The sequence below is a fragment of the Carassius carassius genome, chromosome 2, assembly GCF_963082965.1.
Source record: "Carassius carassius chromosome 2, fCarCar2.1, whole genome shotgun sequence".
NCBI classification, from domain to species: Eukaryota; Metazoa; Chordata; class Actinopteri; order Cypriniformes; family Cyprinidae; genus Carassius; species Carassius carassius.
The window spans coordinates 4,512,517-4,786,674 of NC_081756.1; the positions used below are offsets into that span (position 1 = coordinate 4,512,517).

The window sequence follows — 274,158 nt, forward strand, 5'->3', positions numbered from 1 at the left end:
TTTCTGTTTACAGTATAACGCTCAGACGACTGTAACTTTACACTGCCTTTATACCACTCATATCTCCAGTCTCTGTGATCAGACTCAATCACACACTTCAGAATCACTCTCTCTCCAGTGAATACAGCAGTGTCTGGAGTCACAGTCAGAGTAGATCTGGGTAAATCTGTGAACAGAAGAAAAAAGGGACTGAAACAAAACTAACAGTAACAAAATTGTAAATGGTTTACACAATTATACAGTTCAATTATTATGTCATATTTGATAACATCAGTCATGTTCTGGTTTGTTGTGGTCAGTTTTGTGCTCTCAGTGTTTTCTGGAGGCTCTGGCTCCGTCTCGTCCTCAGACAAACACCTCTGACTCGTCATAGAAAGCAGAATGAAGCTCCTGCTGAAGGAGAGCTGAACACCTCCAACTACAACCTCATATGAGGAGACACTGAATCTCAATCAACTTCAGCAGACGATCTGAAGACTTCAGCAACTCATTTAACATCATCATCTGGAAGTCACTTCACTCTCTCTGACTTCAGGACTAAACTCATCTCTATTGAACTCTGTGACTAAAGTAATCATTAGGTGTGTAACGATACACTCATGTCACCATTCACTTCAACACATGACACTGATCTCACTATATACTCGAAACAAGACTGAAACAGAGTTAAAATATCAAGTTTTATATTTAATTATTGTATCTAAGGCATAGAAAAAGTTAACAAAAATAAATGTTTATTAAAATGCTAAATTTGGTGTTATATCAGGAATGGAGTTGAAAAGGCTTTGGTTTGGTGCTTCTCTCTCATGAAGAGCACAAAAGAGACACCAGAATAGAAATTTACATTTACATTTATTCATTTAGCTGACGCTTTTATCCAAAGCGACTTACAATTGCTATATATGATGTCAGAGGTCGCACGCCTCTGGAGCAACTAGGGGTTAAGTGTCTTGCTCAGGGACACACTGGCGTTTCACAGTGAATTCGAACCTGGGTCTCTCACATCACAGGCATGCGTCTTTTCCACTGCGCTAACACCAACCCCGGAAAGAAATATTGCAGAAATATTGATGATTCTGCAAATAATACAGTTTTATATTATAAACATCTGATTTTACTCTGACTACATATGGTAGAGGTTTTAAATATTGCTTTTTATTGAATAAAATATTTGTATTTAATTGATTAATAATAAATTAATAAACATGGAAGCTCAAGTGTGTGTCCTTCTGGGTTCATTATATTTTGTGTATCATATTTGATGCTAAATTAAATATATTTAAATATCTGGTTAATCTATAAATGATTCACTGTTTCTATCCATGATACTGACATGACAATGCTCTCGTGTTTCTGTTTTGTGTTTAAGGACTTTTATTTTGAAGTTTTTCTCATTCTTTCTGTGTTCACTTCCTGTTTCCCTTCTTGCTTTGCCTACCTTGTTTGTTTCCATGGTTACCCTCCTCTGTTCCCATGGCTACTCATTGTCTACACCTGTCTCTTCTTGTCTCTATGATCCAGTGTTTCTCTTCTTTGTTGTCTGGTATGGATGTGTGCTGCACATTTGTTTCAGTTCCTGTATTTGGTTTCTCTTGTTCATTGCTGGATTTACTGTTGTCTTGTTTAAATCAGCATTAAACTGCACTTGGATCCAAAATGATGTTTTACTGAAACAGCCACGTTACAGAAACAGCAGACCATTGATAGATCTAGTCGTATTAATTCAGCTTCAGCAAGAAACTCATTCACTCGAGGACCATCGAAGACTTTCTGGACATTTCTGATCTAACTGAGCGGCCTGACTTTCCTCTCATTGATTTCTTCTGCCATGAATCAACAAGCGTTACAATCTACACTGATCTGTGATGATCCTCGAGGATCTCTGAGTCAGTTTCTAGAATGACACTCTTTGTGTGACACTGATGTTAAAGAGGAGAGATGTGGAGAGGAGACTGATGTCTCTCCTCGTCTGATTCACTGCAGGTTTAATCTGATTCTCAAACAATCATGACACTTACTGTCAACAAGTGTGTTATTGTCTGCTCTCTTTAATTTAACAGTGTTTTATATTTGATGCTGAGAACTTAAGGAGCTTCTAGATTCATTGTCACAACTGAATCTTATTCTCTGTAGTAGAGAGAGTTTATGAAGATGATGATATTAAACTCACCCTTCACTGAGAGATAAACAGAGCTTGATTGTGATGAGACTGATCTTCCATCTATGTGTCCTCTACACTTGTACTGACCCTCATCAGATGATTCAGATCGTTCAATAGTGAGAGTGTTTTCTTTTACAATGTAATGCTGAGACACTTGAATGTTTGAGTTTCCTTTCCACCACTCATATGTCCAATTATTGTAATAAGGTGTTATTACACACGTCAGAATCACTCTCTCTCCAGTGAATACTGTATTGTCTGGAGTCACAGTCAGAGTAGATCTGGGTGAATCTGTGAACAGAAGAAAATAAACTCTGAATATCTGACTTCATGTAGTTGATAGTGATGCAATTGTGATTAAAATTTACTATATTATGATTAAAGTTGTTATAAAATATTATTACCCATTTGTTTGTTTTTTCAATTCAACTGGATTTTGAAATGAGAAAGTTATTAAAACATTATTGAATTATTGAAACATTATTATTTACGTTCAGTGTACATTGATTTGATAAGGTCATATGTTTTACTTCATATACCATTTTCAATAAGTTTGTAGAATGGTCTTTGGTGCCAAATTGAGTCAAAAGTTGTTTTTTTAAGTCAAAACATGCATATATTTTACCTTTATCTTGGTTAACATATTTTTCAATAAAAAAAAAATAAAGTTCACTCTCTCTCTCAAAATTTTGATTTGTCATTTCAGTCATTCTAACAGCTTGTCAATGTCAAAATGACTGAAATGACAAATCAAAATTTTGAGAGAGAGAGTGAACTTTATTTTTTTTTTATTCACTCTATATTTTTATTCACTCTATAGGCTTTGATCTGAACTTAGCACATACTATGTGCAGGCGCGCAGATGGCGGGACGGGGGGGACATGACCCCCCCCAGGTTCAGAGTAACCAGATCTGTCCCCCTCACGGTCTTTTTTAGCAGCCAAGGACTACTACTATAGACCACGGTTCAAAGTAACCTACCCAACAACTGATCAGTAAAAAACAATAGTGTTCTATTGTGAAAAAATGGACTCCCAAGAAGCAATAGTTTATAAATAGGGGTCCATTCCACCACCAGCACCACTCACCCACCTGGCAAGGATTATGTATGCCAGGGCAACCATTCTTCAAACTGTGGGTATTTAGAGTACAGTTACCTTAAGCAGACAAAAATTGACAGTTCCGATACCTTTGTACCTCAATTTGAAATGATCCTTGTACAAAGGGAAAGGGGTTTAACTCTCAGCCGCAAATCCCTCAGGTTTATATCTCTCCAGTAGATGTTGCTTTAGTTTCTTTTTAAATATAAATAATGAAGCAGATTGTTTTAAATTAGTATCCAGCTCATTCCATAATTGTGGACCACTGTAACAAACACTAAACCTAGCACTTGTACCTCAGACAGTCACAGTACCTTTGTACCTCAATTTGATGAGGAGTAGAGGGTATTTAAAAAATCAGTTCCCTTTATATCTTCTTAATAAATGTCAATATTAAAGTCACCCATAATAATACTGTTTTTTTCATCTGGTTTATACTGAAAAGGAGATTATCAAAGTGGTTTCTAAATGTTTCATAGTCAGAGTTTGGTGGTCAATATATTACTCCAGTGATGATACATGCACCACTCGACATTTTAACTTGTAGGAATAATGAATCAGTGTGGTCATCATCAACTGTCAAATCATTAAACTCCTTCTCAGAATAATGAGAGTTTACATACAACGTTTGCAAACACCTCCTCCCATTCTACCCTGCCTATTAACACAATACAATGAGTATCCATCTATCTAAAAGGGTTTGCTCACTCATCCATGTTTCACTACAACCGATGATATCAAAACTTTTTCCTGTGCTAGCAAGAAGTGCAACAAGATCGTCATGATGCTTTTTAAGACTTCTAATATTTAGATGCATTACAGAAAAGGAAAGTCATAGTTTTGTTTCAGATCTTCAGGTTTGTAATAATCACAGCTTGTATTAGTAGAGGTACAGAGGTAATGTTCAAATTTCTCATATACAGTACTACAATTTATGTCTATCACACCCATTGTTTTATACTAAAATTATATTTCGGTTGCATAAATATATTCCATACAGAAAACCTAGGACCATACTCTTCTTTTTTATTGAGGCACCCGGTGTATAAAAAAAATAAAATAAATAAAATAAAAACAGTTGGACATCCATCCAATCATTCACAATGTCCAGTTACCAACTCTCCATTTAGGATGTAACTTACACTCACCTAAAGGATTATTAGGAACACCATACTAATACTTTGTTTGACCCCCTTTCGCCTTCAGAACTGCCTTAATTCTATGTGGCATTGATTCAACAAGGTGCTGAAAGCATTCTTTATAAATGTTGGCCCATATTGATAGGATAGCATCTTGCAGTTGATGGAGATTTGTGGGATGCACATCCAGGGAACGAAGCTCCCGTTCCACCACATCCCAAAGATGCTCTATTGGGTTGAGATCTGGTGACTGTGGGGGCCATTTTAGTACAGTGAACTCATTGTCATGTTCAAGAAACCAATCTGAAATGATTCGAGCTTTGTGACATGGTGCATTATGCTGCTGGAAGTAGCCATCAGAGGATGGGTAAATGGTGGTCATAAAGGGATGGACATGGTCAGAAACAATGCTCAGGTAGGCCGTGGCATTTAAACGATGCCCAATTGGCACTAGGGGGCCTAAAGTGTGCCAAGAAAACATCCCCCACACCATTACACCACCACCAGCAGCCTGCACAGTGGTAACAAGGCATGATGGATCCATGTTCTCATTCTGTTTACGCAAAATTCTGACTCTACCATCTGAATGTCTCAACAGAAATCGAGACTCATCAGACCAGGCAAAATTTTTCCAGTCTTCAACTCTCCAATTTTGGTGAGCTCGTGCAAATTGTAGCCTCTTTTTCATATTTGTAGTGGAGATGAGTGGTACCTGGTGGGGTCCTCTGCTGTTGTAGCCCATCCGCCTCAAGGTTGTGCTTGTTGTGGCTTAACAAATGCTTTGCTGCATACCTAAGTTGTAACGAGTGGTTATTTCAGTCAACGTTGCTCTTCTATCAGCTTGAATCAGTCGGCCCATTCTCCTCTGACCTCGAGCATCAACAAGGCATTTTCGCCCACAGGACTGCCGCATACTGGATGTTTTTCCCTTTTCACACCGTTCTTTGTAAACCCTAGAAATAATTGTGCGTGAAAATCCCAGTAACTGAGCAGATTGTGAAATACTCAGACCGGCCCGTCTGGCACCAACAACCATGCCATGCTCAAAATTGCTTAAATCAAACTGAATGTCAGAATGGGAAAGAAAGGTGGAGTTCAGGAGATTGTCTTGACCAGGACCACACCCCTAAATGCATTGAAGCAACTGCCATGTGATTGGTTGATTAGATAATTGCATTAATGAGTAATTGAACCAGTGTTCCTTTTTTTTTTGAAAAATTGCTTTTATTAAGCAGACATTTCAGTACAATACAAAATTTTAGATACCAATCCAGACTGCGGCCATACCCCCCACCCACCCACCAAACCACCAGGCAGACACACACTGTGCCGAGAGAAGCAAGACACTGCAGTGGCAAAAAGTTCAAAGTGCAATACTCAATCACACTAAGAAGAAAAATAAATAAATAAATCAAAATATACACAAATTCAAAATAAATTATACATAAAAAAGTAGATACAAAAGATTTAACAATGTCAAAGATAGCACTCCAGGTTTTCAAAGTTTTTGTCGTTGCTCCATGAATACGAGCTGTAGATAGTTCCATAGAAACAATGTCAAGCAAAGATAAGCCCCATACACTTCTGGTCATTGAATGAGGAGTAACACAGCGACTAACTAACATTTTTTTTGCAGCATTAAGAGCAGCTAAAAGTAAGTTTCTCTGTTGTGGAGACAGCGACAATGTTGAAAAATTATTTAAAAAGAAAAGATCTGGAGTCAAAACCACATCCTTTTCTAATAGAAATGCTATATCATGAGCAAGCTGAGACCAGAAAGAAGAAAGTGCAGAGCGTTCCCCCCGAAAAAATGTAAATATGTACCAAGAACCCCTTGTGGACATAAATTGCAATTTGGGGGAGGTGACATGCATATAGAAGCGTTTTATAGGGGACAGATAGAGTCTGTGTAATAATTTCCAATGGATCATCTGATGATTTGGATTTTTTGAGGATGATATGATTGTCTCCCAAATTTGATCGGAAAATAAAGTTTGTAAGTCACCACTGATGTCCTTAGACTAGATAGTTGTTATGGATAATGGTTTGTATGTGTGACAGAGTGACCTGTCCCTGTTGGTTAGCGCAGCACACACAAATACACACACACACACACACACACACACACACACACACACACACACACACACACACACACACACACACTCTTACCTCATCCTCCGTTCCCTGTTGGGGCGTTGTGGGTACACACGCACGCCATTAGCACGCTGGTCATCATACACGTAAACATAGCCACTCCATTTCCATCCCCGTTAGAATCCCTTCTGCACATAACAACATGCATACATACCTGAGTTGTGTTTGTTTCTGTTTCCATGTTTTCTGTTTCGTCATGTTATATAAATACATACCTGTGTTCGGTGTTTGTCAGCGTCTGGGTTGCCGGTCTTTCGTGTTGCTTCTCCACCATCGATCGACCGAACCCGAGTGTCACCCAGCGGCCTGGATAAATAGTGCCAGGACCGCTGTGTGTGGCCGCATCGACGCGAAGAAACCGGAAGTCGGCTCGTCCATTGTCTTGGTTCGTTAGGGGGGGATAATGGAAATTTGTTATTATTAATATTATGCTAATTTTTATGTGTCTACATTTTGTATTTGTTATTTTTGATCATTGGAGGAGTTTGCGTATATATATATATATATATATATATATATATATATATATATATATATATAATTTTATTTTTTGGTTTTCTTTTCCTTTTGTATAGTGGTTATTGTTTCAGTTTTTTTTTTCTTCTTTGTTACTTTTGTATATAGCTTTTGGTCGTTTGTGTACTGGGACTGTTTCACCTCTTGAACACCGTAAATAAACATCACTTTACACCTTACATCTCTGCGAGTATTGCCATATCTTTTTTTTTTCTTTTTTTGGCAAACACAGTTTCGCCTGACAGCGGGCCTGTGAAGACTCGTTGTCCCACAGTATGTTTGTTGAAGGAGAAAAGAGTAAATAACTGAAGCAGAAATAATAGAATTATCTGTGGGGAGAATAACTTTTCGCACGGGATGTAAAGGCAATTGTGACAAAATATATGCAACTCTCTGGATGCAATTTGATTGAAAGGCAAGGTTGAATAACACCTAGGAAGCTGCATCAATGACAGATCATGGAACACATTTTCCCCAAGCATTCCAGGCCTGTTGAATAGGATCTGGCATAAGGGTATCATCCCAGCCCTGGACTTCATCCAGCATTGTTGTATGATGACTTTAGCTCGCGTTGTAAAGGGGGAGATGTAACGCAAGGGGTCATAGTGACTGGCGATGACTTTATATATATTGCACAGGGTTGTTGCTTTATACTCCACAGCTCGGGATCGATACCCCAATGAATCAGAGGGACCGTGCCAACTCAGACCCAGAGCTCCTTCTTTAGGATCCAAATGGTCTTGATTGATCCACAGTTCAGCACTTTCAGATGTGGCTTCAGGAGGAAGGTGTCGGACATCAGGCTGGTTACTTGCCCACTGTCTGATTTCAAATCCTCCACTCCTCAGTAGAGAACGAATTTGGTCTAGGAAGTTTTTTGCTGGGGAAACTCTCTAAACAGTTGTCCACATAGAATGACTGAAGTATAGAATCCACTATATCTTCATATCCTTCTTGGTGATCATGGACATGCCTTTGTAAAACATATATTGCGCAACATGGACTACATACTGTTCCAAAGGGCAAAACTTGCCATTCGTAGATGTGAGGTGGGTTTGACCTCTGCATGTTGTGCCACAGGATGCATAGAAGAGAACGGTCTTCTGGTAGTAGCCTAACGCGGAGGAACATAGATTTGATGTCCCCACTAATTGCCACTGGGAATTGACGAAACCGTAGTAAGACACCAAGTAAGGAAGGGCCAAATTGTGGACCAGCAAGAAGTTGACTATTAAGTGAAACACCTTTATATTGATAGGAGCAATTGAAAACTATTCTTTTCTTTCCATTATGTTCCACGATATGATGAGGAATATACCATGAATCATTTGATTAGTCATGAGAAAGTTCCACTTTGGAAACATACCCAGATTTCTCCAACTTCGCAATTTCTTGGTCATACACAGCAGGAGTTGTGGGATCTCTCTGGAGGCGACGCTCAATACATCTAAGAGAAGACATGACTGCATTTGGTGAGGCTCGTAACTTTATGGCGGAAGCAGCACGCAATAACGTGGCATACCTTTTCATACTATCCACATCAACTATTTTAGACTTGGAGGCCAACAAGTCCATAGCTCCTTGGTCCTGCTTGGACCAAATAATGACCTTTTCATTCTGGAAAGGAAGGATGTATACCTTCCATAGTTTCTCCACATCGTGGCGAAGTTCTTCTAATGGATTAGAGATGGTAAAAAGACACTGCATCTCATCGTTGTTAGGAATCGGTATTGGGCCTTGAAGTACACAGCCTAACCTAGTCTGGATTGCTTCTGGAGATTTAGGAGGCCCAAAATACACCTGAACGATTGGGTTTATCAGGTGTGGATAGTCTGCACCAATAAGAATAAGTTGTTGGACATTATTGAAAGCTGGAAGGGGTAAGTCCTGAAGATGTCTGAAACACTTCTGCAAGATCTCAACAGGATAAGTCTGTTCTGCCAGTCCCAATCTGGTGGCAGAAAAGGCATTGGAAATTGAATACTTCTTCTCTGGATTGACCATGGAGGATATCTCAAAGGTTACAGAAGAGCCTTCAAGAGCGAGAGTCTCTTGACGTACAGTTCTGACAATTAGGGACTTGGTTACCCCATTGAGGCCCAAATACTCAGATTCTTGAGGTAGCAACATGGTGCATTCTGATCCATCATCCAGGATGGCATAGGTTTGCAAGGATCTGCCTTTGTAATGGAGAAGTACTTCAACAACTTTAAGCAGTACCTTCCCAGAACCTCCAAGGCGACTAAGATAAAATGTACCATTATCTTGGTCGCGAAAATTAACTCCATGAAGAATACCAAGATGTCTGCCTTTGCACTGTGGACAAGGCTTTTGTAAGTCACAGTTGACGGCTAGATGTTTAAGCCCGCATCTCCAACATCTTTTGTTCTCTCTAAGCCATGCATCCTTCCTGCTGTCATCTAAAGATTTAAAAGAAGTGCACAGGCCAATGAAATGGTCTCCACTGGAACAATATGCGCATGAATACTTTGAATTCCATTCTCCCTCTCTCATATTCTGGGGTTGCTTAGCTGTGGATCTTGGCTCAACAGAATTACCGTTGACTCTGTACAAGACTGTTCGTGTGTTAACATACAGTAGGTCTTTGGACACTCAGCCTCTTCTTGGAGCAAGGCGGAAAAGGTAATACGTTTGTAGCTTTGGCCCTTTAGGATTGTACGGGCATAATGGGCAAAGTTTGTCACATGCTCTGTGGGCAGTTTACCGAGTAGTTGCTGTACATGAGAAGCGCAGGATAATTCAGATTTAACTTGTTCTTGGCCAAAAGATTGGATCATGCCAACCAAAGCTCGAACCTTCAGTGCGAAGCTACTAAATGCTCTGCTGTGGAGAGCTAGGATGGCTTTGATTTCTCTCAAAACTAGTTGGTGAGGTTGCCCATATTTCTGCTGTAGTGCAAAAAGAGCCATGCGGTAAGGCCTAGGATCATTAGCATAAGCTAAAGCTAGATCACGAGCTTGCAAAAAATTAAAATGATCCAGTCATGGGGGCAACAGTCTAAGCAGAGACGCCCATACTTCCCTCTCCTTAGCCACTTCTTCCAGCTCTTCCGGGGGGACCCCGAGGCGTACCCAGGCCAGTCGGGAGACATAGTCCCTCCAGCATGTCCTAGGTCTTCCCCGGTGCCTCCTCCTGGTGAGACGTGCCTGGAACACCTCCCTGGGAAGGCGTCCAGGAGGCATCCGAAATAGATGCCCAAGCCACCTCAGCTGGCTCCTCTCAATGTGGAGGATCAACGGCTCTACTCTGAGCTCCTCCCGAGGGACCGAGCTTCTCACCCTATCTCTAAGGGAGCGCCCAGCCACCCGACGGAGAAAGCTCATTTCGGCCGCCTGTATCCGGGATCTTGTCCTTTCGGTCATGACCCACAGCTCATGACCATAGGTGAGAGTAGGAACGTAGATTGACCGGTAAATCGAGAGCTTTGCCTTACAGCTCAGCTCCTTCTTCACCACGACAGACTGGTACAGCGACCACATTACTGCAGAAGCTGCACCGATCCGTCTGTCAATCTCACGTTACATCCTTCCCTCACTCGTGAACAAGACCCCAAGATACCTGAACTCCTCCACTTGAGGCAGGAACTCTCCACCAACCTGAAGTGGGCAATCCACCCTTTTCCGACTGAGAACCATGGCCTCAGACTTGGAGGTGCTGATTCTCATCCCAGCCGCTTCACACTCGGCTGCAAACCGTCCCAGTGCACGCTGAAGGTCCTGGTCTGAGGAGGCCAACACGACAACATCATCCGCAAAAAGCAGCAACGAAATCGTATTGTGACAAGTGGGGCGGGGCCGAGGGACATGGGAGCGAGGCCGGGGGAGTGATTGGAGATGAACTACACCTGTTCGACCCACCGGTCTCCAGGGAGCGGAGGAGTCGGCGCCGTTCGCCAGGTGGCCGGAGCCTGCTGCCTCCGCCGGAACGGGGAGGAGCAGGGAACGGGGGACTCCTGCCGGCTGCCCAAAACCGGAGGAGCCGTCGCCGTCCACCGGGCGGCGGAGGAGTGTCGTGCCGTCCGCCGAGGGCCGTCCAGTGCCACCGCCAGGCACCGCGGAGGAGATCACCCAGCTGGTGGAGGGCCGAGCAGCGGTGCGTCTGGGAACCGGAATTTTTTTTTTTTTTTTCCTCTCTCCCCTCTCTCGTCTCTGTCGCTCCTCCTTCCATCTCCTTTTCTCTCGCCTCGTCTGTCCTACCCCCAGGTTCCCGCAGGTCCCCGTGAGCGGCCCCCCCGGAGGGAGGGGGGGGGGGGAGTAGAGCGCAGTCTCGGGAGTACCCCCCGGCCTGCGAGGGGCGATGGGGGTATGTGACGAGTGGGGCGGGGCCGAGGGACATGGGAGTGAGGCCGGGGGAGTGATTGGAGATGAACTACACCTGTTCGACCCACCGGTCTCGAGGCCCATGGAGGAGATGGAAGGATATAAAACTGGAGCGACGACAGTGAAGGACGAGAGAGGACCAGGCCTGGGCTTTTAGTTGTGTTTTGGTTTTTATTTTATGCGCACCAGTCGTCCGTGAGGGGCTGGTGCGCTGTTTTGTGTTTATTTTGTAATTAAAGTTTCATTTTGATTGTTCGCCGGTTCCCGCCTCCTTCTTCCCGACGATTAGGAAGGTTATATCATTACACGTATGTTCCCCAAACCGGACACTCTCCGGCCCTTGGCTGCACCTAGAAACTCTGTCCATGAAAATTATGAACAGTACCGGTGACAAAGGGCAGTCCTGCCGGAGTCCAACATGCACCGGGAACAGGTCTGACTTACTGCCGGCAATGCGAACCAAGCTCTTGCTCCTTTCGTACAGGGACCGAACAGCCCTAAGCAGGGGGCCGCCGACCCCATACTCCCAGAGCACTCTCCACAGGATGCCGCGAGGAACACGGTCGAATGCCTTCTCCAAATCCACAAAACACATGTGGACTGGTTGGGCAAACTCCCATGAACCCTCCAGCACCCTGGAAAGGGTATAGAGCTGGTCCAGTGTTCCACGACCGGAACGAAAACCACTCTGTTCCTCCTGAATCCGAGGTTCCACTATCGGCCGAATTCTCCTCTCCAGTACCCTGGGATAAACTTTCCCGGGGAGGCTGAGAAGTGTGATCCCCCTATAGTTGGAACACACTCTACGGTCCCCCTTCTTGAAAAGAGGGACCACCACCCCGGTCTGCCAGTCCAGAGGTACTGTCCCCAACCGCCATGCAATGTTGCAGAGGCGTGTCAGCCAAGACAGCCCCACAACATCCAGAGACTTGAGGTACTCAGGGCGGATCTCATCCACCCCCGGTGCCTTGCCACCGAGGAGCTTTTTAACTACCTCGATGACTTCAGCCCAGGTGATGGACGAGTCCTCCTCCGAGTCCCCAGCCACTGCTTCCTCAACGGAACACAAGTTGGTGGGATTGAGGAGATCCTCGAAGTATTCCTTCCACCGCCCGACGATATCCCCAGTTGAGGTCAACATGTGCCAATCTCCACTGTAAACAGTGTTGGTAGGGCACTGCTTCCCCCTCCTGAGGCTTCGAACAGTTTGCCAGAATCTCTTTGAGCCCAACTGATAGTCTTTCTCCATGGCCTTACCGAACTCCTCCCAGGCCCAATTTTTTGCCTCCACGACTACCCGGGCTGCCGTCCGCTTGGCTTGCTGGTACCTGTCAGCTGCCTCCGGAGTCCCACAAGCCATCCAGGCCCGGTGTCCACCACCGGGTTCGGGGATTGCCGCCTCGACAGGCACGGAGACCTTATGGCCACAGCTCCTAGCAGCCGCAGTGACAATGGAGGTGGAGAACATGGTCCACTCGGACTCAATATCTCCAGACTCCCTCGGGATCCGGTCGAAGCTCTGCCGGAGGTGGGAGTTGAAGATCTCTCTGACAGGGGGCTCGGCCAAACGTTCCCAACAGACCCTCACAGTACGTTTGGGTCTGCCGAGTCTGTCCAGCTTCCTCCCCCGCCATCGGATCCAACTCACCACCAGGTGGTGATCAGTTGACAGCTCCGCCCCTCTCTTCACCCGAGCGTCCAAGACATATGGCAGAAGGTCTGATGACACGACCACAAAGTCGATCATCGACCTCCGGCCTAGGGTGTCCTGGTGCTACGTGCACTGATGGACACCCTTATCCATTGATGACATTCAAGAGGTGACATTCCAAGTCCCTAAAGCCAGATTCTGTGTCCAGAGATCGGGTCGTTGGGGGTCTCGCCTTTGACTGTTGCCCGATCCACTATGCACCGGCCCCTTACGCTCCCTCCTGCGGGTGGTGAGCCCACAGGAGGGCTGGATACGGATGAAGGAATGGAATTGTGTTCATCTGGGTAGTGGGAGCAATTGGTTGAATATAGGAAGCAGGATTGTGTATAACCAGATTCCCTTCCTGATCTACAGACTGTGGTTGAATTTGAGGACTTACATTAGCGGAGGATACATGAGGAATCGCCAAGCTAGAAGATGGTCCTAACGGCTGTGAATACTGCGAAATAGCATACAGTGGCTGAGGAGGTAACTGTGCTGATGTTACTTGTGAGGATAACTGAGTATGAGCCGTCGAAGGGAAAAAAAGACTACATGATATACCTGGCTCTGGTGAACCAATTGTATCAACACTGGCGATGTTTGCACTTGAAGGGAATGACATTTAAGAGGCTCAGGAATCAATGGAACAATAGAAGGTTGTAACATTACTTGATTGTAATTGTGAAGTTCTATCATCTGTGCGCATATGTTGGGGTGGATTATGTAACAATGAGGAAGGAGGAAGAGTCAGAGAACTAGGCCTACTCAATGGAGGCGGTGAAGGAACAGTTGAGGAATTGCATTTCTCACATGTACGTTTCTGTTCAGCATTCTTAATACATGCAGGCAATTCCTGAACAATAGATTTAGTAGCAAATGCATTATCATCATCAGAAGCATCATCAAAAGACTCAGAAAATTCAGAACGTTTAGAGGAAACGTACTCGGTTACTAAACGTAACCTCGGTTCTCTCTAGAAGAGCTCTCTCGTACTGCGTCTTAGCTAAGACGCTACGGGAAAAGTCTCTTTTCACGAAATACTGAAGCAAAAATTATCATTAATTTTGTATTTTTGTAAAGCACATTTGCAGCAGTACACAGCCATAGGCGAGACGGCTTGTTCGCTCATTGGCTTGTTCTGCGGCAACTGCACAGCCTATCGAGCGCAGGCTGATGCAACATCAGACCAATAAGGGCGCTTGGCGCCCTTCTTGCCACTTCCCGCTGAAACGGGTGTGGCCCAACCTATAAAAGGAGCTCGAAAAGTTTGACTCACCTGATTTCTTTCATCGCCGAAGCGAACCCGAGTGAATCGTGCGCACGGCAGAGAACGCAGTACTCGTTCGCTCTTCTAGAGAGAACTGAAGTTATGTTTAGTAACCGAGTACATTCTCTTATGAGAGCTCGCTCATACTGTGTCTTAGCTAAGACGCTACGGGAACCCAATGCAAAACGCCGTGCGCGCAGGGATCACACACCAATAAACCTGAAGCAACGCCCAGGATTTACAGTGCACAGTCACCTGAGGGACTCACAGAGAGTCCAGGACAGAAAAGGGGGAAAGCCCTCCGTCCCATATCTAGCAGCATCCGTAGATGCGGCAATATGACATCACACAGCTGCGGCAAAGCCTGACCAATGTGGCAATGCGGGTCTTACGCAATACTGCCCATATAACAGTCGGCAGCGCATAGCGCTCATGAACTCAGAATTCCCCTCAGGGCCCTGATTCGACTATACTGACAGCAGCCTTGCTTGCAAGGCGGGAACCTCCAGGTTATAGAACCTGATAAATGTAGACGGCGAGGCCCAACCTGCTGCCATACATATATCCTGCAAGGAGATCCCAGTAGACCACGCCCACGACGAGGCGACGCCTCTTGTGGAGTGTGCTCTGATGCCCAACGGGCACTGAAGGCCCCTGGAAGCGTAAGCTAACGCTATGGCGTCAACTATCGATCTGGATAGAGTCTGTCTCGAAACAGCCATTCCCTTGGAACGTCCACCGAACGAGACAAACAGCTGCTCCGTTTGCCGAAAGGCAGCAGAGCGAGACACATAAGCTCTTAAAACCCTGACAGGGCAAAGAAGACTCGAGTCTCTATCCTCTCCTGACACCGGCAGGGCAGACATGGCAATAACCTGAACCCGAAACGGCGTGTTGAGGGATTTCGGCACATAACCGTGCCTAGATTTGAGTATGACCCTTGAGTCATTAGGCCCAAGCACATGCAAATCACCCACACGCTTCACCGAAGCGAGAGCCAACAAGAATAATGTCTTGAACTACAGATGCTGAAGGCTAACCGATTGGATAGGCTCAAAAGGGGACCCTTCATGGCCTCCAAAACCGCCGCGAGGTCCCACATAGGGACTGACGGAGGTCTGGGAGGATTCAGCCTCCTAGCTCCTCTGAGGAACCGGATGACCAAATCATTCCTTCCTATTGACTGACCGAGCACTGTTTCAGAAACGCTGCGATGGCTGCCACATAAACTTTGAGCGTGGATGGGGCTCTGTCCCTATCCAACAGCTCCTGTAGGAAGGAGAGAACCTCCGTCACCTCACAACTAAGGGGTGAATATCCTCGAGCTGTGCACCAGCTGGAGAACACCGACCACTTTGAGGCATACAGACGTCGTGTCGACGGAGCTCTAGCCTGAGTGATGGTATTCAGCACTCCCACTGCGAGATCAGTGGGTAACCGTTGAGCGCACACACCAGGAGACCAGGACAACTAGAGCCCCAGATACAGATCCCCTGTAAAGACCTTGTCTCAGAGGAGCACCAGGACAAGACCACAGGAAACAGATGATTCTTCTGCACAATCTGACTTTGCTGCAGCCTGGAATTGAACTACTGGTTTCGTCTGGTCAGAGGAGAACTGCCCCCCCAACTGAGCCTGGTTTCTCCCAAGGTTTTTTTCTCCATTCTGTCACCGATGGAGTTTCGGTTCCTTGCCGCTGTCGCCTCTGGCTTGCTTAGTTGGGGACACTTCATCTACAGCGATATCGTTGACTTGATTGCAAATAAATGCACAGACACTATTTAACTGAACAGAGATGACATAACTGAATCCAATGATGAACTGCCTTTAACTATCATTTTTGCATTATTGACACTGTTTTCCTAATGAATGTTGTTCAGTTGCTTTGACGCCATGTATTTTGTTTAAAGCGCTATATAAATAAAGGTGACATTGACATTGACATAGGTTGGGCCACACCCGTTTCGGCGGGAAGTGGCAAGAAGGGCGCCAAGCGCCCTTGTTGGTCTGATGTTGCATCAGCCTGCGCTCGATAGGCTGTGCAGTTGCCGCAGAACAAGCCAATGAGCGAACGAGCCGTCTCGCCTATGGCTGTGTACTGCTGCAAATGCGCTTTACAAAAATACAAAATTAAGGATAATTGTTTGCTTCAGTATTTCGTGAAAAGAGACTTTTCCCGTAGCGTCTTAGCTAAGAAGCAGTACGAGAGAGCTCTCGTAAGAGAACTACTAACTGTGACATTTTAGACATCATCTCACCAAGCATACCCTTAAGTCCAAGTATTTCTTGTTTAACATCCTTATCGATTAAATCATGTTGAGACGGTTGGTAAGCAGATAAACATGGGCCAGGTCTTGAAGATGGATTTCCATACTGGGTTTGGTGATGATCACTTACAACTAGTGTTGGTGAGGAAGGAGGAGGGGGAGTACATTCTCTCACCATACAGTCAGCAAAATGGGCAGGAGGTCTTCTCCTTCTTAGGATGCGCCGGATTGCAGGTCTTGAGTGGTAATCCATTCCACCAAATTTCTACGTTCCAGCTCGAAGGACCATTATTAGGATTTCAGATGTTAATATATCCAAAGTTCATCGGAGTTTTTTTAAACTTGATGGTGTGTCTGATTAAAACACAGGACAGATACCAGTCCTTTGCTCTCCTTTATTTTTAAGTTCAAGATGATTATTCATAAACAATTCCCATGGCATGGAGATGGACATATGTTAATGGATGGACAGGATGAACTGGATGGGCAATATGTACAAAATGTACAAGATGTACAATATGGTCTTAAGTCACTACAAACAGTACAATAAAATAAATCAACTCAATTAATCAACAAACATTTCAACAACACATACATATATATACTCAATCCAGACAATAAATTGGCAAACAAACTTACTTAAAGCATCCTAAGGAAAGGACTCAAAGGACATGGTTGGGTGTCCATTCAAACACCCACACCTCACCAAAGGAAGAAAAACAATGGAAGGAAGTGAGGTATACTTATAGACCTTGACCAGGAAGTGTATGGGTAATGTAGTGCACTTGCATGGGTATTGTAGTCTGCTTGGAATTGTGGGATATGTAGTACAAATATATATATATATATATATATATATATATATATATATATATATGGGAAAGAAAAATAAAAATTAAAGATAAGGGTCAAATTTACAACAATGAAAGCACAGACTTTGAGATGACAAATAACTGACGTTACAGTGGTGTAGTCTACTACGTGATACCCACTTTTAAAAAGCAAAAAGCGTGAGGATAAGTAACAACTTTGTTTTGTGTCAGAATTTTCAGACTTTCATTCATAAATTCACCCGTTTGTGTTTGCAAAGCGACAGGGATTGAATCGCGGAATTCAGTCACAAATAGAACTTGCTGTATAAAGCAGAACGTCACGGAATTCGGCCATTTTTGAATGAATAAATCAAAAGTAGAGCTGTACATTTAATCAATATGGATATGGACTATTGTCTGTGAATAATAAAGGTGTTCAAATATCAGTTGATCAGGTGTTCAAAGGGAGTCTTAAATTTAGGGGCCATCTCTAAAGTTACATGCGATATTGGTATACACTTTTCTAATGTCAGTGGCATTTGAGGAGAATGACTTACATTCATAAAAACAGCTGTAATTATTCATCTAGGTGACAGCAATAATGCACAATTGAATTGAATGTTGGATATTTATTAAAATAAACTGTAAATCATATGTAAATTATGCTACTTTTTCACATGGGCTCAAATGCAAATTTGAAGCTCAATAGCATTTGAGGAGAAAGACTTGCAGTCATAAAACAATTGTAATGTGTTCATTTAGGTGTCAGCTACAATGCACACCTTATACATTTTTTATATATATTAAAATAAATTATAAATCATTAAGGGAAAAAATAGGCCGTTTATCACTTTCAGGAACATTCCTGTGAAAGTTTTTTTTATTTTTTTATTTTTTCAGGTTCTCTTATGAAAATTACCCATGGTTTTAACAATAACACCACAAATCAACGTTCTTGTAGCCATGGTAACTGCAAATTAACCATTTGTTACTTCAAATAATAATTTACAAAGTATTAATATACTGTAATTTTTTTTTTATGTTGTTGTTGCTATAAAAACAGACCTAAGCCACCAATAGCCAGGGAAATACAAAATAAGCAATTTATGTACGTTATTACAAATGCCTACAAAGGGAGCCAAATGCCATGTAATTGCTGCTGTTACACTTACAGGACAATCAAATCCTTGTTTAGGCTACTGACCAAACATTTAATTCAAATATTCACTTCATCTTTCATTTTGGCCACCTTTTTGCTATAGATGACACAGCCTTTATAATTTCTTCAACAAAAACATGCATATCACAACCCTTACAAAAATAAACCATGGTTTTATCATAGTAAAACTGCTTAATTTCCTTTTGCATGATTTCTTAATGCTTGAGACTATAAAATAAATTAGAGTCATAATAAAGTTATAGCCATAGTTAAATGACGAGAGCTACAATTGTAATTTGTAAATAATACAATTTATTCATTTACTTTTTTATTTGATTAAAGTTCTTTTTTCACCCCTATAGTAGGTGTTTTTTTTCCATCCATCATCATATTTGAGGAAGGGGGGCAGAACAATACAATCCTGCTTAGGGCACCTGTTTGGCCAGCAGCGGCCCTGAAGGTGTTGTTATACACGTCTCTGGGAATGTGTGCTCTACTACACACACACACACACACACACACACACACACACACACACACACACACACTGAAGCACGCATGGTGTTTTCAGCTCTTCACTATATTGACACATGATGAAGCCTACACATGTGCACAGCACGCTATGAGAGGATTTCACCATTTCATTTGTATTCGTATCGTATACACTGACAGAAATGGCAATGTCTTTACGACAACCTGTCAAAATAAAATTTCGGTATAACTTGAAATTTAAACAGAAATATAGTACTATTGCACAGTAGAGTATGCTATACTTCACAGAAACTCTGTCCACAACCCACCAACATAAACGTTTGGTCTAACTCAAAGAAATGATGTAAGAAATTGCACAGTAAAATATACTTAAAAAAGGAAATACTAAAACGTTATTTTAAAGGAATATCACACAAGTTTTCATAGATAGAGTTTTAATTTAATCTTGCCAAAACAATAACACCACATTTTTCAAAAACAGTTTCTAAAAGGACATTTGTATTTGTGCCTATAATGTTTATTCATTCATTATTATTGTCAGCTAATAAAACCTATGCTTCAGGGACCATATTCATATAACATCTAAGGCTAAATGTAGCTTTTGACTGCTTGAGTTAGATGGTGATTAACACTAAACTGTAGAAAATCAGTTGAGTCTCCCCATCTGTAAATGTCATTGGCTATTAAAGTCTTGTGTTTCTTATAATAAATTGACATACTGATAACACTGAACTTTTATAATGCTCTTAATTACATGTCGATGCATACTGTATGCATTAGTGAGTGTGGTGCTGCTTAATGGGGTATGGTCACTTATTCCTTATATGAACTGTTTCAAATGCAAGACATTGATTGTATGAGATTAAGTTTGTAAATGATAGCCTTTGCCCTTTTGAAGTTTGCACATATACAGTAAGTCAGTTTGCAGTTTTCCCTATTGCTCGTGTGCCAGCGATTATCAATCTGTGTGCCACTGTTGCCGACCCATGCTCTATACAGTCTATGATTAATATACATATTATTTAATTTTGATAGAAACAGCATTACAGTATCATTACCACTGTTATGAACTCAAAATCTCCTTATGAGAAAAAAAACTGCACTAAATTAAATATCAGGTTTGCTCGTTGTTGGTGTTAATTTCCAATTTTTGCTAACAAATGAAACACTGATTTGTATATTCCGTCAACATTTATGTTCTATAATTCACATATAACACAATTTCATAGTGTACCACATTTAAATAATTTAAGAGTATCATACAATTTCAATAACGTCAAATAGGTTTATTTATGTGAACAATGATATTAAACTCACCCTTCACTGAGAGAGAAACAGAGTTTGATTGTGATGAGTCTGAACTTCCTCTTCTCTCTCCTTCACACGTGTACCAACCCGAATAAGATGTTTCAGCTCGTTCAATAGTGAGAGTGTTTTTGTCTACAGTGTGACGCGGAGACACTTCAGTGCTGCCTTTCCACCACTCATATGTCCAGTCACTGTGATTAGACTCGATCACACATGTCAGAGTCACTCTCTCTCCAGTGAATACTGTATTGTCTGGAGTCACAGTCAGAGTAGATCTGGGCGAATCTGTGAACATGTAACAGGTATGGAAAGGTAATGTTCATTTCATATATAAAATTACACAAAAACTGTTCAAGATGTATACCTGAATATGTCTGTCTGTGTGTGCACTTTCCCCTTTAAATTTCTGACGGAAGTATTGGTCTTAATTTCCTGTCTTTCGTCTCCTCTTCCCTTTCTGCGCTGTCTGTGGATGGGAAAGGTGGGTTTCTAATTGGCTCTGATCAATCCAATTTCATATTTGCTTTAAAAATCACTTTTATAATTTTATACTCTATTTAAATCATATTTTACATGCATATTTGATTATTTCTGTATTTTCACTTAGTTGAATCATTTTTCTGTGGATCGATGCACTTGAAGCATGTGCTAATTGTATTGCACTTGACTTTCATTTAACAGAAAAGACAGGGGCGAAAACACACTGTTATGTTTTATCAGGTATGTTGTTTTGTCACTTGTTTAATTTTGTATGAAAATTTTATACAATTTTCTCTTCCCTTTCTGCGCTGTCTGTGCATGGGAGAGAAAAGGCAGGGGCGAAAACACACTGTAAAAGACTGTGTTATGTTTTATCAGTAAATGAAGAACCGTCAACTGATGTCAGTCTGGTTACTAAAGAAAAACAACAACACAGATGACACCGGTCACAAACAGAAGAAAATAAACTGAATATCTGACTTCATGTAGTTGATAGTGATCCAATTGTGATTAAAATTGACTATGTTATGATAAAAGTTGTAATAAAATGTTTTATTCATTTGTTTGTTTTGTCAATTCAGCTGTATTTTGAAATGAGAAAGTTATTAAAACATTATTGAACAGTTCTTGTTCTGGTTGGTAGGTGAAGCTGTTTTCAGTCAGAGGTTTCAATAAAGCATTTATTTTAGAGATCATTATGATTATAATCTTCAGAGAAAATGGTAAAGTTCATCTATCCTCTAGGTTCTGTTGTCAGACTCCTTTAACTAACACTGTATTGAATGAACATCATCAAGCACAACTTTAAGAACAGATGATTCTTCTGCACAATCTGACTTTGCTGCAGCCTGGAATTGAACTACTGGTTTCGTCTGGTCAGAGGAGAACTGGCCCCCCAACTGAGCCTGGTTTCTCCCAAGGTTTTTTTCTCCATTCTGTCACCGATGGAGTTTCGGTTCCTTGCCGCTGTCGCCTCTGGCTTGCTTAGTTGGGGACACTTCATCTACAGCGATATTGTTGACTTGATTGCAAATAAATGCACAGACACTATTTAACTGAACATAGATGACATCACTGAATTCAATGATGAACAGCCTTTAACTATCATTTTTGCATTATTGACACTGTTTTCCTAATGAATGTTGTTCAGTTGCTTTGACGCAATGTATTTTGTTTAAAGCGCTATATAAAAAAAGGTGACTTGACTTGACTTGACATTAAGTATAGTTAGTACACGAGATCTGAACCCTGATGTGCTGGTGGCTTAGGACAGGGGTCCTCGAACCTTTTGGGGCCACTTTGAGAACCCTTGATTTAGTTTGAACACTCAGATCACATGATCAAATACTGTTTCTCCTCTTCTCTTCTGTAATATCAATCACTTTATCAATGATTTTACTCTACAAATGGTTTACAAAGTATATATGAATTAATTCGATTTTAACTAATATTTGTATTTTTTTTTAAATAACTTTTTGTGTAAATTCTGTCTTTCAGTCATGGAGATAACATGCTCAGTGTGTTATTGTTTAGTGGGAGATTGAGGTCCTTAAATAATGACATAAAATAACCTGAAATCACATCTACATCCTCTAGATGTCTGCAGTGATCACTCAGTGTTTCGTCAGATTGATGTGAAGACACTCAAACATCATTATAACAAGAAAACAATGAACCTTTTGTATAGTGTAACTTTTTGTACTAAAGTAATATTTTGCAGTTATATTACAATATTCTGACAAATTATGTAACAGGATTTATTTATTTATTTATATTTGTTTACACATTTATGTTGTAATATACATGTCATTATGAACATTTATGAACATTATTCATCCAGATCAGCAGTTACACATTGTGGATGTTTTATAGTTTCCGCTTCTACAACGTCTTTTTTTGTTTTGTTTTCTGCTTTGTGGCTGATGTAGTGACTGCATTTGACAAAATTGATGAAAAAAATAAATAAATAAAAAATTAGGTTTTGTGAACCATTCATGTCCATTGTGAGTTTTGTGGAGAGCCTGTTTTTATTGTAGAGCAGTTTCTACAAAATCATGAATTCCATGCCATTTATATGAGAGGAACATATATGTTGTAATTTGGCATCTGAAATAAATCTGAACATCACAAAAGAGTTAATGGCTCACAGTCATTCTTGCACTAGGCTACAATAAAATTTTTAATTATTTTAACTTTCATCATAAACTGCAAAAATAGTGATGGACATGTGACCGAGTATGATGACACACACTTTGAATTAGTGCTTTGCATTTATCCCATCCAAAGTAAACACACACACACACACAGACACACACACAGACACAGCAGTGAACACACAAACACACACACACACACACACACAGCAGTGAACACACACACACACGCACAGCAGTGAACACACACACACACACACACACGCACAGCAGTGAACACACACACACACACACACACACAGCAGTGAACACACACACACACACGCACAGCAGTGAACACACACACACACACACACACACACGCACAGCAGTGAACACACACACACACACACACACACAGCAGTGAACACACACACACACAGCAGTGAACACACACACACACACACACACACACAGCAGTGAACACACACACACGCACACACACAGCAGTGAACAAACACACACACACACACACACACAGCAGTGAACACACACACACACACACACACACACGCACAGCAGTGAACACAAACACACACAGCAGTGAACACACACACACACACACACACACACACACACACACACACACACAGCAGTGAACAAACACACAAACACACAGCAGCAGTGAACACAAACACAAACACACACACACACACACACACAGGAGTGAACAAACACACACACATAGCAGTGAACACACACACACAGCAGTGAACACACACACACACACACACACACAGTTGGGGATTCGTGTGTTACTCAAGGGCTCCTCAGTCGTGGTATTGAAGGAGAGAGAGAGCTCTGTACATTCACTCCCTCCACCTACAATCACTGTCAGTATAAGACTCGAACAAACAACCTTTGGGTTACGAGGCTGACTCTCTAACCATTAAGCTACAACTTCCCCCACAGCAGTGTTTTAGCAGCAAGAGGAGCTACACATATAAATGATGCTGAGTGAAGATGAACAACAGCAAAATATGGACATGAATTATCAGCAAAGAGACAAATGTGTGATCCTTATGTGATCCATGTAGACAAATAAACTACTACAACACTATTCATATTTAATAAATCAAATGTAAATCAGTAGAGCACAATACCTTGAGTGAGTCCAGAGTGGATGAAGGACATCAGCACTAAACACAGAAGAAACAGATATGAATCATTTCCATTGGTTCAACACAATGCAGATCACAGAAACATGTCTAGAGTTTCAGCTGAAAGTGTTTCTCTGTTTTGATGCTCCATGAGAACCGATGGAGGATATTCTCCATCATTTAACACACACAATGTCATCACAGCATGAGTCTAGAATACACTGAACCTGTCCCTCGACTCCACATACTTTTATTAAAATCTACATTTGTCTCACACATGTTTTCAGTCAAGTGTGTTCAGGTCGAGGTTTTCAAGAGACTGAAAAAGTCTAGATTTAAATTCAAAGTGACAAAATAGTTTATGAATGACCCGGCGTCTTAATTGAAAGTGAAAAAAGTGACGTGACATACAGCCCAGTATGGTGACCCATACTCGGAATTTGTGCTCTGCTTTTAACCCATCCAAAGTGCACACACACAGAGCAGTAATAACACACAAACTGTGAACACACACCCGGAGCAGTGGGCAGCCATTTATGCTGCGGCGCCCGGGAACAGTTGGGGGTTCAGTGCCTTGCTCAAGGGCACCTAAGTCGTGATATTGTAGGTGGAGAGAGAACTGTACATGCACTCCCCCCACCTACAATTCCTGCCGGCCCGAGACTCGAACTAACAACCTTTCGATTTTGAGTCTGACTCTCTAACCATTAGGCCACGACTTCCAGAAATGAGCCGTGGTGACATTACTGAGCACTAATCACTCTCATGCAGTTTATATTTAATTCATACTGGAAGCTGGAGTGTGTTCTCAGTAATTAATTGTTGTTCAGAAGACAGAAATAACACAATATTGATGTGTGATGTTTCCCTTCTAACAAACCATCAGCTATCAAAGCTAAACTGAAAAAAAAACAGAAACGTTTAGACTGATGAAACATGAAGACAACAAATATATGATTGAATAATTATATAATAATAATAATAATAATAATAATAATAATAATATGGTTTATGTGTGTGTCATCTTCAGGTAGGCTAAAAAAATTAAACTATGGCCCCATCCACACGGAGACGTGATTCTGTGAATACGTTCAAATCTTTTATCGGATAGGCATTTCGTCCACATGGATCTGGTGTTTTGAAAGAGTGGAACTGATATTTTTTTTAAACCAGGTCCCAGAGCGGATAAATTTGAAAACGCCGCCTTTGCGTTCTCATGTCGATGGCGAATCTGTGTATTTTATATTTTCTGAAACGATGACGTCATTAGCCCACGTCTCGTCCCTAGTCACACATAATCCATGTCTTCTTCTCCATTTTAAGTGTATCTCTGTGGCAGAATTACAGCGCCACATGCTGGTCTGGCATGTATACTACAGCGTTTGAGATCGTTGAGACGTGGAAAAAAAAAGTTAGGATTTGGGTAAACTCCGTTCCTGTGTAGATGGGGCCTCTGTGAAAAATGCAGTGCTAATTGATTTATTATTGTATTGAAATAATAAAATATATTATCTGCCCTATTCTGTGATCAAAATAAGAAAATGTGTATGAGCCACTTGTAAGTATATAAATCACTCATAATCACTCATAGAACACAAATGATTGATTATTGTCCAGCAGTTTATTTGATTAAAAAACAATTAAAAAAGATAAGAAAAAATTTAATATAATAACCTGTCCAGTAGACAAAAAAGTACAATATCACACACACACACACACACACACATATATACACTTGCACACTTGTAAACACACATTACAAGCAAATATGAACATTAATGTGATGATTGTTTCTCGTTACTGACTGTGATAACAAGCCGAGCAGTCACAAGGAGGATATTTTACATATATATATATATATATATATATATATATATATATATATATATATATATTCATATGTTAATGATGAACTACAGCTGTGGTTTTTCTGCTGAAACTGACTTCACACATAAAAATGATGTTGAAACAAACTGATTAAAAATAATTGAAAAAGTGTCTCAGAAAACAGAAGTTAGTTAGTATGGACAATTAATTTTCAATAAGAGCGGCAGAAATAATTAAAAGTGATGAAAACTTGTGTTAGGTCACTGTTCTCAAACTTCTGAACCTCTGATGGAGAGTCTATTACAAGATAAAATGAACTACCTGAAATATGAAGAACGTGTATTATAACAAAACCAAACAAAAGCACACGTCCACAGAGCCTCCATCTTTCACAAGCAGCACAGATAAATACATGTTCTCTGAACTCTGGATCTGATCCACATGTAACATATCATCACATTAATCTGAACAATAAAGAATATGATAAACAGCAAGACGGTGGATTCATAGACCCTCCTACACACAGCACAAGCATTAATCTTCAGCTGAATACTGTATTAAAAACAGAAGATAGTGTAGAATGTAATGAAATACTCACAGAGTGTGAGAGACAGTGCACTGGAGCCCATACTGACACATTAACAGACTGTTTTAACTAAATCAGACACTTCCTGCTTTTCACACTTCAAGAAGAGATGAGGGAGGAGACAAACTCTACACACAAATACATGAAGAAATAGGAAGAAAAACAGACCCATTCTAAGATATTTACTCTTTTAGTGCATTAAAGTTGTTAAAGCTGCTTTTCTCCTTGAAAAGAGAAGTCTTCAGTAATGGTTCTCACACTGCTTTGTTTTGTTCGTTCACAGCCAAAGCCTCACAGATTATGGACAGATCAGAGAATAGCAAGTAAATCATGAGCTGACTTCTAATGTAGTTCTGTTCATGTAAGGCCCGCTCTTATCTGAGTTATTCTCTCATCAACAATTACAGCGGCTCGATTAATGACAACTAAACTGCTTTTACACAATGATCGATAATGATTGAATATTTATAAATATGTACTTAAGAAACACTTTCAAGAAGATCAGACATGATTCTGCAGCCAGATGAGCCCAAAAGGGTCGACTGGATGTTGTTCGACCAGCCTTAATTTGGGTGAGCCTTACCTCTGTTTACTGTAATATTACTCCAGGTGTGAAACCATGGTATGATTAAACCAAAACCATTATCAGAGAAAATAATGTTGGTCATCTTTTATCTATAATAGTGTTCATGACCTCGGACCACAGATAATGTTACTTTCTTCAAGTGTATACAGATCTATAGTAACTAAAATTGGTCAAATAAATAAATACAAATTAAATAAAACCATACTGCCTTATTTGTGGCAATAGGGAAAAAGATTGGTGTGTCCCTCGCCGTTCTGAAGAAAGCGATCGATGTGGAGAAGAACAACTCTCACATCAAGATCACCTTTAAGAGTGTGGGGCCAGATTCAACTAAAAACTATTTTCCTTCCTATTTTTGAACTTAAAGAAAAAAAGTTCAGAATATTTTGTATTCCCAAAAATTATTTTTAAAAATATAACATTTCTTAAGATTGTTTGTAAGACAAAACTTAAGAATCTTCTTAAAAATCATCATAAATAACTTTTTTAAATTCAGGACAGCCCCAGACATGTCTTAAATCCCAAAGAGAAGTTATTCAATTAATTTATTGGGTTATTTTACATTAACTGTTATATTTAAGAAATAAAACTACACTAGCAACATATACATACACAGTAGGACTATTAATAGGGATGTGCACAAGTTTTCTGAAGTAACAGATGACTGATAATGTAAACAATAATCGGTCATGATTGGCCTATGTATGTGTGATGCTACTTTTTGCTGACTTAAAAACTAAGTAGCATCTCTACAAAAACGAATCAGATAGGGAGCTTTAATTGGACACTTTTAATTTTAGCCTATAAATATTCTTTGTCAGTATTCAGCGCATGAACGTACCGATACACAGGACGCATTTGCTGTAGCTTTGCAGAAACACATACTGAAAGCGTTAACTCGAATGAAAACACAAAAACATGCCACCAAAATGATTCAAACAGATCCCTGCAGCTTGAGAGAGGCTATTTTAAAAGTAACTGTTCAAAAACATGCCCATTAACACGCTCATTTTCCAACTCCCCTAGAGTTAAACAGTTGAGTTTTATCATTTTCAAACCCATTCAGCTAATCTCCGGTCTGGCGGTAACACTTTTAGCTTAGCTTAGCATAGATCATTGAATCCAATTACACCATTAGCATCTCGCTCAAAAATGGCCAAAGAGTTTTGATATTTTTTCTATTTAAAACTTGACTCTTATGTAGTTACATCGTCTACTAAGACCAGTCAGAAAATGACAGGTTACGATTTTCTAGGCCGATATGGCTAGGAACTATATAAACTCATCACTTTTAAAAAACTACAATTAATAAACAACTTGTTTGGACTACAATGCATATTTTCCAGGATTTATGATACCACAAATATAGACAAATGGGACGAGACCTGGTTGAGCTGCACTAAAGAAGGCAGGAGTGTTATTACTATGTCGGAGACACGCTAGCTTTCCCAAAGTAGACTAACTTAAAATGGTTACAATCAAACACATTTAAATAACGCTCAAAAACGTATTTGATTATGACGCAAAATTCACACTGAAGCTACCAGTAAGGAGCTATGGAAAGAGGTTTCACATTTCCCGAGCACTGTCCTAGCTCACCGATCACAGCACAAACTGGCCCAGATCACCAATCACAACACACTGGCCAAGCTCTCCGATCACAGCACACACTGGCCCAGCTCACTGATCACATCACACTGGCCCAGCTCACTGATCACAACACACACTGGCCCAGCTCACCGATCACAACACACTGGCCCAGCTCACCAATCACAGCACACACTGGCCCAGCTCACCGATAACAGCACACACTGGCCCAGCTCACCGAACAAAACACACATTGGCCGAGCTAACCAATCCCAACACACTTTCACAACACACACTGGCCCAGCTCACCGATGACAGCACACACTGGCCCAGCTCACCAAAAACAACACACACTGGCCCAGCTCACCGATCACAACACACGATCAAATCACACACTGTCCCAGCTCAACGATCACAACACACACTGGCCCAGCTCACTGATCACAACACACGATCACAGCGCACACTGGCCAAGCTCACCGATCACAACACATGATCACAGCACACACTGGCCCAGCTCACCGATCACAACACACAATGGCCCAGCTCACTGAAAACAAAACACACTGGCCCAGCTCACTGATCACAACACACGATCACAGCAAACACTGGCCCAGCTCACCGATCACAACACACAATGGCCCAGCTCATCAAACACAACACACGATCACAGCACACACTGGCCAAGCTCACCGATAACAACACACAATGGCCCAGCTCACCGAACACAAAACACACTGGCCCAGCTCACCGATCACAACACACAATCACAGCACACACTGGCCCAGCTCACCGATCACAACACACAATGGCCCAGCTCCCCGAACACAACACACTCTGGCCCAGCTCACCGATCACAACACACGATCACAGCACACACTGGCTAAGCTCACCGATCACAAAACACGATCGCAGCACACACTGGCCAAGCTCAACGATCACTACACATACTGGCCCAGCCCACCTGAACACAACACACACTGGCCCAGCTCACCGATCACAACACACGATCACAGCACACACTGGCCCAGCTCACCGATCAGTACACACACTGGCCCGGCTCACCAATCACAAAAAATGATCACAACACACACTAGCCAAGCTCAACAATCACTACACACACTGGCCCAGCTCACCAAACAGAACACACACTGGCCCAGCTCACTGATCACAGCACACGGTGGCCCAGCTCACCGATCCCCGCAAACACTGGCCCAGCTCTCCGGTCACACCACACTTGGGCCCAGCTCACCAAACACAACACACACTCACCCAGCTCACCGATCACCGCACACACTGGCCCAGCTCACCGAAAGCAGCACACACTGGCCCAGCTCACCGATCACAACACACACTGGCCCAACTCACCAAACAAAACACACACTGGCCCAGCTCTGCGATCGCAACACACACCGGCCCTGATAACTGATCACAACACGCACTGGCCCAGCTCACTGAACACAACACACACTGGCACAGCTCACCGATAACAGCACAAACTGGCCCAGCTAACTGATCAGAACACACACTGGCCAAGCTCACCAAACACAACACACACTCGCCCAGCTCACCGAAAACAACACACACTGGCCCAGCTCAACAATCACTACACACACTGGCCATGCTCAGCAAACACAACAAACACTGGCACAGCTCACCGATGACAGCACACACTGGCCCAGCTAACTGATCAGAACACTCACTGGCCAAGCTCACCAAACACAACACACACTCGCCCAGCTCACCGATCGCCGCACACACTAGCCCAGCTCACCGAAAGCAGCACACACTGGCCCAGCTCACCGAACACAACACACAGTGACCCAGCTCACCGATCACAACACACACTGGCCCAGCTCACCGAAAACAACACACACTGGCCCAGCTCACCGAACACAACACACACTGGCCCAGCTCACAGTTCACAAAACCAATGGCCCAGCTCACCAAACACAACACACACTGGCCCAGCTCACCGAACACAACACACGATCACAGCACACACACTGGCCCAGCTCACAGTTCACAAAACACACTGGCCCAGCTCACAGTTCACAAAACACACTGGCCCAGCTCACCGAACACACACTGGCCCAGCTAACAGAACACAACACACACCGGCCAAGCTCACCGATCACAACACACGATCACAGCACACACTGGCCCAGCTCACCGATCACAACACACACTGGCCTAGCTCACCGATCACAACACACGATCACAGCACACACTGGCCCAGCTCAACGATCACAACACACACTGGCCTAGCTCACCGATCACAACACACGATCACTACACATACTGGCCCAGCTCACCTGAACACAACAAACACTGGCCAAGCTCACCGAACACAACACACACTGGCCCAGCTCACCGATCACAACAAACGATCAAACACTGGCCCAGCTCACCGATCAGTACACACACTGGCCCGGCTCACCGATCACAACAAATGATCACAACACACACTGGCCCAGCTCGCCGATCACAACACACACTGGCCCAGCTCACCAAACAGAACACACACTGGCCCACCTCACCGATCACAGACCAGCTGCAAACACTGGCCCAGCTCTCCGATCACAGCACACTGGCCAAGCTCACTGATCACAACACATACTGGCCCAGCTCACCGATCACAACACACACTGGCCAAGATCACCAATCACAACACACACTGGCACAGCTCACCGATACCAACACATACTTGCACAGCTCAAAAATCACAACATGCACTGGCCCAGCTCATTGAACACAACACACACTGGCCCAGCTCACCGATGACAGCACACACTGGCCCAGCTAACCGATCAGAACACATGATCACAACACACACTGGCCTACAGTAGCTAAACGATCACAACACACGATCACAGCACACACTGGCCCAGCTCACCGAACACAACACACGATCACAGCACACACACTGGCCCAGCTCACAGTTCACAAAACACACTGGCCCAGCTCACAGTTCACAAAACACACTGGCCCAGCTCACCGACCACACACTGGCCCAGCTAACAGAACACAACACACACCGGCCAAGCTCACCGATCACAACACACGATCACAGCACACACTGGCCCAGCTCACCGATCACAACACACACTGGCCTAGCTCACCGATCACAACACACGATCACAGCACACACTGGCCCAGCTCAACGATCACTACACATACTGGCCCAGCTCACCTGAACACAACACACACTGGCCAAGCTCACCGAACACAACACACACTGGCCCAGCTCACCAAACAGAAAACACACTGGCCCAGCTCACTGATCACAGCACACAGTGGCCCAGCTCACCGATCCCTGCAAACACTGTCCCTATGGATTGGCCTATGTATGTGTGATGCTACTTTTTGCTGACTTAAAAACTAAGTAGCATCTCTACAAAAACGAATCAGATAGGGAGCTTTAATTGGACACTTTTAATTTTAGCCTATAAATATTCTTTGTCAGTATTCAGCGCATGAACGTACCGATACACAGGACGCATTTGCTGTAGCTTTGCAGAAACACATACTGAAAGCGTTAACTCGAATGAAAACACAAAAACATGCCACCAAAATGATTCAAACAGATCCCTGCAGCTTGAGAGAGGCTATTTTAAAAGTAACTGTTCAAAATCATGCCCATTAACACGCTCATTTTCCAACTCCCCTAGAGTTAAACAGTTGAGTTTTATCATTTTCAAACCCATTCAGCTAATCTCCGGTCTGGCGGTAACACTTTTAGCTTAGCTTAGCATAGATCATTGAATCCAATTACACCATTAGCATCTCGCTCAAAAATGGCCAAAGAGTTTTGATATTTTTTCTATTTAAAACTTGACTCTTATGTAGTTACATCGTCTACTAAGACCAGTCAGAAAATGACAGGTTACGATTTTCTAGGCCGATATGGCTAGGAACTATATAAACTCATCACTTTTAAAAAACTACAATTAATAAACAACTTGTTTGGACTACAATGCATATTTTCCAGGATTTATGATACCACAAATATAGACAAATGGGACGAGACCTGGTTGAGCTGCACTAAAGAAGGCAGGAGTGTTATTACTATGTCGGAGACACGCTAGCTTTCCCAAAGTAGACTAACTTAAAATGGTTACAATCAAACACATTTAAATAACGCTCAAAAACGTATTTGATTATGACGCAAAATTCACACTGAAGCTACCAGTAAGGAGCTATGGAAAGAGGTTTCACATTTCCCGAGCACTGTCCTAGCTCACCGATCACAGCACAAACTGGCCCAGATCACCAATCACAACACACTGGCCAAGCTCTCCGATCACAGCACACACTGGCCCAGCTCACTGATCACATCACACTGGCCCAGCTCACTGATCACAACACACACTGGCCCAGCTCACCGATCACAACACACTGGCCCAGCTCACCAATCACAGCACACACTGGCCCAGCTCACCGATAACAGCACACACTGGCCCAGCTCACCGAACAAAACACACATTGGCCGAGCTAACCAATCACAACACACTTTCACAACACACACTGGCCCAGCTCACCGATGACAGCACACACTGGCCCAGCTCACCAAAAACAACACACACTGGCCCAGCTCACCGATCACAACACACGATCAAATCACACACTGTCCCAGCTCAACGATCACAACACACACTGGCCCAGCTCACTGATCACAACACACGATCACAGCGCACACTGGCCAAGCTCACCGATCACAACACATGATCACAGCACACACTGGCCCAGCTCACCGATCACAACACACAATGGCCCAGCTCACTGAAAACAAAACACACTGGCCCAGCTCACTGATCACAACACACGATCACAGCAAACACTGGCCCAGCTCACCGATCACAACACACAATGGCCCAGCTCATCAAACACAACACACGATCACAGCACACACTGGCCAAGCTCACCGATAACAACACACAATGGCCCAGCTCACCGAACACAAAACACACTGGCCCAGCTCACCGATCACAACACACAATCACAGCACACACTGGCCCAGCTCACCGATCACAACACACAATGGCCCAGCTCCCCGAACACAACACACTCTGGCCCAGCTCACCGATCACAACACACGATCACAGCACACACTGGCTAAGCTCACCGATCACAAAACACGATCGCAGCACACACTGGCCAAGCTCAACGATCACTACACATACTGGCCCAGCCCACCTGAACACAACACACACTGGCCCAGCTCACCGATCACAACACACGATCACAGCACACACTGGCCCAGCTCACCGATCAGTACACACACTGGCCCGGCTCACCAATCACAAAAAATGATCACAACACACACTAGCCAAGCTCAACAATCACTACACACACTGGCCCAGCTCACCAAACAGAACACACACTGGCCCAGCTCACTGATCACAGCACACGGTGGCCCAGCTCACCGATCCCCGCAAACACTGGCCCAGCTCTCCGGTCACACCACACTTGGGCCCAGCTCACCAAACACAACACACACTCGCCCAGCTCACCGATCACCGCACACACTGGCCCAGCTCACCGAAAGCAGCACACACTGGCCCAGCTCACCGATCACAACACACACTGGCCCAACTCACCAAACAAAACACACACTGGCCCAGCTCTGCGATCGCAACACACACCGGCCCTGATAACTGATCACAACACGCACTGGCCCAGCTCACTGAACACAACACACACTGGCACAGCTCACCGATGACAGCACAAACTGGCCCAGCTAACTGATCAGAACACACACTGGCCAAGCTCACCAAACACAACACACACTCGCCCAGCTCACCGAAAACAACACACACTGGCCCAGCTCAACAATCACTACACACACTGGCCATGCTCAGCAAACACAACAAACACTGGCACAGCTCACCGATGACAGCACACACTGGCCCAGCTAACTGATCAGAACACTCACTGGCCAAGCTCACCAAACACAACACACACTCGCCCAGCTCACCGATCGCCGCACACACTAGCCCAGCTCACCGAAAGCAGCACACACTGGCCCAGCTCACCGAACACAACACACAGTGACCCAGCTCACCGATCACAACACACACTGGCCCAGCTCACTGAAAACAACACACACTGGCCCAGCTCACCGAACACAACACACACTGGCCCAGCTCACAGTTCACAAAACCAATGGCCCAGCTCACCAAACACAACACACACTGGCCCAGCTCACCGAACACAACACACGATCACAGCACACACACTGGCCCAGCTCACAGTTCACAAAACACACTGGCCCAGCTCACAGTTCACAAAACACACTGGCCCAGCTCACCGAACACACACTGGCCCAGCTAACAGAACACAACACACACCGGCCAAGCTCACCGATCACAACACACGATCACAGCACACACTGGCCCAGCTCACCGATCACAACACACACTGGCCTAGCTCACCGATCACAACACACGATCACAGCACACACTGGCCCAGCTCAACGATCACTACACATACTGGCCCAGCTCACCTGAACACAACACACACTGGCCAAGCTCACCGAACACAACACACACTGGCCCAGCTCACCGATCACAACAAACGATCAAACACTGGCCCAGCTCACCGATCAGTACACACACTGGCCCGGCTCACCGATCACAACAAATGATCACAACACACACTGGCCCAGCTCGCCGATCACAACACACACTGGCCCAGCTCACCAAACAGAACACACACTGGCCCACCTCACCGATCACAGACCAGCTGCAAACACTGGCCCAGCTCTCCGATCACAGCACACTGGCCAAGCTCACTGATCACAACACATACTGGCCCAGCTCACCGATCACAACACACACTGGCCCAGCTCACCGAAAGCAGCACACACTGGCCCAGCTCACCGATCACAACACACACTGGCCCAACTCACCAAACAAAACACACACTGGCCCAGCTCTGCGATCGCAACACACACCGGCCCTGATAACTGATCACAACACGCACTGGCCCAGCTCACTGAACACAACACACACTGGCACAGCTCACCGATGACAGCACAAACTGGCCCAGCTAACTGATCAGAACACACACTGGCCAAGCTCACCAAACACAACACACACTCGCCCAGCTCACCGAAAACAACACACACTGGCCCAGCTCAACAATCACTACACACACTGGCCATGCTCAGCAAACACAACAAACACTGGCACAGCTCACCGATGACAGCACACACTGGCCCAGCTAACTGATCAGAACACTCACTGGCCAAGCTCACCAAACACAACACACACTCGCCCAGCTCACCGATCGCCGCACACACTAGCCCAGCTCACCGAAAGCAGCACACACTGGCCCAGCTCACCGAACACAACACACAGTGACCCAGCTCACCGATCACAACACACACTGGCCCAGCTCACTGAAAACAACACACACTGGCCCAGCTCACCGAACACAACACACACTGGCCCAGCTCACAGTTCACAAAACCAATGGCCCAGCTCACCAAACACAACACACACTGGCCCAGCTCACCGAACACAACACACGATCACAGCACACACACTGGCCCAGCTCACAGTTCACAAAACACACTGGCCCAGCTCACAGTTCACAAAACACACTGGCCCAGCTCACCGAACACACACTGGCCCAGCTAACAGAACACAACACACACCGGCCAAGCTCACCGATCACAACACACGATCACAGCACACACTGGCCCAGCTCACCGATCACAACACACACTGGCCTAGCTCACCGATCACAACACACGATCACAGCACACACTGGCCCAGCTCAACGATCACTACACATACTGGCCCAGCTCACCTGAACACAACACACACTGGCCAAGCTCACCGAACACAACACACACTGGCCCAGCTCACCGATCACAACAAACGATCAAACACTGGCCCAGCTCACCGATCAGTACACACACTGGCCCGGCTCACCGATCACAACAAATGATCACAACACACACTGGCCCAGCTCGCCGATCACAACACACACTGGCCCAGCTCACCAAACAGAACACACACTGGCCCACCTCACCGATCACAGACCAGCTGCAAACACTGGCCCAGCTCTCCGATCACAGCACACTGGCCAAGCTCACTGATCACAACACATACTGGCCCAGCTCACCGATCACAACACACACTGGCCAAGATCAACAATCACAACACACACTGGCACAGCTCACCGATACCAACACATACTTGCACAGCTCAAAAATCACAACATGCACTGGCCCAGCTCATTGAACACAACACACACTGGCCCAGCTCACCGATGACAGCACACACTGGCCCAGCTAACCGATCAGAACACATGATCACAACACACACTGGCCTACAGTAGCTAAACGATCACAACACACGATCACAGCACACACTGGCCCAGCTCACCGAACACAACACACGATCACAGCACACACACTGGCCCAGCTCACAGTTCACAAAACACACTGGCCCAGCTCACAGTTCACAAAACACACTGGCCCAGCTCACCGACCACACACTGGCCCAGCTAACAGAACACAACACACACCGGCCAAGCTCACCGATCACAACACACGATCACAGCACACACTGGCCCAGCTCACCGATCACAACACACACTGGCCTAGCTCACCGATCACAACACACGATCACAGCACACACTGGCCCAGCTCAACGATCACTACACATACTGGCCCAGCTCACCTGAACACAACACACACTGGCCAAGCTCACCGAACACAACACACAATGGCCCAGCTCATCAAACACAACACACGATCACAGCACACACTGGCCAAGCTCACCGATAACAACACACAATGGCCCAGCTCACCGAACACAAAACACACTGGCCCAGCTCACCGATCACAACACACAATCACAGCACACACTGGCCCAGCTCACCGATCACAACACACAATGGCCCAGCTCCCCGAACACAACACACTCTGGCCCAGCTCACCGATCACAACACACGATCACAGCACACACTGGCTAAGCTCACCGATCACAAAACACGATCGCAGCACACACTGGCCAAGCTCAACGATCACTACACATACTGGCCCAGCCCACCTGAACACAACACACACTGGCCCAGCTCACCGATCACAACACACGATCACAGCACACACTGGCCCAGCTCACCGATCAGTACACACACTGGCCCGGCTCACCAATCACAAAAAATGATCACAACACACACTAGCCAAGCTCAACAATCACTACACACACTGGCCCAGTTCACCAAACAGAACACACACTGGCCCAGCTCACTGATCACAGCACACGGTGGCCCAGCTCACCGATCCCCGCAAACACTGGCCCAGCTCTCCGGTCACACCACACTTGGGCCCAGCTCACCAAACACAACACACACTCGCCCAGCTCACCGATCACCGCACACACTGGCCCAGCTCACCGAAAGCAGCACACACTGGCCCAGCTCACCGATCACAACACACACTGGCCCAACTCACCAAACAAAACACACACTGGCCCAGCTCTGCGATCGCAACACACACCGGCCCTGATAACTGATCACAACACGCACTGGCCCAGCTCACTGAACACAACACACACTGGCACAGCTCACCGATGACAGCACAAACTGGCCCAGCTAACTGATCAGAACACACACTGGCCAAGCTCACCAAACACAACACACACTCGCCCAGCTCACCGAAAACAACACACACTGGCCCAGCTCAACAATCACTACACACACTGGCCATGCTCAGCAAACACAACAAACACTGGCACAGCTCACCGATGACAGCACACACTGGCCCAGCTAACTGATCAGAACACTCACTGGCCAAGCTCACCAAACACAACACACACTCGCCCAGCTCACCGATCGCCGCACACACTAGCCCAGCTCACCGAAAGCAGCACACACTGGCCCAGCTCACCGAACACAACACACAGTGACCCAGCTCACCGATCACAACACACACTGGCCCAGCTCACTGAAAACAACACACACTGGCCCAGCTCACCGAACACAACACACACTGGCCCAGCTCACAGTTCACAAAACCAATGGCCCAGCTCACCAAACACAACACACACTGGCCCAGCTCACCGAACACAACACACGATCACAGCACACACACTGGCCCAGCTCACAGTTCACAAAACACACTGGCCCAGCTCACAGTTCACAAAACACACTGGCCCAGCTCACCGAACACACACTGGCCCAGCTAACAGAACACAACACACACCGGCCAAGCTCACCGATCACAACACACGATCACAGCACACACTGGCCCAGCTCACCGATCACAACACACACTGGCCTAGCTCACCGATCACAACACACGATCACAGCACACACTGGCCCAGCTCAACGATCACTACACATACTGGCCCAGCTCACCTGAACACAACACACACTGGCCAAGCTCACCGAACACAACACACACTGGCCCAGCTCACCGATCACAACAAACGATCAAACACTGGCCCAGCTCACCGATCAGTACACACACTGGCCCGGCTCACCGATCACAACAAATGATCACAACACACACTGGCCCAGCTCGCCGATCACAACACACACTGGCCCAGCTCACCAAACAGAACACACACTGGCCCACCTCACCGATCACAGACCAGCTGCAAACACTGGCCCAGCTCTCCGATCACAGCACACTGGCCAAGCTCACTGATCACAACACATACTGGCCCAGCTCACCGATCACAACACACACTGGCCCAGCTCACCGAAAGCAGCACACACTGGCCCAGCTCACCGATCACAACACACACTGGCCCAACTCACCAAACAAAACACACACTGGCCCAGCTCTGCGATCGCAACACACACCGGCCCTGATAACTGATCACAACACGCACTGGCCCAGCTCACTGAACACAACACACACTGGCACAGCTCACCGATGACAGCACAAACTGGCCCAGCTAACTGATCAGAACACACACTGGCCAAGCTCACCAAACACAACACACACTCGCCCAGCTCACCGAAAACAACACACACTGGCCCAGCTCAACAATCACTACACACACTGGCCATGCTCAGCAAACACAACAAACACTGGCACAGCTCACCGATGACAGCACACACTGGCCCAGCTAACTGATCAGAACACTCACTGGCCAAGCTCACCAAACACAACACACACTCGCCCAGCTCACCGATCGCCGCACACACTAGCCCAGCTCACCGAAAGCAGCACACACTGGCCCAGCTCACCGAACACAACACACAGTGACCCAGCTCACCGATCACAACACACACTGGCCCAGCTCACTGAAAACAACACACACTGGCCCAGCTCACCGAACACAACACACACTGGCCCAGCTCACAGTTCACAAAACCAATGGCCCAGCTCACCAAACACAACACACACTGGCCCAGCTCACCGAACACAACACACGATCACAGCACACACACTGGCCCAGCTCACAGTTCACAAAACACACTGGCCCAGCTCACAGTTCACAAAACACACTGGCCCAGCTCACCGAACACACACTGGCCCAGCTAACAGAACACAACACACACCGGCCAAGCTCACCGATCACAACACACGATCACAGCACACACTGGCCCAGCTCACCGATCACAACACACACTGGCCTAGCTCACCGATCACAACACACGATCACAGCACACACTGGCCCAGCTCAACGATCACTACACATACTGGCCCAGCTCACCTGAACACAACACACACTGGCCAAGCTCACCGAACACAACACACACTGGCCCAGCTCACCGATCACAACAAACGATCAAACACTGGCCCAGCTCACCGATCAGTACACACACTGGCCCGGCTCACCGATCACAACAAATGATCACAACACACACTGGCCCAGCTCGCCGATCACAACACACACTGGCCCAGCTCACCAAACAGAACACACACTGGCCCACCTCACCGATCACAGACCAGCTGCAAACACTGGCCCAGCTCTCCGATCACAGCACACTGGCCAAGCTCACTGATCACAACACATACTGGCCCAGCTCACCGATCACAACACACACTGGCCAAGATCAACAATCACAACACACACTGGCACAGCTCACCGATACCAACACATACTTGCACAGCTCAAAAATCACAACATGCACTGGCCCAGCTCATTGAACACAACACACACTGGCCCAGCTCACCGATGACAGCACACACTGGCCCAGCTAACCGATCAGAACACATGATCACAACACACACTGGCCTACAGTAGCTAAACGATCACAACACACGATCACAGCACACACTGGCCCAGCTCACCGAACACAACACACGATCACAGCACACACACTGGCCCAGCTCACAGTTCACAAAACACACTGGCCCAGCTCACAGTTCACAAAACACACTGGCCCAGCTCACCGACCACACACTGGCCCAGCTAACAGAACACAACACACACCGGCCAAGCTCACCGATCACAACACACGATCACAGCACACACTGGCCCAGCTCACCGATCACAACACACACTGGCCTAGCTCACCGATCACAACACACGATCACAGCACACACTGGCCCAGCTCAACGATCACTACACATACTGGCCCAGCTCACCTGAACACAACACACACTGGCCAAGCTCACCGAACACAACACACACTGGCCCAGCTCACCGATCACAACACACGATCAAACACTGGCCCAGCTCACCGATCAGTAAACACACTGGCCCCGCTCACCGATCACAACAAATGATCACAACACACACTGGCCCAGCTCGCCGATCACAACACACACTGGCCCAGCTCACCAAACAGAACACACACTGGCCCACCTCACCGATCACAGACCAGCTGCAAACAATGGCCCAGCTCTCCGATCACAGCACACTGGCCAAGCTCACTGATCACAACACATACTGGCCCAGCTCACCGATCACAACACACACTGGCCAAGCTCACCAATCACAACACACACTGGCACAGCTCACCGATACCAACACATACTTGCACAGCTCAACAATCACAACATGCACTGGCCCAGCTCATTGAACACAACACACACTGGCCCAGCTCACCGATGACAGCACACACTGGCCCAGCTAACCGATCAGAACACATGATCACAACAGACACTGGCCTACATTAGCTCAACGATAAAAACACATGATCACAGCACACACTGGCCCAGCTCACCTGAAGACAACACACACTGGCCCAGCTCACCGATGACAGCACACACTGGCCCAGCTCACCGATCACAACACACGATCACAGCACACACTGGCCCAGCTCAGCGATCATAACACACACTCGCCCAGCTCACCGATCACAACACACGATCACAGCACACACTGGCCCAGCTCACCGATCACAACACACAATGACCCAGCTCAAAAAACACAACACACACTGGCCCAGCTCACCATCACAACACACACTGGCCCAGCTCACCAAACAGAAAACACACTGGCCCAGCTCACTGATCACAGCACACAGTGGCCCAGCTCACCGATCCCTGCAAACACTGTCCCAGCTCTCCGATCACAGCACACACGGGCCCAGCTCACCGATCACAACACACACCGGCCCTGATAACCGATCACAACACACACTGGCCCAGCTCACCAATGACAGCACACATTTACTCAGCTAACCGATCAGAACACATGATCACAACACACACTGGCCAAGCTCACCGATCACAACACCCACTGTCCCAGCTCACCGATCACAACACACACACCGGCCCTGATAACTGATTACAACACACACTGGCACAGCTCACCGATCACAACACACAATGGCCCAGCTCAACAAACACAACACACACTGGCCCAGCTCACCGATCACAACACACACTGGCCCAGCTCACCAAACAGAAAACACACTGGCCCAGCTCACGGATCACAGCCCAGCTCACTGATCACAGCACACAGTGGCCCAGCTCACCGATCTCTGCAATCACTGGCCCAGCTCTCCGATCACAGCACACACGGGCCCTGATAACCGATCACAACACACACTGGCACAGCTCACCGATGACAGCACACATTTACTTAACTACACTGCACTGCAGCTACACTCAAGCACACACTGGCCCAGCTAACCAATCAGAATACATGATTACAACACACACTGGCCAAGCTCACCGATCACAACACACACTGGCCCAGCTCACCGAACACAACACACACTCGCCCAGCTCCCGATCACAACACACGATCACAGCACACACTGGCCCAGCTCACCTGAACACAAAACACACTGGCCCAGCTTACTGAACACAACACACTGGCCAAGCTCACCGATCACAACACAAGATCACAAAAGACACTGGCCTACAGTAGCTCACCGATCACAACACACGATCACAACACACACTGGCCCAGCTCACCGATAACAACACACGATCATCACAACACACTGGCCCAGCTCACCTGAACACAACACACACTGGCCCAGCTCATCGATCACAGCTCACACTGGCCCAGCTCACCTAAACACAACACACACTGGCCCAGCTCACCGATCACAACACACACTGGCCCAGCTCACCTGAACACAACACTTACTGGCCCAGCTCACCAATCACAACACAAACTGGCCCAGCTCACCGAACAGAACCCACAATGGCGCAGCTCAACGATCACAGCCCAGCTCACTGTTCACAGCTCACATTGGCCCAGCTCACCGATCCATGCAAACTTTGACCCAGCTCTCCGATCACAGCACACACTGGCCCAGCTCACCAAACACAACACACACTGGCCCAGCTAAACGATCAGAACACATGATCACAACACACACTGGCCAAGGTCACCGATCACAACACACACTGGCCCAGCTCACCGATCACAGCACACACTGGTCCAGCTCACCGAACACAACACATACTGGCTGAGCTAACCGATCCCAACACGCACTGGCCGAGCTAACCAATCACAACACACGATCACAGCACACACTGGCCCAGCTCACCGTTCACAAAACACACTGGCCCAGCTCACCGATCACAACACACACCGGCCCTGATAACTGATCACAACACACAATCACAGCACACACTGGCCCAGCTCACCGTTCACAAAACACACTGGCCCAGCTCACCGTTCACAAAACACACTGGCCCAGCTCACCGATGACAGCACACACTGACCCAGCTAACCGATCAGAACACATGATCACAACACACACTGTCCAAGCTCACCAATCACAACACACATTGGCCCAGCTGACCGATCACAGTCCAGCCCACCGATCACAACACACACCGGCCCTGATAACTGATCACAACACACACTGGCCCAGCTCACCGATCACAGCCCAGCTCACTGATCACAGCACACAGTAGCCCAGCTCACCGATCCCTGCAAACACTGGCCCAGCTCTCCGATCACAGCACACACGGGCCCAGCTCACCGATCACAACACACACCGGCCCTGATAACTGATCACAACACACACTGGCCCAGCTCACCGATGACAGCACACATTTACCCAGCTAACCAATCAGAACACAAGATCACAACACACACTGGCCAAGCTCACCGATCACAGCCCAGCTCACTGATCACAACACACACACCGGCCCTGATAACTGATTACAACACACACTGGCACCGATCACAACACATACTGGCACAGCTCACCGATCACAACACGCACTGGCCCAGCTCACTGAACACAACACACACTGGCCCAGCTCACCGATGACAGCACACACTGGCCCAGATAACCGATCAGAACACATGATTAAAACACACACTGGCCAAGCTCACCGATCACAACACACACTGGCCCAGCTCACCGATCACAACACACACTGGCCCAGCTCAACGAACACAACACACACTGGCCCAGCTCACCGAACACAACACACACTGGCCCAGCTCACCGATCTCAACACACACTCGCCCAGCTCACCGATCACAACACAAGATCACAGCACTCACTTGCCCAGCTCACCTGAACACAACACACACTGGCCAAGCTCACCGATGACAGCACACACTGGCCCTGATAACTGATTACAACACACACTGGCACAGCTCACTGATCACAACACATACTGGCACAGCTCACCGATCACAACACGCACTGGCCCAGCTCACTGAACACAACACACACTGGCCCAGCTCACCGATGACAGCACACACTGGCCCAGCTAACCGATCAGAACACATGATTAAAACACACACTGGCCAAGCTCACCGATCATAACACACACTGGCCCAGCTCACCGATCACAACACACACTGGCCCAGCTCACCGAACACAACACACACTGGCCCAGCTCACCGAACACAACACACACTGGCCCTGCTCACCGATCTCAACACACACTCGCCCAGCTCACCGATCACAACACAAGATCACAGCACTCACTTGCCCAGCTCACCTGAACACAGCACACACTGGCCAAGCTCACCGATCACAACACATGATCACAAAAGACACTGGCCTACAGTATTTTAACGATCACAACACAGGATCACAGCCCACACTGGCCAAGCTCACCGATCACAACACACACTGGCCCAGCTTACCGAACACAACACACACTGGCCAAGCTCACCGATCACAGCACACACTGGCCCAGCTCACCTGAACACAACACACACTGGCCCAGCTCACATGATTACAACACACACTGGCCCAGCTCACCGATCACAACACACACTGGCCCAGCTCACAGAGCAGAACACAGTGGCCCAGGTCACCGATCCCTGCAATATCTGGCCCAGCTCTCCGATCACAGCACACACGGGCCCAGCTCACCGATCACAACACACTGGCCCAGCTCACCAAACACAACACAACACACACTGGCCCAGCTAACCGATCAGAAAAGATGATCACAACACACACTGGCCCAGCTCACTGATCACAACACACACCGGCCCTGATAACTGATCACAACACACGATCACAGCACACACTGGCCCAGCTCACCGATGACAACACACACTGACCCAGCTCACTGAACACAACACACACTGGCCCAGCTCACCGATCACAGCCCAGCTCACCGATCACAACACACACCGGCTCTGATAACTGATCACAACACACGATCACAGCACACACTGGCCCAGCTCACCGTTCACAAAACACACTGGCCCAGCTCACCGATGACAGCACACACTGACCCAGCTAACCGATCAGAACACACACTGTCCAAGCTCACCGATCACAACACACACTGGCCCAGCTCACCGATCACAGCCCAGCTCACCGAACACAACACACATCGGCCCTGATAACTGATCACAACACACACTGGCACAGCTCACCGATCACAACACACACTGGCCCAGCTCACCGATCACAACACGCACTGGCCCAGCTCACCGATGACAGCACACACTGGCCCAGCTCACCGATGACAGCATACACTGACCCAGGTAACCGATTAGAACACATGATTACCACACACACTGGCCAAGCTCACCAATCACAGCACACACTGGCCCAGCTCACCAAACACAGCACACACTGGCCCAGCTCACCGAACACAGCACACACTGGCCAAGCTCACAGATCACAACACAAGATCACGGAACACACTGGCCCAGCTCAACGATCACAACTCACACTGGCCCAGCTCACCGATCACAGCCAAGCTCACTGAACACAACACACACTGGCCCAGCTCACCGATCACAACACACGATCACAGCACACACTGGCCAAGCTCACCGATCACAACACACGATCACAGAACACACTGGCCCAGCTCACCGATCACAACACACACCGGCCCTGATTACTGATCACAACACACGATCACAGCACACACTGGCCAAGCTCACCGATCACAACACACACTGGCCCAGCACACCGATCACAGCCCAGCTCACCGATCACAACACACACCGGTCCTGATAACTGATCACACGATCACAGCACACACTGGCCAAGCTCACCGAACACAACACACACCGGCCGAGATAACCGATCACAACACACGATCACAGCACACACTGGCCCAGCTCACTGTTCACAAAGCACACGGGCCCAGCTCACCGAACACAACACCCACTGGCCCAGCTCACCAATGACAGCACACACTGACCCAGCTAACCGATCAGAACACATGATTACCACACACACTGGCCAAGCTCACCGATCACAGCACACATTGGCCCAGCTCACCGAACACAGCACACACTGGCCCAGCTCACCGATCACAGCACACACTGGCCCAGCTCACCGATCACAACACACACCGGCCCTGATAACCGAACACAACACACACTGACCCAGCTCACCGAACACAACACACAGGCCCAGCTCACCGAACACAACACACACCGGCCCAGCTCACCGATCACAACACACACTGGCCCAGCTCACCGATCACAGCCCAGCTCACCGATCACAACACACACCGGCCCTGATAAATGATCACAACACACGATCACAGCACACACTGGCCCAGCTCACCGTTCACAAAACACAATGGCCCAGCTCGCCGATGACAGGCACACACTGACCCAGCTAACCGATCAGAACACACACTGTCCAAGCTCACCGATCACAACACACACTTGCCCAGCTGACCGATCACAGCCCAGCTCACCGAACACAACACACACCGGCCCTGATAACTGATCACAACACACACTGGCACTGCTCACCAATCACAACACACACTGGCCCAGCTCACCGATCACAACACGCACTGGCCCAGCTCACCAATGACAGCACACACTGGCCCAGCTAACCGATCAGAACACATGATTACCACACACACTGGCCAAGCTCACCGATCACAGCACACACTGGCCCAGCTCACGGAACACAGCACACACTGGCCCAGCTCACCGATCACAACACACGATCACAGCACACACTGGCCAAGCTCACCGATCACAACACACGATCACAGAACACACTGGCCCAGGTCACCGATCACAACACACACCGGCCCTGATAACTGATCACAACACACGATCACAGCACACACTGGCCAAGCTCACCGATCACAACACACACTGGCCCAGCACACCGATCACAGCCCAGCTCACCGATCACAACACACACCGGTCCTGATAACTGATCACAACACACGATCACAGCACACACTGGCCAAGCTCACCGAACACAACACACACTGGCCGAGCTAACCGATCACAACACACGATCACAGCACACACTGGCCCAGCTCACTGTTCACAAAGCACACGGGCCCAGCTCACCGAACACAACACACACTGGCCCAGCTCACCGAACACAGCACACACTGGCCCAGCTCACCGATGACAACACACACTGACCCAGCTCACTGAACACAACACACACTGGCCCAGCTCACCGATGACAACACACACTGGCCCAGCTCACCGATCACAACACACACCGGCCCTGATAACCGAACACAACACACACTGACCCAGCTCACCGAACACAACACACAGGCCCAGCTCACCGAACACAACACACACCGGCCCAGCTCACCGATCACAACACACACTGGCCCAGCTCACCGATCACAGCCCAGCTCACCGATCACAACACACACCGGCTCTGATAACTGATCACAACACACGATCACAGCACACACTGGCCCAGCTCACCGTTCACAAAACACACTGACCCAGCTAACCGATCAGAACACACACTGTCCAAGCTCACCGATCACAAACACACTGGCCCAGCTGACCGATCACAGCCCAGCTCACCGAACACAACACACACCGGCCCTGATAACTGATCACAACACACGATCACAGCACACACTGGCCCAGCTCAGCGATCATAACACACACTCGCCCAGCTCACCGATCACAACACACGATCACAGCACACACTGGCCCAGCTCACCGATCACAGCACACACTGGCCCAGCTCACCTGAACACAACACACACTGGCCCAGCTCACATGATTACAACACACACTGGCCCAGCTCACCGATCACAACACACACTGGCCCAGCTCACAGAGCAGAACACAGTGGCCCAGGTCACCGATCCCTGCAATATCTGGCCCAGCTCTCCGATCACAGCACACACGGGCCCAGCTCACCGATCACAACACACTGGCCCAGCTCACCAAACACAACACAACACACACTGGCCCAGCTAACCGATCAGAAAAGATGATCACAACACACACTGGCCCAGCTCACTGATCACAACACACACCGGCCCTGATAACTGATCACAACACACGATCACAGCACACACTGGCCCAGCTCACCGATGACAACACACACTGACCCAGCTCACTGAACACAACACACACTGGCCCAGCTCACCGATGACAACACACACTGGCCCAGCTCACCGATCACAACACACACCGGCCCTGATAACCGAACACAACACACACTGACCCAGCTCACCGAACACAACACACAGGCCCAGCTCACCGAACACAACACACACCGGCCCAGCTCACCGATCACAACACACACTGGCCCAGCTCACCGATCACAGCCCAGCTCACCGATCACAACACACACCGGCTCTGATAACTGATCACAACACACGATCACAGCACACACTGGCCCAGCTCACCGTTCACAAAACACACTGGCCCAGCTCACCGATGACAGCACACACTGACCCAGCTAACCGATCAGAACACACACTGTCCAAGCTCACCGATCACAACACACACTGGCCCAGCTCACCGATCACAGCCCAGCTCACCGAACACAACACACATCGGCCCTGATAACTGATCACAACACACACTGGCACAGCTCACCGATCACAACACACACTGGCCCAGCTCACCGATCACAACACGCACTGGCCCAGCTCACCGATGACAGCACACACTGGCCCAGCTCACCGATGACAGCATACACTGACCCAGGTAACCGATTAGAACACATGATTACCACACACACTGGCCAAGCTCACCAATCACAGCACACACTGGCCCAGCTCACCAAACACAGCACACACTGGCCCAGCTCACCGAACACAGCACACACTGGCCAAGCTCACAGATCACAACACAAGATCACGGAACACACTGGCCCAGCTCAACGATCACAACTCACACTGGCCCAGCTCACCGATCACAGCCAAGCTCACTGAACACAACACACACTGGCCCAGCTCACCGATCACAACACACGATCACAGCACACACTGGCCAAGCTCACCGATCACAACACACGATCACAGAACACACTGGCCCAGCTCACCGATCACAACACACACCGGCCCTGATTACTGATCACAACACACGATCACAGCACACACTGGCCAAGCTCACCGATCACAACACACACTGGCCCAGCACACCGATCACAGCCCAGCTCACCGATCACAACACACACCGGTCCTGATAACTGATCACACGATCACAGCACACACTGGCCAAGCTCACCGAACACAACACACACCGGCCGAGATAACCGATCACAACACACGATCACAGCACACACTGGCCCAGCTCACTGTTCACAAAGCACACGGGCCCAGCTCACCGAACACAACACCCACTGGCCCAGCTCACCAATGGCAGCACACACTGACCCAGCTAACCGATCAGAACACATGATTACCACACACACTGGCCAAGCTCACCGATCACAGCACACATTGGCCCAGCTCACCGAACACAGCACACACTGGCCCAGCTCACCGATGACAACACACACTGACCCAGCTCACTGAACACAACACACACTGGCCCAGCTCACCGATCACAACACACACTGGCCCAGCTCACCGATCACAGCACACACTGGCCCAGCTCACCGATCACAACACACACCGGCCCTGATAACCGAACACAACACACACTGACCCAGCTCACCGAACACAACACACAGGCCCAGCTCACCGAACACAACACACACCGGCCCAGCTCACCGATCACAACACACACTGGCCCAGCTCACCGATCACAGCCCAGCTCACCGATCACAACACACACCGGCCCTGATAAATGATCACAACACACGATCACAGCACACACTGGCCCAGCTCACCGTTCACAAAACACAATGGCCCAGCTCGCCGATGACAGGCACACACTGACCCAGCTAACCGATCAGAACACACACTGTCCAAGCTCACCGATCACAACACACACTTGCCCAGCTGACCGATCACAGCCCAGCTCACCGAACACAACACACACCGGCCCTGATAACTGATCACAACACACACTGGCACTGCTCACCAATCACAACACACACTGGCCCAGCTCACCGATCACAACACGCACTGGCCCAGCTCACCGATGACAGCACACACTGGCCCAGCTAACCGATCAGAACACATGATTACCACACACACTGGCCAAGCTCACCGATCACAGCACACACTGGCCCAGCTCACGGAACACAGCACACACTGGCCCAGCTCACCGATCACAACACACGATCACAGCACACACTGGCCAAGCTCACCGATCACAACACACGATCACAGAACACACTGGCCCAGGTCACCGATCACAACACACACCGGCCCTGATAACTGATCACAACACACGATCACAGCACACACTGGCCAAGCTCACCGATCACAACACACACTGGCCCAGCACACCGATCACAGCCCAGCTCACCGATCACAACACACACCGGTCCTGATAACTGATCACAACACACGATCACAGCACACACTGGCCAAGCTCACCGAACACAACACACACTGGCCGAGCTAACCGATCACAACACACGATCACAGCACACACTGGCCCAGCTCACTGTTCACAAAGCAAACGGGCCCAGCTCACCGAACACAACACACACTGGCCCAGCTCACCGAACACAGCACACACTGGCCCAGCTCACCGATGACAACACACACTGACCCAGCTCACTGAACACAACACACACTGGCCCAGCTCACCGATGACAACACACACTGGCCCAGCTCACCGATCACAACACACACCGGCCCTGATAACCGAACACAACACACACTGACCCAGCTCACCGAACACAACACACAGGCCCAGCTCACCGAACACAACACACACCGGCCCAGCTCACCGATCACAACACACACTGGCCCAGCTCACCGATCACAGCCCAGCTCACCGATCACAACACACACCGGCTCTGATAACTGATCACAACACACGATCACAGCACACACTGGCCCAGCTCACCGTTCACAAAACACACTGACCCAGCTAACCGATCAGAACACACACTGTCCAAGCTCACCGATCACAAACACACTGGCCCAGCTGACCGATCACAGCCCAGCTCACCGAACACAACACACACCGGCCCTGATAACTGATCACAACACACACTGGCACTGCTCACCAATCACAACACACACTGGCCCAGCTCACTGATCACAACACGCACTGGCCCAGCTCACCGATGACAGCACACACTGGCCCAGTTCACCGATGACAACACACACTGGCCCAGCTAACCGATCAGAACACATGATTACTACACACACTGGCCAAGCTCACCGATTACAGCACACACTGGCCCAGCTCACGGAACACAGCACACACTGGCCCAGCTCACCGAACACAGCACACACTGGCCAAGCTCACAGATCACAACACACGATCACAGAACACACTGGCCCAGCTCAACGATCACAACTCACACTGGCCCAGCTCACTGATCACAGCCAAGCTCACTGATCACAGCATGCACTGGCCCGGCTCACAGATCACTGCACACACTGGCCCAGCTCACTGAACACAACACACACTGGCCCAGCTCACTGATCACAACACACAATCACAGCACACAATGGCCAAGCTCACCGATCACAACACGATCACAGAACACACTGGCCCAGCTCACTGATCACAACACACAATCACAGCACACAATGGCCAAGCTCACCGATCACAACACGATCACAGAACACACTGGCCCAGCTCACCAATCACAACACACACCGGCCCTGATAACTGATCACAACACACGATCACAGCACACACTGGCCAAGCTCACCGATCACAACACACACTGGCCCAGCTCAACGATCACAGCCCAGCTCACCGATCACAACACACACCGGTCCTGATAACTGACCACAACACACGATCACAGCACACACTGGCCAAGCTCACCGAACACAACACACACTGGCCGAGCTAACCAATCACAACACATGATCACAGCACACACTGGCCCAGCTCACCATTCACAAAGCACACAGGCCCAGCTCATCGAACACAACACCCACTGGCCCAGCTCACCGATGACAGCACACACTGACCCAGCTAACTGATCAGAACAAATGATTACCACACACACTGGCCCAGCTCACCGATCACAACACACACTGGCCCAGCTCACCGATCACAGCACACAGTGGCCCAGCTCACCGAACACAGCACACACTGGCCCAGCTCCCCGATGACAACACACACTGACCCAGCTCACTGAACACAACACACACTGGCCCAGCTCACCGATCACATTATAATTTAAAATATAATGGGTCACCATACTTGGCTGAATGTCACTTTCACTTCACTCACTTCACAGCACACACTGGCCCAGCTCACCGATCACAACACACACCGGCCCTGATAACCGAACACAACACACACTGGCCCAGCTCACCAATCACAACACACACTGGCCCAGCTCAACGATCACAACACATTTGATGCAGGAACTATTTGAGCCGTTCATGCCAGACTGGGGAGAGAGGTGTTGTAATAATGTAAAATATGTAGAAAATAATGTGTTTTTCGAACAACCTTGTATGAGAGCCTGTTTTAGTACACCCTCAAGACACAATAAAGACTTTGTAAGAGAGCATAATAGGATCCCTTTAAAATAACATGATTCAGGACCAGTGCCACAACTTTTCCCACCCCCTCACCCAAGAGTGTGAAACTAGATTTTATTTATGAAATATAATGGTTTAATTAAAAAACTGCTGAAAATGCATAGGATTTCTTGCATTAATATGATGCTACTATAGCAACAATTTAGGACAGTATGTTTCACAAAGTCGCATTTTAATTGTTACATCTCTGACACAATTTTCCTTTTAAGAAGTGCAGCACTACTGAGTAAGATATGATGGAATATATTTTTTATAGACGGCTAGATGATAGTTGGTTAATTATTTTATGTATTGGGTTTGCTGCTGTTCAAGTTGTTCTAATTTAAAATTATGAATCTGTTAACTAAACCTTTAATTTCTGATTAACTCAAGAAGTATGTGTGTGTCGATATGTGTTTGCTTAAAAACTTATTTCAGTATCTTCATCATTTCCTCCAACATGACCAGTCACCTATAAATATTCTGCTACAATTCTCAGTTGGCATATTCGGTGCAAACCTTGCAGTACTTCTATTAATATATATTTTCTAGATTCTGATCGTCCACTCAGTATATGTCACTAATAGCGCCTCTGTGGCCCTTTCTGACCGAACACAGCGGGAACCATCACCCGAATATTAGTTCCGCCCGGACTCTTTTCTCATACGGACCCAGTACTTTTAGGTCTCAGCTGTGGCTTATCATCTCATTAGTTATTGCCTTTAATAGGCGAAGACTTTCTTTGTTCATTGCTAAGTCTTATCGTTCCCTATGGTCGTAATTCTGAGCATTTATCTCTGTGTTGGATTTTCTGTGTATGACTCTGGACTGTGTACCCCGTTGACGATTACTGCTGCCTGCCATTGCGACCATTGCCTATCTATTGAACTGTGTTCCGGATTACCTACGTTGTTCCTGTTTTCTGGTGATTATTCCTGCCTGTTGACGATTCTAAATAAAGCTTTGCGGATGGATTCGAATGTCTCTGACTCCGTGTTAGACCTCAGGATCCAGTGGCTTTAGATAGAGTGGTTACTGAATTGACACGACAAGCCTCCCTGTTGACTGTGCATCACCAACAGTTAGATCGGCTGACCACCATGACCGAGGAATTGGTGCGGTCTATGCGGCCGCTCCCACAGGCTGTGCCACAAGATCTCACTGCAGGCCCCACCGCGCCGCCTTCTGCGGTCTTCACCACGGGAATCCACGCACCCCGCTTGGCACTTCCAGAGAAATATGACGGCTCCCCAGGCAAGTGCAGGGGCTTTCTTATGCAGTGTGCCATCTAAGTGAACTAGCTGCCGCCAGGCTCAGTGACAGAGAATGGCAAGGTTTCCCTCGTCTGCACCCTTCTCACCGGTAAGGCCTTGAGCTGGGCAACGGCTTTGTGGGAGGGCCAGCAGATGGTTTTTCCGTCGTATCAGCACTTTCTCACCAAATTCCGAGAGGTGTTTGACCACGCTGAGGATGGCAAGGAGGCGGAGGAGGAACTATTAAACCTTCGCCAGGGATCTTCCACCGCTGCGGATTACGCTCTCACGTTTCGCACGCTAGCAGCCCAGGCGGGCTGGGAAGGAAAACCCCTTAAGACCATGTTCCGTCGAGGGCTTCGCACGGACCTGCAGGCTGAGCTCGCTTGTCGGGATGAGAGCAAGAATTTGGAGGAGTATATGGAGATGGCGATCAAACTGGACCATCTGCTCCGCTCTCGCAGGAGTCGTCAACCACGATTACCTCTCGCCTCACCCCAGTCTTCGGCTCACGCCCTGGAGGAGCCCATGCAAGTGGGATTTTCCCGCCTCTCTGATGAGGAGCGCGAGAGAAGGCTGAGAAATCGTCTATGCCTCTACTGTGGTCAGTCTGGTCACTTCCGAGCTCAATGTTCCGCTCGTCCTCCTAGAACCACCAGCACTCGGGTAAGCCACAATTCCTTGTCACCCTCTCTCTTGTTGGATGTGTGCTTGATCATCCATGGCCGCCACATCAAGACTAAAGCCTTTATTGACTCAGGGGCGGCCGGTAACTTTATTGACCAAGACTTTGTTAATCGCCATCGCATATCTCTTGTTCCATGTGACCCTCCTATGGCGGTGGCAGCCCTGGATGGAAGACCACTAGGTGCTGGAAAGACCTACCACATCACTGAGGCCATCACACTGATCACCAGCTCCCTGCACACCGAGACCATCCAGCTCCATGTCACTCAATCACCTCACCACGCCATTATTCTTGGCCACCCCTGGCTCACCCTCCACAATCCACAAATTTCCTGGAAGGATCAGGACATCATCCAGTGGTCCCAATCTTGTCTCCAGCGGTGTCTCAAATCCCCACAGAGGAACCATCACGTGGTCCCAGTTCCCCAACCTGAAGGTCAACCCCCGCAGGACCTTCCCGAGGTTTACTGGGATTTCCACTCGGCATTCAGCAAATCCCGGGCCACCCAGATTCCACCTCATCGGGACACGGATTGTGCCATCGAGCTCTTACCTGGAGCCACGCTCCCCAAGGGTCGTGTAAACCCCCTGCCCCAACCCGAGACTCTGAGCATGCAGCAATACATCGACGAAGAACTCGCCAAGGGGTTCATCCGACCCTCCACCTCACCTACCTCGGCGGGCTTCTTCTTCGTAAAGAAAAAAGACGGATCCTTGCGTCCCTGCATCAACTACCGAGCCCTCAACGAAGTAACCAGCAAGTACCGTTATCCCCTACCCTTGGTACCCTCAGCCCTGGAACAACTCCGCACTGCCCGTATCTTTACCAAGCTCGACCTGAGATGCGCCTACAATCTCATTCGCATCCAGGCAGGTGACGAGTGGAAGACGGCCTTCTCCACGACGACTGGCCACTATGAATATCTGGTCATGCCCTTCGGTCTGTCCAACAGTCCCTCCGTCTTTCAGGCCCTTATCAACGATATTTTCCGAGATATGCTCAACAAGTGCGTCATAGTCTACATTGACGACATACTGATCTACTCCAACACCCTGTCTGAACACGTTCAATACGTACGAACTGTGCTCCAAAGATTAATCCAGAATCAGCTGTACGCCAAACTCTCTAAGTGTGCCTTCCACCTCTCCACCGTCTCCTTCTTAGGATACATCATCTCTGCTGAGGGAGTCACGATGGATGACAGCAAGGTTTCCGCCGTGCTACACTGGCCTCGTCCCCAAACCGTCAAGGACCTCCAACGTTTCCTGGGGTTTGCCAACTTCTATCGAAGATTCATCCGGGGTTTCAGTCAAGTAGCAGCTCCTCTAACTTCTCTCACTCGCAGTGGAGGTGGATCCAATAAGCTGGCATGGTTTACGCTCTGCGAGAAAGCGTTCCAAGTCTGAAGACTCGTTTCACCTCGGCTCCCATCTTGAAACACCCAAACCCCCGACGTCAGTTCACTGTGGAGGTGGACGCCTCCAGCACAGGTATCGGAGCAATACTGTCACAACGCCAGGGAACCCCGGAGAAATTGTACCCTTGTGCCAACTAATCTCGCAAACTCAATCCCGCGGAACGTAATTATGACGTCGGGGACAGAGAACTGTTGGCCATGAAAGCGGCCCTGGAGGAATGGAGACACTGGTTGGAGGGCTCGACCATGCCCTTTCTCATTCTAACCGACCACAAAAACTTGGAGTACTTGAGAACCGCCAGACGTCTCAATGCCCGCCAGGCCAGATGGTCGTTATTCTTCTCCAGGTTTCTCTATACTATAACCTATCGGCCCGGGTCCAAGAACGGTAAGGCGGACGCACTCTCCCGCCAATACGACTTGTCCCAATCAGACACCTCTCCGGCTACCATCATTCCCATCTCCCAGATCGTCTCCCCCGTGCAACGGGACATCATGGCCGAGATCACTGAGGCCCTAGAAACAGACCCTGCTCCTCCGGAATGCCCTCCTGGACTGACCTACGTCCCGGCTCCCCTACGGCATCGCGTACTGACACTGATCCACGAGAGTCCCAGCACCGGCCACCCCGGCATCCAGGCGACCAGGGAACTCGTTCTCAATAAGTTCTGGTGGCCTTCCATGACTCAACAGATTCTAACCTTTGTCAAGGAATGTGTCACATGCAACCAAACCAAATCCCTACGCCAGCGCCCTGCCGGTCTGCTCCAGCCTCTCCCTATCCCAGAAAGACCATGGTCCCACCTGGCCGTCGACTTCATGACTGACTTGCCCCCTTCTCACCACAACACCGTGATCCTCACCATCATTGACCGGTTCTCAAAGTCATGCCGCCTCATTCCGCTTCCCAAACTTCCCACTGCATGGGAGACGGCTCAAGCCTTGCTCAACCAGGTCTTTAGATTTTATGGTTTGCCCGGAGACATAATCTCGGATCGGGGACCCCAATTCACGTCCCGTGTGTGGAGGTCCCTCTGGTCTCAGTTAAATGTCAACGTCAGCCTCACGTCAGGGTACCACCCGCAATCCAATGGACAAGTGGAGAGGCTGAATCAGGAACTCTCCCGCTTCCTACGAGCTTACTGTCACCTCCATCAGGAGGACTGGAGTGAATACCTCATGTGGGCCGAATACGCCCAGAATTCCCTAAGGAAGCCCTCCACCCAACTTACCCCATTCCTCTCATTACCACAAACTATCACAGACTTACTGCTGCAAATGTCTGCCTCCGCAGCTTTCTGCCTTCTCCATTTCTGAAGGAATACCTCTCCAGAAACACCACTGGGCTGACTGCCTTTACGTCTTTTCAGCTAAAAATTAAAATAATAACAAACGAGAGGAGAGGGGGACCAGGACGAGGCCACTCCGGCAGAGACTCCTCCCCTAATGGACGCAGAGGAGAACATTTATCAGATCAACCAGATCTTGGACTCTCGGCGCCGAGGCGGGGTTCTCCAGTATCTCGTGGACTGGGAGGGATACGGCCCCAAGGAGCGGTCTTGGGTCAATTCTAAGGACATGCTCGACCCCCAACTTACTGCTATGTTCCACCGGGAACACTCGGAGAAACCCGCTCCTCGTCCTCGTGGTAGACCTCGGCGCCGAGGAGGAGCTCACATCGGGAACCGTTCGCAGGGGAGGGGCTCTGTCACTAATAGCGCCTCTGTGGCCCTTTCTGACCGAACACAGCGGGAACCATCACCCGAATATTAGTTCCGCCCGGACTCTTTTCTCACACGGACCCAGTACTTTTCCGTCTCAGCTGTGGCTTATCATCTCATTAGTTATTGCCTTTAATAGGCGCAGACTTTCTTTGTTCATTGCGAAGTTTTATCGTTCCCTATGGTCGTAATTCCGAGCATTTATCTCTGTGTTGGATTTTCTGTGTATGACTCTGGACTGTGTACCCCGTTGACGATTACTGCTGCCTGCCATTGCGACCATTGCCTATCTATTGAACTGTGTTCCGGATTACCTACGTTGTTCCTGTTTTCTGGTGATTATTCCTGCCTGTTGACGATTCTAAATAAAGCCTTGCGGATGGATTCAAATGTCTCTGACTCTGTGTTACAGAAGACTTGTAAATGCAGAATATAAATCTGAACAGATCACAACTGTTGTTGGTTGGATTTCTTCAACTCACTGTAAAGCTTTCTGAAAAGAAAAGGTTTCTCCCTGCAAAGCTGTCACAGGAGAAGATCTAAAAGATCACAACATATTCAATGGCTTTGTTCTGAATCTCCTCTATCTTAGTAAGTAATGAAGCTGATGCTGAGCCCTATATTATTCTACAATCTACAACAATCAATAAGAGAATGTCTTGTAGCTGGACTCTGATTTGACGTAACGAGTGAAGTTTAGAATAAAATACTTATTGTATCATATTTGGTTAACCAAAACTTATATTTCAACAATACAATATTCTGCATGGAAACATCTACAATATTTCACTTATCTCAAAGGAACAGGATCTGATGGAGATGATAGACGTAAACAAAGACCATGGCAAAAGCGGCTGCAACAGAGGGCAGCTCGTTTAGGACTTCTGTTCCTTCAATGACAATTTTAATGTCTTTGGGTGGATGGAGAGGATCGTCTTTTCCAGTGATAAAGATTGCCATGGTTATCTGCTCCGATTCCTCAACTTCATTTTCCTGCATAAAAAGAAAGAGAAAATAAGTACGTTATAGCACCATTCTCACTCCAAAGGCGTCAAAAACCGAAGCATGGTCAAGCGCCCCTAGCGTCACTTTTATGACGCCAAATGTGCCTCTCGGCATCGAAATATCGACGCACTAAGACCTTCATTGCTTTCAGTGGGAAACTTTTGGCGTCAGAATTTCGAGGCGAGGACAAGAGATGTTTATCCCTATGAAATCACGTTCTAGAAGTCTCATTCAGCACACATCGCGATACTTGCTATCAGTTCCACAGTTTGGGTGAGTAGTCGTAAATACGCTCTTTTAATGCCTTTTATAAAATGTATTCTCTCTTCTTTATTAATCAGATTATCGCCATATGTTTAATCACTGTATTATATCGGTCATCCGCGGCTGTCTTTGAGTTTCATTGTGTTTAAATAAATGAACACAGCTGCTAATTAGTGTGATTAAACTCTATCTGTCACGTGACGTGCCATAGACCTTCGATCCGTTTTATATTAATTTCAGGTTCAATGCTGTAAGTTGTATTTGTAGTAAAATCATGGTAATCACGACACTTACAATAGTAATAAATGAAATGTGAAGTTAAAACACAGTAAACGGGACATTTACCATGTTTTTACCACAGTAACTGTAGTTTTACTTTGGTATATTAATAATCAATACAACAATACAATAATCACCAAACCAGCTATGTTTGTATCACTGTAATGTTAGTGTTTTTATGTGCTTTTATATGACAGATATCACAGTAATCTTATGTTCTGTACCATGCTTTTAATACCTTTTAATGTAAATACAAAAATAAAACATTAAAAATAAATAAATAATAAAAAAATGTATTTTTTCATCTTGCAGCTCATTCATATCAGTATATATCTAAATATTATGCTCACAGATCATTATTAACATTCTGTATATAATTACATTTTATTTTCTCTCCCCTTTTTTATTATTTTAATTTTTAGCTGAAAAGACGTAAAGGCAGTCAGTCCAGTGGTGTTTCTGGAGAGGTATTCCTTCAGAAATGGAGAAGGCAGAAAGCTGCGGAGGCAGACATTTGCAGCAGTAAGTCTGTGATAGTTTGTCCCTTTTATCAAACATTCCTGCTGTTATAATTTGTACAGCATTTGTTGTTTCTTGGAGTCTTCACTGATGATCTGATGAGTTGAATCAGGTGTGTTTGATCAGGTAGACATCTCAAATGTGCAGTGTTGGGGTTCTCCAGGACCAGGATTGGGAGCCACTGCCTTATGGGACACTTATGTGTTTACAGAGATTTTTAATATCTAATTATCAATATTTCACATACTGTACATTGGACAGCTTTCCGTGGCAAAAAGTCTGACGATTTATTCCAAAACATGATGCATGATGGGATACACTAAGCATTGTATAATGCTCCGGAGCAGTATTGGAGAGGTTTAGTGTGTGTTAAGGATGCTGGTTTTGGCATTATTAAGACCGGGGGCAGTCTTGTGCACACACTGTCACATACACACACTCTCAAGTGGCCAAGACTGCAAGTGTGGGTATCTGGACAGGGTCAAAGTCTTAAATAATGTACCCTAAACACAGTCGCACATCACAGTCTTAATAATTCAGTTTAACACTTGTATGATATTGTTTCATCTGACACTATCAGAAGAATTCATATGACTATACCTTGCTATTAATTACTTGCTTTCAATAATGGATGCATTTAACATTTAATTATACAGCATCTTTACAGAGGCTGCTTTTATGGTCTAAACAAAACCCAGTGTAATGTATAAGTTGAATGTAATTTAATAATATTTCCTTCCTTTCTGTCTTACAGGATTGTTTGCAGATAACACTGTAGTTTTTCGTATTGATAAAGCATTGTGTTCTCTTTTTCAAGCTTCATACAGTAAACTTTACTTGGTGTCTTCCTAATGCTTTTATCATTAAAAAAAGCATCAGTTCTCATCAGGAGTTTTAGTAAAGGAGATATTCATACACAGTCATCCCCTAGTTCCAGTCATGAAGTTAATTAATGATGTTATTGTCAAAGGTAGCAGGTGGTTTGTTTTCCTGAACACTTTCTCTGTCTTCCATTGTTCGGCCAATCAGTGTTTATTTGATGCTGTGCTGATAGATCTATATAGATGATATTACACACTTGACGTGCATGTCTTCATGGTGTTATTTTGTGAGTTTGAAACATTTACATTGTGTTGTATAACATTTTGGTCAATTTAATTTTTAAGAAAATTGATCTTTTTCCAGTGTTCTCTAAAAGACATACTGTATTTACTGTTTTTTTTTTTTAATAAAAGCATTTTCATTTGCATACTGAAAATAGTTAACGTTTACAACATAACTGCCTTTTTATTCTTTATAGTGGCTAAAACGAGCTTGGTGACAGAGTAATTTGGGTACGTCTTTAAATGAGTTTGACATATCAATAAATAATGGAAGATCCTTACAAAAATATGCATGTTCATTATGCTTTATGTATTTATGTGTTAATTCATTCATTCATTCATTCTGTTTTTATTCCTAGAGTTCAAATGGTAGAGAATGGTAAATCACAGAAACACAAATGTGAACAATTTTAACTTTTAAACACAATGTAATATACAATGTAAATTTTAGAAGCACATCATTTGATTAGTAATTATATTTGTCTTTGGTCAAAAAAAAATCTTAAAAATGTGTCATATTTAATGAGAGGAATCTATCTGTTGGATACAACTGCGACTGCTGGGGATGTGCACATCACTATTGCCCAATTTTTGTCAAGCTTGACAACGGAGGAAGGTGTAAACGTTAATAAAACAGAATCTTATAAATATAGCAAATTTAATCTATTGAAAAACGAAAGGTCTCCTTTACCTTATTAGAAATGCAAAATTTACTTGGCAGGAGCCAGGCCTTTCTCCAATTTATATTTGTTATAAAGGAACCCCAATAGAATTTCCCTCTTGGAACAATCTTTCTCTTTGTCTGAAATATTTTGCGGATATGTCTGTTATTGCATTTCCGATCTAAAATACCAATACCCCCCAAACGTAAAGACGGATAAACGCTGTTGCCTTTACTTTTAAAGTAAAATTTAAGGTGACTTGAAATTAACTGAGTTAAACCTACTGGGATGGCTCTCATCAAATTATTATATTCCTTTGGTGGGACTGGAAAATTATGAAGATTCATAAATTGTTCGTAAGTTAAAATATTACCAAACTTTTCAAACACAGATAGAATAGAGTTCAAGTTATTATTAAACCATCTAGGGAAAAAAAGTGATTTATTTCTAACCGTTCTATAAGCATTATTCCAAAGGAGAACTTTATGGGGGGAGAAACCATGGACAAAACACAATTTCCAGGAAAGAAGTAAGTCTGATGATAAAATGAAAGATGATGAAAGTTAGATAAGGAAATAGATAACTTGCCAGGCAGAAAATTACATTTCAGTAAGAAAGATAGGCCACCAAGTTGGTCAAATATCTTATTTGGGATAAAAAAAAATGAAAGACATCTGTCATAAATGGATAAGGAAGTGTGACGACCCCGCTGCTCAGCTTTGATGTCATTGGCTGTGAATTTTTAGGAGAGTCTGTGGTTGGACTATCTTTTAACCCATATTAAACAGCGCATCATGTTAAAAAGTATGTTTTGCTGCTATCATCACATTAGTAATATATTAAGTCAACAATGAAGTGTTGCTATCTTGAGAAAAATGATATCTTTAGTGAGATCCTAACCCTAAGCATAACTTCAATGAACTACAAAAAACAGCCCCTAGTTTTGCCTTTCCATAGATAGAACGACGGAGGCTTGTGGGTAATGTAGTTTAAAACTTTTTATTAACTAAACAAAATAAATTATTTATTTTAAGGAAAACTGGATATCTAAATATGTTCAATGTGCAAACCTCTATGATATATTTGAGAGGCAGGCTGAAATGTGGTATTTTACAGTGAGCAATATTTAAAATGCCTTTATAATAGCTTTCCATTTATATCTGAAAAATGAGCTCAACATTATTTTATCAGCATAGCATAAGTAATAATCCTGCCCATTTTTTCTTTGATATGTTAATTGGACTCTGATTTACAGCCATTTGAAATGTACAGTTTTGGGCTCTTCCGGGGGGTGCTACTGGGCCCCTGGGGGTAGAAGGACAGTAAAACCTACATATATGTATTCTCCTCATCATGGACAACAAACTGAGTGGAGTCACATTTATATCTGACAGTTTTCAGAGTCCTCTGTTTTCTATTCTTACATCATTGCTATTATACCTTTTGACAGGACATTGTGAGGCCATCTGATGAAACATGGAAAAATTAGAAAGAAATTATTTAATAATGAAAATAATAAATTATTTCTTTGATTTTTGAAGTAAATGGCAATAAATATAATGGATGAACCTGCAACAACTTGCCTTTATCGATTCCCCACTGTAGCAGTAATCAAGGACGATTTATACACATTGTGATACTTCACTATTACAAAAGGACAAATTCATGCAGTGCTAAGAATATATATATATATATAAACTAATTAGCAAAAATCAGTGTAAAAATGTCCTCCTCACCCCCGTATCTTACTCCTCACGTGCTTGTCATCAGTAATGTGCCTGCTCTTGGTTTGAATACAGTACAAGACCACGTTGATCATTCCTGCTACATTCTCAGTTATCCCTCAAGTGTTTGTAATAATAAAGCCCATGGCACCATCTTGTAATGCAAAATAAATAATCTCGTAACTCCCTTTATTTCACAAAAAATGTGCATATGTGTTACTAAAATATAAAAAATAACTTTCTGGTGTACTGATGTCCCAGATGTTATTAATCCGACCAAAAATGTTTATGTCTTAAGTGAAAAATAATCCCAATAATTAATATGTAGTTTTTCCAAGTCTAAAATAAACACATATGAGCCTACCTAGTAAAATGATGTGTTTACCAAGAATCTTCAGAACACAATATTGACCATTTTCATTTTATTGAAGCATAGACTATAAAGATGATAAAGTAGCATCAAGACAAATAAGATTCAAGGAAAATAATTATCATCAAAAATACATTAACCTCATATATTAATCAGTTCACACAGAGGAGTGATGAAATGTCCTTAAAAGTAAAAAGATTCCATCCAGTCAACTGTGACACGTCATATGATACAGTACATATAAGACATGTGATACTGTTCCAGAAAACAATGATTCCTTATCATCACATCTAAACTGGTTTCATCTCCCCATCATGATCTTCTTCTCGTGTCTGGAAACAGTTTGTGGTTGATATCCAGCACTGATGTGGTGTAGCTTGTTCTCAGCCAGAGGATCTCTCAGTCCTAACATCCCAGACCTGGTCAAAGTGAAAAACAATCCAGATGAAGTTGTTTAATGGACAGAGAGCTCAGCTTATGTTGCTTAGCATTATGTATGCTGTGTGATTGTAGCAGGGTGAGCAACTATGACTCTTGTAGTACTGTACACTTACCATTCTTCAAGCTGTTTTAAGACCTTTTGAGAAGCTTTTTCTCTGAAGACAATTTACCACATCCTCTTCTTTCACTCCTTTCAAGAGCATCACTTGGTCAAAACCCCTCATTTGGCTGATGAGATCATCTGTACAAATGGAAATACTGCAATTAAAATTTCACAAAGTTACAGAGGCAAAGGACTTGCTCATGAGACTGCATTAGCATGTGTAGCTCTCAGAGACTCTATAATTCATCTATTGTTGCAGTAAATGTGTCTTTCTTCCTCTAGAATCTTTCTCCAAAGTTCCTGACTTCTCTAACAAATGTGTTTTAGTCTGTGCAGTGTAAGGCCTGGCTTCAAACTAATCAACTATCATTTCAAAATTCATAACATAACATTTACAAAACAATGAGATAATGTCAATTGGGGTTTATATCAACTAAACCAATTTCATGACACTTGTCTGCTTTTAAAACAGGTGGTGTGTTTTTAAAAATATGAGATTAAAAATGTCCAGTCACATGCTGTAATTGTAATAGTATAAAAAAAATCAAGGCTGACATGAACAGTCCTGTGAGAGATCATCATAAAGTGCTGTAACAAATAACACAGCATTGCTTCAACACACACATACCAGAGGACTTCTGTTTGTTTGAGCACAAGATGGCCGTCTTCATTTCTCATCCTGAGCAAATATTGTCCTTGGTCTTCCTTCTCTTCTGTGAAACAAGATAATCTCTACTTACTCTGTGTGCAATTAATATTGCTCATTAAACATTTGGGCCCAGTTTCCCGTTAAGGACTTAAAATAAACCAGGACTAGGCTAATTCTACTTAAATTAATCCACACTAAACAACTGACTTTCTGAGATGTTGCTTAAATTTGGATAAACTAGTTCTAGACTACAGAGTCTCAGATTAAGGTAATCAAGGACCAGTGAGATCATCTTTTGGAAACCCGATTAGATTAATGGCATGCACATGTGGCTAAGGAGAGGTTGCTATAAAAACCTGGTATGGAATACTTGTAATTCATTATTCTTAAGGAGTGTGTGGAACAGGAGTCACTACACTTAACCAAAAAATGGATAAAGTCCGAAGAAAATGCTCAAAAAACTTCAGTGAATTTGAGAAGACCCTTTTTTAAACAAATTGTATCAAACTATCCTGTAATTGAAAACAAACAGCATGATTCAGGTACAGAAAACAAGAAGAAGGAGGCATGGATTTCCATATTGAATGAATTCAACTCAAATGAAAAAGTAACAGACACTCCAACAAGTTCAGGTAAGATTTATTGTTGCCCCATTCTTACAAATCAGTCAATTATAAATGTTTTCATTAATTAAATGTAAAAAGAAAACAATATTATATAGAACCCCATACTTCAGAGTATATATTATCTTGTAAAGGTCCTGTGGAAAACTTAAAAATAAACCTGAAAAAAGCAACTGCTGCTACGCGTCAAGAGTGTTTCAAGACAGGTGGGGGAATCCCAGTTCCACCAGACACAGAGGAGTTGGGGGACTTGTTGGCTGGGATTATTGAAAGTCAGCCACCCCTGGAAGGTATTCCAGATGATGACCATTTGGACAGTTCAGGTGAGGAATCTTTCAAAGACTCATTTGATAGGACACGTCTCATTTACAGTAACGTGCTATCCCATCCAACATAATTAAATGCAAGTCATGTCTTGTAACAAAAATTATGTAATGACCTTTATTGTTGAAGTCAAATGTAATGCTACATTTTTTTTTTTCTATACAAAGATGACCTGATCTTGACACAGGACTTGGGGGCGCAGGGAACAGTCAAGATGCTCAAATGAATCCAGCAGCAGCCAGCACCAACATGCAGCAGCATCCAGTCTCCTGCAGTAGCATTAGTCAGTATCCAGCAGTCTCTAATCCAGGCAGCAGCATATTCTTCATCTTGAGTTGTCTATGAAAGAGAGAGACATGAAGCAGCAGCAGTGTCAATTGTCTTTGGAACAAAATCTCAATTAAATAATTTCCTTAATTTTGTTTTACCTGTCTATGCCAATCATTTATGTATCACTCATTTATGAGAAGTGCTGCAAAGCAAAAGCATCTCTGTAAGCAAGTCAATTTCTGTCACTGGCTAGCTCAGCGATAGGGACATGTTGGTCATCATCTTCAATATCAGGGTCTGGGCAGCCACACTGTTTAAGAAAATTATGAAGCACTGCTGTTGCAATGCAGCACCTCCTAGGTTCAAACCGCAGTGTATTTCGGAGACACTGGAAACGATTCTTCCATACACCAAATATGTGCTCTATTAGCCCTCTGGTGAGCATGTGAACTTGGTTATAGTACTGTTGCTCTGGTCTGACTGAATGGAGATAAGGGGTGAGCAAGAAGTTTGTCTGTGCATACCCACTGTCACCAAGTAGAATTCCAGAGTGTTGTCTTGTTTCAAACTGACCGTACAAAGAGGAGTTGTGGAAAATCCTTGAGTCATGAGTTGAACCTTTCCAATGTGCAACAATATTGGAGAACTGCATAGTGGGAGTGCACACTCCTTGTACATTTATAGAAAACCAGTTTTTACGATTTCTGAATTCCTCAGCATCTGCTGTAGAGGGACACCTGATGGGTATGTGGCAGCCATCGATACAACCAATGACTCCAGGGAAGTTCCCATATTCATAGAAATCTACCTTGTAGGTGGCCTGTTCAGCAGCATTTGTGAATTTGATGAAATCCTTTTTCAGTTCACATATAGCACTGCTGACTTTGTGTACTATTTTGCAAACTGTTGATTCACCTACATCACACAAATCCCCAGTTTCACGATGGAAGGTTCCACATGCCAAAAAAGCTTAAGGTAATTAATATTTGTAAGGAAGGAGAAATAAGGGTGCCCCTGACTAAGTCACCTGAAAGCTTGTGCTGCAGAAAACCAATTATTTCTGTTGCATTTTCCTTTGACATACGGAAACGGTCAAGAAAATGTAAATCATCAAAATCATTTAGTGGGTTGCTCCTGTCTTTCAGCAACCTTATTTCTGTTCTTGGTGGTGGTCTCTGATTGTCGTTGAAATAGTCAAGGTAATCCATTTTCTGCTACTGTGGACGTGAGCCTTGAGGCAAGAAGTTTTTAATCTGAGGTTAAACCTGCTTCTGACCAGGTTTAATTTAAGACTTCATTTAGATCTGAATTAGGTCTAATCCTACATCTAGAAATCTGATTGTTTAAATCTAGACTAGTGCAAGTCTGAGACTATTGTAATCCATGTGTGAGAAAGCTACTTCAATAAATCCAGGTTTAAAATGACATTTAGTCTACGTCTAGACTTAATCCCCGTACGGGAAACCGGCCCATAATTAAGTTCATTTAAAATAAGATTCAGACCAGAGCATTTGATGAGTAAATGTTGATTTAAAAAAATTCTAAACAAATGTACCTGGGAAGAGCTGATCATGGCAAGATTCGCTGAGACTCAGTAATAGCTCTTTTAGTTTTTAGGAAGGTTTGTGTGGGTTGGCTCTTTAAAGAGCTGTTGAGCTCGATATTGTAGACCTGAAAAAGAAGAACAGCATTATCTGAAAACAATCCTGTAAGACAGAAAGGAAGGAAATATTTTTAATTACGTGCAACTTATACATTACACTGGGTTTTTGTATAGACCATAAAAGCAGCCTCTGTAAAGATGCTGCATAATTAAATGTTAAATGCATCCATTATTGAAAGCAAGTAATTAATAGCAAGCTATAGTCATATGAATTATTTTGATAGTGTCAGATGAGACAGTCCTGGGGCTTGTAAAATATCAAACTGTGATGTGTGACTGTGATGTGTGACTGTGTTTAGGGTTCATTTTTAAGACTTTGACCCTGTCCAGATACCCACACTTGCAGTCTTGGCCACTTGAGAGTGTGTGTACGTGACAGTGTGTGCACAAGACTGTCCCCGGTCTTAATAATGTCAAAGCACAGCATCCTTAACACACACTAAACCTCTCCAATACTGCTCTGGAGCACTATACAACGCTTAGTGTATCCCATCATGCATCATGTTTTGGAATAAATCGTCAGACTTTTTGCCGAGATCTCACAAGAGGTCACGGAAAGCTGTCCAATGTACAGTATATGAAATATTGATAATTAGATATTAAAAATCTCTGTAAACACATAAGTGTGTCCCATAAAGCAGTGGCTCCCAATCCTGGTCCTGGAGAACCCCAACACTGCACATTTGAGATGTCTCCCTCATCAAACACACCTGATTCAACTCATCAGCTCATCAGTGAAGACTCCAAGGCCTTAAAAGTGTGTTTGTCAGATAAGAGAGACACCAAAACCGTGCAGTGCTGGGGTTCTCCAGGATCAGGATTGGGAAACACAGTCATCAGGTCATGAAAAGTTCGACACACACTTATGGTCATCATGCACACTCGAACACTAGGCCAAATACAGGAAAGACGTCAAATAAGTAATCAAGTGGTCAAGTGCAAAGATGGCAAGTGTGGGTATTTGGACAGTGCAACAGTTCAAGAAACAACAAATGCTGTACAAATGATAACAGCAAGAATGTTTGATAAAAGAGACAAACTATCACAGACTTACTGCTGCAAATGTCTGCCTCCGCAACTTTCTGTCTTCTCCATTTCTGAAGGAATACCTCTCCAGAAACACCACTGGGCTGACTGGCCTTAACGTCTTTTCAGCTAAAAATAAACAAAAAAATAATAAAAAAGGGGAGAGAAAATAAAATTGAATTATATACAGAATGTTAATAATGATCTGTGAGCAAAATATTTAGATATAAACTTATGAATGAACTGCAAGATGCAAAAATACATTTTTTTATTATTTATTTATTTTTAATTTGTTTTATTTTTTTTATTTACATTAAAAGGTATTAAAAGCATGGTACAGAACATATGATTACTGTGATATCTGTCATATAAAATCACATAAAAACACTAACATTACAGTGATACAAACATAGCTGGTTTGGTGATTATTGTATTGTTGTATTGATTATTAATATACCATAGTAAAACTACAGTTACTGTGGTAAAAACATGTTAAATGTCCCGTTTACTGTGTTTTAACTTCACATTTAATTTATTACTATTGTAAGTGTCGTGATAACCATGATTTTACTACAAATACAACTTACAGCATTGAACCTGAAATTAATATAAAACGGATTGTAGGTCTATGGCACGTCATGTGACAGATAGAGTTTAATCACACTAATTAGCAGCTGTGTTCATTTATTTAAACACAATGAAACTCAAAGACATCCGCGGATGACCGATATAATACAGCGATTAAACATATGGCGCTAATCTGATTAATAAAGAAGACAGAATACATTTTATAAAAGGCATTAAAAGAGCGTATTTACGACTACTCACCCAAACTGTGGAACTGATAGCAAGTATCGCGATGTGTGCTGAATGAGACTTCTTGAACGTGATTTCATAGCGATAAACATCTCATGTCCTCGCCTCGAAATTCTGACGCCAAAAGTTTCCCACTGAAAGCAATGAAGGTCTTAGTGCGTCGATATTTCGACGCCGAGAGGCACATTTGGCGTCATAAAAGTGATGCTAGGTGCGCTTGACCATGCTTCGGTTTTTGACGCCTTTGGAGTGAGAATGGGTTGGTTATAGTTTCAGAAATCTCCCGGTTTCATGTTAGATCATAATGTGCCAAGCTCTTACACACTCTAAACTTTCAAAACTTGAATAGGCACAAATCAAATTATTCAAATATTCAATTGTGTGACTAGATTAAAGTGATGAGATTTCTTGTCTGGTTAGAAGCCGTCAACAACATACTGTAGTAATATAAATTTAAATTAAATTAAATTTATGCATTTAGCAGACGCTTTTATCCAAAGCGACTTACAGTGCATTCAGGCTATCAATTTTTACATATCATGTGTTCCCGGGGAATCGAACCCCCAACCTTGCGCTTGATAAAGCAGCGCTCTACCAATTGAGCTACAGGAACACTATAAAGAGTAACATAAGTTGTAATACATTTTTAAGGAGTGATAAGTAACTAGTAACCTATTACAATTAATGAGCAACATGCCCAACACTGATGACGTTATTCTCATTATATTCTGACTTCTTTCTGGACATGTCAGAGAACACCGATATGTGGGAGAGATTCTGAATGTGCAGAAATTTTGGAACATGGGCAGAAAGCCTGTTGAAATAGAGGAGCTATTTACGTCTAGGAGTTTATAACTGAATTAAAATGTATGAAATGTTTCGAGGTGAAAAGGTGCCCCAGTCACATTTAAAGAGATTACTTCTCCAAAAGACACAAAGAGGAGGCAAGACTAAATCATGCCTGCTTGTGGGCTGACCCGGCAGGAGTTGATTTAGAAAAGTTGTTATAGTGTTAGGTTTTGAATTGTCATCTTGCCACATGCATTGTGTTTCCCCCTTAAATAAATAAAGACATTTCCACTATAAATTGGTGCAGAAAATTTCACCAGAATGCAGGAGATTAAAGGGTTAGTTCAGCCAAAAAGGAAAATTATGTCATTAATAACTCACCCTCATGTCGTTCCAAACCAGTGAGACCTCCATTCATCTTCGGAACACAGTTTAAGATATTTTAAATTTAGTCCGAGAGCTCTCAGTCCCTCCATTGAAGCGGTGTGTACGGTATACTGTCCATATCCAGAAAAAAAAAACATCATCAAAGTAGTCCATGTGACATCAGAGGGTCAGTTAAAATATTTTGAAGCATTGAAAATACATTTTAATCCAAAAATAGCACAAACTACGACTTTATTCAGCATTATCTTCTCTTCCGTGTCTGTTGTTAGAGAGTTCAAAACAAAGCATTTTGTGATATCCAGTTCACGAACGAATCACTCGATGTAACCGGATCTTCTTGAACCAGTTCACCAAATCGAACTGAATAATTTTAAACGGTTCGCGTCTCCAATAAGCATTAATCCACAAATGACTTAAGCTGTTAACTTTTTTAATGTGGCTGACACTCCCTCTGAGTTAAAACAAACCAATATCCCGGAGTAATTCATGTACTCAAACAGTTCACTGACTGAACTGCTGTGAAGAGAGAACTGAAGATGAACACCGAGCCGAGCCAGATAACAGTGTCGGTTTGCTTCACGCTGAATCACACATCTAACTGACCCTCTGATGTCACATGGACTACTTTGATGATTTTTTTTTTCTGGACATGGACAGTATACCATACACACAGTTTCAATGGAGGGACTGAGAGCTCTCAGACTAAATCTAAAATATCTTAAACTGTGTTTGAAGATGAACGGAGGTCTCACTGGTTTGGAACGACATGAAGGTGAGTCATTAATGACATAATTTTCCGTTTTGGCTGACGGAAACACTTTTTGATGCAAACTCACATTTTTTGCATCATTTGGGCTGATTGTCCAAACTAATCCTGTAAACGGAGTGCCAACAGCACATTATACAATGTAAACAAAAACACATTTTCTTGCGTCTGCCTTTATAAAATGAGCAGTGGTGAAAGTCTAGTCATGTTATGAACGGAAGTGTAAGTGACTGAAGAATGAGCTCTTCTCTGTCTTTGGTTAATTTCTGAAGCAGAAAGAGCACCACATATAGGCCGGGAATATGAAGAAGAATGTGCATATAGGTGTTAAGTCATTTGCAAATAGATTCGTTTGGACACACTTTTTTTTATACTGTTCCAGAGAAGACAGGGGGAAAAAGATTGTTTTGGTACATCTGGACGTGGTCTAAGAGCTTACTGCTCAAAATTCAGCATCAAATGTTTCTTATAAATAGTGTTAAAATCTCGTTTTGTGAGCTTTGTTTCTCATCACACCCCTATTTATTAAATATGGCTAGGAAAACCTAGATTATGACCATGTTAGTCTATAGGTGTTAACTGTGTGAGCAAGTGAGAGAGATGCCCTTACCTGATATTCTTTAATATGGTGCTCAACAGGTTCGCCGATGTAGATCAGAGATTTGAGGATGCTTTCTCTTCTGATGGTGATGTCCACAGTCTAAGTAAGAACAGTTTCTATGAATTAAAATTAAACATTTACAACAACAAAAAACTATTCAGCCATGGATCCCACTGACACACAACTTATTCATAGATACCTCATCTAAAACCTGCAAGGTCCTGGTGGTCTCCCCTTTCACAACTCCTCCCTTGCTCCTGATGACCTCCAACAGTTTGGTGGAGTGCTTGTCCAACTGCACCAGATGAGATGAAAATTCTACACTTTAGGATGTCTAATTATCACAAATGCCCTCATAACATTGTAAATAGAACTTACCACAAGCAATGATCACTGGCAGGAACTTTCTAATAATTTGCACCACAGGAACAATTGATTTGGTTGCTTCCCTGAAGCTAATAGAGAATACATGATTAAGTTTTAGCTGTTAGCCATCAAAGTGTGTTAACTACTAACATCATGCACAAATTAAGAATACCCAACATTTAACATAAATAAATATATAAATTAAAATAATATAAATAATTCTTTTGTGACTTTTGGAAAGCTGGCTAACAATTTGGTTCATTTCTAGCACAAGTAACTGCTGTTTACATCGTAGCAAACTAACATTACCAGACAGAAATAGCTGGGCCTTGTAATATTAAGGCTGATAAATACTGAACACAAGACAATTAGGAGTGTAAATAAAAGATCACATATGATATTATGCTATTGACAGCATAATTAACCTAGTGTATATCTGTCTAACATCTGGGACATTGGATGACCAAGATGGCGGCGCGAACACATTGCGAGGCTCAGCGTCTCTCCAGTTTTAGCAATTTTGAAGTATTATTTCTGCTCATCTCGGGTCTGTTCATACTGAACAGCTTTGCTTTAACATCATACACCCGACAGGAGCTTTTGGATATCGGTGAGGACTTTACCAGCAGTTTTATCACCAATCTTCGACTCATCCCTGAGATCGCTAGAACACCCGAGGCTACGCACTCTACCCGGCCGGGCGGAAGTGCTCGCAGACGGCGTCTAGATCATAAACAAAGGCGGGGGAACCGCGGAGGTCTAAGAGTCAAGCTAAAGCTAACACCGCTCCGGCTCTCTTTACCCAGCATTTTCCTCGCTAATGTGCGGTCACTGGTGAACAAAATGGATGAGTTACGACTCTGCATCACCCACAGTAAGGACTGCAGTGTCATGGTTTTCACAGAAACATGGCAACACAGCAACGTACCCAACAATGCTATTGAGCTAGCCGGATGCTACACGTTCCGGGCAGATAGAACGGCAGATGACTCCGGCAAGACAGAGGTGGTGGATTGTGCATTTATGTCAACAAAGCTTGGTGTACGAACACTGTCATTGTTGGGAGACACTGCTCAGCTAACCTAGAGTTTCCCATGGTTAAATGTAGACCTTTTTATCTGCCACGGGAGTTCACTTCCACCATAATAACCGCAGTCTATATTCCACCAGATGCTAATGCCAAGTTTGCTTTGAACGAACTTCATGCAGCCATTAGTAAACAAGAGACTGCTCACCCGAAGGCTGCTTTTATTGTCGCGGGTGATTTTAATCACTGCAAATTAAAAACAGTACTTCCCAAATTTCACCAGCATGTTTCCTGCCACACCAGAGGAGACAAAACTTTGGATCATGTTTATACAAACATTAATGGAGCTTACATCGCGACCCCCCTCCCCCACCTCGGACAGTCTGATCACATTTCTTTGTTTCTCACCCCTCATCAACCGTGTTAAGCCATCAGTGAGGACCATCAAAGTGTGGCCAACTGGAGCAGACTCTTTACTTCAAGACAGGTTTCAACACACTGACTGGAGTAGGTTTGCTTCTCAGGCTGCCTGTGGCTCTCACACAGACATTGATATCTACACCTCCTCTGTACTGGATCACATCAACTCAACCATTGTCAGTGTAACAACAGAAAAACAGATAACAACATACCCTAATCAGAAGCCATGGATGAACAAGGAGGTGCGACTTCTGCTGAAAGCCCGCAACACTGCCTTTAGGTCAGATGACGCTCAGGCCTACAGTAAATCCAGGGCTAACCTGAAAAGGGGCATCAAAAAGGCCAAGTACTGCTACAAGCTGAAGGTAGAGGAACACTTTTCCAACTCTGACCCCCGACGCATGTAGCAGGGCATACAGATCATCAGTGACTACAAGTCAAGCAACTCCACTCCAACGGTCACGGACGTGTCCTTCCTTAGCGAGCTAAATGACATTTATGCTCGCTTCAACAGCGACAGGAAGGAGACTGCCACCAAAATCTCAGCCTCAGCAGACCACCAACCTCTCAAACTCACCTCCACAGATGTCCACACTGCACTGAGCCGGATCAACGCACGCAAGGCTGCTGGTCCTGATGGCATTCCTGGACGTGTGCTTAGGGCATGTGCAGAGCAGCTTGCAGGGGTCTTCACAGACATTTTCAACCTGTCCCTCACCCAAGCAACTGTGCCAACATGTTTTAAGTCCACATCCATTGTGGCAGTACCGAAACACTCCTCCCCAACGTGCCTCAATGACTATTGCCCTGTAGCACTCACACCCATCATTATGAAGTGCTTCGAGCGACTGGTCCTAGCTCACCTCAAAGAATGCCTCCCACCCACACTGGACCCACACCAATTTGCCTACCGCAGAAATAGGAGCACAGAGGAAGCAGTATGCACAGTGCTGCACTCTGCACTCACACACCTGGACCATAACAACACGTATGTTATGATGTTGTTTGTTGACTTCAGTTCAGCATTTAACACCGTCATTCCCTCCAAGCTGACCACAAAACTTGGAGACCTGGACATTAACACCTCCCTCTGCAACTGGATTATGGACTTTCTGACCAACAGGCCTCAGCATGTTCGGTCAGGCCACACCCACTCCACCTCCATCACACTTAACACTGGTGTACCACAGGGCTGTGTGCTGAGCCCATTCTTTTACTCCCTTTACACCCACGACTACAAGCCTGTGCATGGATCCAACTCCATCATTAAGTTTGCAGACGACACCATGGTGATTGGCCTCATCACAGACAGCGATGAGACTGCCTACAGGGAAGAGGTACAGTACCTGGCCACATGGTGCGCTGACAATAACCTGCTCCTTAACACCAATAAGACCAAGGAGCTCATTGTGGACTTCAGGAAGAAGAAAGGAAGCACTCATGACCCCATCCACATTAACGGGATGGTTGTTGAACGTGTCTCCAGCTTCAAGTTCCTGGGAACCACCATCTCGGAGGAACTGTCCTGGGCCACACACAACTCCAGCCTGGTCAAGAAGGCTCACCAGCGCCTTTTCTTCCTCAGGACACTGAAGAAGAATCAGCTGTCTTCATCCATCCTGGTGAACTTTTACCGGTGTGCCATCGAGAGCATCCTGACCAGTTGCATCACAGTCTGGTATGGGAACTCCTCAGTGGCTTACCGCAAGGCACTGCAGAGGGTGGTGAAAACTGCCCAACGCATCACAGGGACACCACTTCCTGCTCTTGAGGACATCCAGAGGAAACGCTGTCTACGTCGAGCTCGCAGCATTCTCAAGGAGTCCTCTCACCCTGACCGTGGACTGTTTAACCTCCTGCCCTCCCGGAGGCGCTTCAGGAGCCTCCGAAAAAAGACCACAAGATTCAGGAACAGCTTTTTCCCTAAAGCTGTCTCCTTGCAGAACTCTGCCCTCTGACACCCCTCAACACCCCCCCACTCCACACACATAGACTCATCCCCCTCTTCAACAATCTGACTGATTTATTTATTTATTCACAACAAGCAAAAAACAGTAACTTGTTATTACTTGCACTACTGTCTGTTCATCCAGGAACACTGTATAATCCATTTGCACACTGAAATATTTTCGATGCACTTTACGGTCCATTGCAATACTGTAAATTATGTTCATAATTCTGCCTATAGTGTACATACACTTTTACACAATCCATCTGTATAGTATGTTCATAGTACACCTATCTGTATATCATGCTAATAGTATTTAATATCTGTAAATTATGTCCATAATACTTATCTGTATAGTTATTGTACATATTATAGACCTTGTATATTCTGTACTTACTGCTAACTGCATTTCGTTGCCTTGTACCTACATGTGCAGTGACAATAAAGTTGAATCTAATCTAATCTAACAGTTTATTGGTCATTTGTTTCTTCACAGTTTTAAATTCCAGTTATTGTGGGCTTGATGTCGATTCATATTTCTTGTAATGTGTGTGATCTAACAGACACACGGTAGTGAGTCGCTTAAAAACAGCAACAACTCCAACAAAATAGTAATTTTATGCAAATCCACAGCTCTTTACAAATAAAGCATTATAATGTGACTATATATATATATATATATATATATATATATATATATATATATATATATATATATATACTGTATATATCATATTGGACAGTTTAACCGTGCATCCTGCTGGACAAGGCGCGCGCGAGTTTCCGTAAACTTTAATTGAATGATGTAAATATAATTCATTTCTTTAGATTAAGCTATGGTATGGCTTCAGAAGACTTTGTGAAATTATAATCAGATCCTCTCAGACCTGTACGATTCACACAAGTCACCCACACTGACGTGAGAAAAGCGAGAAGTGCCGAAAAGTGTGAGTCCCTGAAGTTTGAAGCTTGAACCTGGGGATTTACTATCGTTTTTTACTATCGTTTTTTACTATAGCTAACGTTACTAGTGATATCTTGTAATTTACATGCTATCAAGCGTGAGTGCTGAAATTACGGCCAGAGTCAAGGCCAGTCAAGTATAACTTTAACTTACTAGGTTTGCTACGGAAATTTTTATAGTTGGGTTTTAGACTTTCTATTTGAGCGTTGCTTTCAGGTTAAAATTGGAGAAGAAATATCAGATCCTTATAACATCCTAAATGGAGCTCTGCAGGGTAGTGCAATCAGCCCGATATTGTTTAATTTAATTATTAAAGGGACAATAAGTAACTTTTTGGGTATTTTATTATCTAAAATTAATATTTTTATTCATAAATATGCCCTCAACGGTGTACAAATACCTATGCCAATGTTTAAACTAATCCTCGTAAATGAATAATTTATTATCTTTATATACATGGGACGGGTAGGTCGACGGAGGCTTCCATGTAGTTCCGCCATCTTGCAAAACTATAATAGCAGAGAGGGACATAAAGTACTAAGCCAACGCGTTTCCACAACGGCAAGTTTAAAAGGCTGGATTGCATTCTTATTATGGACCATACATATGGCGCGCCACAGGAGAAGAAAACATCGTCTCCAAAAAGAAGTGCTATTAGAAGACATCCTGTCAAAGCTTTTTGGTACATATCGCCTACCGTACATGCAACTCGCATTTGAAAAAGCGAGGCGCTGGAGAGCAAAATTAGTTTGAATGCAAAATACAATTTCACCACTAGATGGGAGTAATTCCTACTTACAGTCCCTTTAATGATGTTTTTGATCAAGTAAAAAATAGGAATAGGATCAGCACTTTATGCAGAATATGGAGCATTATGGAAGAGATGACAAGATTAGAAATGTAGTTAAAGGCAAACAGGAGAGTAGTTGTATCATATCCTTTGTGTCAGATTGATTTTTTATGAGTCCTGTCAATGTTGATTGACAGGTTGTCATATGTCAAATGTGTACATGGTCAGATTTATGAGCTGATTTTGTCAGGAGAAAGCAGGCTGGATTCAGATGCGGGTAAACTCAAGGCTTTATTTAAGCAGAGGAGGCAAAGAAGATGAGTCACGTTTCACAGGTTTCACTCGTAGTGAGAGGATGAGAAGCAGATGAGTCAAAGCAGATGAGTAATGTTCCACAGTAGTACGTATAACCGCCGAGACCGTAGGGATGACAGCTGGAAGCTACTAGGAGCTCTGGGCTTGTAAGAACAAGGGCAGAGAAATCAGCTAAAACACACTGGAGCCTGAGGACAAGACACGACAAGGTGAGTACAAAGAGCTGTCAAACCATCCAAACACACACAAATACATACACACACCAAAAAGGCAGGTGATTAGCCCCAAGACCCGACAGTACCCCCCCTCCCAGGAGCGTCACCTGGCGCTCTAGTGAGGGGCCTACCTCGATGCTGCCGGAAGTCCTCAATCAACGAGCGGTCCAGAATGTCCCGAGACGGCACCCAACACCTCTCCTCTGGACCATACCACTCCCAGTCCACAAGATACTGAAACCCCCTGCCGCGGCGCCGCTCATTGAGTAATCTCTTAACCATATAGGTAGGAGATCCATCCACAAGACGAGGGGGTGGGGGGGGTGGGGCGACTACAAGCAGGATTAAGGGGGGAAGAGAACACAGGCTTGACCCTGGAAACATGAAACACCGGGTGAACCCGACCAAGAGTAGGAGGGGGCTTGAGCCTGATCGCCACCGGACTAACCACCTTGGTGATGCAGAATGGCCCAATGAATCTGGGTGTCAGCTTACGAGAAGGCGCCCGGAGAGGCAGATCCTTGGTAGAAAGCCAAACCCGTTGACCACACACATAGGCAGGAGGAGAGGACTGGCGACGATCAGCTGCAGTCTTGGTTCTGCCAGAGGTTTGGATCAAAATCCTCCTGACTTTCTCCCAGGTCCGATGGCAGCGCTGGACGAAAGCCAGGGCGGATGGAACCGCTGCGTCGGGTTCCTGTGATGGGAACAGAGGTGGATTATAACCCACAGCACACTCAAAAGGGGACATACCTGACGCGGCCACAGGAAGGGTGTTATGAGCGTATTCTGCCCAGGAGAGCTGCAGGCACCAGGAACTCAGATTGTTGGATGCTAGACAGCGGAGCATTCTTCCTAGATCCTGGTTGGCCCGCTCACACTGCCCATTGGTCTGGGGATGAAAACCTGAAGACAGACTTGCAGAGGCCCCAATCTGTCTACAAAATTCCCTCCAGAACCGGGAGACGAACTGGGGACCCCTATCAGAAACCACATCCACCGGTAACCAGTGGAGACGGAAGACGTGATCCACCACCAGTTGGGCGGTCTCCCGGGCGGAAGGCAGCTTGGGCAGGGGGATAAAATGAACCGCTTTGGAAAAGCGATCCACCACTGTGAGAACTACAGTGTTACCCTTCGACGGAGGAAGCCCAGAGACGAAGTCAAGGGCAATGTGTGACCAAGGATGGGAAGGGATAGGGAGAGGATTCAGTAGACCATCAGGAGGGTGATTGACAGGCTTACTTTGGGCACATGTGGGGCAGGCCAACACAAACTGTCTAACATCTGCGGCCATAGAAGGCCACCAGAAGCGCTGTCGGATGGCAGACAACGTTCTCTGTACACCTGGATGGCAGACTAACCTGGATGAGTGACCCCACTCAAGGACCTCAGAGCGCAGCGCAGCCGGCACCAGCACCGGCAACCTGCCCGCCGGGCACTCTCCCGGCACCTGCACCCCTCGATTGGCCTCCTCAACTCGCTGCTCAATACCCCACGAAAGAGCCCCGACCACCACCCCATCAGGAAGGATGGCCTCGGCCGCAAACTCCCTCCCCGGAGCACCGAACAGGCGAGAGAGGGCATCGGGCTTGGTGTTCTTAGATCCCGGCCGGTACGAGAGTGTGAAGTTGAATCTGGCAAAGAAGAGCGCCCAGCGGGCCTGACGCGAGCTCAGCCTCTTGGCCGAACGGATGTATTCAAGGTTCTCGTGATCCGTCCAGACCAAGAAGGGCTGCACTGACCCCTCCAACCAGTGACGCCACTCACCCAAGGCCAATCGTACCGCCAACAGTTCTCTATTACCGATGTCATAGTTACGTTCTGCAGGGCTGAGATGACGAGAGAAGAATGCACAAGGATGGAGCTTCCCATCATGGAGGGAACGCTGAGATAGAACTGCGCCAACCCCAACGTCCGAAGCATCAACCTCGACAATGAACTGGGCCTCCGGATCTGGAACAGAACAGGTGCATAGACAAAACGGGACTTTAAAATGTAAAAGGCTACCTGCGCTTCCCGGTTCCATCTGAAGGACACCTTAGTGGAGGTTAAGGCTGTGAGCGATGCGGCGATCTGACCAAAATTCCGGATGTATCGCCGGTAGAAGTTGGCAAAACCCAGGAAATGCTGCAGAGCCTTCCGGGAGTCAGGGACCGGCCACTGGGCGACAGCTTCAATCTTAGCGAGATCAGGCTTGATCCCCTCCCGTAGAAATAATGTGGCCAAGGAACGTAACTGACTCACCGTGGAATTTGCACTTCTCCACCTTGACAAACAACTGGTTTTCTAGCAACCGCTGGAGAACCCGTCTGACATGCTGGGTGTGTAATTGGAGAGAAGAGGAGAAAATCAAGATATCATCCAAATACACAAAGACAAATTGATAAATCATGTCACCCAACACGCTGTTGACGAGTCCCTGGAAAACGGCTGGAGCATTGGTAAGACCAAACGGAAGAACCAAGTACTCGTAGTGTCCCGAAGGGGTGTTAAATGCCGTTTTCCCCTCATCCCCCTCCCGAATGCACACCAAGTGGTAGGCGTTGCGCAGGTCTAACTTGGTGAAGACCCGAGGTCCCTGCAATAATTCAAAAGCACAAGACATTAAAGGTAGGGGGTACCTGTTCTTGATAGTAATGTCATTCAAACCTCTGTAATCAATACAGGGCTCAGGGAGCCGTCCTTCTGCACCAGCGGGAGAGGAGGAATGGTGGATGAGCCCAGCCTGAAGTCACTCACGTATGTACTTGTCCATGGCCTCTCTCTCAAGACCTGAAAGAGAATATAAACGACCCTTAGGCGGAGAAGAGCCCGGGAGGAGATCAATGGCACAGTCGTAGGGGCGATGCGGAGGTAGCGAGGTGGCCCGGGCCTTACTGAAGACCGCCCGAAGATCATGGTACTCCGCCGGAACACCAGTCAGGTCAGAGGGATCCTCCTGAGGAACACAAGACACAGAGACAGGACAAAAAGCAGCACCCAAACACGACACGTGACAAGACTGACTCCAGGCTAAAACAGAATTACTGAGCCAGTCAATGTGTGGATTGTGCTTGTGCAACCATGGGTATCCCAGAATTAAAGGAGCCTTAGGAGAAACAATAATAAACAGTTCAATCAGCTCACAATGGCTGCCAGCAATATGAAGGTTTATCTTGAGTGTGACGTGGGTGATTGTGGTATGGGGACGGCCAGCTAATGACCATGCTGATACAGGACTAACCAAAGGAATAAGCGTTATTCTCCAATGTTGAGCAGAGGCAGCATCAAGGAAGTTCCCCTCAGCCCCTGAGTCCACAAAACACCAGCGAGCATTGGGAGAGAAACGCTTGACAGGCGTTAGGATCGCCATCGTAGACCGGCGGGTTGTTGGCCTGGGGTTCGGACTCGTGGGATATACCGGTGTGAAGAACGGACCCCCGGCTCGTTGCCTCTCGCTGAAGGCCGTCCACCCGTGTGTGGAGTTTGGAGACTCGGGCACTAAGAGCGTCCACATCCTGCGCGGTGGTGTTGAGCTGGATGGCATGCTGCCCTAACAAAACTCCCTGTTGAACGAGAGCCGAGCGAAGTGGTCAGACTGTTCTGTCAGGAGAAAGCAGGCTGGATTCAGATGCGGGTAAACTCAAGGCTTTATTTAAGCAGAGGAGGCAGATAAGATGAGTCACGTTTCATCGTCGAGGGGATTCAGTTTTCGAGAAAGAAGGGAACACAGACACCCCTCAGGGAACAAAACGAGGAAATAAAATATTAACAGTATAACAATATTTCCCATTATGTGGCTGCACTACACAGTAACACTGATATTGATGAGATTTCTTAATCTTCTGGTTGTTTATCATGAATCTCATTTTAATAATTTCAGTTTCAAAGTCTTCTTAAAAGAAACATTGTCTCCTGACCTCTCACTTCTATTCGTCTTTTTATAGGAACTAGATGACGCTGATCATCATCTGTGAGCAATGTGATCCAGATACACTGTCAGTCACTGATCACACTTCAGGAATCTCTCTGTAATCTGCTGAACTGAGACGGACAGCAGACAGCAGTCGATCTCACACACCAACGGACCTTCATGAGCCTCATGTGTGTCTGGATCCTGATTACTCAACATTCAAAGCAAGATGTGTTTCTCACCTGGAATTACCTTTACCTGTGGTTACAATAACCCTTTACCTATGATTAAAATAACCGTCACTGTGAAAACAAATCAGACAAAGGGAAAATACAAATGTTTGTTATTTTGTGTTTATTTAGCAAATATAAATCTGACTTCATTAACTGTAGCAAAGCAAAAAATGAAATAGAGGACAATATATATTAATGTAAAAAGCAGTATTTATGAATATACTATATAAGAGAAATCATGTTAGCCACACAGTGTTGGCACAAACACATGTTATATTTACTATTTAAGTGCTCAAATGGAAAATGATTGAATATATATTACAGATCTGTGTACAGATAATACGATAATATCTGTAAAGTATTTCAGTTAAGCATGTGCATAATCATTTCACTCATTATCATTTCTGAAGCAATGCAAGCATTACTGTGTCTGCTGCTGTGAATCTCTTTTAGTCGTCTGGTGTCTTCTCTGAACTCAGGGACCTTTAAACAGATCAAAGATGATGATTTATACAGGAGATGTGAATAATGAGCTCATTCATTTGACATTTTATACTCATCACAAATAACTGAACCAAATAACTTAAAGTTTAAAATATATAAGAACCAATTCATGCCACGATCTGCAGGAACGAGTGTAAATTATGAGCGTGTTATCAGTTATTGTAAAATCATTGAACGTCTAACAGAATACTTACATGTTTTATTAATCTTCTTGTGACCCTTTTTCCAAAAAGCTAGAGCAGAAGTTGCATCACCAACTCCAGCATCAGCACCTGAAGAACACAAATGATCATTTATAATAAAATAATGGTACAATGTATGATTTTTACATTTATTCAACAAGTCAAGTGACTTTAGGAGTCATTCTGATCTGTAGCAGAAGCGGTGCATGATGGTTATTTTGTAATGTCAGTGGTTTGTCTGTAATCAATCAGATTATTCAGATCATTCTGGAAATACTGTACTTCAGGAAAAACTCAATCTCACCTTTACTTTTGCATTTCTTTCCTCTTTTTCCGACTTCTGAGTACGTCACATTATTTGACTCTGCTTTAGCTGGAAAAATACAAATGATATTGTTTTGAAATAAATATGCACTTTTTTTATTTGTTGAACTAGAAATGAAATAATGTGGTTAAAAACTTATTATATTGTACAGGTGAAGTTAAGAGTGTTTTTGAACCTTTGTCCATTTTTTTCTTAACAGTGACCTCTGAATATGTGACATCTGTCAAGGGCTTTGAATCATCTGAAACAAACAAGTCAAGCCAACGTGACTGAATGATATTTGATGATTTTTTTAATTATACGTGTATAAATAAAGTATAAGACTCAACCTTTGTCTCTCTTATTCACTTCAGTCACATCGTTATAAATGTGATCAGAATCTGCTGGACAGAAAACACACATTTGAGGATAAAAGATAAAAAACAAATATTATATGAAGCTTATAGTGATAGTTCAAATGAATGAAAATATCTTTCTTTGTGTGCTCCACAGATGACAGAAAGTCATACAGACTTGGAAAGACATGAATAATTATTTGTTGTATGTGAACTATCTCTTTTAATAATGAGTTATTGAGGCTGACCAGACTGTAGAGGAAAGTTCTCCAGTTGAGATTGTGCAGATTTATTTGGGACTGATGTCTGGTTAATGTTACGCTGCTGATCTATAACAGAAACAAAGAGCATTATGATCACTCGAGAGGATCTGCAGTGACTCTTTAGTCTGATATTTAGATCTTCTCATGATTCTTTACTCAGAAACTTTATTGCTGCTTTTCAGTTGTATTAATCATGTTCTGAAGTGCTCCACACCTTTGTTCTTCTTGTATCTCCACATCAGCAGCAGTGAGAGGAAGAACAACAGACAAACACTCGATCCCACAACCACACCAGTGACCAGAAGAGAAGATGAAGCTGCTGAGACTGGAGAACATGATCAGATCTGGGGTGCGTTCTCCGATAACGTTGTCTCTTAGCGCGCTACGAATACTCAAAAGGTACACCTTAACTACAGGTATACCTTTGCTACGTGTGTTCTCCGAACTATACCTTAGGATGTTGCTTAAGGTAAACCTTCTTAAGTTCGACCTTAGCAGTTGCTGTCCATGGTGGAGGTGCTGAATAGGTTGATATCGACGCCTCGATGATCGATTGTGCGCTCTTTCCTTCACAGTGGTATAGGTAAAGTATTGAGAAAACAATGTTCTTTATAAAAAAGCGTTTTAGAAATAGTACAAACTGCATTTATCGGGGCTTATTGAAATAAGTACATGCAGAATTAAATATGAGTATGTGTTTATAATTTAGCAAGTGTACAATCCCAAACCCTCACGGCCATAAGTGTGTTAATGTTCTCCACAACGTATGCTGATTATCCACCAGCCGTATCACATTATTGGCGTAAATCGCTCATTTGTGTAATTTGATGATTTCCTCAATAAAAGCGCAAACATGAGAGACATGCCGACATTCACTATGTAGGGGAAAAAAGTCCGCAAAAAGAGATCGCCAAGCCACACTGAGGTCTTACTCAGCAATATATAATTTTAAAGTAAAGTAAAAATGTAATTTTAAAGTAAAGTAAAATATAATAATATTAAATTATTATAATATATTATAATATTATTAAATATTAAAATATAAATATTAAATATAATATTATTATAATATTATTAAATTAATAATATTAATAATATTAAATTAATAATATTAAATTAGTGTATAATTTTAAAGTAAAATAAAGTAATAATATTAAATTAATAATATTAAATTAGTGCATTATACATTATATATATATTATATATAATATAACATTTTCTATGTGTAATTAAACTGCGATGTAAAATCTTTTTGCGTAGTGGTGGCCACTAGCGGTATGAACCGTCAGCAGCGATAAGGTATAGCTAAGAGCGCTCCAGACCAACCTTACGAACGCATGACTTACAGAAGGTATACTTAACTAAGAAGGTTTCGGAAACCACGTATTAACGATAAGGTACTTCTTAAGGTACAACTTAAGAACGACGTAGCGTTAAGGTAGTTTCGGAGAACGCACCCCTGTTCATTAGTGACACACTGTATGATAATATTACAATAACACATGAAATCACTCGTTATTTCAAGACTTCTGACTTTACTCCCTGTGTCTTTGCTGGTTATAACATTCATCAGAAATATAGTGTTTATGTTTATGAATTGAGCACATTCTAATAAATATGGTTTACTTAAAAAGGACGTGTGTTGAAATCAAACAAACAAATAAAACTGATAATTAGTTAATTGTGAATGCATCAGTTCATATATTGTAGTGTCTGGTAATGAGTGTGTATCACAGTATTTACTCACCATTAACAGACAGATTTATTTGTTCACTCTCCTGTGATGAGTTTGGTCTTTTATCTCTCTGTCCTCTACACGTGTACTGACCCTCATCAGATGTAGTTACTGCTCTGATAGTGAGTGTGTCTGTGTTTACAGTGTAACGCTCAGACGACTGTAACTTTACACTGTCTTTATACCACTCATATCTCCAGTCAGGTGTCTGGTAATATCTCTGGTCATGTGTCAGGCCATTTCTCTGTCTCCAGTCTCTGTAAGACTCAATCACACACGTCAGACTGACCGTCTCTCCAGTGAAGACAGGACTCTTTGGATCTACAGTCAGTTCAGTTTTGGGTAAGTCTGTTAAGATAAAAACATAAAGTTTTAAGAAAATAATTATATTTTGTTTTATATTATTATATACTTTTACAATTTGAATATAATACATAGCCTTTGTCATATTTGATCAAATATAATAAGCCAGTTGTGAGGAATTTGGGTGTACTCAGATTTTTTTTTTTTTTAAAGTATAAACGGTACTCAGTGGTGTAATATAACGAAGTTAAAAAACTTTGTTAAAGTACTTAAGTATTTTTTGGGTGTATCTGTACTTTACTTGAGTTTTTATATTTCAGCCAACTTTTACTTTTACTCCGCAACATTTCCTAATTAAAATGTATACTTTTACTCCAATACATTTCCCCGAAGTATATTCGTTACTTACTACAAAATAGTCAGAAGAACACAGACTGCAGGAAAGCAGGTTTGATGAATCAGTGGTCTGGTGTTTGCAAGTTAAGACTCTCTAATTCTCTGATTTGCTGTTTAGACTAGGAGAGACATTGGAATAGAGTTTGACTGTACCAGAGGATTATTTTGAACTGATTTATTGTATTACTCATTGGATATTGGACTGAGGACTTTGTAACGGTGGGTCAGTAGTGAAGAGGAGTGTGTGAGCACCGGCCGACGGCTCGTATAGGTGAAGTCAAATACGCAAAAGTACTGGGAGATGGAAACTTGCTCATTGGGTGTAGCTCTGAAAAGCAGATAGAGAAGGCAAAGAAAATGAGCAGTGTGGGAAAAATTAAAATGGCAAAAGTGGTAAGAGTTGGAGGGGGAAAAACTGAGAGTTGTAAAGGAATAATGGCAGGAGTTCCTCTTCTGGTGAACATGAAGGAGCTAGTGGAGAATTTGAGGATGAGAAATGGATCAGTTAAATCTGATAAAATAATGACAAGAGGAACTGAATAAAAGGAAACACAATCTGTTCTGATTGAATTTGACTGTAAGGACCTCCCTAAAGAGGTATACTTTGGTTATAATAAATATAACATAAGATAATTCATAACAAAGCCTATGAGATGTTATAACTGCCAGGAATTTGGTCATGTGGCAAGGGGATGTAAAAAGCAAAGAAGATGTGCTAGATGTGGAAGAGATCACGATTATGGAAAATGTGGAGAAGGTGTTAAACAAAAGTGCTGCAATTGTGGAGGCAATCATAGTGTTGCCTATTGGAGATGTGAAGTAATGAAACAGGAGATGAAAGTACAACAGATTAAAGTGAAGGAAACATTTCTTATGCTGATGCTGTCAAGAGAAGTGAGGGGAAAAGCAGGATAAAGATGCTAATGATGTTGTAGATGATAAAAGGAAAAATGGAGGTGAGCATAAAGAATGGATGAAGATTTGGGAAGAAAAGAAGAAGTTATTTACTTTTATAGCGGGAGAGAAATAAATGCAACATCTGAGATCAAAGCTAAAACTGAAAGGATTCAAATCATTGTTAAAGCAGCAGTACATCAGTTGGAGTTAGAAGGATTAAAGTGTGAAGAAGTAAGAGATGAGTTTAATGTGCAGTCAAGTCAATATCTAACATGTGTGGGTTGATAATATTAATTATGTCAATCCTTCAATGGAATGAGAGAAGTCTGATTGCAAACGGACAAGATTTTAACCAATTTATAGGCACTAGAGAGGAAAAACCAGAAGTAGTATGTGTTCAAGAAACTTGGCTAAAGCCTAATTTGGATTTTGTTTTAAGTGGATATGTAGCAATTAGACAAGACAGGAGAGAGGGTGGAGGTGGAGGGTGTGTTACATTTGTTAAACAGGGAGTTCCTCACAGAGTTATAAGCTTAGGAAATGAGCGAGAATATGTGGGAATAGAGGTTTGGGGAGGAAAATCAAAATGATCAATCATAAATTACTATAATCCATGTGAATAGATATAGATATAGGGGGACAGGATGAGAACAGTGTTGGATGGTGTGGGGATTTTAATGCAAACAGCACATTGTGGGGATGTGAAAAAACGTACTCGGTTACTAAACGTAACCTCGGTTCTCTCTAGAAGAGCGAACGAGTACTGCGTCTTAGCTAAGACGCTACGGGAAAAGTCTCTTTTCACGAAATACTGAAGCAAAAAATTATCCTTAATTTTGTATTTTTGTAAAGCGCATTTGCAGCAGTACACAGCCATAGGCGAGACGGCTCGTTCGCTCATTTGCGCGCCCTTCTTGCCACTTCCCGCCGAAACAGGTGTGGCCTAACCTATAAAACGAGCTCGAAAAGGCTGACTCACCTGATTTATTTCATCGCCGAAGCGAACCAGAGTGAATCGTGCGCACGGCAGAGAACGCAGTACTCGTTCGCTCTTCTAGAGAGAACCGAGGTTACGATTAGTAACCGAGTACGTTCTCTTACGAGAGCTCTCTCGTACTGCGTCTTAGATAAGATGCTACGGGAACCCAATGTAAGGGAAGCCCTCCGTCCCATATCTAGCAGCATCCATAGATGCGGTAATATGACATCACACAGCCGAGGCAAGGCCTGACCAATGTGGCAATGCGGGTCTTACGCAATACTGCCCATATAACAGTCGGCAGCGCATAGCGCTCATGAACTCAGAATTCCCCTCAGGGCCCTGATTCGACTATACCGACAGCAGCCTCGCTTGCAAGGCGGGAACCTCCAGGTTATAGAACCTGATAAATGTAGACGGCGAGGCCCAACCTGCCGCCATACATATATCCTGCAAGGAGATCCCAGTAGACCACGCCCACGACGAGGCGACGCCTCTTGTGGAGTGTGCTCTGACGCCCAACAGGCACTGAAGGCCCCTGGAAGCGTAAGCTAACGCTATGGCGTCAAAATTTCCATCTGGATAGAGTCTGTCTCGAAACAGCCATTCCCTTGGAACGTCCACCGAAGTCAAAGTCAAAGTCACCTTTATTTATATAGCGCTTTAAACAAAATACATTGCGTCAAAGCAACTGAACAACATTCATTAGGAAAACAGTGTCAATAATGCAAAAATGATAGTTAAAGGCAGTTCATCATTGAATTCAGTGATGTCATCTGTGTTCAATTAAATAGTGTCTGTGCATTTATTTGCAATCAAGTAAACGATATCGCTGTAGATGAAGTGTCCCCAACTAAGCAAGCCAGAGGCGACAGCGGCAAGGAACCGAAACTCCATCGGTGACAGAATGGAGAAAAAAACCTTGGGAGAAACCAGGCTCAGTTGGGGGGCCAGTTCTCCTCTGACCAGACGAAACCAGTAGTTCAATTCCAGGCTGCAGCAAAGTCAGATTGGGCAGAAGAATCATCTGTTTCCTGTGGTCTTGTCCTGGTGCTCCTCTGAGACAAGGTCTTTACAGGGGATCTGTATCTGGGGCTGTAGTTGTCCTGGTCTCCGCTGTCTTTCAGGGATGTAGAGGTCCTTTCTAGGTGCTGATCCAGCATCTGGTCTTGATACGTACTGGATTCGGGTGACTGCAGTGACCCTCTGATCTGGACACAGACTGGATCTGGTGGCCACGGTGACCTCGGAACAAGAGAAAAACAAACAAATATTAGCGTAGATGCCATTCTTCTAATGATGTAGCAAGTACATAGGGTGTTATGGGAAGTGTTTCCGGTTCCAGTTTACCTAATTAATGCAGCCTAAAAATCCTTTAACGGATTTGGATAATAAAAGCATACTAGTATGTTATGTGTATGCCAGGTTAAAGAGATGGGCCTTAAATCTAGATTTAAACTGCAAGAGTGTGTCTGCCTCCCGAACAATGTTAGGTAGGTTATTCCAGAGTTTAGGCGCCAAATAGGAAAAGGATCTGCCGCTCGCAGTTGATTTTGATATTCTAGGTATTATCAAATTGCCTGAGTTTTGAGAACGTAGCGGACGTAGAGGATTATAATGTAAAAGGAGCTCATTCAAATACTGAGGTGCTAAACCATTCAGGGCTTTATAGGTAATAAGCAATATTTTAAAATCTATACGATGCTTGATAGGGAGCCAGTGCAGTGTTGACAGGACCGGGCTAATATGGTCATACTTCCTGGTTCTAGTAAGAACTCTTGCTGCTGCATTTTGAACTAGCTGTAGTGTTTACTAAGCGTGCAGAACAACCACCCAATAAAGCATTACAATAATCTAACCTTGAGGTCATAAAAGCATGGATTAACATTTCTGCATTTGACATTGAGAGCATAGGCCGTAATTTAGATATATTTTTGAGATGGAAAAATGCAGTTTTACAAATGCTAGAAACGTGGCTTTCTAATGAAAGATTGCGATCAAATAGCACACCTAGGTTCCTAACTGATGACGAAGAATTGACAGAGCAACCATCAAGTCTTAGACAGTGTTCTAGGTTATTACAAGCAGAGTTTTTAGGTCCTATAATTAACACCTCTGTTTCTTCAGAATTTAGCAGTAAGAAATTACTTGTCATCCAGTTTTTTATATCGACTATGCAATCCATTAGTTTTTCAAATTGGTGTGTTTCACCGGCCTGCAAAGAAATATAGAGTTGAGTATCATCAGCATAACAGTGAAAGCTAACACCATGTTTCCTGATGATATCTCCCAAGGGTAACATATAAAGCGTGAAGAGTAGCGGCCCTTGTACTGAGCCTTGAGGTACTCCATACTGCACTTGTGATCGATAGGATACATCTTCATTCACTGCTACGAAGTGATAGCGGTCATATAAGTACGATTTAAACCATTCTAATGCACTTCCACTGATGCCAACAAAGTGTTCAAGTCTATGCAAAAGAATGTTGTGGTCAATTGTGTCAAACGCAGCACTAAGATCCAATAAAACTAATAGAGAGATACACCCACGATCAGATGATAAGAGCAGATAATTTGTAACATTAAGGAGAGCAGTCTCAGTACTATGATACGGTCAAAATCCTGACCGGAAATCCTCACATATACCATTTTTCTTTTAAGAAGGAATATAATTGTGAGGATACCACCTTTTCTAGTATCTTGGACAGAAAAGGGAGATTCGAGATTGGTCTATAATTAACTAGTTCTTTGGGGTCAAGCTGTGGTTTTTTGATGAGAGGCTTAATAACAGCCAGTTTGAAGGTTTTGGGGACATATCCTAATGACAATGAGGAATTAATAATAGTCAGAAGAGGTTCTATGACTTCTGGAAGCACCTCTTTTAGGAACTTAGATGGTATAGGGTCTAACATACATGTTGTTGGTTTAGATGATTTAACAAGTTTATACAATTCTTCCTCTCCTATAGTAGAGAATGAGTGGAACTGTTCCTCAGGGGGTCTATAGTGCACTGTCTGATGTGATACTGTATCTGACAGCTGAATGGTTGCAATTTTATCTCTAATAGTATCGATTTTAGAAGTAAAGTAGTTCATAAAGTCATTATTGCTGTGATGTTGGGAAATGTCAACACTTGTTGAGGCTTTATTTTTCGTTAATTTAGCCACTGTATTGAATAAATACCTGGGGTTATGTTTGTTTTCTTCTAAAAGAGAAGAAAAGTAATCGGATATAGCAGTTTTGAATGCTTTTCTGTAGGATATGTTACTTTGCCGCCAAGCAATATGAAATACCTCTAGTTTTGTTTTCCTCCAGCTGCGCTCCATTTTTCGGGCTGCTCTCTTTAGGGTGCGAGTGTGCTCATTATACCATGGTGTCAAACTGTTTTCCTTAACCTTCCTTAAGCGTAAAGGAGCAACTGTATTTAAAGTGCTAGAAAAGAGAGAGTCCATAGTTTCTGTTACATCATCAAGTTCTGAGGTTTTGGATATGCTAAGGAATTTGGTTACATCAGGAAGATAACTTAAAAAGCAGTCTTTTGTGTTAGAAGTGATGGTTCTTCCATACTTGTAACAAGAAGTAGGATTTACAATTTTGGCTATATGAAGTTTGCACAGAACTAAATAATGATCTGAGATATCATCACTTGGCTGAATAATTTCAACACCATCAACATCAATTCCATGTGACAGTATTAAATCTAGAGTATGATTTCGACAATGAGTAGGTCCTGAAATGTGTTGTCTAACACCAATAGAGTTCAGAATGTCTATAAATGCTGATCCCAATGCATCTTTTTCATTATCAACATGGATATTAAAATCACCAACTATTAAGACTTTATCTGCAGCCAGAACTAACTCGGATGTAAAATCACCAAACTCTTTAATAAAGTCTGTATGGTGCCCTGGTGGCCTGTATACAGTAGCCAGTACAAACATAACAGGGGATTTATCATTAACATTTGTTTCTCTGGATAATGTTATATGAAGCACCATTACTTCAAACGAGTTATACTTGAAGCCTGCCCTCTGAGAGATCCTGAAAACGTTGTTATAAATTGAAGCAACACCTCCACCTTTGCCTTTTAGACGCGTCTCATGTTTATAACAGTAATCTTGGGGGTGGACTCATTTAAAATAATGTAATCATCAGGTTTTAGCCAGGTTTCTGTCAAACAGAGTACATCTATATTATGATCAATGATCAAATTATTTACAAAAAGTGTTTTCGTAGAAAGGGATCTGATATTCAATAAGCCAAGCTTTATCATTTGTTTATCCATATTGCTTCTGTTTTTTATTTGTTGAACCTCAATTAAATTGTTAATCTCAACTTGGTTTGGATGTTTTTTGTCGAACGAGACAAACAGCAGTTCTGCCTGCCGAAAGGCAGCAGAGCGAGACACATAAGCTCTTAAAACCCTTACAGGGCAAAGAAGACTCGAGTCTCTATCATCTCTTGTCACCGGTAGGGCAGACAGGCAATAACCTGAGCCCGAAACGGCGTGTTGAGGGATTTCGGCACATAACCGTGCCTAGGTTTGAGTATGACCCTTGAGTCATTAGGCCCAAACTCCAAGCACGGCTGGCTCACCGAGAGTGCGTGCAAATCACCCACACGCTTCACCGAAGCAAGAGCCAACAAGAATATTTTCTTGAACAACAGATGCTGAAGGCTAACCGATTGGATAGGCTCAAGAGGGGGACCCTTCATGGCCTCCTAGCTCCTCTGAGGAACCCGATGACCAAATCATTCCTTCCTATTGACTGACCGAGCGCTGTTTCAGAAAACGCTGCGATGGCCGCCACATAAACTTTGAGCGTGGATGGGGCTCTGCCCTTATCCAACAGCTCCTGTAGGAAGGAGAGAACCTCCGTCACCTCACAACTAAGGGGTGAATATCCTCGAGCTGTGCACCAGCTGGAGAACACCGACCACTTCGAGGCATACAGACGTCGTGTCGACGGAGCTCTAGCCTGAGTGATGGTATTTAGCACTCCCACTGCGAGATCAGCGGGTAACCGTTGAGCGCCCACACATGGAGGGACCACAACTCCGGTTGAGGGTGTCAAATCGAGCCCCTGGCCTGCAAGAGGAGGTCCCTCCTCAACGGTACTGGCCACGGGGAGACATCTGCTAACTGCATCAAATCTGGGAAACATGGTTGGTTCTTCCAAAGAGGTGCTACAAGCAGTATTGAACATCTTGTTTCTCTCACCCGTTCTATCACCTGCGGAAGGAGGGAGACGGGAGGGAAAGCATAAAGCGGGCAGCACGGCCATTCCCGTGACAGCGCGCTTTCGTTCTTGGAAAAGAACGCGGGGCATTGAGCGTTTTCGTGGGACGCGAAGAGGTCCACCTCCGCCCTGCCAAATCTCTCCCACAACAGCCGGACTGTTTGCGGGTGTAGAGACCATTCGCCCGTAGGAACATTGCCTCTGGACAGCCTGTCTGGACCCAGATTCTGTAGCCCAGGCACATGCACTGCCCTCAGCGAACGCGCGTTCTCCACTGCCAGCATTTCCAGACAGTTGATATGATGGAGCTTTTCCCGTTCTGACCATAGGCCAAAGGACGGTCTGCCCTCGAGCAGCGCTCCCCATCCCGAAGTGGAGGCGTCCGTCGACACCATCTTCACATTCGGGGAAGTACCCAGGCTTACACCTGATCGGTACCAGCCGTTCACTGTCCAAGGTGCCAGAGCTGTGACACAGTTCTGATTGACCTTGAGATGCAGCCGGCCAGACGCCCACGCTCTGCGCGGCACCCGCGCCTTCAGCCAGAACTGCAGGGGGCGCATGCGGAGCAGGCCCAGCTGCAGAGCCGGAGATGCTGAGGCCATGAGGCCCAGCATCTTCTGACAGTGTTTGAGCGACACGGTCGCGCCGCAGAGGAAAGAACTCGCTGCGCGCTGAATGCCCATCACGCGCTGTGGTGACAGCCGCGCCGTCATGGAACAAGAGTTCAGAACTATAACCCAAAAACAGAATCGTCTGACTGGGGTTCAGCGAACTCTTCGCCCAATTGACACTGAGGCAGAGCTTCTCGAGGTGATCGAGTAAAACGGCCCTGTGGTCCACGAGCTCAACTAGTGATCGGGCCAGAACCAGCCAGTCGTCCAAATAATTCAGCACTCGCATGCCTCTGAGTCTGAGAGGAGCGAGCGCCGCGTCCATGCACCTCGTAAATGTACGAGGAGCCACGGACAAGCCGAACGGCAGGACTGTAAACTGGTATGCCTGGCCCTCGAAGGCGAATCTCAAATATCGCCTGTGGTTTGACACTATCTGTATTTGAAAATACACGTCCTTCAGATCTATTGACATAAACCAGTCCCCTCTGCGAATCTGGGCGAGGAGCTTCCTGGTCGTAAGCATTTTGAAACTGCGTTTCGTCAATGCCTTGTTCAGCTGTCTTAGATCCAGTATGGGCCTGAGACCCCCGTCTCTCTTGGGCACCAGAAAGTATCTGCTGTACAGCCCCCCCCTCGCTTTGAGCTTGAGACACAGGCTCTACAGCCCCTTTGCTCAACAGTTTTGATATTTCGGCCCGAAGTATGTGTGCTACTTCTGTTTTGACCGTAGTTTTGACGCACGCTGAAAAGCGCGGAGGGCGTCGAAAAAACTGTAGCGAGTAGCCTCTCTTTATAATGCCTAGCACCCAATCCGAAACCCCTGTAAGCGCTGACCATGCATCTGCATAAATGGCTAAGGGCTGGATGCGAAGCACGCACTGTTGACTGGGCAACGGCGGCGCTCCGGTGTGCTGCGCATTTGAGGTGGGGAGCGCGCTGATCACAGTGGGCAGATAGCTCCTCCTCGACCCCGTCTCGGCGCTTAACCGACTGGGGGAAGGCTGAGCAGGTCCCGTGGGACTCGATATGTCTGCGAGTAACTGTGGGCTGCATATGTGCTACTTCTGTTTTGACCGTAGTTTCGACGCGCGCTGAAAAGCGCGGAGGGCGTCGAAAAAACTGTAGCGAGTAGCCTCTCTTTATAATGCCTAGCACCCAATCCGAAACCCCTGTAAGCGCTGACCATGAATCTGCATAAATGGCTAAGGGCTGGATGCGAAGCACGCACTGTTGACTGGGCAACGGCGGCGCTCCGGTGTGCTGCGCATTTGAGGTGGGGAGCGCGCTGATCACAGTGGGCAGATAGCTCCTCCTCGACCCCGTCTCGGCGCTTAACCGACTGGGGGAAGGCTGAGCAGGTCCCGTGGGACTCGATATGTCTGCGAGTAACTGTGGGCTGCATATGTGCACATTTACCATTTTCAACTCGCTGTCTGCCTGTGCAGAGCGTACGTGCACGGGCCTCGTTTTTACAGAAGCCACGAGCCGTATGTGACATAGTGTATGTGGGCAGTGGGGAGTGGGCACGTTTACTATGCGGCGCGCTCGACCGATCTGTGTCGATCTTATGTGTGCGAGCCCTGTGTGCAGGGCTGTGCTTACATGTGGAGATGGGCACTGAGGAGTGGGCATCGTCACTGCATTTAAAGCACCGTCGGCCGTGGCCGGACGAGCGTGCACGGGTTTAGTTTTTACAGAAACCACATGACGTGTGTGACATAGTAATTGTGGGCACTGAGGGGTGGGCACGCTTACTATGCAGTGTGCGCGATTGACTTGAGACGCTTTTATTGTCGCAGGCCCTGTGTGCAGGGCTGTGCTTACATGTGGAGATGGGCACTGAGGAGTGGGCATCGTCACTACATTTATAGCACCATCGGCCGTGGCCGGAACACCAGAAAAAACACTCTTTTCGTGAAACATCTGGGTAGCCGTGATAACGGCTTTTGTGTGCAGGCAAGCGGGCACTCGTGCAGGCTTGCGCATTGCAGAAGACACTGAGGCAGTCACAACTCTTGGAACGGCAACAGCGGCGCGCTTGGGTGAGAGCTCGGCCGCAGCGGAACTCGTACACCGGCGCTTTCCCAGCAGTGCTAGGATGTTTCTTACGGCTTCTTACGGCGCTGCGGCGCAGCGGATGATGCAGGCTTCGAGAAGGACGCCAGGCGAGTCCTCAGAGTCACCATAGGCAGTGGCTCGCAATGAGGGCAGCCACCGTCAGCGAGCGCGAGCGCTGCATGGTCCTCACCCAGACAGGAGACGCAGATGACGTGACAATCTCCTTCGCTGAGCGGGGCTCTGCATGAGCCGCACGAGGGCATCTTTAAAAAGACGCAGCTCTTTTGTGAGTGTGCGTCGCAGGGCGAACACACACAGGATATATAAAGGATACAAAGGATACAAAGGATACAAAGGATATAGGCGCCGGACAGCGCAGCGGGAACGGCAGTGCAAGGCGGCGAGGCCAGCAGCTTCAGAATGGCTCGTCCCGCTGATTCGCTTCTCAGACGGCGCTTGCTTCCTCCGTGATCCAGCGATGTGTGAGCTTCGCTGAAGAGATGAAAAATCAGGTGAGTCAGCCTTTTCGAGCTCCTTTTATAGGTTGGGCCACACCCGTTTCGGCGGGAAGTGGCAAGAAGGGCGCGAAGCCCTTATTGGTCTGATGTTGCATCAGCCTGCGCTCGATAGGCTGTGCAGTTGCCGCAGAGCAAGCCAATGAGCGAACGAGCCGCCTCGCCTATGGCTGTGTACTGCTGCAAATGCGCTTTACAAAAATACAAAATTAAGGATAATTTTTTGCTTCAGTATTTCGTGAAAAGAGACTTTTCCCGTAGCGTCTTAGCTAAGACGCAGTACGAGAGAGCTCTCGTAAGAGAACTGATAATAATGGTTTAGTATTAGAAGAGTTATTGGAAGAAAGAGAATCGGTGTCTAAACAATGGTAATACGACAAGGATTGATATTAGGACAGGAATCAGTACTTGATCTTAATTTGGTATCAAATAATTTGGCACCAATTTGTGATTGGAGAGAATACAAAGATGGGATCACGATCTGGTTATATGTAAAGTCAATATATAGTGGAAAAAATAGATGGAAGAGGAAGAAACTGGGTATTTGGAAAAGCTGATTGGGAAAAGTTTCAAGTAGAAAGTAAAAAATATTTAAGTCAAATTGATAACTATATAGATATAGAGTTATTAAGTAATGAAGTAAAACAAGGAATATTACTAGCAGCAATAGATAATTGTAAAACAGCAGTAAAAAAACAGAAATAAAGTTTTCAAGTTATTGATAGGAACTCATAATTTCCAGCACATGATACAGTATAAACATGCACAGGCGGATGAAAGAAGAACAATTAGGCAAGCAAAGCGGATATATTGAAGGAAGATTTGTAGAAGTACTACTCAGATAGGAGAAGTTTGGAGATGATTAAAAACATGAGTTTTCCAGAAATGTTTTCTTATGTCGGAATGAAAGACAATAAATACCGGAACAGAGTGCTTCTTATTCTTACCCAAAAATACAAAATGGAACGGAACACAATCTTGATACTCAATCTGTGTATGAACATTTTTATATATTTATTTGCTTTTTTAACATTTTGTGTTTACTTGAACTTCTAAGATTTAAAAAATATATATTTTTGTAATTAAGTTCAATAAATATCACATACTTTAAGACTTTAATCAAGAAATATTCTAAACGGTCACTTCATCTTCTACCGAAGTAATTTTCTGGTAAGATATCAGTACTTTTACTTGAGTATCACTTTCAGGTACTTTCTACACCACTGACTGTACTGAGCAACAAATATTGATTTAATGAGCATTCTTTAAATCAAAAGAAACTTCCACTTTCATTGATCTACAGATGATACATACAGCAACTTTCTACAATAATTATTGTTGTATTTGTGTATTGTGATATATTGTGACACAACATATTGTACTTCTAAAAGTCTCTCTGTAATGAAGCGGCTGTTGAAAGGTGCTCTGTGTTTTAAAGATGAATTATCATTTATTCTTTGGCTGCTTATATTTTTTCTTTAATATGTTTCTGTTATCTTGATATTCTTTGTGAGGATAAATCCAGAGGATACAATATAATGCACTGTAAAGTCATAAATCAGGAGAAATGAACACATTTGAGCATCATTAAACTGTCTGTGAATGAATCTAAATCTCACTTCAGCTGCTTCAGTTTCTTTCTGCAGTGGAAACATCAGTTTAGTTGATACTGATTTCATTTGACTTGTAACAGCCCTATAACATCTTCTCAAATTCTTACATTTTATTAATAATTAAGTTAATGTAATATTAAAGATGATGCATACATTAAATAAGGTTCGGGTAAAAAAGCCCTTTATTTAGGCAAAAATTACCTGGAAATTAAAGTAGATTTTACTATGCATTAGTGAACTTGAACTTGAATCATATAAAATGTAATTTCTTAACAAAACTGAGGCCAGTGAAAAGCTGTGTTGTTAGTAATTGTGTAAAACCTCTAGTCACAGAGTCTCTGAGCAGAAACATGAATGTCAAGCTCTGTGTGTAATCATAGAGACAGAGACTACAGTAAAAGTAAAGAGAGAGACTGTCTCTCCTCTGAACACACACTGATCTGATCTGATCTCAGCTTCACTACAGCTTTTGATCTCCATCTATTAATACACTTATGAGGAAATATTGATGGAAACAGTATTACAGTATCATGATCACTGTTATGAACTCAAAATCATTATGAGAAAAATACTGCACTAAATTAAATATCTGGTTTGCTTGTAGTTGGTGTTGATTATTAAAAATGTTTCCAATTTTTGTTAACAACTAAATAAAACACTGATTTGTATATTCAGTCAACATTTATGTTCTTTAATTCACATATTACAGTGTACAATATTTACATAAACTTTCAATATTGTCAAATAGGTTTCTTTATGAGGACAATGATATTAAACTCACCCTTCACTGAGAGAGAAACAGCAGAGCTTGATTGTGATGAGTTTGGTCTTTTATCTCTCTGTCCTCTACACGTGTACTGACCCGCATCAGATGGTTTAGATTGTTTAATAGTGAGTGTGTCTGTGTTTACAGTGTAACGACCAGACGACTGTAACTTTACACTGCCTTTATACCACTCATATCTCCAGTCACTGTGATCAGACTCAATCTCACACGTCAGTCTCACTCTCTCTCCAGTGAATACAGGACTGTCTGGAGTCACAGTCAGAGTAGATCTGGGTGAATCTGTTAACAAAGATAAAAGAAGAAAAAAATATGTAAAAGGGACTAAAAACAAAACTATCAGTAACAATATTGTAAATGGTTTACACAATTATACAGTTCAATTATTATGTCATATTTGATTATGTTTGTCATGTTCTGGTTTGTTGTGGTCAGTTTTGTGCTCTCAGTGTTTTCTGGAGGCTCTGGCTCCGTCTCGTCCTCAGACAAACACCTCTGACTCGTCATAGAAAGCAGAATGAAGCTCCTGCTGAAGGAGAGCTGAACACCTCCAACTACAACCTCATATGAGGAGACACTGAATCTCAATCAACTTCAGCAGATGATCTGAAGACTTCAGCAACTCATTTAACATCATCATCTGGAAGTCACTTCACTCTCTCTGACTTCAGGACTAAACTCATCTCTATTGAACTCTGTGACTAAAGTAATCATTAGGTGTGTAACGGTACACTCATGTCACCATTCACTTCAACACATGACACTGATCTCACTATATACTCGAAACAAGACTGAAACGGCTAAGTTATTTTTAAAGAGACATTGTAAAAGTTAAAATGGCAAGTTCTATATTTATAAATTATATCTAAAGCATATGATAAACAATTAACAAAAATAAATATTTATTAAAATGCTAAATCTGGTGTTATATCAGGAATGGAGTTGAAAAGGCTTTGGTTTGGTGTTTCTCTCTCATGAAGAGCACAATAGAGACACCAGAATAGAAATATTGATGATTCACCAAATAATACAGTTTTATATTATAAACATACTGTACACTTTCACTCTGACTACATACTGTATTATATTATATGTTTTAAATATTTCATTTTATGTATTTTATTTCATTGATTAATAATAAATTAATAAACATGGAAGCTCAAGTTTTTGTCCTTCTGGGTTCATTATATTTTATGCATCATATCTGATGCTAAATTAAATCTATTTAAACGTTTGTTTAATCTATAAACAATACACACTGTTGCTGTTCATGATACTGACATGATGATGCTCTTGTGTTTCTGTTTTTTGTTTAATATAGGAGATCTTGGAAAATGCTAACTTTAGCCTGATAGCACTGAAAGTGAACATCCCACCCTCCCTGACATCATCGTTCAAAGCCACGCCCCCTGAGCACATGAACGCTCACACAGACCAGGGGCCCGTTCTTCGTACGTCGCTTATTACATGAGAGATCAAATGACACATCCAAGATGATATCATCGTGCTAATCATGATCCGGCTAATTGGGTTCTTCGAACACACCTGTTGTGTATGATTAGTATCGCTGGGTTGAGATAATTGCGCGTTCATGTGTTGGCTTAAAAGGGGATATGTATAGATACTCGAAACCATGATCAGCAGTGCAGCGATTGGCTGGTGGCAAGACGGCAATGTAATGATGTCATATAATTTAAAATGACACCCGACAAAAAACTTTACAAATTTCTGGACTTTCATAAGGAAACAGCCAAGCAAACAAAACTACATAAATGTTATAATAGATACATGAAACAGATAATAGATGCATGTTTTTATTTTATTAGAATTTTTTTCATGATTCCCAATTATTTATATTCGCAATTTATAATAGTTGTACAGTCTTTACATTTTTATTTAAATGTAGAAATTATCTATTCATTTCATTTTATATTTGGACAGATTTGTTACGTGGCAGCATTAATGAAAGTTTCTTAAGGGTCAATATCATGTTATCTGCATCTCCTGCGCTCCATCAAGCCACTCTTATAATAGCAGTCATCACTCAAAATAATGCACGACTCTATTATCTGTATAGCATGTGTGTAAGACTCTAATACAGTTATGAGGTAATAATTTTATGACAAATAAATATTTCAGTGAGTAAAACTGGCTGTGTCTATAGTAGGCTGTTATGGACTACACAGCATTTTTATATTATTTTTAAATAATTTTTTAAATGATTATTATTTTAAATTATTGTGCCTGGATCAGTACGATACTCTTGTAATAAAGTAGCGGTGGTAGCAGAGATATTTTGAGTATCAGTTCTGGTTGAAAAGAAGCGATCTAATCCTGTTTACATGAAATAAGCTGCTCCCGAGAAGGTTTAAGCTTACGGACCTGTTGCTATGACAGCAGCTCCGGGATGAGCTTCGAAGAACCAAACGATCCAAGATCACGCCAAATCGTCAACATTCAAATCCAGCTAACTGAGTTAGCGACATACGAAGAACGGGGCCCAGGGGCCTGTTTCACTAAAGAGGTTCAACCAACTCTGAGTTTAAACTTGAACTCTGAGTTGACTTACCCTGAGATGGGGAACTCTGAGTTTTCGGTTACAGAACAGCTGAAATGACTCTAACCCAATCAATCGCGTTACAAGCTAGTTTCCGTGCCCAAAACATTACTGCCTACACCATTGAAGCCGTTATTCATATGTGTCGTATTTAACCTTATGTGTCGATGGAGGGCGGAGCTGTAGTAGATTTGCACTTAGTAATAGACACTCAGAAGTAAGGTCATTTCAAGAGCGATAACTTTAAAGACAACTGTAACTAACAAAGTTTTCATAGTTTTAACTAAGAGAGCAGCGAGTCACACCACAAAAATAAAAATAATCGCTCTGCACACTTTAAGCTTCAAAAACACCCATCAAGAGTCTACGGGTGACGTCACGGACACTACATCCATGTTTTTATACAGTCTATGGTAGAAAGAAAAACTGTATACTCAGTGGTGTGTAATATAACGAAGTAAAAAAAAAAAAAAAAAACTTGTTACAGTAGCCTACTTAAGTATTTTTTAGGATTATCTGTACTTGGAGTTTTTATATTTCAGCCAAATTTTACTCCAATACATTTCCCAGAAGTATATTCGTTACTACAGAATAGTCAGAAGAACACAGACTGCAGGAAAACATGTTTGGTGAATCAGTGGTCTGGCATTATGTCCCTGTTCCTGTTATAGTAATAAATAACGGTCTTATTAAATATCACAAATATCTTATAGAAATATTATAATATTTGTATCAATGCGGTAATATTATGTTTGAGATGTCAACCACTGGTCGATGACCATAATGTTTGTATAAACTGTAGGTAACAACTGGTCAAATGTACACCTAGGTCATAAAAACCATAATGATACCTACACTTAAATATTTTCTTCTCAGCCATGTCATCAGTTGCTCTTGAGCGAAATCTCCTCCCATTCGTTGTCTGATTGGCATTTCGCGAGGATTCCTGGGTAGTTAAAGTATGCGGAGCCTGCATCTATGAAGACCGGTTCAAGGGTACACCCGACCAGAGTATGTGAGGAGCGGTGTGACTCTAACTGGAGCGAGGAGAGGATCTTTTAAAAGTCTGAGCATTGTGGTTCTCACTCGCTCCATCATGAGTACAATCGGATCACTCCGATCAGAAGGTTAGAAGATTTACAGGTTGCTCACGTGACAACTATAGTCATCAAGCTCAGTTTGAGTCTGCGCAGTACGCCCGACCCCCAGGAAGTGCGTGCTTCTAATTGATTTCACTTGACTCCGTTGAATCCAATGGGATCACTGTGTCCATTTCTTTTACTGTCTATGGCGGGAACGGGAGTCATTCTTCCGGGATTGAAACGGGACGGGATTTTCCCCTAGTTTTTTTCGTGGGATTGGGACGGGACAGATTTGAAATACCACTCCCGTGTCATCCTCTAATTCAAATATTAAATAATGTTATGTCATTTGTTTGCTCTTACACTAAATGTTTGCTGCTTCAATCCAGATGAGTAGGTTATAGGGTTGATGTAGTATAGGGCAGGGATCTCCAACCATGCTCCTGGAGAGCTACCATCCTGCAGACTTCAGTTCCAACCCTGCTCCAACACACCTGTCTGTAATTATCAAGTAGCCCTGAACACCTTGATCAGCTGCTTCAGGTGTGTTTAATGGGGTTGGAGCTGAAATCAGTAAGACAGTAGCTCTCCAGGAGCAGGGTTGGAGACCCCTGGTATAGGGTGTGAAAATTGTACAGCTGTGGTATTTGTATAGAAAATTATTGCTTGACTGAAGTAAAGCCATCTCTCTCTTTCTCACCCATGCACACTAACTCACAAACCCATGGCACACACACACACACACACACACAAATGTTAAAGCTGTATTTAAAGTTTTTTTTTTTTTTTGATATTTCACCCTGATAATCTGACTGAAATGTCTTGTTGTGGCTCAAAAAGGGGTTGAACGTTCATGTATGTCGTCTTTAGTCTTTTGGCTCTTTAGGTTTTTTACTGGCACACTTACACATTTTGCACTTACTGTGGAGTGTTGAGACTGTTTACATATTTGTACAAATATATACAAATAACCCAAATTACGAAAAAAGACTAAAACTAACACTAGAACTAATAAAAACTAAACTAAAACTAAGTATTTTCAAAAAATAAAAAACTAAACTAGCAAACCCACTTTAATTAAAAACCCACAACTAATTAAAACTAAACTGAGTTTGAAAACAAAAAGTCAAAACGAAATAAAAAAATAATGGAAAATGCAAAACCATAATAACCTTGCAGCAGAGAGAGTTTATGAGGACAATGATATTAAACTCACCCTTCACTGAGAGAGAAACAGAGCTTGATTGTGATGAGACTGATCTTCCTTTTCTCTCTCCTTCACAGTAGTACAGACCCTCATCAGATGATTCAGATCGTTCAATAGTGAGTGTGTTTCTGTTTACAGTGTGACGCTCAGATGACTGTGATATTACACTGTAGTATTCGGTTCCTTTCCTCCTTTTATACCACACATATCTCCAGTCACTGTAAGACTCAATCACACACTTCAGATTGACCGTCTCTCCAGTGAAGACAGGACTCTCTGGATCTACAGTCAGATCAAGTCTGGGTAAGTCTGTTAAGATAAAAATCATAAAGTGTCTCAAACAACTTTAAGAAAATAATTATATTTAGTTTTTTATTAATATATAGTTTTACAGTACGGATATTACATAGACTTTGTCATGTTCTGGTTTGTTGTGGTCAGTTTTGTGCTCTCAGTGTTTTCTGGAGGCTCTGGCTCCGTCTCGTCCTCAGACAAACACCTCTGACTCGTCATAGAAAGCAGAATGAAGCTCCTGCTGAAGGAGAGCTGAACACCTCCAACTACAACCTCATATGAGGAGACACTGAATCTCAATCAACTTCAGCAGACGATCTGAAGACTTCAGCAACTCATTTAACATCATCATCTGGAAGTCACCTCATTTTTATCAGACATTTAAGATATGTTTGTAGAATAGCCTGAATGAAGCAGTGATTTTAGGAGTCTGTGATTTAACACTTTTTATCTCATTTCCGCTGAGCTTGCATCAGCACTGATACCAAGGGCTCTTTTATGCCACATGGACTTTAAAAATGGTCTTTAGATAAAAATAATAAAGCAAACACACTGAATTATCCAGTCCACCACCTTTACAAAGAGAACAAGAGAGGTGACCATGGAGAAAAGGAGAAGAACATCTGTAAATCAGATAACTGAGAACAATGATCGATTTGAGACTAATTGTATAAAAGTATAAACTGTGAGAGAGTCAGATGTCCGGCAGACATTTTGGCGTTGTTGTCTCCACCAATAAAGTTTAATTTTGTGTCTTCACTGATTTTTCAAAGAGAGAGACACGTTTCCCAAACTGGGGTTCATGAGGGAACTAGCAGGGGTTTGTCAGCTGATGAAAAACGAATAATTAAATCATGAAAATACAAAGTGAAAATAATTAAAAAAAATAAAAGTAATGATGATCTGGTGAAGAAAAAAAAAACTGAATCCAGCAAAGCATTTAAAGTGTCAGATGATTAAACTACAGCACACACTCATATTCAACAGAACATAATTATTCTCTGATGTTATTATTCACTGATACAGATATTTTCTTATTGTTATTTTCTTGATGTGAACAGGTCTTAAAAAGTTATTTGTTTCAGTCCTCTGCAGATGAAAGTTGTGGCTGATACAGAAGAGTATAAGACAAGTGTTGATCCACAAATATAGATTTAAAGATCATTAAACAGAATCTGCAGACTGACCTGATACAGTCAGTGTAAGAGCAGCACTGGTGTGTGATCTCTGTGAGTCTGATCTCTCTCCTCTACATCTGTATTCACCGCTGTCAGACACTTCAGCTGTGAAACTGTACTCTGCTGTTGTTGTTGTTGTTGTGTATGGATAGCGAGTGTCTCCATCTTTAAACCAGCTGTATCTCCACTGAATGTGTCCTCCTCTCTGTATGTCACATGTGAGAGTGACTGTCTCTCCTCTGAACACACGCTGATCTGGAGACACCTTCACTACAGCTTCTGGTCTCTCTGTATTAATACACAGATGAGGAGATATTGAAGAAAAAACATCACTGTATCATGATCAATGTTATAAACGCAAAAGCTCTTCATGAGAGAGAATTTTTTTTTTTTATTAAACTAAACTTAATAAAATTAAGTTTGATTTTAGTTATTAATTGCATCAAACATATTTAAAAAAAATGGTTAAAAAAATTAAACATTAATATCCAATCTACATCTCTTTTTTGTTTCATACAACTGCAGACTTTACAACATTTACATAATGTATCTAATGAACAAAATACTGTGCTGAAACTCTTAAGCAGTGAGATCCATTCTCAAAAAAAAAAAAAAAAAAAAAAGTCTTTCAAAAAAAAGAGAGAGTTTATGAGGATAATCAGAGGCGGATCTACCGGGGTGGCAAATGCCACCCTAAAAGAAAGCCTTGCCACCACAGTTGGCAGCAACAAATTAAAAGTTATGGCCAATTTGAAAATTTACGAGCGCGATTCTCCAATGTCTGAATGCAGTGGATGCAGCAGCACGAGAGGACGACAGAGCGGCAAGCAGTGTTGGGGAGTAACTAGTTACATGTAACGGCGTTATGTAATTTAATTACAAAATTATTGTAACTGTAATTAGTTACAGTTACTACGAAAAAATGAGTAATTAAATTACAGTTACTTATGAAATTTTTAACGATTACAAAGGGGATTACATTTGAATATTTACACACATCCACATACAGATTTAACTGATTTCTTTCCCAAATTGCACTGACTATTCTGAGACATACCGCCCTGATAATTTCCGGGATGTGGAAACACAGTCTGGTTCGTAGAATCCAGTCATAAAAACAGAATGCCTAACGTGGACGGAATATGCCACATTTTGGATGACTAAATCAAAAGTAGGTCAGTACACTTGAATCAAAACATGACATGGACTAGTGTCTGTGAATATTAAGCCCCAAAAATGCAATATATGACTCCTGCACGTTCTGTGTGTCTGTGGAAATCAGGCGCGGACTGGACACCGGGAGAACCGGGACAATTCCCGGTGGCCTGGCAGCCGATTTTACCCCACTATTTAATATCATTATTGTATAATTGCCTGCCGAATGTACTAAAACGATCATTTGCGAATCCGCCATTTGATGATTAAATCTCTAATAAGTCAGGAAGTGTTAGTCATGACTCGCGCCTCTCCGCGCCTCCGCCAAACGGTTTGGATCAGACTCAGAGTAATCAATGCGAGAGAGAGAGAGAGAGAGAGAGAGAGAGAGAGAGAGAGAGAGAGAGAGAGAGAGAGAATAGAGTGGAGTGTGGAAGCACACAGCTGGAGCAGAGAAGCAGAACTACTGTTCAGGGTTTCAGGTCAGTTTCATCTGTAAAGATGCTTTTTTGTCTTTGTTTTTTTATTTATTTAATCAAGCAGCAGCACGTTGCTCATCAGTCATCACTCAACATACTATATAAAGCACATCATTATTATCTCTTGTAATGTTACAGTAGGAATTTAGCTGAAAAAAAATTCAGATTTTTTTTATAGGTTTAGGGGGAGCTACGACAGACAACACAACCCTTACGAAAATTAACATTTTAATATTTAACTATAAATCCAGAGAAAATGGTTACTATTGTTTAACTGTGGTTACCAAAAATGTAAAATTATTTTACAAATGTATTTATTTAAAAATAAATACAAATCCATTTGCAAAAAAAAAACAAGGTTATTTTACTTTTATATAGGCTAATAAAAGCATGGTAATTTTTTGTAAGGGAAATACATGACTCGTGTACAGTATTAGGATTTTTCTATAAAGATATTGTAGTATTGTAGAGTATTGTATTGTAAAGTATAGTTTTGTTCAATCTTGAGTATTAAAGTCATGAGAGAGATGGATAACAGGGCAAAATAAAGAGACTGAAGAGAAAAATAGAAGTGAAGGTGCAGTTCAGGAGAGAACTTTTAATTATTTTGCATGTTCCCAAATTAAAGATTTAAACCTTTTTTTATGTCAGGTCCATACAAAAAATAGTTTTGTCCATGAATTTGTTTGTATGAGTTTGAATTTTCCAGTCTGAATTTTTTTCCCAGTCCGCCCTTCCTGTAAATTAATGGCAAAGACATGGTTTCATTTACTACACATAGGCCTACTGAAGCTTGCAGTGTTTTCAACCTCTGCTGCCTCAATATAGGAGTACACGAGCACATAAACATAATTTCTAGAACTGCTCTGTGTCACTTCATGTGCATTTTACTTATTTTGAGAAAACTATCATCATATACAAAGAGACACCAATGTTTCAGGAGTTTATTACACAGAATATGTCACATGCTTATTAGATAACTGTATTTGAGTTCATGTATATGCTTTTATTTATTATTTTTTAATTTTCACAAATTTAGAAAAGTAATCAAAAAGTACTCAAAAGTAATTAGTTACATTACTTTAATAAAGTAATTGAAAGTTACACTACTATTACATTTTAAACAGGGTAACTTGTAATCTGTAACCTCTTACATTTCCAAAGTAACCTTCCCAACACTGGCGGCAAGAGACTATATTTTACATTTGTTTGGAAAACTTTCTGAGTGTACGTGAAGCGAGGGGATGAGTCGCAAGGAGACACAGGAGGTACAAATGGATTATCTATCTATCAAGAAATTAAGCTATAATCAAAGTACAGTGCTAGCATACTTGTAATGTTGACTTTGAGATGATAAATATCAGGTTGAAATACGTTATTTCGCCAACTAACGTTACAGTGGTTTAGTCTACTACGTGATACGTTACCCACTTTTAAAAAGCGTGAGGATACGTAACAACTTCGTTTTGTGTCAGAACTTTAACACTTTCATTCATAAATTCACCCCGTCTGTGTTTGAAAAGCGACAAGGATTGAATCGCGGAATTCAGTCACAAATGGAACTTGCTGTAGGCTATAAAGCAGAACGTCACGGCCATGTTTGAATGAATAAATCAAAAGTAGAGCTGTACATTTAATCAAATCTCGATATGGACTAGTGTCTGTGAATATATTAAAGGTGTTGTTCCACACATCTCTGGGAATGAGCGCTCAATGTGTGCTCTACACACACACTGAAGCACGCGTGGTGTTTTCAGCTCTTCACTATATTGACACGTGATCAGGGGCAGATCTGGAAAAATATTGATGGGGTGGCGAGAAGGGGGCAGGAATTTTTGAGGGGTGGCAACATATGACAGACTTATATATACTGAATTTAGTCACAGTAATCAAAGTTTGATGATAAAGTATATGTATATGTGCACACTACAAAAGGGCACAGGCCAGGGACGTGCACAGACATTTTGAGGGGCAGGGGCTCAAGTGAAATAAAGGGCACTTCTCATAATTAGGTTTTTTTTTTGTTTTTTTTTTTTACAAAAAAGTGTATATATATATATATATATATATATATATATATATATATATATATATATATATATATATATATATATATACATACACATATTAACGCAACTCTGACTTCCTTTTTAAAAAAAAATAATTAAAAAAGTTAATTAATTTTATCTTCCTCAAACTCACGCAATTGTTTCATTTTCAAAAGATGTCTACAAAATAATCAATTTTAAATTGCTTTAAAAAGCTTTTTTTTTTCAAGCTCGTATTTAAGTTCAGTATTTAACTTAAATGACAATTAATAGGTAATTTTCATTGCCAGTAATGTGAAATAAGTGAACATAAACATACAAGCTTGATAAAAATGATCATTATTGAAGGAAATTTCAGATGGCACTTTTTCATCTGAAATCTTAATATTTAGAATAATCTAAATAACTGCATCAAACAGAGGGGCGTGTTTTACTAATAATTTTTGCACAAGGCACTACATCGTTTTAATTATTTTGGTGTTATCAGAATACATAACACTTTAAAATTAAACTTACCAAAATAATTGAGTAAAAATTCAATAATAGCCAATGTCATGTATGTATTTGTGGTGGTATGGAATACTATTTTATAAAGGTTTCGAGGAAATAAAAAAAGTTAAATTACTTAAATAGTTAATTTATAAATATTGTTATTTTTAAAGTTTAATGTTAACTTATTTCTACTCAGTTTTATTTATTAATGTACCAGATGCATTTTTAGAGTGTATCCTCCATCTGTTTGCATCTGTAGATTTCTTCTAAATTCACCAATTTAGATTTCTTAATTTCAGGGTGAAAGACTCTTGATGGAAGTCAATAACTGGGGACCAGGTTACGCTTTTTTTTATTTTTGAAAAATAATATATATTTCTGTTTGCACACAGCTTCCCTGTCAAACAAATATATTTATTGAAATATAGTATCTAAATGTCAGGTCAGGAGTTCTGAAGCGCTCCCTCTCCCTCTCCCCCGATTGTTAAACTCGATTGTTTTGCTTCCGCTAAAGAAAATAGTCCGCTCCATCTCTACGGTTAGAATCCTGTGAGTCCATAGCAACGCTCTGTTTTTCATGGCAACGGTCTGTTATACTCCGCACAGCGGTCTGTTGGTTATAACAGACCGCATTCTACATTGGAATTCAACCAAGCCATGTAATAAAATAAGTTAATAAAATAAGCATATATCACCACCAGGTGATATGCTTTAGTTATTTTGTTTATCCTATTTACCTGCATTTCCCTGCCAATTAGATGCAAATGTGCGCATTTTAACTAGTTGACGCCTAATTTGCATACAGAACGTCCCCAGTTATTGACTTACATCAAGATTCTTTCCCCCTGAAATTTAGAAATCTAAATTGGTGAATTTAGAAGAACCCCCCCCCTTCTATAAGCTATAGGCCTATGTAATTATTCATTAATTATGTTTAAATATGTAGATTACTTTTACTATTTATATAATCTGTTTATACAATTTATGTAAACTGCTTTTATTTATTTTCCATTGCAACTTTAAGCAGGTCTAAGGAGTTTGTTGTTTTCATGTAGCCTTGGCAACTAGCCTGAATAATATGCAGATGAAATGAAACTTGTCAACTCACTTCAACATGTCTTTTGCAATCATATAACCCGCCATGGGCAATGCTTGAGCAGGACTGTCATTATGTTTGACACCTATAAGACAGGGGTACACTTTCGTGTAGTCTGCCATAAAATGTGTCTTATACTTTTTTTTTTTTTGTGGCACTCTCCCTCTGCCATGGTGCTCCTGTTTCTAGATAGACATTACTGATTAATTTTGTTCGGGAGAAGAGATAAAAGCCCGCCCACACTGACAATTGATTGGTTGATTTGCAGAAACAGGCCAATCAGGATGCTCTAAATGCGCTTTGCACACACGCACGCACATTAGCACACACATGCAAGGTCTCTCGCTCCCTCTCCCTCTCTGCCAAGCGTGCGCTACACGGTTTGAAACACAGTATCTGTTTCGCATGCGCGCTTTTGCTCGCTCGGTCTAGATTCTGGGAGATTTTAACTAATTTGCGGGTCTCAGGGAGCCGCTTTCAATATGCGGGAGACTCCCGGAACTTCCGGGAGACTTGGGATGTCTGATATATATATATACTTTTTTGTAAAAAAAAAAAAAAAAGAAAAAAAAAACTAATTATGAGAAGTGCCCTTTATTTCCTTGAGCCCCTGCCCCTCAAAATGTCTGTGCATGTCCCTGCTGGGGACGTTCTGTATGCAAATGAGGCGTCAACTAGTTAAAATGCGCACATTTGCATCTAATTGACAGGGAAATGCAAGTAAATAGGATAAACAAAATAACTAAAGTATATCACCTGGTGGTGATATATGCTTATTTTATTAACTTATTTTATTACATGGCTTGGTTGAATTCCAATGTAGAATGCGGTCTGTTATGTATAACAGACCGCTGCCATGAAAAACAGAGCGTTGCTATGGACTCACAGGATTCTAACCGTAGAGACGGAGCGGACTATTTTCTTTAGCGGAAGCAATACAATCGAGTTTAACAATCGGGGGAGAGGGAGCGCTTCAGAACTCCTGACCTGATATTTAGATACTATATTTCAATAAATATATTTGTTTGACAGGGAAGCTGTGTGCAAACAGAAATATATATATATTATTTTTCAAAAATAAAAAAAAAGCATCCCAGAAAAAAGGGCACTTTCTCTCCAGGAATAAAAAGGGCAGGTGCTCAAGCCCCCTTTCATGTCTATGTGTGCACGTGCCTGGTACAGGCTATCATTTACAAACTTAATCTCATACAATCAATGTCTTGCATTTGAAACAGTTCATATAAGGAATAAGTGACCATACCCCATTAAGCAGCACCACACTCACTAATGCATACAGTATGCATCGACATGTAATTAAGAGCATTATAAAAGGTTCAGTGTTATCAGTATGTCAATTTATTATAAGAAACACAAGACTTTTACAGCCAATGACATTTACAGATGGGGAGACTCAACTGATTTTCTACAGTTTAGTGTTAATCACCATCTAACTCAAGCAGTCAAAAGCTACATTTAGCCTTATATGTTATATGAATATGGTCCCTGAAGCATAGGTTTTATTAGCTGACAATAATAATGAATAAATAAACATTATAGGTAACTATTAGGCCTACTTGAAGTATAGCATGCTCTACTGTGCAATAGTCATGCGCGTAATTTGCACGGGGGTTACGGGGGTCATGACCCCCCCAAAAATCAGATCCAGCTAATATAACCCCCCCAATATCATCACATCATTCAGATTAAAATAGATATGAAATATTCAGAATGAATACTTTTGTTCATTTTCTTTATTAATTTCATTTGCCAGCAAGAAAGATAGTATCATATTTTAAATAATCTGTAATGTACCCCCCGCCCACCGCACCGATTTGGTATTACCAAAGTCTGTACCAAGTTTGTTCACTATTTTGCGCAGTCGATGGGATGAATGGTTGGAGAAAGCTGACGGAAAGATGAAAAGGACACTGAAAGGCAGCCAGACAACGATTTTTTATTGTTTGTCGACACCAGCCAAAAAAAAAGAAAAAAGAAAAAAAAAAGAAAAACGAAAAATCCTGACCAAACGGAGGTACCCTTAAGTTAGCTGTTAAGTTAGCTCAGCGTTTCTCAAAGTGTGGGGAATAGAAACATGACAAACAGGTTTTGTGCCCATCTTTTAAATTCCGTTATTTATTGACCATACACTCAAAACAAAGACACATTTAAATGTAAGCCTTGACGTTACTTAACCTCTTCACACGTAAGTTTAAAAGTATTTCAAGGCTACCGTTATTGATCGTAGTATCGCTTTATGGTTCCCATGGAGACGCGCCATTCATTGCTTGTCACACCGTAGCCACAATAGTGCTGAATGACTGATGATCTGCTTTTATTTCCTTTTTTATTCAAAATTTCACAAATGTGTTAGCTATAGCAGGATATATCTGATATTCCGATTGTCAAATATGTGCAAGTGTATGTGTTTTGTTGTTCAAACACCTTTATAACGATCGCATTACTTGAGCTGTATGCGCAACGTATTTTAGGTATCTATCTTATTAAAATACCTAAAAAAATACGTACATTATTAGGAATTTACCACCTCTGGTTCAATTTGAGATTATTTTTATTTTTGTTTGTTTGTTTGTTTTTTGTTTTTTTGTTGTTCTTTTTGCATGGATTTTGCAAAGTGTCAAAATGAATCAAAGCACAACTAGGTTAATGTTAGTCCACACTTGTATTGATGTTATCAGAAGCTAAATGCAAACACAATTATTATTATTTTTTAATCTAATTTTGAGTCTTATTTCATGCAAAGTGATAATATAATTGCACTTTCATTTTCTTTATTTGAAATTTTTTAATGCTGTTATTTGATGTTAAGTTTTTAAAATGTGATGTTAATAAAATACATTTTAACAGTTAAACTTAAAGCCTAGTTTATTAACATTTTGTTGGGGTGATTGGGGACAGGTGGGGCTCGGAACCCTTTCCTACCTCTGAAGTGGGGAATGGCAGAAAAGTTTGAGAAACACTGAGTTAGCTGATGATTTGTTTTGTTGACTGGAGTTGGCTGGCTAGATGTTCGTTTGCCAGTGTCCTATGAGGTAAAGCCAGAGGGTGCCAGGGACTGTGTAGAACCAATGTCACTGAATTGTAACTGCTGTTTGCTCCAATACAGTCACCCGTTTTGGGGGGGATTGCATAATTAAATTATGCAAATTAGCATGTTACCTTTTACACAAGAAAATAATACAATAAATTAATAAATAAATAAATATGCCGCGAGTTTAACCCCCCCAATGGTAGACCCAAAGTTACGCCCTTGGCAATAGTACTATACTTCTGTTTGAATTTCTTCAATTTATACCGACATTTTATTTTTACAGGTTGTCATAAAGACATTTCCGTTTTTCTCAGTCTGTGTATATGATACAAATGAATGACGATAGTTTAATCAAATGAAATGGTGAAATCCTCTCATAGCGCGCTGGATTGCACATATGTAGCCTACATCATGTGTCAATATAGTGAAGAGCTGAAAACACCACGCGTGCTTCAGTGTGTGTGTGTGTGTGTGTGTGTGTGTGTGTAGTAGAGCACACATTCCCAGAGACGTGTATAACAACACCTTCAGGGCCACTGCTGGCCAAATGGGTGACCTAAGCAGGATTGTATTGTTGTACCCCCCTCCCTCAAATATGATGATGAAAAAAAAACACCTACTATGGGGGTGAAAAAAAGAACTTTAATCAAATAAAAAACTAAATGAATTATTATTTACAAATTACAATTTACCTATGGCTATAACTTTATTATGACTCTAATTGATTTTATAGTCTCAAGCTTAAAAAAATAATGTGAAAGGAAATTAAGCAGTTTTACTATGATAAAACCATGGTTTATTTTTGTAAGGGTTGTGATATGTACATTTTTTGTTGAAGAAATTATAAAGGCTGTGTCATCTATAGTAAAAAGGTGGCCAAAAATGAAAGATTAAGTCAGAATCAGAAAGAGCTTTATTGCCAAGTATGCTTGCGCATACAAGGAATTTGTTTTAGTGACATAGGCTTCCAGTACACAGAGACAACAACACACAGAAAAAAAAAAATTGGGATGATGGTGTTGAAGACTGAACTAAAATCCACAAACAGGATCCTCACGTAAGTTCCTGTTTTGTCCAAATCAGGGCTTGAAAACGGAAAAAAAAATTCAATCGGTTCACTCCGAGCAGAATCGATATTTTAACGATTCTGTTCTGCGTTCCTCTGTTATTATTACCGTTCCGAAACCGGTTCGGGAGGAAGAAATACCGGTTAATAACGTTATTTTTTAAAAACAATATTATTTGCTTATAATTTGCCTAATAATAATAGTAATTTAATAATAAAAATAATAAAGTATAGCGTTTTCCTTACTCAAAAAAGGAAAAAATAAAGATCTAACGCTTACAGTTTGCAGCTTGCACCAGATTTTGTCCAAATGTAAGCTAAAAAAAAAAAAAATTATATCAACACTTTAAAGTATTTTTAAGATATTTAAAAATGTTTGCTGCATTGTAAAAAAAAAAAAAACACTTGTATAAGATTGGTTTTGAGAGTAAAAAAAAAAAGTAAGTAGCAGCTCACATTGCATTTTATTAGCCCTATTACTTTCCGAAATAATGAAGGCTAAAATTCCTATAGTCTAAAGCAAAATGTTTAAAAACATTATAAAAACAGTTATTACTTTCTCTTCAAATCAAATCCTCTAAAGTTTAGGCTATAAAAACCTCAATCCAAAAACAAATTAATTTAAGCTGAAGCTGACGCCTACCTCTCTCATTCGGTACGAATCCAAATGTTTCCAAATGTTATTTAATATAAATAATATACAATAATAGTTAATGTATAATAAGTAACGCTGTATATGCGTCCGACAGTCGGATTCCAAATTTCATTCAATAATTTTTTTGAGGTTAATAGCAAATAGGGATGGGACGGTATGAAAATTTAATATCACGATTATAGTGACTAAAATTATCACGATTATCAATATTATCACGGTTTTGTTGAAACGAGATGAAAGTGTTCAAAAATAGTTGATGCTCACACTGAAAACATTTCAGCAAGTTTTATATTTAATAATCAACAAACAACTAATAAAACAAGCAACTCTATGCACTTAATTTAAAGAAAGATTAAATTCTGTGGCATTTCCTTCCTTACAATGAAAAGTGTAGAAGCATAGAAAAGCATAGAAAAGTCACTGACTTTCGCCATTCCTTCTCGAAAAAAAACAAAAAAAACATTGTGCGCTGCGCTTGCGTCAGACTGTTGCTGGCTGGACATGATTTAATAGTGAGTTATTAAAACCGCGATAATCAAACACGGTTTTAATGATAATTCATTTTTAAACGAGATATCAATAAAACCGGTTATCGTCCCATCCCTAATAGCAAATGAAAACTGTTCAGCTTCTGGGAAATTTGTGAAGCTCCGCTAGGCTATTTTAGTTCCCCTCACTCCACAACAAAATAATTTCAATTAACAGTATTTAGAAAAGAACAAGAATTATAAATATAAGAAGCTATAGCAATATTAACGACAAACCAAATATAAATAATTTAGACTAAAACGAAACTGAAACCAACGTCGTGTTTCTCATTCGACAGAAAATCAAAGTTTCCGTATTTGCGATGTATTTGAATAACAAATTACATTCCAAATTGAATATCGCTACCCATGTGCTTCCATAGCTCACGCCGCAAAATCCCGCGGGTAAACGTATAAGTTTATTTTTTTATTATTTTTTTAATGTATTGCATATTCTGCCTGCTACTCTGCTACCACTTTGTTTTTCCTCAATAACAAAATAGACCAATTTCAAATATTTAGCCAAATAAATAAATAAATAATTAAAAATAAACGGAATTAAAAAAAAAAACAATTGTAGACTACGACTACTAATGTAGCTAGTCCTTGCAGGAATAGCATGTCATTCACTGATGAGGGCTTCAGATTAATCCGTCTGTGCCCCCTTATGCGACCGCAATTACTGAAAGCCCTCTCCAATGGTGCGCTGGGAGCTGGAATGAAAAGTAGCCTACATGGCATGTTACTTTGCTTAATCTCGGAAACTCTTGATATCGCCTTTTCCACCACTGGATCTCTCGCTATTTCAGAATGGAATTATACGTCGCTGTCCATGGTTTCATCAGCATCCTCTCATTTATTTTGCTAGATATTTCCACTTTGCGGGAGTCCCGCAAATAACTTTATTTTTACACAATAATATCTTAATATCACCAATCAAATATTGTCCCGCGACGCACTCGGTTGCGCTGGGTCTCGTGGTACTCCCGCAGGAATGCAGGTCTCTACTTAACTTGAGTGTGGAATGCACATGCACCAACGCCTAGAAAAAATAGGCCCTTTTTGCGCTGCGTCATCAGGCCCAATTTGTTCTTAATCCGGCCCTGAAGGCGGTGCATTGCCATTGAGACTTGACTGAGTTCACAGCTGAGCGGACATTTCACTCGTTGGCTTCAGCATTCATATGCGTATGCTGTACTGCTGGAATTCGTGATTGGTTGACAGCAAATTTCAAATATTAAACTGAACGATAAAATAACGTTATTAACCAGTTAATGTCCATTTAAAATTTTCGATTCTGTTCGGAACTATAAAAATTCATTTCATTTCTGTTTCTGGTTCTGTTCATGTCAAAATATCATTCGTTTCCGGTTTTCGTTTTCATTCCTTGAACCGGTTCAAAGCCCTGGTCCAGATGTTGCAGGATGAAGTGCAATACCATGTTGATTGCATTATCCACGGACCTGTTTGCTCAGTACGCAAACTGCAGGGGGTCCAGTAAGTGTCCAGTGATGTCCTTCAGATAAGCCAGAACCAGTTTTTCAAACGACTTCATGACGACAGACGTTAGAGCCACAGGTCTTTAGTCGTTAAGTCCTGTTATCTTGGGTTTCTTTGGAACGGGGATGGTGGTGGAGCGTTTGAAGCAGGAAGGCACTTCACACAACTCCAGGGATCTGTTGAATATCTGTGAAAAGATAGGGGCCAGCTGGTCAGCACAGATTTTCAGACAGGCTGGTGTAACGCCATCTGGGCCTGGTGCTTTTCTTCTTTTGTTCTTCTTGAAGACCTGGCACACATCATCTTCACAGATTTGAAGAGCAGGAGGTGTGGAGAGGGGGATTGCAGGAGGTGTTAATGGTTGTGTAGGGAGATGGTCAGAATGGGTGTTGGGGGTTTCAAATCTACAATAAAACTCATTCAGATCGTTAGCAAGTCGTTGATTAGCCTCAGTGCAAGGGGATGGTGTCTGGTAGTTTATGATGGCTCTCAGTCCTCTCCAAACTGAAGTTGAGTCGTTGGAAGTAAACTGGTCTTCCAACTTTTTAGCGTAGGTCTTTTTTGCCGCTCTAATCTCTTTGTTCAGTGTGTTCCTGGCCTGATTGTACAAGATTGTGTAACCATTTCTGTAGGCATCCTCTTTGGCCTGACGAAGATGTCTGAGTTTTACTGTAAACCATGGCTTATCATTGTTGAATGTTAAATAAGTCCTGGTAGGAATGCATATATCCTCACAGAAATTAATGGATGCCACAGTCTCTGTGAGGTCGTCCAGATCGGTGGTAGCAGCTTCAAAAACACTCCAATCAGTGAGGTCAAAACAAGATAAATCCTGCTCTGTTTCGCTGGTCCATCTCTTCACAGTGTTTACAACAGGTTTAGCAGATTTAAGTTTCTGCTTGTAGGACGGTATAAGATGAATCAGACAGTGATCAGAACGTCCTAAAGCTGCTCGTGGAACAGAGTGATATGCATCCTTTATTGTGGTGTAACAGTGATCCAGTATATTACTGTCTCTGGTGGGACATGTAACATGCTGTCTGTATTTTGGCAGTTCACGGGAGAGATTGGCTTTATTAAAGTCCCCAAGAATTATTAAAATGGAGTCCGGGTGTTGCTGTTCTGTCTCTGTGATCTGATCAGCGAGTTTCTGTAAAGCTGAGCTCACGTGCACTTGCGGAGGAATGTAAACACTCACCAGAATGAACGAGTGAAACTCCCGCAGCGAATAGAACGGCTTGCTGTTGACAAACTGCATTTCTAGATTAGGACAGCACATCTTCTTCAACACAGTTACATCTGTACACCACCGTTCATTGACGTAAAAGCATGTCCCGCCGCCGCGCGGCGTTGGGTAGAGAACGTAGATTTGCCAGATGGATGCTAGGCAATGGCGTTCGAAATCCGCACTTCCTTAGTCTGACGAGCGCTCCCGCTCGCTTTCCCCATCTGCGCGTCCTGAAGCGCTTGATCAGCGCCGCTGCTCCTCCGATAACAACGTTCAGTAAAACGACTGGATAATTTAAATCCGGTAAAAGATCTTGTGGTGTGTTCTGCCGAATGTTCAGCAGTCCATCCCTGGTGAAACTGATCGTGTTTGTTAAACAAAAAACAGGAAAAACGAACAAAAACAGTACAAACACTTGAGAGTCAAGAGTCATCAAGTGAATATTTGAATTAAATGTTTGGTCAGTAGCCTAAACGAGGATTAAAGGAACACTCCGACTTTTTGGGACTTTAGCTTATTCACAGTATCCCCCAGAGTTAGATAAGTCCATACATACCTTTTTCATTTCTGTGCGTTCTGTGTTATTTGACGCACCCACCACTAGCCTAGCTTAGCACAAAGACTGAATGTAAATGGATAATGGTAGCATAGTAATCCCAATAAGTGACAAAATAATGCAAACATTTTCCTATTTACATGTTGTGATCTGTATAGTCACAACGCGTACAAATAACAAGGCTATATGAGACATAGGCCATTTTTAATCGTATAAATACTGGGAACTATATTCTCACTAGGCGTAGGATCACAGCTAACGTTACTTGGGCAGAGTGGCTACTTGGGCGGAGTGATTAGCGGAGCACACGTGACGGTACCAGGTTTCTTTAAGTACCGGTAGTACCGAGGTCCCGTTCAAACCTGGTTCAATCAAATCTCCATATGGACCAGTATCTGTAAATGTTAAGCCGCAAAAGTTGTTTGAAATATGAATCCGTGTTCTCTGGGTGAATTAATGAATGGCAGAGACGTGCGGGTTTGTTTACTACATAGACTGAAGCGCATGACGCTTGCATTAATTTCAGCATCTGAGCTTCAGAGTTCTCTCTCCACCAAGCGATCTGAACTTTTCAGTTCATCTCAATGGTCGCACAGCGCACCTGTATTTGATGCTCTGTAAAATCTGTGTGCAAATCAGTTTGTGCAAATTTCAGCAAATCAGTTTGACCGTTTGCAAAGAACGTGATTAATATTCATGAACCCAGCAGCTTATCAATTCATAGTGCATACATACAGTCGACATCTAGTCATAGCTGGGGGTGTGGTGAGGGCGGAGTCGGTGTGGGGGAAACACTGCGAACATCGTGTGTATCTGAATGGCAAAAAATGCACATATTGAGAGCTCATTCCCAGAGACGCGTAGAACAATTTTAGTCTCTTTTAACTTTAATATTCATATACACAAGTCCATATGACGTGACATGACATTCAGCCAAGTATGGTGACCCATACTCAGAATTTGTGCTCTGCATTTAACCCATCCGAAATGCACACACACAGAGCAGTGAACACACACACACACACTGTGAACACACACCCGGAGCAGTGGGCAGCCATTTATGCTGCGGCGCCCGGGGAGCAGTTGGGGGTTCGATGTCTTGCTCAAGGGCACCTAAGTCGTGGTATTGAAGGTGGAGAGAGAACTGTACATGCACTCCCCCCACCTACAATTCCTGCCGGCCCGGGACTCGAACTCACAACCTTTCGATTGGGAGTCCGACTCTCTAACCATTAGGCCACGACTTCATATCGATATTTGATTCATTTTACAGCCCTAATATAGATGTATTCATTCAAAAATAGCCAAATTCCGTGACGTTTTGCTTTATACAGCAAGTTCTATTTTTGACTGGATTCCGTGATTCAATCGTTTTGCAAACACAGACGGGGTGAATTTATGATTGAAAGTGTAAAAGTTCTGACACAAAACTAAGTTGTTACGTGTCCACACGCATTTTTAAGTGGGTAAACGGGTTTATGTTCGACACTAGGCTAACGTTACATAGTTTTGCTTAAGGTAGAATGATAAGGCTAATTATATATACATGCCGATTTCTGAAACAACCTTACACAGTTTTGATAGCACTAATAATGAACACGATGTTAATATAGCCTGCCTGTGATGAATGCCGACTACACACATACACATGCTTAGTCTTGGGATTCCACAACTTCCCTTGATCATCCTCACAACTTACTGCTTGTAGCCACTTTGTCATCCTTCCTGGTTCTGTGTGTTTATTAGGAAGGATGTAGAACTTAATTTCATAATTTGTTAGTTTATTGGAGGTACAGAAAACGACACAACAACTCTTCGGCATGATTGTCCCGTGTATTTCAATTGGCGCCAACGCAATGTTTTCCCCCACGGGCTAAATTCACATCACGTGACGGGGCGTCCCCGGGGGCGTTCCCAGACCAACCGTCTGTATCTATTGTATATACATTAATATGATAGTAGAATTAGTAGTAGTATTATCTTTTAATAATAATTAATATGATCTATTACTAGTTTTTTTTTTTCTTTCAGAAAACCCTCAATGACCAAAAATATCTTAAGCATCACCACCAGTCTTAAGTTCAGTTAAAATGACAAATATGCATTCATTAGGCCTAAAAGTTAATTTTTACATAAAGGCTTTGTGCTAGAAATATTATTATTTAGTAAAATGTATGTAATACTGCTAATACTGTTGAAAAAATGTATAAAACATTATACATTTTTTTAATAAAACTTAATTTTTTAAAGAAATAGATCACAATATTTCTTCCATGTTTTAATTTGAATAGCAAATTCCCTTTATTTACCAAAAATAAAATGTTTAAATTTCATAAATTAAAAGACAAATTAAATTTGGGTGAAACTTGTTTACTGTTTGTCATAATTATATAACTTGTAGAAAAACTTTAAACAGACTTGTAAATAAGTATAAAGAATGGCATTGGTTTTATTTTTAGTGCTAAAAAGTAATTTTTTTTTAATTAGCATATTTTTGTGTTTTGCTTTGGTACCCAGATTGGTACCGAGAACCGTGGATTTTCACTGGTATCTGTACCGAATACTAAAATTTTGGTACCGTGACAACACTAGATGTTAGAAAAGTGTATACCAATATCGCTTGTAACTTTAGAGACGGTCCCTAAATTTGAAACTCTCGAACGTCCAACGTCAAGCCAACTTAATGAATGTTTTTTTTTTTTTAACTGTCTTTAGTTTTCTTTTCTCTCCGCCAGATTGCTGATGTCCTTTATCCGGGTATAGATCCATCAATTATGAACATTCAGCTGAAAACATGAGGTGAGAGAGTGAGACAGTAGATGGTGCCACCTCTGGGAGTTGGTGCCCTATGCAGACTGCGTACTCTGTGTTTAGGGAGCGAAGGTACTGAACACCTTTAATATTCACAGACACTAGTCCATATCGAGATTTATTAAATGTACAGCTCTACTTTTGATTTACTCATTCAAACATGGCCGAATTCCGTGACGTTCTGCTTTATACAGCAAGTTCCATTTGTGACTGCGATTCAATCCGCTTTGCAAACACAGACGGGATGAATTTATGAATGAAAGTGTGAAAGTTCTGACACAAAAGTAAGTTTTGTTACTTATCCTCACGCTTTTTTAAAAGTGGGTAAGGTATCACGTAGTAGATTACACCACTGTAACGTTATTTATTTATCATCTCAAAGTCTGTGCTTTCATTAAATCTTCATTTATTGATAGATAGATAATACATTTTTACCTCTATCCTCCTGTGTCTCATTGTTCCCTCGCTTCACGCGCACTGAGAAAGTTTTCGTGCTGCTGCATTCACTGGAGTCGGACATTGGAGATTCGTACTCGTAAATTTTCTAATTGGCGATAACTTTTAATTCGTTGCTGCCAACTGGGTTGGCAAGGCTTTCTTTTAGCATGCCACCCCGGTAGATCTGCCCCTGCACGTGATGTAGGCTACAAATGTGAACGCCAGCACACTATGAGAGGATTTAACCATTACATTTGATTATAAAACTATCGTCATTCATTCGTATCGTCAGAAACTGCAATGTCTTTATGACAACCTTTCAAAATAAAATTTTGATATAACTCGAAGAAATTTAAACAGAAATGTAGTACTATTGCACAGTATGCTATGCTTGAAGTAGTCCTAATAGATAATAATAATATTAATTTATTAAAAAACACAGAAACTCTGTCTACTACAACCCACCACAAATGTCTACAATCAACCTAAATAAAAGTTCAGTCTAACTCAAAGAAATTATGTATGAAATTGCACAGTAAAATATACTTAAAAGATCTACTAAAACGTTATTTAAAGGAATATCACACAAGTTTTCATTGATGTTTTAATGTAAACTTGCCAAAACAATAACACAAAAACAAACGAAGAGCTAAGGGGAGAAGCACCCAGCTGCAGCCTGCAGCTCGAGGCAGGGCTGCACGTGCACCCCGCCCCAGGTGCAGCCCTGCCTCGATCTGCAGGCTGCAGCCGGGTGCTTACCTACTCTGATTGGTTCACTCGTCTTTCCTCCAGAGCTCCACAGGTCTACACAAATGAATTTCATCAAGTTCAAGTTGTCCTTTTGTTCTTCTTGATCAAGAGTGGTATTCTGCAAGATGTCTCAACATTTGGGCCATACTAGAGAGGATCCAGTGCACCTTGTCTTAAAAAATTTGATTAATGAGGGTCATAAAAGCCATCTGTTCTGGACACCTGTTTGTACACCCCCCCTCCCCTCCCTGTACAGCCAGTGACCTAAATATGAACTTATGAACCCAAGAAGGAATTTCGGTGGGAGGCAGAAATGTTGGGAAGCTATGTGCTTTTTTTTAAACTCTGAAAAGGGCGAAATCATGAAATTTGGTATAAGGGAAGTTTTTATTAAGGTTTTAAGTACACAGTGCATTTCAATAAGAAGTTTATAAACACAAACAGCAATGGAAACAATGTAAAAACGTTGTTAAAGTTGTTGCAAATGAAATAAAAAAGAAAACTAGGTTGCTGGTTATTTATCTAAAACAACTAAAGTCAAAAAACTATCAGATACGTTTCGTTAAGCAACACGTGAAAAGATGTAAGAGCTTGTAGCATTACAATTTAAAAATGGTGTTTGGTTATCAGCTAGAAAACTAGGTTACAGAGTTTTTTTAGCATTTGTACCTTACCTCAAACTGAAAAAAGAAACGAATGTAAAGCAGCGATACAAACCAGAAAAGTTGGCATTTGTCACAATGTTAGAAAAACTTAAAACAAAAGAAAAAAGATGGTAGGCATTTACGCGGATCTAAAATAAAATACTTCAGACAAGATACTAGTCAAATCTATGCAGTACTTTACCATTAACTACAATTAAAAAAATCGAGAGTGTTACTGACAGAGAGTTAAACAAAAGAAAAAAAGATCTCACAGCAAAGTGTTACGACGTCACCGGTAACGTTAGATCGACTCAAACTAAAAAAAGAAGCTAACGTAAAACAATGTTACAAACCAAGAAAGTAGGCGTTTGTCACGTCGGGTGAAAAGTTAAAACAAAAGCAAAAAAAGGTAGGCATTTACACAGATCTCAAAGAAAATACATCGGACCCCGTCTTTAAAACACCAGCACAAGATACTTGTCAAAACTATGCTGTACTTTACCACTAACTACAATTTTAAAATTCTAGACTGTTACTGACAGAGTGTTAAACGAAAGAAAATAAAAAGATCTCCCAGCAGAATTTGCGAAGCCTCCGTAAAACAACCTCCAAGCAACGCAGACACACTCAGAATGCTTACGTCCGGTCCCACTCAAACCACTCCTTCTTCCTCTTTCACGCAAGGCTTTAGGTGCATTTACCGCCACCTACAGGGCAGGAGTGTGGAGCATTGACATTAATGAAAACTAACTCAAACATAAGAGATAAAAGAAATACAAAAATAAAATAAATGACAATAATACATTTAGTAGTGATACTTTAAATATTGTTTATCAACTCTTTGAGACACTTAATCTGTGAAACATTTCTATAGTCACATCTTTATTTAACAAAATCTAAAATGAGATCTGATTTATTTCTATATTAAGTGCTTCTGTAAGTTGTAATCTTTCGTTGTCATATCTTTTACATTTTATTAAAATAGGTTCAACTGTATTCAACAATATCACATTTAACACAAAGTCCAGACACATGTTTTTCCTCTTATAAATAATGACTGATTAAGTGTAATGTGTCCAATTTTATGGCGAGATCTTCCCTTCTACCCCCAAAATTCTCCTTCCATTTCCAACTGTTCTTTGAATATTATTTAAATGCAGTCCTTTATTCTCACCACCCCATTTAATTTGACACGTATCTTTTTATTTTTTATTTATTTTTTTAATTAGACCTTTTATTTCTAATTTACTCATTGGAGTATTAAATACGATGTCTGATATTTTAATGCTTTTATCTGGTCCACTACTTTCATTACTTTCATTACCTATATGTGCGGGTGTCCATACAAAATAAATATTTGTTTTTGCTTGTATTCTGAACAAACTCTGTAAAATGACTGACAAAATGTCTTTTCTAGTAGAAGCTTCACCACTCTTTAAACTTGATAGTACTGAAAATGAGTCTGAACATATGACTACTTTAGGTATATTAATGTGTTCAACCCCACTGAAGAGCCAAAAATATGACAATCATTTCTGTAGTATAAACAGACGGATGATTAGATGTTCTTTCTGGTATTCTATACCTAATCCTTGGAACATATATAGCTGCTGCTGCTGTATGGACTGTTTCAGGATCTTTAGATACATCTATGTATATGAGTTACTTTAAAACTAGGTTAGCCTATATGCTCTTTATTTTTAATCTAAACAAAATTCCTTGATGTTTTATTTTATTTTAATAAGCCACTCACACTTACTTTAGCAGCCTTAATCATTGAATATGTCTTTTATTTTGTTAATATTAACTTCTGGCACGAAAATTCTACATTCATAAAAGTATGTTTTTCAAAATTCCACCACGTTTAGTGGCGTTTAAAGAGGAATTTGTGATGTATTTGGAGCAGTGTTTGGAATAACGGCATTTAAAAGAACGGCGTTAGGTAACGACGTTATTTTTTCAGTAACGGGGTAATCTAACTAATTACTTTTCCCGTCGTTACAACGCCGTTAACGTTACTGAACGTTAAATGCGGTGCGTTACTATGCATTGATTTAATATGCAATCCGAACGCACCCCTGGCTCACACAGCGAGTGAGCAGGTGGGTTAATAACGAGATAAGTGATTATGACTGGCTATGGCAGAGTCATGTGTTTCATGGTAGCCACTCAGAGCCAGTGTTTTTACACACACCCGCCAGCGGCGCCAAACACACACAGTCACACACACGCAAGACGCAACAGCTACACAGAGATTCGCAGCGGCAGGAGAAATGGCGAGTCAGGAGCAATCAGATGAAAGTTGGCATTTTCAAGGTGGAGATATAAGCACAACTTCAAATTCATTGTAGTCAAAGGCAAGAACGTGCATGTAATGTGTGACACACGCATCTACAAAGCTAGTGGCCAAAAACACGTTTCTTATAAAGAGTGCAGGATAAAACTCTTGCTGTCTATTGACGTGCAATAAATCTCGAAAGTTATGTACGAACACCTGTCTGTTCTACTTATTTCAACTGACTTGTGAAAACTGCAAAAAAAAAAAAAAATATTATTTGATATATAGCAACTTTTTTTTTTTTTTTTTTTTTTTTACAGTAACGCAAATAGTTACTTTCCCTGGTAACGAGTTACTTTTATTATAGAGTAATTCAGTTACTATCTCAGTTACTGTTTGGAACAAGTAGTGAGTAACTATAGCTAATTACTTTTTTAAAGTAACGTTCCCAACACTGATTTGGAGACGTTAAAAGGAATGAAAAGTCCCAAAGCAAGATTTTTGTATTCTTCATTAGAGGACTTTGGTTTCTTAATGTGAAAATCTGTAACTGCCCTACTTTTTCTTTATATATATATTCTATTTTATTTTTTTTCCTAAGTGTTGTTTTATTTATTTTAAATTTATTTAGTTTTATGATGTACAGAGTGTGAACGAAAATTGAGTGTAATCTCAGACCGTATTTGTAAATCTACCAGTAATGTACGTCTTTATGTTTTTAATGTTTAAAGCATCGAATAAAAAAGAAAAAACACACACTAACACTTCCCCCACCTCCCTAATAACGTTGGTCGCAAAGGTGTAAATGTATGTTAAAAGAATTAAACAAAGTTATGTTTTTAATAACAACACATCAGTTCTCATTCGATGAAAACATTCTACATGGTTTTAATATTAGACAGATGTTTTTACTTTAAAATTAGGTTAACCTACACGATGTTATTGACAAAAATGACAAAAATTTATTGTTGGAAAAAACTGTTGTTTTATTTAATTTTAATAAGTTACTCACACATACTTTAGTAGTCTAAATCCATGAATACGTCTTTTATGTTGTCAATATTAACTTCTATCATTGCTGTATCGTTGCTATATCAATTAAAACATGCGTTTAGGCAAACACAAATCTAACTGGAATTAAATGTTTTGGAAAGTCTTTGATTTTCTTGCCAAAGACTTGTTATCATTTGTATCGTAAAAGTCTAAACTTTTGACAACATTACACAAAAGGCTAAATATCTCATCTCAAGTAGTGCGTAGAAAGGCGTCTGGTGTCTGGCATCTGATGTCTTTGTGTTTATTGTTACAACCATGTCAGCGAAGATTGTAAAACATCTAAAGGTTTTTGGGGTTTGCCACTCAACTGTTATCTAATTCGTTTTCCGGGGTTCTGGTGTTGTAAATGGTGTGCTGCAGGTCAGCTAAAGTAAAAAAAAAAAAAAGGTTTGTGTGTTCAGTGATCAAAGGGTGACAATTTCAACTTTATGGCTTAGGTCTGTGATCGCAAGGTTAGCTGAAAGTTCATTTACTGGTCAAAAGGATGTGAAATCTTTTAACAAGTCAGACCATAGAAAAATGTTGTTTAACAAAATATTGTTAACATCAACATAGACGTACTGAGAATGCAAACAAGTACACAAACACAACCATACAATCATATATCATAACTTACTTTCTTTTCAAAACACAATAAACATTCTTATGACTTTTTTAACTGCGAAGAACCGGTTTGGTTGGAAAATAAAAAATAAATAAAAGCATATTATGTTTCTTAGTTAGAATGCTTATAGTTTGTAGTAAAATCACATATATAAGCTAAAACATTTTTCTTTCAAACCACACGGTTTTAACACACACACACACACACACACACACACACACACACACACACACCTCACAAAACTGCCAACAAGGACCTTAAGTTTTTGTTTTAACGTTTAGCTGTAGCTGAGACCTTGGTGGAATTATTTTACGCACAGTTATGGGGGTGTTACTATGAACTTTGTAATAGGTTATAGATCACAAATTACTAGGGCTGGGATAAACGATTATTTTTTAAACGATTAAGGCGAGACACTGCAGGTGAATAGGGCAAAAGAAATAACTAATAGTAATCACCTTACTTACCCAGTTGATTGATTACATTGATTTTTGCAAACATTTTTTGTATTACAAGTTTTCAAAAATGTTATGTTTAAATATGCAAATGAGGCATTATTTAATGAAATATGTGCTAATTTGCATAAATGTCTAGTACAAAAATCTGAACACTAGATGAAGTCAGTTTCAAATTTTTTGTTTAATTTTTTTTGACATATTAGAGTCAAATGTTTTTACAGAGGGAATTCTGGTTATCTTTTTTTGTCACTCCATAATTCAGAAAATACTTTGAACAGCCAGAAAACAATATATTTTCACAATTTTGGGGGGAATAAAATGTTGTATAAAATCAAGGAAAATATATATGAACAAATCCCTCTGTAAAAACCTTCAGAATATAGATAGGAATAAAAATGTCAAGTTTGGTGTGTGTAAGTGCTACTGAAGTGGAGATTTATGGCTCAGTGTTGAAGAAAAAACTCATTTTGAGAAAACGGCCTTTAAAAATATGTATTGTAATTGAAATCAATTGACACAAACAGATAAAGTGCTATAGAAGAAACAGTGTATTTTGGATGTTTTCCTTCCACTAGTTTGAAAAAGCATTTTATGAAAAACCAAAAAGCCCAAAATCTCAAAATTGACAGGTGCTTGAAAAAACAGTGTTTTTGCCTGCAGTGTCTCACCTTAATCTAGCGATTATTTTTTTCGATGCATCAATTAATCTAACGATTAATTTTTCAGACCGATTTGATTTCGATTATCTCCCCGTTAATTGACTACTAACAATTTATACATGTTGATTTACATATCTGAATGAAAAAAACATGAATTCCTTAACATTGCAATATATGTTTAATGCTCTTAAAATTACAAAATAACAGACTGACGAAGAATGCATTACTTTGCACTTGTATAGAGATATAGCATTCAATAAAACCTTGAAGCCTTGAAAACACAAACAAGCTTACTGAACACATAGGGCCTATAGCTTACTGAAAAAAGCAACGACTTGATGTCTAGCATTCAATAAAAAAGTTCGCCGTTTTTCTATCGTGTCTAATGATTTTGGTTAATATGCACGAGGGAGGGAGGGAGAGAGAGAGAGCAAGACAGCGCTCGTGTAGTTTGAAGACTGTGAGTGCGCGAGCGCGCGTGAAACTTGGGTATTTCGCCCTTTTTCTATCGTGTTTAATGATTTTGATTAATATGCACGAGGGAGAGAGAGAGCAAGAAGCTCTCGTGTTGTTTGAAGCCTGTGAGTGCGCGCACAGCCGGGGCTCTCTCTCGTACGCGCCCTGTCAGGCGCAGTACAGTCATTCTATTCTACATCACTCACCGATCAAATAAGGCTTTGACAGTCGGCAAAAAAAAAAGATCAATGCTGAAAAACCCCTGGATTGGTTATATAACGTTGGACAGAATGTTGATCCGGCCATCGCGTATATTCAGCGCACATAAGGTTAACGTTTTGCAAACGTTTTTTAGAGAAATAAAAACAGTTCGACGAATCAATGCGCATATTTTCCGTCGACGTATTTTTTGCGTCGACGTCATCGATGACCTTGACGCGTTGTCCCAGCCCTACAAATTACCCTATATAAAATCTAAAAGGTTGTGCAACTATATCAATTTCTTTAAAAAAGTAATGTAACTGATAACATTTGATTACATGTTTTAAGACTTGTAATGTTTTCAACCATTAATCTTTTGAAATGTGTAAACAGGACGGGGTTAACATTAGAGTGCTCAACAGCTAATGACCGTCAGACTTTTCAAAATCCTTCATCACTTAAATTAGGATTGTGATCGTGATTTCATTTTAAAGCACAACCACCACAAAATCAGATTTGCTTGGAGATTAAATACATATTTAAAAACACAACAAGAACAGCTATGATACTGTTTGAAATCAGGTTTTTCCACAGCTATGAAGGGAAATGCCACGGCATCTAACAATGGGTTGGTAAAACAGTTCAATTTAACAAATATATATACATCAGCCAAATAGGAAATTAGCATAGGTCTTTAACTCCTGAAACATCTGACTCATATTTTAGAGTAGTTAAGGTAGTTTATGAAATATATCAATGAAATCTGTACGTGTGTGTAAAAATATTCACATTTTCATAATTAACCTCAATTTAAATATTTTGTTCTCACTTACTGTAACTGATTACATTTATTTTTGTAATCAAAGGATATAATTTAGCTATATGTAACTAGTTGATCCCCCTAACAATGATTAAGCGTTCTAACAATAATAGATGGTGAAAGAGTTCATTACCCTCTTTAACTTTAAACATGCGGACAGTGTCGCTTAACACTAGTTTGGCAAACAAGGGTTTGCTCTTAAAACAACCCCAGACCCCGACTTGAAAGCACCGAAACAAGTATAGCCATTGCAGAAATTTATTATAGAGATGCAGTAAGATAAACTCTGGATGCCCGATTGACCGACTTATGACATGTTTACCATATTATTACAAGGCCCTGCTTACCTAGTTTTATGCTGAAATATGTCTGTAAAAATAAACAAGCATACACACAATCTCCAGAATGGGGGTCTGATGATGGGGGTTCATCATTTCATGATGAAGACAGACTGGATATTCAGACCACAGCAGCAGGACATGATTATCTTTTTCTAAAGATAAAGACAATTATTTGGTTTCAGGACACACAAATCTTAACGACCCAATGGTTCACAAGATAACATAACAACGGTTCCTCCATTACAACATAGCCAACCCTATTTTAGCCTGTTTTAGCACATGTACAGTATATCGTATTATTCTTGAATATAGTCGTTTAGTCTAAATATGTGTTAACAGTTATTTTATTGTTATTATATGTATTATATGTTTTTGTTTTACAAAGGGGTTCAATTTAATACGTTTAACTAATACCTCATTCAAGCTATGTAAATCTTCAGGTTAGTGTTAATTTCGTCAGACGAGACGAGATGAAATATGTTCGTCAACAACATTTTTTTTCATGACTAAGACGAGACGATGACAAGACTGCACCACTGTCCAAAAACACTGACTAAGACTAAATTAACATGCATTATTGTTGACGAAAAAAGACGAGATGAAAATGTTTTGCATAAAATAAAAACTAAGATAAAATCTCTCTTCATTTTCGTCTACAATCGTCTCTGCTTTTCCATCAACTGTTACGCCTTTAAAAATTCAGAACGAGTTTGCGGCTTCCCACTGTTGCTCAAGTTACAGGTCTCATACTCCTGTTGCTGCCAGCCTGTGGCTGCAACACAAAACTGCTGAACGCACAACACCCAAAGCGAACACGAGTGATGAGCGAGCGACGACGACATGCTAGGTCGAAGGAAGAGGCTCGATATTTGTGTGTTATAGTTAGCAGCGGTCTGTTATCAAGAAATAAAATAGTGTGTGCGTAAAAAGAATTTGTCCACACGCCGCTCAAAAAATACAAAATGTAAAAAATCATGTTAAATTATATTTCCTGTTGCTGCGCAGGCTCTTTTATTGTATATGACAGCTTATGTCCCGATAACCGGTCTTTGCATTACGATTAAAAGCAGTATCAATAAAGTAAAAAAATGTGATCAGGTTAATCATTTGTGAACGTGTCTCCTAAATCAGAATTTGAAAACCAGACACATTTAACATTTGCATCCAACAAAAATCATTCAACAAGTGTATTTTGTCAGGTAATTATGACATTTAACCAATGTTTGAGATATGTGAAACACTTTTTTTACTGAAATGTTTATCAGTAATAATGTGTTATTTATAAAAAAACACTACATTTTTTTGACTAAAACTAGACTAAAATGACAAGACTTTTAGTCGACTAAAACTTGACTGACAAAAAAAGATATGTGAATGACTAAATATGACTAAAACTAACAAGGACATCTGGCACAAGACTAAGACTAAGACTAAATTAAAAATAGGTGACAAAATTAACACTACTTCAGGTCAGGGAACTACAATACCCATCATACACCTCAGGCTTCAAACATGGCCGTCGTGGATACGTACTCATATTGTATGTGGCAACGCTCTAAATCATTGGACATCTGATTAAACGCATGCCCAGATAACCTAAATAAAAAGACGTAAAAAGATTTCTACACTGTTTGTGAAGTATACGCTCCCTCCATGGTGTGATGTTACAAACCCTCTTTTTTGTGATCTGTTTTAGTGATGCAAAGTCTGATTCACTTCTGAAAAATGATTCATTTGGACAGTTTTGTTCAATGAACCGATTCATAGGGCCCTTAAGTCATTTTCGCAGTTATGTCAGTACACATTTTTTTTCTTCTAACAACTCAAGAGTCATTTTATTTCCGTGAATCATCTAAATAAATTTATTGTGTGAACACATATTGGTGTTTATTATCATCTGTTCATTTAAGTTAATGCTGAATCATCTAAATAAAGTTAACGGTGTGAACACATATTGGTGGTTATTGTATTTTGCTCATTTAAGTTAGTGATGTTTGTGTTCGCAGTTTTAGGTACAGTGCCTCTGTCATTTGTTTAGCTTAAACATCAGTTTTAGTCAGTTACAAAGGTGTCAGGCATTAAGTTTCTGTATTTTTAACTAACCTAATTAGGACAGAGTTACAGGTTTCGGGTGTTTTTGGTGAGTGTAAGCGGTGAAAACTTAAATGTGACCGTCGAGTAACGTTAGCTACTCAAATGAAGACAAATTGTGTGTGTTCATTAAGATGCCGAAATGAAAATAAGCGTACAAATATTCATAATGACAATAAGTACAATATACCCTAAAAACACAATAGCCCCTGCTAAGTACACCTAAAATTTGCTAGAGTGGTGAGATATTTACATTTATATTTATTCATTTAGCAGACGCTTTTAAATAATAAATATAAAGAATAAATATAAAGAATAAATAAATATATATATATATATATATATATATATATATATATATATATATATATATATATATATATATATATATAAATATATATATATATATATATATATATATAATAAATAAAAAGAAAACCGACTGAATAAAAAAGAATAGAGCAAGCTGTGTTAGATAATCTTTACACACACACACACACACATACATATAAATAGATATAAACCACAATGTTTTTCATAGCGTTACACTTTGAAACCAGAACGATATGTTTCCATGATTTTGTTAGCTCTTTCTGTTTGAATTTGTTTACCGCAAGTTTCACCATCCTAATTGCAATGGTTTGGTCTTACGCTTAGGGCCAACTATACGAGTCCTTTTATTAGTTTTTGATCTCATGTTAACAGACCTCTTTGTTCATTCAAAGCAATAATTCTGTGAATTTGGATATTAAAATATTGCTTTAAACATCGTCTTCATTCGAGACGTTTACTTAACATCATTATATTATCCTTTATAAATATAAGATATGTTGCTTATTTTTATTGAATTGTTAACAAACAAACAAGTTTCTGAACTCATAGAACAGAATAGCGAGTGAAGTGGATCAATCTTTTATTTCAACACTATATTGTTGAATATACATCGATGTAGTGAAGAAAATTATCAAATTTTCATTAAAAACAAATATGACATTACAGGCAATCTAACCAGAATAGAAAATCTCTGCAGATTAACATGTTTTGCTCCAATATAAAATCAACCAACGATGCAACAATCTCACAGGTCATAGAATCATAATTTTTGGAAGCCAACAGCACACATTGATCTGTTACAGATGTACACAGATAGAGAACGTCATTAACGTCCATCTCATCTTCACATTCAGACATCACTTCCAGAATTTTACGTGCAGAAATATATCATCATTATGTATATTTCAGGCTTCTTACAAGTTTCATTTGGTTACTGAGATTTTTTTTCCTGCATGCTATCAGCCGTACAATCGTGATTTGGGTCGCATTCCGCCGTGATGATCTTTTGCATCAGACCGATCATCTTTCCTCTGTAGTGTAGTTTAAAAACAGGGTTGATAATGTCTTTTACAAAACAGGTGTTTCCCGCGGCGCACTCCAGTTTTTCGAGCTCATCAGCGCCGCTCCATTTACCCTCCATGGGTCTTTGTGCAGCGTCAGACGACTTTTTCAGAATTCGATTCTTTCCAAGGCATAAACTTTGCCCCTAATCAATATAGAACTTTGTCACCGAATGCGGATGTACTGTTTTAATTCACGATGAATTTCCGGTTTATTGATTTATTGTATTGTTTATTGTTCACAGCAGGCAACTGTAGCGTTTATCAGACAGTCTTTGTTGGTTTTAGTGATTGGACCCACCCTCAACCCCTTGTATGATGTACACGATGGGGGATTTTCATCAGGAAGTCATAAACATTGGTCACGCCCAAGATGGCTTCGCCCAAGATGATCAAGATGATCGCCCAAGATGTTCACTCAAGTCGGCCGTGATATTTTGGTTTATGATTGAAAGGTTGGATAATAATAATAAGCAACGAGCTTGTATCTTATATCTATAAAGTATAAGATAATGATGTTAAGTAAACGTCTTGAATGAAGACGATGTTTAAAGCAATATTTTAATATCCAAATTCACAGAAATATTGCTTTGTATGATCAAAGAGACCCACTAACACGAGAGCAAAAACTAAGAAAAGGACTCGTATAAGGCCCTAAGCGTAAGACCAAACCATTGCAATTAGGATGGTGAAACTGCGGTTAACAGATTCAAACAGAAAGAGCTAACAAAATCATGGAAACATATCGTTCTGGTTTCAAAGTGTAACGCTATGAAAAACATTGCGGTTTATATCTATTTATATGTGTGTGTGTGTGTGTGTGTGTAAAGATCTCTAACACAGCTTGCTCTATTCTTTTTTATTCAGTCTGTTTTCTTTTTATTTATTCTTTATATTTATTATTTAAAAGCATCTGCTAAATGAATAAATGTAAATGTAAATATCTCACCACTCTAGCAAATTTTAGGTGTACTTAGCAGGGGCTATTGTGTTTTTAGGGTATATTGTACTTATTGTCATTATGAATATTTGTACGCTTATTTTCATTTCGGCATCTTAATGAACACACACAATTTGTCTTCATTTGAGTAGCTAACGTTACTCGACGGTCACATTTAAGTTTTCACCGCTTACACTCACCAAAAACACCCGAAACCTGTAACTCTGTCCTAATTAGGTTAGTTAAAAATACAGAAACTTAATGCCTGACACCTTTGTAACTGACTAAAAACTGATGTTTAAGCTAAACAAATGACAGAGGCACTGTACCTAAAACTGCGAACACAAACATCACTAACTTAAATGAGCAAAATACAATAACCACCAATATGTGTTCACACCGTTAACTTTATTTAGATGATTCAGCATTAACTTAAATGAACAGATTATAATAAACACAAATATGTGTTCACACAATAAATTTATTTAGATGATTCACGGAAATAAAATGACTCTTGAGTTGTTAGAAGAAAAAAAATGTGTACTGACATAACTGCGAAAATGACTTAAGGGCCCTATGAATCGGTTCATTGAACAAAACTGTCCAAATGAATCATTTTTCAGAAGTGAATCGGACTTTGCATCACTAAAACAGATCACAAAAAAGAGGGTTTGTAACATCACACCATGGAGGGAGCGTATACTTCACAAACAGTGTAGAAATCTTTTTACGTCTTTTTATTTAGGTTATCTGCGCATACGTTTAATCAGATGTCCAATGATTTAGAGCGTTGCCACATACAATAAGAGTACGTATCCACGACGGCCATGTTTGAAGCCTGAGGTGTATGATGGGTATTGTAGTTCCCTGACCTGAAGATCTACATAGCTTGAATGAGGTATTAGTTAAACGTATTAAATTGAACGCCTTTGTAAAACAAAAACATATAATACATATAATAACAATAAAATAACTGTTAACACATATTTAGACTAAACGACTATATTCAAGAATAATACGATATACTGTACATGTGCTAAAACAGGCTAAAATAGGGTTGGCTATGTTGTAATGGAGGAACCGTTGTTATGTTATCTTGTGAACCATTGGGTCGTTAAGATTTGTGTGTCCTGAAACCAAATAATTGTCTTTATCAATTATGATATGATATGATATCTTTGTGTGTATGCTTGTTTATTTTTACAGACATATTTCATCATAAAAATAGGTAAGCAGGGCCTTGTAATAATATGGTAAACATGTCATAAGTCGGTCAATCGTGCATCCAGAGTTTATCTTACTGCATCTCTATAATAAATTTCTGCAATGGCTATACTTGTTCCGGTGCTTTCAAGTCGGGGTCTGGGGTTGTTTTAAGAGCAAACCCTTGTTTGCCAAACTAGTGTTAAGCGACACTGTCCGCATGTTTAAAGTTAAAGAGGGTAATGAACTCTTTCACCATCTATTATTGTTAGAACGCATAATCAGTGTTAGTGGGGATCAACTAGTTACATATAGCTAAATTATATCATTTGATTACAAAAATAAATGTAATCAGTTACAGTCAGTGAGAAAAAAAATATTTAAATTGCGGTTAATTATGAAAATGTGAATAGTTTTTCACACACAGGAGTTTCAGGAGTTAAAGACCTATGCTTCCTATTTGGCTGTTATATATATATTTGTTAAATTGAACTGTTTTACCAACCCATTGTTAGATGCCGTGGCATTTCCCTTCATAGCTGTGGAAAAACCTGATTTCTAAACAGTATCATAGCTGTTAAGCTTTCTTGTTGTGTATTTAAATATGTATTTAATCTCCAAGCAAATCTGATTTTGTGGTGGTTGTGCTTTAAAATGAAATCACGATCACAATCCTAATTTAAGTGATGAAGGATTTTGAAAAGTCTGACGGTCATTAGCTGTTGAGCACTCTAATGTTAACCCCGTCCTGTTTACACATTTCAAAAGATTAATTGTTGAAAACATTCCAAGTCTTAAAACATGTAATCAAATGTTATCAGTTACATTACTTTTTTTAAAGAAATTGATATAGTTGCACAACCTTTTAGATTTTAAATAGGGTAATTTGTGATCTATAACCTATTACAAAGTTCATGGTAACACCCCCAAAACTGTGCGTAAAATAATTCCACCAAGGTCTCAGCTACAGCTGAATGTTATAACAAAAACTTAAGGTCCTTTTTGGCAGTTTTGTGAGGTGTGTGTGTGTGTGTGTGTGTGTGTGTTAAAACCGTGTGGTTTGAAACAAAAATGTTTTAGCTTATATATGTGATTTTACTACAAACTATAAGCATTCTAACTAAGAAACATAATATGTTTTTATTTATTTTTTATTTTCCAACCAAACCGGTTCTTCGCAGTTAAAATAGTCATAAGAATGTTTATTGTGTTTTGAAAAGAAAGTAAGTTATGATATATAAATAATATATTTTTTATTGTTTAACATCAACCACAATGCGTATATGTATTTCTTCTGCTTCATGTATGAAACGGTTACCGTACACACATTCAAGAGAAATGCATAAACTCAATTGTTTTAAACAATCTAAAGCATTTAGTCGGTCATTAAAAAACTCTTAAATTTTTTTCTTCATGCATCTATTTTCATCTGTCTCTGGACTCTTGCTAAAAACATTTGAGTGCTGACAAGAATCCTACATGAAAGCTAAAAATAATACTTTTTTAAAACTATTTTAAACATCATGGTTAACAACACCATTTGGAGAGCGAGAAAGCATGTCTAATCTATTGTATAAAGTTCTGTGAGACATTTGTAGCAACAAAAACTTTTGGTTTCAAAGAAAACTTATGACAACTCATTTTCAATCTAATATAGGTATTTTCGTGTTTGTGACCTATTTTGTTTGTTTGTGTATTTATGTACTTGTTTGAGTGTATATTTGTATTTGTTTGGTAACATGTTCATGTTTTCTGTATGTTTACATTTGTGTGTGTGTGTGTGTGTTTGTGTGTGTGTGTGTGTTTATGATTGTATGGTTGTGTTTGTGTACTTGTTTGCATTCTCAGTACGTCTATGTTGATGTTAACAATATTTTGTTAAACAACATTTTTCTATGGTCTGACTTGTTAAAAGATTTCACATCCTTTTGACCAGTAAATGAACTTTCAGCTAACCTTGCGATCACAGACCTAAGCCATAAAGTTGAAATTGTCACCCTTTGATCACTGAACACACAAACCTTTTTTTTTTTTTTTTTTACTTTAGCTGACCTGCAGCACACCATTTACAACACCAGAACCCCGGAAAACGAATTAGATAACAGTTGAGTGGCAAACCCCAAAAACCTTTAGATGTTTTACAATCTTCGCTGACATGGTTGTAACAATAAACACAAAAACATCAGATGCCAGACACCAGACGCCTTTCTACGCACTACTTGAGATGAGATATTTAACCTTTTGTGTAATGTTGTCAAAAGTTTAGACTTTTACGATACAAATGATAACAAGTCTTTGGCAAGAAAATCAAAGACTTTCCAAAACATTTAATTCCAGTTAGATTTGTGTTTGCCTAAACGCATGTTTTAATTGATATAGCAACGATACAGCAATGATAGAAGTTAATATTGACAACATAAAATACGTATTCATGGATTTAGACTACTAAAGTATGTGTGAGTGACTTATTAAAATAAAAAATTAATTTTTTCCAACAAGGATTTTTGTTGAGATGAAAAAATTTAACCGTTTAGGTTAACCTAATTTTAAAGTAAAAACATCTGTCTAATATTTAAACCAGGTAAAATTTTTTCATCAAATGAGAACTGATGTGTTGTTATTAAAAACATTACTTTGTTGAATTCTTTTAACATACATTTACACCTTTGCGACCAACGTTATTAGGGAGGTGGGGGAAGTGTTAAGCTGTGTTCACACCAAACGCGAATAGAGCGTCTGGCGCGAATGATTTCAATGTTAAGTCAATGCAAAGGCGCGTTTACGCGCGTCTGGAGGTCTCGCGGCGCGAATTTGGCGTTAAGCGCGTCGCGGGAGACGCGAATTCGCCTCATTCGTGTGTCTAGTTCGCGCGAATGACACGAATTGACGCGCGAATAGAGGGCTTTGCACAAAACGGGCGTTAAGCGCGAATGGTGCCTTTTGTGCATTTAGCGTTTGACGCGAATTCGCGTCTGCCGCCCGAGTTGAAAAATTTTAACTTTGGCGTCAATTTGCGCCACGTTAACCAATCAGGAGCCTGTTAGAAGTCACTCATTCAACAGTATGTTCCTGCAGCCTCCGGTTGTGCAGGAATACCCTTCTCCACTCATTCAACAAGAAGGAACGACTGATGTTGTCAGTGAGCAGTCAACCGGAGCTATATGACAAAAGTTCATATTTCTATAGAGACAGGAATAAAAAGGACCTATATATATATATATATATATATATATATATATATATATATATATATATATATATATAAACATATTAATAGATAAATTGAATAAAGGCCAAAGATAAGAAACTTTTCATTTTACCCCAAACAAATTATATTTTATCTTGAACCACTAAAGAGACATCAGAGCCAGCGGCAAATGTCAGAAGATCTAGCCGAGGTGAGGCTGCTCTCGGCAGATACATGATGACGGATCTCCCGCTGATCGCATGGAGCTCATCTCCGAGATCGGCGAAACACATTTTTTAAATAGACGCTGTCATTATAAATAAACCGCATGTTAAAGTTTAAAACAAATACATTCTCGCCTTAAATACTTTTAAAACTACATTTCATGACACAATAACAGTAATATTTTGAAAATTATCCGAATTAAAATGGCGGTTGAAAATGCTGCGTGAACTCAGCTTGCAGAAGCCCCCCCCCCATGACGCGAAGTTAATTTCACGCGCGAATGAAGCGAATTATCTCAAAATGGTCAAGCAGCAAACTAGACGCAGTAGACACGAATTTGATGCTCTATTCGCGTTTGGTGTGAACACAGCATTAGTGTGTGTTTTTTATTTTTTATTCGATGCTTTAAACATTAAAAACATAAAGACGTACATTACTGGTAGATTTACAAATACGGTCTGAGATTACACTCAATTTTCGTTCACACTCTGTACATCATAAAACTAAATAAATTTAAAATAAATAAAAAAACACTTACGAAAAATATAAAATATATATATAAAGAAAAAGTAGGGCAGTAACAGATTTTCACATTAAGAAACCAAAGTCATCTAATGAAGAATACAAAAATCTTGCTTTGGGACTTTTCATTCCTTTTAACGTCTCCAAATACATCACAAATTCCTCTTTAAACGCCACTAAACGTGGTGGAATTTTGAAAAACATACATTTATGAATGTAGAATTTCGTGCCAGAAGTTAATATTAACAAAATAAAAGACATATTCAATGATTAAGGCTACTAAAGTAAGTGTGAGTGGCTTATTAAAATAAAATAAAACATCAAGGACTTTTGTTTAGATTAAAAATAAAGAGCATATAGGCTAACCTAGTTTTAAAGTAACTCATATACATAGATGTATCTAAAGATCCTGAAACAGTCCATACAGCAGCAGCAGCTATATATGTTCCAAGGATTAGGTATAGAATACCAGAAAGAACATCTAATCATCCGTCTGTTTATACTACAGAAATGATTGTCATATTTTTGGCTCTTCAGTGGGGTTGAACACATTAATATACCTAAAGTAGTCATATGTTCAGACTCATTTTCAGTACTATCAAGTTTAAAGAGTGGTGAAGCTTCTACTAGAAAAGACATTTTGTCAGTCATTTTACAGAGTTTTTTCAGAATACAAGCAAAAACAAATATTTATTTTGTATGGATACCCACACATATAGGTAATGAAGGTAATGAAAGTAGTGGACCAGATAAAAGCATTAAAATATCAGACATCGTATTTAATACTCCAATGAGTAAATTAGAAATAAAAGGTCTAATTAAAAAATAAATAAAAAAAATAAAAAGATACGTGTCAAATTAAATGGGGGGGTGAGAATAAAGGACTGCATTTAAATAATATTCAAAGAACAGTTGGAAATGGAAGGAGAATTTTGGGGGTAGAAAGGAAGATCTCGCCATAGAATTGGACACATTGCACTTAATCAGTCATTATTTATAAGATGAAATACATGTGTCTGGACTTTGTGTTAAATGTGATCTTCTGAAACAGTTGAACCTATTTTAATAAAATGTAAAAGATATGACAACGAAAGATTACAACTTACAGAAGCACTTAATATAGAAATAAATCAGATCTCATTTTAGATTTTGTTAAATAAAGATGTGACTATTGAAATGTTTCACAGATTAAGTGTCTCAAAGAGTTGATAAACAATATTTAAAGTATCACTACTAAATTTATTATTGTCATTTATTTTATTTTTGTATTTCTTTTATCTCTTATGTTTGAGTTAGTTTTCATTAATGTCAATGCTCCACACTCCTGCCCTGTAGGTGGCGGTAAATGCACCTAAAGCCTTGCGTGAAAGAGGAAGAAGGAGTGGTTTGAGTGGGACCGGACGTAAGCATTCTGAGTGTGTCTGCGTTGCTTGGAGGTTGTTTTACGGAGGCTTCGCAAATTCTGCTGGGAGATCTTTTTATTTTCTTTCGCTTAACACTTTGTCAGTAACAGTCTAGATTTTTAAAATTGTAGTTAGTGGTAAAGTACAGCATAGTTTTGACAAGTATCTTGTGCTGGTGTTTTAAAGACGGGGTCCGATGTATTTTCTTTGAGATCAACGTAAATGCCTACCTTTTTTTTTCTTTTGTTTTAACTTTTCACCCGACGAGACAAACGCCTACTTTCTTGGTTTGTAACATTGTTTTACGTTAGCTTCTTTTTTTAGTTTGAGTCGATCTAACGTTACCGGTGACGTCGTAACACTTTGCTGTGAGATCTTTTTTTCTTTTGTTTAACTCTCTGTCAGTAACAGTCTCGATTGTCTTTTTTCTTTTGTTTTAACTTTTTCTAACATAGTGACAAACACCAACTTTTCTGGTTTGTATCTTTTCTTTACATTCGCTTCTTTTTTTTAGTATGAGGTAAGGTACAAATGCTAAAACTGTTACCTAGTTTTCTAACTGGTAACAAAACAGCTTTTTAAATTGTAATACTACAGTAAAAGCTCTCACATCTTTTTCAAGTGTTGCTTAACGAAACGTATCTGTTAGTTTTTGATTTGTTTAGTTGTTTTAGATAAATAACCAGTAACCTAGTTTTCTTTTTATTTAATTTGCAACAACTTTAACAGTTTACACTTCCAAGTACGAAAAAAAACGTACTCGGTTACTAAACGTAACCTCGGTTCTCTCTAGAAGAGCGAACGAGTACTGCGTCTTAGCTAAGACGCTACGGGAAAAGTCTCTTTTCACGAAATACTGAAACAAAAAATTATCCTTAATTTTGTATTGTACTGACTCACCTGATTTATTTCATCGCCGAAGCGAACCAGAGTGAATCGTGCGCACGGCAGAGAACGCAGTACTCGTTCGCTCTTCTAGAGAGAACCGAGGTTACGTTTAGTAACCGAGTACATTCTCCTACGAGAGCTCTGGTTACATTGGAACCCAATGTAAAACGCCGTGCGCGCAGGGATCACACACCAATAAACCTGAAGCAACGCCCAGGATTTACAGTGCACAGTCACCTGAGGGACTCACAGAGAGTCCAGGACAGAAAGGGGGAAAGCCCTCCGTCCCATATCCAGCAGCATCCGTAGATGCGGTAATATGACATCACACAGCCGAGGCAAGGCCTGACCAATGTGGCAATGCGGGTCTTACGCAATACTGCCCATATAACAGTCGGCAGCGCATAGCGCTCATGAACTCAGAATTCCCCTCAGGGCCCTGATTCGACTATACCGACAGCAGCCTCGCTTGCAAGGCGGGAACCTCCAGGTTATAGAACCTGATAAATGTAGACGGCGAGGCCCAACCTGCCGCCATACATATATCCTGCAAGGAGATCCCAGTAGACCACGCCCACGACGAGGCGACGCCTCTTGTGGAGTGTGCTCTGACGCCCAACGGGCACTGAAGGCCCCTTGAAGCGTAAGCTAACGCTATGGCGTCAACTATCCATCTGGATAGAGTCTGTCTCGAAACAGCCATTCCCTTGGAACGTCCACCGAACGAGACAAACAGCTGCTCCGTCTGCCAAAAGGCAGCAGAGCGAGACACCTAAGCTCTCAAAACCCTGACAGGGCAAAGAAGACTCGAGTCTCTATCCTCCCCTGACACCGGTAGGGCAGACAGGGCAATAACCTGAGCCCGAAACGGCATATTGAGGGATTTTGGCACATAACCGTGCCTAGGTTTGAATTAGGCCCAAACTCCAAGCACGACTGGCTCACCGAGAGTGCGTGCAAATCACCCACACCCTTCACCGAAGCGAGAGCCAGCAAGAATACTGTCTTGAACGACAGATGCTGAAGGCTAACCGATTGGATAGGCTCAAAAAGGGGACCCTTCATGGCCTCCAAAACCGCCGCGAGGTCCCACATAGGGACTGACGGAGGTCTGGGAGGATTCAGCCTCCTAGCTCCTCTGAGAAACCGGATGACCAAATCATTCCTTCCTATTGACTGACCGAGCGCTGTTTCAGAAAACACTGCGACGGCCGCCACATAAACTTTGAGCCTGGATGGGGCTCTGCCCTTATCCAACAGCTCCTGTAGGAAGGAGAGAACCTCCGTCACCTCACAACTAAGGGGTGAATATCCTCGAGCTGTGCATCAGCTGGAGAACACCAACCACTTCGAGGCATTCAGACGTCGTGTCGACGGAGCTCTAGCCTGAGTGATGGTATTTAGCACTCCCACTGCGAGATCAGCGGGTAACCGTTGAGCGCTCCACACATGGAGGGACCACAACTCCCGTTGAGGGTGCCAAATCGAGCCCCTGGCCTGCGAAAGGAGGTCCCTCCTCAACGGTACTGGCCACGGGGCGACATCTGCTAACTGCATCAAATCTGGGAACCATGGTTGGTTCTTCCAAAGAGGTGCTACAAGCAGTATTGAACATCTCGTTTCTCTCACCCGTTCTATCACCTGCGGAAGGAGGGAGACGGGAGGGAAAGCATAAAGCGGGCAGCACGGCCATTCCCATGACAGCGCGCTTTCGTTCTTGGAAAAGAATGCGGGGCAGTGAGCGTTTTCGTGGGACACGAAGAGGTCCACCTCCGCCCTGCCAAATCTCTCCCACAACAGCCGGACTGTCTGCGGGTGTAGAGACCATTCGCCCGTAGGAACATTGCCTCTGGACAGCCTGTCTGGACCCAGATTCTGTAGCCCAGGCACATGCACTGCCCTCAGCGAACGCATGTTGCGCTGAGCCCAAACCAGGAGGCATTCCGCCAGCCTGTACAGGTTTCGGGACCCGAGACCACCCTGGCGATTTATGTAGGACACCACAGACATGTTGTCCGAACGGACTAAGACGTGGTGATCCTTGATTTGGGGACAAAAGCGCATCAGCGCGTTCTCCACTGCCAGCTTTTCCCGTTCTGACCATAGGCCAAAGGAAGGTCTGCCCTCGAGCAGCGCTCCCCATCCCGAAGTGGAGGCGTCTGTTGACACCATCTTCACATTCGGGGAAGTCCCCAGGCTTACACCTGATCGGTACCAGCCGTTCGCTGTCCAATGTGCCAGAGCTGTGACACAGTTCTGATTGACCTTGAGATGCAGCCGGCCAGACGCCCACGCCCTGCGCGGCATCCGCGCCTTCAGCCAGAACTGCAGGGGGCGCATGCGGAGCAGGCCAAGCTGCAGAGCCGGAGATGCTGAGGCCATGCACCTCGTAAACGTACGAGGAGCCACGGACAAGCCGAGCGGCAGGACTGTAAACTGGTATGCCTGGCCCTCGAAGGTGAATCTCAAATATCGCCAGTGGTTTGACGCTATCTGTATTTGAAAATACGCGTCCTTCAGATCTATTGACATAAACCAGTCCCCTCTGCGAATCTGCGCGAGGAGCTTCCTGGTCGTAAGCATTTTGAAACTGCGTTTTGTCAATGCCTTGTTCAGCTGTCTTAGATCCAGTATGGGCCTGAGACCCCCGTCTCTTGGGCACCAGAAAGTATCTGCTGTACAGCCCCCCCTCGCTTTGAGTTTGAGACACAGGCTCTACAGCCCCTTTGCTCAACAGTTTTGATATTTCGGCCCGAAGTATGTGTGCTACTTCTGTTTTGACCGTAGTTTCGACGCGCGCTGAAAAGCGCGAAGGGCGTCGAAAAAACTGTAGCGAGTAGCCTCTCTTTATAATGCCTAGCACCCAATCCGAAACCCCTGTAAGCGCTGACCATGCATCTGCATGAATGGCTAAGGGCTGGATGCGAAGCGCGCACTGTTGACTGGGCAACGGCGGCGCTCCGGTGTGCTGCGCATTTGAGGCGGGGAGCGCGCTGATCACAGCGGGCAGATCGCTCCTCCTCGACCCCGTCTCGGCGCTTAACCGACTGGGGGAGGGCTGAGCAGGTCCCGTGGGACTCGATATGTCTGCGAGTAACTGTGGGCTGCATATGTGCACATTTACCATTTTCAACTCGCTGTCTGCCTGTGCAGATCGTACGTGCACGGGCCTTGTTTTTACAGAAGCCACGCGCCGTATGTGACATAATGTATGTGGGCACTGGGGAGTGGGCACGTTTACTATGCGGCGCGCTCGACCGATCTGTGTTGATCTTATGTGCGCGAGCCCTGTGTGCAGGGCTGTGCTTACATGTGGAGATGGGCACTGAGGAGTGGGCATCGTCACTGCATTTATAGCACCGTCGGCCGTGGCCGGACGAGCGTGCACAGATTCATTTTTACAGAAACCACATGACGCGTGTGACATAGTAATTGTGGGCACTGAGGGGTGGGCACGCTTACTATGCAGTGTGTGCGATCGACTTGAGTCGCTTTTATGGGCGCAGGCCCTGTGTGCAGGGCTGTGCTTACATGTGGAGATGGGCACTGAGGAGTGGGCATCGTCACTACATTTATAGCATCATCGGCCGTGGCCGGAACACCAGAAAACACTCTTTTTGTGAAACATCTGGGTAGCCGTGATAACGGCTTTTGTGTGCAGTCAAGCGGGCACTCGTGCAGGCTTGCGCATTGCAGAAGACACTGAGGCAGTCACAACTCTTGGAACTGCAACAGCGGCGCGCTTGGGTGAGAGCTCGGCCACAGCGGAACTCGTACACCGGCGCTTTCCCAGCAGTGCTAGGATGTTTTTGGGGCTTCTGGCTTCACCGCAATCCTCTGCCGCTGCTCCCGCGGCGCGGGGCGACGGCTTGAAGAGCGAGAGCGGGGTCCCGAGCTGCGTTGCTGACGCTGTCGCGATGACGCAGTTGGAGGCGGTGGGCGTGACTGAGAGCTCTGTGGGGCCGGTCTAGAGTGGCCAGCTGCAGAACCGGAGCGCTTGGGCAAGAAGTGCTTGAACGCCTGCGAAGCTTTCTGGTCCTCAGCGAATCTCTCCACAAACTCGTTGACAGATGATCCGAAGAGGCCAGCAGGAGTCAGCGGCGCGTCGAGGAACGCAGCACGCTCAGACTCCTTGATGTCAGAAAGCGTCAGCCACAAATGCCTCTCAGCCACCGTAGCGGAAGCCATAACCCGTCCCATGGCCTGTGCATCGGACTTAGTAGCGTGGAGTGAAAGATCCGAAGCACTCCTCAGATCCGCGAGAAAGATCGCTTCAGGTCCCATCTCATCCAGCTTGCGGAGGAGATCGCCCTGGAAAATCTGCAGCGTGGCCATGGTGTGTAGCGCAGACGCAGCCTGCCCAGCAGCAGAGAAGATCCGTGCGAGTAGCGATGACGTCATGCGGCAGGCTTTGGATGGCAACGCCGCCTTAGTCCGCCGTCCAGCAGAGGGCGGGCAAAGGTGCGCTGCTATAGCCTGTTCCACCGGCGGAAGTGACAGGTAGCCTCTGTTTTTAGCACCGTCCAGTGTGGAGAGTGCTGGCGAAACAGATGAACGGACTCTCGCCGAAAACGTTCCAAGCTTTCGCCACTTCTTCGTGAAGCTCAGGAAGAAAGGGGACGTGCTTTGAGCTTGATGAAGAACGCTCATCCGGGAGATAGCTACCATCCAGCCGGGAACGTGAAGGGGGCGCTGGTGCAGACCACTTGAGGCCGAGGCTCGCCGCGGCCAGCGCGAGCACTCGCATCAGCTCCTTATCGATATCCCCCCGTCTGCTGGGCCACTGAGCAGAGGGCGCGAGATCCACGGATCCCTATTCTTACGGCGCTGCGGCGCAGCGGATGATGCAGGCTTCGAGAAGGACGCCAGGCGAGTCCTGAGAGTCACCATAGGCAGTAGCTCGCAATGAGGGCAGCCGCCGTCAGCGAGCGCGAGCGCAGCGTGGTCCTCACCCAGAAAGGAGACGCAGACGACGTGACGATCTCCTTCGCTGAGCGGGGCTCTGCACGAGCCGCACAAGGGCATCTTTAAAAAGACGCAGCTCTTTTGTGAGTGTGCGTCGCAGGGCGAACACACACAGAATATATAAAGGATAAAAAGGATATAGGCGCCGGACAGCGCAGCGGGAACGGCAGTGGAAGGCGGCGAGGCCAGCAGCTTCAGAATGGCACGTCCCGCTGATATGCTTCTCAGACGGCGCTTGCTTCCTCCGTAATCCAGCGATGCGTGAGCTTCGCTGAAGAGATGAAAAATCAGGTGAGTCAGCCTTTTCGAGCTCCTTTTGATGTTGCATCAGCCTGCGCTCGATAGGCTGTGTAGTTGCCGCAGAGCAAGCCAATGAGCGAACGAGCCGTCTCGCCTATGGCTGTGTACTGCTGCAAATGCGCTTTACAAAAATACAAAATTAAGGATAATTTTTTGCTTCAGTATTTCGTGAAAAGAGACTTTTCCCGTAGCGTCTTAGCTAAGACGCAGTACGAGAGAGCTCTCGTAAGAGAACGACCATTACATTGTTTCCGTCTCGTCTATGTTTATAATCTTTTTCTCATAGTTTTTGACTTGTTTAGTCATTTTACATAAATATTAAGTAACCTAGTTTTCTTTTTATTTTATTTGTAACAACTTTAGCAACGTTTTTACACCTTTTTAAACTGCAATGCTACAAGCTCTCATATCTTTTTCACGTGTTGCTTAACGAAACATATCTGATAGTTTTTGACTTTAGTTGTTTTAGATAAATAACCAGCAACCTAGTTTTCTTTTTATTTCATTTGTAAAGTTTTTACACTTTTCCAAGTAGGACAAAAACGATCATTACATTGTTTCCATTTTGTATGTGTTTTAACCTTTTTCTTGAAATGCACTGTGTACTTAAAACCTTAATAAAAACTTCCCTTATACCATTTTTATGATTTCACCCTTTTCAGAGTTTAAAAAGCACATAGATCCCAACACAACTCCCACCGAAATTCCTTCTTGGGTTCATAAGTTCATATTTAGGTCACTGGGCTGTACAGGGAGGGGAGGGAGGTGTACAAACAGGTGTCCAGAACAGATGGCTTTTATGACCCTCATCAATCAAATTTTTGGAGACAAGCCACCCTGGATCCTCTCTCAGAGCAGTGAACACAAACACAGCAGCGAAGACACACACACACACACACACACACACACACACACACAGCAGTGAACACACACACAGCGGTGAACCCACAGACACACACACACAGCAACAGCAGTGAACACACACAGCAGTGCACACGTGCACAGCCGCACACACACACACACAGCAGTGCACACACACATACACACAGCAGTGAACACACACACATACCTACACACAGCAGTGAACACACACACAGCAGTGAACCCACACACACACACAGCAGTGAACCCACAGACACACACACAGCAGTGAACACACACACACACACACACACATCAGTGAACACACACACACGCACACACACAGCAGCAGTGAACACACACAGCAGTGAACACACACACATAGCAGTGCACACGCGCACACACACAGCAGTGAACACACACACCAGTGAACACACACACACACACACACAGCAGTGAACACACACACACACATACCTACACACAGCAGTGAAGACACACACAGCAGTGAACCCACAGACAAACACACACACACAGCAGTGAACCCACAGACACACACACAGCAGTGAACACACACGCACACACACACACACACACACACACACATCAGTGAACACACACACACAGCAGAGAAGACACACACACACACACACACACACACACACATCAGTGAACACACACACACACACAGCAGAGAAGACACACACACACACAGCAGTGAACACACACACACACACACACAGCAGTGAACACACAGACACACACACAGCAGTGCACACGCGCACACACACACACACAGCAGTGAACACACACACACCAGTGAAGTATCGTGGTATTGAAGGAGAGAGAGAGCTCTGTACATTCACTCCCTCCTCCTACAATCACTGTCAGTATAAGACTCGAACAAACAACCTTTGGGTTACGAGGCTGACTCTCTAACCATTAAGCTACAACTTCCCCCACAGCAGTGTTTTAGCAGCAAGAGGAGCTACACATATAAATGATGCTGAGTGAAGATGAACAACAGCAAAATATGGACATGAATTATCAGCAAAGAGACAAATGTGTGATCCTCATGTGATCCATGTAGACAAATAAACTACTACAACACTATTCATATTTAATAAATCAAATGTAAATCAGTAGAGCACAATACCTCGAGTGAGTCCAGAGTGGATGAAGGACATCAGCACTAAACACAGAAGAAACAGATATGAATCATTTCCATTGGTTCAACACAATGCAGATCACAGAAACATGTCTAAAGTTTCAGCTGAAAGTGTTTCTTTGTTTTGATGCTCCATGAGAACCGATGGAGGATATTCTCCATCATTTAACACACACAATGTCATCACAGCATGGGTCTAGAATACACTGAAACTGTCCCTCGACTCCACATACTTTATTAAAATCTACATTTGTCTCACACATGTTTTCAGTCAAGTGTGTTCAGGTTGAGGTTTTCAAGAGACAGTGTGAAAAAGTCTAGATTTAAATTCAAAGAGACAAAATAGTTTATGAATGACCCGGCTTCTTAATTGTATCAGAAATGAGCCGATGTGAACATTATGGAGCACTAAACAATCTCATGCAGTTTATATTACATTCACACTGGAAGCTGGAGTGTGTTCGCCTGCAGAAAGTCAAATACAGAAATTAATTGTTGTTCAGAAGACAGAAATAACACAATATTGATGTGTGATGTTTCCCGTCTAGCAAACTATCAGCTATCGAAGCTAAGCTGAATAAAAAACAGAAATGTTTAGATTGATGAAACATGAAGACAACAAATATGTGATTGAAATAAAATAATATATCATTATATATAATAATAATATTTGGCAAATAATGGTTTATGTGTATGTCCTCTTCAGGTAAGCTAAACAAATAATCTATGTGAAAAATGCAGTGCTAATTGATTTATAGTATTGAAATGATAAAAATATATTATCTGCCCTATTATGTGATCAAAATAAGAAAAAAAAGTGTATAAACCACTGGTAAGTATATAAGCCACTCATAAAATTCCCATTAAAAAAAAAAAAAATATATATATATATATATATATATATATATAGAACACAAATGATTGATTATTGTCCATCAGTTTATTTGATTTAACCAATTAAAAGAGAAAAGAAAAAATATAAACCTGTCCATTAGACAAAAATAGTACTATATCATTACACACACACACACACACACACACACACACACACACACACACACACACACACACATACTGTACTGGTTGAATAAACCCCGACAGGGTGATCAGGACCCTGATGCGAAGCTTATTACACGGCTAATTACCACATTAATAAATAATTAGACGCGAAATATTGATTTGAGTTGAAATATTTGAACAAGCGTCCGTGAAGACAGCAGTTACGAGCAAGCGGCAAATTCAAACTAAACCGACATTTTTAAGGAAAACGATTCAGTCAAATCACGTATTATACAACATTACACCACAAAATAATTAAGGCACTGAAATAATTTAGATGAAAATGTTTTAAAACTTATAATCCATTACAGCGTACAAAACAACCCAGCAAACACGTGACGTAACCGCGACCAAAAGTGACGTCAGTATTGGTCGTGGGTTCGTCACGTCACCAAAAGACTATGCCACGACGTTATGGCAACGTCATCAGAAGGTAGTCTCGTGACCACAGCTCTTGGTCGCTTCCTTACCTCCCCACAACGTTGTCTAAAGACCAGCTGATGACCTATTATTTGGTCATTTTCTAACCTCCTCACCACGTCTTAGCCACGTCATTTCTTGACTTTAAGCAGATGTAGAAGAATTTGTTTTCAGATGTTTTATATGTGTTGCTGGTCATATCATTAGAATATCATCAAAAAGTTGATTTATATCAGTAATTCCATTCAAAAAGTGAACTATAATCATATATATATATATATATATATATATATATATATATATATATATATATATATATATATATATATATATATAAAATAATTATATCTATTATTTAAAAATGTTACCCTATTCACCTGGGGCCGGTTGCACCAGCTGTGCGTAAGTTATAACTTAGCCTAGTTTAGACGTAAATGGACACTAAGTTACGACTTACCGACTACTAAATATTTTTGCGTTGCACCATTAAACTTAGTTTAAACGTAACTATACGTTGTAACTAAATATTTACGGAAGCCTCTGTCCATGAATAACGGTCGGAATAAGATGTCAGCCAGATTAGATCACATTGATGAGCTCGTATTTGATCATGAAGAGCCGCAAGTTCGTCAACGAGTTTTACGAGACGGACATCATCCGTTGGATATTTATGATGATGTCGACATATATGCTCGTTTGTGCTTTAAAAGAGAGGGCATAAACAGATAACGGACATGATAGCGTCTGATATTCAGCACAAGACAGACAGAAACGGCGCTCTCTCCCCAAGCCTTCAAGTGTGTGTCGCCTTACGTTTTTTTGCAACTGGATCAATGCAAAATGTAATCGGCGATTGCATACAGATTCATAAATCTACAGTATGTAGAGTGATCCGCAGGGTGTCACTAGCCTTGTGTCGCCACATGAATAAATACGTGTGTTGCATTTATTTTGTTTGTTATGTCCTGCCAAATCTCACCTTTTTTCCGGTTTGTGACAGATGAGTTTAATTTGCTTTCAAGGACTGTTTTGTTTTCTTTGTATCCATTAATTAAAATAAGAATTTCTTCATGACTGAAATTTTTCTTCCTGTTTGTTTTCTCCTCCATGTGTGGGATAGATAATTTCAATTAAAAGTGTAATGTTTTGAGTTCGATAACGTGTGCTTTAATGTCTTTTTTAACTTTCAGTTTAGGCCAGTCAAGAATGAGTTTCAAATTACGTGCTGTTCAGACTATTTCCTATTTACCTATTAGAAGGCTTGTGATTGGGTTAAGAAAAATAGACGTCATTCTATGCGACAACGCATTACTTTACGGAGAGCTTACGACCTACTAGCTACGTTCTGCCTTAAGAATAAATGGTGCAACCGAATAAAGTACAGAGTTAGTTATAAACTAGCTAGTAGTTACTAAGCCTCTAGTTTGGACTTTACGTTCCAGTTTAAGTCATACATGCCAACCCTCCCTAATTTTCCGGGAGACTCCCAAATTTCAAAGCCCTTCCCGAAAATCTCCCGGACCGACCTTTCTCCCGAATTTCTCCCGATTTCCACCCGGACAACAATATTGCTACACCATCCGTCACTGGGCGCCGTTTTAGACCAAACTCCCATGGCGTCTGTCGTTGCTATGCAACCAAACTGCGCTCTCCATGATGACGACGAAGAAGTATCAGCAAAGGATTAATTGATTTCTAGCCTCACCTCGGCTCGCATTAGCTTTACTACTAGATATATTTCTGGAGATGGGAAGGAAAAACCTGCCTGGAAAAAGTAGCGCACCACGTTGCTTCCATTATGAGCGTGCTCACCGCGGCCGCGCACCTACGGTTGAAATAACGACCTTGAGCGCGAAAAAGATGTGAATGGCCCCTAGAAGCAGACGTCTGAAATGAAAGGCAAGAACAGCTATTTATTTAGCTTTAGACTGTTACATGAAAATTTAAAAATGAAATGTCATAATTATAATGTTTTGAGAGTTTACTTATGTAATTGTTGCATTAGGCTATGAATTAATAAATGTTTATTGATAAGATCTAGCTATTTCATATCTCTTCATTTACAGTAGCTAACAAATTAGGGTCTAACCTCCTGAGGAGAGGCCTTAAGGAATTGAATTTTTCAAATAAATGAATTACATTTTTCTTTGCGTTTGTGTATGTGATATTATATATGGCGACACATCGTTTGTGTATGTGATATATATGACGACACACACCCCCCCTCCCCCCCCGGTTCTTTTTAATATCTCCCTAATTCTGAGGTCTCAAGGTTGGCAAGTATGGTTTAAGTAGAACTTACGAACGGCTGGTGCAACCCTACCCTGTAGTGTCTCACTCAAGTGTCTCATTCACCTGTAGTATCCTCATTCAAGTTATACAGATTTAAACAATTTCCCTTCGGTACAGTAGGGGGCAGTTTATGCAACTCTCAAACGCTTGCAGCCTTCCCATATCCACAAAAGAAGAGCTTCCGCTGCTGGTTTATAGAAGTTCCGCCTCACGAACGTGCGTGGATTGTGGAATTTTCATATCCTTTGACCGTCTTCTTTTTAGAACAATTTTACACACTTACTCTTATCTTTTCAGTTTTTAGAGTTACAGCAGTAGTTTAACTTAATCGAAGAAAGAAGTACACCATTCCTTCACGACGAAACACAGGTTAGTGTAAATGAAGAGCTCTTTTCCAAAAAGCGATAAACGCCATTTTAAGGGAAAAAAAAAGAGTTTGTCATGTCATTTTGCAGTGTACTGAACCTATTCACTGCTCCATCAACGTTTCATGCCAAATAGCTATATTTTCTTGTTTAAAATGTACTGCAAGATGCAGTTTCTTTCCAAACCGTGATAAGCGCCGAACCTATTTTTAGCCTAAGAGAGATATATCCTCTGGAGTAACAGAATTATATCACTCTCTCACCCTCAAATCACTCGCGCGTATTCGCCACTCACAATGTGTGGGTCTAGGTAAAAAAAAAAATTTCTAAAATAAAATATAAAATATAAAAATCGCAAATTTTTTCACAAATTTCTGGAAATTACCACCACAAAATAAGTCATTTTGATCGCAAAAATCACACAAAAAAATCGCGAAATTCTGGAGGGACTGTCTAGTTGTGCAGATCTATATTAAAATGTACCTTATGTTGACATTTATTTATTTACACAGACCTTGATCCAGTTAGTCCTATTCAGTCTGAGATGTCTGATGGTATGATTACATTTTTATTGTTGGTTTAATGACTTCTTAAAAACTTGTTTATTTGTAAGTGTTACAGTTATCATCATGGTGACATACAAGAAATGTAGCCTGGTGATTTGAACTTCGGTAGTTCTTGTTTTATAACATGCTGAACCTAAGTGTTGAGTTTAATCGCTTGCATTTTGTATTGCATATGTGCACACAGAAACTGCCAGCTGCTCCTCAAGTGTGTCAGACTCCATCTCTGCCTTAACGCAAACGGTTACAGTAATACAAGGTATGTTAATTTTTATTGTGGGTAAATTTCAGTCATGTAATAACTGCAATGTGTTATCTTTGTACATTTATGACCTTCATTTTAATGTCTTTGAAACATTTTGTGTTTCTGAAACAGAGACACTTAAGGCAATGTTGACCCGCCAGGATGTGATGGCAAAAAATATCCAGGAGATCCACCTCCGGTTAAACCAGACTGGAGGAGCCAGCCAGGGTCCGGAGACCCCAATAGAAATCAATGTGGCACAGTCTTTAGAAGAACTTGCTGTCTTGGAGGCACAACTGAAAGAGCTTCCCGACTACAAGAAGAGATTGGTGGGTAATGGTTTTAACATAAAGCTGTGTTTTATGTAGAGCTGAATATTTACCGCATTACTGGTGTTTAATTTTCTGTATTACCTCGGTGTAGACACACCATCTCAGTCTGATTGGTGGAGCCAACCCGGGAGAAGCTTGCTGTTTTCAAATCTAAAAGACAATATCTATTAAATGCCCTTCTGCTTCATTTAATTTATATTTCAAATGAGTCCACCACTTGTTTTGTAAAACATATTGTAATTACACTAAAAATTTACAAAACATTTCTATTTTTTATTCTACACAACAGGGGCTATCATGCTGAGTCGGTCCGGACTAGAACCTTCCGATTCAGAAAATCTTTGAACTATTAATCATTAGCACTCAGTATATTACCCTCAATGAACCATTTCTTCATTTGCACTGTTTATTTCTTTTTGTATTTAGTTTGTGAAGATTATTTGAACCATTTGTTCATTTACACTCTGTATATTGTATTGTTAGTATTTATATTGCACAGTTGTCACTACTTGTTATATTGTTTGCACTTGTTGTTCAAATTAAAATATAATTTTCTGAAGAAAAATGTTTGCTTCAGTGTTCTGTTGTAATTTAACAACTTTTCTATTTACTTTACTTCCAGAACTTATTTGGACACATACATTGTCAGTAAATGTAATACACCTGTTTTTACTCAAAAACGCCTAGAATAATATTGTAATAAAAGGCTAACTTGCAGCGCGATTGTTACATGTAGACAATTTCATCTGGACGTTCTGAACAAGAAGCACAATTATAGATGTTGCTGTGACAGTAATGGCAGGTAAAGGCTAGTATAAATGGATGTTAATAAATCCACTGCAGAATGAATATATGAAAAACTGTCAAACGTCATCAAATGACCAATCGGCGACCTTAATTAAATGAAGTTGTCGCAACGTACTGGAGACGTTGTCACGACGTCGGTTGGCGACGTCGTAGCGACCTCTTTTGGTGTTTCACTTTGACAGTTGTGGTGACGTCATATGCTAACGTAAGCGTGACTAAAAATGACCAGCACGTGACGTCGTCACAACGTCATATTGTTTGCTGGGAATTGTAGCAAAATAAATGGCAGCAGCTGGGTTTGTATGAAACGAGAGCGAGTCCGCGATAACAGGATGACATTATTAAATAATTGTTCACATTTTAAATCGAGTTTTAATATTTTATTAACTAAACAAATGCAAAAGCAAAGCAAGAGTACAGCGCTGACTACTGTAACCCAGATGAGCCGCTGTTATTAGCGTCTACAGGTTGTTATCCAGAGATAAATGACCAATCAGAATCAAGTATTCCATAGAGCCGTGTAATATTATATATATATATATATATATATATATATATATATGTATGTAGTAAAACGGTTGCACACTTGTAAACACACATTACAAGCAGATAGGAACATTAATGTGATGATTGTTTCTCATCACTGACTCTTCACTGGAACAGAAGACCAAACCACATCAGTTCAAAGTATTTGAGAAACACAGCCTCACTTCCTGTTTGACTCTGAAAACATCGACTCCTCCCTCATCTTGTGTTCAGGACATTCGGAGATCATTTTCTTTTTTTCCAAATATGCAAGTTAATGTTATTACATTGAGATAAAGCTTACTGACTTTGCTCACACATTTCCCCTCCTTGTTACACTTTTGGTGTTCCGGGTCAAAAATGACCAGCCTACAGTAATTAGCTTATAAATCTCTCATTATGCTCTATATCGCCAAATATTAGATTCAATATGTTTGTCAGCTTTTTTTCTTTTAATTGGGACAGAGTTTGCATTATTTTTAAGATCGATTGCAGACATCGTTGATCTGAGCCTAAACCCACACTATAGTGTGATAAACAGTGAAAATTATTATCATATTTTATTGCTTACTGAAAAAAAATATCCACAAATAATGTTTTTATTTCCTCTCAAAAACTGAAGTGCATAAGACCAAAATGAATGCCACCTAATAAATCAGTTCCAAAAAATAAAATAAAAATACAAAATAAAAATGGTGGTGGGTGGTGTTGGCGCAGTGGATAAGACACATGGTTTGGTGTGAGAGACCCGTGTTCGAATCCACTGTGTGACACCAGTGTGTCCCTGAGCAAGACACTTAACCCTTAGTTGCTCCAGAGGCGTGCGACCTCTGACATATATAGCAATTGTAAATCGCTTTGGATAAAAGTGTCAGCTAAATGAATAAATGTAAAAAACAACAAATTCTGACCTAATATAAGAAACTCTAGATATTTTGTGATAATATAGCATAATAACTTGACTTGTGTTTGGTCACTGTTCTCAAACTCTCTGAACCTCTGATGGAGAGTCTATTAAAAAATAAAATGAACTACCTGAAATATGAAGAACGTGTATTATAAAAAAACCAAGCAAAAGCACATCTCCACAGAGCCTCCATCTTTCACAAGCAGCACAGGTAAATACATGTTCTCTAAAACTCTGGATCTGATCCACACGTAACATATCATCACATTAATCTGAACAATAAAGAATATGATAAACAGCAAGACGGTGGATTCATAGACCCTCCTACACACAGCACAAGCATTAATCTTCAGCTGAATACTGTATTAAAAACAGAAGATAGTGTAGAATATAATGAAATACTCACAGAGTGTGAGAGACAGTGCACTGGAGCCCATACTGACACATTAACAGACTGTTTTAACTAAATCAGACACTTCCTGCTTTTCACACTTCAAAAAGAGATGAGGGAGGAGACAAACTCTACACACAAATACATGAAGAAATAGGAAGAAAACCAGACCCATTCTAAGATATTTACTCTTTTAGTGCATTAAAGCTGTTAAAGCTGTTTTTCTCCTTGAAAAGAGAAAGTCTTCAGTAATTGTTCTCACACTGCTTTGTTTTGCTCGTTCACAGCCAAAGCCTCACAGATTATGGACAGATCAGAGAATAGCAAGTAAATCAATATTTCATGTAGGAAGGAGCCAGAATCAAAACCCTGTGTGACTGTTGCTATAGAATTAAATAAACACATCTATAAATGTAAAAAGGGATTTTTTTAAAGTCAAACATAAGTGATGAATTCAGTCTATAAAATCATGATTCAGATCGGATGGACTGACAATTTGCCAGAACAATATTTAAAATATGTATTTCTTCTCTAAAAGGAGTAATTACATGACAGCGTTTACTTTTAGAAGGGAGAAGTAAAACCAGGAAACTCTGAATCTTCAGCAATTTTCTTTATTTCTGTTTGATGCTCCAGTCATTCAGTCTAATAAAGCAGACACATGTTAGTTTATATACATTTTAGAGAGCAGTCCTTAAACAAAGGATGTAAACAGTTGTTAGGAGCCTGACCAGTTTCACGAGGCCCGATAAAAACAGTATAATTGTACCACACAGATACCTCACAGAGATAAAAATACATCCTCAACATTAGTATTTCTGCTCATAAACAATGCCACAACTTCAAAGACTGGAGCATGGTCATCAAAATCCATCAAAACATGATCAGCTCAGATACTGTGCTTGATTAACTCTCAATATGGAGAACAAGAACTAGAAGAAGAATATGTGTATATACTGTTTTATTTGTTTTTATTCTGTTATGAAGGCTCAGAGCTTTCTCTCCCGACAGCACGCCAAATATGCTTAACTTTATTTAATTATAAGTAAATGTGAACTTGTGAAAGCAATATGAATCGGAACAGGTTTTCTAAAGGAAGTAAATGAAAATGACATGCACATGCTGCTGGGAATCTTTTGCTCTTGTTGTAGTATTTTGAGGTTTATGAAACTACAGATGAAGAATAAGAATAATAACTATCTTCCTTGCTCTGGTTAAAAATATAGAGCAGAAACAGAGCAGAAGTCAAACCACAACCATCAGGCTCAACCTTTATTAGGCCTCTTTTAACACATCTGTCATTTTCTCACTTCAAGCAGCTTCTAAAGTCAGCAACACACAAATAAAGATTTGCAATTTAATTTTAACTATATATGACCTCAGAAAAATAAAGCCCACAATAGAAACATCCCACAGAATTTTGACTTCCACTACAAGATTCATCACCGACCAAACCACAACATTGAGAGAAACATCTGCAGAACACACTTTGACTGAGAAACACTGATGCAATGATTATATTAGAGGTTTAAGCTCACAGAACACAACACACACTGGCCCAGCTCACCGAACACAACACACACTGGCCCAGCTCACCGAACACAACACACACTGGCCCAGCTCACCGAACACAACACACACTGGCCCAGCTCACCGAACACAACACACACTGGCCCAGCTCACCGAACACAACACACACTGGCCCAGCTCACCGAACACAACACACACTGGCCCAGCTCACCGAACACAACACACACTGGCCCAGCTCACCGATCACAACACACACTGGCCCAGCTCACCGAACACAACACACACCGCCCCTGATAACTGATCACAACACACACTGGCCCAGCTCACTGAACACAACACACACTGGCCCAGCTCACCGAAAACAACACACACCGGCCCAGCTCACCGAACACAACACACACTGGCCCAGCTCACTGAACACAACACACAATGGCCCAGCTCACCGATCACAATACACACTGGCCCAGCTCACCGAACACAACACACACCGGCCCAGCTCACCGAACACAACACACACTGGCCCAGCTCACCGAACACAACACACACCGGCCCAGCTCACCGAACACAACACACACCGGCCCAGCTCACCGAACACAACATACACTGGCCCAGCTCACCGAACACAACATACACTGGCCCAGCTCACCGATCACAACATACACTGGCCCAGCTCACCGAACACAACATACACTGGCCCAGCTCACCGAACACAACACACAGGCCCAGCTCACCGAACACAACACACACCAGCCCAGCTCACCGATCACAACACACACTGGCCCAGCTCACCGATCACAGCCCAGCTCACCGATCACAGCCCAGCTCACCGATCACAACACACTGGCCCAGCTCACCGATCACAACACACACCGGCCCAGCTCACCGATCACAACACACACCAGCCCAGCTCACCGAACACAACACACACCGGCCCTGATAACTGATCACAACACACACTGGCCCAGCTCACCAAACACAACACACACCGGCCCAGCTCACCGAACACAACACACACCGGCCCAGCTCACCGAACACAACACACACCGGCCCAGCTCACCGAACACAACACACACCGGCCCAGCTCACCGAACACAACACACACTGGCCCAGCTCACCGAACACAACATACACTGGCCCAGCTCACCGAACACAACATACACTGGCCCAGCTCACCGATCACAACATACACTGGCCCAGCTTACCGAACACAACATACACTGGCCCAGCTCACCGAACACAACACACAGGCCCAGCTCACCGAACACAACACACACCAGCCCAGCTCACCGATCACAACACACACTGGCCCAGCTCACCGATCACAGCCCAGCTCACCGATCACAACACACTGGCCCAGCTCACCGATCACAACACACACCGGCCCAGCTCACCGATCACAACACACACCAGCCCAGCTCACCGAACACAACACACACCGGCCCTGATAACTGATCACAACACACACCGGCCCAGCTCACCGATCACAACACACACCGGCCCAGCTCACCGAACACAACACACACCGGCCCTGATAACTGATCACAACACACACTTGCCCAGCTCACCGAACACAACACACACTGGCCCAGCTCACCGAACACAACACACACCGGCCCTGATAACTGATCACAACACACACTGGCCCAGCTCACCGAACACAACACACACCGGCCCAGCTCACCGATCACAACACACACCGGCCCAGCTCACCCATCACAACACACACTGGCCCAGCTCACCGATCAGAACACACACCGGCCCAGCTCACCGATCACAACACACACCGTCCCAGCTCGCCGATCACAACACACACCGGCCCAGCTCACCGATCACAACACACACCGGCCCAGCTCACCGATCACAACACACACCGGCCCAGCTCACCGATCACAACACACACCGGCCCAGCTGACCGATCAAAAAACACACCGGTCCAGCTCACCGATCACAACACACACCGGCCCAGCTCACCGATCACAACACACACCGGCCCAGCTCACCGAACACAACACACACCGGCCCAGCTCACCGATCACAACACACACCGGCCCAGCTCACCGATCACAACACACACCGGCCCAGCTCACCGATCACAACACACACCGGCCCAGCTCACCGATCACAACACACACCGGCCCAGCTCACCGAACACAACACACACCGGCCCAGCTCACCGATCACAACACACACCGGCCCAGCTCACCTATCACAACACACACCGGCCCAGCTCACCGAACACAACACACACCGGCCCAGCTCACCGATCACAACACACACCGGCCCAGCTCACCGAACACAACACACACCGGCCCAGCTCACCCAACACAACATACACCGGCCCAGCTCACTCAACACAACACACACCGGCCCAGCTTACCGATCACAACACACACCGGCCCAGCTCACCGATTACAGCCCAGCTCACCGATCACAACACACTGGCCCAGCTCACCGATCACAACACACACCGGCCCAGCTCACCGATCACAACACACACCAGCCCAGCTCACCGAACACAACACACACCGGCCCTGATAACTGATCACAACACACACCGGCCCAACTCACCGATCACAACACACACCGGCCCAGCTCACCGAACACAACACACACCGGCCCTGATAACTGATCACAACACACACTTGCCCAGCTCACCGAACACAACACACACCGGCCCAGCTCACCGAACACAACACACACCGGCCCTGATAACCGATCACAACACACACTGGCCCAGCTCACCGAACACAACACACACCGGCCCAGCTCACCGAACACAACACACACCGGCCCAGCTCACCGATCACAACACACACCGGCCCAGCTCACCCATCACAACACACACCGGCCCAGCTCACCGATCAGAACACACACCGGCCCAGCTCACCGATCACAACACACACCGGCCCAGCTCACCGATCACAACACACACCGACCCAGCTCACCGATCACAACACACACCGGCCCAGCTCACCGATCACAACACACACCGGCCCAGCTCACCGATCACAACACACACCGGCCCAGCTCACCGAACACAACACACACCGGACCAGCTCACCGACCACAACACACACTGGCGCCAGATAACTGATCACAACACATTTGATGCAGGAACTATTTGAGCCGTTCATATTAGACTGGGGAGAGAGGTGTTGTAATAATGTAAAATATGTGAAAAATAATGTGTTTTTCGAACAACCTTGTATGAGAGCCTGTTTTAGTACACCCCCATGACACAATAAAGACTTAGTAAGAGAGCATAATAGGATCCATTTAAAATAACATGATTCAGGACCAGTGCCACAGACTATCCCTCCCCCTCACCCAAGAGTGTGAAACTATATTTTAATTTTGAAATATAATGGTTTATTTAAAAAATATATAGCTGCAAATGCATATGATTTATTGCAATAATATGATGCTACTATAGCAACAATTTAGGACAGAGACTTTTCACAAAGTCGCATTTTAATTGTTACATCTCTGACACAATTTTCCTCTCAAGCAGTGCAAGAATGCAGCACTACTGAGTAAGATATGATGGAATATTTTTTTTTTATAATTTTTAATAGAGGGCTAGATGATAGTTGGTTAATTATTTTATTTATTGTGTTTGCTGCTGTTCAAGTTGTTCTAACTTAAAATTATGTATCTGTTAATTAAACCTTTAATTTTTTATTTACTCAAGAGTATGTGTGTGTCGATATGTGTTTGCTTAAGAACTTGTTTCAGTATCTTTATCATTTCCTCCAACATGTGCAGTCACCCATAAATATTCTGCTATAAATCTCAGTTGGCATATTCGATGCAAAACTTGCAGTACTTCTATTGATATATATTTTCTAGATTCTGATTCTCCACTCAGTATACTTGAAAATGCAGAATATGAATCTGAACAGATCACAACTGTTGTTGGTTGGATTTCTTCTACTCACTGCAAAGCTTTCTGAAAATAAAAGGTTTCTCCCTGAAAAAGCTGTGCCAGGAGAGGATCTAAAAGATCACAACATATTCAAGGGCTTGGTTTTGAATCTCCTCTATCTTAGTTAGTAATGAAGCTGCTGAGCCATATATTATTCTACAATAATCAATTGATGATCAATGCACAGTTTACTCTTTTAAGAGAATGTCTTGTAGCTGGACTCGGAGTTGACATATCGAGTGACGTATAGTAGAACCGCCCAAGATTGTGGTTTCACTTAGGTCCGTTAGCGAAGTGTAAACTCCCGTTCTCAGAGAGTTTGTGAAATTAATCGTAAGTATGTGTCGGAAGAGGAAAATGCGGTAAAGGACTTTGCTGCTGGTTCACAATATTTCACTATTTTCTCTTTCCGAGAAAAATGCTACAAATTAATCAAAGGAACAGGATCTGATGAAGATGATAGATGCAAAGCATGAGGTGGTGGGCGGGATTACATTTCAAAGCCTCTGATTGGCTCTAATGTGGCCAATGAAATCATTCTGTGGGTTGGTCAATGGAGACACACAATCACAGACCGCCGTTTTCTCTTTAGAAATTAGCATAGAGCAGTGAATAAAAAACTCCCATTTTATCATAAAAATAAAGATATGTTTTTAAAAACGTATATGACGGTTTTGTCAGCATCAGTGAGGTCAGCTGCCAAGAAGTGCTGAAGCAGCTTCATCCTGACACCGGAATCTCCTCCAAGGCGATGGACATCATGAACTCTTTCATCAAGGACATCTTCGAGCGCATCTCCGGTGAGTCGTCTCGTCTCGTGTCGTCTCGTGTCGTGTCGTGTCTCTCCAGCATCACATCGACAGAGATCCAGACCGCCGTGCGTCTGCTGCTGCCGGAGAACTGGACAAACACGCCGTGTCTGAGGAACAAAGACCGGGACCAAATACACCAACATCATCAATGAACCCAACGACTCTTTAAGAGCACCACATCATCTGGAGAAGAGCTCTTTCTGTTAGATGAAAGGAGCACCAATAACTTATGTTTAGTACTAATTGTTTAACAGTAGTGTTTGCAGGGTTCCTGTGGGGTATGTAACTGTATGGAATTTGATTCAGGTAACTTCCAGGTCTGGGAAAGTATGGACAGAAGAAAGCAGAGTATGGACAAATATTTGCATTTCCAGACTTTTGCCCCAATTAATTTTTATATATGATAAAAATGCAATCATTTTATGAAAATGTTTATCATACAGCAGCTGTTTAGTGAAAATGTATGTATTTGTTTTATCTCTAATGATTATCAAACATGACTGGTGCTCTTGGTGCAAGCTGCACTTTTCTATTTTGGGTTTCTTCTCATGATATTCTTATAGCACCATATTACATAGCCTCAAGGACCTTAGTAAAAATAAAAAATGCACATATTTTTATGTGCGCACATGAAACCATTATGCTTGGCATATAGGACAATGAATATTGAGCCACCTATATATATATATTTTTTGGGCCACAACAGAATATGCGTTAAAGAGACCTTAGGCCTTGAAATATGACATATTAACATAAGCCACATTTTGAACACTTTTTTTTTACAAAACCACAATTTTTTTTTATAGACCTTGAACTTGGCAACTAGGACAATGCACACAGCCATATTTTGTCATCTTTATATAAAACTAAAAATCGTGTACGCAAGTAAAGCAATTCCTATGTACGTGAATAGTTTCTCGGGGGCAGAAAAAAAGTTCATTGTGTGCATGCAAAAGTCATTTATTATTATTATTATTATTATTTTTTTTTTTTGGTTTAAGGTGTCTGTTCACTTGCATGTTTTTTTTAATCACTTCAAGAATATCAATGAAAAAAAATATTTATGTTTAATATGAGCCAAAAACTCTAGAGCCTGACCGATATCTTTTTTTTTTTTTTTGATTGTTACTTGAATCACAAACGTTTCCAACATGTTTTGATGTAGGCTTAAGCTGTGTATGTTTAGTTATAATTTGATTGTAGCCCAATGACACATACTCTACCATGTTTTTGTGTTGGGGGCTGCAAAGTGGACAAACCAGCTCTGGGTTAGCTAGGGTAGTTAAATGTGATTGCAAGATGTAAATGTCCTGATAAGATTAAAGCCATTAACAGCGTGAATGCAAGGTGACTTACATCGTAAACAATATAATTCACAATGTCCATATGTGTGCATGAGGGTAAATGGTCCAGGGGTGCTTCTCAATTCTTATTTGTGCATCGTCGTTTCCTTTCCTCGTGTCTTAGCTCCACCTCTTCAGGATGCGAGGGAAGGACACAAGGAAAAGACGTGAGGATGGAGGACTTGAATCAAGTGAAATGATTTATCCTCGCTCTCTTCAGCGTTACTTCAGTGTCATCAGCTGTGATTAAAGGGATCTGCCCTTATGTTGTTCAAGTTTGTTAATTAAGACATTCATAATAAATATTAATACAGCAAGATGCCCTGTTTGAAATATATGACATGCATGGTTTATTTGAAGTGAAAAGGTAAAATATAAATCAAAATTATTACAACAGATGTGAAGGGGGTGGAGAATTTATACGTGCGTCACGTTAAGTCGATAAAAGACTTCCGCATAGGATACTTTTTTTTTATTGACAAAAATAAAATAAAACAAAACAAAAACTCTCGTAGGGGAAAGAGAATACACACGTGTATATACAAATGTTGTCAATATACAAAATGTACAAACCAAGCAGAAATAAAAACAAAACACAAAAACCAAGAGGGGGAGCTACTTCAAAATACATAGGTCAAAAGAAAAAAAGGCTAAAAAGAAAAAAAAAAGTTACATTATAATTTGGAGCTGCGCACACACACAAGGTGGTACATTAAAATTCTGATGTCTGCCACGTGTAAACTTGCTACGTGCTCAAAAGCACAAGACAGTCTGTTCCAGAGGCCTTAACTGGCTGTTACAGACCTTTGAAGACTTCTGCAGCAATATAGATATAGATATAGAAATAGATTATGCAGTAGCTTTCCATCTAGTTCCACAAAAGGTTTATATTTTGAGCTTTATGATTCTGTATGTCTGGGTTTTAGTTCCACATGTCTGCATCTTGAGTTATTTATAAATCCTTTTGAGTTTTGATAAGGGAGACAATACAGCCAATCTCCTGAGGTATTTGTAACCCTGTATTCAACTGAGCATAGTCAAAACATCAGTAATTATATGCTGACTTCCAAAATGTGGAAGTGAAACCAAGTCACGCGGCATATATGGATATTTTTGTATAATCCAGAGGCATATGATCGATGTTTTTATATCTATTTGAGACGTGGCTGCAGCTTTAATCACGAGGTTTATTGTTTTGAAGGGTTATAAGAGAGTTGCCGTCACCCTCCCTTCTCAGCTCAGACCGAGTTCAGTCTAGTCTATACTAGCTGAGCTTCGTTTCTCATCTTTACCTTCTCTTGTATTCCGGGCTCACTGAATACTTTGAACTTTTTACAGGTTTATTCACCTCAGATACTTTGAATTTTATTATTACTTTGACTTTGATATACAGGTATTCTTATATACTTTGTATTATTATTTCTAAAATGTAATTTTTTACAGTTTGATTACTTTTCAAATATTATAATAATTTTTACTAATCTTAAATCCATCATATATGGATTGTTTTAAAACTATATTAATTTTGGATTTGTATTTTCTATATTTGAAGCTGGTTTTAATACTTAATCTGTTTACGAGTGATGACTTGTTATGAGTTGTATTCTCATTTTCTATATTCTCTGAATTAATTTGCATACTAAAATACCACCACACCGTCTGACCTGGATTGAAGTAGTTTTTTGCATCACAAGAGGAGATTAATCAAAACAGAAGTTTCCTAGATATGTCAAAATGTCAATGTGCTTTGAATTAACTGTAATAATGGTACAGGTATTGCTTTGCAGATCTTGTTATATTCTCTATTCGTACAGTTTAAATTATATTTGTCTATGAAAGCTTTATAATCAAGCAAGTTACCATTATCATCAATAATATCATTCACAAACACAACTCCATTGGCATACCAATCATACCTGAACAATGATTTCCTATTGATTATAATGATCCTATTGTTCCATAAGGTGGATGCATGCAGATAAAAGTTATGGGTAAATATAATTTTCCAATATTGGAGAATTTGTTTGTGGTTTGATAATTTAACAGGAATTTTGGTCACCTCAAAATCGCATTGCAAGAGAAAATCAAGCCTTCCTACTTTAAATAGATGTCTAGGAATGTGATACCACATTGAATCTGGTTGTGATAGATATGTTTTCAACCAGTTAATCTTAAAGGACTCAAACATTGATTCAAAGTCCATGGCTTTGATATCACCCATATCATACTCTTTAACGAGCTGAGATCTCCTTATGTGGCGATATGATATCACATGAAAGAAAAGGTTAATCAGTGAATTTATCCGACTACGCCACCCTGGTGGGAAGCCAGAGACTTTATTCCCAATAAAGGACACAGGTAAGTTTCACCAAATGAAGGCAAAGAAGTAAGGGAGACGGGGTGATAATACAAAAGATTGGATTTTATTATAAAAAAAAAAAACCACGCATAGATTTAAAACGCTCTCACACAAACCACATCCACAATAATGGAGGTAATTCCCAGGGCCAGGATTAGTGGGAACCAGGCAGGCCGGCTGCAACTCAGAATGGTGATCCAAAAACCCACCTAAATTCACACCAAAGCAACCATCACAGACACCCACCAATGGGAAGTTGTATCCACACACACACCGCACACTGACACACTGCAGAATCTGCTCTCGCTGCAATAACTGAGAGCAACATACAATAAATATTACAGAATGGACGGTAAGCAAACTGAACACCTAAACACACCTGCAGCCGAAATACGCCGCGAGTTGCCGCACTGCCAACGCCACCAGAGACGCTCTAAATGAAACCATAAATAGCGCATATTAGACTCGCAACATGCACATCGTTACACCGCCAACAAACAACCAAACATACCGGAGGAAGGAAACTGAACGGAAACGGAAATGCCAGGGAGAGAGAGAAGCACCCCAAGTCACAAACATACCCGCCTGTATATAAGCACATTTTTTCTCCGCATCGCTGTTTCATCTGGAATGACAGAAACATTCTTTATAAACACAAATCTCTTTTTTTAAAGAACTGGTTTGACAACGATATTAAATTGATCAGTCAGTTATATAATAAAGAAGGAACACTCTTTTCTTATGATGAATTCCTTTCTTATTATAAAATACCAGTCACTCAAAAAGAATTTGCAATGGTTTTTGGTTCAATCCCTTCTGGTACACAAATGCTATTTAGAGGTATTGATAAAGACCATTCTCCCGGTTCAGTATCTTTTGATGTTACTAAATCTTATGTGGGTAAAATTTGTTTTTCATCATACCTCAAGAGTAATAATAGAGCTATTCGTACTCTTTTCCATAAAGAAATTGTTACTGTGCCTTATATCTTGTCTCGCTGGGCCTACTCATTAAATGGAAATTGTATTTGCTGGAGGAAAGTGTGGTTATTACCACAAAAATATCATCTTAGAAATAAGATTAAAGAAGTTTCTTATAAACTTATTCACAGATTTTATCCAGCAAGTCATTACTTACAAAAATTTAAAAAAGGTATAAATGTAAATTGTACTTTTTGTAATGAATATGAGGAAACTGTCTTGCACTTATTTTGCCACTGTGCATATTCAGTTACACTATGGGGTAAGGTCCAAAATTTATTAGGGAGAATATTCAGTGTTTAAAACATTTTTTACTCTTATGGGAAAATATACTTTTTGGTTTAACTGACTATCCTGACGAAAAAGAACAGTGCTTTTATTTAATTAATTTACTTATTCTGTTGACCAAATTTCACATTCATAAATGTAAATTTAGCAATAAAAAACCCAATTTTATGGTTTTGTTAACTGAAATATGTATTTATATTGACAGTATCAGAGACTCTAAGAGCAAAAAAGCTGTAAGAACTTTGAAAATGTGTAACTTTTACAATTTGTTTATTTGATTTTATATATGCGTGTATAATACTTTCCTCCCCCTGGCAATTGTTGTGTTTGTTGTAATTTGTATTTCCATCTTTTTCGGTTTCTTTTTTTAACTTTTTTTGTTTCTTGATAACATGTTGTATGTTATAATTTTTTCGAATTAAAAAAAAAAAAAAAAAAAAACATACCCACCTGCCATAATAAAGGTCCTTAAATAGTATAGATACCACCAATGAGATCGCTAGTACTGTCGCTATCATTTGATTGGTGCACCAACTGTACATCAACCAGCCAATAAAAGACTTAGCCTGCCACATTCATATAATGGGTTTTATTTTTCCACAGGAATTGGAAAATAAAAGAGTTGATTTTCTTAATATTACTGGAAGAAACATACAGGGAATGACATGGATAAATTACTTTGGAAATACCTTCTGCTTTAGATATAGTAACTCTACCAAAGATAGTGAGGTCTCTGGTAAGCCAACGACTCAAAGATTTTTTCATATCTATTAATGGTTTAGAAAAAATTGCATCTTCCCTTCTGATAGCATTTTTAGATAAAACTATTCCTAGATATTTCACTTCAGATTTCACCTCGATTGAGGAGATGATGGAATCCGCTGATGAGTGAATGGGAAGTAGCTCACATTTTTTAACATTGAGGGTTAATCCTGAAACTTTAGAGAAAATCAAGACTGAATCAAGGGCAACATCAACCATGAATTTATTCCTTAAAAGGATTGCTGTGTCATCTGCAAATTGACTCATTTTTAATTCCTTATCAAATATAGAGATCCCATGCAAATCGGGTTTGTGATTAATGAGCATGATAAGCGATTGGGTGGCTAGAGTAAACAGTTTGGGAGAAATTGGGCACCCTTGTCTGATACCTCGGAGCACCTCAAACCTAGGAGTCATACCAGGATTCAGGGACACAGAACTATATATGTCAGGATAAAACATCTTAATTATTTTACAAAAATTGTTCCCAAAACCTAAAAAACCTAAGATTTCAAATAAAAAGGCATGTTCAACCATGTCAAATGCCTTATAAAAATCGAGAAATAAAATAAAGGCATCAGTATCAATAAGATCTTGGTAGTCAAGCATGTCTAAAGCAATCTGGTGTGATTGTGTATATTTCTACCCCTCATGAAAGCTGATTGACAATCATCAATAATATATGATAATCCATCATTCAGACATGTGCCAATAATTTATAATCGTTACATAACAAGGTAATTGGTCTCCAATTATCCAATAACAGATTATCGTTGTTAGGTTTGGGAATTAGAGTGATGAGACCATGTTTCATAGTGGGAGAAAGATTACCTTTTGAGATACAATCTAAATAGGCATTATAGAGCATTTCCCTGATATCACTCCAAAAGAAAAGGAAAAACTCCACGGTTATCCCATCTATTCCAGCTGATTTCCCCTTAGACATCTGTTGAACTGCCAAGTCTAGATCCTTAAATCTTAGCTCATCTTCCATCGATTCTTTAAAGTTATCATCCATCGTCTTTTTAAACCCCTGAATCTTATTTAAGAAAAAACAACAGTCTTCTTTAGAAAAAAGGGATTTATACAAATTACTATAAAAAGCTTTGATTTTTTCGTTTACTTCTTGAATTTCAACAATAACATCATTAATATTTAACTTCTGATTTTTTTTCTTCACCTGTCTTTGTTTTACCTGACTAAAAACATAGGAATAATTTTTTTCCCCTTCTTCAATCCAACGAGCCCTTGAACGAATAAATGCTCCCTTGGCCTTTTCCAAATATATATTATCAAGATGGGACTGTACATTGTTTAATTCAGTCTGCTCTTCCAGCGTCAAATCATCTTTACAGCACAACGTATTAATGCGCCTAATGATGTCCCTTTGTCTTATCTTTTTAAGTGTTGATGACTGCTTACTTTTCTTAATAGCTATCTGTTTAACTTTGAACTTGAACCATTCCCATTTACTCAATGAACACATTTCCAATTCACCTACTTCTTTAACCAGTTGTTTAACTACATTACAAAACTCTTCCAAGAGGGTATTATTACATTTCCATATGGGGTTTATGTTATTCTCTCTTCCACCCGGAGAAAGTGTCAAAAATATTCCACTATGATCAGTTAGGGGTGATGCTGAAATTTCACATCTATTTACCTCATTAACTAAATTGTCCGATATTAACCAATAATCCAATCTTGAGCACTGGCCATTATTAGATGAATTAAACCAGGTAAATTGTTTTCTGGTTGGGTTTTTCATTCTCCAGTAATCTATTAGATTGGTCTTTGTGGTCAATTCAACGATTGTTTCATCAAATGTGTGGCAGTGTCTCTTTGACGGTAGACGGTCTAACCAAAGATCAGGGGCCAGGTTAAAATCTCCCCCAATTATTATTATATCCGTTGAAAAAAGCATCTTCCATTCTTCTAAGCACTTACTTAAAGATGAGAAAAGATTTTTGTTCTGTGCTTTTTTGTTATAACCATACACACATAATAAAATGTAATTTAGACCATTAATTTCTGTTGCGATCATTATCCAATAGCTGGTAGGGTCACTTTTATGGTCAATAATTTTCCCAGGAAATCTATTTAACAAAGTCATAACTCCAGCCGAATGTGATGTTCCATGACTGAAAAAGATAGAATCTCCCCATTGCAATTTCCAAAATTTTGTGTCAGCCTCAGCTGAGTGGGTTTCTTGCAAAAAAAACACAATTAGCACTTTGCTCCTTACAGAAAAGAAAAACAGCCTTACGTTTTACATTAACTTTCAGCCCCCTAGTATTTAAAGACATAAAGGACAACATTTAGGTGATAAGTAGAAAATCTATTAACAATGCACAAAAGAGTGTTAACAATGTGCAGGAGTGAGTCATTAGTCCTAAATCTTCTCGTTTAGTGTAACTAATCCTCTATACACTATAAAGGGAGGAAAGTAAAACTACAAACCGAACAACTATTGTAACCAAGGGCTATTTAAATATGAGATCAACTTCGTCTTCATTGTGTTTTTCTTAATTTTGGCAACCATAAAGCTATTGATAATAGACTTACCATAACAAAAAATATCAAATTATGACCAGCTTTAAAAACATTTAACAGGTAAACAAAGTAAACATTCAGTGTCTGCCAAAAAAGGAGGTCATCAACTTACCATTGACCATGCTCCGATCATAACAACGGGTTATTTAACCCTGAATGTTCGATGATGCATTAGCAAACAAAGTTTGAGTAGTAGTGATCCTTACATATCGGAGCGTTTATGTCAAACAAAAAATAAAAAAATAAAATCTCAGTCAAACTTGAGTGCAGGCTAAAATTCTGACAGCCATTCAAATGCTAGCAAAACAAGTGATCAATTGGGGTCCACTCTCCGGTTATCGATCAGAGTGTAACCTTCCTTTAAGAATGCCCTTTTACCCGTCTTTCTGGCTTCTTGGACCAGTGGCCACAGCTTTGCACGCGCCTCCCGGTCTTCTTTCGAGAAGTCTTCTTTGAAACGTATGTGCATGTCTCTTACACACTCTTTGCATCCTTCGACTTCTTCCAAACATCTTCCCGCACCGTTCTCAACCCGAACTGAATGATGATTGCTCTCGGTGTGTTATTTGAGGTAGTGGCGTCCCCTTTCCTTCCCACCCGGTGAACGGCGTCAACGGTGCCTCGCAGCCGCTCCACAGACATAGGAACAACTCTTGTCAGTATCCCGATGACAACTTCTCTCGTGTCCTCTCCATCTTTTTCAGGTAGACCAATTATCCTCAGATTCCACCGTCTTTTATATCGGGTTTGCTCTGCACATGCTTCTTTTAACACGCTGTTTTCTCTCTGAAGGCCTCCTATTTTTTTTTTAAGCGCGCAGGTTTCTTCACGGTTTTCTTTAGTTGCGGTTGTGTTAGCTTCGATACGTTTGTCGAAACTTTTCAAAAGTTCCATCTGCTCGTCCATTTTTATTGTCAGAGCTTGTACTTTTATCTTCTTTGGATGAATGTTGCTATGCTTCCATTTCACACTCAATGTCAAAATCATCACATGCCTCGTGAAGAGCAAGCGAATTGTAGTTGTGGTCTGACATGATTCCAAATAACAAAGAAAGAAAAGAAACGTGAAACGTGTTTTTTGTCCCTTAATTTTAACACTATGATACGTATCTGTTTAGTAGAGGGGTTGTTGCCCCTGGCAACCGATAGCTTGTCCTACTGCCATGGCCGACCGGCTCAGACCCCTCCCAAATCAACCCAAATCAGCACATGACTCCTCACTCTCAATAGCTGAGCTGCACAGATATATCCACACCTGTAAGATTCAGAGAAAGCATTCATTCCTAGAAAGAAATAGCAATGAAGCTTTGTGTCGACGACATGGAGTTATGCAAAGAGCGACACAGAGAAACATCTGAGACAAGTTTTCTAAAGCCATGAAAAGAATGGAAGGAAAGAGTAAAGATATATAAGGTAGCAAGTAACAAATACATGCGTTTCAAATAAATGTTACACCATACTGCTGCTGCTGCTGCTGTCGTTCTTTCAATTAGCAAATTTAAATGCTATACAATAAATTAAATGCCAAATGAACATACAATAATAAACCTTTGTTTTTATAAAAAATAAATCTTGACACCACACAAAATATAAAAAGGCGTAACAATTTATCCAGTTTAATATAATAAATGAACACTAATAAAATAAAGTAACAAACTGACTCCAAAGTTTTTTTTCCACATCATGCTTCAGTTTTGCAGACTATGAGACATTCACACTTCCCATAAAGGAGTGATTATGGTTCTTTTGTATTGCAAACATGATACTTGACTCTGAACTGCTGCTAAACAATATTCTTTTGTCTGTAATATTCTGACCATTGGTGCCTGTCTCACACCTAGATTGCCTACACTTATTCATTTCATCGTTGTTGTGTTTAAGGGATATGAGTCATGATTACATTAATCTGCACGCCCCCTCCAGCAGCGTACTTTGTGTCAGTACGTCATAAATAGGACGAGGCATCAGTTTACTGTCAGGATTTGTCGTGTCACATTGCACCGTGTAGACAGCGTAGACAGCATCACTGATTATAATGGGTTCTATTGTATTTTGTTGTGTAGACACCCAGTCAGGAAATGTGATAAGCATGAGTTCTGGGCTGCGGTGAGGCCGGTATAAACACAAGTATTGACTAGAGCGGCCACGATCAGCTGGTGGCCGTGGAGCCTTACGCACCGCAGAAGCGCACCTTGATGCACTGAACCCCTTTAAAACTGAGCCATCCATTCATCATTGTAATGTGCTGATTTAATATTGGTGCGGTGGGTGACAGGCGGTGACCGGATGATTTATTTGAAGCAGTGGACTTGTGTGAAGTTTGAGTTCATCCGCTCATACACTGACCTGAGTCACCAGTAGCAAACAATGGAGTGCACTTTGCTGGAAAATTATAGTTTTTCACTAAGTAATACACTAAGTAATTACATTAGTTAGAAGCATTTCATCTGCGTTATATGTTCTGTGTTATCTGCATATTTGCCGGTACTGATATATCTGTGACAGGCTCATATCGGCCGATAATATCAGAAAACGATATATCGGTCGGGCTCTACAAAAATCTACTGAGAGGTTTGGAAACTTGAGTCTGGAAAAGTAATGAATTTAGAAATGGAAAATGTGTAGAAACCCTGTGTGTGAGTTCTAGTGAATGTGACTTTTCACTATGAATGTGATGGGTAACATTTTTAAATAGTTTTTAGTTTTAGTGTTTGTGCCAAAAATCTGTTGTTTGAGCACTGCTGAAGTAAACTTCAGCAACTTTCAGTATTTCACTATGAAACATTTTTTAAAAACATTAACAAGAAATGCACGGATCTATTTACTTCAGTCTTTGTGTTCAGTTTATTTTGAACACTGTTTTCTTTCTGCTGTTTTATAATCCAGCTGTTTTATAATAGTGAAACTCATGTGACAGAGATAATCAAAATGTTATTGTTTCATAGTGATATCACATTTCTGTAACCGTTAATTCGTAACGTGATGTTTTCTATATATTTTCTCCAGATCATGTACATTTGTGGTCACGGTAGAACAGGTTTGTTTTTTGTTTTTTGAAGGGTAGCACATGAGTTTAACCGTGTTATGCCTAAATTTATGAGATTAAACTTGGAAAAAATCACTTTTTTTAATATATGATAGTTTATTGAACATTTTGACAAACAATATATATATATATATATATATATATATATATATATATATATATATATATATATATATGTATATTTTAATACATACTTTTACAGCTCATTTGTTAAACTGAGGAGCTAAAATTCAAAGATGAAAAAAAAAATTTTTACACCGAGGCCTGAGCAAAAATGCAATTTGGTGCAGATGATAATAGTTATATGGAGCTATAATTCTAAAAGCTGATAATGTAAATCAATGAGATCTTTAGAACAGTAAAACAGAATATTTACATAAATGATATTCAAATACTTATAATTTTGAAGATATAACACAACACAATGATAATTGAGAGAAGAACAAATACAGTTATGTTTGGATAATCAGGTAAATATAAGCTGCTTCAGTCCAGTAAGTGTTTGACTTGAAATATTACTAACACTGTAAAAGTTACTTTTACCTTAAATTCAGTAAAGATTTAACAGCAAAGAGACATTTATAGAATTACACTCAAACTCCTTTTACTCCGACGACAGAGAGCATCTAGCATCATAAAAACAGCATGTTGTTCAGATGTAATTTGACATTATAATTGTTGTTTGTGGTATTTAAAGGGTAACTTTCATTAGCTTCCAGTGAATCTGACACACATGAATAAACTGGTTTTGGAGTCGATGATGAGCAGGAGCTCTTTCTGTGTGGAGTGGAGAAAAGAAAAACATGGGGAACAGACCCCAGAAGTGTGAACACCAAACAGGGAGACCAGGAGGGAGGAGGACCGGAGGAGGCTCAGGGGGAGGGACGGAGGGCCAGACTGACAGAGAGGAACAGGGACAGGAGTGAACACAAAAACAAAAAAACATGAAGCCCCTCCAGGGCGGGGCAGAAGACCACCACGTCCGTGTGGTGGAGACTGGAGTCCCCCAGGGCGGAGCAGAGGACCACCACAACCGTGTGGTCAGGGCGGAAGCCTCCCAGGGCGGAGCAGAAGACCACCACAACCGTGTGGTCAGGACGGAAGCCCCCCAGGGCGGAGCAGAAGACCACCACGTCCTTGTGGACGAAGCCAGAGTCCTCCAGGGCGGAGCGGAAGACCCCCACAGCCGTGTGGTCAGGGCGGAAGGCCCCCAGGGCGGAGCAGAAGACCACCACAGCCATGTGGTCAGGACCAGAACCCCCCAAGGCGGAGCAGACCTCCGTGCGGCTGGACCAACGGGACGACGAAACTCTGGTAATTCCCTGGTGTCCTTACTGGACTCCAGAAGATTGGTGCTGGCCTGACACTGCTCATAAAGATCATTGGTGACTTGCATTTGCTCATGAAGATCAATGGTGACTTGCCTTTGTTCATGAAGATCAGAGGTGACTTGCCTTTGTTCATGAAGATCAGAGGTGACTTGACTCAGTCCCTGAAGATCAGAGGTGACTTGACTCAGTCCCTGAAGATCAGAGGTGACTTGACTCAGTCCCTGAAGATCACCGGTGACTTGACTCAGTCCCTGAAGATCACCAGTGACTTGACTCAGTCCCTGAAGATCACCGGTGACTTGACTCAGTCACTGAAGATCACCGGTGACTTGACTCAGTCACTGAAGATCACCGGTGACTTGACTCAGTCCCTGGAGGATCACCGGTGACTTGACTCAGTCCCTGGAGGATCAGCGGTGACTTGACTCAGTCCCTGGAGGATCAGCGGTGACTTGACTCAGTCCCTGGAGGATCAGCGGTGACTTGACTCAGTCCCTGGAGGATCAGCGGTGACTTGACTCAGTCCCTGGAGGATCAGCGGTGACTAGCCCTGACTGTGGAGGATCAGCGGTGACTGGCACCTGACTCGACTCTGGAGGGTCCACTGGCACCTGACTCGACTCTGGAGGGTCCACTGGCACCTGACTCGACTCTGGAGGGTCCACTGGCACCTGACTCGACTCTGGAGGGTCCACTGGCACCTGACTCGACTCTGGAGGGTCCACTGGCACCTGACTCGACTCTGGAGGGTCCACTGGCACCTGACTCGACTCTGGAGGGTCAGCTGAGACTCTCATCCTGTGCAGCGGCGCTGGGCAAGCAGCCATCTTGGGCCATGACTCTGGACAGGCGGCCATCTTGTACTGTGGTGCTGGGCTGGCGGCCTTCTTGTACTGTGGTGCTGGGCTGGCGGCCATCTGGGGTTGTGGTGCTGGACTGGTGGCCATCTGGGGTTGTGGCGCTGGACCGATGGCCAATTTGGGCATTGGCGCTGGGTTAGCAGCCATCTTGTGCTGTGGCGCTAGGCTGACGGCCATCTTGGGCTGTGGCGCTGGAACGGTGGCCAATTTGGGCATTGGCGCTGGGTTAGCGGCCATCTTGTGCTGTGGCGCTTGGCTGGTAGCCATCCTGGGCAGTGGTGCTGGACTGGCAGCCATCTTGGGTTGTGGCGCTTGGCTGGTTGCCATCCTGGGCAGTGGTGCTGGGCTGACGACCACCCCGCCGGAAGAGACAGAAGTGGCTGGGGCATCCCACCGAAGCCGATGCTGCAGGTAGCGCACGAATTCCCAGAATTCCAGTGTCTCTCTCCTCCTGAGACACTGGATCATCCAGCCCGCCATTAAAATAGTCTTTAAGGGCTGCGTCATTGTATCCCATGCCCTCGGCCAGGGATCAGAACACCTGTGCCAGGGCACCCACCTCATTGCCCTCTTGGCGGAGGGCGATCAACCGAAGGTACTTGGTTCGCCGCTCCGCCATCTTGGCTGGGGAACGGAAAAACGGCATACCGCTGGTTCCCTGTGTGACGGAGTCCTTCTGTCACGATCGGTGTTACAGAAAACACAGGAGAAGGAACCAATCGCAGGTAAGTCATTTATTAAAGGGTAATCCAAAAGGGGTAAACAGTCCAGGCAGGGTCAAAACCAGAATATCCAAATCCAAACATAAACAAGACACAAAGGCAAGGCAAGGCAAGGCAAGGCAAGGCAAGGCAAGGCAAGGCAAGGCAAGGCAAGGCAAGGCAAGATGACGGACATGAATAAACTTTCAACATTAAACAAGGACTCCGTAACACAGACTCAGACAGACCGGGTATAAATACACAGAAGGATAATGAGGGAACAGGAGACAGGTGGGGAACAATCAATTACTAACAAGGAGGAAGGTGACCAAATAAGGGAACAGGAAGTGATAAGGTGACAGACACCGTGAGAAAGGGGGACATCTAGTGGAAACCCAGGGACACAACCCAGACACTGTGACACCTTCAGCCTGAGACTCCAGCATCCTGTGACTCTGAGCTTTGGAGAAGAGATGATTATTCCTCTGTTACAGCCGACTGCCTTTGGCCTTCACTAGATTTAACTGTCAAACACACACACATAAAACATTTATATTCACCTCAATTTGACACTTTCTGTTTTGCTTCCACTGCAGGTATTGATTTATGAATCAAATAATATTATAGCTAAATATGAATCTATAAAGACAGAAGTGTTACCTCTCGCTCTGTAGCATTTGTAAAGCAGCACGACTGTCACCAGCAGATACGGACAAGCTGTCAGAAGAAAACCGGGGATGATGAAGAATGAAATCTGATCTGAACATGACCCTGAAAAACAGAGACACAAGCACATTATTGAGAACATTACAGAGCTCCTAAAGACTTTCAGCAAGTTTACTGGGGAAAACACAACACAATTTTTGTAACCGGATTCTCGGTTTGATCTTCAGTTGACCAATCAGCAGAAAGGGCGTTTAATTCCCGCCCATGTGTATAAATAAAATATTCAAGCTCTTTATTTATTTTTCTACCCCTGAAGCTGAATTCTCGTTTTTCGTTTTTTTCAAAAAAACTAATGATTGAATGATACACAGATTCATGAGATTGAGTAAATTAAAAATTTATTTTGGTATAGATTTGATTCTAATGCTGTAGTTAATGCGCTCTTCATTTCATTGAATTGTAGGATGTTGATGAGGTGTGTACATGTCAGTATCTGTGAAGTATTAGTTATACTTCAGTTCATGTGAGTTTTCTGAAAGAATAAATACATCTGTCAATATCTAACTGAATGAAATCAAATCAGCGGACAGAGACTGATCTCCACAGACTCTCACCTCTGACTGAGATCCAGCTGTGCAGTGACTGTCCTCTCTCTGTTTTACAGTAGTAGAAACCCTCGTCTGACTCTGAGACAGTCGTGATGATCATCTCTCCTGTCGTCTGATTCTGGACGAGTGATCCGTCTTTATAGAAATCAGCTCTGAGGATCGAGGAGATTGTAGATCGATGTAAACAGTGTAGAGTCAGAGTATGTCCCTCAATTACAGGATCAACAGAACTCTCCAGAATCACATCACCATCTACACAACACAAGAGATACATGCATGCAGGAAGATGATGCTGATACATATTGTATCTTGAACTAATTTCTTAAATATAGTTCAAACTCCAACAGATCATCTAGTGTTATATGTTATTCGACTCACCGTGTACAGTGATGTTTAGAGGATGGCGTTTCTCTCCAGATTCAGACTGACACCAGTAAACTCCAGAGTCAGATGTGCTGAGAGAGACGAGTCGACATGTAGATCCTGTTAGTTTTGAACAATCTTCTGTGTTTCTGTCTGTGTATCTTCTCACTGTCCATCCAGAAGAGTTCGTCTGATCCTCACAGCTCAAAGAGAGAGAGTCAGATGAGAAGTGTTGACTTCTGCGGGGACGGACCACCAGAGACACTGAAGTAGAAACACCTGAGACAGACCAAAACCACACTTAAAAACGTGTTTGTATAATAAAATGTGTAATTAAAATTATGATGAAATTTAGAACCAAAGTTTTAAATAAGAAGGGTCTTATGCATATTTTATGCATATGTTTCTGATCTGGTTTAGATTGAGAATTGGAGGGAAGTGAGAGCAGGTTTTTGAGGTTTGCATTGGTTTCAGCTGGATTTGTCCCCCAGAGACTGTAATAAAACACAAATACAGATGAGTTCAAGTATAAATACAGTCTCACAGACTCACCAGTGATCCACAGGGGCTGTGTGTTACTGGTCTTTGTGTAATAGGCCGGTCGTCCTCTCTCTGCTCTGCACGTATAAACTCCTGTGTGCTGTAGAGCAGCAGGACTGAGAGTGTAAGAGCCTCCAGCTCCTCTGCTGCTGTCGGACAGATGATCATCATCTCTGAACCAGCTGAACGTCCAGCCTGTAGAGGAGACTGTAACCTCACAGATCAGAGTCACTGAGTCTCCTTCAGTCAGCCACGGCTGTGGAGACACTCGCACTGCTGCCTGAGCTTCAGCTGAACAACACATGAGATGAGTTATAGAGAGAGAAGCTGTTCACACTGATGATAATGAACACACACACAAACTCACCTGATACATTCAGTGTTACAGCATCACTGCGCTGAGAGCTTTGTGTTCCCATCTGTCCTGTACAGGTGTATTTACCACGGTGAAAGTCTTTAACACTGCTGATGTTCAGCTCTTGTGTTGAGGTTGAGTTATATTGGTAGTTTGTTCCCTCTGTTTCCCATCTGTACGTCCACTCAGTGTACGTCCACTTTATATCACATCTGAGAGAGACTGTTTCTCCTCTGAACACTTGTTCATCCGGTCGTACCGTCACCACAGCTTTAGGACTCACTGTACAAACACAGAGTAATGCATTAAGTTTAGATTCAAAGTGTGAGATGTTCTGTGGATATTGTCTCTGATCTCTGTGTTATGTCAGATACTATGTTCTCTCTCACCTGTAATATTTACCCACAGTGCATCACTGTATTGTGTGTAGTAGACTGGTTTCCCTCTTCCAGCTCTACACCTGTACTGACCTCCATCAGACACTGAATCAATCTTCACTCTGTTGGAGTTTGTTTCTGTCTTTTTCTCAGAGTTCAGTGTGTGTTTGTACCAGTAAAAGTCCCATCCAGGGGACAGATTCATGCGACAGGTCAGAGTCACTGTGTTTCCTGCAAGTGCAGCTCCTGCAGGATCTGATGTGAGTTCAGGCTTTGGCTCCAGATCTGCAGGAGAACAAGAACAGATTCAGAGTTCAGCTGTGAGACAGATCACTATAAGCCTCATGTAAGATTTGAAGAATCTCAGACACTTTTGGTGCTTTTCCACTGCATGGTACGGCTCGTCTCTGTTTCTTCTTCTTCTTCTGTTTTTTGGCATGTTGCATCCTGTGTGTGTATATCGCCACCTACTTTTGCTGTTATGCAGTCATGGTTTATGTATAATTATAGTATGGGGGCAGTAAAATTCTGTCAGATATTGTACAGTTTTAACCGAGACTAAAAAATGAGTTCCGAGCCGCGGAAGAAGCCTAAATAGTATTTGAAAATAGAATTAGTATGTCCCAAATCAGAGTAGGTTTATAAAAGTATACTTAAGATTCTCGGATGTTCTCTACTTCCGAACACTACAAATGTAGTGACAAAATGTACGATGTACAAAACGTTCATTAACGTACATGGTCATTAACTTTTAAATGTGTCATTATGCAAACACACGAGTTCTTGGCATGATAGTCCCACGACTAGCAGAGCAACGTGTCTCTTCGTTTCTCTCCAATACGGTAGGAAATTAAATTAAATGTGGATGCTGTTAACGGTGACAAGATGATTGACAGGTCAGTTTAAACAGTGACAGGATGCTCGTAACTAAGCAACAGAGCGTCCGTTACAGAAGCAGCTATGACGAAGAAGTAGCTCCCAAAGCTAGCCTACTATTCTTCTACATACTCAAAAGTATATATTTCTCACAAGCAAGGTAACAACCAGTGCTGTTTTATTGTTAGTAGAGTAGAACAGTTTTGAGAGACACACGGAGGTAATATACACACGCTCTCTCTCTCTCTCTCTCTCTCTCTCTCTCTCTCTCTCTCTCTCTCTCTCTCTCTCTCTCTCTCTTCTAATAACTTAATTTATATCTTCATTAGTCTGCTATTAACAGATCAAGCCTCTGTTACTAGGTCTAAAATTACAGTTTGACAATGGAGGCGTTGGATGAGATGCAGAAGAAATGAATCCTACTCACAATAGCGTTTTAAGAACAAAAACTAGAAGAATGCCTTGAAATATATCATCTGATCAATGTCCTGAGGTTTATCGACCGTAGTATGAGCAGAATAATTGACTCGAGCCGTTGAATTATTAGAGAAATAATGCACACCCGAGGTGGTGATGTGGCCACGACGTGATTAATAATGTTTTTCATTTTACTGTATTCAGCTGTTGTTTCTCATTTAAGCCTGTATGCCCATGATATATAGCCTTAGCTAAACTTTAGCTAACTTATTACATTGTTGCTCATGAGTCATGGATGTTATCAGACAAATTAACTATATGTGTACCTAGCCCACCTAGCCTTATCTCCAAATGTCTACAGCCCCATTGACTCCCTCTACCAATGCATTGATGAAATTAATAGTTGGATGTGCCAGAACTTTCTTCAGTTAAACAAGGAAAAAACTGAAGTCATTGCATTTGGAAACAAAGATGAAGTGTTCAAGGTGAATGCATACCTTAACTCTAGGGGTCAAACAACTAAAAATCAAGTCAGGAATCTTGGTGTGATTCTGGAGACAGACCTTAGTTTCAGTAGTCATGTCAAAGCAGTAACTAAATCAGCATACTATCATCTAAAAAACATTGCAAGAATTAGATGTTTTGTTTCAAGTCAAGACTTGGAGAAACTTGTTCATGCCTTTATCACCAGCAGGGTGGACTATTGTAATGGGCTCCTCACCGTTCTTCCCAAAAAGACCATTAGACAGCTGCAGCTCATCCGAGCATATCACACCAGTCCTCAGGTCCTTACACTGGCTTCCAGTTACATTTAGGATTGATTTTAAAGTACTTTTACTCGTATATAAGTCACTAAATGACCTAGGACCGAAATTTATTTCAGATCACTGAAAATAAACCTTACAGAGCACTCAGATCATTAGGATCGAGTCAGTTAGAAATACCAAGGGTTCACACAAAACAAGGAGAGTCCTCCTTTAGTTACTATGCTGCCCGCAGCTGGAATCAGCTTCCAGAAGAGATCAGATGTGCTAAAACACTGGTCACATTTAAATCTAGACTTAAAACTCATCTGTTTAGCTGTGCATTTACTGAATGAGCACTGTGCAATGTCCGATCCTGATTTCACTGTATTTTACGTATTCAGTATTTCATGTAAAATCATTTTTTTATTTTCTATTTTTATTTCTATTTTATTTTTCTATTTTAGTTTCTATTTTAAACTGTTTTAAATTCATTTTAAATAAGTACATTTTTAAATCATTTCCAAAGTTTTAAAATGTCTTGTTTTTATTTTTGTTATTATTTTTCTTCATGATTATCATACTTTCTTTAATGTAAACTACTTTGAATTACCATTGTGTACTAAATGTATAAATAATCTTGCCTTGCTTTGCCTATATTTGCCTTTTGTCTTCTGGATAATTAGCTGTAAATTCGAGGTAGCGGTAGTTTAGTCTTTTGTTCATCAGCACTCACATCCACACAAGACAAACACATCTGGAAAAGGAGGGAGGGCTTCACTTCTGCAGCTCTCTGTCTGTCTGTGATCTGATTATCAATGTGTGCTACACTGATGTGCTGCAGAGACGCAGAGGGAGAAAGGCATCAGAACTCGAGTCGATTGTTTTTATATTTGTATTTGTTTGACAAGAAAAGCTGTGCTCAAACAGATAGGCTACGCAGACATAATACATATATTAATTTAATAAAAAAAAAGCTCTAAGGGCACTTGGAGAAAGAAAAGGGCAGGTTCTCAAAGCCCCGTCTGATGTCTTTGTGTGCACGTGCCTGAAAATTACCATCTGCTCCCAAAAGGTGTAAACTCTCCATGTCAAGGCCTCCATCAATGCAAATTCTAATTGTTATTTCCAGTCTGTGATTTGAAGATGTTTGTCTTGGTCTGAGTATTTAAGGAAATGTTGTAAGAAGATCAGCGTGATTCTGAGCCTGTAGTGTGGATTGACTCTATACTCAATCCCAGGGACGTGCACAGACATTTTGAGGGGCAGGGGCTCAAGTGAAATAAAGGGCACTTCTCATAATTAGTTTTTTTTTTTTAAACAAAAAAGTATATATATATATAAATTCACCAATTTAGATTTCTAAATTTCAGGGGGAAAGACTCTTGATGTAAGTCAATAACTGGGGACGTTCTGTATGCAAATTAGGCGTCAACTAGTTAAAATGCGCACAGTTGCATCTAATTGGCAGGGAAATGCAGGTAAATAGGATAAACAAAATAACTAAAGCATATCACCTGGTGGTGATATATGCTTATTTTATTAACTTATTTTATTACATGGCTTGGTTGAATTCCAATGTAGAATGCGGTCAGTTATAACCAACAGACCGCTGTGCGGAGTATAACAGACGGTTGCCATGAAAAACAGAGCGTTGCTATGGACTCACAGGATTCTAACCGTAGAGACGGAGCGGACTATTTTCTTTAGCGGAAGCAAAACAATCGGGGGAGAGGGAGAGGGAGCACTTCAGAACTCCTGACCTGATATTTAGATACTATATTTCAATAAATATATTTGTTTGACAGGGAAGCTGTGTGCAAACAGAAATATACATATTATTTTTCAAAAATAAAAAAAAAGCATCCCAGAAAAAAGGGCACTTTCTCTCCAGGAATAAAAAGGGCAGGTGCTCAGGCCCCCTTTCATGTCTATGTGTGCACGTGCCTGCTCAATCCTATGTATTTTTATAAAGTCGGGTGCATCTTTTACTCTCAGATTTATCTTTGAGAATTTGATGTCTTGTATTATGATTGCCTCTGTCTAATGACCAAGACTGACGAGTTTGTGAGTATGAGATCCATTATATATCCATTTGATACGAGACTGTTATATGAATTGGATTAATACGATTAAAGAGTTAAATAAAATAATCAGATGTCTAGATACATTATACTATGAATGTTCAATAATAATTGGTATTTCTAACCTAAATTAGAAATAAGAATTAAATTGAAATCAAATGACTTTGTGCACTGAAAAGACTACATATGCAGGAAACCTTCAGCCAGCGGTGGACACCTTCATTTGGCCAGTTGGGTGGACTTTACAGTCATTTTATAAAAAGGAGGAATGTTTGCCCAAAAAAAGAAGATACACATGGCACAGCACTATATCACAGCATAAACTGTGAAGTCGTGGCCTAATGGTTAGAGAGTCGGGCTCGCAATCGAAAGGTTGTGAGTTCGAGTCTCGGGCCGGCAGGAATTGTGGGTGGGGGGAGTGCATGTACAGTTCTCTCTCCACCTTCAATACCATGACTTAGGTGCCCTTGAGCAAGGCATCGAACCCCCAACTGCTCCCCGGGTGCCGCAGCATAAATGGCTGCCCACTGCTCCGGGTGTGTGCTCACAGTGTGTGTGTGTGCGTGTGTTTACTGCTCTGTGTGTGTGCACTTTGAATGGGTTAAAAGCAGAGCACAAATTTCTATCTACATACAGCACGCGTCCCGTTACATGTTTCTACAGGAGCCCGAAACACACAAACTGCTCTACAGACCGCGTTTGTTGTTTTGTGAATAAAACACAATTATGAACAAGTACATTAATATTCACAATAACATTGATTTATTGAATAAATAAGTAAACATAATTCCTGAATTGCCCTTTGTAAGAGATCTCGGTGGTGTCTGCTGTGTTTATGGAGGACATCTTTACCTGCATCAGCCACCGTAGTTTCTCTAAAGAGAGATGTGAGCGGAGGACTGAGCAACTTCACTAGATAGCGCTAAAATACACACTGCACCTTTAATACATGATCTGAATCATGAAACACTGGTTTGTAGTGCACACAGTTTTACTGTCTCCTGCACTTTGTTATTCTTCTGGTTATTTCTCTACAGTGTCTAATGAACCAGACGTCTCACACATTCACAGAAAACCACTTCTGCGTCGAAAAATAAGGTTCATAACATCCTCTGTGACAGGGATCAGCAACCTTTTCGGCATGACGTGCCATTTTTTATTTTTATGGTTAACCACTGTGCCAACACAGCCCCCCACCCCCCACCACACACACCCCGATATAATTCTGTATTTAAACGGTACATACACAATTTTTTATTATACGATAAAAATCAACGTTAATGCACTGCTTTAATTGATGAACGTGCACACACAGACACACACACACACACTCACACACACACACACACACACACACACACAACAAAGTTGGTGCCATTGTCAGAACGAATAATTGACACTTGACCTCTTCTGGCTTGAAAACGCCGTATGGCATTAATACATGAATCAGTGTCAAGAAAATGGGCTACTTCTATATGCACTGCCCTAACAGTTAAACATGTAAAGAGCACTCCATAACGCTTAACCTTTGCACGTCCTCTTCTGACCTCGAAAGGTCCAAAATAGTCTACACCCGTGTTGGTGAAGGGTGGTTTATCAGGAAGCAGACGGTCTTGAGGCAAATCCGCCATTTTCTGCTCTCCTGCCTTGGCATGCAGTCTTCTGCAGAGGTTGCACTCTGAAATTACTTTTCTTGCTGCTGCATTGGCTCTTGGTATCCAATACCGTTGTCGTAATATGGCTAAGACATGGTTCCTACCTCCATGTCCACACTCTTGATGAATGTGGTGGAGAATGAGGTGAGCTATTCTGTGTTGTTTATGCAGAATGGCAGGATGCTTGGCCTCTTCAGGCATCGCCGATCTGTTCAATCGTCCTCCTACTCTCAACACATCTCCTTGCAAGTACGGATCCAGCTTGAAAATAGAACTGTTCTTTTTCACACGGGAGCCTGCCAGCTGCAAAGCTTGTATCTCCTCCATGTAAGTTTGTTTCTGACTGTATTTAATAAGTTCAATTTCAGCTCTGGATAGATCTTCCACGGTAAGTATTCTTTTTTCCAGGTTTTTCCTGTACATCACCATTTGCTGTTCAACTATAGATCTGCATTTCTCTGGATCATTCTCATTCTGCTGTATGTTCTGCTCAAGCTCTTTTCTCTTCTCGCTCAGGTGCCGAAACTTCCTTCTCAATTGCAAAATCCAGGCTGCTGCCTTTTTTAGCTTATGCCAACTGGAGTAATACTCAAAGAGCTGATTCAGTGGATCTGTGCACTCATTTGAGTTTGTGCATGACACTGCAGCGGATGTCTTCACCTCAACATCATCTTCAGTCAGGTAAGGCCATTGTTCAGGTTGTTTCGGCCATTCAACTTCTTCTCGCAAGAAACTAGGCCCCTGAAACCAGCTCTTACTCTCCATGAAGCTCTGGATCTTTAAACCTCTGGAAGCCTGATCTGCTGGGTTTTGTGCGGTGTTGACATACTTCCACTGAGAAGATGTAGTCGCTTCTCTAATGAAAGAGACACGGTTGGCTACAAACGTTTTGAAACGAAGGGCATCGCTCTCAATGTACTTTAATACTGTTGTACTATCCGTCCAGAAGACCGACTCCATCAGGGGAACTTCAAGTTCTTCTTTCAACATCCGATCGATCTTGACGGCAACCATTGCTGCTGTCAACTCCATTCTCGGGATCGTGATCTGTTTAAGTGGAGCGTCTCTGGACTTTCCCATCAAGAATGATACATGTTTCTCACTCCGGTCATTTGACAGCAAGAGATACGACACAACGCCATATCCATCTTGACTAGCATCTGAGAAATTATGAATTTGAGCAGTGTTTGTGGGACCAAATGCGGCGGGTTTGAAACATCTGTTCAGACGTAGTTCTAAAAGCTTGTCTAAGTCTGTCAGCCACTTCATCCATGTCCGACATTCCTTTTCATGGATTTCTTCATCCCAACCTTTCTTCTCCTGGCAGAGATTTCTTAAAATGAGCTTGATGGGTAGTAGGAGTGGTGCCAAAAAACCCATTGGGTCATACACCGAACTGACTACAGATAAAATGCCCCGTCTTGTACATGGCTTGTCCGGCAGATGTATTTTGAACCTGAAGCTGTCAGAACTCGTGCACCACTGCATGCCTAATGCCCGTTCCACTGGTAACTCATCATGTTCCAAAACCAGATCTTTGACTTCAGCCGCTCGTTCTTGGTCAGGAATGGAGCCCAGCAGGGCTTTGGATTGAATGTAAGGGGTGTTTTACCAGCTCCACGATGCACGTAATCGTCTACACTGTGTTTTTCTGGTTTACACATCAGGGGTTCAGATCTGGGCCCTGAAGGTAGCACTGATAAATCATGTTGAGATTCATGAACATCTTCAAATTCTTCGTATATTCAGTTTGGCATCTGAAGCAGCAAGCTCAGTTTTAAGCTCCAAATTGCTCTTTTCTAATTATCAAGCGAGTTTCTTCCTGTTCTATTGCTTCTCTCTTTTTCATTGCTGCAGCTCTTGCCAACAGTGCTTCACGTTCAGCTTTAATTCTCAGCCTTGCAGAAGTAGTACTGGAAGTCTGGCTTACCACGGAGTTAGCTTTGGATACACTATCATGTGGCCTAATATCATCTTCCTCATCTTTTAGAACATTTGCAATCCATTTATTTGTGTCTTCTACAAACTGCTGAAATTCCGAAAATCTGTTCTCATAAGCATCTTGATCTGCTTTCTTATCATCTTCATCTATTAACTCACACAACTCTTCATTAATCCGTTCATACTGTCTTAAGCATCTTTTGAACCGTAACAATTCTTCATCTTTAATGAAATTAACATTGTGTTCATTTTCCTTCAATTTGGCTAAATCATTCTTCAGTTTAGTTATTTGTGCCAACGTTCCCTTGCGTTCTCCTTTTAGCCTGTGTATTTTCTCCTCTACAGCCTTTTCTGTGGGCTTTGGCGCCCTCTTTTGGTCAACACACGCAGCTGCGCTTTCATCTGCCATGTCATGTCACTTTTAAATCTTCACACAAAACTGTCACAATTCTTAATATTGACCACAGCTTCTAATCTTCTTATAAACACTCATTTACAAGAGTCAATGATGTGCAGGATTTATTATTTGATAGCAGCAGCTAACAGGTTTTCCTCAGAGCCGCCCGATCGATTAGTTCGCCGTCATCACGGCTGTCTTTTTTCTTTAGCGATCTTCTCACGCTGCTCGTCTTTTGGCTTCCTCAAGCAATCTTCCGAATTTACTCGATATTTTGACTATGTCGAGCAGTCTTTTGACTTTGAATGTGAGCGCAACAAGCCGACTCACTAGCTTAGGACTTCAGAGTTATTTTGTACTCAACACAAAACGTCAGTGAATAAAAGTCTTGAATCCAAAGTTCTTCGTTTGACTGTTTAATTATAAATCTTAAAATATAGAAAACGTAGGATATTTACTTTTCTTACAAATTAACTGTGCAGTTTTGCATAGGTCAAAAGACTGTGTTGCTCCAAAAGTCCAGTGGCTTCTGACTGTTTCATAGGGTTCTATTTCTTTCATAATAAATCTAACAGCCAATCAAATTACGTTATACTACATCACTGGCTAACTCTAACATTCCAATTTCTACGTTTCATTTGCAACACAGGTTTTTCTCAGATTTTACAAAATAAACTCAAAATATTATTACTTCCATAGAAATGGCTTCAACACCTTCTTTGCCATGAAAATTAACTTATTCCCAAAAAAACCTTTCCACTGCATTTCATTGCTGCCATTAAAGGACCTGCTGAGATCATTTCAGTAATCGTCTTGTTAACTCAGGTGAGAATGTTGACGAGCACAAGGTTGGAGATCATTATGTCAGGCTGATTGGGTTAGAATGGCAGACTTGACATGTTAAAAGGAGGGTGATGCTTGAAATCATTGTTCTTCCATTGTTAACCATGGTGACCTGCAAAGAAACGCGTGCAGCCATCATTGCATTGCATAAAAATGGCTTCACAGGCGAGGATATTGTGGTTACTAAGATTGCACCTAAATAAACAATTTATAGGATCATCAAGAACTTCAAGGAAAGAGGTTCAATTCTTGTAAAGAAGGCTTCAGGGCGTCCAAGAAAGTCCAGCAAGTGCCAGGATGGTCTCCTAAAGAGGATTCAGCTGCGGGATCGGAGTGCCACCAGTGCAGAGCTTGCTCAGGAATGGCAGCAGGCAGGTGTGAGCGCATCTGCACGCACAGTGAGGCCAAGACTTTTGGAAGATGGCCTGGTGTCAAGAAGGGCAGCAAAGAAGCCACTTCTCTCCAAAAAAAACATCAGGGACAGATTGATCTTCTGCAGAAAGTATAGTGAATGGACTGCTGAGGACTGGGGCAAAGTCATATTCTCCGATGAAGCCCCTTTCAGATTGTTTGGGGCATCTGGAAAAAGGCTTGTCCGGAGAAGAAAAGGTGAGCGCTACCATCAGTCCTGTGTCATGCCAACAGTAAAGCATCCTGACACCATTCATGTGTGGGGTTGCTTCTCATCCAAGGGATTGGGCTCACTCACAATTCTGCCCAAAAACACAGCCATGAATAAAGAATGGTACCAAAACACCCTCTAACAGCAACTTCTTCCAACAATCCAACAACAGTTTGGTGAAGAACAATGCATTTTCCAGCACGATGGAGCACCGTGCCATAAGGCAAAAGTGATAACTTAGTGGCTCGGGGACCAGAATGTTGAAATTTTGGGTCCATGGCCTGGAAACTCCCCAGATCTTAATCCCATTGAGAACGTGTGGTCAATCCTCAAGAGGCGGGTGGACAAACAAAAACCCACTAATTCTGACAAACTCCAAGAAGTGATTATGAAAGAATGGGTTGCTATCAGTCAGGATTTGGCCCAGAAGTTGATTGAGAGCATGCCCAGTCCAATTGCAGAGGTCCTGAAAAAGAAGGGCCAACACTGCAAATACTGACTCTTTGCATAAATGTCATGTAATTGTCGATAAAAGCCTTTGAAACGTATGAAGTGCTTGTAATTATATTTCAGTACATCACAGAAACAACTGAAACAAAGATCTAGAAGCAGTTTAGCAGCAAACTTTTTGAAAACTAATATTTATGTAATACTCAAAACTTTTGGCCACGACTGTACATACAGCAACTTTCTACAATAATTATTGTTGTATTTGTGTATTATGATATATTGTGACACAACATATTGTTGTACTTCTAGAAGTCTCTCTGTGATGAAGCGGCTGATGAAAGCTGCTCTGTGTTTTAAAGATGCATTATTATTTATTCTTTTGCTGATTATATTTTTTCTTTAATATGTTTCTGTTGCCTTGATATTCTTTGTGAGGATAAATCCAGAGAATACAATATAATGCACTGTAAAGTCATAAATCAGGAGAAATGAACACATTTGAGCATCATTAAACTGTCTGTAAATGAATCTCAATCTCACTTCAGCTGCTTCAGTTTCTTTCTGCAGTGGAAACATCAGTTTAGTTGATACTGATTTAATTTGATTGGTAACAGCCCTATAACATCTTCTCAAATTCTTACATTTTATTAATAATTAAGTTAACATAATATGAAAGATGATGCACACATTAAATAAGGTTAGGGTAAAAAAAATCCCCTTTATTTAGGCAAAAATTACCTGGAAATTAAAGTAGATTTTACTATGCATTAGTGAACTTGAATCATATAAAATATAATTTCTTAACAAAACTGAGGCCAGTGAAAAGCTGAGTTGTTAGTAATTGTGTAAAACCTCTAGTCACAGAGTCTCTGAGCAGAAACATGAATGTCAAGCTCTGTGTGTAATCATAGAGACAGAGACTACAGTAAAAGTAAAGAGAGAGACTGTCTCTCCTCTGAACACACACTGATCTGATCTGATCTCAGCTTCACTACAGCTTCTGATCTCCATCTATTAATACACTTATGAGGAAATATTGATAGAAACAGCATCAACAGTATCATGATCACTGTTATGAACTCAAAATCATTATGAGAAAAATACTGCACTAAATTAAATATCTGGTTTGCTTGTAGTTGGTGTTGATTATTAAAAATGTTTCCAATTTTCCAATCATATACTTATTTCTATATTCAGTCAACATTTATGTTCTTTAATTTACATATTACAGTGTACAACATTCACATAAACAATTTTCTTTATGAGGACAATGATATTAAACTCACCCTTCACTGAGAGAGAAACAGAGCTTGATTGTGATGAGACTGATCTTCCTTCTATGTGTCCTCTACACGTGTACAGACCCTCATCAGATGTAGTTACTGCTCTGATAGTGAGAGTGTTTCTGTCTACAGTGTGACGCTGAGATGGCAGAGACACTTGAATGTTTCCTTTATTCCACTCATATCTCCAGTCACTGTGATCAGGCTCAATCTCACACTTCAGTCTCACTCTCTCTCCAGTGAATACAGCAGTGTCTGGAGTCACAGTCAGAGTAGATCTGGGTAAAGCTGTTAACAAAAAAAAAAAAAAAGGGACTGAAACAAAACTATCAGTAACAATATTGTAAATGGTTTACACAATTATACAGTTCAATTATTATGTCATATTTGATTATGTTTGTCATGTTCTGGTTTGTTGTGGTCAGTTTTGTGCTCTCAGTGTTTTCTGGAGGCTCTGGCTCCGTCTCGTCCTCAGACAAACACCTCTGACTCGTCATAGAAAGCAGAATGAAGCTCCTGCTGAAGGAGAGCTGAACACCTCCAACTACAACCTCATATGAGGAGACACTGAATCTCAATCAACTTCAGCAGACGATCTGAAGACTTCAGCAACTCATTTAACATCATCATCTGGAAGTCACTTCACTCTCTCTGACTTCAGGACTAAACTCATCTCTATTGAACTCTGTGACTAAAGTAATCATTAGGTGTGTAACGATACACTCATGTCACCATTCACTTCCACACATGACACGGATCTCACTATATACTCGAAACAAGACCGAAACAGAGTTGAAATGACAAGTTTTATATAAACTGTTTCTATCCATGATACTGACATGATGATGCTCTTGTGTTTCTGTTTTGTGTTTAAGGACTTTTATGTTGAAGTGTTTTTTTCATTGTTTCTATGTTCACTTCCTGTTTCCCTTGTTGCCTTGCCTACCTTGTTTGTTTCCATAGTTACCCTCCTCTGTTCCCATGGCAACTCATTGTCTACACCTGTCTCTTCTTGTCTCTATGATCCAGTGTTTCTCTTCTTTATTGTCTGGTATGGATGTGTGCTGCACATTAGTTTCAGTTCCTGTATTTGGTTTCTCTTGTTCATTGCTGGATTTACTGTTGTCTTGTTTAAATCAGCTTTAAACTGCACTTGGATCCAACATTATGTTTTACAGAAACAGCCACGTTACAGAAACAGCAGAGCATTGATAGATCTAGTCGTATTAATTCAGCTTCAGCAAAAAACTCATTCCCTCGAGGACCATCGAAGACTTTCTGGACATTTCTGATCTAACTGAGCTGCCTGACTTTCCTCTCATTGATTTCTTCTGCCATGAATCAACAAGCGTTACAATCTACACTGATCTGTGATGATCCTCGAGGATCTCTGAGTCAGTTTCTAGAATGACACTCTTACACTCTTTGTGTGACACTGATGTTAAAGAGGAGAGATGTGGAGAGGAGACTGATGTCTCTCCTCGTCTGATTCACTGCAGGTTTAAAGAGGTCATAAGATGCTGCTAAAAACAACATTATTTTGTGTATTTGGTGTAACGACGTATTTATGTGGTTTAAGGTTCAAAAAACACATTCCACATAATGCCTTCTGAAACACATACATTTTTACAAAGCTCCTCTTCTGAAAAGCGAGGTGTGCTCTGATTGGTCAGCTTTACAGTGTGCTGTGATTGGCCGAATACTTCAAGCGTTAATACTCAAATGTTAAGTTAACAAGAGGACACAACTTTACTATAAAACTCTTCACATGTACTGTCCCTGTAAGTCTTTTCTCTCATAATTTAAGTTGGGCATCTCTTCACAATGCACATTCTGTCTTTCTAATTTGGAAACAATAACACACTTATTTTTTTAATGTGATTATGCAAATGATTTTTGGAAAGAAATGTCTTGGCTTGTTTTCTCAGCTTACAACAAACTTTTTAGGTTTGAGAGAATGTACTATTTTTAATTTGGGAATCTTGTTCATATGAGCTGATTGAGATCTTGAAACTGTTAACTCTTTGTGGCCTGTTTCAGTTTCACAAATGTAAAGTTACAATAACAATTTAAAGATTCTTTGTATTGATCTGAAATTATTTCATGAAACTCTCTGCTCATTGCTTAATAAGAAAGCTTCTAAAGCTACTGTATTAATGGGGGGAAAATATGAATTTGATGTAAGGGTTTACACCTGTGTATTCTTTGAAGTTTACATTTTCTGTTTCATTTTACATTTAAATTATTTTGTATTATTTACTTCTCTTTGTTTTCTGGTTGTGTATGTACTTTATTGCTTTGATTGTATCCCCTGTATATAATATTTTCAACAAATAATAAAAAAGGAGTATGTGTAACAGTGACAGAGAGGTACTGAACAAGTTTGTGGTCCTGATGAAATCTGGAGAGTGTAGCAGGATTTTCAGACCCCAGAACAGCTGATGAGCAGACGATACTTGTCTCCTGAACAACTTTAAGTGCAGACGATCTGACAGTGCCATGTTTAAAAGTAATTTGGCACTTTATAACACACCAGACATCCCTCACAAGAAAAGAAACGTTTGAACAAACAGCCATCTTTCACCTCGAGGCGTTCTCCAAACAATCTCTCCACACTACTGCAAACTCTTCCAGACGACACAATTACTCTCAGATATGACTCTCTTCCTTATCTCCTCTTTCCTTCTGCTGATAACTGAAATGATCCTCCCCAAACACACAAAGTGAAAAAACATGAAAATAAACTGAAAGGATGTTGTGACACAATGTTACTCTTGAAGATAAGTTTATAAATCATGAAGCTCGTGTCAGAATATCAGTCTGTGAGTCAAATCTGAATCAAGAAAACTCAAATATTATAACAACTTCATCTCAGATGGCTGATAAAAGTAAAAGATGAATGAATGAGTGATTGTTACAAACATGAATCAAATACACTGAACACGTGTGTGACGCACATTTGAGCATCTCTTTTATTTTTAATCACGGTTACATCCCTAAATGTATATGTAAATGTTTATTTTAATTGATCACCTTTAACAGCAAGATCAATTTGGTTGCTCTCCTGTGAGGATGAAGGACTTCCATCTCTCTGTCCTCTACACGTGTACTGACCCGCATCAGACTCAGTAGCTCGTCTGATAGTGAGTGTGTCTGTGTTTACAGTGTAAAGCTCAGACGACTGTAACTTTACACTGTCTTTATTCCACTCATATCTCCAGTCTCTGTTAGACTCAATCACACACTTCAGATTGACCGTCTCTCCAGTGAAGACAGGACTATCTGGAGTCACACTCAGTTTAGTTTTGGGTCTAAAGTCTGTTAAGATAAAAACAAAGTGACTCAAACAGTTTAAAGAAGAAAACAGATGTCTGACAGTCAGTGTTGGGGAGTAACTAGTTACATATAACTGTGTTACGTAATTTAATTACAAAATAAATGTAGCCTAACTGTAATCAGTTACAGTTACTAAGAAAAAATGAGTAATTAAATTACAGTTACTTATGAAAATTTTAACGATTACAAAGGGGATTACATTTGAATATTTACACACATCCACATACAGCTTATTTCTTTCCCAAATTGCACTAAGAAATACAGCCCTTAATCTCCGCGACGTGGAAAACACAGTCTGCTTCGTAGAATCCAGTCATAAAAACAGAATTCAGCCTAACGCGGACGCAATATGCCACATTTTGGACGAATAAATCAAAAGTAGGTCAGTACACTTGAATCAAAACACGATATGGGAGTGTCTGTGAATATTAAGCCACAAAATGATAATCTATGAATCCTGCACGTTCTGTGTGTCTGTGGAAACCTGGCGCTGACTAGACATCGGGAGAACCGGGACAATTCCCTGTGGCCTGGCAGACGATTTGTCCCGCTTTTTTAATACTGTTATTGTACAATTGCACTCCGAATGTACTAAAGCGATTATTTCCGAGTCCGCCATTCAGTAATTAAATCTCTAAATCATGGATCGGTCAGTCGTGACTGGCAATGGTTGGACTGTGGAAGCGCACAGCTGGAGCAGAGAAGCAACACTTCTGTTCAGGGTTTCAGGTGCAGGTCAGTTTCATCTCTAAAGATGCTAGTTTTGTCTTTGTTTATTTAGCCAAGCAGCAGCAGCACATTGCTTGCAATCACTCAAAATACTGTATAAACGACATCATTATTATCTTTTGTAATGTTACAGTAGTAATTTAGCAGACAAATATTCATATTTTATCATAGGTTTAGGGGGAGCTAGTGCAGACAAAAACACAACCCTTAGGAAAATTAATATAGCCTATGGTATGGCACTAACCGTGGTTTAACCATGGAATTTGTAGTAAAAATAAATACAAGTGGTAATTCGTTTGCCAAAAATGCACAAAACATGGTAAAAGTCAAATAAAAATCTTCAGTATTAAAGTCATGAGAGAGATGGATGGATAATGGAAGTGAAGGTGCAGTTCAGGAGAGAACTCTTAATTATGTTGCATGTCCCCAACCTAAGGATTTAAACCTTTTTCATGTCAGGTCCATGAAAAAAAATAGTGTTGTCCATGTTTCAGAATGGGTTGTGGGTGTATGAGTGTTAGATTTCCCAGCATAATATTTTTTCCCAGTCCGCCCCTCGTGGAAATTAATGGTGCAGAAATGCGGTTTCATTTACTACACATGAAGCTTGCAGTGTTTTCAGCCTCTGCTGCCTCAATATATGAATACATGAACACAAACATAATCTCTTGAACTGCTGTGAGTTCATGAGCATTTGACTTATTTTGAGAAACTATCATCATATCATATACAAAGAGACAGCAGTGTTTCAAAGAGACACCAATGTTTCAGGACACATGCTTGTTAGATAACTGTATTTGAGTTGATGTATATGCTTTCATTTTTTCCCCAAACCATTGCTAGATGCAGTGTTTCCTGTAGTTATGCAAAGATTTGGTTTCAAAAACACTATCTATAAACTATTTCTTTTGATTTTAAATCTGCATTGTACTTCAGATCGATCTCCAAGTAAAAGGCAATACTAAAGTCTGATTGTGTGGTGGATGTGTTCATGTGATCATCTTAATTCAGGTGATGAAGGATGGTGAAAGTCTGACAGTATTGTCATTACTATTACATTTTAAATAGGGTAACTTGTAATCTGTAACCGATTACATTTCCAAAGTAACTTTCCCAACACCGCTGACAGTATTATATACTTTTAGAGTATGAATATTATACATAGACTGTCATATTTCATAAGGCTCTGGCTCCATCTCATCCTCAAAAATCTAAATAAAAAAAAACTACTATTAATTACAACATTTCATGTATAAAATGTTCCTCATATTACCAAATACTGTAAACTAACACCCAAATGACTGTGTCCCCATGTGTGTGTGTGTGTGTGTGTGTGTGAGTAGCAGTAGGCTATTGTGGGGTGGGGTTGTTTGATATTGTTGTGTTTGTGTTTTCTTCATTTTTAATATGTTTTGTACTTTGGAACTATTTAGTAACTTATATATATATATATATATATATAAATGGTTAACATGTTTATTTTTACATTCTCTTTTTGCATTTGTAATTTGTTTTGACCCCTTAACAGATCTTGTATCAATTAAGTAACTTTAGATTTGATAAAAAGGGGCAGTTCTTTTAAAATAACCATTTACATCAACTAAAACAAACTTGTTACTTGAGTGAAGCATAGTGTTGTTTTTGGTGGCCTGTTTTAATTTTAGTTTTAGTCTAGTCTTTGTGTGAAGCTGTCATTTAATTTTTATTAGTTTTAGTCATGTTCATACTCTTTTTAGTCTAGTATAGTTTTAGTCGACGAAAGCGGATGACATTTAGTCTAGTTTTAGACATTAAGTCTAGTTTAAGTCAATGAAAATAGTATTTTAGTCTCTTTTTAGGAACACAATTCTATTTAACCCAGTCAATATAGTACAAGTACCTAGTAGTATAGACGAAACCAAAATCGTATTTTAGCCAAACCCATTTCAAACAAGGTTATCTTATTATATTCATTATTGTTCATTTATAGAACCAGACCCATACTGATGTATGAAGCAGAAGACAACAGTGAAGAACTTTATTGTGGACATGGATCAAGTGATTTATTGTTGTGTCTGAACAATCTGTAGCGGTTGTCCCTTAGTTTAAGATCCGCACCTCAACAACTTTCACACAATATTGTTGTACTTCTAGAAGTCTCTCTGTGATGAAGCGGCTGATGAAAGCTGCTCTGTGTTTTAAAGATGCATTATTATTTATTCTTTTGCTGATTATATTTTTTCTTTAATATGTTTCTGTTGCCTTGATATTCTTTATTGTGAGGATAAATCCAGAGAATACAATATAATGCACTGTAAAGTCATAAATCAGGAGAAATGAACACATTTGAGCATCATTAAACTGTCTGTGAATGAATCTCAATCTCACTTCAGCTGCTTCAGTTTCTTTCTGCAGTGGAAACATCAGTTTAGTTGATACTGATTTAATTTGATTGATAACAGCCCTATAACATCTTATTAAATTCTTACATTTTATTAATAATTAAGTTAACGTAATATGAAAGATGATGCACACATTAAATAAGGTTAGGGTAAAAAAAAATCCCCTTTATTTAGGCAAACATTACCTGGAAATTAAAGTAGATTTTACTATGCATTAGTGAACTTGAATCATATAAAATATAATTTCTTAACAAAACTGAGGCCAGTGAAAAGCTGAGTTGAAATGACAAATTTTATGTACACTGTTGCTATCAATGATACTGACATGATGATGCTATTGTGTTTCTCTTTTGTGTTTTTTTTGTTCTCATTGTTTCTGTGTTCACTTCCTGTTTCCCTTGTTGCCTCGTCTACCTTGTTTGTTTCCATAGTTACTCTCCTGTGTTCCCATGGCGACTCATTGTCTACACCTGTCTCTTCTTGTCTCTATGATCCAGTGTTTCTCTTCTTTATTGTCTGGATGTGTGCTGCACATTTGTTTCAGTTCCTGTATTTGGTTTCTCTTGTTCATTGCTGGATTTACTGTTGTCTTGTTTAAATCAGCTTTAAACTGCACTTGGATCCAACATTATGTTTTACTGAAACAGCCACGTTACAGAAACAGCAGACCATTGATAGATCTAGTCGTATTAATTCAGCTTCAGCAAGAAACTCATTCACTCGAGGACCATCGAAGACTTTCTGGACATTTCTGATCTAACTGAGCTGCCTGACTTTCCTCTCATTGATTTCTTCTGCCATGAATCAACAAGCGTTACAATCTACACTGATCTGTGATGATCCTCGAGGATCTCTGAGTCAGTTTCTAGAATGACACTCTTACACTCTTTGTGTGACACTGATGTTAAAGAGGAGAGATGTGGAGAGGAGACTGATGTCTCTCCTCGTCTGATTCACTGCAGGTTTAAAGAGGTCATAAGATGCTGCTAAAAACAACATTATTTTGTGTATTTGGTGTAATGACGTGTTTATGTGGTTTAAGGTTCAAAAAACACATTCCACATAATGCCTTCTGAAACACATACATTTTTACAAAGCTCCTCTTCTGAAAAGCGAGGTGTGCTCTGATTGGTCAGCTTTACAGTGTGCTGTGATTGGCCGAATACTTCAAGCGTGTGATGTAAATGTTAAGTTAACAAGAGGACACAACTTTACTATAAAACTCTTCACATGTACTGTCCCTGTAAGTCTTTTCTCTCATAATTTAAGTTGGGCATCTCTTCACAATGCACATTCTGTCTTTCTAATTTGGAAACAATAACACACTTATTTTTTTATGTGATTATGCAAATGATTTTTGGAAAGAAATGTCTTGGCTTATTTTCTCAGCTTACAACAAACTTTTTAGGTTTGAGAGAATTAATGTACTTAATAAGAAAGCTGCTAAAACTACTGTATTAATGGGGGAAAACATGAATTTGATGTAAGGGTTAACACCTGTGTATTCTTTGAAGTTGACATTTTATGTGTAATTTTACATTTAAATTATTCTTTATTTAAATTTTTGATTAATTAAATTCATTAAATTCATTGTTTTTTCTATTTACATTTAATTTGTACTTTTCTTTGTATTCTGTTAGAGTATGACTCCCTTCCTTGATTCCTCTTTCCTTCTGCTGATAACTGAAAAGATCCACCACAAACAAACAAAGTGAAAAAAAAAAAAATAAAGTAAACTGAAAGGATGTTGTGGCACAATGTTTTCTCTTCCACAGATGAAGAAAAGTTTATGAATAATGAAGCTCGTGTCAGAAAATCAGTCTGTGAGTCAAAGAATCAAGAAAACTCATTTATTATAACAACTTCATCTCAGACAGATGATAAAACTAAAAGATGAATGAATGAGTGATTGTAACAAACATGAATCAAATACACTGAACACGTGTGTGACGCGCTCGAACAGACACACTTTCTCTCTCACATCACACACACACACATTTGAGCATCTCTTTTCTTTTTAATGGCAGTTACATCCCTAAATGTAAATGTAAGTGTTTATTTTATTTACTCACCATTAACAGCGAGATCAATTCGTTCACTCTCCTGTGATGAGTTTGGTCTCTCATCTCTCTGTCCTCTACACCAGAACTGACCTCGATCAGACTCAGTAGCTCCTCTGATAGTGAGTGTGTCTCCGTTTACAGTGTAACTGTTCTTTACTCTGTCTGTGTCTTTATACCACTCATATCTCCAGTCACTGTAAGACTCAATCACACACTTCAGATTGACCGTCTCTCCAGTGAATACAGGACTGTCTGGAGTCACACTCAGTTTAGTTTTGGGTAAGTCTGTTAAGATAAAAACATAAAGTGACTCAAACAGTTCAAAGAAGAAGAAAAAAATGTCTGACAGTATTATATACATAGACTGTCATATTTTCATAAGGCTCTGGCTCGTTCTCACCCTCAAAAATCTAAATAAAAAAACTTCTACTAATTACAACATTTCATGTATGAATGTTTCTTATATTACCAAATACTGTAAACTAACACCCAAATACACTCATGTCACTATTCACTTCAACACATGACACTGATCTCACTATATACTCGAAAACAAGACTGAAACAGAGTTAAAATGACACGTTTTATATTGAATTATTGTATCTAAGGCATATAAACAGTTAACAAAAATAAATGTTTATTAAAATGTAAATCTGGTGTTATATCAGGAATGGAGTTGAAAAGGCTTTGGTTTGGTGCTTCTCTCTCATGAAGAGCACAATAGAGACACCAGAATAGAAATATTGATGATTCTGCAAATAATACAGTTTTATATTATAAACATATGCTTTCACTCGGACTACAGACATATTAGATGATTTAAATATCACATTTTATTAAATAATGTATTTGTATTTAATAGATTAATAATAAATTAATGAACATGGAAGCTCAAGCGTGTGTCCTTCTGGGTTCATTATATTTTGTGCATCATATTTGATACTTAATTAAATCTATTTAAACATCTGGTTAATTTATAAATGATTCACTGTTTCTATCCATGATACTGACATGATGATGCTCTTGTGTTTCTGTTTTGTGTTTAAGGACTTTTATGTTGAAGTGTTTTTCTCATTGTTTCTGTGTCTCACATGTGCAGTACAGTATTTTGCCGGATTACAACTCTCTGTTCTGGACTTGCTCAATGTTTCATCAGTTTGCTTATGTTGACGTCAAAGATCGCTCTGGTCGCCCTAATAACAACAACAACACTGCAGAAAGATTCGTGGACGCTCTGACGTCTTAAAAATAAACTGGGACTACTGTACTATTATTTATTATATCAAGTATAACTGCTGACCAGAGATTTCCAAATGGGGGCGGGAACTCCAAAACAGGGCGTGGTCTCCTCACCTTGACTGACAGCGCGCTAAAGTGACAGATGGCAAGTAAGTTAAAGAAAGGGAGAATGGCGGTTCAGGTAAACAGTCGGTCATAAGATAATATAGCAGATAGAAGTTAATTTTGGCTTTAATGAAAAATAATATATAAACGTAGCTTTGTTGTGTCAGGTGTGAAGTTTAATATTAAAGGATTTTTACTCTTTTGATGAATCGGCGGCTATATTGAAGCAGTTTGTACCGTCTGTGTGTGTTTAGCACTTAAGGAATGTAAAGTAACGTTATGTAGTATGTGTTGTTAATAGTGAGTAGTAAATGAATATAAAAATTCAAAGAATATCAAAGAATCACATATGATGAATATTTACCATCTCAAGTACTACCCAGCAAGCAATTTCGCGTCTAATAGACGTCTAAACACAGCCCAGACGTCTAGGCTAAATCGAGGCTAATTTTGGGCTGTCAGTGAAAATCTAATAGACGTCTAAACATACCCCAAGAATAGACAGCTATTGAATGCTACATATATACAGTGTTGGGGAGTAACTAGTTACATGTAACGGCGTTACGTAATTTAATTACAAAATTATTGTAACTGTAATTAGTTACAGTTACTAAGAAAAAATGAGTAATTAAATTACAGTTACTTATGAAATTTTTAACGATTACAAAGGGGATTACATTTGAATATTTACACACATCCAATTACAGATTTAACTGATTTCTTTTCCAAATTGCACTGACTATTCTGAGACATACCGCCCTGATAATTTCCGGGATGCGGAAATACAGTCTGGTTCGTAGAATCCAGTCATAAAAACGGAATGCCTAACGCGGACGGAATATGCCACATTTTGGATGACTAAATCAAAAGTAGGTCAGTACACTTGAATCAAAACATGACATGGACTAGTGTCTGTGAATATTAAGCCCCAAAAATGCAATATATGACTTGCACATTCTGCCTGTCTGTGAAAATCAGGCGGGGACTGGACACCAGGAGAACCGGGACAATACCCGGTGGCCTGGCAGCCGATTTTGCCCCACTATTTAATATCATTATTGTATAATTGCCTGCCGAATGTACTACTAAAGCGATCATTTGCGAATCCGCCATTTGATAATTAAATCTCTAATAAGTCATGAAGTGTTAGTCATGACTCGCGCGCTCTCCGCGCCTCCGCCAAACGGTTTGGATCAGACTCAGAGAGAGAGAGAGAGAGAGAGAGAGAGAGAGAGAGAGAGAGATAGAGAGAGAGAGAGAGAGAGAGAGAGAGAGAGAGAGAGAGAGAGAGAGAGAGAGAGAGAGAGAGAGAGAGAGAATAGAGTGGAGTGTGGAAGCACACAGCTGGAGCAGAGAAGCAGAACTACTGTTAAGGGTTTCAGGTCAGTTTCATCTGTAAAGATGCTTTTTTGTCTTTGTTTTTTTATTTATTTAATCAAGCAGCAGCACGTTGCTCATCAGTCATCACTCAAAATACTATATAAAGCACATCATTATTATCTCTTGTAATGTTACAGTAGGTATTTAGCTGAAAAAAAAAATCAGATTTTTTTTATAGGTTTAGGGGGAGCTACGACAGACAACACAACCCTTACGAAAATTAACATTTTAATATTTAACTATAAATCCAGAGAAAATGGTTACTATTGTTTAACTGTGGTAACCAAAAATGTAAAATTATTTTACAAATGTATTTATTTAAAAATAAATACAAATCCATTTGCAAAAAAAACAAAACAAGTTTATTTTACTTTTATATAGGCTAATAAAAGCATGGTAATTTTTTGTAAGGGAAAAACATGACTCGTGTACAGTATTAGGATTTTTCTATAAAGATATTGTAGTATTGTAGAGTATTGTATTGTAAAGTATAGTTTTGTTCAATCTTGAGTATTAAAGTCATGAGAGAGATGGATAACAGGGCAAAATAAAGAGACTGAAGAGAAAAATGGAAGTGAAGGTGCAGTTCAGGAGAGAACTTTTAATTATTTTGCATGTCCCCAAATTAAAGATTTACACCTTTTTTATGTTAGGTCCATACAAAAAATAGTTTTGTCCATGAATTTGTTTGTATGAGTTTGAATCTTCCAGTCTGAATTTTTTTCCCAGTCCGCCCCTCCTGTAAATTAATGGCAAAGACATGGTTTCATTTACTACACATAGGCCTACTGAAGCTCGCAGTGTTTTCAACCTTTGCTGCCTCAATATAGGAGTACACGAGCACATAAACATAATTTCTAGAACTGCTCTGTGTCACTTCATGTGCATTTTACTTATTTTGAGAAAACTATCATCATATACAAAGAGACAGCAGTTTAAAAAAAACACCAATGATTCAGGAGTTTATTACACAGAATACGTCACATGCTTATTAGATAACTGTATTTAAGTTGATGTATATGCTTTTATTTATTATTCTTTAATTTTCACAAATTTAGAAAAGTAATCAAAAAGTACTCAAAAGTAATTAGTTACATTACTTTAATAAAGTAATTGAAAGTTACACTACTATTACATTTTAAACAGGGTAATTTGTAATCTGTAACCTATTACATTTCCAAAGTAACCTTCCCAACACTACATATATACGTCTAATAGACGTCTAACCATAGCCCAAGAATAGACAATCAGACAGCTATTGAACGACTATATTTATACGTCCAATAGATGTCTAATAGACAGGCAATATGGGTCTAGGCTAAAACAAGGCTGATTTTGGGCTGTCAGTGAAAATCTAATAGACGTCTAACCATAGCCCAAGAATAGACTAGTCATCAATTACACTACATATACATGTAATAGACAACAAAATGAGGCATAAGGATTCTTTTCACTCAAATATAACAGGTTCTCATAAATGAAAATCCATCCAAACTAATTGAATATAAAGGGATTTATTTTGAACAATTATATAGACAACAACAACTTGGACAACATTCAAACATAAAAATGAACAAATAAAACATTGGAAAAATGTAAAACAAATTAAGATATTAAAATTTTGAAGAATTAACTGTTTACTTTAGATCCATAACCCCCACCCCCTGCCCTCCCTGGTGCTTGTTTGAAATGATTAGAAATAGCATTTTTTATTTCACATTCCGTAGCTGATAGAAAGCTGGTCATCACTGCGTCTGCCAAATGAGAAAAAGGAAAGAATTATTGCTCAAGAAAAACATTGTTGACAATCATTTTTAACTAATTAGTCAATCACTTTTGCTAGGATGATTTAATAGACAGAGTTAACATAATATAGATTGAGATTTAATTTATATCAATATAGACAATAATTTATATCAATATTATAATTAATATCAATAATTGAACATTTTTGCTCGCGTAATGGTGATGCAATACGGCGTGTAACGATACGCGTATTGAACAATTCTGTACAAGGCATATATATATATATATATATATATATATATATATATATATATACATATATAGGCTATATACACACACATACATACACATACATATATACATATGGCAATGAAAATGACCTATTAATTTTCATTTAAGTGAAATTACTGAACTTACATATATGAGCTTGATAAAAATTAACATTCGAGAAGAAAATTTCAGATGGCACTTAGAGGCTTTTGCATCTGAACTCTTTATATATATATATATATATATATATATATATATATATATATATATATATATATATATATATATATATACACACACACATAGAGAGAGAGAGAGAGAGAGAGAGAGAGAGAGAGAGAGAGAGAGGGAGAGAATCACTGTTAATTAGCCTAAACAGACATGCATACCTCAGATGACTGAGAATAAGGCAGTTGATTGATAGGACTTCTTCTGTAGTGGACCTCCTCCTTACATGTTGAATGTAGACATCAGGGAATTTTTGAAAACACTAAAGTATAATACAAAATAAAGTGGTTAACTATTGCGGCTAAAACTGACATTTCAAAAGTAACGTTAAAGGAAGTCTTTTTTAAATCTCTAATTTGCGTATTGACCACATAAAATTCTTATTCAGTATCGACACCAGATTGTTTGATAAATGTTGCATAATTTGTAGGCTTTACCTGTCCAGCATTCTTCTTGTACTGTCTTTGAAGTTTTTTCCTCCAATTTTACACAACTGTGTCACCTGAACAACACAAGCCAATGTCAGTACTTGGCAGGTAATATTACAGTATATGCTTCATTTTCAAAGTATTTACCAACCTTAAAGGTTGATGCCCATTGACCTGCAAGTTTTCCATCACTGACCCTATAAAACTCTTATTTCAGCAGATAAAAATTTTAATACTGCTGGATACTTTTTATAATTTTTCAATTTAAATCAATTATTATTTTATAATTATTGCCAATTTAAAACGAATTGTTTCAACTCAATCTTAATGTACAATGATATTGTGGGGTTTTTTTTGCCTCATAGTCTGATAGTATGCAACAAGCCATGGTTCAGTCATAAATTGCATATTATATTTCAAATTAATTTTAGACTGTCAAAGATGAGCATTTTAGTGTGGAAAAGTTGCTTTGGAGTGTTTTTTGGTTGGTTAGTTTTTTACCATTGCTGCCCGTGTATTCCCACTTTCAAGCTGCCTCTCTAAGTACTCGAACTCATCTTCAGTGCCCAAGGTTGACATGTGGAACCCAGTTTCCGGTTCCACAATTTTCCCTATTCTTCACAGTTCATCTTTTATTTCTAAAAGTTGTGTCAAAACCTTTTTTTGAAATCCTAAATGCAACAAAGGCATTGTGTTAATTTAAAGTACAATAAAAAATTGCATCACAATACTGAGGTATGACAACTCCTAAACATCAATAACAAAAATTTTGAATGAGAATTCTAACAAATTACTGCCTTCTCATCTATATTGGACATCAAGGAAAAGAACTGTAGCCAGCTATCAACCAGAAGATAAAAGATAAAGTGAAGAATCTTTAATTACTCCCACGGTCATGATTCAGGAAAATTGCAAAAAATATTATAGTAACAATGTATTGATACTTACTTTTGTCTGTCATTGGAAACATGTCTTTCTTTTCTGTAAAAAAAAAGAGAGAAAAAGGAAGCAAAAACATGTAACCGACATGGCAAAAAGCTCATCTCATAAGTATGTCCATACTAACCTTGGGGGTTTCTGACTTGAGGACTTCTGGATTGGCGCTCAGTCCTGGAAGCTGCAATTAAGTACCAATATACTATTATTTGGACTATTCAGATCAGAATCTAATCAGGTCTATGGTCACCTACTAAAAAGGCCATGCACAGAGAAGTCCAAATTAAACAATTCCCCATCGTAAGTACACACTGATGGCCTAAGACATGAAACGAGCAGTCTGTGTGAGAAAATGAACAGTATTTATATCGTTTTTACCTCTTGTACACAGCCACGCGCAAGTGATATGAGGGCTCGCGTGCTTCCAGGTGTGTGATGCGTCCGCGTTCTGGCTTAATTTGCGCAAGCGCCACACTTAGACTAAGCCAGCCCAGAATGCGCACACACCGAAGCAAGCGCGCCCTCAGATCAGTTGGACGTGGCTGTGTTATAAGAGGTAAAACGATATAAATACTGTTCGTTTTCTGACACAAACCGCTCGTTTCGTGTCTTAGGCTATCAGTGTGTACTTATGGTGGGGAATTGTTTAATTTGGACTTCTCTGTGCATGCTCTTTCAGGTGGTGACCATATAGACCTGCATTATATGACTGACAGACAAGAACAGTTTGACCTAAAAATATAAAAATTGAAACTACTGCGGAAACAAAGACACCTACATCTTGGATGCCCATAAGATAAGCTAAAACATATCAAAATTTAATTTCAAAGTGAACTATCATTATAAATCATTCTTTATCACTTACTCATATAACTCTAATAAACATAAAAAGATACTTATAGGCGTAGTTCACTTAAAAAAAAACAAAAAAAAACATGTAATAATTTACTCACTTTCACTTGGTTCCAAACCTGTATGGCTTTCTTCTGTTGAACACACACAAAAAAATATATTTTGATGAATGTTGGTAACAAGACATTTAATGGTAGTCATTGACAAGTGTTCTGTATATTCAATTGCTGTACTTTGTTGACTGATTGCAGGATAATTTTCAATAAACAGTGTCTTTAAATCAAATAAAGTGGATTACATCACTCCAGTTCTGAGGTTTTTACACTGGCCATCTGTCTGTATAAAAAATACATATAAAAAAAACTACAGTTGGTTATTAAATTAACATTTTAAGGCCAAAGTAAATTTCTAATCTTCTGATGCACTATGAACCATCCAGAGCAGACCTCTCAGGACATCTGGGACAGTCAGCTACTTTTATATCTCCAAAGTCAAAACAAAACATGGAGAAGCAGCATTCAGATTTATATCTGAAACAAATTCACTGAAAACTGAATGTATGCTGCTGCATATTTTAATTATTTACTAACAAGTTTAAAGACTTTATGTTTGCCACTACCTCTTATTAAATGGAGAGGAATCTTTTTTTAATTTCTTTTCATGTTGCACTATGCTGCTGTTAGATTTTATGTAAAGTACTTACAAAATTTGCTTTAAATCAACTCTAATTTAAAAACAAAAATATACTGGTATCTTTATAATTATAAAAAATAGTAATGATAAGTTTCATAGTTTCATGCTTACCACATTCATTGAATTTAGATACATTTGCAATAACACGTGCAGGTAACGTTAACTTTTTGGAGAAAAGTAGTGCAATGTTAATGTTAAAATATCACGGTTTCTACACATTATAACAGCTAACTAATTTAAACAATGAACATATCAAAAATAACACGCATACTTACAAGATCGAAGTAGAAATGTGAAGGTTTTCACTCAGACTGTTGCTCACCCGTTGCTCTCCGACAGCTAAGGATGGCTGAAGCGAAACAGTCGTTCCGAAGCTTTGCGAGATCCCGAAGCGCAGATGTGTCGAAACACTGATCCGAAGCGTGATTCGAAACACCCATGTCACGTGACTATGACCAAACGAAGCCTCGAAGTGTTTCACTAATTGTTTCATCAGGTGTGGTCCGCCGAATCAGCGTTTGATTGGAACGGTCGGGAACAGACCACACAATCGCACATCTGTATAAAAGTGAAATAAACGCATTTTGACCTCGTGGGTTTTTGTGAGAGGAGTTTGACTTTGAGATAGCGGATTTTTGGTGATATAGTGACATAGTGCGATTTGATTAGTTATAGGCAATTAGACTTACATTTAAATTTACACAACACATTGACTGAGAGGCTAGAGACAGACAGAGTATACATATAGTGACACATTAATAGATACATAGATATAAATATATATAGACAGCTAGATTAATAGATAGATACATATATAGATAGATTACAGATACATATATAAATACATATATTATAGATAGATACATATATAGATAGATTATAGATACATATATAAATACATATATTATAGATAGATACATATATAGATAGATTATAGATACATATATAAATACATATATTATAGATAGATACATATCTAGATACATAGATCGATTCATATATAGATAGATAGATAGATAGATAGATTTGGATAGATAGATAAAATGGAAGCTCCCCAGAAGAACATCTGTGGTGTGGGAGCATTTCCATTTAGAAACCCCAAATAAAGTGAGATGTGTGTATTGTGATCGGCAGCTAGCCTACTGCAACAATACATCATCCATGATGCGCCATTTGAGGAGCACTCATCCTGCCATTTTGCAGGGTGCAGAGGATGGCATTCCCCCTGTACCTAGGCCTGCTACTGACACTGCTGGGCCATCTAAGCAAGGTATGCATTGTTTGGGATATAATTATAATTGAAATATAATTACAACCTTTTGGGACACTGTTTATAAAGTTTATAAGTTATATAAAGCACTGATTATAAACACTGGAAGGTTTCCAAATAATGAACCAGTAGGCTATACTTTTAATAGATGTGCACTAATTGAAGCTGTATTTTTCCAATGTATTCGTCTGAAAGTATGTTTTGTCTTCTCTTTTAAAAGTCAGACAGAGGGAATTGGATGAGGCTCTTATAAACATGGTGGTGAAGGATCTGCAGCCCTTCACCATCGTGGATGATGAGGGATTCAGGGCATTTGTGAACAAGCTTGATCCAAGCTATGTCCTCCCATCCCGGAAGGTGCTTAAAATAATGGTCAGCGAAAAGTACAACAAAGCCAAGGAGAAGACAATGGAGGACCTACAAAAGGCCGAATTTGTTAGCCTTACAGCTGACATGTGGTCCTCCATTAATATGGATGGATATCTTGGTGTGACTTGCCATTACATAACACCAGAGGCAAAAATGGCAACTGTTGTACTGGCTGTAAGGAGGTTTTACCAAACCCACACAGCCCAGCATCTCATGGAGGCTAAAGCCTTGCTAATGGCTGAGTGGGGAATAACCTCCAAAGTTCAGTGCATGGTGACTGACAATGCATCTAACATGATCCTAAGTGCCCAGCTACTCCACCTTCGCCATGTCCCATGTTTTGCTCATACTTTAAATTTGATTGTGAAAAAGGCACTAGATCAAACCCCAGTCATCAATGAAATACGCCAGAAGGCCAGAAAGATAGTGGGGTTGTTCAGATCCAGCTGCAAAGCAAAGGACAAGCTTGTGGAGATGCAGAGCTTGATGGGAAGACCAACTCTGAAACTGATACAGGAGGTTGACACGAGATGGAACAGCACATTTGACATGCTACAGCGCTTGTATGACCAACGTGAACCAGTGGCTGCTGCACTTTCCAACTTAAACAATGATACTGCTCCCCTGACAAGTATTGATTATGACATTATTGAACAATCATTGTCAATACTGCAACCATTCAAACTCGCAACAACAGAAATGTCAGAGGAAAAGAGAGTGTCTGCTTCAAAGCTTATACCACTGTACAGGATGTTGCAGCACAAGCTTGCACAGAAAAAAGGAAATGCAACGCAGGAATCAACTGTTCAATTAGGTAGGCCACAATGACCATACTACCCATGTGATTGGCCATAACTGTCATATTATTGTCATTATTATAAATATGTGTTTCTCCTGTTTTGGCTCATAGGCTCACATCTGCAAGAAGGTCTGCACTCCAGATGTGGAGGTTATGAGAGTTTTAGAGCCTTGGCACTGGCTACACTGCTGGACCCAAGGTTCAAAAATGTGGCATTTGGAAATGCTGCCAAAGCCCAGGAAGCTGAAAAGCATATCACACTGGAGTGTGCTTCACTGATGCGTTCAAACACAAATCCTGGTGAGCAGTTTCAGTCTGTGTTATGTTATGTAATCTGAATCATGTAATATAATATATCCTTCATATATGCCGTCAGTTTAGGATTTGTTACTAATTGCTGTTTTCATTTTTATTCAGACCCAGAAATGTCAACATCACACCCATCATCATCATCATCACCATCAACATCAACACCAGTAGAAACACAGGACAGTTTATGGGAACTTTTTGATACTCGCATCCATCAAACCAAGATGATACACAATGCTACAGCTGATGCCACAGTGGAAGTGAAAAAATACATCAACGATGCGTATTTGCCCAGAACTCATGATCCACTAACTTACTGGAAAGAGAGAGCAGTAATCTTTCCTCATTTGCATGTCCTTGCAAAAAAATATCTTTGTATGCCAGCAACAAGTGTCCCTTGTGAGAGGATTTTTTCAAAAGCTGGAGAAATTATCTGTAAAAAAAGAAGTAGGCTAAGTCTTTCCACAGCAGATAAATTAATATTTTTGAATAAAAATCTCTAAAAAAGTGAGACATTGTGGCTTGATTTCGTTTATTAATATTCATTTTTCATGACCAAAATAACATTATGCACAGTGAAGAGCCTATAGGTTACAAGCTTCACATATTAGAACATTATAATAATAAAAAAACAACACATTTTTTTAATGGCTCGTCAAGGTTGTTTCAGATCAACACCTGCAAGTGACCACTAGGTGTCACCGTTGAGACGGGTGTCGGATTGATTCGAAGCCTCGAAACAATATGGCACATTTGGTTCAACTGTTTCATTGGTTCACGAGGCCTCGATTTTGCCATCACTACCGACAGCTGCCTCGTGTAAAATAAAATGGCGGAAATGTTTATCGCGTGATCTAGTCGCGCAATGGCAGTAGTCTCAGTAGTGTTTCGATTGTGCCATCTAGCGGTTGGGAAATGCAATTGCATTTGAATTGATTTTTTTATCGTAGATTGTGTATGAATGTTTGACAGAAAATATATATTAAGCTGTGTAAGCGAAAACATTTCAAAGACTAATATTCTAGGTCGCTGGTCTGAATCTGGGCTATAGCCAAGCCGTACGTAGACCAGATTGCCTTGATTTTGCCAGGTGGGCTAAAGCAGACCGCATATAGCCCGTCCAATTCGGAGCTAAATCGTGACTACAGGTCGACCATGTCGTGAAATGACATATTGAACCTTGATATCATACCACTGCGAACATGATTGAATATTAACCATTTCATGCACTGCCTGGCAAAAAAATACAATTAATCAGTTTTGACTAAAAGTGGGCTACAATAGCCGGGTCTGAATACGAGCTAAATCGTGGCTACGCACAGCCTACACATATAACATGTAAAATAAAGTAAGCCAAACAACTTGTAATCACGGTAGACTCTGCGTACATGATGGAATATCATACATCTCACAAGTTATTTTGCAAAAAAAATCAATTTATCCAGATTAAATGTTATTTGGGCTAAAAGTGGGTTACACATAGCCGGACTATATCGGGTCTATATTTAACCCAGACGTTGAAATGACGGCTATTGCTTGCTGGGAACAATTATCTTATTTTGCAATGTGCTGCAAACCCTTTTTTTAACCCCTGTGTAGGTTTCAGAATATACAAATGTACGGTGGCCGAGAAGTGAAGGGAAGTCGTGGCCTAATGGTTAGAGAGTCGGACTCCCAATCGAAAGGTTGTGAGTTCAAGTCCCGGGCCGGCAGGAATTGTGGGTGGGGGGAGTGCATGTACAGTTCTCTCTCCACCTTCAATACCACGACTTAGGTGCCCTTGAGCAAGGCATCGAACCCCCAACTGCTCCCCGGGCGCCGCAGCATAAAAGGCTGCCCACTGCTCCGGGTGTGTGCTCACAGTGTGTGTGTGTGTGTGTGTTCACTGCTCTGTGTGTGTGCACTTCGGATGGGTTAAATGCAGAGCACAAATTCTGAGTATGGGTCACCATACTTGGCTGAATGTCACTTCACTCACTCAAGTGCAAAACAAATCACAATTACAAAAACAAAATAACAAATCCAAAAACACAATGACAATTCAGAAAACACAACGACAATTCAGAAAACAAAACGACAATTCAGAAAACAAAATAACAATTCAGAAAACACAACGACAATTCAGAAAACACAGAAGTACTAACCACATTGTCCGGTAGCCGAACAACTGTCCTGGTCCACGCAGCTCTGCTCTAATAGCATTCCTTACTTTGTCTATTCTAGTTCTTTCTTCTGAACATACCATTATTCTTCAGGTGTGTTTTTAAAGAGCGCAAGCTCATTTTAATGTTGTGGTATGTCGCCAGCATGTCCACAATCACGGCATATGAATGTCCTTCTCCAAAGTAGCGTTTAATGTGTTCCATTTTAGCAAAATTCAACATTTGATTTCAACAAAGTTGATCACAATTTATTTTTGATTGACAGGTGTCTCATCCAATCAGCGATAAGTATGTCGTTCTCAAAATATACCTACCTTTTCCGTTTTGTATGAATTGTCGTTGTGTTTTCTGAATTGTCGTTGTGTTTTCTGAATTGTTATTTTGTTTTCTGAATTGTCGTTGTGTTTTTTGAATTGTTATTTTGTTTTCTGAATTGTCGTTGTGTTTTTTGAATTGTTATTTTGTTTTCTGAATTGTCGTTGTGTTTTTGGATTTGTTATTTTGTTTTTGTAATTGTGATTTGTCTTGCACTTCTCGGCCACCGTACAAATGCCACCAAAATTACAGGGTATCACCCCATTTCCATTGCCCAGGCTGTAAAAACAAGGATTTCTTTAGTCATTTGTTGTATTGATGTTTTTAAAGTATATGTGCAATTTTAACTTGATAGGTATATAATACGAAACATGCTATTTTTTCTAGTTTAGACGGCATATTCCCTGCATGAAGGGGATGAGATCTCGACAGAGAGAGTTGCTCTTTCTGGACTCTATGTACCTTAAAACTGCAGGAGAATTTGGAGACATGTCCTGACAAAATGTCCTAAGGTTACTTAATGAAGACGTGTGTTTTGGGAGCCACGTTCCCCTGGCCAGCCTCAGTTTGTTTCATTTGGTGATCATGTTCTCTGGCCGGGGAACACTTAATGTGTGACTTTAGTGGATGAACTGTTCATGCTTCAGGTCTAGTGTTCCAAGCATGATCAAACAAAACAGAGGACTTCATTCTCCATCCTCTTTTTATTTTTATTTTAGTAAACCTGCACAGAACTGTGTCCCTGGAAAATGGTTAGAAAAAACTGGAAGTGATTTAAAGGTAAACTACTTTAAACTTTTTTTAAACACTGTAACTTCAAATACTTTGTGTGTGATTATGAACTATTCTTTATCTTGTATTATCACTGAATAAGTAACGATAAAATCATCTATTTAAACGGAGAGTTTCTGTGCAAGATTATGGGAATGACTGTGGTACCTTCATGATCATGGTGTGAGTTAATAGTTAAACTGACAAAATATTAAATTGACAACATTGTTAAAAAAAAATAAAATAAATAAAAGTGACAACTTTTTATTTTTCTCTCAACAGTTATCAATTCATGACTATGGTACACAGTCGTCCAGTGCTGCTCTTCGAGAATTTGATTTAGTTTGAACACTTTTAATGTAAATCCTATCTTTTACTCCTGGAGATAACATGCTCAGTGTGTTATTGTTTAGTGGGAGATTGCTGTTCTTCAATAATTACATAAAATAACATGAAATCACATCTACATCCTCTAGATGTCTGCAGTGATCACTCAGTGTCTCGTCAGATTGATGTGGAGAAATTCAAACATCATCATTATAACAAAACAACGAACCTTTTTCTAAGTTTAACTTGTTTTGTGCCATTTTTGCAGTCATGTTACAATATTCTGATAAATTATGTAACAGAGGAATTATTATTATTATTATTATTATTATTATTATTATTATTATTATTATTCTCATTTGTTTATGTAGTAATATTCATCTCAGATGTGTGTCCTCATGAACCATCATGACAGATCACAGTTACACATTGTGGATGTTTTAAATAACCTGAACATCACAAAAGAGTTAATGACACGCTGTCATTTTTGCAATAGACTACAATAAGCTTTTTATTTAATTTGTTTTTATTTTATTTAACTTTCATCATAAACTGCAGAAACAGCAGTGTTTTAGCAGCATGAGGAGCTACACATATAAATGATGCTGAGTGAAGATGAACAACAGCAAAATATGGACATGAATTATCAGCAAAGAGACAAATGTGTGATCCTCATGTGATCCATGTAGACAAATAAACTACTACAACACTATTCATATTTAATAAATCAAATGTAAATCAGTAGAGCAAAATACCTTGAGTGAGTCCAGAGTGGATGAAGGACATCAGCACTAAACACAGAAGAAACAGATATGAATCTTTTCCATTGGTTCAACACAATGCAGATCACAGAAACATGTCTAGAGTTTCAGCTGAAAGTGTTTCTCTGTTTTAATGCTCCATGAGAACCGATGGAGGATATTCTCCATCATTTAACACACACAATGTCATCACAGCATGGGTCTAGAATACACTGAACCTGTCCCTCGACTCCACATACTTTATTAAAATCTACATTTGTCTCACACATGTTTTCAGTCAAGTGTGTGCAGGTGGAGGTTTTCAAGAGACAGTGTGAAAAAGTCTAGATTTAAATTCAAAGAGACAAAATAGTTTATGAATGACCCGGCGTCTTAATTGTATCAGAAATGAGCCGATGTGAACATTATAGAGCACTAGGGATACGCCGGTATCACATTTTCCTGTTGCGATTAATTGCTCATGCTTTTACCACGGTATACGGCATTATTAAATATTGGAAGACCCAAGATTAATGAATGTTCAGAAGATTTTTTTCATTGGCAGTTTATGTTGACGAATGAATTAAGTAAGGAATAATTGATGACGGGCCGTTGAATTATTAGAAAATAATGCACACCCGAGGTGGTGATGCGGTCACGACGTGAATATACTGTTACCACACCTCAAGACATCGATCCGATGATTTAATTAAAGGGATTCGTCCGGTTTTTGTATTGTGAGCAGTGTTGGGAACGTTACTTAAAAAAAGTAATTAGTTATAGTAACTCACTACTTGTTCCAAAAAGTAACTGAGTTAGTAACTGAATTACTCTATAATAAAAGTAACTCATTACCAGGGAAAGTAACTATTTGCGTTACTGTAAAAAAAAAAAAAAAAACGTTGCTATATGTCAAAGAATTTTTTTTTAGCAGTTTTCACAAGTCAGTTGAAATGAGTAGAACAGACAGGTGTTCGTACATAACTTTCGAGATTTATTGCACGTCAACAGAAAGCAAGAGTTTTATCCTGCACTCTTTGTAAGAAAAGTGTTTTTGGCCACTAGCTTTGTAGATGCGTGTGTCACACATTACATGTACACATTACATGCACGTTCTTGCCTTTGACTACAATGAATTTGAAGTAGTGCTTATATCTCCACCTTGAAAATGCCAACTTTTCATCAGATTGCTCCTGACTCGCCATTTCTCCTGCTGCTGCGAATCTCTGTGTAGCTGTTGCGTCTTGCGTGTGTGTGACTGTGTGTGTTTTTGGCGCCGCTGGCGCGTGTGTGTAAAAACGCTGGCGCGTGTGTGTAAAAACACTGGCTCTGATTGGCTACCATGAAACACATGACTCTGCCTTAGCCAATCATAATCGCTTATCTCGTTATTAACCCACCTGCTCACTCGCTGTGTGAGCCAGGGGTGCGTTTGGATTGCATATTAAATCAATGCATAGTAACGCACCGCATTTAATTTTTTTAAAAAAAATTACCCCGTTACTGAAAAAATAACGTCGTTACCTAATGCCGTTCTTTTAAACGCGGTTATTCCAAACACTGATTGTGAGTAGGACTATTTCTAACGCATCTCATCCGTCTTTTGTTGGTACCGATAACGGAGGCTTGAGCTGTTGATAGCATTCTAATGCAGTTATTACTTGAGTTATTAGAAAGAGAGAGAGAGAGAGAGAGAGAGAGAGCGCGTTTGTGTGAATAAGGCTAACGTACCTCTGTGCGTCTCTAAACTCTCTTCTGCTGCAACTTCTGTAAACAGCGCTGTTATTACCTCTCTAGTGATGTGTCGTTCTTGAACGATTCGTTCATTTTGAACGAATCTTTAATGTGACTCGGGAAGAACGAGTCGTCTCGGGGGATGATTCGTTCAGTCGCGCATGCGCAGTATTCTATAGGTTCTGTTCTGCTAGTAGTAATTCACCTGTGTCAGGCAATGCAATCTGAGCCGGAAAGAGAATTGGGCCCGGTTCCCCAAAACGTTCTTATCGCTAAGTAGTTCTTAATCTATTCCTTAACCTCTCTCTTAACCTTATGGCACGATTCCCGACACGTTCGTGCGCTAAGCATATCTTCTGTAAGTCACACTTTCGTAAGGTTGGTCTGGACCATTTGTAAACTCTCTCTTAGCGTTGTTTGAGCTCAAGACGCTAGTCGTCATCACTGTACAGCAGTCTTTAGACATCAGCACAGCGCAGTACAAGTCAAACTATGGTATGTTGACAATGTTATGGCTCAACAAGGATTTTATGTTATGGAAATTTTAAGACTCATAATAAATTATGTTTGCAATGGATACAGGCCTATTTATGAAGTTGACTTTATGTGGTATCAGAACTAATATGGTGGTAATTAGCCTAGGCTGTTTCGTAATGTAATTAAAGCATTTAAATTGGCAATCACTTTTGATAATTAAAATCTGGCAAACAATTTGGCTCTAAATGGCTAAGATCTATAAATGGGTAAGCGTGGTGGTGTCCAGTAAGTGACCAACTATGGCAGCGATCCAACGTGTCCTTGTATTGAATCAAAGACGGAGCCGTTTAGTCTATGTCAATTTTTTATTCGGCAAAACTTAAGCCCTTTTGACATTTTGCCTGACGGCTATATATAAAAAAATTTGCCTCCCAAGACAGCTCATTATGAAGCTGCTGGACCTTCTCAGACCTGCGCTTGCCAGACCAACGCGGCGGAATTTTGCTTTAGGCCCTGAAGTCCAGCTGCTTGCAGGGCTAAGTTTTTTTTTTTTTTTGCTACAAAGAGATTCATCGAGGTCATGGGAGAGGGCTACGGCCTGATCAAGACCTCGGTGTAGAGGTGCGTCCACACTGTCACCAACGCCCTTCTGCGCCACACCGGGGATTACACCCTGGTGTATGGCACACTCATCCCTATCGCCAATTCATCAGTGATTGATCAGGCATAGGCTACTTATCGCCAAAGGGATATGCGGCCATAAACGTGCAGGTTATAGTGGACCATATATATATATATATATATATATATATATATATATATATATATATATATATATATATATATATATATATATATGTGATCTCTGACCTGGTGGCTAGGTTCAGCCAGGCCCGGCTGCAGGATGAAATGACTGAGGGGGCATGTGAAATTGTTAAGGGGGCTTAACTTTATTACACCATCAATGATTAATACACACTGAGATCTCGCTTTGCAACGACAGATTTTTAAATACAGCGCTCCCTAAAACACTTAAGTTTAAAATATTCTAACTGACTCCCGAGAGTAAGATTTTTCAAGGCGACAGTTATTTTAGAACGTTCCCCCTTAATGTTTCCATGGCAACGCATCATATTTGTCATGTGAAACACCGCAGCCACAATAATAACACTGTATAACAGATGTAGGCAATCCTTCATTTCGTTTTTCCTTTTTTATTCGAAATATTCACAAACTTACTTACCATGTCATCAACTATCTGATATTCCGATTCTCAAATATGTTTAAGTGAGTGTGTTTGGTCGTTGAAAAACCTTTATAACAATAGAGTAAACTTTATAGTTAGCCTACTTCCACTGTGTTTGACTGATATGAAAAACACACGTCAGCAAATTATATTTGAATAGATTGTTATTGCTGCTTCCACAGACTCCAAATGTAGGCTATTGTTTTACCAGTGCTTATGTGTAGCCTATTTAGATGTCTGAAATCTAAAATAAACATTATGAGGTTGAAAACACTGCATAGTTGTGATATATGAGAGCGCTGAGCTCGTCTGTCTCTGGCTCAGCGCCAACCAACGCGACACTACCACTTGCTTCCACAGACATCAGTGTGTATTTTACAAACTCCAAATGTAGGCTGTTGTTTTACCAGTGCTTATGTGTATTTAAATGTCTGAAATCTAAAATAAAAATTATGAGGTTGAAAACACTGCATAGTTGCGATATATGACAGCGCTGAGCTCGCCAGTATCTGGCTCAGCGCCAACCAACGCGAAAGACGTTTGAATCTGGCAGTAAGGTCACGAGTCACAACACTGAACATTCTAAATCCCATGGGGATAAGGTTCAATTATTATTTAACTCAAAAGGTTGAACATTTTATTTTTAACCATGAATACAAAAATGAAACAGAGGGGGCACAAGTCAGATCTGAGGGGGCATTGCCCCCTTTTTCCCCCTTGTGGCGCCGGGCCTGGGTCCAGCAAAACTTCAAGTTCCTCTGACGAGAGGCTTGGTGCCCTTTTTTACGTTGCTTCCCCAGCATATTTTGTATCTAACGCTCTCTCTCTCTCATGTTCATTGTAGATAGGTTGCTTTTTATTGAAAACATAAACCAATTGCAATCAATACCGCATTAAACAGAAGTAACTGCAGCTGCTTGCCAATCAATTCTGATTGTAAAGTACCTTACCATTAATATACAAGTGTATTATATAATTTTTAGTCGTTAAACCCATGTCAAGAAAGGCAAAAGTCACACAAACGGGATATGGAGGGTGGATGATTAGCGAGGGATTCACAACATATCGTGTGAACATATTACTGACCATTTGATAATTTAATTTATAGTCTATATTCTATTCTATGTATTTTTTAGATATTAGTACTCATTCATTAGATACTAGTACCTATTAAATAGACACTAGTACTTATTCATTAGATACTAGTACTTATTATTAGATACTAGTACTTATTTTTAGATACTGGTACTTATTTATTAGATACTAGTACTTATTCATTAGATACTAGTGCTTATTTATTAAAAACTAGTTCTCATTCATTAGATACTAGTACCTATTAAATAGATACTAGTACTTATTTAAAAGATACTACTACACATTTATTAGATACTAGTACTTATTCTAAATGTTACTAGTATGATTTTTTATTTTACTAGTATTTTTTTTTGTTGAACTCTACTGTAGCCATTTGGACTAGTCATAACATAAGACGAGTAAAAAAGCAGATCTGACTAGTAAGATAAGAATAGTTACTAGTAGTGATTAAAAATGGTACTAGTGTCTAAAGAATAAGAACGGGTACCTAATGAATAACTATTATTCAGTAGTATCTATTAAGTATCTAGTATCTAGTATACATAACCGAGACGTTCCCTTTCAGTCGGTCACTCTCGATGCCACGTCGGTAACCGACGAATATGGGATCCCTATCAAAGCGCCATGGGTGCTGCCCCTTCCAGTGCCCTGTGCGAGCCGCCTGCGCCCCTATTAGGTGTAGGCCGGGGCTCAGAACAAGTAGCTCCACTCACCGTTGTCAAAGCACTACCTCACTGGGTGAGATTGGATAACACTGGGAAAACGTACCCGGTCCGCTTGGAGCCGGGACGCTGCGGAAGCCCCATCCTTCCCGAAGGAGGTCTCGGAGGCAAATACACATATAGCATCCTTTTAGGAGTATGTGGAGAAATTTGAGGTGATTAAAACCCTCTTGGGAAGGCAGAAGTCTGGCGGAAGGCGGAAACACGGGCTCTAAGGCTATACCGTGGACTATACACATATGAGTACCGCTTAGGTCTCAATATGGAACCCACCCTTCCATGGTTCTCACGGATTCATCATGAAGGTCTGTCGCCGGATGTTCCGCCATGTCCAGCTGCCTAGGGTGATGGGGGATCTCAACAGGGTCTACAGTACGGACACTCTGGAGCGGTTTACTCTCTGGAGCGACACTAACTCTCAGTGCCACTACCCGTTTGAGGTGAGAACACAGGAGGATACCGGCTCTACACGAAGGCTATAGAACCTAGCGAACGTGTTAGGGGTCGCCCAGCCCGCATCTCTACAAATATCTGTCAGCGAGGCACCACGAGCCAGCACCCAGGAGGATGCAACACTTCTAGTTGAGTGAGCTCGCAACCTGAATGGGCAGGGCACATCCTGAGCCTGATAAGCCAGGGTTATGGCATCCACAATCCAGTGGGCCATCCTCTGCTTAGAGACGGCACTCCCCTTCTGCCAGCCTCCGTAACAGACAAAGAGCTGGTCTGAGGTCCTGAAGCTTTGTGTCCGGTCGACATAGCACCTTGATGCTCGGACGGGACAAAGCAAAGCCAGGGCTGGGTCTGCCTCCTCCAGGGGCAGCGCTTGCAGGTTCACCACTTGGTCTTTGAAGGGTGTAGTGGGAACCTTGGGCACGTAGCCAGGCCGGGGCCTCAGGATTACCTGGAAGTCAGCCTGCCCGAACTGTAGGCACGAATCGTCGACCGAAAATGCATGCAGGTCCCCTACCCTCTTGATGGAGGCCAGTGCAAGCAGGTGCAGAGTTTTCAATGAAAGAAACTTTAGCTCAACTGAATGCAAAGGCTCGAATGGGCCCTGCTGTAGTGATTTAAGCACTAGAGACAGGTCCCAAGAGGGTATACAGGGGGCCGGGAAGGATTTAACCTCCTGGCCCCTCTAAGGAACCTGACGATGAGGTCATGTTTACCCAGAGACTTCCCATTCACGGGCTCATGGTACGCAGCAATAGCGGCAACCTGGACTTTGAGGGTGGAGGGAGACAGCCTTCGCTCCAACCCTTGCTGCAGAAAGGATAGCAGTGTGGGGTGTGCGCAGCCTGCCTGCGCCCAGCTCCACGGCACCACTTGGAGGCTGCTGCAGATGCGGCGCGTGAGTGGGGGCAGACGCAGGGGGCTGCCCTCGGTGACGATCAGGCTGGGGCACTGCAGCCGGCGGGTGAGTGGAGGCAGCAGCTGCCCGCCGGGGCAGGATATGTCAGATCGCTGAATCGTCATCCGACAGCTCTCCCTCCGATGCTGAGATCGACATCTGGTCGGGGGGAAATCCAACTGGATGCCGCTGGTACGCTCCACTGGATTGGAGGTGCAAGAGGAGTGGTGATCCCCAGAGGGTTGGTTCCCTGCGGTTTGCAGCTCTGAGATGGTCATATTCCCGCAGTGAGAACATGACTCATCCACGAAAGCCACCTCAGCGTGCTCGACCCCCAGACACGTGAGGCAGCGATCGTGACCATCACCCGTTTCCAGGTAATGACCGCACCCAGAAACGCACGGGTGACACGTCATCCTTACCAGGACGATCCGTCGTCTTTACAAAGACGCACCCGTGAAGCTCTTTTAGAGAAATTTGCTCTTTAGGAAAGGCTCTTTTAGTGCTGAGGCGCACAGGGGAATTGGCCGCTTGCAACACGACAGGGATAGTGCAGCCTGAAGTGTGCAATCCACTCGACACAGGAACGACCGCCGCTGAAGCGCTGTCTCGCCAACACACGAAGCTTCGGAGAGCGTGCTGAACTCGTAGTTCACAGCAGACACAGTTGAGCAGAGCGATACTAACGCTCGGCTCCGAAGCGAAAAGCTGGTATGCATTGCACCTGCTGCCCTGTTATACTCACGCAGTGATCAGCGGCAGCTGGATGCAATAATTGCATGCCAATGTGCATTGGCTCGTTTAGTTTACACTCGAAGTAGATTGGTCTATCAAAGCGATATCCCATATTCGTCGGTCACCGACGTGGCTTCGAGAGTGACCGACTGAAAGGGAACAGAATAACTCCGAGTCCCTGTTCGTTTGGAGATATCTTCAACCTCATTAAGAACAAGTAAGAACGCATTTGGAGATATCTTCATTTAAACAGATCACTACATAAACATGAGTATCTCTCCACTGTCCAATCAGAGTCCACATGGTAATACAACACGCAGAATAAGAGCAATGTGAGAGCAGAGATAAAAGCATATATTGTCGCAGTCAGTGTTTATTTTCATCAACTTTCATCAGTAAAACGTCTATCTGAATGTTATTCAGCTACATCTACAGTGAAAGCTGAGTTTCCTGGAACTTCATCAGTGAGTCTCACTTGTGGAGTTTCTGCGCGAGGGCGCCCTCCGGCAATGAGTATGAATTAAAAATAAATTCATTGAGTAGTCATTATTGCTTGCAAAACCCTAATTTGAGTAAAAATAGCTAAAATAATTAAGAACTTTGAAGTAAAAATTGGCAATATGGACACCCTTGGTAAATATGATCAAAGAAGGCTGTAAAAATTAATCTACATTGTTAATCATTTTGATCTTTTATTTAAAAAAAATGCAAAAAATTCTAACCTTTCATTGAATAATAATAATTTAAAATGGGGGGAAATATCATTATGAAATAAATGTTTTTCTCTAATAACCATTGGCCATCCAGAATCACTCCAGACCCTTTTGATTTCCAGCTTCTCCTCTTCAGTTCACTCCTCTCACTTTCTATAGGGTTCAGGTCAGAGGACTGGAAGGGCTATAGCAGAAGCTTGGTTTTGTGCCCCGTAACCCATTTTTGTGTTGTTTTTGAGGTTTGTGTTTGGATTATTGTACGGTTGGAGGATCCAAACATGGTCCATTATAAGATTTCTAACAGAGTAAGTCAATTTTAGATTTTTTATATGTTGGTATTTGATAGAATCAAAGATGCCATGTATCTAAACAAGATGTCCAGGACCTCCAGCAGAAATATAGGCCCACAACATAAAAAAACAGCTGTATATTTCATTGTACACATGGGATACTTTTTATCCCTGTGTTCATCAAACCCATCTTGAGTGTTTGCTGCTAAACAGCTCATTTTTAATTTCATCTGACCATAGAAGCCAGTCCCATTTGAAGTTCCAGCTGTGTCTGATACATGAATATGCTGGAGTTTGTTTTCGGATGAGCTAGGAGAATTTTTCTTGTAACCCTTCTAAACAACATGTGGTGATGTAGGTGCTGTTTGACAATTTTTTTTAAGGTTTTCTGAGCCAGAGACTCAACTATTTTCTGCAGTTCACCAGCTGTGATCCTTGGAGAGTCTTTAGCCACTCAAACTCTCCTCCTCACCGTGCATTAGGACGATAAAGACACATGTCCTCTTCCAGACAGATTCATAACATTTTCTGTTGATTTTAAATTCTTAATTATTGCTCTGATGATGGAAATGGGAATTTACACTGCTCTAGCTCATTTGTTAAAGTCACTTTCTAATTTGTGAAGCTCAATTATCTTTTACTGGATATCAGAAATATATTCTTTGGTTTTTCTCATTGTGATGGATGATTAAGGACATTTGGGCTTTGTTTTCCCTCCTCTTTATATTTCTGTGAAACAGGAAGCAATGGCTGGATAATTTCATGTTTATAATAATGCTGGAGTGCTCAAAATTGTGAATATGAATGGGAATATACTTTAGAGTTATTTTACTCATAAGAATTTCTAGGGGTGTTCTTAATTGTGGCCAATGTGTATTCGAGAAAAAAATTTTTTTTCATAATAATATTTCCCCCCATTCTTATTATCCAATGAAAGGTTAGATTGTTTTGTGAATTTTTATAATAAAAGATCAAAAGGATTAACAATGCAGATTAATTTTCACAGTCTTCTTTGATCATATTTACCAAGGGTGTCCATATTTTTGGGCATGACTGTATATGAAAAAAAAATAATAATAAAGTTAACATACAGCTCGTGGATGATATTTATTGTTTTTACTGGAGGAGAAATAGGAAAATAACAGCTAATACAATTGGTGTCGTATCTCCATCCTGCCAGCAGAGGTCACTCAAAGACCAACAAACACATTAGGCTATATATTTACGAAATTACAGTTAAAAAACTGACAAAAATATGTTTTCTATGTGCTTGTGTACAAATAATTGTTTCTTTTCTATTTGGTTTTCTAACAAAAAGTACATCCATCTCCTTTTTTCTGTTTCCTTTTTAATCTCTCTCCTATATGTTGCTGGCTCATTAATATTCAACATACAATTACCATACTGGACAGAAATGCAAATTTAAAAAGTGCTAGTATCTATTAAGTTCAGGATATCTCTGGTCTAAAAAAGTACTAGTAACTAAAAATTAAGTACTAGTTCTATTTTTTGTGAACACGAATAGTTTAATTAAATACTAGTCATTATTGGAATAAGTACTAGTGTCTAATTATTAAGTACTAGTATCTAATGAATAAGTACTAGTCACTTTACAAAATACACTAGAACCTAAAGAATAAACACTAGTACCTAAAGAATAAACACTAGTAGTTAATGAAAATATACTAGTGTCTAAAAAATAAGTACTAGTAACTTGAAAAAAGATACTAGTACAGCTTATAGATTAAATGTTAAAAAGGCTTTCCATACAAGATGAACTAATCAATTCTCTTTCCGGCTCAGACTGCATTGGTTTAGCGTATGGGTCTGTCACGTGATTAAGGAATGACTTGAAACCGAAGACTTGTCAGAAAAGAGATGAGGTGAGCTAATCACAGACTGAAGACCCCGGCAAAAAAATGAATTAATCTTTTCTTTATCTTATAGCATTTTAGTTTTGTATTGTTTGTAGTGTTATCAATGTTTGCGTAAGTACTAGATGTGTTGGGGAAGTAACACGTAACATTTTTATTACATTTTGCTAAAATGAACGAAATGACTTGAAAAAGGTTCGTTCATTTTGCTAAAGGAGACTCAAAAGTCAGAGTTGATAAAATGATCCGAACTTCCCATCTCTATTGAGAAATGTCATGTGTAGCCTTTAAGTTGCTAACTGATAACATCATCAGGGCAGCGCTGACAACACCTTCTTGTGCAAACTGCGTGACCGTTATTACTGTTAACTATGTGAAGTGATCTGGAACTGTAATGCGGTCAGAGAGCTGCCTGGAACTACATTCACTGTGCGTTTCCCAGAAAATAATGTCACACCTCAGAACGTTCATCAGCCAATCAGATTCAAGCATTCAACCGCCCATAGTATAACTAATGTTAACTAGTGAAGCCCTAATGTAAATTGTGAACGAATAATAAAGAATCAAAACTCTAGGGCAGTGGTTCCCAACCTTTTTCAACTGGCGGCCCACACAACCAAACATATATGTTTGTGTGGTCCACTGCAAAAAAGATGAACTGACCCCGCTATTGTTGGGTTAATAACTTAGTACTCAGAAGCTAGATTGTTAACTGTATTTAATGAATGAACTAGGGCTGTGTGATATGGACAGAAAAACTATCGTGATTTCTTTGATAAATTTTGCTATTTCACACATATATGCTTTATAGTCATAAATGCATTTAGGATGAATTTGAAACATATTTCCGAAAGAAAACCAATTAGAGCTTTATCAAAAAGTTGTAACGTCTCTAGAACAGACATAAGTCAAACTAATCACTACATTCAGGTGTTGAATTAGATTTGTTATACATTATACAGGTTCACACGTTTGCAGTGTGTATACAGTATGTGTATGCAATGCAGAAGCAGCATAGAGAGTGCATTATTGTAACACGAAAGCACATTAAAATAATGCACAAGCGCGAATCTTTCCGCTCACACGCAGATTTCTTTTGCTCTGTCACAAAACCAGACGTGCTTGCTCAGATACACGCTGCTCTCGCGCGAAGAGTGTGCGCACTTAAAACGTGTCTCCTCTCACTTAAACTCACAACTCTCTCTATGCTCATGTGCTAGATATTAATTATTTTCAGATGTTTTTATTTCTAGCCTTTTACCGCGTGCAGTTAGAACCAGGGTTAGCCTATTAAGTCTAAATATTTATGTATTTGGCGCTGTGATGAACACCATAGCAGATCCACAAATTTGAATGTCTATTTAAATATGTTTTAGAAAGTAGTGCAGCTGCTTTATTAATGGGGTTTCCAGGGTAACAGCTGCATTTCATTATTTAGCGCCATCTGCTGTCAGAGAGTGAATGTGCTTTCATTCAGCGCGTCTCTCACGTGTTCCTCATGTGTTTGATTACATCAGAACACACGCTCTTTCAAGCAGTAAATGGTGTTGTTGTGTATTTTGACCAGTTGATGGGAATAGTATTCTTAAAATGCATTCCAAATTATTAATTATTTTTTATATAGAATTATTCATGGTATTTAGAAGTGCCCACGATAAAAATATAGTGCATATTAATTACAGTGATATATCACATTACTGAATACCGCATATGTCTATAGGAGCGTTAATAACTCTCATGCAGTTTATATTTAATTCATACTGGAAGCTGGATTGTGTTCTCGTACAGAAAGTAAAATACTGTAATTAATTGTTGTTCAGAAGAAATAACACAATATTGATGTGCGATGTTTCCCCTCTAGCAAACTATCCAGCTATCAAAGCTAAGCTGAATAAAAAACAAACGTTTAGATTGATGAAACATGAAGACAACAAATATGTGATGATATAATAATAATATATGACAAATAATATATGGTTTATATGTGTGTAATCTTCAGGTAGGCTAAAAAAATAATAAAATGTGAAAAACGCAGTGCTAATTTATCTATTATATTCAGGGGTGCACATAATTTTATCAGCCTGGTTCTCATAAGAGAACCTGGAGATTTGGTTTGGTCCTCACACTGCATATAGCGTGACCCATTAAATCCAACTATAAAACATTTATTAATAATATTTATAATATTATTACACTTTATTTTTTTTATTAAATAATAGTAAATAAACTAAATAATAGTGTGTCATAATATTATTAAAAAATAAAAAGCAGTCTTAGTATTAAATACAAATGCATTTATTTTATAGTAAATAAACTTAAAAATAAAATGCTAATATTTACTACTACTTTGTTTGATTGCCTCTTTCAGGAGAATCGATTTATGTATTCCCCAATTTTAAGTCGCTTTGGAAAAAAGCATCTAAAAATAATATACAAAAGCATTTTCATCATATTCAAGCTTAAAATCAGCCGACTTTTATTTTGGCGGTTTGCCTGTCTATGATCATGACAGGGGCATGTTGCAATTAATGATCAGATCAGATATTATTGCTTCTGTAATGGCTTTTTGTCGAGGATGGTTGACTGGATATGTAGTAGTCTGGGGCACAATGAACTGTGACATGGATGGCTGCTGTAGATCGCTACAGTGTATCTTGGATTTGAGATATTCATCATATCTGCATGGATAAAAAAAAACAATCAGGGAAAACTGTAAACATTAACATTAACTGTTAACATTAAAACAAATTTATTTTCGTATGCACAAACATTCTTTACATTTTTTTAAATACTGTAATTTAAGGAAAATCTAAATATAAATTAATTTAAGTGATGATCATTTACTGATGTATTCACGTAAAGATTGGTTCCAGCATTCACACATTATCATATGTTTACACAGAAATGTAAATACTTGTAAGTTACTGATAGAATGTAAAACTTAAGCATGTATAAGGACTAATAATCTTATAAACTAATTATTGTGACTGAAAAACTGCCTAATATGTAATTGCGCTGAAATTATTCTTGTCTGTGTGACCAAAAAAAAAAAAAAAAAAAAAAGAAACTTGTAGGTGCTAGTGATCACATCGGCGCCTCCATGTTAGCCTGTCATGCAATATGGTATCAGCACAATGCTTTTTAGTTTCCACACGCAGTCCACTAACACTTGAAAATGTGCACATTTAATACAGACATTATAGCCTACATGTAATATATGGAGCGTCCCGCTCATTTTAAGATGCCAATCAAAATCAAAATTCAGGCTACAGCACTGTTATAGCCAAATACCCCAAATAACTATTCCAAATAACATCTATTTACGAAACCTATCATAATGATAATGGTCACATTTCTAATAAGAAAAAAACATAATATGCATCAAGGCCAAATTATACCAAACATAAAAGATTAATTCATTACAGTATCGTTATAGATCTTAGTGACACTGACTGACAAGAAAGAGATTACTTTCTTACCTTTCCTTGTGGTTCTTGAAATGTCGAATGGAATTTGAAGTCGTGGTTGTCGTGTCGGATATTTTTGCGTTGCATATTTTGCATCTGGCAAATCTTTTTTTATTAGCATGGTCCAGTTCAAAGTCCTTATAGCCAAACAAGACTATTTGTGGAGCTCGACTAACATTACTGTCTTCCATGTTTGGCGCGGTTTGAATTGTGCAGCGTTAAAGGCACAGACGCTGATTAGTGGTGCTGACGTCACAATAAGTATATATATTTTTTTAAATTAATTTTATTGCTGTTTGATTATTATAAGTTCAAGTTATTGTCGAGTATTCCACTTCAAGTCAAGTTAAGTCCTGAAAATTGTGACTCGATTGAGTTCTTTAGCGTGAGTGAGCAGGAGTAAGTATTCTGATTAATTATTTTGTATAGTACTTTAAAATGTAACGCCAGGGCTTGTATCTATGGGCTTCTCTCTTGACCTCTCCCCGATTGCCTGCGAGGTTCTCCTCCTGTCTGTACGGTAATTTCTCTACTGTGCGACAGTGAGTCGAGTGGTTATGACGCAATCGTTAGCTTATTTCTACAAAAACTGTTTCTACGGGGCCATAATGTAACATAGAAGGTAATGGAGCCCTTTATACATTGTCGTGTATCTTTAGAAATAAATAATGGACAAACGGAGTCTTTAAACGACTCAGATGTAAAGTTATTCGCTGTCAAAGTGACGCCAAAATGAATGGGAGTCAATTGGATGCTAACGCAAGTGAAGTTCTGCTACAAGATGGCGGCACGCAGCCGACTTCAACTTCCGGTCGACTTCCCGCCTGTCTATGATTAAAGAGCGTCAGTGGATGAATGTCACAGTTTTTAATTGTGCTTTGAAACGGTAGGCATAGCCTAGATTTATGCTTTCAGGTTGAAAATAAAACTTATATAGTACAGTTTGTGATCTAAAATGGTAATTGTGCATTAACAGCTGTCAACCATGTGGGTACGCAAATGCGCTGTCAGAACATATTTATATTACACATTTTTTATTTTGGTCGCGGATGCGGACCTGCGGACCACTTATGTGCACCCCTGAATATAGTATTGAAATGATAAAATATATTTCATATATATAAAAGTATATAATCCACTATATAGAGAAAATATAGAGAAAAAATATAGAACACAAATGTTTGGTTATTGTCCAGCAGTATATTTGATTTAACCAATTAAAAGAGATAAAACAGCAATATAATAATAACCTGTCCATTAGATAAAAAGTACTATATATATATATATATATATATATATATATATATATATATATATATATATATATATATATATATATATTATTATTATATACATATATATAATTTCTGTAGTAAAACAGTTGCACACTTGTAAACACACATTACAAGCAGATATGAACATTAATGTGATGATTGTTTCTCATCACTGACTCTTCACTGGAACAGAAGACCAAACCACATCAGGTCAAAGTGTTTGAGAACACAGCCTAACTTCCTGTTTGACTCTGATATCATCGACTCCACCCTCATCTTGTGTTCAGGACATTCTGAACCAGAGAGAATTTATAATATATATATATTTTTTTTTCAAAAACTACAAGTTAATGTTATCACATTGGACTAAAACCTACTGACTTTGCTCAGAGAGTAACAACTTCACAACATTTTTTGTATGTTGTGAAGTCTCCCCCAACTTGTTACACTTTCTGTGTTCCGGGTCAAAAATGACCGGCCTACAAAAAATTCCTTATAAATCTCTCATTATGCTCTATATCACTAAATATTAAATTCAATATTTTTGTCAGCTTGTTTTCTTTCAATTGGGACAGGGTTTGATTTTATTTTTTAAACTGATCGATTGCAGACATCATTGATCTGAGCCTAAAACACACTATAGTGTGATAAACAGTGCAAATTATTTTCATATTTTATTGCTTAGTGACAAAATGATCCACAAATAATGATTTTTTCCTCTCAATCACTGAGGTGCTTAAGCTCAATATAAATAACACCTAATTTACAATCACTTTTTAAAAGGGCTGCCTTTCAAAGTGTTATAGGGTTTTCAGCAGCACAAGGGTTAATTGTGACACTATAGTGGCTGTGAAAGAATCTGAACACTTAGTGTGTTTTCACATGAAGTATTTTTTAAATGAACCAAACTCAGTTCAGTTAAAGAACCAGCGGTGAGTATGTATATGAAGTATATTAAGAAACAATAAATATGTTGTTCAAAATGAAGAGCGAACACACTTTCTGAGTGTCACGTGTTAGAGGAACATGTTCATAAGTTAATGATGAACTACAGCTGTGGTTTTTCTGCTGAGAACTGACTTCACACATCTGCTAAAAATGATGTTGAGATAAACTGATTAAAAATAAGAGAAAAGGTGTCTCAGAAAACAGAAGTTCGTTCAGAGAAACATTTGAGCTTCATTTTTTGGCAAATGTGACGTGTTTGATAGACTGTGTTTTCTGCAATGAAATTCAGTCATTTTAAAGAGTGATTTAACGAACTAACATTTTTTTTTTTTGGGGGGGGGACTATATGCTCAATTCATTTTCAATAAGAGTAGCAGAAAGAATTAAAAGTGATGAAAACTTGTGTTTGGTCACTGTTCTCAAACTCTTGATGTCTCTGAAGGAAAGTCTATTTAAAGAAACAATATCATACAACACCAAACTCATATTAAACAAATACATCTGAATTAGCTGAACTACCTGAAATATCAAGAACATGTATTATAACAAAACCAAGCAAAAGCACACGTCCACAGAGCCTCCATCTTTCACAAGCAGCACAGATAAATACATGTTCTCTGAACTCTGGATCTGATCCACATGTAACATATCATCACATTAATCTGAACAATAAAGAATATGATAAACAGCAAGATGGTGGATTCATAGACCCTCCTACACACAGCACAAGCATTAATCTTCAGCTGAATACTGTATTAAAAACAGAAGATAGTGTAGAATATAATGAAATACTCACAGAGTGTGAGAGACAGTGCACTGGAGCCCATACTGACACATTAACAGACTGTTTTAACTAAATCAGACACTTCCTGCTTTTCACACTTCAAGAAGAGATGAGGGAGGAGACAAACTCTACACACAAATACATGAAGAAATAGGAAGAAAACCAGACCCATTCGAAGATATTTACTCTTTTATTAAAGTTGTCAAAGCTGTTTTTCTCCTTGAAAAGAGAAAGTCTTCAGTAATTGTTCTCACACTGCTTTGTTTTGTTCGTTCACAGCCAAAGACTCACAGATTATGGACAGATCAGAGAATAGCAAGTAGATCATGAGCTGACTTCTAATGTAGTTCTGTTCATGTAAGACCCGCTCTTATCTGAGTTATTCTCTCATCAACAATTGCAATTACAATGTATGCAAGATGGCAATGCGTCCACACGCAGGGGCTTCCCTCTGTCCTGTCAGAACGGTGTTTTCGTGTTTTTTGTCTTGTGAGTCACAGTTTTTTTGTATGTCTTCATCGTGTCTACCTGTCTTTAAGTGTGCATACAGTCGTGAGTTTTTGCTGGATGTTGGCAGAACCACATTTTTAGAGTTTAACTCTGCGCACGTGGAAGAGCAGTGGGACCTCTGTCTGCTCCTGAGGCCTTCACCATCATCGACTCCCAACTACTGCATCTCGCCCAATAAGTGGTGTGAGAGGAAATAGTAGAGGGGTTAGCGTGGAGGTATTTGTGTTTACATCAATGATGTGTGGTTCCACGATGCTGTTTGATGCTTGTGATCTGCAAACACTGCTCACCCCTGCTGGAGTTTATGATTGTTAAGTGCCGATCGTTCTATCTGCCGAGGGAATATACAGCCATACTGCTCGTTGCTGTATAAATTCCTACGAACCACAACAACAGCAACAGGAACGATGCACTAAATTAACTGAACCAGCTCATCAGTGAGAAGCAGACAGCACACCCTGAGGCTTTTCTCATCATAGCTGGGGATTTCAACCATGCAGACTTAAAGAGTGTGTTTCCAAAAACACACCAACACATTAACCTTCCAACACGAGGTAATACAATTTTAGACCTTGTTTACACAACACAGAGAGGAGCCTACAAAGCCCTCCCCCACCCCCACCTCGGAGCCTCAGACCACATCCCTGTCATGCTAATGCCTGCTGTAACAGACCGCTCATTAAAGTCACCAAACCAGTTCACAAACAAATTCAAGTGTGGCCTGAAGGGTTGTCAGAGGGTCTTCAAGACTGTTTTGACACCACTGACTGGAATATGTTTAAGCAGGCTGCCACATATAATAGCACCACTGACCTCCAAGAGTACTCAGAGACTGTCACTGCCTACATCAACAAGTGTATTGATGATGTAACGGCCACATACACCATCACTGTCCGGGCCAACCAGAAGCTGTGGATGACAGGAGAGGTCTACAGTCTCCTGAAGACGTGGAGCGCTGCCTTCAAAGCTGGAGATGAGGTGGGCCTGAGGACAGCTAGGGCCAACCTATCCCGCGGCATCAGAGAGGCTAAAGCCCCTTTCACACTACACGTCGGACCCTGCAAATTGCAGGAACATTGCCGGGTCGCCTTCTGTGTGAAAGCAAACACGTCCCGGGATTGATTCCGGCATTGAACCCGGGTCGGGGACCTAGTAACATTGCCGGGTTTAATCCCGGGACCGTCGCTGCGTGAACAAAAGCCAGATCTAATGCCGTGTCATAGTGATGACGCATGTTATCGAGCGACTCTTTTACCGGCTGTTTTGAAGGAAGATCAATGTTTGCAACAAAAAAATATGTGCAAACTGTAATGAAGCAGAGATCAGTTAGTTCCTCACTTTCCGCGCTGACGCCGAGATCGTTTGCCAGCTTCAGTGAAAGTATAACGTGCCTAAAGTTTTCGTCATGCCCTGATGTCACCTGTCATTACGAGACCTTTACGGGTTGTGTGTGAAAGCACGGACATATCCCGGGTAATAACTGGCAGTGTGAAAGTGCAAAATCTAGCGACCCGGGAACAATTGCCGGAACACTTTATCCGTGTATTTGCCAGAATTGCAGTGTGAAAGGGTCTTAAGAGACAGAACTCCAGGAGGATAGCCAATTGTTTCAGCAACAGAAGAGACACTCAGAGCCTGTGGCAGGGGATACAGACCATTACGGACTACAAGCCCCCACCGCAGACCTGTGACAGCAACATCTCGCTGCTGAACAAGCTGAACGCCTTCTTTGCTTGCTTTGAGGAACAAAACAGCACCACTCACACATATAGACAAAAAGGACTCAGAATGCTGTTCATAGACTTCAGTTTAGCATTCAACACAATCATCCATAAACAGCTCATTCACAAACTGATCCAGCTGGGGCTCAACACTTCACTGTGCAACTGGCTGTTGGACTTTCTGACTGGAAGACCTCAGGTAGTACGAGTCGGCAGTAACACATCCAGCACCATCACACTGTACACTGGGGCCCCCCAAGGATGTGTGCTGAGCCCGCTCCTCTTCACTCTGCTGACACATGACTACACACCGTCACACAACTCCAACCTCTTCATTAAGTTTGCGGACGACACGACTGTGGTGGGTCTCATTAGCAGATGATTCTGCAGCCAGATGACCCCAAAAGGGAATTTCCATGTAGGTCAACTGGATGTTGTTAGACCAGCCTTAGACCTGACCTGTGTAGATCATTGCAGTCTTGGTACAATATTTATAATGTTTAGGATTAATTACATATATTTTACATGTATTCTGTTATGAGCAATGCTTTGGCAATACAGTGTGTACCCAAGTATGTCATGCCAATAAAGCAATATGAATTTAAACTAATATAAATTTAAGAAAACAGAGATTCTTCAATGTGACATTGACCATGTTTTCTAAGAAGGGAAGTAAATGAAAATGACATGAACATGTTGCTGGGAATCTTTTGCTCTTGTGGTAATATTTTGAGGTTTATGAAACTAGAGATGCAGAATAAGAATAACTATCTTCCCCGCTTTGGTTAAAACTATAGAGCAGAAACAGAGCAGAAGTCAAACCACAACCATCAGCTCAACCTTTATTAGGCCTCTTTTAACACTTCTGTCATTTTCTCACTTCAAACAGCTTCTAAAGTCATCAACGCACAAATAAAGATGTGTCTTCAGTGATGAGCTAAAGAAGACAATGCAACACATGAAAATGTGAGGTGTATTGTAACAGTATTTTCCACATGGCTGCAGAAAAATTAGGCCCACAATAGAAACAACCCACAAAATGTTGTGACTTCCACTACAAGGTACATTATCTACCAAACCACAACACTGAGAGAAGCATCTGCAGAACTCACTTTGACTGTGAACATTGATGCTATGATTATATTAGAGATGTTACCATTTTTTATGGTTATCGTATTTCTACAAACATTATCTAATTATAATAATTGAGACACATAATTATTGCATATTTATAAATATGTACTTCAGAAACACTTGCAAGAAGATCAGACATGATTCTGCAGCCAGATGAGCCCAAAAGGGTCGACTGGATGTTGTTCAACCAGCCTTAATTTGGGTGAGCCTTACCTCTGTTTACTGTAATATTACTCCAGCTAAGTGAGAAACCATGGTATGATTAAAACCAAAACCATTATCAGAGAAAGTAATGTTGGTCTTGGCTACGATGTGGAGAAGAACAACTCTTGCGTCAAGATCGCTGTTAAGAGTCTGGGGCCGGATTCACGAAACTGTAATTTTCTTCCTATTTTTTAACTTAAAGAAAAAAAGTTCAGAATATTTTGTATTCCCAAAAATTATTCTTAAAAATATATTTTATATAGAATAAAGTAAAAGACAAAACTAAAAAAGAATCTTCTTAAAAATCATTGTGAATAACTTTTTTAATTTAGGACAACCCCAGACTTGTCTTAAATCCCAAAGAATAAGAATTACTGAATGAAGTTATTGGGTTATTTCAAATTAACTGTTATATTTAAGAAATACAACAACACTAGCAACGTATATATACACAGCAGGACTATTAATAGGGATGTGCACAAGTTTTCTGAAGTAACAGATGACTGATAATGTAAACAATGATCGGTCATGATTAGCCTATGTGTGTGTGACACTACTTTTTGCTGACTTAAAAACTCAGTAGCATCTCTACAAAATCGAGTCAGATATGAAAGCGCAAAAACACACCACAAAAATGAATGAAACAGATCGCTGCAGCTTGAGACAGGCTATTTTAAAAGTAACTTCAAAACGCATTAAAAAACATGAAGCTGAGTGCCAGTCAAAGTTGCGACGAAAAGAGTGTGCTTATTATGATTATTAGCAGTGTTGCCAAGTCCGCTTATTATAAGCAACTTTGGGCTTGTTTTTCTGTAAAGTCAGATGGCAACGAGTACTAGCCAATCAGAGGCAGAGCAGGGCAATCTGTTTTCTTTTTCTGGTTAGGAAATGTCGTCATTGTGTGACGTAAACTTTAAATGAAAGCGCACGAGTTGCGACTGACTGGACTATAGGAGAGTTTTAATATAGGAGAGGAACAAATGTCTGGGACAAAGTGGGCAAAATACGGTTATAAATAAAACAAAGAATGGAAGAAAGAGAAAGGAGTAAAGAATGGATTAAACCCCATCGTGGGGCAAACTCAAAAGCAATGTGCAGAGTAAGTGTGAAATATGTTCGTACCATGCAGACCTCGTACAACATGCTAACACAGAGAAACAAAAAAAATGCAGCACCGTTCTCCTCAATGAGGCTTACGGTCCTTGGGTTTCGCGGTCTCCAAACAGAACGAGTCAAGACGGAGAGCTGAGCTGATGTAGCTTGTCACACATCCATTAAATCAGTGGATCACCTTGGGGAGTTAATGTGCTCAACTTGTGATAAAGACATCAAAATGCAAGGCATTAATAAACCATGCCATTGCTCCGTGTATGTTCACAGAACTTCAGAGGGATATTGGAGGTGCTGATTACTCAATTGTTATTGATGAAAGCAAAGACATTTCATCTGTCAAGCAACTGTGTGTGGTAATCCGCTACTTTAGTATAACACTGAACAAAGTTGTGTCCACCTTTTTGGGTTTATTAAACTTGGAGGGTGAAATAGCAGAGGTATTGCCTCCACTCTGACCTGTTTTCTACAGAGTATTGGACTGGAAATCAAAAGGTGCATTGGATTAGGTACAGATGACTGCAGTGTCATGGTAGGGAAGAGGAATTCAGTGTACACTCAACTTCTACAGAAAAACCCAAATCTCCAGCTGCTCAAGTGCTTGTGCCATTTCATACAGCTGTGTGTAAGCAAGGCAGTGGAGATCCTCCCACACAACCTTGAATACTTGGTCTCTCATTCTCACAAAAGTGCTCTTTGCCGCCGTGAGTATGCAAAGATCTACAGTCTCGTCAATCCTAGTGAAATCCCTTTGATCCTTGTTCAGATGGCAGGTACACGGTGTCTCCATCCATGATTGCTGTTCACTCATACTCAATCAGTGGGATGGATTGAAGCTTCACTTTCAGCTAACCAAAGACCACCAGAGATGTTATGATGCTGAAATCCTGCACCAGGGCCCCGTTCTTCGTATGTCGCTAACTCAGTTAGCTGGATTTGAATGTTGACGATTTGGCGTGATCTTGGATCGTTTGGTTCTTCGAAGCTCATCCCGGAGCTGCTGTCATAGCAACAGGTCCGTAAGCTTAAACCTGCTCGGGAGCAGCTTATTTCATGTAAACAGGATTAGATCGCTTCTTTTCAACCAGAACTGATACTCAAAATATGTCTGTTACCACCGCTACGTTATTACAAGAGTATCGTACCGATCCAGGGACAATAATTTAAAATAATAATCATTTAAAAAATTATTTAAAAATAATATAAAAATGCTGTGTAGTCCATAACAGCCTACTATAGACAGCCAGTTTTACTCACTGAAATATTTATTTGTCATAAAATTATTACTTCATAACTGTATTAGAGTCTTACACACATGCTATACAGATAATAGAGTCGTGCATTATTTTGAGTGATGACTGCTATTATAAGAGTGGCTTGATGGAGCGCAGGAGATGCAGATAACATGATATTGACCCTTAAGAAACTTTCATTAATGCTGTCACGTAACAAATCTGTCCAAATATAAAATGAAATGAATAGATAATTTCTACATTGAAATAAAAATGTAAAGACTGCACAACCATTATAAATTGTGAATATAAATAATTGGGAATCATGAAAAAAATTCTAATAAAATAAAAACATGCATCTATTATCTGTTTCATGTATCTATTATAACATTTATGTAGTTTTGTTTGCTTGGCTGTTTCCTTATGAAAGTCCAGAAATTTGTAAAGTTTTTTGTCGGGTGTCATTTTAAATTATATGACATCATTACATTGCCGTCTTGCCACCAGCCAATCGCTGCACTGCTGATCATGGTTTCGAGTATCGATACATATCCCCTTTTAAGCCAACACATGAACGCGCAATTATCTCACCCCAGCGATACTAATCATACACAACAGGTGTGTTCGAAGAACCCAATTAGCCGGATCATGATTAGCACGATAATATCATCTTGGATGTGTCATTTGATCTCGGATGTAATAAGCGACGTACGAAGAACGGGCCCCAGATGTACAGTGATCCTGTTAACAAACTGTACCTGCTGTTTTTAATGCCTTTTCTAGAAGAATTCAACAGGATCAACAAGCTGTTCCAGCAGGACAGGGGCAATCCATTCAAAATGTTGGAGTGTCTGCTTCTTTTCTTTCGCTGCCTCATCTCCAGAGTGGTGAGACCTGGAATGATCCCCACATCAAATGAACAACTGCTTGCAATTGACATTACAGAGCCCTGTGTTTTGTTACCTGTGGGTGCAGTCAATAATGGGGTCACCTTCATGATGGCATTGGATGAAGCAAGAATGGAGAGCACGGCTGAGAGAAATATGAAGAGCAGGTGCCGTGACTTCTTGGTGGAGGCGGGCAGACAAGTGCAACAGAGACTCCCAGCTAACATCCAGATATGGAAATCTATGACTGTGTTCAGTCCGACTGTCATCCTGTCACAAACTAAACCACAGCTCAGCTCAGTCTCAATGCTGAAGCTCTACTCTGGTGATCTCGCAGCTCTTGAAACACAGTATCAGGCTGTTGCATATCTCCCATGGACAAACAAGGACGACAGCCAGGCAGAGGCCTTTTGGGTTGAGGTGCTCAATTACAAAGACAGCAGTGGAGACCACACTCACAGATGAGCCTGGTCAAGTCCAAACTGAGGAACAGAATGGGACAAGAAACTCTCAGCAGCATACTCCACATAAAATACAGACTGAGAAGAGAAGGCTTATGCTGCAAGCCAAGAGATGTTCCAGTGTTTCAATAGTCACATGTACTCTGTGAGTGGAGCATCAGAGAGCAGGGAGACGGATGCAGATGAAGACAGTGAAGATGAATTTTAATTAAGGTAAGCACTGTTACTGTATCTTTTTTTATTAGAGCCAGGATATGATGCTAAGAAGGAAAGTTGTTTTTGATGAATGATGATGATCCTCAAAGTACTGTAATGTTTAATAGGATTTAGGGAATCCTAGATATAGTGTTATAGCTGAAGTATAATTTGACCGTATCCCTTATTAGAAAATCTTACCTTTTCTTTCTGCAGCACAAGCTCTGGCCTCTACACATGAAGGAAACAGCAGTGAAGGTATGAAGAAACACCTGAAGACATCAGTACAAGGCCATGATCTACAGAGAGTGAAACTGCCTCCTCTGTCCCTGTCCTGTGGCGTCTTAATCTCATACGCACTTTGACATTTGACTTTGATTGGCCTTCTTTGGGTCCCCCAACTCATTCTCACCCCAAAGGCGTCAAAAACCGAAGAATGGTCAAGCGCCCCTAGCGTCACTTTACTGACGCCAAATGTGCCTATTGGCGTCGAAATATCGACGCCCTACGACCTTCATTGCTTTCAGTGGGAAACGTTTGGCGTCAGAACTTCGACGCGAGGACATGAGATGTTTATCGCTATGAAATCACGTTCAAGAAGTCTCATTCAGCACACATCGCGATACTTGCTGTCAGTTCCACAGTTTGGGTGAGTAGTCGTAAATACGCTCTTTTAATGCCTTTTATAAAATGTATTCTGTCTTCTTTATTAATCAGATTAGCGCCATATGTTTAATCGCTGTATTATATCGGTCATCCGCGGCTGTCTGTGAGTTTCATTGCATTTAAATAAATGAACAGCTGCTAACTGGGGTGATTAAACTCTATCGGTCACGTGACGTGCCATAGACCTTCGATCCGATTTATATTAATTTCAGGTTCAATGATGTTGTATTTGTAGTAAAATCATGGTAATCACGACACTTACAGTAGTAATAAATGAAATGTGAAGTCAAAACACAGTAAACGGGACATTTACCATGTTTTTACCACAGTAACTGTAGTTTTACCATGGTATATTAGTAATCAATACAACAATACAATAATCACTAAACCAGCTATGTTTGTATCACTGTAATGTTAGTGTTTTTATGTGCTCTTATATGACAGATATCATAGTAATCATATGTTCTGTACCATGCTTTTAATACCTTTTAATGTAAATCCAAAAAAAATAAAACATTATAAAAAAATAATAAAAAAATGTATTTTTCCATCTTGCAGTTCATTCATATCAGTTTATATCTAAATATTTTGCTCACAGATCATTATTAACATTCTGTATATTATTCAATTTTATTTTCTCTCCCCTTTTTTATTATTTTTATTTTTAGCTGAAAAGACGTAAAGGCAGTCAGTCCAGTGGTGTTTCTGGAGAGGTATTCCTTTAGAAATGGAGAAGACAGAAAGCTGCGGAGGCAGACATTTGCAGCAGTAAGTCTGTGATAGTTTGTCTCTTTTATCAAACATTCTTGCTGTTATCATTTGTACAGCATTTGTTGTTTCTTAAACTGTTGCACTGTCCAAATACCCACACTTGCCATCTTTGCACTTGACCACTTGATTACTTATTTGACGTCTTTCCTGTATTTGGCCTAGTGTTCGAGTGAGCATGATGACCACAAGTGTGTGTCGAACTTTTCATGACCTGATGACTGTGTTTCCCAATCCTGATCCTGGAGAACCCCAACACTGCATGGTTTTGGTGTCTCTCTTATCTGACAAACACACTTTTGAGGTCTTGGAGTCTTCACTGATGAGCTGAATCAGGTGTGTTTGATCAGGGAGACATCACAAATGTGCAGTGTTGGGGTTCTCCAGACCAGGATAGGGAGCCACTGCCTTATGGGACACACTTATGTGTTTACAGAAATTTTTAATATCTAATAATTAGTAATATTTCACATACTGTACATTGATCTCGGCAAAAAGTCTGACGATTTACTCCAAAACATGATGCATGATGGGATACACTAAGCGTTGTATAGTGCTCCAGAGCAGTATTGGAGAGGTTTAGTGTGTGTTAAGGACGCTGTGCTTTGACATTATTAAGACCGGGGACAGTCTGTATAAAATGTACTTGGTACATCAGTCTATATTTGATATCCCATCAGTTTTCTAATGTTAAATAATGTTAAAAGGTGGTTTAACTCCCTCTTGTGGTCATTGTCCTGAAGCTCAGGGGGAGAAAAATAAATAAACTGTGTGTGCATTTTTGTAAATTGAAGGATGCAAATTGAAAACCTGTACCCACAGTTTAAAATCGTCCCCATGGATTGTAAAACTTATTTATTTTAATAAATGTATTTTTCTCTTTCCAGAACCTGGGGGGGGGGGGGGGGGGGGGGGGGGGCTTATGGCGTTATATTTTAGTCAAAAGTTATGAGCGTGTAAGACACGAGCATTATGTTATTTCACTCGCGCAAAAATGAACCTTCATCTGGCATGATAAAAGTACTCGCGCACAAATTCATCAACCGAGAGGTGTACAGGTAGCTGTGAGCGAGCGCCTGGCTTACTCTCATAGGTTAACTCTGCTTGTACAGTGGAATCCTGCTCGCGCAGTGGATTTCTGCTCCCTCGAGTCTACATGGCTTTTGACAATTTGGGGGCGGAAACCAAGGAGGGCACTGACCCTCTTATGATTGGTCACTTTCACACAGGGACATCCTTGTACCTTGATTGACAGCTCTCATTACAGGAAGCACGGAGTTGGGTTAAGTTACCAACATCTTCGAGCGCATCTCCGGTGAGTCGTCTCGTCTCGTCTCGTGTCGTGTCGTCTCGTGTCGTGTCTCTCCAGCATCACATCGAGAGAGATCCAGACCGCCGTGCGTCTGCTCCCGGAGAACTGGACAAACACGCCGTGTCTGAGGAACAAAGACCGGGACCAAATACACCAACATCATCAACGAACCCGAAGACTCTTGAAGAGCACCACATCATCTGGAGAAGAGCTCTTTCTGTTAAATCAGAAGAATTTCTATAACTGTTAATTCATAATGTGATGTTTTTCTATATATTTTCTTCAGATCATGTACATTTGTGGTCATGGTAGAACAAGTATATATATATGAGATTAGGATAAATCACTTTTTTATATATATGATAGTTTATTGAACATTTTTATAAACAAGGAAAGGTTAAAAAAAAAAAATACTCCAAGGCCCAAACGAAGCAAAAATTTAATTTGGTGCAGATGATAATAGTTATATGGAGATATAATTCTGAAAGCTGATAATGTAAATCAATGAGATCTTTAGAACAGTGTAACAGAATATTTACATAAATGATATTTAAATACTTATACTGTTGAAGATATAACACAACACAATGATAATTGAGAGAAGAACAAATACAGTTATGTTTGGATAATCAGGTAAATATAAGCTGCTTCAGTCCAGTAAGTGTTTGACTTGAAATATTACTAACACTGTAAAAGTTACTTTTACCTTAAATTCAGTAAAGATTTAACAGCAAAGAGACATTTATAGAATTACACTCAAACTCCTTTTACTCCGATGACAGAAAGCATCTAGCATCATAAAAACAGCATGTTGTTCAGGTGTAATTTGACATTATAATTGTTGTTTGTGGTATTTAAAGGGTAACTTTCAGTAGCTTCCAGTGAATCTGACACACATGAAGAAACTGGTTTTGGAGTCGATGATGAGCAGGAGCTCTTTCTGTGTGGAGTTAGTTCTCTTGTTCTCCATGTGTTGTGTTCACAATCTAATCTACAGCGCAGGTGAATCAGAGACACTGGATTGAGTGAGAGTGTGAATGTGTGTGTGTTAGTCTTGTGATGGACTGCTCGTGTCCAGTGTGTTTCCAGCCTTCAGCCTGAGACTCCAGCATCCTGTGACTCTGAGCTTTGGAGAAGAGACGATTATTCCTCTGTTACAGCCGACTGCCTTTGGGCTTCACTAGATTTAACTGTCAAACACACACACATAAAACATTTATATTCAGCTCAGTTTGACACTTTCTGTTTTGCTTCCACTGCAGGTATTGATTTATGAATCAAATAATATTTACAGATAAATATGAATCTATAAAGACAGAAGTGTTACCTCTCGCTCTGTAGCATTTGTAAAGCAGCACGACTGTCACCAGCAGATACGGACAAGCTGCCAGAAGAAAACTGAGGATGATGAAGAATGAAATCTGATCTGAAGATGACCCTGAAAAACAGAGACACAAGCACATTATTGAGAACATTACTGTCACGGCTTACGCTGCTGGAAGGAACACGAAGCCGAGGGATAAACGAAACAAGGATTTATTAACTCAAACATAGGCATGGTAAGTAGCAAAATAACAGGTGGCAAGAGGCAAGTAACAGGTGACAAGTAGACAAGTTGACATTTAGACGAGTAGACCCGACAAAACTGAACTGAAAGGACAAGGCTTAAGTAGAAGGGATAATTGGGGAAACACAGGTGGATGGCATGACTAAATTAACAGGGACATGGAACACATGGGGAAATGAAGAGACACACCTGGAAACTAATCAAACCAGACACGGAAGACAGAAACTGGGTCACAGGGGCAAAAACACACAAAATGAGTCCAGGTGTGTGACAATTACAGAGCTCCTAAAGACTTTCAGCAAGTTTATTGGGGAAAACACAACACAATTTTTGTAACCGGATTCTCGGTTTGATCTTCAGTTGACCAATCAGCAGAAAGGGCGTTTAATTCCCGCCCATGTGTAGAAATAAAATATTCAAGCTCTTTATTTATTTTTCTACCCCTGAAGCTGAATTCTCGTTTTTCGTTTTTGAAAAAAAAAAAAAAACACCTGTAAAATGAGCTGTTTTTCTACTCTCGATATTAAATAAAAAAAGAATGATTGATTGATTCACAGATTCATGAGATTGAGTAAATGACCATTTATTTTGGTATAGAGTTTATTCTAATGCTGTAGTTAATGCGCTCTTCATTTCATTGAATTGTAGGATGTTGATGAGGTGTGTACATGTCAGTATCTGTGAAGTGTTAGTTATACTTCAGTTCATGTGAGTTTTCTGAAAGAATAAACACATCTGTCAATAACTAACTGAATGAAATCAAATCAGCGGACAGAGACTGATCTCCACAGACTCTCACCTCTGACTGAGATCCAGCTGTGCAGTGACTGTCCTCTCTCTGTTTTACAGTAGTAGAAACCCTCGTCTGACTCTGAGACAGTCGTGATGATCATCTCTCCTGTCGTCTGATTCTGGACGAGTGATCCGTCTTTATAGAAATCAGCTCTGAGGATCGAGGAGTTTGTAGATCGATGTAAACAGTGTAGAGTCAGAGTATGTCCCTCAATCACAGGATCAACAGAACTCTCCAGAATCACATCACCATCTACACAACACAAGAAACATCTGCTTACTGATGATGTATCAACACAATTCATCTTATGAACTGAACTGTACTTTAATTATGCTTCTTATGTGATGTTTGTACTAGTTTCATGCAGTCCAACCCAATCTCATATTAGGTGCCAAATTTGTATGAATTTAAATGACTTTATGTTGATATGTTTCATGTGGCAGTCGTCTGTGATTGGCTGGCACTTTAACTTTAGTTTTGTGTTCATTTATTTATTAAAGTTTTATGTTTAAATGTTCACTGTTTCCCGCCTCCTTCTCCATCAATTCACCACATTGTAAAATAGTTACCAAGTGTCATGTGAGTATGTTTTGTGTAGTCAGACTTTTAACTGCTGGCATGAAACTTTTGTTGCTTAATCAGACCAAAAACTGTCCATTTAAATGAGAGGAGACTGTCTGATGAATGTGGACAGGTTTAGCTCCACTATAATAGAAACAATTTATTCAAATAATTGTACAGCATTGTCATTCTCATGACTTTGTCATTAGAATTCAGATTAGAAAGTGTGTAGATGTGATTAGAAACAGGACTCACCGTGTACAGTGATGTTTAGAGGATGACGTTTCTCTCCAGATTCAGACTGACACCAGTAAACTCCAGAGTCAGATGTGCTGAGAGAGACGAGTCGACACGTAGATCCTGTTAGTTTTGAACAATCTTCTGTGTTTCTGTCTGTGTATCTTCTCACTGTCCATCCAGAAGAGTTCGTCTGATCCTCACAGCTCAGAGAGAGAGAGTCAGATGAGAAGTGTTGACTTCTGCTGGGACGGACCACCAGAGACACTGAAGGAGAAACACCTGAGACAGACCAAAACCACACTTAAAAACATGTTTGAATAATAAAATGTGTAATTAAAATTATGATGAAATTTAGAACCAAAGTTTTAAATAAGAAGGGTCTTATGCATATATTATGAGTTGTATTTGATAGTGTTTCTGATCTGGTTTAGATTGAGAATTGGAGGGAAGTGAGAGCAGGTTTTTGAGGTTTGCATTGGTTTCAGATGGTTTTGTCCCCCAGAGACTGTAATAAAACACAAATACAGATGAGTTCAAGTATAAATACAGTCTCACAGACTCACCAGTGATCCACAGGGGCTGTGTGTTACTGGTCTTTGTGTAATAGGCCGGTCGTCCTCTCTCTGCTCTGCACGTATAAACTCCTGTGTGCTGTAGAGCAGCAGGACTGAGAGTGTAAGAGCCTCCAGCTCCTCTGCTGCTGTCGGACAGATGATCATCATCTCTGAACCAGCTGAACGTCCAGCCTGTAGAGGAGACTGTAACCTCACAGATCAGAGTCACTGAGTCTCCTTCAGTCAGCCACGGCTGTAGAGACACTCGCACTGCTGCCTGAGCTTCAGCTGAACAACACATGAGATGAGTTATAGAGAGAGAAGCTGTTCACACTGATGATAATGAACACACACACAAACTCACCTGATACATTCAGTGTAACAGCATCACTGCGCTGAGAGCTTTGTGTTCCCATCTGTCCTGTACAGGTGTATTTACCACGGTGAAAGTCTTTAACACTGCTGATGTTCAGCTCTTGTGTTGAGGTTCGGTTGACAGAGGTTTTATGTTGGTAGTTTGTTCCCTCTGTTTCCCATCTGTACGTCCACTCAGTGTCTCCTCCCCACTTTATATCACATCTGAGAGAGACTGTTTCTCCTCTGAACACTTGTTCATCCGGTCGTACCATCACCACAGCTTTAGGACTCACTGTACAAACACAGAGTATTACATTAATTTTAGATTCAAAGTGTTAGATGTTCTGTGGATATTGTCTCTGATCTCTGTGTTGTGTCAGATACTATGTTCTCTCTCACCTGTAATATTTACCCACAGTGCATCACTGTATTGTGTGTAGTAGACTGGTTTCCCTCTTCCAGCTCTACACCAGTACTGGCCTCCATCAGACACTGAATCAATCTTCACTCTGTAGGAGTTTGTTTCTGTCTTTGTCTCAGAGTTCAGTGTGTGTTTGTACCAGTAAAAGTCCCATCCATCTCCCATCTCTCTCTCTCTCTCTCTCTCTCTCTCTCTCTCTCTCTCTCTCTCTCTCTCTCTCTCTCTCTCATAACTTAATTTATATCTTCATTAGTCTGCTATCAACAGATCAAGCCTCTGTTACTAGATCTAATATTACGGTTTGACAATGGAGGCGTTGGATGAGATGCGGAAGAAATGAATCCTACTCACAATAGCGTTTTAAGAACAAAAACCAGAAGAATGCCTTGAAATATATCATCTGATCAATGTCCTGAGGTTTATCGACCGTAGTATTAGCAGAATAATTGACTCGAGCCGTTGAATTATTAGAGAAATAATGCACACCTGAGGTGGTGATGTGGCCACGACGTGATTAATAATGTTTTTCATTTTACTGTATTCAGCTGTTGTTTCTCATTTAAGCCTGTATGCCCATGAAATATAGCCTTAGCTAAACTTTAGCTAACTTATTATATTGTTGCTCATGAGTCATGGATGTTATCAGACAAATTAACTATATGTGTACCTAGCCCACCTAGCCTTATCTCCAAATGACTACAGCCCCATTGACTCTCTCTACCAATGCATTGATGAAATTAATACTTGGATGTGCCAGAACTTTCTTCAGTTAAACAAGGAAAAAACTGAAGTCATTGCATTTGGAAACAAATATGAAGTGTTCAAGGTGAATGCATACCTTGACTCTAGGGGTCAAACAACTAAAAATCAAGTCAGGAATCTTGGTGTGATTCTGGAAACAGACCTTAGTTTCAGTAGTCATGTCAAAGCAGTAACTAAATCAGCATACTATCATCTAAAAAACATTGCAAGAATTAGATGTTTTATTTCAAGTCAAGACTTGGAGAAACTTGTTCATGCCTTTATCACCAGCAGGGTGGACTATTGTAATGGGCTCCTCACCGTTCTTCCCAAAAAAACCATTAGACAGCTGCAGCTCATCCAGAACATCTGAGCATATCACACCAGTCCTCAGGTCCTTACACTGGCTTCCAGTTACATTTAGGATTGATTTTAAAGTACTTTTACTCGTATATAAGTCACTAAATGACCTAGGACCGAAATATATTTCAGATATGCTCACTCAATATAAGCCTAACAGACCACTCAGATCATTAGGATCGAGTCAGTTAGAAATACCAAGGTTTCACAAAACAAGGGGAGTCCTCCTTTAGTTACGATGCTGCCCGCAGCTGGAATCAGCTTCCAGAAGAGATCAGATGTGATAAAACACTGGTCACATTTAAATCTAGACTCAAAACTCATCTGTTTAGCTGTGCATTTATTGAATGAGCACTGTGTGATGTCCGAACCTGATTTCACTGTATTTTACGTATTCAGTATTTCATGTAAAATCATTTTTTTATTTTCTATTTTTATTTTCTATTTCTATTTCCATTTTATTTTTCTATTTTAGTTTCTATTTTAAACTGTTTTAAATTAATTTTAAATAAGTACATTTGTAAATCATTTCCAAAGTTTTAAAATTTCTTGTTTTTATTTTTGTTATTATTTTTCTTCATGATTATCATACTTTCTTTAATGTAAACTACTTTGAATTACCATTGTGTACTAAATGTATAAGTAAACTTGCCTTGCTTTGCCTATATTTGCCTTTTGTCTTCTGGATAATTAGCTGTAAATTCGAGGTAGCGGTAGTTTAGTCTTTTGTTCATCAGCACTCACATCCACACAAGACAAACACATCTGGAAAAGGAGGGAGGGCTTCACTTCTGCAGCTCTCTGTCTGTCTGTGATCTGATTATCAATGTGTGCCACACTGATGTGCTGCAGAGACGCGGAGGGAGAAAGGCATCAGAACTCGAGTCGATTGTTTTTATATTTGTATTTGTTTGACAAGAAAAGCTGTGCTCAAACAGATAGGCTACACAGACATAATACATATATTCATTTAATAAAAAAAAGCTCTAAGGGCACTTGGAGAAAGAAAAGGGCAGGTCTCAAGCCCCGTCTGATGTCTTTGTGTGCACGTGCCTGAAAATTACCATCTGCCCCCAAAAGGTGTAAACTCTCCATGTCAAGGCCTCCATCAATGCAAATTCTAATTGTTATTTCCAGTCTGTGATTTGAAGATGTTTGTCTTGGTCTGAGTATTTAAGGAAATGTTGCAAGAAGATCAGCGTGATTCTGAGCCTGTAGTGTGGATTGACTCTATACTCAATCCCAGGGACGTGCACAGACATTTTGAGGGGCAGGGGCTCAAGTGTTTTTAAACAAAAAACAAAAAAGTTTTAAACAAAAAAGTATATATATATATATAAATTCACCAATTTAGATTTCTAAATTTCAGGGGGAAAGACTCTTGATGTAAGTCAATAACTGGGGACGTTCTGTATGCAAATTAGGCGTCAACTAGTTAAAATGTGCACATTTGCATCTAATTGGCAGGGAAATGCAGGTAAATAGGATAAACAAAATAACTAAAGCATATCACCTGGTGGTGATATATGCTTATTTTATAAACTTATTTTATTACATGGCTTGGTTGAATTCCAATGTAGAATGCGGTCTGTTATAACCAACAGACCGTGTGCGGAGTATAACAGACCGTTGCCATGAAAAACAGAGCGTTGCTATGGACTCACAGGATTCTAACCGTAGAGACGGAGCGGACTATTTTCTTTAGCGGAAGCAAAACAATCGGGAGAGGGAGCGCTTCAGAACTCCTGACCTGATATTTAGATACTATATTTCAATAAATATATTTGTTTGACAGGGAAGCGGTGTGCAAACAGAAATATACATATTATTTTTCAAAAATAAAAAAAAAGCATCCCAGAAAAAAGGGCACTTTCTCTCCAGGAATAAAAAGGGCAGGTGCTCAGGCCCCCTTTCATGTCTATGTGTGCACGTGCCTGCTCAATCCTATGTATTTTTATAAAGTCGGGTGCATCTTTTACTCTCAGATTTATCTTTGAGAATTTGATGTCTTGTATTATGATTGCCTCTGTCTAATGACCAAGACTGACGAGTTTGTGAGTATGAGATCCATTATATATCCATTTGATACGAGACTGTTATATGAATTGGATTAATACGATTAAAGAGTTAAATAAAATAATCAGATGTCTAGATACATTATACTATGAATGATCAATAATAATTGGCATTTCTAACCTAAATTAGAAATAAGAATTAAATTGAAATTAAATGACTTTGTGCACTGAAAAGACTACATATGCAGGAAACCTTCAGCCCCCAGTGGACACCTTCATTTGGCCAGTTGGGTGGACTTTACAGTCACTTTATAAAAAGGAGGAATGTTTGCCCAAAAAAAGAAGATACACATGGCACAGCACTATATCACAGCATAAACTGTGAAGTCGTGGCCTAATGGTTAGAGAGTCGGGCTCGCAATCGAAAGGTTGTGAGTTCGAGTCTCGGGCCGGCAGGAATTGTGGGTGGGGGGAGTGCATGTACAGTTCTCTCTCCACCTTCAATACCACGACTTAGGTGCCCTTGAGCAAGGCATTGAACCCCCAACTGCTCCCCGGGCGCCGCAGCATAAATGGCTGCCCACTGCTCTGGGTGTGTGCTCACAGTGTGTGCGTGTGTTCACTGCTCTGTGTGTGTGCACTTTGGATGGGTTAAAAGCAGAGCACAAATTTCTATCTACATACAGCACGCGTCCCGTTACATGTTTCTACAGGAGCCCGAAACACACAAACTGCTCTACAGACCGCGTTTGTTGTTTTGTGAATAAAACACAATTATGAACAAGTACATTAATATTCACAATAACATTGATTTATTGAATAAAAAAGTAAATATAATTCCTGAATTGACCTTTGTAAAGAGATCTCAGTGGTGTCTGCTGTGTTTATGGAGGACATCTTTACCTGCATCAGCCACCGTAGTTTCTCTAAAGAGAGATGTGAGCGGAGGACTGAGCAACTTCACTAGATAGCGCTAAAATACACACTGCACCTTTAATACATGATCTGAATCATGAACACACTGGTTTGTAGTGCACACAGTTTTACTGTCTCCTGCACTTTGTTATTCTTCTGGTTATTTCTCTACAGTGTCTAATGAACCAGACGTCTCACACATTCACAGAAAACCACTTCTGCGTCGAAAAATAAGGTTCATAACATCCTCTGTGTGTTTCTTCAGGAGAGCATCCATTATATATCGCTTAATATTTTATTTGTTTTTTTATTTTTGTGTAATCATAATCATTGATAATTTTATTGTTTTATTTAATCAAATAATCATTTAATCATTTTTATTATTTAGTATTTCTCTTATTTTTCTTGCTCTTGCGGTGCTTTCAGTTGTTGTTTAACATGATTGTTTGTTTCAAGTAAGAGAATGTGTCCATGTCAAGGTTTTTAACGTCACATGTTGATTTTCTTTAATACAGTTCTAGCTTCACGGCTGAATGTGGTTTTGTGAACTGGTTTTGGGATCAGACAGGACAAGATGGATGTCTCAGGATCTGATAAAGTGACTGGATGGAGATCTGATCTAACAGTCACACGCTCAGACAAACATCTGAATGTAGAGTTAGATCAGGAATGGACTTGAATAAGATCCTCATACAGAGAGCAATAGAGACACAGAACACAAATATTCAGGATTCTGCTTAATAATACAGAATTATATTAAACTCTTATGATTTCACTAACTACATTCATTTAAACTTTTTTAATTACTGAATTTTATGATGTAATGAATTTTATTTCAATTAATTACAATGAATAAACAAAGAAGTTTGAATGTGTGATCTTCTGGATTAATCATATTTGATGTGCCATAATCATATTTCATGTTATATTTAATCTGTCTAAACTTTCACTTTCATTGATCTACAGATGATACAGTCGCGGCCAAAAGTTTTGAGAATTACATAAATATTGGAAATTGGAAAAGTTGCTGCTTAAGTTTTTTATAATAGCAATTTGCATATACTCCAGAATGTTATGAAGAGTGATCAGATGAATTGCATAGTCCTTCTGTGAGCGCAACAAGCCGACTCACTATCTTAGGACTTCAGAGTTCTTTTGTACTCAACACAAAACGGCAGTGAATAAAAGTCTTGAATCCAAAGTTCTTCGTTTGACTGTTTAATTATAAATCTTAAAATATAAAAAACGTAGGATATTTACTTTTCTTACAAATTAACTGTGCAGTTTTGCATAGGTCAAAAGACTGTGTTGCTCCAAAAGTCCAGTGGCTTCTGACTGTTTCATAGGGTTCTATTTCTTTCATAATAAATCTAACAGCCAATCAAATTACGTTATACTACATCACTGGCTAACTGGCTAACTCTAACATTCCAATTTCTACGTTTCATTTGCAACACAGGTTTTTCTCAGATTTTACAAAATAAACTCAAAATATTATTACTTCCATAGAAATGGCTTCAACATATCCCGGTCCCTAATTGACTAGGCCTTAACATATCAATTATCAACTTAAATTTTAAACTGAAGTCATTTACACTTTTACATTTAACACGTTCTAAATTCCTTTTAGCAAGAACCTTCTTCTCTTCACAGGAAAGTCTGTAAAGGTAAACATTAACTGCTAAGTATAAACAACTAAATACTTCTCACAGACTATTCAACTGATAGTTTCTATTCTATTTAAGTCTTTCTCTTCTTTCTTCAGTCTTCTCCCTGCAACAAACAAAGTTTAGTTATGGGTCTTTGAATGATGCTGGTCTTCTTCCGAACTTCAGCACTTCTGACAATGCCTTTGGCATCGGGCATCACCCTCATAATTCTGCCTAACATCCAGGAGTTTCTTGACAGGAACGAATCTGCGACGAGGACAACATCTCCAACCTTGAAACTGACATACTTCCACTGAGAAGATGTAGTCGCTTCTCTAATGAAAGAGACACGGTTGGCTACAAACGTTTTGAAACGAAGGGCATCGCTCTCAATGTACTTTAGTACTGTTGTACTATCCGTCCAGAAGACCGACTCCATCAGGGGAACTTCAAGTTCTTCTTTCAACATCCGATCGATCTTGACGGCAACCATTGCTGCTGTCAACTCCATTCTCGGGATCGTGATCTGTTTAAGTGGAGCGTCTCTGGACTTTCCCATCAAGAATGATACATGTTTCTCACTCCGGTCATTTGACAGCAAGAGATACGACACAACGCCATATCCATCTTGACTAGCATCTGAGAAATTATGAATTTGAGCAGTGTTTGTGGGACCAAATGCGGCGGGTTTGAAACATCTGTTCAGACGTACTTCTAAAAGCTTGTCTAAGTCTGTCGGCCACTTCATCCATGTCCGACATTCCTTTTCATGGATTTCTTCATCCCAACCTTTCTTCTCCTGGCAGAGATTTCTTAAAATGAGCTTGATGGGTAGTAGGAGTGGTGCCAAAAAACCCATTGGGTCATACACCGAACTGACTACAGATAAAATGCCCCGTCTTGTACATGGCTTGTCCGGCAGATGTATTTTGAACCTGAAGCTGTCAGAACTCGTGCACCACTGCATGCCTAATGCCCGTTCCACTGGTAACTCATCATGTTCCAAAACCAGATCTTTGACTTCAGCCGCTCGTTCTTGGTCAGGAATGGAACCCAGCAGGGCTTTGGATTGAATGTAAGGGGTGTTTTACCAGCTCCACGATGCACGTAATCGTCTACACTGTGTTTTTCTGGTTTACACATCAGGGGTTCAGATCTGGGCCCTGAAGGTAGCACTGATAAATCATGTTGAGATTCATGAACATCTTCAAATTCTTCGTATATTCAGTTTGGCATCTGAAGCAGCAAGCTCAGTTTTAAGCTCCAAATTGCTCTTTTCTAATTATCAAGCGAGTTTCTTCCTGTTCTATTGCTTCTCTCTTTTTCATTGCTGCAGCTCTTGCCAACAGTGCTTCACGTTCAGCTTTAATTCTCAGCCTTGCAGAAGTAGTACTGGAAGTCTGGCTTACCACGGAGTTAGCTTTGGATACACTATCATGTGGCCTAATATCATCTTCCTCATCTTTTAGAACATTTGCAATCCATTTATTTGTGTCTTCTACAAACTGCTGAAATTCCGAAAATCTGTTCTCATAAGCATCTTGATCTGCTTTCTTATCATCTTCATCTATTAACTCACACAACTCTTCATTAATCCGTTCATACTGTCTTAAGCATCTTTTGAACCGTAACAATTCTTCATCTTTAATGAAATTAACATTGTGTTCATTTTCCTTCAATTTGGCTAAATCATTCTTCAGTTTGGTTATTTGTGCCAACTTTCCCTTGCGTTCTCCTTTTAGCCTGTGTATTTTCTCCTCTACAGCCTTTTCTGTGGGCTTTGGCGCCCTCTTTTGGTCAACACACGCAGCTGCGCTTTCATCTGCCATGTCATGTCACTTTTAAATCTTCACACAAAACTGTCACAATTCTTAATATTGACCACAGCTTCTAATCTTCTTATAAACACTCATTTACAAGAGTCACTGATGTGCAGGATTTATTATTTGATAGCAGCAGCTAACAGGTTTTCCTCAGAGCCGCCCGATCGATTAGTTCGCCGTCATCACGGCTGTCTTTTTTCTTTAGCGATCTTCTCACGCTGCTCGTCTTTCGGCTTCCTCAAGCAATCTTCCGAATTTACTCGATATTTTGACTATGTCGAGCAGTCTTTTGACTTTGAATGTGAGCGCAACAAGCCGACTCACTAGCTTAGGACTTCAGAGTTATTTTGTACTCAACACAAAACGCCAGTGAATAAAAGTCTTGAATCCAAAGTTCTTCGTTTGACTGTTTAATTATAAATCTTAAAATATAGAAAACGTAGGATATTTACTTTTCTTACAAATTAACTGTGCAGTTTTGCATAGGTCAAAAGACTGTGTTGCTCCAAAAGTCCAGTGGCTTCTGACTGTTTCATAGGGTTCTATTTCTTTCATAATAAATCTAACAGCCAATCAAATTACGTTATACTACATCACTGGCTAACTGGCTAACTCTAACATTCCAATATCTACGTTTCATTTGCAACACAGGTTTTTCTCAGATTTTACAAAATAAACTCAAAATATTATTACTTCCATAGAAATGGCTTCAACACCTTCTTTGCCATGAAAATTAACTTAATCCCAAAAAAACATTTCCACTGCATTTCATTGCTGTCATTAAAGGACCTGCTGAGATCATTTCAGTAATTGTCTTGTTAACTCAGGTGAGAATGTTGACAAGCACAAGGTTGGAGATCATTATGTCAGGCTGATTGGGTTAGAATGGCAGACTTGACATGTTAAAAGGAGGGTGATGCTTGAAATCATTGTTCTTCCATTGTTAACCATGGTGACCTGCAAAGAAACGCGTGCAGCCATCATTGCGTTGCATAAAAATGGCTTCACAGGCAAGGATATTGTGGTTACTAAGATTGCACCTAAATAAACAATTTATAGGATCATCAAGAACTTCAAGGAAAGAGGTTCAATTCTTGTAAAGAAGGCTTCAGGGCGTCCAAGAAAGTCCAGCAAGCGCCAGGATGGTCTCCTAAAGAGGATTCAGCTGCGGGATCGGAGTGCCACCAGTGCAGAGCTTGCTCAGGAATGGCAGCAGGCAGGTGTGAGTGCATCTGCACGCACAGTGAGGCCAAGACTTTTGGAAGATGGCCTGGTGTCAAGAAGGGCAGCAAAGAAGCCATTTCTCTCCAAAAAAAACATCAGGGACAGATTGATCTTCTGCAGAAAGTATAGTGAATGGACTGCTGAGGACTGGGGCAAAGTCATATTCTCCGATGAAGCCCCTTTCAGATTGTTTGGGGCATCTGGAAAAAGGCTTGTCCGGAGAAGAAAAGGTGAGCGCTACCATCAGTCCTGTGTCATGCCAACAGTAAAGCATCCTGACACCATTCATGTGTGGGGTTGCTTCTCATCCAAGGGAGTGGGCTCACTCACAATTCTGCCCAAAAACACAGCCATGAATAAAGAATGGTACCAAAACACCCTCCAACAGCAACTTCTTCCAACAATCCAACAACAGTTTGGTGAAGAACAATGCATTTTCCAGCACGATGGAGCACCGTGACATAAGGCAAAAGTGATAACTAAGTGGCTCGGGACCAGAATGTTGAAATTTTGGGTCCATGGCCTGGAAACTCCCCAGATCTTAATCCCATTGAGAACTTGTGGTCAATCCTCAAGAGGCGGGTGGACAAACAAAAACCCACTAATTCTGACAAACTCCAAGAAGTGATTATGAAAGAATGGGTTGCTATCAGTCAGGATTTGGCCCAGAAGTTGATTGAGAGCATGCCCATTCGAATTGCAGAGGTCCTGAAAAAGAAGGGCCAACACTGCAAATACTGACTCTTTGCATAAATGTCATGTAATTGTCGATAAAAGCCTTTGAAACATATGAAGTGCTTGTAATTATATTTCAGTACATCACAGAAACAACTGAAACAAAGATCTAGAAGCAGTTTAGCAGCAAACTTTTTGAAAACTAATATTTATGTAATCCTCAAAACTTTTGGCCACAACTGTACATACAGCAACTTTCTACAATAATTATTGTTGTATTTGTGTATTATGATATATTGTGACACAACATATTGTTGTACTTCTAGAAGTCTCTCTGTGATGAAGCGGCTGATGAAAGCTGCTCTGTGTTTTAAAGATGCATTATTATTTATTCTTTAGCTGATTATATTTTTTCTTTAATATGTTTCTGTTGCTTTGATATTCTTTGTGAGGATAAATCCAGAGAATACAATATAATGCACTGTAAAGTCATAAATCAGGAGAAATGAACACATTTGAGCATCATTAAACTGTCTGTGAATGAATCTCAATCTCACTTCAGCTGCTTCAGTTTCTTTCTGCAGTGGAAACATCAGTTTAGTTGATATTGATTTAATTTGATTAGTAACAGCCCTATAACATCTTCTCAAATTCTTACATTTTATTAATAATTAAGTTAACGTAATATGAAAGATGATGCACACATTAAATAAGGTTAGGGTAAAAAATAAATCCCCTTTATTTAGGCAAAAATTACCTGGAAATTAAAGTAGATTTTACTATGCATTAGTGAACTTGAATCATATAAAATATAATTTCTTAACAAAACTGAGGCCAGTGAAAAGCTGAGTTGTTAGTAATTGTGTAAAACCTCTAGTCACAGAGTCTCTGAGCAGAAACATGAATGTCAAGCTCTGTGTGTAATCATAGAGACAGAGACTACAGTAAAAGTAAAGAGAGAGACTGTCTCTCCTCTGAACACACACTGATCTGATCTGATCTCAGCTTCACTACAGCTTCTGATCTCCATCTATTAATACACTTATGAGGAAATATTGATAGAAACAGCATCTCAGTATCATGATCACTGTTATGAACTCAAAATCATTATGAGAAAAATACTGCACTAAATTAAATATCTGGTTTGCTTGTAGTTGGTGTTGATTATTAAAAATGTTTCCAATTTTCCAATCATATACTGATTTCTATATTCAGTCAACATTTATGTTCTTTAATTTACATATTACAGTGTACAACATTCACATAAACAATTTTCTTTATGAGGACGATGATATTAAACTCACCCTTCACTGAGAGAGAAACAGAGCTTGATTGTGATGAGACTGATCTTCCTTCTATGTGTCCTCTACACGTGTACAGACCCTCATCAGATGTAGTTACTGCTCTGATAGTGAGAGTGTTTCTGTCTACAGTGTGACGCTGAGATGGCAGAGACACTTGAATGTTTCCTTTATTCCACTCATATTTCCAGTCACTGTGATCAGGCTCTATCTCACACTTCAGTCTCACTCTCTCTCCAGTGAATACAGCAGTGTCTGGAGTCACAGTCAGAGTAGATCTGGGTAAAGCTGTTAACAAAAAAAATAAAAAAAGGGACTGAAACAAAACTATCAGTAACAATATTGTAAATGGTTTACACAATTATACAGTTCAATTATTATGTCATATTTGATTATGTTTGTCATGTTCTGGTTTGTTGTGGTCAGTTTTGTGCTCTCAGTGTTTTCTGGAGGCTCTGGCTCCGTCTCGTCCTCAGACAAACACCTCTGACTCGTCATAGAAAGCAGAATGAAGCTCCTGCTGAAGGAGAGCTGAACACCTCCAACTACAACCTCATATGAGGAGACACTGAATCTCAATCAACTTCAGCAGACGATCTGAAGACTTCAGCAACTCATTTAACATCATCATCTGGAAGTCACTTCACTCTCTCTGACTTCAGGACTAAACTCATCTCTATTGAACTCTGTGACTAAAGTAATCATTAGGTGTGTAACGATACACTCATGTCACCATTCACTTCAACACATGACACTGATCTCACTATATACTCGAAACAAGACCGAAACAGAGTCAAAATGACAAATTTTATATACACTGTTTCTATCCATGATACTGACATGATGATGCTCTTGTGTTTCTGTTTTGTGTTTAAGGACTTTTATGTTGAAGTGTTTTTCTCATTGTTTCTATGTTCACTTCCTGTTTCCCTTGTTGCCTTGCCTACCTTGTTTGTTTCCATAGTTACCCTCCACTGTTCCCATGACGACTCATTGTCTACACCTGTCTCTTCTTGTCTCTATGATCCAGTGTTTCTCTTCTTTATTGTCTGGTATGGATGTATTTGTTTCAGTTCCTGTATTTGGTTTCTCTTGTTCATTGCTGGATTTACTGTTGTCTTGTTTAAATCAGCTTTAAACTGCACTTGGATCCAACATTATGTTTTACTGAAACAGCCACGTTACAGAAACAGCAGACCATTGATAGATCTAGTCGTATTAATTCAGCTTCAGCAAGAAACTCATTCACTCGAGGACCATCGAAGACTTTCTGGACATTTCTGATCTAACTGAGCTGCCTGACTTTCCTCTCATTGATTTCTTCTGCCATGAATCAACAAGCGTTACAATCTACACTGATCTGTGATGATCCTCGAGGATCTCTGAGTCAGTTTCTAGAATGACACTCTTACACTCTTTGTGTGACACTGATGTTAAAGAGGAGAGATGTGGAGAGGAGACTGATGTCTCTCCTCGTCTGATTCACTGCAGGTTTAAAGAGGTCATAAGATGCTGCTAAAAACAACATTATTTTGTGTATTTGGTGTAATGACGTGTTTATGGTTTAAGGTTAAAAAAACACATTCCACATAATGCCTTCTGAAACACATACATTTTTACAAGGCTCCTCTTCTGAAAAGCGAGGTGTGCTCTGATTGGTCAGCTTTACAGTGTGCTGTGATTGGCCGAATACTTCAAGCGTGTGACGTAAATGTTAACTTAACAAGAGGACACAACTTTACTATAAAACTCTTCACATGTACTGTCCCTGTAAGTCTTTTCTCTCATAATTTAAGTTGGGCATCTCTTCACAATGCACATTCTGTCTTTCTAATTTGGAAACAATAACACACTTATTTTTTTATGTGATTATGCAAATTATTTTTGGAAAGAAATGTCTTGGCTTATTTTCTCAGCTTACAACAAACTTTTTAGGTTTGAGAGAATTAATGTACTTAATAAGAAAGCTGCTAAAACTACTGTATTAATGGGGGAAAACATGAATTTGATGTAAGGGTTAACACCTGTGTATTCCTTGAAGTTGACATTTTATGTGTAATTTTACATTTAAATTATTCTTTATTTAAATTTTTGATTAATTAAATTCATTAAATTCATTGTTTTTTCTATTTACATTTAATTTGTACTTTTCTTTGTATTCTGGTAGAGTATGACTCCCTTCCTTGATTCCTCTTTCCTTCTGCTGATAACTGAAAAGATCCTCCACAAACAAACAAAGTGAAAAAAAAAAGTAAACTGAAAGGATGTTGTGGCACAATGTTTTCTCTTCCACAGAAGAAGAAAAGTTTATAAATCATGAAGCTTGTGTCAGAATATCAGTCTGTGAGTCAAAGAATCAAGAAAACTCATTTATTATAACAACTTCATCTCAGACAGATGATAAAACTAAAAGATGAATGAATGAGTGATTGTAACAAACAGAGGTGGAAAGAGTACAAAAATATTCAACTCAAGTAAAAGTACCATTACATTAATGAAATTTTACTTAAGTACAAGTAAAAGTACCAGTCTAAAAATCAACTCAAGTAAAAGTAAAAAGTAGCTCATTTAAAATTTACTCAGAGTAAAAATTACTTAGTTACATTTTAACAGTGGGAGGGAGTCAAAAATGGGACTGGCCAAGGGTGTCAAACTCAGTTCCTGCAGGGCCACAGTCCTGCACAGTTTAGATTTAACCCTAATTAAACACACCTGATCCAGCTAATCTAATCATTTAGGTTTATTTGAAAACTACATGATATGTGTGCTGGAGCAGGGTTAGAACTAAACTCTGCAGAGCTATGGCCCTCCAGGAACTGAGTTTGACACCCCTGGGATAGGTCTATTAATCTCAAACTAGTTGTTTTTAATTAAAGGAATCAGTTATTTAGAATAATAAAACATTTGGGCTGTTCCCAGGCAAATCAGTATCAACAAACTCATCTTTTAATGCAGAGGAAATGCAGAAGATTCATTGGAAGTGGCATTTAGATGTATTACACTGTTTAGTGCAGGACAAGAATGCATTTAACCTGCAGTTACAAATGCATGAATAATGTTTTGATATACAAGACATAAAAAGTTGAATACTCATTTGAAATGATAAGAAATTCATTATTTAAAAAAAATCAAAAGATACTTTAAATGTGAAATTAAAATGGCCAGTATGTGTCAGCAAGTCACTGTTAATAAGTGAGTCATTGCGATTGAACCGAATCATTTAAACGATTGATTCATTCAGGAACGAAACACTGTCACGTTGCTCAGAGATGCAAAACTGTGCTTTGGTGGCTGTGTTTGGAATTATTTTCTGTTGTAGAAATAGAGCTAAAAAGGCAATATGGTGTCTAAAACGCAAGTCTCTTAATTAACTTGTTTACTGAACTGATATATGTATGTATGTATGTATATATTCATGATGATTTTTGGAGGAAAAGACGGCATTCTTTGTGTGATTTTGATTTAATATATGAAATTATATAAATATGTGAATTTTCTGCCCCTATATCTTCAATTTTGTGATCATTCTAAATGCATTTTAGAAGACTGAATCACACAGTGAAAGAACGCACTATAAATGCGCGCGCACATCATTAAAACAAAAAATATGATATTATCGCAGACGATATATATAGCACACTCCTCACCACTGTCTTTTTGGCTAATTTGTGCAAAACCTCTTGCTAAAATGTCAAAGCTTCATTTTAACCACCAATGCAACGATTCAATTATTTAGCTTACCTCTACATTTTGCGAAGGGTTGATGTCTTGTCGAGATTTTATAAGCTGCTAGTTTGGTCTTCCTAGGCAAGTACAGCTTACACTGCATAATAGAGCATACATATGACCAGGGGTTCACTTCATTTTCTTCGAGTTCAACTTCAGAATATGACGGGGTTTCGTTTTCAGCGGTGTCTGCACCACTAACGCCTGTTTTGACCGTCTGCATCTTTCTTGTGATTTTAGCGCCAGTTTGTCCTCCTGCCCATTATTTACTGACGTAGTTTCCAGGGAGCGATTTTTTTTTTTTTTACTCAGTAATTAATGTGTTTTAAAATGTAGCGAAGTACAATACTTTAAACAAAATATACTTAAGTAAAAGTAAAATTACAGATTAAAAAAATTACTTTAAAAAGTATTAGTACACAAAAAAGCTACTCAATTACAGTAACGCGAGTAAATGTAATTCGTTACTTTCCACCTCTGGTAACAAACATGAATCAAATACACTGAACACGTGTGTGACGCGCTAGAACAGACACACTTTCTCTCTCACATCACACACACACATTTGAGCATCTCTTTTCTTTTTAATGTCAGTTACATCCCTAAATGTAAATGTGTTTATTTTATTTACTCACCATTAACAGCGAGATCAATTCGTTCACTCTCCTGTGATGAGTTTGGTCTTTCATCTCTCTGTCCTCTACACCAGAACTGACCTCGATCAGATTTAGTAGCTCCTCTGATAGTGAGTGTGTCTCCGTTTACAGTGTAACTGTTCTTTACTCTGTCTGTGCCTTTATACCACTCATATCTCCAGTCACTGTAAGACTCAATCACACACTTCAGATTGACCGTCTCTCCAGTGAATACAGGACTGTCTGGAGTCACACTCAGTTTAGTTTTGGGTAAGTCTGTTAAGATAAAAACATAAAGTGACTCAAACAGTTCAAAGAAGAAGAAAAAATTTCTGACAGTATTATATACTTTTACAGTATGAATATTATACATAGACTGTCATATTTCATAAGGCTCTGGCTCCATCTCATCCTCAAAAATCTAAATAAAAAAACTACTACTAATTACAACATTTCATGTGCAAATGTTTCTTATATTACCAAATACTGTAAACTGTAAACACCCAAATACACTCATGTCACCATTCACTTCAACACATGACACTGATCTCACTATATACTCGAAACAAGACCGAAACACAGTTAAAATGACACGTTTTATATTGAATTATTGTATCTAAGGCATATAAACAGTTAACAAAAATAAATGTTTATTAAAATGCTAAATCTGGTGTTATATTAGGAATGGAGTTGAAAAGGCTTTGGTTTGGTGCTTCTCTCTCATGAAGAGCACAATAGAGACACCAGAATAGAAATATTGATGATTCTGCAAATAATACAGTTTTATATTAGAAACATATGCTTTCACTCTGACTACAGACATATATTAGATGATTTAAATATCACATTTTATTAAATAATGTATTTGTATTTAATAGATTAATAATAAATTAATAAACATGGAAGCTCAAGTGTGTGTCCTTCTGGGTTCATTATATTTTGTGCATCATATTTGATACTTAATTAAATCTATTTAAACATCTGGTTAATTTATAAATGATTCACTGTTTCTATCCATGATACTGACATGATGATGCTCTTGTGTTTCTGTTTTTGTGTTTAAGGACTTTTATGTTGAAGTGTTTCTCATTGTGTCTGTGTCTCACATGTGCAGTACAGTATTTTGCCGGATTACAACTCTCTGTTCTGGACTTGCTCAATGTTTCATCAGTTTGCTTATGTTGACGTCAAAGATCGCTCTGGTCGCCCTAATAACAACAACAACACTGCAGAAAGATTCGTGGACGCTCTGACGTCTTAAAAATAAACTGGGACTACTGTACTATTATTTATTATATCAAGTATAACTGCTGACCGGAGATCTCCAAATGGGAGCGGGAACTCCAAAACAGGGCGTGGTCTCCTCACCTTGACTGACAGCGAGCTAAAGTGACAGATGGCAAGTTAAAGAAAGGGAGAATGGCGGTTCAGGTAAACAGTCGGTCATAAGATAATATAGCAGATAGAAGTTAATTTTGGCTTTAATGAAAAATAATATATAAACGTAGCTTTGTTGTGTCAGGTGTGAAGTTTAATATTAAAGGATTTTTACTCTTTTGATGAATCGGCGGCTATATTGAAGCAGTTTGTACCGTCTGTGTGTGTTTAGCACTTAAGGAATGTAAAGTAACGTTATGTAGTATGTGTTGTTAATAGTGAGTAATAAATGAATATAAAAATTCAAAGAATATCAAAGAATCACATATGATGAATATTTACCATCTCAAGTACTACCCAGCAAGCAATTTCGCGTCTAATAAACGTCTAAACACAGCCCAGACGTCTAGGCTAAATCGAGGCTAATTTTGGGCTGTCAGTGAAAATCTAATAGACGTCTAAACACAGCCCCAAGAATAGACAGCTATTGAATGCTACATATATACAGTGTTGGGGAGTAACTAGTTACATGTAACGGCGTTACGTAATTTAATTACAAAATTATTGTAACTGTAATTAGTTACAGTTACTACGAAAAAATGAGTAATTAAATTACAGTTACTTATGAAATTTTTAACGATTACAAAGGGGATTACATTTGAATATTTACACACATCCAATTACAGATTTAACTGATTTCTTTCCCAAATTGCACTGACTATTCTGAGACATACCGCCCTGATAATTTCCGGGATGCGGAAACACAGTCTGGTTCGTAGAATCCAGTCATAAAAACAGAATGCCTAACGCGGACGGAATATGCCACATTTTGGATGACTAAATCAAAAGTAGGTCAGTAGCCTACACTTGAATCAAAACATGACATGGACTAGTGTCTGTGAATATTAAGCCCCAAAAATGCAATATATGACTTGCACATTCTGCCTGTCTGTGAAAATCAGGCGGGGACTGGACACCAGGAGAACCGGGACAATTCCCGGTGGCCTGGCAGCCGATTTTGCCCCACTATTTAATATCATTATTGTATAATTGCCTGCCGAATGTACTACTAAAGCGATCATTTGCGAATCCGCCATTTGATAATTAAATCTCTAATAAGTCATGAAGTGTTAGTCATGACTCGCGCGCGAGTGTGGAAGCACACAGCTGGAGCAGAACTACTCTCCGCGCCTCCACCAAACGGTTTGGATCAGACTCAGAGTAATCAATGCGAGAGAGAGAGATAGAGAGAGAGAGAGAGAGAGAGAGAGAGAGAATAGAGTGGAGCACAGAACTACTGTTAAGGGTTTCAGGTCAGTTTCATCTGTAAAGATGCTTTTTTGTCTTTGTTTTTTTATTTATTTAATCAAGCAGCAGCACGTTGCTCATCAGTCATCACTCAAAATACTATATAAAGGCCATTATTATTATCAGTTGTAATGTTACAGTAGGTATTTAGCTGAAAAAAAAAATCCGATTTTTTTATAGGTTTAGGGGGAGCTACGACAGACAACACAACCCTTACGAAAATTAACATTTTAATATTTAACTATAAATCCAGAGAAAATGGTTACTATTGTTTAACTGTGATAACCAAAAATGTAAAATTATTTTACAAATGTATTTATTTAAAAATAAATACAAATCCATTTGCAAAAAAAACAAAAACAAAACAAGGTTATTTTACTTTTATATAGGCTAATAAAAGCATGGTAATTTTTTGTAAGGGAAAAACATGACTCGTGTACAGTATTAGGATTTTTCTATAAAGATATTGTAGTATTGTAGAGTATTGTATTGTAAAGTATAGTTTTGTTCAATCTTGAGTATTAAAGTCATGAGAGAGATGGATAACAAGGGCAAAATAAAGAAACTGAAGAGAAAAATGGAAGTGAAGGTGCAGTTCAGAGAACTTTTAATTATTTTGCATGTCCCCAAATTAAAGATTTAAACCTTTTTTATGTCAGGTCCATACAAAAAATAGTTTTGTCCATGAATTTGTTTGTATGAGTTTCAATTTTCCAGTCTGAATTTTTTTCCCAGTCCGCCCTTCCTGTAAATTAATGGCAAAGACATGGTTTCATTTACTACACATAGGCCTACTGAAGCTCGCAGTGTTTTCAACCTCTGCTGCCTCAATATAGGAGTACACGAGCACATAAACATAATTCCTAGAACTGCTCTGTGTCACTTCATGTGCATTTTACTTATTTTGAGAAAACTATCATCATATACAGAGAGACAGCAGTTTAAAAAAAACACCAATGTTTCAGGAGTTTATTACACAGAATACGTCACATGCTTATTAGATAACTGTATTTAAGTTGATGTATATGCTTTTATTTATTATTCTTTAATTTTCACAAATTTAGAAAAGTAATCAAAAAGTACTCAAAAGTAATTAGTTACATTACTTTAATAAAGTAATTGAAAGTTACACTACTATTACATTTTAAACAGGGTAATTTGTAATCTGTAACCTATTACATTTCCAAAGTAACCTTCCCAACACTAAATATATACGTCTAATAGACGTCTAACCATAGCCCAAGAATAGACAATCAGACAGCTATTGAACGACTATATTTATACGTCCAATAGATGTCTAATAGACAGGCAATATGGGTCTAGGCTAAAACAAGGCTGATTTTGGGCTGTCAGTGAAAATCTAATAGACGTCTAACCATAGCCCAAGAATAGACTAGTCATCAATTACACTACATATACATGTAATAGACAACAAAATGAGGCATAAGGATTCTTTTCACTCAAATATAACAGGTTCTCATAAATGAAAATCCATCCAAACTAATTGAATATAAAGGGATTTATTTTGAACAATTATATAGACAACAACAACTTGGACAACATTCAAACATAAAAATGAACAAATAAAACATTGGAAAAATGTAAAACAAATTAAGATATTAATTTGTAATATCTTACAAATTAATACCCCCTGCCCTCCCTGGTGCTTGTTTGAAATGATTAGAAATAGCATTTTTTATTTCACATTCCGTAGCTGATAGAAAGCTGGTCATCACTGCGTCTGCCAAATGAGAAAAAGGAAAGAATTATTGCTCAAGAAAAACATTGTTGACAATCATTTTTAACTAATTAGTCAATCACTTTTGCTAGGATGATTTAATAGACAGAGTTAACATAATATAGATTGAGATTTAATTTATATCAATATAGACAATAATTTATATCAATATTATAATTAATATCAATAATTGAACATTTTTGCTCGCGTAATGGTGATGCAATACGGCGTGTAACGATACGCGTATTGAACAATTCTGTACAAGGCATATATATATATATATATATATATATTGTTTCAACTCAATCTTAATGTACAATGATATTGTGGGGTTTTTTTGCCTCATAGTCTGATAGTATGCAACAAGCCATGGTTCAGTCATAAATTGCATATTATATTTCAAATTAATTTTAGACTGTCAAAGATGAGCATTTTAGTGTGGAAAAGTTGCTTTGGAGTGTTTTTTGGTTGGTTAGTTTTTTACCATTGCTGCCCGTGTATTCCCACTTTCAAGCTGCCTCTCTAAGTACTCGAACTCATCTTCAGTGCCCAAGGTTGACATGTGGAACCCAGTTTCCGGTTCCACAATTTTCCCTATTCTTCACAGTTCATCTTTTATTTCTAAAAGTTGTGTCAAAACCTTTTTTTGAAATCCTAAATGCAACAAAGGCATTGTGTTAATTTAAAGTACAATAAAAAATTGCATCACAATACTGAGGTATGACAACTCCTAAACATCAATAACAAAAATTTTGAATGAGAATTTTAACAAATTACTGCCTTCTCATCTATATTGGACATCAAGGAAAAGAACTGTAGCCAGCTATCAACCAGAAGATAAAAGATAAAGTGAAGAATCTTTAATTACTCCCACGGTCATGATTCAGGAAAATTGCAAAAAATATTATAGTAACAATGTATTGATACTTACTTTTGTCTGTCATTGGAAACATGTCTTTCTTTTCTGTAAAAAAAAAAGAAAGAAAAAGGAAGCAAAAACATGTAACCGACATGGCAAAAAGCTCATCTCATAAGTATGTCCATACTAACCTTGGGGGTTTCTGACTTGAGGACTTCTGGATTGGCGCTCAGTCCTGGAAGCTGCAATTAAGTACCAATATACTATTATTTGGACTATTCAGATCAGAATCTAATCAGGTCTATGGTCACCTACTAAAAAGGCCATGCACAGAGAAGTCCAAATTAAACAATTCCCCATCGTAAGTACACACTGATGGCCTAAGACATGAAACGAGCAGTCTGTGTGAGAAAGTGAACAGTATTTATATCGTTTTTACCTCTTGTACACAGCCACGTGCAAGTGATATGAGGGCTCGCGTGCTTCCAGGTGTGTGATGCGTCCGCGTTCTGGCTTAATTTGCTTAAGCGCCACACTTAGACTAAGCCAGCCCAGAATGCGCACACACCGAAGCAAGCGCGCCCTCAGATCAGTTGGACGTGGCTGTGTTATAAGAGGTAAAACGATATAAATACTGTTCGTTTTCTGACACAAACCGCTCGTTTCGTGTCTTAGGCTATCAGTGTGTACTTATGGTGGGGAATTGTTTAATTTGGACTTCTCTGTGCATGCTCTTTCAGGTGGTGACCATATAGACCTGCATTATATGACTGACAGACAAGAACAGTTTGACCTAAAAATATAAAAATTGAAACTACTGCGGAAACAAAGACACCTACATCTTGGATGACCATAAGGTAAGCTAAAACATATCAAAATTTAATTTCAAAGTGAACTATCATTATAAATCATTCTTTATCACTTACTCATATAACTCTAATAAACATAAAAAGATACTTATAGGCGTAGTTCACTTAAAAAAAACAAAAAAAAAAACATGTAATCATTTACTCACTTTCACTTGGTTCCAAACCTGTATGGCTTTCTTCTGTTGAACACACACAAAAAAATATATTTTGATGAATGTTGGTAACAAGACATTTAATGGTAGTCATTGACAAGTGTTCTGTATATTCAATTGCTGTACTTTGTTGACTGATTGCAGGATAATTTTCAATAAACAGTGTCTTTAAATCAAATAAAGTGGATTACATCACTCCAGTTCTGAGGTTTTTACACTGGCTATCTGTCTGTATAAAAAATACATATAAAAAAAAACCTACATTTGGTTATTAAATTAACATTTTAAGGCCAAAGTAAATTTCTAATCTTCTGATGCACTATGAACCATCCAGAGCAGACCTCTCAGGACATCTGGGACAGTCAGCTACTTTTATATCTCCAAAGTCAAAACAAAACATGGAGAAGCAGCATTCAGATTTATATCTGAAACAAATTCACTGAAAACTGAATGTATGCTGCTGCATATTTTAATTATTTACTAACAAGTTTAAAGACTTTATGTTTGCCACTACCTCTTATTAAATGGAGAGGAATTTTTTTTTAATTTCTTTTCATGTTGCACTATGCTGCTGTTAAATTTTATGTAAAGTACTTACAAAATTTGCTTTAAATCAACTCTAATTTAAAAACAAAAATATACTGGTATCTTTATAATTATAAAAAATAGTAATGATAAGTTTCATAGTTTCATGCTTACCACATTCATTGAATTTAGATACATTTGCAATAACACGTGCAGGTAACGTTAACTTTTTGGAGAAAAGTAGTGCAATGTTAATGTTAAAATATCACGGTTTCTACACATTATAACAGCTAACTAATTTAAACAATGAACATATCAAAAATAACACGCATACTTACAAGATCGAAGTAGAAATGTGAAGGTTTTCACTCAGACTGTTGCTCACCCGTTGCTCTCCGACAGCTAAGGATGGCTGAAGCGAAACAGTCGTTCCGAAGCTTTGCGAGATCCCGAAGCGCAGATGTGTCGAAACACTGATCCGAAGCGTGATTCGAAACAACCATGTCACGTGACTATGACCAAACGAAGCCTCGAAGTGTTTCACTAATTGTTTCATCAGGTGTGGTCCGCCGAATCAGCGTTTGATTGGAACGGTCGGGAACAGACCACACAATCGCACATCTGTATAAAAGTGAAATAAACGCATTTTGACCTCGTGGGTTTTTGTGAGAGGAGTTTGACTTTGAGATAGCGGGTTTTTGGTGATATAGTGACATAGTGCGATTTGATTAGTTATAGGCAATTAGACTTACATTTAAATTTACACAACACATTGACTGAGAGGCTAGAGACAGACAGAGTATACATATAGTGACACATTAATAGATACATAGATATAAATATATATAGACAGCTAGATTAATAGATAGATACATATATAGATAGATTACAGATACATATATAAATACATATATTATAGATAGATACATATATAGATAGATTATAGATACATATATAAATACATATATTATAGATAGATACATATATAGATACATAGATTATAGATACATATCTAGATACATAGATCGATTCATATATAGATAGATAGATAGATAGATAGATTTGGATAGATAGATAAAATGGAAGCTCCCCAGAAGAACATCTGTGGTGTGGGAGCATTTCCATTTAGAAACCCCAAATAAAGTGAGATGTGTGTATTGTGATCGGCAGCTAGCCTACTGCAACAATACATCATCCATGATGCGCCATTTGAGGAGCACTCATCCTGCCATTTTGCAGGGTGCAGAGGATGGCATTCCCCCTGTACCTAGGCCTGCTACTGACACTGCTGGGCCATCTAAGCAAGGTATGCATTGTTTGGGATATAATTATAATTGAAATATAATTACAACCTTTTGGGACACTGTTTATAAAGTTTATAAGTTATATAAAGCACTGATTATAAACACTGGAAGGTTTCCAAATAATGAACCAGTAGGCTATACTTTTAATAGATGTGCACTAATTGAAGCTGTATTTTTCCAATGTATTTGTCTGAAAGTATGTTTTGTCTTCTCTTTTAAAAGTCAGACAGAGGGAATTGGATGAGGCTCTTATAAACATGGTGGTGAAGGATCTGCAGCCCTTCACCATCGTGGACGATGAGGGATTCAGGGCATTTGTGAACAAGCTTGATCCAAGCTATGTCCTCCCATCCCGGAAGGTGCTTAAAATAATGGTCAGCGAAAAGTACAACAAAGCCAAGGAGAAGACAATGGAGGACCTACAAAAGGCCGAATTTGTTAGCCTTACAGCTGACATGTGGTCCTCCATTAATATGGATGGATATCTTGGTGTGACTTGCCATTACATAACACCAGAGGCAAAAATGGCAACTGTTGTACTGGGTGTAAGGAGGTTTTACCAAACCCACACAGCCCAGCATCTCATGGAGGCTAAAGCCTTGCTAATGGCTGAGTGGGGAATAACCTCCAAAGTTCAGTGCATGGTGACTGACAATGCATCTAACATGATCCTAAGTGCCCAGCTACTCCACCTTCGCCATGTCCCATGTTTTGCTCATACTTTAAATTTGATTGTGAAAAAGGCACTAGATCAAACCCCAGTCATCAATGAAATACGCCAGAAGGCCAGAAAGATAGTGGGGTTGTTCAGATCCAGCTGCAAAGCAAAGGACAAGCTTGTGAAGATGCAGAGCTTGATGGGAAGACCAACTCTGAAACTGATACAGGAGGTTGACACGAGATGGAACAGCACATTTGACATGCTACAGCGCTTGTATGACCAACGTGAACCAGTGGCTGCTGCACTTTCCAACTTAAACAATGATACTGCTCCCCTGACAAGTATTGATTATGACATTATTGAACAATCATTGTCAATACTGCAACCATTCAAACTCGCAACAACAGAGATGTCAGAGGAAAAGAGAGTGTCTGCTTCAAAGCTTATACCACTGTACAGGATGTTGCAGCACAAGCTTGCACAGAAAAAAGGAAATGCAACGCAGGAATCAACTGTTCAATTAGGTAGGCCACAATGACCATACTACCCATGTGATTGGCCATAACTGTCATATTATTGTCATTATTATAAATATGTGTTTCTCCTGTTTTGTCTCATAGGCTCACATCTGCAAGAAGGTCTGCACTCCAGATGTGGAGGTTATGAGAGTTTTAGAGCCTTGGCACTGGCTACACTGCTGGACCCAAGGTTCAAAAATGTGGCATTTGGAAATGCTGCCAAAGCCCAGGAAGCTGAAAAGCATATCACACTGGAGTGTGCTTCACTGATGCGTTCAAACACAAATCCTGATGAGCAGTTTCAGTCTGTGTTATGTTATGTAATCTGAATCATGTAATATAATATATCCTTCATATATGCTGTCAGTTTAGGATTTGTTACTAATTGCTGTTTTCATTTTTATTCAGACCCAGAAATGTCAACATCACACCCATCATCATCATCATCACCATCAACATCAACACCAGTAGAAACACAGGACAGTTTATGGGAACTTTTTGATATTCGCATCCATCAAACCAAGATGATACACAATGCTACAGCTGATGCCACAGTGGAAGTGAAAAAATACATCAACGATGCGTATTTGCCCAGAACTCATGATCCACTAACTTACTTAGCAGTAATCTTTCCTCATTTGCATGTCCTTGCAAAAAAATATCTTTGTATGCCAGCAACAAGTGTCCCTTGTGAGAGGATTTTTTCAAAAGCTGGAGAAATTATCTGTAAAAAAAGAAGTAGGCTAAGTCTTTCCACAGCAGATAAATTAATATTTTTGAATAAAAATCTCTAAAAAAGTGAGACATTGTGGCTTGATTTCGTTTATTAATATTCATTTTTCATGACCAAAATAACATTATGCACAGTGAAGAGCCTATAGGTTACAAGCTTCACATATTAGAACATTATAATAATAAAAAAACAACACATTTTTTTAATGGCTCGTCAAGGTTGTTTCAGATCAACACCTGCAAATGACCACTAGGTGTCACCGTTGAGACGGGTGTCGGATTGATTCGAAGCCTCGAAACAATATGGCACATTTGGTTCAACTGTTTCATTGGTTCACGAGGCCTCGATTTTGCCATCACTACCGACAGCTGCCTCGTGTAAAATAAAATGGCGGAAATGTTTATCGCGTGATCTAGTCGCGCAATGGCAGTAGTCTCAGTAGTGTTTCGATTTTGCCATCTAGCGGTTGGGAAATGCAATTGCATTTGAATTGATTTTTTTATCGTAGATTGTGTATGAATGTTTGACAGAAAATATATATTAAGCTGTGTAAGCGAAAACATTTCAAAGACTAATATTCTAGGTCGCTGGTCTGAATCTGGGCTATAGCCAAGCCGTACGTAGACCAGATTGCCTTGATTTTGCCAGGTGGGCTAAAGCAGACCGCATATAGCCCGTCCAATTCGGAGCTAAATCGTGACTACAGGTCGACCATGTCGTGAAATGACATATTGAACCTTGATATCATACCACTGCGAACATGATTGAATATTAACCATTTCATGCACTGCCTGGCAAAAAAATACAATTAATCAGTTTTGACTAAAAGTGGGCTACAATAGCCGGGTCTGAATACGAGCTAAATCGTGGCTACGCACAGCCTACACATATAACATGTAAAATAAAGTAAACCA

At 40.6% G+C, this 274,158-nt stretch overlaps 2 protein-coding genes and 2 long non-coding RNA genes across 6 annotated transcripts; all 4 read right to left on the minus strand.

The window, feature by feature from the left end:
• Positions 1 to 64,721: 64,721 nt before the first annotated feature.
• On the minus strand, positions 64,722 to 70,639 carry LOC132100709 (uncharacterized). Of its 3 annotated transcripts, XR_009423113.1 has the most exons (7): positions 70,383 to 70,639; positions 69,590 to 69,682; positions 69,246 to 69,424; positions 68,428 to 68,543; positions 65,635 to 65,719; positions 65,017 to 65,144; positions 64,722 to 64,881 (listed from the first exon to the last, which is right to left on the minus strand). It is a non-coding gene; the product is annotated as an uncharacterized LOC132100709 (long non-coding RNA). The 3 variants fall into 3 exon arrangements; XR_009423114.1 differs by lacking the exon at positions 69,246 to 69,424 and having other exon boundaries at positions 64,725 to 64,881; positions 68,428 to 68,578; XR_009423115.1 differs by lacking the exon at positions 69,246 to 69,424 and having other exon boundaries at positions 64,726 to 64,881.
• A 13,885-nt stretch (positions 70,640 to 84,524) lies between these two features.
• Positions 84,525 to 202,297, minus strand: LOC132095998 (basement membrane-specific heparan sulfate proteoglycan core protein-like). Its single transcript, XM_059501110.1, has 11 exons — positions 202,282 to 202,297; positions 201,804 to 202,079; positions 196,319 to 196,603; positions 187,854 to 189,332; positions 181,987 to 182,259; positions 181,610 to 181,879; positions 181,255 to 181,533; positions 180,718 to 180,981; positions 180,346 to 180,591; positions 84,917 to 85,027; positions 84,525 to 84,768 (listed from the first exon to the last, which is right to left on the minus strand). The coding sequence occupies exons 1-11, from the start codon at positions 202,295 to 202,297 to the stop codon at positions 84,674 to 84,676; spliced, it is 3,594 nt and encodes a 1,197-aa protein (XP_059357093.1). The 3' UTR covers positions 84,525 to 84,673.
• Positions 202,298 to 206,153: 3,856 nt separating this feature from the next.
• On the minus strand, positions 206,154 to 210,017 carry LOC132100775 (uncharacterized). Its single transcript, XR_009423121.1, has 3 exons — positions 209,947 to 210,017; positions 209,080 to 209,112; positions 206,154 to 206,272 (listed from the first exon to the last, which is right to left on the minus strand). It is a non-coding gene; the product is annotated as an uncharacterized LOC132100775 (long non-coding RNA).
• Positions 210,018 to 245,911: 35,894 nt separating this feature from the next.
• Positions 245,912 to 248,301, minus strand: LOC132096009 (Fc receptor-like protein 5). Its single transcript, XM_059501121.1, has 5 exons — positions 248,115 to 248,301; positions 247,723 to 248,007; positions 247,368 to 247,646; positions 246,820 to 247,083; positions 245,912 to 246,255 (listed from the first exon to the last, which is right to left on the minus strand). The coding sequence occupies exons 1-5, from the start codon at positions 248,299 to 248,301 to the stop codon at positions 245,975 to 245,977; spliced, it is 1,296 nt and encodes a 431-aa protein (XP_059357104.1). The 3' UTR covers positions 245,912 to 245,974.
• Positions 248,302 to 274,158: the final 25,857 nt, after the last annotated feature.

Bases quoted from the DNA above. Each gene is read 5' to 3' on its own strand.
- LOC132096009 (XM_059501121.1), bottom strand. From the start codon at position 248,301: ATGGGAGATGGATGGGACTTTTACTGGTACAAACACACACTGAACTCT. The intron at 248,008-248,114 runs GTGAGAGAGAAC...GTGTTTGTACAG, and splicing joins ACTGTGGGTAAATATTACAG to TGAGTCCTAAAGCTGTGGTG. The intron at 247,647-247,722 runs GTGAGTTTGTGT...TGTGTTGTTCAG, and splicing joins TGTTACACTGAATGTATCAG to CTGAAGCTCAGGCAGCAGTG.
- LOC132095998 (XM_059501110.1), bottom strand. The intron at 182,260-187,853 runs GTAGGAACCATG...GTTCTCCTGCAG, and splicing joins TCAAGAGTGTGGACATGGAG to ATCTGGAGCCAAAGCCTGAA. The intron at 181,534-181,609 runs GTGAGTTTGTGT...TGTGTTGTTCAG, and splicing joins TGTAACACTGAATGTATCAG to CTGAAGCTCAGGCAGCAGTG.